At 48.5% G+C, this 288358-nt stretch overlaps 1 protein-coding gene and 1 pseudogene across 5 annotated transcripts; both read right to left on the bottom strand.

Annotated features, from left to right (window-relative positions):
* Positions 1-35182: 35182 nt before the first annotated feature.
* LOC119951092 lies at positions 35183-35427 on the bottom strand (annotated as a pseudogene).
* A 13922-nt stretch (positions 35428-49349) lies between these two features.
* tmem269 (transmembrane protein 269) lies at positions 49350-264264 on the bottom strand. Of its 5 annotated transcripts, none has more exons than XR_005457403.1 (8): positions 228285-228597; positions 192270-192335; positions 189347-189494; positions 132221-132318; positions 100657-100800; positions 99123-99323; positions 62777-62931; positions 49350-51507 (listed from the first exon to the last, which is right to left on the bottom strand). XR_005457403.1 is itself a non-coding variant. In XM_038773469.1 (8 exons), exons 2-8 carry the CDS (start codon positions 246998-247000, stop codon positions 62960-62962), a joined length of 792 nt encoding a protein of 263 aa, XP_038629397.1. In that variant the 5' UTR covers positions 247001-247035; positions 264025-264264; the 3' UTR covers positions 62782-62959. The 5 variants fall into 5 exon arrangements, 4 of the variants coding, with proteins under 4 accessions (XP_038629398.1, XP_038629397.1, XP_038629399.1 ...); XM_038773469.1 differs by lacking the exons at positions 49350-51507; positions 228285-228597 and adding exons at positions 246976-247035; positions 264025-264264 and having other exon boundaries at positions 62782-63069; XM_038773470.1 differs by lacking the exon at positions 62777-62931 and having other exon boundaries at positions 228285-228595.
* Between the last annotated feature and the right edge of the window lie 24094 nt (positions 264265-288358).

Genomic DNA, 288358 nt, shown 5'->3' with positions numbered 1-288358 from the left:
TCAATTATTCACTACTCTCATCTTTGTAGTACTCGATAGTGCATCATTGGTCCACTCCAATACTGGCGGTCCACATTCAGAATCGAGTCCACCAGCCTTCCTCTCCACCCTCCCAGATTTATCCCTGTATGACTTATATGAAATTATCACCCCCTAATAATTGCCTTCATGCTTCCCACAACGTGGAGGGCAAGACCTCCCTACTCTTATTCAACTCCACATACTCCCTAATGGCACAGGATCTCCGCTCACAAAAACCCTTCTCCACAAGCAACGCTGTGTCCAACCTCCACGGCGGTCGCTGAGAGTGGCCCACCTCCAACAACAGATCCACATAATGTGGGGCATGATCCGATATCACTGTCGCTGAGTAACCCGCCCCCCCCCCCAACCCTAGGGATCAAACCCAACACAGAAAAATCAATCCGGAGTAAACGCGATGAACATGGGTAAAGAAAAAAAAAACTCCTTGTCACTCGGATGTCTAATTCTGCCCCCCCCCCCCCCCCCCCCCCCACTTTTTTGTTCCATGAACATCAACAATTCCTTCGCCACCCCCGATGTAGTGAAGGACTTGGGACTCGACCTATCCAGCCTCGGGTCCAACACCTGTTTGAAGTCTTCCGTCCATCTATAATTAACTGATGCGCATCAAGATCAGGAATAGGCCCCAGCACCCTCTAAATAAAATCCGTGTCATCCCAATTCGGAGCACATCCTTTGACCAGAATGACCAACGTGCTTGCTAACACCCCACCTTGCTATTACGTAACTCCGTCTTGAGTCCGCCATAACGTTGACCACAGAAAAGCCAACCTCTTATTGATCAATACTGCGGTCCCCTGTGACCTGGCATCCAAGCTACAGCAACACATGTCCTACCCATCTGTTCCGCAGCTTTGTCTTATCCTAACTCTCAAGTGGCTCTCTTGTAGAATGACCACTTGATCCTCAAACTTTTCAAATTAGAAAAAACCCTTTTAACTGGTCCATTTAACCCTCTCACATCCATGTAACCAACCGGATGGGGGAACCTCTCTTCTGTTGCTGACATTATTGGCCTCCAATGACCACAACCATCTTCCGTTTGTACTCTGTATGACTCCAACCAGGGGAGAGTTTGTTGCTTCCATTCTCATTGATCTCAATTTTGCTTGGGCTCCTTGATACTATACCCGAGCAATAGCTGCATTGATGTCCAGGGCAGTCACTCACATCTCAGCTTTGGAATGCAGTTCCTGACCCAAGACTGTAATGAGAGTCGAGTTGAATCCAAACTGAGCATTGATTAGCAGACTATTGCTGATTAAGTGCTGCTTGATCGTTCTCTCAACAACATCTTGTATTGCTTTGACAATGATTGAAAGTGGGCTGCATTTGGCTGGATGGAGTTTGTCCTGTTTCTTTTGTGAACTGGACAGACCTGGCCAATTTTCCACTTTCTGAGACAGAATAATTCAATCTAAGAATATACCCACTTGATTACTTACAAAAATAAATTTGGCATAGCCAATATCACTATGCGAGGGACAGCGGAGGCCATGCATAAGGTCTTTTAGCTTTAAAAATGTTTGTTATTTCCCCAGGGCATGCCTCCCCAGATTTCTTTGTTTGATAGATCACGGTTCAGCTTGTAGGAAATGAGGGCTTGCCGATGGAAGCAGGTTTTTGTGCAGTGAATTGAAACAAAAATAGCAACCAGTTGTATCAAGCACCTCAGAGCAGTGTGGCCTCCAAGAACACTGTAAAAGACAAGTCATAGCATAGCCAAGAACAAACTGTTCCACAAAGGTTATGAAGCAAAGGGATAGGCAGAGTTACTGCGGGCAAATAGGATAACATTTTGGGATGTGAGGAACATTTTAGTCATTCATGCATGGGATACTGAACTCAAGATCTGCTGATTTCAAAAATAAATCCTATTATTGTATAAAAAAAGATGGAGATGCAATTCTGAATATCCAAGCACAGTGAGTATGCCATTACTTTGGGGTTTTGCACTAGATATTCACCTTGGGTTCAGTGTTACCGGCCGCTCCTGTAAATTAACTCTTATATTTTCTGTGGGCCAGAGTTCCTTTATCTGTAGAATAAGAAGATTACATTTTGGGTAGTGTTACAATCCCAGATGAGACCTCAACAGTGGTTAGGATAGTGGACCGAAACCCCAATATTTTGTAAACTGCGGGAAGAATGATTCACTCCAGGACTGATTGCATGAAGTAATCTGGTTTAGAATTTTTAAAACAAAACTTTATTATGAATACAAAATTATCTTTTTAACTTCACACCAAAAGGAACAGCTTACAATTACCCCTTAGACAATAGTACTCAATTTCTAATTAAACAACCAGAAAAGAAACATGCAGCTCACAAATCAGCATGGCATAGAGTAATACTTGAAAAAAGCTGGTTCACGTGGTGTGTTTCAGCTTTTGCCTTGTCTCCAGACAAGACTGTTCTGTTTTAAATATTATTACTCTTTTATTACTATCCTACTGTATCAGAAATATCAGACTTCACCTCATCCCTCGCCAAAGTTTTCTCCAAAAACTGCCCCTCTGCATTCCTTGGCTCCATCCAGCAATGACCTAATCTCCCTAAACTGAAAAACAAATACACTCTGCAGACTGAAAATACATCAACTCCCCAGGGACTTCCCCCAGTCAAACTACAGTGCATTAGCCCAGACTGAAAAACCACATTCCTTTGGTCAATTTCACCTTGTGTCTCCTAGATGCTCCCAGACTTTTACAAACAAAAGTCCTTTTTAAAAACATGACCACTGCAGTCAAACACATTATAACCCCAGGTTTTAACCCTTAAATTACCCAATATTTGGAAGTCAATGGGCGTGATTTTGTGGCTCTGTTGCGCTTGACTGAGAGCACAACATAGCTGGTAGATCCTGGGAGTGGTCTGTCGCGGGCATCCTGGCAGCTTTCACGTCTTGTGGGATCTACCCAAGTCCTGCGAGGCATTGAAATCTGAAGTACACCCAAAAGGGACGTGACCAAACGGCACATGAAGTAGGGTTTAAACCTACTTGCGCGAGTTCACCCGATATCTACTAGCCTCCCAGTGAGGCTGCAGCCGGGCAGTGGACCAGGCGGAATGGCACCTGGAGGGGTCTCCCAGGCCATCGGAGACCCCAGGGTGGTCAGGGATAGTGCAGGGTGGCTCCCTGGTCTTCTGCCTGGAACGTGGGTGCCTTGGCACTGCCCAGCTGGCACCTTGGCACTACCAAGGCGCCTGGGTGGCACTGTCAAGTTGGCATGAGCACTGCCTGGGTGCCGGTGCAAGGGTGCCTGGGCACTGCCAAGAGTCAGGGCCTGAGGGGGTCTATACCCATGAAAGGAGGGTGGAGGGGGAGTTTGATGGGTGGGGTGCATGCAAGATAAGAGGGGCCTTTGGGAGTTTGGGGGGGGGGATGATGGGTGGTGGTCCTGAAAAGGGGGGGGCTGTAAAGAGATGTGGGGGGAAGGCTTGAAGAAGGGGGATCCCAGAGCGGGGCATCCTCATTTGGAAGGATGTGGGGTAGTGCCCATGTGTGTGGAGGGTGACATTGCCCAGGGGTGGGCGTGTGGGTGATCCACAAGCTCACTTAGAGATTAGGGCACCTTTTCAAAATGGCCAGATCTCTTTCAGCTCCCCAGGGCTAAACTGGTGAAAATTCCCCAGGGCCCAAAAAAGTGATTCAAGTGTCGTTTGATAGTGGTGGGGAACGAGCCAGCGGGAAACTCCCTGAAAAACCGGCCACAAATGAACTTGGAAATTTTTCCATTAAATTCCGCTCAATATTCCTAAAATCTTCAATTCGTCACAGTAGGTACACAGTGAAGCAGACAATGCTTCAGCAACAATCGAGAGTAAAAACGATGTCTGTGACCTTTCATCGGAACTGCAACGGGTGGAACAGAAGTGCATGAAATAGAATGGACAATGTTGAGGCCCCTATGAACTTCAGCTGAAAAAAAGAAAAGGCATATCGGATGCATTAGTATTGTCCAAAAAAAAGCGTTGAAATCTGAGAAACAGGAGAAAGGAATCTTACAGGAAGTGCAGTGTAAGGATGTGTAGTCAAGGTATCTATGAAAGTCAGTGGACAAATAGTGGATATTATAGTGAATATTAGTTGATTGTCTATCTCCAGAAACGGAGACCAAGAAATTCAGGAAGGGAAGGTGAAAGTGAGAAGGGTGGAAATTAGGAGCAAAGTCAATTAAATTTTCCAGTTTTGGGTGAGAGCAGGAAATGGCAATTATTCAATGAGTGTAGTAGGAGAGCATGCCAAGAGCAGCATCAGGCATATGATCAAATTAAGGTGCCAACATGGTGAAGCTACAACACAGCTCTACTCTACCTGTCTGCTAAACAGCATGCGAAAGATGGAGCTAAGTGATCCCACAAACAACTGATCACTTCTAAACTCTGTAGTCATGCCACCTCCCAACCCCCACAACATGCAGTCATGAATGGTAGTGGGCAGTCAAATGATTAACTGAAATAAAGGCTTTAGGATCACCCCCATACTCAATGATGGGGGAGCCCCGCATGTCAGTACAAATGACAAAGCTGAAGTATTTGCACCCATTTTCAGTCAGAAGTGTTCCGTGGATAATCCATCTCTGCCACCTCATAGATTTCAGATATTTTGATTCACTCCATGTGATATCCAGAAAAGGCTGAATACACTGGCTACAGTAAAGTCTATGGACCTTAACAACATCCCAAATGGAGGAATGAAGAATTGAGTTCCAGATGTAACCACACATTTGGCGAAGCTGTTCCAGTGCAGCTACATCTGCCCAGCAATGTCGAAAATTGCACAGGTATATCCTGTCTACAACAAAGCAAGGCAAACCAATGTGGCTAATTAGTGCCCATCAATGTATTTATTCTCAATCATCAGAAAAATGATGGAAGCTGTCATAAACAATGCTATTAAGTAGCACACACTCAATAATAATCTGTCACTGATGCTTTGTTCAGGTTCTGCCAGAGCTGCTCAACTCCAGACCTCATTACAGCCTTGGTACAAACATTGTCATAAGAGGTAATCTGAGAGTGACTGTCCTTGACGTGAAGGCAGCAATTGACTGAGTGTAGTGCCAAAGAGCTCTGGCAAAATTGACATCAATGGGTTAGGCTGAACTATCTTCAGCTGCTTCATCAATGACCTTCCCTCCATTATACAGTCAGAAGTGCGAATGTTTGCTGATGATTCCACAAACGTAAGTGCCATTCCCAACTCCTTAGATATAGAAGCATGCAATGCCCGCATGCAGCAAGACCTGGACAACATTCAGGCTTGGGCTAATAAGTAGCAAGTAATATTTGCGCCACACGAGCCAGGCACTGACCATCTCCAACAAGAGAGAATCTAATCACAGGTTATTAACATTCAACAGCATTACTATTGCTGAATGCCCCACCATCAACATTCTGGAGGTTACCATTGACCAAAGACTTAATTGGACTAGTCATAAAAATATTGTGGCTACAAGAGCAGGCCAGAGGTTGGGGCTTTTGCGTTTAGTATTCCATCCCTTGACTCCCCAAAGCCTCCTATCTATCATATACAAGGCAGGATTGTGATGAACTACTCTCCAGTAGCCTGGATGAACGCAACTTTAACAACACTAAAGAAGCAGCCTCCACTATCAGCACACCTTAAACATTCACTCACTCCAACAGCAGTGTGTCCAACTACAACATGTAATGCGGCAAACCCGCCAAGGTACTTTGACCTCTACCACATAAGTCAAAGTAGCTGATGCATGGAAATGCCACAATCTACAAGTTCCCCTCCAAGTGGCACACATTCTGACTTGGAACGATATAATTGCTTTTTCACTGTCACTAGGTCAAAGTTTTGGGACTCCCTTCCTAACAACACATGCCTTGTAATGATTCAAGCAGTTGTCTCACTGGCCTTCTCAAGGGCAATTGGGAATGGTCAATAAATGCTGGTCTTGCCATGAGTCTCGTTCCAAGAGCAAATAATAAAATACAGACAATGTATGGGAAAGAGAAGAACTGGAAGAATGTTTCATATATCCCACAAAAAACAGCAGGGATTAGGACCTGCAGTAATAACATTTATGGAAGAATTAAGTGGATTTTGAGGAACCCATGATTTAACAGGCAAATCGACAACGACTGTAATTAAAATATTTATAACATCTCTTAAAATATCCAAATAGATTTTTTTGGAGTAAATCCTCAACAGAAACTAAATATGAGATATGTGCATTCGTGTCTTGGATGCCAAAATATTACCACACCAGTTTTCTGTATTCCTGCTGTATTCGGGCTGGCTGCAGATGGGAGGGATTTGAACACTGGAGGAGAGAGGAGAATAGGCTTCCTCAGAACCTATATCTTCTGAAAATCTTGCACCACTGTGAATTTCCTGTTATGATTTTGTGCCAAACTTTTGTGTCACTGTACTTTTCCGTCGTAAATTCATTTATCCACATTTTGCAGTCACATTTCTTGAGCCAATATTCACTGCTAGAGAAGAACCAATCAAATAACTCTATCATTTTTATTTGGTAAAACATTTGGCTGCAATAACTGAATTTTACAGGCCCTCTAGTTCCTGAGGCTCTGATGTGTGGGTAATGGTGGGGGTTTCTACCCACCAATATTCAAGGATGCCCGTTCCCACTGCTGTGGCTGGAGCCTGTGAATGGAATGGGGAATGATGACAGCCTCCCAGCAGCAGGCTGGAGGGACCAGAGGTATATCTTGCAAAGGAGCTCAGCGTGACTGGATTGTGAGGGCCACAGCCATGGCAATAGGATATCCTGTGATGGGGCTCTCCCTTCACAATGATGACCTGCCGTTATGGATACAGTATATTTTGATCCATTTGCAATTCCTCAGAGGGTGTTTCCATCATGAGATGTCCTCATTGTCACCCAGCTGCAGATATGGACAATCATCTAAGATGGAAGCTCACCTTTTAGTCAGAAATAAAGTTAGCGCTTGATGCTGAGGGATAAATGGCTGAGAAATCACATACATTGTCGCCAATTATTTATCCCTCCCCCAAATCATGTCAACAATCATCCCTTGAAAGACAAGGCTGAGGAGGTCGTGGATAGCACGTTTAGTGAGTTGGTCACACCGCAGATTAGAATTGGTGATGGAGACAGGGAATGGGTGACCAAAAGGCAGAGAAAGAGAAGGAAGGCAGTGTAGGTGTCCCCTGCGGTCATCTCCCTCCAAAACAGGTATACCGTTTTGGATACTGTTGGGGGAGATGACTCACCAGGGGAAGGTAGTAGTAGCCAGGCTCATGGCACCGTGGCTGGCTCTGCTGCACAGAGGGGCGGAAAAAGACTGGCAGGGCTATAGTCATAGGGGATTCAATTGTAAGGGCATTTCTGTGGTCGTAAACGAGACTCCCGAATGGTATGTTGCCTCCCGGGTGCTCGGGTCAGGGATGTCTCCAATCGGCTGCAGGACATACTAAAGGGGGAGGGTGAACAGCCAGTTGTCGTGGTGCATATAGGCACCAACGATATAGGTAAAAAAAAAAGGGATGAGGTCCTACAATCAGAATTTAGGGAGTTAGGAGATAAGTTAAAAAGTAGGACCTCACAGATAGTAATCTCAGGATTGCTACCAGTGCCACGGGACAGTCAGAATAGAAATTCAAGAATAGTCAGAATGAATACATGGCTTGAGAGATGGTGCAGGAGGGAGGGGTTCAGATTTTTGGGACATTGGAACCGGTTCTGGGGCGGTGGGACCATTACAAACCGGATGGTCTACACCTGGGCAGGACTGGAACCAATGTCCTAGCGGGTGCTTTTGCTAACACTGTTGGGGAGGTTTTAAACTAATGTGGCAGGGGGATGGGAACCAGATTAGGAAGTTAGAGGTCAGTAAAGAAGCAGCAACTAAAGCCAGTAAGGTACGAGACAATAAACTCAATGTGACTAAGAGGAAGAGTAGACAGGGAAGAGATGATGAACGCAAAGGGACAGGTGGTCTGAGGTGCATTTGTTTTAATGCGAGAAGTGTAGCAGGTAAGGCAGATGAACTTAGGGCTCGGATCAATACCTGGGAATGTGATGCCATTGGTATTACTGAGACTTGGTTGAGGGAAGGGCAGGACTGGCAACTGAATATCCCAGGATATAGATGCTTCAGGAGGGATAGAGAGGGAGGTAGAAGGGGTGGAGGAGTTGCATTACTCGTCAGAGATGATATCACAGCTGTGATTAAGGAGGGCACGATGGAGGATTCGAGCACTGAGGCAATATGGGTGGAGCTAAGAAATAGGAAGGGTGCAGTAACATTGTTGGGACTTTACTACAGACCTCCCAAAAGCGAGCATGAAGTAGAGGTACAAATATGCAGACAGATTATAGAAAAATGTAGGAACAATAGGGTGGTTGTGATGGGAGATTATAACTTCCCCAACATTGAATGGGATTCGTGTAGTGTTGGAGGCGTAGATGGAGCAGAGTTTGTAAGGAGCATCCAGGAGAGTTTTTTAGAGCAGTATGTAAATAGTCCAACTCAGGAAGGGGCCATACTGGACCTGGTATTGGGGAATGATCCCGGCCAGGTGGTTGATGTCTCAGTTGGTGATTACTTTGGGAATAGTGATCACAATTCCGTAAATTTTAGAATACTCATGGACAAGGACAAGAGTTGTCCGAAAGGAAGAGTACTAAATTGGGGAAAGGCAGAGTATAACAAAATTCGGCAGGAGCTAGGGAATGTGGATTGGGAGCAGCTGTTTAAGGGTAAATCCACATTTGAAATGTGGGAGTCTTTTAAGGAAAGGTTGATTAGAGTGAGATTGGAGCAAGAGGGTAACTAGAGAAAGGATTGGCCCACTCAAAAACAAAAGAGGGAATTTATGCGTGGGCTCAGAGGAAATGGGTGAGATTCTTAATGAGTACTTTGCATCGGTATTCACAAAGGAGAGGGACAAGATGGATGTTGAGGCTAGGGATGGATGTTTAAATATTCTAGGTCAGGTTGTCATACGGAAGGGGGAAGTTTTGGGTATTCTAAAAGACATTAAGGTGGACAAGTCGCCAGGACCGGATGGGATCTATCCCAGGTTAGTGAGGGAAGCGAGGGTTGAAATAGCTGGGGCCTTAACAGACATCTTTGCAGCATCCTTGAGCACGGGCGAGGTCCCGGAGGACGGGAGAATTGCTAATGTTGTCCCTTTGTTTAAGAAGGGTAGCAGGGATAATCCAGGGAATTATAGACCTGTGAGCTTGACGTCAGTGGTAGGCAAACTGTTGGAGAAGATACTGAGGGATAGGATCTATTCACATCTGGAAGAAAATAGACTTATCAGTGATAGGCAGCATGGTTTTGTGCAGGGAAGGTCATGTCTTACAAACCTAATAGAATTCTTTGAGGGAGTGACAAAGTTAATTGATGAGGGAAGGGCTGTAGATGTCATATACGTGGGCGCGATTCTCCGCAAATGCGGAGAGTCGTAAAGGCTGCCGTGAAACCGGCCGTGTTTCACGACAGCCTCCGCGCCCCCTCCCGGGACCCGATTCTCCTCCCCGGTCGGGGCTAGGAACACGGACCCGTGAACCACGGCATCGCAGGCTTAGCGACCGTCAGGGGTAACGGCGGCTGACGCGCACGATGACGTCAGCCGTGCATGCGCGGATTAGACGGCTCCAACCTGCGCATGCGCGGATGATGTCATCACGCATATGCGTGAAACCCGCGCATGCGCAGGCTGTCATGCACCTCAGCCGCCCCGCGGACTGATCCAGCGGGGTGGCGGAGGAACAAAGAGTGCGCGGGTTTTCGGACCCATGGCCGCACCATGGCCGTGCCAATCGGTGCCATGGTTGTCGGGAACGGAACTTTGCGGCCGTTTTCACGAACGGTGAGAGCAGGTGTGTTTGCGTTCGTGAAAACGGCCGTAAATGCCTGGGAACTCGGCCCATCGGATAGGGGAGAATCGCTGTTCGCCGTAAAAAAATGGTGAGCAGCGATTCGTGTCGTGGGCCAGCCGTGGGGGGGGGGGGGGGGGGGGGGGGAGAATAGCGGGAGGTCGGGAAAAATGTCGGGAAGGCCCTCCCGCTATTCTCCGACCCGTCGTGGGGGGCGGAGAATCGCGCCCATGGACTTTAGTAAGGCGTTTGATAAGGTTTCCCATGGCAGGTTGATGGAAAAAGTGAAGTCGTATGGGATTCAGGGTGTACTAGCTAGATGGATAAAGAACTGGCTGGGCAACAGGAGACAGAGAGTAGTGGTGGAAGGGAGTGTCTCAAAATGGAGAAGGGTGACTAGTGGTGTTCCGCAGGGATCCGTGCTCGGACCACTGCTGTTTGTGATCTACATAAATGACCTGGAGGAAGGTATAGGTGGTCTGATTAGCAAGTTTGCAGATGATACTAAGATTGGTGGAGTTGCAGATAGCGAGGAGGACTGTCAGAGAATACAACAAAATATAGATAGATTGGAGAGTTGGGCAGAGAAATTGCAGATGGAGTTCAATCCAGGCAAATGTGAGGTGATGCATTTTGGAAGATCAAATTCAAGAGCGGACTATATGGTCAATGGAAGGGTCTTGGGGAAAATTGATGTACAGAGAGATCTGGGAGTTCAGGTCCATTGTACCCTGAAGGTGGCAACGCAGGTTGATAGAGTGGTCAAGAAGGCATACAGCATGCTTGCCTTCATCGGACTGGGTATTGAGTACAAGAGTTGGCAGGTCATGTTACAGTTGTATAGGACTTTGGTTCGGCCAAATTTGGAATACTGCGTGCAATTCTGGTCGCCACATTACCAGAAGGATGTGGATGCTTTGGAGAGGGTGCAGAGGAGGTTCACCAGGATGTTGCCCGGTATGGAGGGTGCTAGCTATGAAGAAAGGTTGAGTAGATTAGGATTGTTTTCGTTGGAAAGACGGAGGTTGAGGGGGGACCTGATTGAGGTCTACAAAATTATGAGAGGTATGGACAGGGTGGATAGCAACAAGCTTTTCCCAAGAGTGGGGGTATCAGTTACAAGGGGTCATGATTTCAAGGTGAGAGGGGGAAAGTTTAAGGGAGATGTGCGTGGAAAGTTTTTACGCAGAGGGTGGTGGGTGCCTGGAACGCTTTACCAGCGGAGGTGGTAGAGGCGGCCACGATAGCATAATTTAAGAGGCACCTAGACAGGTATATGACGGGTGGGAACAGAGGGAAGTAGACCTTGGAAAATATGAGACAGGTTTAGATAAAGGATCTGGATCGGCGCAGGCTGGGATGGCCAAAGGGCCTGTTCCTGTGCTGTAATTTTCTTTGTTCTTTATTTGAAGTATATACAGCCATCTTCAGCCAGACGGACTGAGTGCATGATCCATCTTGGCCTTCGCTTGAGGCTTCCAGCATCACAGAAGACAGTCCACAGCCAAGTCGACTCACTGCATGGGATACTACAAAGGCTTTCTGCCTTGACACCACCCCGGCAGTAGTGCTCCAGAACTAGTGCGCCCCTAGCCAAGCTGTTCCATAACAGCTGCAATACTGGCATATACCTGATGATGTGGAAGTGTGCCCAGATATGTCCTGTCTACAAAAAGCAGGACAAATCCAATCTGACCAATTACCGCCTCATTAATCTACTTTTGGTCATCAGCAATGTGATGAAAATTATTGACAGTGCTATCAAATGGCCCTCACACAGCAATTATCCGCTCATCGGTACTCAGCTTGGGTTCTGATGGGGCCTCTTGGGCCACAAAATGGACAAAAGAGCTAAACTCAATAGGGGTGATTGCCCTCAACATCAAGGAACCCTAGCACAATTGAAGTCAATGGGAATCGGGATGAAATTCTCCACAGGGTGAGTGTCGTCATATCTAGCACAAAGGAATATGACTATGGTTGTTGGAAGATAATCATCTCATTGTATTGACATCACTGCAAAAGTTCCTTAGGATAACGACTGAGACCCAAACATTTGAAGTTGCTTCATGAATGGCAGACCTTCAATCATAAGAGTAGAAGAGCAGTTGTTCGCTGATGATTGCACAATATTCAGTACGTTTTGTAGCTCCTCAGAAATTGAAGCTGTCTGGTTGCACATGCTGCAAGACTTGGCCAATTTTCAGACTTGGGTTGATAAGTGGCACGTAATATTAATGCCTCACGGGCCAGGCAATAACCAAAACCAGCAGTGAGAATCTAACCAGCTCCCTTTCACAATGGTATTATCATTACTGAATTGCCCCAGCATCAACATCCTAGGGTTACTAATGTCCAAAAACTTAACAGCACAGCCATATAAATCTATGGCTTCACGAACAGGCCAGAGGCTGTGAATTCTGCAATGAGTAACACTCTACAGCTTGTCCACAAGACAAACTCTGGAGCATGCTAGAATACTCTTCACTTGCCTGGATGAATGCAGGCCCAACAGAGGCTGAACACCATCCAGGATAAAGTGGCTCGCTTAATGGCCACCCAATTCACCACCTTTAACTTTCACTCCCTCCACCAGTGGCAGCAGTGTGTGCCATACACAAGATACATTGCAGCAACTCTCGAAGGCTCCTTCAACAGCACCTTCCAAACCTGTGACCTCTACCACTTAGAATGACGGGAGACGTCTGGGAAGGCCATCGCCTGCAAATTCCTCTCCAAGTCGCACACCATCCTGGCTTGGAAATAGATCGATGTTCCTTCACTGTCTTGGGATCAACATCCTGGAGCTTCCTTCCTAACAGGCCTATGCTACCTAACCCAGATGGACTGCAGCAGTTCAAGAAGGTGGCTCACCATCAACTTAAGGGCAATCAGGGTTGGTTGCAAAGGCTGGCCTTGGGAGCGATGCTCAAGTCCCATGAAATAATAAATCAAATTAAGAATAATAGGAAAGAAGTGCCCAGCAAACCTTCCAAAAGGAGATCAACAGCCTGAAAAGTGCTCCTGTTGTTATAAAAATGGAAAATACTGGAAATACTCAACAACATTTGTGGATAGAGAAACTCAGTTAACATTTAAGTTGATGGCTTTTCCTCAGAACTGGGAAAAGTTAGCGATGTGAAAGGTTTTAAGTCAGAAGTGTCTCTTCCAACAGCTCATCAAAATCTTGTTACCTAAGGCTATCTTGGTAATGAAGAGCTTTTAAGTGAGATATCTATGAAGTAACACTCCTCATTAAAATGTAGAATATTTGTCTCTCAGAAGGAGGTCATCTGCCTCATCATGTCTGAATCGACTGGGGGGAAATAAAGATTTCCGACCTAATCCCATTTTCCAATTCTTGAGCCCTCTAGGTTATAATATTTTGCGTGCATATCCAAGTGCTTTTTAAATGGGGTGAGGATTCTACTTCCGCCCCACTTTCAAGTGGAAAGTTCCAGACACAATCCTCTGGATGAAAAACTTTTTCTCATTAACTCCCCTCTGATCCGATTTCTGGTGGCGACATGTAGGAGGAGATCGCACATAAGGTAGCTCCCGCTAGAGTCCTCGGTTTTGGCCCTTTTTACTCAGTTTTCAGGGATAATTTGTTTACAGACTCGTCCCGGTTGAGAGCTGTTTGCAAAAGCATGTCAAAAAACCTAAGAAGAAATATTGGGAAGAAGGGGGTGAGCGTTAGTCCTCCTGCTGAGTCACACAAGGTGTGGAGTCCGATAGGAGGGAAGATGGCGGGGCCAGGCTCGTCGGGTGGGGCTGCACCTATTACAATGGATAATCTGGTGGTGGCGATGGTGGCTGAATTCAAATGGCAGTTCAATAAGCACTTTGAACAGCAGGGAGGGAGATGCTGAAGACCCACAAGCAGTAGGTGGAGGAGGCACTGGCCCCGATAAAAGTGGCTCTTGGAAAAATGTTGGAGACATGGTGAGGTGTTGAAGGCGATGGAGGAAACATCGCGGCACAGTGACCAGTGGCCTTGTTTGAAGCAGAAGTGCTGAAGGTTAAGGATAGGAACAAGGGCTGAGGGCAAAGGTCAAGGACCTGGATAATAGGCTGCAGAGACAGAATCACTTAAAAAAAAATGTATTTTATTACAAACATGTATCAAAGCAGGTTACAGCAAATAAACACCCTGGGAAACATACTTCCCAACAATCAACGATACCATCTGTACAGATTCCCCGCTCCCCCTGCGACGAACAGTTCCTCAAACATGGTAACATCCCCCACCTTTTCTCAAACTCCCCTGCTGAGCCCCTGAACTCCTACATTATCTTCTCTAACCGCAGGAAGTCGTACAGGTCATCCAACCACGCTGCTACCCTCGGTGGCAATGCCGACTGCCACTCCAGCAAAAATCGCCGCTGTGCAATCAGAGAGACGAAGGCCACGACATCGGCCTTCCTCCTCTCCTTGAGCTCCGGCTTCTCTGAAACCCCAAATATTGCCACCAAATGTTCACCTCCTCCTTCACTACCCTGGCTAAGACCGCGAACACTCCCGCCCAGAATCTTCCCAATTTTACGCAACCCCAAAACGTGTGCGTGTGATTTCACCCATACCTCTCACAATCATCTGCTACCCCTGAAAGAACCCACTCGTTCTCGCCAGTCATATGCACCCTGTGCCCCACCTTAAACTGTATCAGGCTCATCCTTGCACAAGCGGAGGTCCCCTTTACCCTTCGCAGTGCCTCACTCCATACTCCCCAATTGATCTCCCCTCCCAACTCCGCTTCCCATTTCTCCTTGATCTTCACCCCCTGCTCCCCCAGCCACTTGTATATATCCCCAATTCTTCCCTCCATTTCCACATCCGGAAGCAGTTGCTCTTGCAGGGTGCATCCCGGCAACCCCCTCCAGACATTTTGCATAACGTCCCTAACCGGCAGATACCTGAACTCACTACCCCTTGACAGCTCTACCCTCTCCCATTGCTCTTCCAGACTGGCAAATCCTTCCTCCAAGTACAGATCCCTCACCTTGACCAGCCCCACTTCCCTCCACCTCCTGTATACAGTATCCATCCCCCCGGCCTCAAACCCATGATTCTCGCACGGCGCGTTAGCACCAACATTGCTTACATCCTAAAATGCCTCCTCAGCTGAATCCATATCTTCACCGTGGATTGCACCACTGGGCTCCTTGAATACCTACTCGGAGCCATTGGTAACGCTGGCAGAGGCAGAATCAGGATTGCGGGGTTGCCTGAGGAGCTGGAGGGCCTGCGCCAATGGAGTATTTTGCGACGATCTTCACAAAGTTGCTGGAGGAGGAAGGCAACGTTCCCAGCCCCCGCCTCGGAGTTGGATAGGGCCCACCAGCTGCTCCGTGCGAAACCGCGGGCGAATGAGCACCAAGAGCAGTGATGGTCTATTTTCACAGCAATCCGATGAAGTAAGTCCTGGGATGGGCTAAGGTGAATCAGGAGGTGAGGTGGGAAGGCAGTGGTATTCGTATATATAAAGATGTCACGGCACAGCTGGGAAGGAGGCGAGCAGTCTTCAACATGGCAAGGGCAGCGCTGTACAAGAGTGGAGTGCATTTCGGTGCGGTGTACCTGGTGAGGCTGAGGGTTATGCACAAATCCAGAGATTACTTCTTCGAGATGGTGAAGGAAGTGGAGGTTTCTTCGAGATGGTGGAGGAAGTGGAGGTGTTTGTGAAAGCTCGAGGATTTGGACTGAACTGAGAATGGTGGGACTTTGTTGTTGGGATGGGTTTGTTTGGGGACTTTGCTGTAATGAGTTCTGTGTTTTCTTTATTTAATTATTAAAATAGCAGGGTTGTTGTGGTGGGTGATTTAATTTCCACCATATTAACTGGGACTCCCTTAGTGCCAGAGGTTCGGATAGAGAGCAATTTGTTAGATGTGTCCAAGAGACAGTATGTTGATAGTCCAACCAGGGAGGGGGCCTTACTGGACCTAGTATTGGGGAAAGAGCCTGGCCAGGTGACCAAATTTTCAGTAGGGGAACACTTTGGGAATAGTGACCATAATTCCGTAAGTTTTCGAATACGCATGGATAAGGACAAGAGTGGTCCTCCAGTGAGGGTGCAAAATTGGGGAAAGGCTAACTTTCCCTATATTCTTCTGAAGCCTCGGCTGTTTTTAGTTGCCTAGATCTTTTGTATGCTTCTTTTTTCTTTCGCAAGAATTCGCAAGAGCTGGAGAATGTGGATTGGGAGTGGCTGTTTGGGGGTAAATCCGCATTTGATATGTGGGAGTCTTTTAAAGACCAGTTGATAGGGGTGCAAGACAGGCACGTCCCTGTGAAAATGAAGGACAGAAATAGTACGATTAGGGCACCATGGATGACAGAGGAAGTTGTGAGATTAGTCAAAAAGAAAAAAGCATACATAATGTCGAGGCAATTAAAAACAGACCAGGCTTCTGAAAAATATAGGGAAAGTAGGAACAGACTCAAACGGGAAGTTAGGAGGGCTAAAAGAGGCCATGAAATGCCATTGGCAAGCAGGATCAAGGAAATCCCAAGACCTTTTATACATATATAAGGAGCAAGAGGGAAGCTAGGGAAAGAGTGGGCCCACTCGAGGACGAAGGAAGGAAGTTATGCATGGAGTCAGAGGAGTGGGTGAGATCCTTAATGAGTACTTTGTATCGGTATTCACCAAGGAAAGGAACATGACGGATGTTGAGGTTAGGGATGGGTGTGTGAATACTCTAGGACATAATGAAGGAGGAAGTATTGGATAAAACGCATTAAGGTAGACAAGTCCCCTGTGTTGGATGGGATATATTCCAGCTTACCGTGGGAGGCAAGAGAAGAAATAGCTGGGGCCTTAACATACATGTTTGCATCATCTTTGACCACAGGTGAGATCCCAAAAGACTGGAGAATAGCCAATGTTGTCCCTTTTGTTTAAGAAAGGAAGCAGGGATATTCCAGGTAATTATAGGCCGGTGAGCCTGACGTCAGTGGTGGGGAAGCTATTGGAGAAGATGCTGAGTGTCAGAATGTATTCACATTTGGAAGTGAATAGACATTTTGATTTTGTGCGGGGAAGGTCATGTCTTACCAACTTGATAGAATATTTTGAGGAGGTGACAAAATGAGTTGATGAGGGAAAGGCTGTGGATGTTGTTCACATGGACTTTAGTACAAGGTCCCTCATGTCAGACTGGTACAAAAGGTAAAGTCGCATGGGATTCGGGGTGTGCTAGATGGATAAAGGACTGGCTTGGCAACAGGAGATAGAGCAACAGTGGAAGGGAGTTTTTCCAGAGTGGAGATCTCTTACTAGTTGTGTTCCACAGGGATCAGTGCTGGGGCCACTGTTGTTTGTAATATATATATAAATGATCTGGAGGAAAATGTAGATGGTCTGATTAGCAAGTTTGCAGATGACACTAAGATAGGTGGAGTTGCAGATAGTGAAGGGGACTGTCGGAGAATACAGAATATAAATTAGATTGGAGAGTTGGACAGACAAATGGCAGATGGAGTTCAATCTGGACAAATGTGAGGTGATGCATTTTGGCACATCAAATTCAGGTGTGAATTATACAGTAAATGGCAGAACCCTTAGGAGCATTGACATACAGAGGGATCTGGGCGTTCAGGTCCATAGTTCCATGAAAGTGGCAATGCAGGTGCATAAGGTGGTCAAGAAGGCATTTGACATACTTGTCTTCATCGGCCAGGGCACTGAATACAAGAGTTGGCCGGTCATGTTACAGTTGTATAAAACTTTAGTTAGGCCACATTTAGAATATTGCGCACAGTTCTGATTGTTACACGACCAGAAGCACGTGGACGCTTTGGCGAGAGTGCAAAGAAGGTTTACCAGGATGTTGCCTGGTCTGGAGGGTGTAGGCTATGAAGAGAGGTAGAATATGATTGTTTTCGCTGGAAAAATGGAGGCTAAGGGGAGACCTGATTGAGGTCTACAAAATTACTTGAGGTATAGACAGATGAATAATCAGAAGCTTTTTCCCCAGAGTGGAAGACTCAATTACAAAGGGCCACAGATTCAAGGTGAGAGGGGAATATTTAGGGGAGATGTGCAGGGAAAGTTTTTCATGCAGAGGGTGATGGATGCCTGGAACGCATTGCCAATGGAGGTGGTGGAGGCAGGGATGATAGCAACATTTAAGATCTATCTTGATAGACACATGATTGGGCGGGGAATGGAGGGATACAGATTGTTTGGGCGTTAAGTAGCAGGTCTAAATAAGGAATCTGAATCGGCACAGGCTTGGTGGGCCAAAGGGCCTGTTCCTGTGCTGTAACGTTCTTCGTTCTTTATCTCTTTCTTTAGCACCACATCAGCGATTCCTCAAATTGAATTGGAGCCCTGTCCCTTAGGGGTCATTATTGGGGTGTCAGACCTGCAGGAGCTGCAGACGGGGGCGGGGGCTGATGTTCTAGCCTTCGCCTCTCTGATTGTTCGCAGGCACGTTTTATAGGGAGTGGAGATCAACTTCTCCACCCGGGGGACTTCCGGTGTGCATCATGAAGTGAGTGAGCACACAAGGCAGCTCCTGCCTAAGGTTGCAGAAAAGAGCTCTTTTTTGGGCAGCACGGGTTGGAATTTCGATGAAAAGGCGTGGGTGAATGTTCAAGGAGTATTTTCCCCCAGGAATAGGATGATTCTTGGTTATCAGACCCTCAGAAACAGTGCAAGATTTGTCTGAGCAGCAACAAACAAAAGGCTCTGCAAGCATGCTAGCGGGGGAAGGGCCAGCTTATGAAAATGAAATGAAATGAAAATCGCTTATTGTCACGAGTAGGCTTCAATGAAGTTACTGTGAAAAGCCCCTAGTCGCCACATTCCGGCGCCTGTCCGGGGAGGCTGGTACGGGAATCGAACCGTGCTGCTGGCCTGATTGGTCTGCTTTAAAAGCCAGCGATTTAGCTGAGTGAGCTAAACCAGCCCCTTATAGGTCTCAAGCTGACCTGAGGGCCTTTATGAAAGCTGAATTCTAGCAGCAGAGGGAAGAACTGTGAAAAGATCTCACCAAGGCCATTGAAGAAGCGGAGACGGACTTCCGGTAGCAGTGATGCGGAGCTAAGCCGCACGTTCAGTGGCTCCCACTATTTTCGGACTTTGGGGCTCTTTTAAGGGCTCGTAGTGGTGCTGTTTGGAATTTTCACCGTGTGGGAACACTCCTTCTCAGATTCTCCACCGGTGGATGGCCTGGACAAGGAGTGGAGCGGTCAGAAAACCGGCTTTGCAGGTGCGGCTAAGCCGCACCGCAGCTCCCGCTACTTAAGGACTTTTGGGCCGATTTGAGGGCCCCAAACGGCGCTGTCCCAACGAATCCCGGTGGGGGAAGGTGTCTAGAGGAGCATTCCCCATAATTTATGGTGCTCACCCGGAGTGGGGCAAAGGAAAAAGCTGCAGCAGCTCCCCAAGAAAAGCGGGGGAAGAAGGACAAAATGGCGGCTGGCGGAACACCCGAGGACTGGTGGAAGTGGGCGCAGGAGCAGCAAGCTGCTCTTCTGCGCTGTTTTGCGGAGCTGAAGGCTGAGTTGCTGGACTCACTGAATGCGACTACCAACAAGCTGCTTGGAGCTCAGGCGGCCCAGGAGGTGTCTATCTGGGAGTTGCAGCAGCAGGCCGCTGAGAGGGAGGAGGAGGCCGTGGTCCTCGTGGGGAAAGTGGAGTTGCACGAGGCACTTCACAAAAAGTGGCAAGACCGCTTGGAGGAGCTGGACGTTCGCACGAGGCGGAAGAATTTGAGGATCCTGGGCCTGGCGGAGGGGCTGGAGGGGTCGGATCTCCCGTGGTACGTGACCACGATGTTGAGCTCGCTGATGGGAGCGGGGTCCTTCCATTTGCCCCTGGAGCTTGAGGGAGCTCACAGAGTGCTGGCCAGGAGGCCTAAGGCAAATGAACCCCCGCGGGCGGTGCTGGTGTGGTTCCATCGATTTAGTGACCGGGAGTGTGTGCTGCGCTGGGCCAAGAAAGAGAGGAGCAGCAAGTGGGAGAATTCGGTAGTACGAATCTACCAGGACTGGAGTGCGGAGGTGGCAAAGCGGAGGGCCGGGTTCAACCGGACGAAGGCGGTGCTGCATGCCAAGCAGGTCAGATTTGGAATGCTGCAGCCTGCGCGTCTGTGGGTGACATATAAGGGCCGGCACCACTACTTCGAGTCCACGGAGGAGGCGTGGGCCTTTGTACAGGCGGAGAAACTGGACTCGAACTAGGATCTGGGGACACACTATGGCCGTTGCTGTTTTCGCTGTTGCTGTTCTTCAATTTTGACACGTGTTTTTTTATGCTGCTTTTCTTTTTGCTCTGTTTCCGAGTGGGTTTGTCTGTTGGGTATGGGTGTGGGGTATGTGGGGAACGTTGGGGGTATGTGCTTTTTATGTTCTCTACTGTACGGGGCCGGGGGTTGGGGTGAAACTGGGTTTTGAGGAGCTGCGTCAGAAGGGTGGGGTGTGGCAGTGTGAAAGCGCGGGCTTTCCTCTGGTTGTCCGCGCTGCGGGGCAGGGGGGGCGGAGCTGGAGGTGGGGGCGTGGCCTCTACTGGTTTTCTTTCCCGCGCTGAAGCGGTGCCAAGGAGGTGTGGCAAGAGGGGGATGACCCCATGCCGGGAGGAGATGGGTTTTGGCAGGAGCTGCCGGGTCAGCAGAAGTCAGCTGACTCACGGAAGTACCATGGAGGGTGCGTCGCGGCTAGGTGGGGTCCTAGCCTGGGGGGGTGGGGGGGGGATACCGGGTTGCTGTTGGAATGGCCAGGAAGGAGCTGGCGTGGGCTGGGGGGGTAGAGGAGAGGCGTTATCGCCATGGAGAACGGGTCAGGCGGGGCGAGCTGGCCTGGGGCGAGCAGTCGATAAGCTATGGCTAGCCGGCGGGGGAGAGGGGCAGGTTGCTCTCTAATTCGGCTGATTACCTGGAACGTGAGGGGGCTGAATGGGCCGGTTAAGAGAACCAGGGTATTTTCTCATCTGAAGGGGCTGAAGGCGGACGTGGCTATGCTCCAGGAGACCCACTTGAAGGTGGCGGACCAGGTTCGTCTGAGGAAGGGGTGGGTGGGGCAGGTTTTTCACTCAGGATTGGACGCAAAGAACCGGGGGGTGGCGATCCTGGTGGGGCAGAGGGTGGCGTTCGAGGCGGCTGAGGTGGTGTCGGACAAGGAGGGCAGATATATTATGGTGAAGGGTAGGCTGCAGGGAGAGAAGGTGGTGCTGGTTAATGTATATGCCCCGAATTGGGATGATGCCGGCTTCATGAGGCGCTTGTTGGGGCGCATTCCGGACCTGGAGGCAGGGGGCCTGATCATGGGGGGAGACTTTAACACAGTGCTGGATCCCCCACTGGACCGGTCCAGTTCAAGGACGGGTAGGAGACCGGCGGCGGCCAGAGTGCTGAGGGGGTTTATGGACCAGATGGGAGGGGTGGATCCCTGGAGGTTTGGGAGGCCGAGAGCACGGGAGTATTCCTTTTTCTCCCATGTCCATAGGGTCTATTCCCGAATAGATTTTTTCATCCTGAGCAGGGGATTGATCCCGAAGGTGCAGGATGCAGAGTATTCGGAAAGGAGGGAGAGGAAGGAGAGGGAGAGACTGGTGGGAGAGCTCCTAGATGTGGACAGGAGATACGCGGAGGCACCGGAGGAGGGGTTGCTGGGGGAACGGCGCAGTTTGCAGGCCAAATTTGACTTGTTGACCACCAGAAAGGCGGAGACACAGTGGAGGAGGTCGCAGGGCACGGTATATGAGTATGGGGAGAAGGCGAGCAGGATATTGGTGCATCAGCTCCGCAGGCGAGATGCGGCTAGGGAAATTGGTGGAGTGACGGATAGGGGTGGGAATGTAGTGCAGAAGGGGACAGAAGTAAATGGGGTCTTTAGGGACTTCTACGAGGAACTGTACCGGTCAGAACCTCCGATGGGGAGAGGGGGGATGGAGAGCTTCATGAACAGGCTACGGTTCCCAAGGGTTCAAGAGGAGCTGGTAGAGGGGCTGGGGGCGCCGATAGAGTTGGAGGAGCTAGTCAGGGGGATTGGACAAATGCAGTCAGGTAAGGTGCCGGGGCCGGACGGGTTCCCGGTGGAATTTTATAAAAAGTATGCGGATCTGGTGGGCCCCCTGTTGGTGCGAGCTTTCAATGAGGCATGGGAGGGGGGGGCTTTGCCCCCGACGATGTCGCGGGCACTGATCTCTCTGATCCTAAAGCGGGATAAGGACCCCTTGCAGTGTGGATCATACAGGCCTATCTCGCTCCTCAATGTTGACGCTAAGTTGCTGGCGAAGATCCTAGCCACCAGGATAGAGGACTGTGTGCCAGGGGTGATACACGAGGATCAGACAGGATTTGTCAAGGGACGGCAGCTCAACACGAATGTGCGGAGACTGCTAAATGTTATTATGATGCCGGCAGTGGAGGGGGAAGCGGAGATAGTGGTGGCGCTGGATGCGGAGAAAGCGTTTGATAGAGTTGAGTGGGGGTACCTGTGGGAGGTGCTGGAGCAGTTCGGATTCGGGGAGGGATTCATCAAATGGGTGAGGCTGCTCTACGCGGCTCCGATGGCGAGTGTAGTTACAAATGGAAGGAGATCGGAGTACTTTAGGCTCTACCGTGGGACCAGGCAGGGGTGCCCCCTGTCCCCCTTGCTCTTTGCACTGGCGATTGAACCTTTGGCTATGGCGTTGAGGGAGTCAGGGAGATGGAGGGGTCTGGTGCGGGGTGGGGAGGAACATCGTGTATCGCTGTATGCGGACAACCTGCTGTTGTATGTGGCGGATCCAGAAGGGGGAATGCCGGGCGTGATGGAGCTGTTAGCGGAATTTGGGGGCTTCTCGGGCTATAAGTTAAATTTAGGCAAGAGTGAGGTATTTGTAGTACACCCGGGTGATCAGGAGGAGGCAATTGGGAGACTCCCATTTAAGAGAGCAGTGAAGAGTTTCAGATACCTGGGGGTGCAGGTGGCCAGGAGTTGGGGGACTGTCCATAAGCTTAATTTTACCAGGCTGGTGGAGCAGATGGAGGAGGAATTTAAAAGGTGGGACATGGTGCCGCTATCGTTGGCGGGTAGAGTGCAGTCCGTCAAAATGACGGTTCTCCCGAGGTTCTTGTTCCTTTTTCAGTGTTTGCCCATCTTTATCCCTAGGGCCTTTTTTAGAAGGGTTACGAGCAGCATCATGAGCTTTGTTTGGGCGCATGGGACCCCGAGGGTGAAGAGGGTCTTCTTTGAGCGGGGTAGAGATGGGGGGGGGGGGGGGGGGGGGGGCTGGCGTTACCCAATCTCTCGGGGTATTATTGGGGGGCCAATGTGTCAATGGTGCGCAAGTGGGTAATGGAGGGGGAGGGGGCAGCATGGAAACGGATGGAGAGGGCGTCCTGTGGAGATACAAGCCTGGGGTCCCTGGTAACGGCGCCGTGGCCGCTCCCTCCTACGAGGTATACCACGAGTCCGGTGGTGGCGGCTACCCTCAAGATTTGGGGGCAGTGGAGGCGACATAGGGAAGTGGGGGGCTCGATGGAGGCTCCGTTGAGGGGGAACCATAGGTTCGTCCCCGGGAACATTGATGGGGGATTTCAGGGTTGGTACAGAGCGGGCATCAGACAGCTGAGGGACCTGTTTATTGATGGGAGGTTTGCGAGCCTGGGGGAGTTGGAGGAGAAATTTGGGCTCCCCCCGGGGAACATGTTCAGGTATCTGCAGGTAAAGGCATTTGCTAGGCGGCAGGTGGAGGGATTCCCTTCGCTTCCCGCGAGGGGGTGAGCGACAGGGTGCTTTCGGGGGTCTGGGTCGGAGAGGGGAAGATATCTGATATCTACAAGGTTATGCAGGAGGCGGAGGAGGCGTCAGTAGAGGAGCTGAAAGCTAAGTGGGAGGGGCAACTGGGGGAACAGATCGAAGACGGGACATGGGCTGATGCCCTGGAGAGGGTTAATTCTTCCTCCTCGTGTGCGCGGCTTAGCCTCATCCAATTCAAGGTGCTGCACCGGGCCCACATGACTGGGACAAGGATGAGTAGGTTCTTTGGGGGTGAAGACAGGTGTGTCAGGTGCTCGGGGAGTCCAGCGAACCATGCCCATATGTTCTGGGCATGCCCGGCGCTGGAGGAGTTCTGGAAGGGGGTGGCGAGGACAGTGTCGAGGGTGGTGGGATCCAGGGTTATGCCAGGATGGGGACTCGCGATTTTTGGGGTTGGGGTGGAGCCGGGAGTGCAGGAGGCGAAAGAGGCCGGTGTGCTGGCCTTTGCGTCCCTAGTAGCCCGGCGAAGGATCTTGCTACAATGGAAGGATGCGAGGCCCCCAAGCGTGGAGACCTGGATCAATGACATGGCGGGTTTCATTACGCTAGAGAAGGTCAAATTCGCCCTGAGAGGGTCGGTACAAGGTTTATTTAGGCGGTGGCAACCTTTTCTCGACTTTCTCTCTCAACGATAGGGTACGGGGACAGTAGCAGCAGCAACCCGGGGATGGGGGGGGAAGGGGGAGGGAAAAGGTGGGGGGGGGGGGGGGCGGACGCTGACTATGTTTGTTTATTTAATTTAAATTTATTTTGAAGTTCTTTTGTTGTTCATTGGGGTTGGGGGGGGGTGGGGGATGGGATACATGCGTCGATACGGTCTGGGGGTGGTACGGTTATTATGGGTTATTTTGTTGCATTTCATTGTTTGTCGTTATGTTTTATATTTTCTGTAAAAAATTCCAATAAAAATTATATTTAAAAAAAAACTTCTCCACCCGGTGCCTCAGTATGGATGGGGGAATCTCATGGAGTTTTTACACCTCGAGAAAGTAAAGTATACCGTGAAGGGGGGGGGGGGGGGCACTATTGAGGTGGTCTACAAAAGATGGCAGCCATTTATTTTGTTCTTTAAAGAGCTGCTTACTGTCAGCTGTTAGGGAGGGCGAAGGGTTTTTGGGGTGTGTGGGTACTGTTGCTTTTATTTGTTTTACTGTTTATATATTTATCAAAGATGTTGAAGTAAAATTCTTTTTTAAAAACTCTCTAATCCTTCCCTCAACTTTGCCCTTTGGTTACTGAACTCTCCAATATGGCAGAGAAATCCTTACTATCTCCTTTATCTAAACCTCTCCATTTTAAAGAATTCTATTAAATCTTTCCTCAGCCTCCTCTTTTCCAAGGAAAACAACCCCAGTTTTTCCAATTTTTCCTCATAGCTAACTTTCTACATTCCTGGAAACACCTCGTAAATCTTTTCTCAAATTTCTTTCCTAATGCAGTGACTGGAACTCTCTAGTACTCTGTAGTCTAACTAGCATTTTATAATATCTCTAGGTCAATGTGGTAACTTGACGACAAAAAGGTAGTCAAAATGCATTGTTAATAAAGTTAATCTTGTCCGGTTGCGGCTATGACCAGCTAAGTCGCACATTTGGCAGCTCCTGCGACAAAGGTGTTTAAGGGCCGATTGGAGGGCCCCGACGGTACTGTAAAGACGAATCCCGGTGGGGGAAGGCTCCCTGAGGAGAGTGAGACCAACTTTATGGTCGGTACTCGGAGTGGGGCGACAAAAAAAGCGGCAGCAGCTCCCCGGAAAAAGCGGGGGAAGAGGACCAAAATGGCGGCCGGTGGCGCACTAGAAGACTGGAGAAAATGGGCGGAGGAGCAGCAGGCCGCTCTCCTCCGGTGTTTTACGGAGCTGAAAGTGGAACTCTTAGAGTCTATGAACGCGACGACCACAAGGCTGATGGGGGCCCAGGCGACCCAAGAGGCGTCGATAAGAGAGCTGCAGCAGGAGATGACTGCAAGGGAGGAGGAGGCCACGGTCCTCGTGGGAAAGGTGGAGGTGCACGAGGCACTCCACCTGAAATGGCAGAGCCGCTTTGAGGAGCTGGACACTCGAATGAGGCGGAAGAACTTGAGGATCCTGGGCCTAGCAGAAGGCCTGGAGGGGCCTGATCTCCCGAAATATGTAGCGGAGATGCTGAGCTCCCTGATGGGAGAGGGGGCCGGTCCATCGCCCCTGGAGCTGGAAGAAGCATATCGGGTCATGGCTAGGCGGCCTAGGGCGAACGAGCCCCCGAGGGCGGTGCTGGTGCGATTCCAGCGTTTCTGTGATCGGGAGAAAGTGCTGAGGTGGGCCAAGAGGGAGAAAAGCAGCAAATGGGAGAATTCGACGGTGCGGATGTATCAGGACTGGAGTGCGGAGGTGGCAAAGCGGCAGGCCCGGTTTAACCGGACGAAGGCGGTGCTGCACGCAAAGAGGATCAAGTTCGGAATGCTGCAGCCAGCGCGCTTGTGGGTCACCTACAAGGACCAGCACCATTACTTTGAGACCCCAGAGGAGGCATGGACTTTTGTTCGGGAGGAAAAGCTGGACCTGAACTAGAACTTGGGAACGCCGGCGGTCGAGGCCGCCCGAGTACCCTTGACTGATCAAGTGGCCCATGTCTTTCTTAGGCCAGGTCGGAACTTGGTTAAAGTTGATGGATCGTTTGGTTTCTTTGAAACTTGTGTTATGGGGGGTTTCTTTGTTCCTTTTTGTGTGTCTCTTCCCGTTGCCAACTTCCCTTGATTATTGTTGTTGTAGGGGGGGCTTTTTTACTGTTTTTTGATCTGTTCTTTAAGGGTTATGGTTTCTGTTCTGTTCGATGGAGGGTGATGGTTAAATACGTTATTATTGGGTAGTTATTTAGTTATGCAGGCATAGTTATGTATTTATGTATTTATTTGAGATTTGTTATTTATATTGTTATATTGTTAAGTTGGGGAGGCGGGACGGGGGGGGTGCAAGTTGGTTATGCGTGTTTTCTTTTTCTCTTTTTTCTTCCTCTCGTTTTAGGGGGGCTTTTTTATGGGCTTGGATGGGGACGGGGGTGGAATTGAAGAGGGCGGGGTAGGGTGTGGCCGGGCGAAAGCGCGGGCTTTCCCCTGTTTCCCGCGCGCGGGACGGAGGAAGGGGGAGGAGAGAAGAGTGGGGTGTGGCCAGCAATGGCGGCTTTTCCCGCGCTGAAGCGGGGTCAGCGAGGGATGGCAAGGGGGGGGGGGGGAGGCCCCTCCCCCCCCACATCGGGAGGAGTCAGAGTGTGGCGGGGCAGCCGGGTCAGCGAAAACCAGCTGACTCTCGGGAGTACGATGGTGGATACACCGCGGCTAGGAGGGGTCCTAGCCGGGGGGGGGGGGGGGGGGGGGGGGGAAGGGGGGTTAGGGGGGGATACCGGGTTGCTGCTGGAAAGGCCGAGGACGGGAAGGGAAGAACGGGAGGAGAGAGGGGGGGGGGGGGCCATCGCCATGGGGAACGGGTCAGAAGGGGAGGGTCGACCCGGGCGAACAGGGGACAGGACATGGCTAATAGACAGGGGAAAGGGACGGGTCGCTCCGCGACCCGGTTGATTACTTGGAACGTGAGGGGGCTGAATGGGCCGGTCAAGAGAGCAAGGGTTTTTTCACACCTAAAGGGACTGCAGGCGGATGTGGCAATGTTGCAGGAGACTCACTTGAGAGTAGTAGACCAGGTACGCCTGAGAAGGGGGTGGGTGGGACAGGTGTTCCACTCAGGCTTGGACGCAAAGAACCGGGGGGTGGCGATTTGGTGGGAAAGAGGGTGTCGTTCGTGGCGGCGCAGGTGGTAGCAGATAAGGAGGGTAGGTACGTGATGGTGAAGGGTAGGCTGCAGGGAGAGAATGTGGTGCTGGTGAATGTGTATGCCCCGAATTGGGATGACGCGGGTTTTATGAGGCGCCTGTTGGGCCTCATTCCGGGTCTGGAGGCAGGGGGCCTGATCATGGGGGGGGACTTCAATACAGTGCTCGACCCTGGGCTGGACAGATCGAGTTCCAGGACGAATAGGAGGCCGGCAGCGGCAGAGGTGCTAAGGGGGTTCATGGAGCAGATGGGGGGGGTAGACCCTTGGAGATTTGGCAGGCCAAGGGCGAGGGAGTATTCTTTTTTCTCCACGTCCACAGGGTGTACTCCAGAATAGACTTTTTTTGTACTGAGCAGGGGGCTGATTTCGAGAGTGCAGGACACGGAGTACTCGGCCATTGCGATTTCGGACCAATGCACCACACTGGGTAGAGGTAGAACTGGGGAAGCACGGGACCAGCGCCCGTTGTGGCGCCTGGATGTGGGGCTGCTGGCGGACGATGAGGTGTGCGGAAGGGTCCGGAAGGGCATTGAGGGATATCTGGGCACGAACGACACGGGCGAGGTGAAGGTGGGGGTAGTCTGGGAGGCCCTGAAAGCAGTGATCAGAGGAGAGCTGATCTCCATAAGGGCACACAGAGAAAGGAAGGAGAGGCAGGAGAGGGAGAGACTGGTGGGGGAACTTATAGAAGTGGACAGGAGATATGCGGAGACACCAGAAGAGGGGCTGTTGAGGGAGCGGCGCAGTTTACAGGCCCAGTTTGACCTACTGACCACTAGGAAGGCGGAGACGCAATGGAGAAGGGCACAGGGCGCGGTCTATGAGTACGGGGAAAAGGCGAGCAGGATGCTAGCACACCAGCTGCGCAAGCGAGATGCAGCCAGAGAGATTGGGGGAGTGAGAGAGAAGGGAGGGAACGTAGTGCAGAAGGGGCAAGAGGTGAACGGGGGTCTTCAGGGATTTCTACAGGGAATTGTACCGGTCTGAGCCGCCCAGGAGGAGGGGGGGAATGGAGAACTTCCTCGATAGATTGAGGTTCCCAAAGGTCCAGGAGGAACGGGTGGAGGGGCTGGGGGCGCCGATAGAGCTGCAGGAGCTAGTTAAAGGGATAGGCCAGATGCAGGCGGGGAAGGCGCCGGGGCCGGATGGGTTCCGGTGGAATGTTATAAGAAGTATGTGGACTTGGTGGGTCCAGTGCTGGTGCGAGCCTTCAATGAGGCGCGAGAGGGGGGGGTTCTGCCCCCGACAATGTCACAGGCCCTGATCTCCTTGATCCTGAAGCGGGACAAAGACCCTGTACAGTGCGGGTCCTACAGGCCTATCTCCCTCTTGAATGTAGATGCCAAACTGTTGGCAAAGGTCCTGGCAACCAGAATAGAGGATTGTGTGCCAGGGGTAATCCATGAGGACCAGACGGGGTTCGTAAAGGGACGACAACTTAACACAAATGTCCGGAGACTGTTGAATGTGATTATGATGCCAGCAGTGGAGGGGGAGGCTGAGATAGTGGTAGCACTGGATGCGGAGAAGGCATTCGATAGGGTGGAGTGGGAATACCTGTGGGAGACGCTGGAACGGTTTGGGTTTGGGGAGGGATTTATCAAGTGGGTGAAGCTGCTGTATTCGGCCCCGATGGCGAGTGTGGTTACAAACGGGAGGAGGTCGGAGTATTTTGGGCTCCATCGAGGTACCAGGCAGGGATGCCCCCTATCCCCCTTACTATTTGCATTAGCGATCGAACCGTTGGCGATGGCACTGAGGGGTTCAGGGGGGTGGAGAGGACTGACAAGGGGAGGGGAGGAACATCGGGTATCACTCTATGCGGATGATTTGTTGTTATATGTGGCGGACCCGGAAGGGGGAATGCCGGAGGTAATGGAAATACTAGCGGAGTTTGGGGACTTTTCGGGATATAAATTAAATGTGGGTAAAAGTGAGGTCTTTGTGATACACCCGGGAGATCAGGGGGAGGGAATTGGGCGGCTCCCCTTTAAGAGAGCAGTAAAGAGCTTCAGGTACTTGGGGGTGCAGGTGGCAAGGAACTGGGGGACCCTCCACAAGCTGAACTTTTCAAGGCTGGTGGAGCAGATGGAGGAGGAGTTCAAGAGGTGGGACATGGTACCGCTGTCGCTAGCAGGGAGGGTGCAGTCAGTCAAAATGACGGTCCTCCCGAGGTTCTTGTTTCTGTTCCAGTGCTTGCCCATCTTTCTCCCCAGGGCCTTCTTCAAGAAGGTAACTAGCAGCATTATGGGCTATGTGTGGGCACATGGCACCCCTAGAGTGAGAAGGATTTTCTTGGAACGGAGTAGGGACAGTGGAGGATTAGCGCTACCCAATCTTTCCGGATACTACTGGGCGGCGAACGCATCGATGGTGCGCAAGTGGGTGATGGAGGGGGAGGGGGCAGCTTGGAAACGTATGGAGAGGGCGTCCTGCGGCAATACAAGCCTGGGGGCGCTAGTAACGGCACCATGGCCGCTCCCCCCCACAAGGTATACCACGAGTCCGGTAGTGGCGGCCACCCTTAAAATCTGGGGGCAGTGGAGGCGGCACAGGGGGGAAGTGGGGGGTCTGATGGCGGCGCCACTGAGAGGGAACCACAGATTTGTCCCGGGGAACACTGGCGGGGGATTCCAGAGCTGGCACAGGGCGGGCATCAGGCAACTGAGGGACATGTTCATAGAGGGGAGGTTTGCGAGCCTGGGAGAGCTGGAGGAGAAATTTGAGCTCCCCCCGGGGAACACGTTTAGATACCTGCAGGTGAAGGCATTTGCCAGACGACAGGTGGAAGGATTTCCCTTGCTTCCCGATAGAGGGGCGAGTGATAGGGTGCTGTCAGGGGTCTGGGTCGGAGAAGGGAAGGTCTCGGACATCTACAAAATAATGCAGGAGGTGGAGGAGGTACCGATAGAGGAGCTGAAAGACAAGTGGGAGGCGGAGCTGGGAGAGCAGATAGAAGATGGGACATGGGCGGATGCCCTAGAGAGGGTCAATTCGTCGTCGTCGTGCGCAAGGTTGGGCCTCATCCAATTTAAGGTGCTGCACAGAGACCATATGACGGGGACTAGGATGAGTCGGTTCTTCGGGGGTGAGGACAGGTGTGTTAGGTGTTCGGGAAGCCCTGCGAACCATGTACATATGTTCTGGATGTGTCCGGCACTGGAAGAGTTCTGGGAGGGGGTGGCGGGGACGGTATCGAGAGTGGTGGGAACCAGGGTCAAACCAGGGTGGGGGCTAGCGATTTTTGGGGTTGGGGTGGAGCCAGGAGTACAGGAGGCAAGGGAGGCCGGAATATTGGCCTTTGCGTCCTTGGTAGCTCGGAGAAGGATCTTGATTCAGTGGAGGGACACAAGGCCACCAAGTGTTAACACCTGGTTAAACGACATGGCAAGCTTCATCCAATTGGAAAGAATCAAATTCGCCCTGAGAGGGTCGGTACAGGGGTTCTTCCGGCGGTGGCAGCCCTTCCTTGACTTTCTGGATCAGAGATAGGAACTGGAGGCCGAAACAGCAGCAACCCGGGGAGAAAGAGGGGGGGGGGGGATAGCAACGAAGGGAGCACGTCAGCGGGGGGTCGCGGGCAATGACTGCCCGAGGCCATCGGCAGAAAGGGAAAAACGGTTTGGTTGCTAGACTGGTAGCGCGGGGGGGGGGGGGGGGGGGGGGGGAGGGTGGGGGGGTGCGCGCGGGGGAGGGCGTGGGGAGGATTTCCAGGGGGGATTTGTTGTGTTATAATTTAAAATGTAGTAGGGGTAAATGTTTGTATCGAAAAATTTCAATAAAAATTATTTAAAAAAAAAAAATAAAGTTAATCTTCTATAATATATAAAAATATCAAAGTTTAAAGTAAATGTGGGCTAATAAAATAATAGAAATGTATAGAATTAGAACTAACGGCAGTTAAATACGATACACAAGTAACAACTGATGACATCACAGCGCTTAAGGATGGCATCAGCAATGGATTTAAATAAGAAGATACATAATAATCACTCTGGAACTGGAACTATCCCATATACCTTTTTTACCACCTTATCTACCTGCCCTACTACCTTCTGAGATCTGTAGTTAAACGAGGGAGATATTACGAAATTGGGTCCAGAAATGATATTGAAGATATGGAAGGCAATTTAGGGGTTAAACTGACTGAGGAAAAATACTGCTCGCAGGAGTCAGATGGGTAAGGCCCACACCTGGCCGAGCTACATTGTCCAAGCCAGACTTAAACTCGTTATACATGGGATGCCCTCAGATCCACTGTTCTTTGGGGCACTCCTGTGGTTTCAAGGGGATCAGGACTGGGATCTAAATATACAAGGATATGTGTCCTATTGAATGGACAGGCAGATGGGCAAAGGGGAGTGGAGTTGCATTGTTAGTAAGGAATGAAGTTAAATTGATAGCAAGGAGTGATGTAGGATCAGAAGGCATATAATCTCTGTGGATTGAGTTGAGGAATTGCAAAGGTAAAAAAAACCTTGATTGGAGTTATGTACAGGCCCCTAGCAGTAGTCAGGATGTGGTTCAGAAAATAATCAGGTGATAGAAAAGGCATGTAAAAAAGGCAATATTCCAATAATCATGAGGGACTTCAATATGCAGGTGGACTGGGAAAATTAGGTTGGTAGTGGATCCCAAGAAAAGGGGCAGGATTCTCTAAGCCTCCGCGCCAAAATTGCGCTCGGCATGGGGGCGGAGAATGGGCATAAAACCCAAGATCGGGTCTGAAGATCGCCGTTAATCGCGCGCGTGCGTGGCTGATGCAGCGCTGGTCGGGGGCCATTGAAAGAGGCCCCCGCGGCGATTCACCGAGTGCAGCTGGCCAAGTTCCCGGCGGCGTGGTTCTCTCATGGTTCCACCCGGCGGGCACTCGGCGTGGCAGCTGCGGTCTCAGTCCGCGGCCGCCCTGGTTGGGGGGGACGGGGGACGGGGGGGACGGGTGATCAATCACCGGGGGGGGCCTCCAGGACAGCCAGGCTAACGATCGGGGCCACCGATTCACGGGTGCATGTGATCTGGGGGGAGGGGCTATCTTCTTGGTGTTGGACAGCAGTGTGGGTCGGCCATGTCGCATGCGCGGACTCCCGACCTGAAGTGCAGGGCCCTGTATCGGCAACCGGAGCTGTGAGGAGCACTCCGGGGCCCTGCTAGCCATCTGCAAATTGGACAATCACCCTGGATTTTCTCCAGGTAAATCCAGAGTGATTTCCGCACGTTTTCTCGTGGGCGTGGGAACATCCACCCAAGGAATTTGTGTATTGTCTAAGATGTTTTTTTTGGAGCAGTTTCTGACAGCCTACTAGGGAACATGCAATTCTGGATTTGGTGATGTGTAATGAGGCAGACTTGATTAGGGAACTTGAGGTGAATGAACCCTTAGGGAGCAGTGACCACAATATGATAGAATTTACCCTGCAGTTTGAGAGGGAGAAACTGGACTCAGATGTAACTGTATTACAATTGGGTAACTACAAAGACATGAGGGAGGAGTTACTGTCTTGGCTTGGGTCAATGTCTGTGCGGAGTCTGCACATTCTCTCCGTGTCTGCGTGGGTTTCCTCTGGGTGCTCCAGTTTCCTCCGACAAGTCCCAAAAGATGTGCTTGTTAGGTGAATTTTCTCGCTCTGTGTACCCGAACAGACACAGGGGTGTGGCGACTAGGGGATTTTTATAGTAACTTCATTGCAGTGTTAATGTAAGCCTACTTGTGACACTAATAAAGCTTCTTATTATTAAGTTGGCCAGAGTCGAGGAAAGAGGAGTCTAGCAGGGGAGACAGTGGAACAGCAATAGCAGGAGTTTTGGGGCGTTATTCGGGAGGCACAAAATAATTTAATTTAGTGGAGGAGGAAACATGCTAAGGGGAGGAAAATGCATTCATGGGCTGATGAGGGAAGTCAAGGACAGCATAAAAGCAAAAGAAAAAGCATACAAAGTGGTGAGGATTAATGGGAAGCCTTTAAAAGTGAGCAGAAGACAATTAAAAAAGCAATCGGGGGCGTAGAAGATGGAATATGAGTATAAGATACCAAGTAATATAAAAGAAGATAGGAAGAGTTTTATATATAAAAGGTATATAATAAGGTAAATATATAAAATGTAAGAGGGGCAAAAATAGACATTGGACCACTGGAAAATGTAGTAAAGTTTGTTTTATAAAATAACCAAGCAATATTTTTTATATTACACATCGATCTTTCCTCACTTTAGTAAAACTTAAAAAAGTTATGGCTCTTGTTCATTCTCTTAGCCACCGTTAAACTTACCAGGCATCTGTAACAGTAGAAAAACACTCTGTGGTGTCTCATTCCTGTACACGGCTCAAAATCCTCACACTTATTGATTAGCACCTGGAGGTAACCTACGCAAACAGTAGAATGTGCAAATTCCAGTCACCCGAGGTTGGAATCGAACCTGGGTCCCTAGTGAGGCAGCAGTACTAGCCACTCTACACCATACTGACCGTTTCTTATTTATCTTCCTCAAATGCATTACCTCGTCTCACCAGGTTACAGTTTCAGAGTAACAGGCCAGTTATTTAGGACTGAGATAAGGTGAGATTTCATCACTCAAGATGTGGATTTTTTGAATTCATTCCCAGAGAGCTGTGGATTCTTCAGGGCTGAGTTCTCTAAGGAAATCAAAACATTTGGGGAGCAGGTGGGAAAGTGGAAGAGGTTGATGATCAACCATGATCTCATTGGATGTGGATAATACTTGAGGGGCTGTTCCCATGATCTGCTTCAAAAGTTCTATGTTCTTAAAAGTAATCCTGCTCCATCAACATGGACTTAATTCCCACAAACCATGATAACCTCTTTAAACATCAGAAAATACATTCTGGATTTTCTTGAAAGCCCAAATGGTTTAATTGAATAACAATACATTTGTTAATTCCTGATTTCTGTTAATCACTGTGGAGGTATAGAAACTTCTAGTGCCACAGTTGCAATATCAATTGCTGTGGCTCTAGAGCCCTTCTCTGTTTCTTTTGACTTTCCTGGACTTCCCCAAGGAGCCAAATCTCATCCTGACCCTGGGCTGTCCCATGGAATGCAATTGCCCCTTGTCCTGATGAGGCCTAAGACCTGACCAGAGACCAATTGCAGCACAATTTGTTGAGGGAACTGTATCTATAATCTGTATCAATTCGGGGCAGCACGGTGGCACAATAGTTTGCACTCACAGTGCCTGGAACCCAGTTCAATTCCGGCCTTGGGTGACTTTGCGGAGTTTGCACATTCTCCCCATGTCTGCGTGGGTTTCCTTTGGGTGCTCCAGTTTCTGCCCACAGACCAAAGCTGTGCAGGTTAGGTGGATTGGCCATGCTCAATTGCCCCTTAATGTGCAGGTTAGGTGGGGTTACTGGGATAGGGATAGGGTATGGGTACAGACTTGATGGGCCTTCTGCACTGTCGGAATTCTGAAGTTGCATGCTGATCCAACAAGTTATTGTCCGAAATGAGGGGCAAGATCTGTGTCTAATCTCAGGTGTGGGTACGGGTTTGTGTGCGAGAGAGAGAGAGAATCAGGAGAGTTCACTCCTAGTCACACAACAGTGTAACCTGCACTATTTGAAGGTTCACCGATAATTCTAATATCACAAACATAAAGAATTATGAGATTACTACGAAGAAGAGGAATTATTGATGCCTGCTGGCCTGTGTGGTCATTCTTCAATCAAATGGTGAACAGCATGTGTTCTTTCCACAGTTGTTTTTTAAAAAAAAATTACTTTATCAGAGTTACAAAGCCAAAGCTCAGAGTGTGGACAGGGGCAAACCCCTAATCCAGCTCCTTGCCTGCCCCAAAAACCAATTCAAATTGAATCCAATTCATGGTCCCCACAAGAGGGACATACCAGATCCAGGCATTACACCTGACATCACGCTTATCTTAGCCAAAAGACTCAGAAGCGATTGATAAGAACAGATACTACACTTTATCTCAGCCAAAAGGCCGAGACGCTGGTCGATCGGGTGAGCCTGGGTGTGGGGCAAGAATTATAATTGTTGAAGAAAATGTGAAACTGCTCGTAGTGGTAGCTCCTGGGGATTGGACAGGACTGTTTCTGGTGAATGAATTGATCTGTTTGACAGCCTGGTAATGTCACTGAGGAAGTCCATGTCCTGGTAGACAATACTGATATTTCCATATCAATCTGCCTGTATTTCCCAACCTAATAAGTGGGAAGGCCCACTGAAGTGTAGAACTCAAGCCCCGACTTCCTCACTCCAGGTTGGAATAAAATCAACACACCTGGTTGGAATGGATTGATCACAAAAGGTGGATATTCCCGATCTTTATCCCACAGTCCTTCTTCAAAAGAGTTAACGGGCTGATCATGAGCTTTGTCTGGGCGGGAAAGTCTCCGCGGGTGAAGAAGGCGATGTTGGAGAGGAACCGCAGCGAGGGAGGGCTGGCTTTGCCGAGTCTGGTCAATTATTACTGGGCGGCCAACATCGCTATGATAAGGAAGTGGATGGTGGGTACGGGGTCTATTTGGGAGCGGGTGGAGGCCGCTTCGTGCAGGGGCTCCAGTTTGGAAGCCCTGGTCACGGCTCCTCTACCGCTGCTGCCGGCCAAGTACACCACCAGCCCGGTAGTGGTGGCGACCCTGCAGATATGGGGCCAGTGGAGGAGGCATGTGGGGGAGATGGGGGCGTCTGTCTGGGCGTCAATCTGCGACAACCATCGGTTTGCCCCCCGCAGTATGGATGGGGGGTTCCGAGTATGGTGGCGAGCAGGGGCGGGAAGGGTGGGTGATATGTTCCTGGAAGGGAGCTTCGCGAGTTTGAGGAGCTTGGAGGAGAAATTTGGGTTGGTAAGGGGAAATGATTTTAGATACTTACAGTTGCGGGACTTTGTTCGTAGACAGGTCCCATCTTTCCCGCGCCTCCCGCCAATGGGGATCTTCGACAGAATAGTCTCTAGGAGGGAAGAAGGGGAGGGTAGAGTCTCGGGTATTTATAAGGTGCTCATGAGGGAGGAAGGGTCCCAGACAGAGGAACTGAAACTTAAATGGGAGGAGGAGATAGGCGGGGAAATGGAGGATGGGCTGTGGGCAGAGGCCCTGAGTAGGGTAAACTCGACCGCAACATGTGCTAGGCTCGGGCTGATCCAATTTAAGGTCGTTCACCGGGCCCATATGACGGTGGCTCGGATGAGCAAATTTTTCGGGATAAAGGACAAATGCGCTAGGTGCGCGGGAGGACCAGCGAACCATGTTCACATGTTTTGGGCATGCCCTGAGCTGAGGGGGTACTGGGAGGGATTTGCGGGGTTCATGTCCCAGGTGCTAAAAACAAGGGTGGTGATGAGTCCAGGGGTGGCAATTTTTGGGGTTTCGGAAGACCCGGGCGTCCAGGGGGAGAAAGAGGCCGATGTGCTGGCCTTTGCTTCCCTGATAGCCCGGCGATTAATATTATTGGCGTGGAGGGACTCAAAGCCCCCGAACACTGAGTGGTGGCTTGCGGACATGTCGAGTTTCCTGGGGATGGAAAAAATTAAGTTCGCCTTGAGGGGATCTGTGCAGGGGTTCACCCGGAGGTGGCAACCATTTATTGACTTCTTTGCGGGAGAGTGAGCGTCAGCAGGGGGGTGGGGGGAGAGGGTGGGGGGGGGGGGGGGGTAGAGTAGAGTAGGAGGGAAAAAATGGCGGGTAGTACCGGTGGGAGGGGAGCGGGCTTGTGCAATATGTTACGATGGAAGTATTGAAAGTACGTGGATGTTTGCACATTTTTGCCTTTTTTGCTTCCTTTCTGATGATGTCTGTAACTGTTTATAAAGCCAAAAACTACCTCAATAAAATTGTTTATTAAAAAAAAAACAAAAGGTGGATATTGGACCTTCAATTCCACATTTGGTCAAGCTCCCCATAATGTCAATTGTTTAATCCTGCACCATATCACATTCTGCCTCAAAAATAAGTTGAATTCCAGCCAGGATTTTCTCTACAAATGATTAGATGTTTTCTTTCCACTCAGCTCCATTAATTGCTTGGACATGTGGGTCAGTGCCTCGTATATTACTATCTCATTCTGGTTCTCCACATTTCTCGGAGGACTAACCATTGTGTGCATCACAAGCCGAGACGGTCTCACTCCTGAAACGTGTTCCAATTATATTTTGTACAGGCCTCTGATAGAACTGGAGAAGCACAGTTTAGTAATCTGCCTGCTGCAGCTGTGAAACCACTGGAGACTGTCTCTCTGACATGTTTGGAGGTTATGAATCTCCAAGACAGCTGTTTGACAATGGCTGCCAGCTTAGTTTACCATTGCCCGGGCCTGTAGGACAACCACCTGGCAGGACCTACAAAGAACCATCGGCAGATTCCAGCCTCCTCTATCCACCATTTATTAAGCGCAACTACATTATTGGTTTGTGGGGGCAGTTCCTTTAGCACCTCGACAGTTCACACAGAAGTTGATACTTTGGGATGTTTGAACATCAACTGTAAGTTCCTGCTGTTGTTGGTCATCAGGATGAACCTTTGGGCAGTAATATATTCACGCAGCTCAGGAGAATAGGCACTAAATAACCAATGGAATAATAAACTTTGCCTATATGGGGTGTGTAATCAGCAAGTACAGGCCACAGCTTGGTGAATTGAATCCTGTGGAATGTTATTCTTGATTGTAGTTTCCATTTGGAAGCAATCCTGTGTACTCAGCAGCTCTCCCATTGCACTCACAGAACATTCAGTGTCCTCGCCTGGCGATCTCCAGATGTTACTGATGTAGTTGTCTAAAGGGACTGGATAGTGAGATTAGACGTAAATATTGCTATGACTTGTGATGTTCCACAGAACTGAAGTTTTCACCTCCTTGTGAGAAACTGACTGCAATTCAACCGTGAGCACCAAGTATTTCTGAGACCTCCTCCCCCACCTCCCCCCCCCCCCCCCCCCCCCACACACACACACAAATGTACTGCCATGTCCTTGAAAGATGGTTGGTATGAATGCAGTGCTTGCTGCATTAGAGGAGCTGGCCTGTTGCTCGGAGAAGCTTTTGAGGACCACAAAGAGCAAGTTGCCAGGTGGTCATGGGTTAAAGAATTGGAAATTGAAACATGCTGTCAAATCAGAGGCAATGAGGACTGAAATATCAGAGCTAACTTAATGGTCCTCGAGATTTATCAGAATATTTAACTGCAACTTTTCTTTTTTCGGTTAGTGTCGTCGCACAATGCTGGTTGGAGGATAATGTGGAAATGTCCAGCATTGTCTGTTGCACAAGAAGTGATGCATCAGCACAGTGCGGAAATAGTCTGCCAATGAGAATTTGTGTGTTAATTACAGGCACTACCTTCTAATATTGATTTCCTCTCAGTAAAATTTTAGTTCAAAAGTCATCTCCATGACTCTCTTATTCATAGGATTTTGATGAAAGGATCCAATCATCAAGCTGAATGAAAATCGTTTAAAGTTCTTCAGGAGAAAGGCCCTCAAGTAATATTTGCTTCAGAAGCTCTTGCAGTCATGATTAACTGTTGAATAGGTAACAGCTGTGGTGGTTTGGATTCTATAAGATCCTGCATGAATGTCAGAAGTTCCCTGTTTCTGATAAAGTTGCAGGGAATTCTGCAATTCGAGTTCAGTCACAGTTCACGGTATTATTTAGGCCGAGCTTTAGTGTTCACTGCATCTAGTCTCTTTCTCATCCCCACTTGTAAATAATGGATTAAATAAAGGTGGCAGAAAATTGGACCCTATTGTGGGCAGCACGAGTTCCTCAGATATACACAACTGGCTTGGCTCTAGGAATATTTAAGAAGTTTTGTGTTTTCTTAAATCTGCTGAAGTTGGCAAACTCTTCCTGGCTACTGAAGGTCACCAAAACCACAAAAACCAATGGCGAGAGCTGCTCCCTCTCCACACTCTCCTCACTGTGATCAAAGGATGCTGCACATTGTTGACGAATCTCACCATTTCCTTTCCTTCCTCTTGCTCAAAGTAATCTTGCTGAACCATGATACATATTCCCCGGGCAACAAGCTGCTTCTTCTGATTACTAGCGTCATCCAGGAGCACTACTTTGATAACAGCTACAATGTGAGCCTTCATCCTCTCGCAGTGTGAGAAAACCAATATGATGGATGAGGCGCCTCAGCACACTCGAGAGTTTCAACTTTCACTTGTTGCCTAGTGTACTCCAACTGGAGTAGAAGGAATTTGGCTAAGGAGTCTGCATGAGCCGGGCCCAGAAGGATGAAACAGAAAAATAAGCTTATTGCTCACAGTGAGAAGATTATCTGACTCCATTGAAACACACATCTGCTGGTGGAGACTTTGAAGCAGATTGCCCATCTATGTTTTCAGTCCCAAATATCTCTGTGGCAATGTCCTCATTGTTCTTTGTAGACAGACAGGAAGCCTGAAATTAACCTGGGAAGCTCTTTGAGTTGGTACTGGTATGATGGTTAATTCAGGTCGAGCACACATTGATCTTCGTGGAAGAAAACTCTTTCGGCACTGTAAGGGCAGAGGTTTTCTTCTTGTTTCCCAAGTAAATGCTTTTACTGAAACTACCCAGTGCTGACATTAATGCAGACTTTGTTGGACTTCCAGTGGCGGCGATGACGTAGGAAGTCGCACATTTGGGAGCTCCCGTTTTAAACGGACTTTTTGGCTCTTTTTAGAGCCCAAAACGGAAATTTCTCGACGTCTCCCGGTGGGAGAAGGTGTGCTGATCGACTATACCCGCAGTCCATGACTCGAACTCAGAGTGGAAAGGGGGAAAAAACGGCAGCAGCTCCCTAGAAAAAACGGGGGAAGGAATCCAAGATGGCGGCCGGCGGAGCTCCAGAGGAGTGGAAGCAGTGGGCCCAGGAGCAACAAGCTGCTCTCCTGCACTGTTTTGCAGACTTCAAGGCTGAGGTACTGAGCTCTCTGCAGGAAACGAACAGAAGGCTCTCGGAGCTTCAGACGACCCAGGGTGCTGCCATCAAGGAGTTGCAGACGCAGGCCACTGAACGAGAGGAGGAGGCCGGGATCCTCGTGAGTAAGGTGGAGAGACACGAGGCACTCCACAAGAAGTGGCAGGAACGCTTTGAGGAGCTTGATCACCGCATGAGGTGGAAAAATCTGCGGATCTTGGGCCTTGCGGAGGGGCTGGAGGGGTCGGACCTGACGACCTACGATGCTGAACTCGCTAGTGGGGGCCGGGTCTTTCCATCTGCCCTTGGAGCTGGAGGGAGCACACAGAGTACTGGCCAGGAGGCCTAAGGAGAATGCTGGTGAGGTTCCACCGGTTCAGTGATCGAGAGTGTGTGCTGCAATTGGGAGAATGTGGTAGTACGGATCTACCAGGATTGGAGTGCGGAGGTGGCTAAGCGGCGGTCCGGGTTTAATCGGATGAAAGAGGTGCTTTACAAGAAAAAGATAACGTTCGGAATGTTGCAGCCTGCGTGCCTGTGGGTAACTTATTCAGACCGGCATTATTATTTCGATTCCCCGGAGGAGGCGTGGGCCTTCGTGCGGACGGAGAACCTGGACTTGAACTAGGGGTTGGGGGTTGCGGGGTCAGTTGTAATACTTTATTGCTGGATTCTGCTGTTGCTGTGTTCTCTTTTTTGTACTTTTGCAATTTTGATATGGTTATTTATGGGGGTGTTGTTCTATTATTTTTTTTGCTGTGGGGCATTGTTTGAGTTTTGTATTTTGCGGGGAGGGTTGGGGGGGTTTGTTGTGTTCTATGTCGGGTTGGGGGTATGGAGTGGGGCTGGTATTTGGGAGCTGCGTCAGAAGGGTGTGGTGGGGCAGTGCGAAAGCGCGGGCTTTCCTCTGGTTTCCCGCTCTGCGAGGCGGGGGGGGGGGGGGAGGGTGGAGACGATGATGGGGGAGGCGGGGCCTTAACTGGTTCTTCCCCGCGCTGGAGCGGTGCCTGGAGGAGGGATAGATTGGGGGATGATCCCACTTTGGGAGGGGTCGGGTTATTGGCGGGAGTTTCTAGGGTCAGCAGAAGTTAGCTGACCCACGGAAGTACAATGGAGGACGGTTCGCGGCTAGGCGGGTTCCTAGCCTGGGGGGGGAAGGGAGGGGGGGAAAGGGGAATACCGGGTTGCTGCTGGTAGGGTCAGGAAGGAGCTGGCGGGGGCTGGGGGGACAGAGGTGAGGTGTTGTCGCTGTGGGGACTGGGTCGGGCAGGTAGTGCTGGCCTGGGGCGGGCAGTCGACGGGCTATGACTAGTCGACGGGGGAGGGGGGCGGGACGCCCTCTGATTCGGTTGGTCACTTGGAATGCGAGAGGATTGAATGGGCCGGTGAAGCGGTCGAGGGTACTTGCTCATCTGAAGGGGCTAAAGGCAGATGTGGCAATGCTTCAGGAGACCCACCTGAAGGTGGCGGACCAGGTCTGTCTGAGGAAGGGATGGGTGGGGCAGGTTTTCCACTCTGGGTTGGATGTGAAGAACCGGGGAGTGGCGATTCTGGTGGGGAAAAATGTGTCGTTTGAGGCCTCGGAGGTGGTGGCGGATAAGGGGGGTAGGTATGTTATGATTAGGAGCAGGCTACAAGGAGAGAAGGTGGTACTTGCTAGTGTGTATGCCCCAAATTGGGACGATGCGGGCTTTATGAGGCGTATGTTGGGACGAGTCCCGGATCTGGAGGTGGGATGTCTGATCATGGGGGGGACTTCAATACGGTGTTTGATCCTTCACTGGATCGGTCCAGCTCTAGGACGGGTAGGAGGCCGGTGGCGGCCAAGGTACTGAGAGGGTTTATGGACCAGATGGGTGGGGTGGATCCATGGAGGTTTGTGAGGCCGAGGGCACGGGAGTACTCTTTCTTCTCCCACGTACATAGGGTCTACTCTCCGATAGACTTCTTCGTGAGTAGGGGACTGATTCCGAGAGTGGAGGAGGCCGAGTATTCGGCCATTGCAATCTCCGACCACGCTCCGCATTGGATAGAGTTGGAGATGGGGGAGGTGCGGGACCAGCGCCCGTTGTGGCAGTTGTGGGGTTGTTGGCAGAGGAGGAGGTGTGTAGGAGGGTCTGGGCAAGTATTGAGGGGTACCTCGAGGTGAATGATACGGGGGAGGTTCAGGTGGGAGTGGTCTGGGAGGCCCTGAAGGCAGTGATTCGTGGGGAGCTGATATCCATCCGGGCACACAGGGAGAGGAGCGAGAGGAGTGAGAGGGATAGACTGGTGGGAAAGATGCTGGAGCTAGACAGGAGGTACGCAGAGGCACCAGAGGAGGGACTGTTGGGGGAGAGGCGCAGCCTGCAGGCTAAATTTGATTTGCTGACCACTAGAAAGGCGGAGGCACAGTGGAGGAAGGCACAAGGGGCAGTGTACGAACATGGTGAAAAGGCGAGTAGGATGCTGGCTCATCAGCTCCGCAAGCGGGATGCGGCTAAGGAAATTGCTGGAGTGAGAGACAAGAGTGGGAATGTGGTGCGGAAGGGGGTAGAGGTGAATGAGGTCTTCAAGGACTTTTACAGGGAACTGTACCGGTCGGAGCCAACGGGGGAGAGGAGGGGAATGAAGAGGTTCCTCGATGGGCTTTCTTTCCCAAAGGTGCAGGAGGAGCAGGTGGAGGGGTTGGGTGCACCGATTGACCTGGAGGAGCTAGTTAAGGGGATCGGGCAGATGCAGTCAGGGAAGGCACCGGGGCTGGATGGGTTCCCGGTGGAATTTTATAAAAAGTTTGTGGACCTAGTGGGCCCCTTGCTGGTGCGGACACTTAATGAAGCGTGGGAAGGGGGGACTTTGCCCCCGACGATGTCGCGGGCGCTGATCTCGTTAATTTTAAAGAGGGACAAGGACCCCCAGCAGTGTGGTTCATACAGGCCCATATCTCTCCTCAACGTAGATGCCAAGGTGCTGGCAAAAATCCTGGCCACCAGGATAGAGGACTGTGAGCCTGGGGTTGTACACGAGGACCAGACAGGCTTTGTGAAGGGAAGGCAGCTGAACACGAATGTGCGGAGATTGTTGAATATCATCGTGATGCCGGCAATTGAGGGGGAGGCAGAGATAGTGGTGGCGCTTGATGCGGAGAAGGCCTTCGATAGAGTGGAGTGGGGGTACTTATGGGAGGTGTTGGGGAGGTTTGGATTTGGTGAAGGTTTATTAGATGGGTAAGGCTGCTATATGAGGCCCCGATGGCGTGTGTGGCCACGAATGGGAGGAGGTCGGAGTACTTCCGGCTTTACCGAGGGACCAGGCAGGGTTGCCCCCTGTCCCCCTTGCTGTTTGCACTGGCAATCGAGCCGCTGGCGATGGCGTTGAGGGATTCAGAGAGGTGGAGAGGTTTGGAGGAACATAGGGTGTCGTTGTATGCCGATGACCTGTTACTGTATGTGGCGGACCCGGTGGGAGGGATGCCGGGGGTGATGGAGCTGCTAGCTGAGTTTGGGACCTTTTCAGGTTATAAACTAAATTTAGGCAAGAGTGAGGCGTTTGTGGTGCACCCTGGAGACCAGGAGGAAGGAATTGGTAGGCTCCCGCTTAGGCGGGCAGGGGAGAGCTTTAGGTACCTGGGGGTGCAGGTGGCCAGGGACTGGGGGACTCTTCACAAACATAATTTCACCAGACTTGTAGATCAGATGGAGGAGGAGTTCAAGAGGTGGGACATGCTGCCATTGTCGGGGAGGGTGCAGTCCGTCAAAATGATGGTGCTTCTGAGGTTCTTGTTCCTCTTTCAGTGCCTGCCCATCTTTATCCCCAGGGCCTTCATTAGGAGAGTGACTAGCAGTATTTTGAGCTTTGTGTGGGCACATGGGACTCCGAGAGTGAAGAGGGTGTTCCTGGAGCAGGGGAGGGTTAGAGGCGGGCTGGCACTGCCCAACCTTTTGGGGTACTATTGGGCGGCCAATATGTCAATGGTGCGTAAATGGGTGATGGAGGGGCAGCTTGGAAAAGAATGGAGATGGCGTCATGTAGAGGTACGAGCCTAGGTGCCATGGTAACGGCGCCATTGCCGCTCTACCCTAAGAGGTTTACCACGAGCCCGGTGGTGGCGGCGACCCTAAGAATCTGGGGACAGTGGAGATGGCATAGGGGGGAAACAGGGGGCTCGATAGAGGCTCCATTGGGTGGCAATCATCGGTTCATCCCAGGGAACAGGGATGGGGGACTTAGGGGATGGCAAAGGATGGGCATCAGTAAATTGAGGGACCTGTTTATTGGCGGGAGGTTTGCGGGCCTGGGGGAACTGGAAGATAAATTTGGGCTTCCCCAAGGGAACATGTTCAGATCTTGCAGGTAAAGGCGTTTGCTAGGCGACAGGTAGAGGGATTCCGTTTGCTGCCCTCGCGGGGGACGATGGACAGAATGCTTTCGGGGGTGTGGGTCGGAGAGGGGAAGGTGTCTGACATTTATAAGGTAATGCAGGAGGTGGAAGAGTCGTCAGTGGAGGAGCTGAAGGCTAAATGGGAGGAGGAACTCGGGGAGCAGATAGAGGACGGGATTTGGGCGGATGCCTTGGAGAAAGACAACTCTTCCTCCTCATGTGCGAGGCTTAGTCTCATCCAATTTAAGGTGCTGCACCGGGCCCACATGTCCGGGACTAGGATGAGTATGTTCTTTGGGGGTGAGGACAGGTGCACCAGATGTTCGGGGAGTCCAGCGAACCACGCCCATATGTTCTGGGCATGCCCAGCACTGGAAGAATTCTGGAAGGGGGTGGCGGGGACGGTGTCGAGGGTGGTTGCATCCAGGGTCAAACCAGGGTGGGGACTCGCGATTTTTGGAGTTGCGGTAGAGCCGGGAGTGCAGGAGGCGAAAGAGGCCGGTGTCCTGGCCTTTGCGTCCCTAGTAGCCCGACGAAGGATCTTGCTGCAGTGGAAGGATGCGAGGCCCCCAAGTGTGGAGATCTGGATCAGTGACATGGCGGGATTTATAAAATTGGAAAGGGTCAAGTTTGCCCTGAGAGGATCAATACAAGGGTTCTATAAATGATGGCAGCCTTTTCTGGACTTCCTGGCTCAAAGATAGGTATCTTGGTCAATAGCAGCAGCAACCCAGGGAGGGGGGGGGGGGGGGGGGGGCAGTGTTCCTTATTGTAGTTTATATTATGTAACTTAATATTGTGTTAATTTGCGTTGTTATTAATATGCTGTGTTGTTCATTGACGTGGGGCGAATGTTTATGATTGCTAATATTATTGTTATTTTTGGTATTTTATTATGGTTCGTTGTTGTATAAATTCAAAATTTTTCAATAAAAATTATTTATTAAAAAAAATGCAGACTTTGGCTCAGTACCATTACTCCACTGAGCACTAGAATCGTGGTGCCTCATATTGATTTTAATGCAGGCACCAGTCCAGACACATTTTTCACTGCTATTTTTGTCAATGTCCTCACCGTGTACGTATGTGGAAGGTGTTCTTTTGTGAAACTCTGATCAACTAGACAGAATCACAGAATGATTACAGCACATCTCGTTCAGCCTGCCTTATGTGTTGGCCTCCAAAAGTGTCACTCCCCATCTTCTCCCTGTACATTTGTCCTTATCCTAATTCCCACTTCAATGCATATGTTGAACCTGCCTCAACCACACAAGGTGGTGCATTCCAGATCCTAACCTCTTGCTCTGGTTTGAAGTTTTCCCTCATGGCACCATTGCTTCTTTTTCCAATTACTATCAATTTGTGCTGCATTGTTCTTGATCCTTCCACCAATAGGAACAACTTTTCCCGATCCACCTTGTCCAGGCTCATCATGATTTTGAACCTCCATCAACTCTCCTTGCAATGTTCTCAACTTTTCCAATCTATCTACGGAACTGGAAAAAGGAAACATTCTTGTGAATCTTTTCTGCACTCTCTCCAGAATTAGGTGGCATAATCCAGTTGACTCCTAGCCTATCTAGTAACATTTGCAATTCTCCAGTTCTCTGGCCCCATCAGAGATAAGCAAGATTGGAAAACTATGTCCAGTGCCTCCCCAATTTCCACCTTCACTTCCCTTAGTATCCTTGGATGCTTCTCACCTGGCCCTGGTGCCTTGTCGGCTTTAAGTGCTGACAGCCTATCTGATACCATGCCTTATCAATTTTAAACACTACTTCACCATGACCTGTGTGGCATCTTCTTCCTTGTTAAAGAACGTGCTAAATCTTCATCTACCTCAGCCATGCCTCCATTCATAAATTCCATTTGTGGTCGATAATAAGGCCCACTCCTTTTACCACCATTTCACCACTCATTTTTTAATCTGAAGCTCCAGAGGAACTAAGAAATTGCTGGTAGTTTCCTGACTATCAGCGTCTGACCCTATGAACATCATCATCCACTGTGCAACTAAGTGATCAGTTTCAGTCAAAGGCTGCAGTGCAGAAGAGGATAAGGAAAGTAGTCCAAGACTAGTATTTTAAACTTGAATAATAGCAATTATGAGGGCATGAAAGCAGAACTAGCTAAAGTGAACTGGCAAAACTGACAACTTAGGGATGGGAAATAGCAACACCCAGATAAAAGCACATTACTGCGGGTTCTGGAATCTGAAACAAAAACAGAAAATACTGGCCAATCTCAGAATCGCTGGAGAGAGAAGGGAGCCAACGATTTGAGACTGGATGACTCTTAGTCAAAGCTTTTGACGTAGAGTCATCCAGACTCGAAACGTTAGTTCCCTTCTCCCAGTGACACCCACATCCTGTGAATGAATAAATAGAAGCCCAAACTACTCTTCCAATAGTAAAAAGGGGAGTGAAATGGCAAAAGCTCAAATTTAATTTTGACAAGACCACCAAACAATTGGGAGAATTGGGAATTAGAGAGCCAAGCAGTGTACAAACCTTCGATGCTCTCATTGCAAGTCAGCCCATGTGACAACTTGGGGCATGTGTAGAGTAGTTGTCACCTCGATCGTATGTGGTCGAAATGAATGACCAAATATACCGAACATACGAACAACTACAGATGCTGTTCTTTCACTGCAGGCGACCAATCAGGAAGATGGGATCTCACCAGCTGCACAGAGTACAGAACAACCATCACCATCAGAGATTCACTGATCTCCAACAGCGGAAACGGAAATGGAACAATAACACAGCAACAATACTGGCTACTGGAGTACTCCCTGCAAAAATACATCATCTAGATGAAAAGCCAGTGACAATGCACGTGTACATTGAGAGAATTCCCGATTTAACAACTATGTATGCAATGCATGTGTAGAAACTGATGAGAATAACAAGCAGTTGATACATGAGAACAGTTCTGGTATCATGGGTAACTCAGTTAAACATGCAGGCAAAGATGTCTGTCATTCATTATGGAAAAAGGGATGTTTAGGTTTTGAAATGCAATCACTACTACATGTCCTACTTGGCTTGTCATAGACATGTGACCTCTGCCATGAGAAAACATCTGGGGGCAATAGAAACACCCAGATCAAGGGGTCGATTCTCCGAGCTCCGCGCCAGAGAATCGGAGCAATCGCGCCATGATGCCAGCGCGCGATTCTCCGAGGTGCAGAGAATCGGCGCCATTTGCGGAGGCCCTAGAATGGGGTCTGGGAACGGGTTCCGATGCTGCAGTAAAACACTCCGGTTTTTACTCCGGCGTCGGCACTTAAGACTCCCGTTGGGAGAATCCCGCCCCAGAATTCTGACCACCTCAGCCTTAAATGTATTCAAAGATGGACAATGAACAGCGTTGTGCCATACAAAGATTGTAGTGGTGCCTGCGCCTCATAGGAAGGTCTTTGTACAGATCTCAAGGCTTTTAGAATGATCACTTCTCTCATAGCTGCATGCATTTTATTCCATCGATGAGTGTTCTGCACAAGTTATTTTGGATGTCTCCAAAGCTGTTGAGTGCTACAGGCTTTCCTATATTCAGCTTTTGCAACCTGGTCATCAGGGCATAAAAATAATCTCCTATGGCAGAGTGTTTAGTTTGAAGAAGTTCTTGGATTTCTTCTTTTTCATCAAAGTAATCTAAGTAACTTCTGGTTGAGAAGCCAACCACTCAAGCAGTTGTTACTTTTAGGGTGGATTTGAACTGTTTAATCGGGTAACTGTGGAGCCATCTTTAAGCTTTCTCTGGAAACTACTTTTCCTTTTGCTCCATAGAGTCTGTGAACTTGTAGTTTTCTTGTTTGTGGGCCTTTTCTTTCAGTGCTGACTTGATTTTGAAGGCAACAATAGCTTGAACCAGCCAGTGATTCGTAAGTCAGCACTGGGTGTAACTGATGTGTAGGACGTCTCGTTGGCCCACCACAATATAATCCAAAAAGGTGCCAGTATTTCAAGGTGGTCTTCAATTTGGCTTTCTGCTGGAAGAGTTCATACTCCATGCAGAATTTCAGAAGTCGACTATTTTCATTTCAGTTGACAATGCTTTGTCTGCCTAAGACACCCTGTTACTGCGCTTGGCCATGCCCAACTCTTCCGTTGAACTCTTAAAGTATGATGAGCTTGTTATTGGATTCAACTGTTCTGCCAAAATGCTAGTGGGTTATTTAAGTTCACTTCCATTCATTGGGTAGCTGATTGGGAATGCTTTGGGGAGCTGTCTCAATCTGGCACCCTGCAATTATCCCATCACCCACTATGCCTGCCACCCAGGGTTCAGAAAATTCTATCCCAGAGTGAAGTGTTGTAAAAAAGACAAATTTCAAAAGGAGAATTAAAAAATAGAAAGCTGAGTGTGGTGTAAATCAGGCTGCAGCTGAGGACCAAGATGTGCGATCAGTTAAATGGTATTGAAATTAACAACACAAGCAGCTGGACTCAAAATACTGGGGTCAATTTGAAACTGTTCAAAACAGAATTGCAATTGCTCAATTTCCAGCAAAAGGTGGACTTAAATTGTTTCAGCTCAATAGAATTAGCATTATTATTTTGAAGTTAACATCATCATTATACAAAAGACATAATTTGCTTCCCACTACTGTTTTACTATCTAAAAATATTCAGCACAAAAATAACAGTTCATTTAACAGTAACTGTTTTATTTTACTGGGGAAAACAGTAGTTTTATGTTCAAAAATGTGTAATTGAACTACAGGTATTACATATATGAAAATTTCAAAATTCTAAGCTGCTACCGAGAACAAGAATGCTCTGTTATCAGATAGAAACTCTTTAATCCAGCATTGGGAGAAAGCAACCAGGAATTTGACAATAGCAGATTTAGATAGTTGCTGTATGCATTTTGTTACAAAGCATATTGATAGATCAATAGCAGATTCCACATTTTTCCAAAGCCAAGTGAATTGAGTCTTCCCAAGGGACCTGACTGCTGGCATAAAACACTGCATAAAATTTGTTCTCTCACAAATGTTAAAGTGAGTTTTCAACAATTCCACACAACGCAAACTCAGTTACAAGATAGGTTAAGAATCTTCTCTGCAGGGGAATGGGGCAGAGAATCAAACGTCAGGAAGTTCCTGACGTTATTGTCCATCCCTTAGAGATTCATTACATATCAGTATCAGCTGGTCTCCAGAATAAGGGATTGTTTAAAAAAGGAAAAATAAAATTATCTCTGTTAAAAGTTGGCAGCCAGCATTCAAAGTGAATACTTCAGTGATTTGGATGCAAGTTAAAATCACATATTGCAACAACCTCTCCACTGGTACACTTGTAGCATTGTAGTTATGTCTCCACCAAATGGCTACTTACACTTGGAGGCAACTGTCATTTTTTCTTAGAAAAACAAAAGACAATGTACAGAGTCTTTACATATAACATGATGGTGACAGAAGCAGCTTGTGCCCAATGCTATTATCTATTCAGTATTGAGAAAATGTTTTAACTGCTATGCCAAATAGCATAGGGGCTGGTTTAGCACATGGCTAAATTGCTGGCTTTTAAAGCAGACCAAAGCAGGCCAGCATCACGGTTCAATTCCCGTTCCAGCCTCCCTGAACAGGCGCCGGAATGTGGCGACTAGGGGCTTTTCACAGTAACTTCATTTGAAGCCTACTTGTGACAATAAGCGATTTTCATTTTCAAATATGATTTTATGCGTATTCTTTTCAAAGAACCAAGCTGGCACTGACTTTCAGGGTAACTCTGTCTGTTAAATACGATTGGGCAAGATTCTGTAGTATTTAATTTGTATATACATTTTCATAAGATCATGAAGTAGCTGATCAAGCTTCTCCCCACTTCAATGTTGTTAATATTCGTCGAACGCTGTTTAAACAGTTACGTCATTCAACACAAAATTATGCAATTGTCAGTTGAATGGATATTTATCCAAATTCTTTACCTGAAGGTCCACTTTAAAGTACACACAATTACAATCTGTAAACAATTTTACATTCTGAACAATGCTACATACAAAATGGAAAATAAATGACAATATATTGTTTTTACTGTCAATGGCACATATTGAAAGTAATATTCAGCTCAATTTGACCAGACTGCTGTCACAAATAATACAATGAAAACAGAAATAGCTATTAAGATGATAACAGTTCAGCATTTAAATTAAATGTGCAACGTACACCTTTTGATTCACAAAGAATAGGAATTCCCCATAAAACATGCATTATTATTTTTATAGAAAATATCTGTATGGCTCAAAAGCAGTTCACAATTTCTGGAATACAAAGAAAATTGGTCACATTCATTTGAGTTTCTTTAGTCAAAAGTCTGCAATCGGTTTACCTCTTTGCATGCCATTCATAAACCAATGTATCGAAGTTTCATCTGCCGGAACTGCCCAAAACATGAATCTTTCGGAAAGGAGGTTCTTGAGTTACATTGAATGCAACAAAATCCTCAAACAGAAACCGATTAATTTGTTGTAAGCTGACCTCAATGTGATATTTGTACACCTTAAGCTAAGCTGACCCCAAAAATGCTCTGGGAGTCTTTAGGCATATTCACACATTAGTCTAAAAAATACATGATCCCATAAGGTGCATGACAGTGTTATAGATTTTAAACTCTAAAGATAAAACCCTAATGACTGACAATTCTATCTATGGGTTTTACGTTTTTGGCCACTAAACAGTGAATCCATTGTCGCTTTATCCTTACGGATGCAACTTTCTCATACCTCATGACTGGTGTTTACATATTATGTTTTGTTTTCAGCGGAGAGGGGCCTTTAGTGTTTACATCCCCTGGTATATTCTAAAAATTAAAAAAAAATCATGCATTAACATGATTGTTCTGTTCTACACACCATCAACTATTTGCAACAGAATATGGAGGGAAGAGGGATTTTATCTACTAACTAATAACGTTAAGACTAATTTGTGACCAAATTTATCATATTAAGAACTATATTAATACACATAAGCAAATAGGATAAACCAACGTGGAATTCCATTATTGATCCATGAATTTGTCATGTTCAAAGGCTTTAAAATCAAATAAGCCAGTTCGAAAAGCACACTTTAATTTAACCTTTTGAGCATTAAAAATGTATTTTTGGCAGACATGAAATGTTTAAAGAGTTTGAAAATTAGAACAAAGTTCATCATGACTTAAAGTAAACTGAGCTTTGAATATTTGGATTCACATCATCCATAGACACTGATAGTAATGTCTTCATCAGACATTAAATTATGGAATAGAATAATAATGAGAACAAAAAATGCTGACTTAACAGCAGGTTTCAAGAAAGAAACTGAAGCAATCCCGGATTTAGTGGAGAGCAGGAACTAACTTGGGTTATATAATCAACTCAGGTTGAGAAAGACTAGTTGGCTAAACTGGATAAGCTCAATGACCTGTTCTTTTGTTTCACTCAACTCTGCTGGAATGTATCTTTTCCCATAATCTCTATACGCGGCTGTAACATTCCATCGACTGTTAATAGGATAAATTTTTTAATATTGAAGGATACAAAATCATTTAATGCCCGTTTGGTAATGATGGCTCTTTGGCACTAATTACTTATCCCAGAATATTTCTCACAAATGTTAAAACCGATTTTTCCATATATTTGATAAATGGGACGAGAAATCATTGCAAGAGTTGATCAGTGCAAAATAATACAGCAGAATTGACATTCCATCCTCTCCTCTCTAAGAGTAGTTTGTGGTTTAATCCCTAAATTGATATTAGCTCTGGGTTTTTTCTGATCTTCAGTATAGAATACTACTTTTGCCAGTCTGAATTTATATTAAAAGTTAGATGAGTACTTAAAAGATAATACAAACTCCCCATATTTATTAACCACTGTTTGATTCCATTAATGATTTAAACTGGAGGATCACTTGTGCCCTTCAATGCAATTTCAATGCTCACAAAGTTTTGACAGGCTTACACAGCTGTTGATCTGGGTTTAGTATCCAAAGTGCAATCTTAGGTGCAAAAATACTACTTACAAGAAGAAAACAGTGCACTGAAATTTTTGTTCTCATAAATGAAAAAGTTATTACTCAGATCCAATTTTTGTACATGAGATCATGGGGGGGGCGGGGGGGGGGCGGTGGGATTCAGCGACTCCATTGGGGATCTGGGCGCAACGGATGAATCATGTGAGAGCCTGAAATCTGGTTTCACGTCTGGTTGATCAGGAGTCACCTGACTCGCTCCTGCTTCACGCGATCTGGATCTTGCCTTACTGTGCGAGATCCATGTCTGTATAATTGCTCATTTAAATACCCGGACGCCGGATTCACCCAGCGCCCGGGACATAACAGCCACGCCAGAGTGCCATTTAGTGCTGGTCCACACATATGTAGACTAGGCACAACGGCACCTTGGGGGAGGGGGTGGTCTTGCAGGCCATTGGAAACCCCCAAGTGATCGGGGACAGGGTAGGGTGCTACCTTGCTACTCTCCTGGCACTGGCAGGGTGTCAGGCTGTCAATGCCAAGGTGCTTGGTTAGTAGCTTGGCACTGTCAGGTTTCAGGCCCAGGAAGGACTTACCAAGTGAGGGGGAGTGGGAGCGGGGGTTTCCCAAGGATCTCGACAAGGCTGGGGGAGTGGGGCTGCCAATCAAAATGGCGTCCCGATCTGTGAACAGCAGTTCCTGCTGGCGAGATCAGCTCAACAGCAGGGAATCACCCCAAGTGTGGCCTCAGCGGGGGAACCTCCCAAGGCCAAACAAATATGTTGAACAAACGGGGTGTTTCTCGGCGCTGCAACCATTGCGAAACACCCCGCTAAACACACCCAAAAGCACACTTTAACATTTGACTGCTGAATGGCACCCTCTGTTTATGAATGGTCTATGAAAAATATTTGGCACAGGAGCAGAAAAGCATCTACTATACTTGAAACACCATGTATATCATCTTGGTACTTAATTAGGTCGACATTTCAATGATCTCATCCAAAGCAGAACTCACCAAAATACTAAGTGTCGAAGGTTATATTTAATGCTTTGAAAATGATTTTGCCTAGTAAAGGAGTTTTTGCTTTGATGGTGATGGAATGTTATCGCCAGAGCATTAGCATGGTTAAGATCTTTGTGTTATCACAAGATACACTGAACCATCATGTCCAACACATTTTCTAAATTGATTTAATAATAGCTTAGTCACAATGTCATGCTATCAGCTACAAATCATGTAGTCATGTAGAGGATATAAGCCCATAATTACTTATATATTCTGTTTATACCACATTCAGTCATAAAGATCAAAACCAATAAAAGTTAGAATCACTTTTCCTTTCAACTATATTTGTGAATTCTGGACTGACTCCAGAAATGATGACTAAAGTTACAGGTTTAAGGTTTTCAAGGGAAAATGCTGAGATCCAAGAATATGATCCTTAAATACGGGCAACGCCTCCTCCACCCATGTAATAAAAAAAGAGTGGCCTATACATCAGATAGCATGACTACAAACAGACAGAACTATAGAAAACAATCCATGAAACATTTACAAAAATTTCTAATACTTCAAGTGCTAATGACGGAATCCATTCACCAGTGGCACCAACAATGATGGTTCATTGCTTCAGTGTGAAATATTCTAAATTGTGCTGTCATTATGTGACATGAACTACCAAAAATATTTTAAGATGATGTTTTCATATGTAGAAAATAGTTAATTAAAACTAATCTTTATGCATTTAAATTTTTATCTGTTATATAACAGAATACACAATGAATTCCGTTTGATCTCAATTGAAATCTCACGTATCCAGGACCAAGATCCAAAACAGTTGTAAAAGCATAACAATTATATTGTTTATTCATAGTTGAAGCAATGGTGAGCCAAAGTGCTCCTGAGAAGCACCATCCTCTTTGTTTCAGTTTGTGAATATGCTATGATGATTCCTCCTGAGTCCACAATCAAATGCTGGGTACAGTATTAACCTGTTTAAAATAGATTCTGGGTCCAGTCATTCTAAAAGTGACTCTCTTCATCAATACTGCAAATTCTCATTCCTCAGGGAAGGTGATATATAAAAGGGCTGTGAATTATAGTTGGGAATGCTGTGTTCCAAATTTCACCTTTGTATGTCTATGTAAAATAAAAATCACCACAGTCCCAGAGGCTGCTCTCCCCTATGAGAGTGAGAGCTGACAAGTGGTGATTTAACCTGAAGGTCACCACATCTCGGGCGAGGGGCAAGGTTAAAATGGCAGGGCTTTCATGAATAACCTCAGCCAGTACAGGAATTGAACCCGCACCGTTGGCATCACTCCTTATCATGGACCAACTTTTCAGCCAACTGAGCTAACCAAACCCATGGCCGGGATTCTCCCGTACCCAGCGGGGCGGGGGGGGGGGGGGGGGGGGGGGGGGTCCCGGCGTTGTGGAGTGGCGAGAACCACTCCAGCATCGGACCTCCCCGAAGGTGCGGAATTTTCCGCACCTTTAGGGGCTAGGCCCGCGCTGAGTGGTTTCTGCTCCGCCGGCCGGCGCGAACGGCCTTTGGCGCCCAGTCAGCCGGGGCCGAAAGGCCTTCGCCTGCCGGCGGAAGTCCACGCATGCGCCGGAGCGTCAGCGGCTGCTGACGTCATCCCGGTGCATACGTGGGGGAGGGGGTCTCTTCCGCCTCCGCAATGGTGGAGACCGTGGCAGAGGCGGAAGAAAAGTACCCCCACGGCACAGGCCCGCCCGCTGATCAGTGGGCCTCGATCGCGGGCCAGGCCACCGTGGGGGCAGCCCCCGATGCCAGATCGCCCCGCGCACCCTCCAGGACCCCAGCGCCCGTCCGCGCCGCCAATCCCGCCGGCACGAGATTTGCTTTGATTCCATCCGGCGGGAGAGGCCTGTCAGTGGCGGGACTTCGGCCCATCGCAGGCCGGAGAATTGCCGTGGGGGGCCCGCCGACCGGCGCGCCGCGATTCCCGCCCCGCCGATTCCCGGGGGGTCGGAGAATTCCGACCTTGATGTCTGTGCATGGTCAAGTTGGGTCTATTTGTAACAGCAGTAACAAAGCAAGAGTCTGCAATAAATCACTTCAGAGATCTTTTTCAAGTTTTCACCACATCAAATATAGCAGGCTGAAAGCAAAGACTGATATTTGGTAAAAGCAACCTGGGGGCTAAAATGAATGTGAAGGAAAAAGGAACCTGAGAATTTTCTGGTAGTTAATACTTGCATGGAAAACGTGCATCCTCAGGTGAACTGCATTTTCTCATGAACATTTTACCTAGGCAGGAAGCAGTTATCATCCTGAATATTTACATGTTGATCAGTTTGCTGAAATCTCATAGACCAAAAATCAGACATGTAGTGGTGTCCTTCATTTATAGACACAAGAAATGTGAAGTGCCTCCTTCCTCCACTGTGTTAAAGGTGAGATAATGCAGCGACATTGTCTATACTGCATCATCCTCAGTTGGGGATTGATTGCAGCAATTAACTTAAGAAGCAATAATGTGAATATGAAGGGCGAAATTCTCTTTTGATGCTGGGACTGAATTGCGTGTGGGTCGCATTCCCATTGGGGGTGCTATTCGTAGAGCTATTCAGGACATGGTAATGGGCCAGCACTCTGCTGGCGCAAATTCCGAGCAACTCCTGGCCCAGTGAGTGTTCTAACCGCTGGGGCCGGAGTTTAACACCAAAGAACCTGGCAACTGAAGCTGTTTTTAATTCTACTTACCACACACTCACTGCAGCCAACAAGATGGTTCAGAGAATACCTGAACCCCCAAGATGGGGAGTCTGAAGTGGATCCACAGCTCCATGCCAATGAGGACCGGAGGGACACCACAGACTTAAAGCGTGCCCTCCTGAACACTGCCTGGGAGGTGGTGGCAGAGGCAGCCAGCGCTGCCAGTCTCACCAGGAGGAAACAGCTGGTGACGGGATGGATGGGTGGGGCTCACTGGTGAGTCCTCTGCCCTGAGAGGGTCAAAAAAACAGGGAGGGCTCCAAAGGCTGTGATGCAGGTGTCCTCTGGTTGGGGTGAGGTCTGCTGATCCCCTGCTTCCTCTGCAATAGGGGATTGCTTCTGAGGAGTGCTGACATATTGTGGGCTCCTGATGGAGCTTTGCCCTTGAAGATACAGCTGGGGTATGAGGGTGTGCAGAGGGGCAGCCTGGTTGGCTCCCAGGTGACCAGAGGTCATCTGAGCATTTAACGGGCACAGGCTGCACTCAGCAGTGTGAGCAGCAAGGTGTCAGTAAGTAGCACTAAAGTTTAAATGACAGACTGCAGGAATGGCAGTCTGAGCCATGTCACTCCTGTCCCGAGTGGGCACCCCAAGTCCACAGACTTGGCACCAAGTCACTACCCGCTAGGAGCTCGACAATTTTAAAGAGTTTTCAGTGTTCTGTTAGCCTGCCAATCATCCTCCGCAGCCATGGTGCCCAATCCACATTTGTAAATACTTGTAGCAATTCATGCTGTATGATCTCCACCGGACAGGAGCGAGCCAAGCATCGCGCAAGGGCGGAGCATACAGTGTTCAACCAGCTAAACACATTTAAATGCATGCAAATGCCGGTTTTGCATGACACAGCCAGGTGCAAACCTCATTATCGTCACCAGCAAGCATCATGCCCTAATCAGCGCCTACGTGGACCTCGATTTTGGCCGGACGCCCGATTCTCTATTCGATCGTGGTTCACGTTTGCAGTGTCAAGAGGTGAAGGATTTTGCCCAAAGAATAATTTAAATGGATATCATTCAAACATAATCAGTGGTTGCACTTTGGAACTTCAGAGAAGTTGGAAGAAAATCTGTTCGTTATGGAGATCAATGAAAGGGCATGAACAGGTTACTTCTGATCTCTCTTTTGCTGTTGTTTTATTTTAGGAATCAGTGCACTGATTTGAAGCTTTGATAAAAATAGGAGGATCACTTTGCCATTACAGTGTGAAAGAAAAAGTCCTGGTTTGCCTTGGCACATGGTTGCACGAGTGGCTTTGAATTATTTTTATTAAGTATTTCAGGAACTTCTGCACCAGGTAAGTAATCACCAATATAAGTATTTCTAAGAGATTGGTCTGATTGAGAAACCAAAGATTCAAAGGCACAAGCAATAGCGGCAGTTCCAGTGATCATTTACAGCACACTGATCTGAGATTTTTAAATTTGAGGTAGCAAAAATGTGCATTTGGTACATCATCAATTGGGACAAAGTTCCATTCAGTAAACCTGGCATTATGCTATTCTCATCTGTTTCATGCCATGAGCCTAAAGCATCACTCCTAGTCCAAGAATTTAGATTTATTTTCACAAAGTTTGGAGTACCTCATTCCAAAAAGAGAATTCCTAAAATTTCTCTGCACCAAATGAAGAATAGAAGAAACTGCTCAAAGTGTGCCGGGCATAGCATACAATTCTTTACTCAGGGCCCTGGTATAAACAATTGATCATCAAGAAAATCAGAGTTTTACCTGTGGTCTGGCAAATACAGTGTACTAAGCCTCACTTAGTACAATTACTAAAATATTATTTGGGTTAAAACTTCCAAAGGGTGTGAGAACCAAACTGCTTTATGTGGCTTGTACTGCCGATGTACGGAGTGTAGAACTCTTGCATTAAATTGATCCAGGAATTTGTAGGAGTGTATCACTGGCCTGGGGTCGCTACCCTTTGGTTCAATTGAAGAATGCGACTGTGAAAAAGAAAAGACTATGGCAGGGAATGTACATCATGCAGGACAGTCAATTTCATTATTTACTTAACTAGGCAGTTAAGAATCGTTGGCAGGAAAACTAAGACCCTGATACTGTTATTCCACAGGCCAATCCAGTTCAACATTAACGCAAACCATAAGTCAGCCCAGGCTGTAGCTACCTTGACTGGGAGAGGCATATTGTTTGATGAATAAACCACAAAATAGTGAAGAATCGCCGTGAGCTGAGTTAACAGAAGGTCTATGGTCTGAAGGTGGTTAAGAATAGCATGACCTCTACTAAACTAGGATGTGGAAGCTTCTGAGGTTATGGACACAATTCTCCGGAAAGATTTCTAAGTGTGCTAGCAAGCAGGAACTGCTGCGAGCTTCCCGGCACTCAGCCCAGTGAGGCCGGCAACACTATTCAATATTAATTGGTCCACTTAACAAGGTCCCATGTGCTTCTCGCCGCAAATCAAAGCTCGCCAGCCGATTCGCTAGCAACACACTCGCCAGCCCCCCGCTAACGAGGTCAAGCGGCACTTAAGCAGCAACCAATCCGAGTTAGCTCAACCAATCTGTTAGCTCGCAACAATGGCGCCGAGGAGACTGGCCCCAAGATTCGGCGATGCGGACCTGGGGATTCAATGGACGCCAGGGGACATGTCCTGTTCTCCCAAGGGTCCCGGAGGGTGAGCCACAGGGCAGCCAGTGCTGCCTGGGACGATTTGGCAGTGGCTGTAAGCTCCGGGTGTGTGACCAGGCGGACTAGCTTCCTGTGCCGAAAACAGGTAAATTACCTACACAGGGCAGCACGAGTGAGCAAACACCAACACCGCCCACTGTCCCCCCCGGGACCGTTCCTCCCCCATGCGAGCATCATCCCCTCCAAATCTCCATGCGACCCATGACCCTCCCTTCACCTCGCCCTCTCCCTGCAACGTTCCCTGTGCCCCCCACCATGGTGAACCACGCATGTGGCTAATGACGCCCTCTGTGTCTCCTCAGGAAAAGCTCTCCCACAACCGATGGGAGTGGGCCCAGACTGGCAGAGGCGTGCCAAACTTAAGAATCCTCACCTCCTTCGAGGAGCGGGCCATGGAGGTGACTAGGGTGGCCGAGGACAGGGCGGTCATCCACCTGGAAGACCTGTTAAATATGAGTTGCTATTGCCTTACTGACTGACCCATCACTCCCACTGACCACATGTTCATTCTCCCGCAGGTCCTCCAGCCAACGGCATCGGCCCATTCCGGGGCCCCCTCTCCAGCCTCCCAGACCACCTCGGAGGGGAGCTCGGAGGAAGACACAACTGAGGCGCACCTCGGTGGGAAACGTTAGTGGTCAGGCTTCTGGGGCACAATCTGTTGAACACACAGCTGCTGATGTACATAAGGGGGAGGCAGAAACCCCCAGGCGAAACAGTAGGAGGCATGCTGGATCCCTCGACCCAGCTGAGTCTCAGCCTGATTCTGAGTCTCTGGTACAGGGTTACCCAGAGCTGATGGAGACGTTAGGGTGTGGTCAGGATATTCAGAGGGAGATGTCAGTGACACTCCAGCAGGTCCTTAGCTGATTGCATGCCTCCCATAGGTTATGGGCGCTGGAGATGTCGCCGGCAATGCGTGGAACAGAGGCCAACACTGCTAGGGTGGCAACCGCAGTGGAGTCTGGTTCATGATGTCGGCATCATTCGTGAAGGTGTCCAAGGTGCTGCGCAGTCGGTGATGGCCAAGGCTGAGGTTCTCGGCAGAATGTCCGACTCACTGGGGGATATTATCCAGTATCAGACTGAGCTCGATGAGGTGCTGCGTGACATGTCCCGCTCTCAGATGGGAACGGCCGAAGCGCTGCGGAGCTTGTCTCAGTCGCAGATGGGCATTGTCGAGGCGCTGCAGAGCATGGCCCAAACACGGAAGAGCATCAGCCAGGGAGTCTATACGATGGTGCAGACATTGGGAAGTCACCAGGGCTGGCGGAGCCAGATAATGCAGGGGCAGCCGGGGTTCGAATCAGCTGCCCCTCTGTCCCAAGCTGAAACCCAGGGTCCTATGGGCAACGAACAGTAGGAGGGGGCACTGGGTGCCAACCCGGACCCGTCCCATCCCATGGAGTGGCGACCAGCTCTCCGGGTTCCACCTCTCTCTGAGGCCGCACCTCAGTCAGCACACGGGACAGGGCGGCACGGCTGTGCAAGTGCTGCTGTCAAGTGCGCCGGGGCCCTCTGGGGCCAGAGCCCCCATAGGACACCTGCCAGGGGCATTTGAAGGCCACGAGATGAAGTAAGCAGCTGGCTGCCTCCTGTGCATCCTGGGGAGACACTAGTCGAAGCAGTAGAGCTAGGAGGGCCAAGCACATCGAGGATCACTGAGGGCACTGGGGGAAGGGGTGGCATCATTGGGAGAGTGGGGATTTGTCTAACACATTAAACATCCTTGAGGAGAACCAATATGACGCCTCTGTTACTTTCTTCCACAATACGGGCTTACCTCTGAATCCTTGGCCCATCTTTCCAGGCATCTTCCCATCCTCCCAGGCACACCGCGTGTGGGTAATAGCAAGCACTCAGCAGACAGGCGGGGATCAGACTGTGGCATGGATTGAGGAGCACTGGCACTCAGCTCTCTGCGGGTTATCACCCACCTGCCCTCGACAGTGATCCGCTGACGGTGCAGATACACTCCCAGCAACCTGGAATGATGTGACACAGACCCTGATGTTCGGATGTCGGCGGCTGTTTGTGTGATGTTGCCTCTCGCAGTGTTCAGGCACAGTGTCCAGGCGTCATAGTCTGATTGGGGATTCTAAGCACATGCTACATGGCCTGCCACCCATGAGAATCCACTTGGGTTGTGTGAAGTACTCACTTAACCTCAAATTCAAATTCCCTATTAGCAATAGCCTTCAGCCGTATGGACAGAGGCCTCGGTAGTTGGTGGGGGTTATGGGTGGTTGAAGGGGCAGATGGGCAGAGACAAGGGTTGCCCTGGAACAGATACACATGAACAGATACACATGATCCAGGTGTTGTATGGTGGTGCCATGCACGATTGACCCACCTGCCTTCCATTGCAGCCAACCCCTGCGGAGGGTCCCCCACTTCCAACCGTGGTTTACTTCCATTCCCAGCTGAGGGTCCCCCAACTCCACTGAGCACTGGGGTGGCAAGCCCAGCGCCCCCGGGCTCTTTGCCTGTGAGCAAAGATGGCTACTCACCTCCTCATAGAAGCCCTTCCGCCAGTTTCACGTTTTTCAAGGGGAGTACCAATTGGCGCCAGTGTGACCACTTCCTGGGGAGGCCGATGAATGATAGGAGGCTGTTGGATATGGGGTGGCTCCCGTTAATTGTATGGAAATAGGGCTTAAGTGGTGATAATTGGTTTCTTGCCACGCCACGATCCTGATTTCGCCAGCGGGATTCACCGGTTGCATTGCAAACTGTTTGGCGCCTGGTACGGTTCTCGTTTTCGGCCTCTCCCGCTATTCACCGGCCTCGTTTCGCTTGAGCGAGAACGTAACGAGGCCAGAGAATGGCGCCCTATATACCCTGACTCTGGACAAGGAATATGCACCTTAATACAGCAAAACAACATTTAAGGCAAATTCCATTATGCCTGACTCTGGGGCTGACAATATTTGAAGGCTAACTCAATTTCAATTGTTGGCTGGATGCCTCAGTAGACCTAGAGTGAACTGGTCCAATGTTTTGTACCAAGATAGATGGTCCTTTCAGTTTAGTGGACCAATATGCAGGCGCTGCTGACATATTCAAGCAGCTGTAAAGGGTGGAAAATGCCTATTGCAATTTTACACAATGCATTTAGCCAGTCAGTATCCTTTTTTTGCTTACATTGCTGGTTGAAAGACAGGAAAAGAAATCATTGAAAGTAAACCTGAATACAATTATAAGCTGTTACACTCTGGAGTGAGTTGCAGAGTGAATCTGAAGTTAGCGATGAAGACAGGGGTGAAAAAGGATGACAAAAAGCATGACTTTATATCACAAGATGAAATAAAGGACTAGTGCTCCAATGCTCCATTGTCTTAAGTTATTATTGGTCACATAATTCCCCAATGAATATCTTGGGCTTATTCTAATTATTAGGTATTGTCGAGAATAAGACTGAATAAATTTTTCACTTTATTAAAGTGAAAAGTTCAGAATTAGAAAAAAATTAAATTCTGAATGCTAATACTTCTCTGAATATATTTAAAATCTGCTCAAACTTTTAATGAGCAATTTCAATATGGTGATCGCATTCTCCAGAACTCACTGAAAAAGAGGAATAATATGTTTTGTGCCTGTTTTTTGAGAAATAGGTTAAGTATCAGAAAGAGGCAATTTATATCCAAAAGCAAATATCTGCAAATGAACTAAACTGTTTTGGAATGCAAAATAAAAAGAAAAAATACCTCCAGAATTTTCAGAAAAATTTAACAGAAATGGAGATCATATAAGCCGGTTAGCTAGATCAAAAAGAAAATCCTTCTACAGTTTTCATGAGGCTGCCTTTTTGTCACTTGACAAGAACGACTCCTGGGCTCTGGGTGCAGCACCAAGCCTGTCCCTGTGAAGGGAAAGCATGAAACATGGAGTTAACACTTGCAGCTCCACAGGGTAGATGGAAAGAGAGTGTAGGAGAAACACCAAATCAGATAGTATATGCAGGCCAGTCGTAGTGGACAACAAAACAATGCCATCAGACCTAGAAAACAGAAGAAAAATAGTTTTAAACATTCAATACAGCCTTTACATTCTTCTAAATACATTTGTAAATAAATAGTGTGGTGAATGTAATTCACACTGTAATATATATACCATATTATTGTAAGCGCAGTTGCGTTGCCTGACCACTAGGGGGAGTAGCACTGGGAATGCATAGGAGTTTGTACAGGGCTCCACCGTTGGCTCCGCCCACGGCTCCTCCCCCTGAACTGCTGTATAAAGATCGATGCCCAGAGCCAGCCGACCAGTTCATCCAGGGTTCATCGTGTTACAGGCTGGCTCTGTTGTAAGTAGATTAAAACCACTGTTCATATCTTAAAGCACGTGTCTCGTGAATTGATGGTCTCATCAATTTAATCTACTTAAGAAACAGTAAGGAACAATCATGGAATCAGCCCTCAAGCCTGAGCGATTGGAACTCGACCCACAGGATGCAGAGGCAAAATAAATCTTTTCGCATTGGCTCCGATGTTTTAAAGCCTATCTGGCTGAAGCAAGCACAGCTGAAACGACGAAGGAGCAGAAACTAAGCCTACTGCACGCGAGGGTAAGCCACACAATTTCCACTCAACTAAACTGTACCGGCTCATATACTGAAGCCCTAGCGCTACTTGACAAAATGTATGTGAGGCCTGTAAATGAGGTCTACGCGCGACACATGTTTACTACTCGCCGCCAGCGGCCTACGGAATCACTCGAAGAATTCCTCAGAGAACTAAAAACTCTATCTCGGGACTGTAACTATCAGGCTGTAACTGCTGCAGAGCATAGAGAACTTGCTGTCCGTGATGTCTTTGTTGCAGGCCTGAGATCAAGTTACGTGCGCCAGCGACTGCTGGAAAAGGGGGCCCAAAATCTTGAAGATACTGTTGAACTTGCTACGACTATGGAGGTCTCATTTCGCAGCCTCACCTCGTTCCCCGCGGATCCCGTCATGGGCCCCCGACCAGCGACTCCCCCAGGCCTGCGCCGCGCGGCCGCACAGCCACAATGCTGCCCCAGCCTGCCACTTTTGTGGCCAGCCCCAGCACCCGCGGCAGCACTGCCCGGCCCGCAAAGCAACCTGCAGCAGCTGTGGGCGAAAAGGACACTATGTGTGATGATATGAGTGGGAGCACTGCCATTGGTGCAGAGCATTGGTTCCCCATTGGCTCTGGCTGGCCATGTGCCTCTCGTCTGATTGGCTGGGACTAGTCATGTGACTGCTCACCAATTGGTCGAGAGGCTAGTAGACCCCGCCTCCGAGGCGGGGTATAAGTACCCAGGTTTCCCGGCGGTCGGCCTTTCTCTGTAGTCGACCACCGGGCTAACAACTAGCTGATTAAAGCCACAGTTTGTCTCGCGTCCAATTGATGGTACATCAATTTAATCAGCTAGAATTTTGGAATGGAGCTATGCATCAAGCCTGACTGCCTCCGCACCAGCCCGCATGCCTCAAATGCGCCTGCAATCTTTAAACTTTGGCAGGCGTGCTTCAACAGTTACCTGACAACTGCAGCCAGCAAACCCTCCAAGGAGCAGAAACTCCACATCCTCCACTCGTGCGTGGGCACGACGGTATATTCAATGATTTAGGACGAAAGCGATTATGATGCGGCCATGGATATCCATGGATATGCACGGCATCTCCTGACGACTAGACACCAGTTCCCTGGTGAGTCACTTGACGAATTCTACCAGGCCCTCACAGCTCTAGGGAGAATGTGCGCCTGTCCCCAAGTTTCGGCGACCGAGCACGTGGAACTTTTAATTAGCAACGCTTATGTTGCTGGCATGCAATCCTCCTCTATCCGCCAACGATTGCTGGAGAAGAACGCTCTCAGCGTAGCTGAGGCACGGACCCTTGCAACCTCCCTGGAGGTCGCCGACCTGAACGGCCACACATACGCCCCCCAACCGCGCAGCAACCCCCTGGACATCGTGGCACGCGCCACCCCCGTCCTCCGCTGACCCCGACCCCCCCCCAGGCCTGCGCTGCGGGACTCTCCAGCAAGTTATCGGGGCCCCGCTGCTATTTTTGTGGTCTCTCCAAGCTCCCCCGCCCGCGCTGCCCAGCCCGCTCCGCTCTGTGTAAGATCTGCGGGAAGAAGGGCCACTAGGCGGTGGTCTGCCAGACCAAGTCGGTCGCTGCTGTTCTGCGCAGCGACCGCGGATCGCCCCCCTGGGCCCCGCGCCGCGACCTCTCTGCCCCCCGCAACAGGCCCACGGTCCTTTCAACCCCCGCTCCCAGCTGCCCCGACCAGCCCGCAGACGCCACTAACACTGCCTCCAGCTGCCACGAGGTCCCCACGGGCGCCGCCATCTTGGGCCCCGGACGCCACGTGCGGATCACGGGCGCCACCATCTTGGGGCCCCGGCTCCACGTGCGGGTCACGGGCACCACCATCTTGGGGCCCCGGCTCCACGTGCGGGTCCTGGGCACCGCCATCTTGGGACCCCGATTCCACGTGCGGGTCCTGGGCGCCGCCATCTTGGGCCAACACGGAAGGACCTGCCAGCGATTACTCTGCCACCGAGGATGACCTGGAACTCTCGCCACGACTTGCTTCATCACTCTCGACCAGTCGCGACCATGCTCGCTCGCCAAGACTACGACAACAATCCAGCTCAATGGACACAAGACGAAATGCCTACTGGACTCTGGGGGCACGGAAAGTTTCGTCCACCCCGACACGGTAAGACGCTGCGCGCTCCCCATCCACCCAGTTAAGCATAAAATCGAATTGGCCTCGGGTTCGCACTCCGTCCAAATCACTGGGTGTTGCATAGCGGACCTCACGGTCCAGGGGAGGGTGTTCAAACTCCTCATTCTCCCCCGTCTATGCGCTCCAGCACTCTTGCGCCTGGATTTCCAGTGCAACCTGCGGAGCTTAACCTTCCAATTCGGCGGTCCTATTCCCCCCTTACTGTCTGCAGCCTCGCGCCCCTCAAAGTGGACCCACCTTCCTTGTTTGCTAATCTCACCCCAGATTGTAAACCTGTCGCCACTCGGAGCAGACGATACACTGCCCAGGACCGTACATTCATCGGGTCCGAGGTCCAGAGGCTCCTTAAGGAAGGAGTTATCGAGGCCAGCAACCGTCCCTGGCGAGCCCAAGTGCTGGTAGTTCGGTCTGGGCAGAAAAAACGGATGGTCATTGATTACAGTCAGACCATCAAAAGGTTTACGCAGCTGGACGCGTACCCTCTCCCCGGTATTTCCGACCTGGTTAACAGGATCGCGAAATTCAAAGTCTTTTCCACGGTGGACGTTAAGTCCGCCTACCACCAGCTCCCCATCCGCGCGAGTGACCGCAAGTACACCGCGTTTGAGGCAGATGGGCACCTCTACCACTTCCTCAGGGTTCCATTCGGTGTCACAAATGGGGTCTCGGTCATCCAACGGGAGATGGACCGAATGGTCGACAAGCATGGGTTACGGGCTACCTTCCCGTACCTCGATAACATCACCATCTGCGGCCACGATCAGCAGGACCATGACATCAACCGTCAAAAATTCCTCCGAACCGCAAAACTCCTTAATTTAACTTACAATAAGGATAAGTGCGTGTTTAGCACCGACTGTCTAGCCATCCTTGACTACGTAGTGCGTAACGGAGTGATAGGCCCCGATCCTGAACACATGCGCCCCCTGATGGAACTCCCTCAAACGCTGCCTGGGCTTCTTCTCCTATTACGCCCAGTGGGTCCCCAATTACGCCAACAAAGCCCGCCCCCTCATCCAGTCCACCTCCTTTTCCCTGTCGATGGAGGCTTGCCAAGCCTTTAGCCGCATCAAAGCGGATATCGCAAAGCCCACGATGCATGCTATCGACGAGTCCCTCCTATTCCAGGTCGAGAGCGACGCGTCTGCCGTAGCTCTGGCGGCCACCCTGAACCAAGCGGGCAGACCCGTGGCCTTCTTCTCACGAACCCTCCACGCTTCTGAAATCCGCCACTCCTCGGTGGAAAAGGAGGCACAGACCATAGTCGAAGCTGTGCGATATTGGAGGCACTATCTGGCGGGCAGGAGGTTTACCCTCCTCACAGACCAACGGTCAGTAGCTTTCATGTTCGATAATGCACAGAGGGGCAAGATCAAGAACGACAAGATCTTGCGGTGGCGGATCGAGTTGTCCACGTACAACTACGATATCTTGTATCGTCCTGGGAAGCTCAACGAGCCATCCGATGCCCTATCCCGCGGTACATGCGCCAGCTCGCAGATTGACCGCCTCCGCTCCCTCCACACGGACCTCTGCCATCCAGGGGTCACTCGTTTTTACCATTTTATTAAGACTCGCAACCTGCCCTACTCCGTTGAGGAAGTCAGGACCGTCACCAGGGACTGCCACATCTGCGCCAAGTGCAAACCGCACTTCTACCGCCCCGAATGAGCGCATCTGATCAAGGCATCTCGCCCCTTTGAACGTCTAGACTTCAAGGGTCCCCTCCCCTCCAGCAACCGTAACACATATTCCCTGAGTGTTATCGACGAGTACTCCTGCTTCCCTTTCGCCATTCCCTGTCCCGAAATGACCACAACAACCGTCATAAAGGCCCTCCTATCCATCTTCTCCCTGTTCGGTTACCCCGCGTACATCCACAGCGACCGGGGGTCCTCCTTTATGAGTGACGAACTGCATCAATTCCTGCTCAGCAGGGGCATAGCCTCTAGCAGGATGACCAGTTATAACTCCCGGGGTAACGGTCAGGTTGAACGGGAGAATGGCACCATCTGGAAGACCATCCTGCTGGCCCTACGGTCCAGAGATCTCCCTATTCCCCGTTGGCAAGAGGTTATCCCCAACACCATTCACTCAATCCGGTCCCTCCTCTGTACTACCACTAATCAAACACCTCATGAACGTCTTCTTGTTTTCCCTAGGAAGCCGACCTCGGATCCCCTCTCCCGACCTGGCTGGCCACTCCTGGGCCCATCTTGCTCCGGAAGCAGGTGCGGGTGCACAAGTCCGACCCGTTGGTTGAGCGAGTCCAGTTACTCCACGCCAACCCGCAGTATGCGTACGTGGAGTATCCCGACGGTCGGCAGGATACGGTCTCGGTCCGGGACCTGGCACCCGCCGGCGTGCGGCTCTCTCCTCTTTCATCAACACCACCCCCCCCCCCCCCAATCCCAATTCCCCCCACGACCCAGCGCATATACCCCCCCTTCCCCGATTACAGCGTCTCCACCACCGGCCCGGGGTACGGAGACACATCTACGACCGACGCTCCCGGAGGCAAGGACGACCATCGGCCCGACGTCACCGGCTCCACTGCGACGGTCCACCAGAACATCACGGACACCCGACAGGCTGATCGTGACCATCTGATGCAATGGCCATGGGACTTTATTGGACTCTATTGTAATTTTTTTTGTAGTATGTAGTATTGTTTATTTTTGCCACGTGCCAGTGGGCAGCCCATATCTTATCTACTCATATCACCAGTTCTCGGACACTCCACACCCCCCCCCGCATTCTTTCTCCACAAGGGGTGAATGTGGTGATGAGTGGGAGCACTGCCATTGGTGCAGAGCATTGGTTCCCCATTGGTTCTGGCTGGTCATGTGCCTCTCTTCTGATTGGCTGGGACTAGTCATGTGACTGCTCACCAATTGGTCGAGAGGCAAGTAGACCTCGTACCCAGGTTTCCCGGCGGTCGGCCTTTCTATGTAGTCGACCAATGCCCGAGTGTGTCTGGCGAAGAAAGCCCCAGCCTCTAACCCTCCCACGGCTCAAAGCACTCGTTCCCCAAATTCACAGGCCTGCAGGCCCCGAAATGCTGCAGCCTGTATGCCGACTCCGCCCCCACCCAACATGTGCGACTCATGGGGGTGGCCATCTTGGCAATCCTCCTCCATGCAGCCGGCCATGTGCGGCTCATGGGGGCGGCCATCTTGGTAATCCTCCTCCATGCGGCCGGCCATGTGTGACTCATGGGGGCGGCCATCTTGGGATCCATCCCCTCCAAACTCTGAAACTTACCTCGACGACTACGAACTCAGAGGGCAGTCATCACGGGGCCACTCCAGCACAGCTGATCGAGCTGCCGACTACCCGCAACTCAGCACAGTCACACTGGACCAATCGCGCCCAAAGCACCTCCACAACTCGATGGCGATGGTCCAAATCAACGGGTACAGCACGCTGTGCCTTTTCGACTCCGGGAGCACTGAGAGCTTCGTACACCCAGATCTGGTAAGAAGCTGTTCGCTCCCCGTTTTCCCTGCGCGGCAAACTATCTCCCTCGCTTCGGGCTCCCACTCTGTTCAGATCCAAGGGCGCACCGCCGCGTCTCTCACAATCCAAGGCTCTAGCTATTCTAACTTCCAACTCTATGTCCTGCCTGAACTCTGCGCCCCATTCTTATTGGGACTCGATTTTCAATGTAATCTCAAGAGTCTCACCCTCAGTTTCGGTGGACCCCTACCCCCACTCACCCCCCTCCTCTCTTTGCCAACCTCACCATGGACTGTAAACCCGTAGCCACTCGCAGCAGGCGATACAGCCTGCAGGATAGGGTGTTCATCCGATCGGAGGTCCAAAGGCTCCTCAGTGAGGGGATCATAGAGGCCAGCAACCACCCCTGGAGAGCTCAGGTGGGGGTCGTCAAGACCGGGGAAAAATTCAGCATGGTCGTAGACTATAGTCAGACCATTAATAGGTTTACGCTCCTCGACGTGTACCCCCTACCCAGGATTGCCCAGTATCGGATTTTTTCCACGGAGGATCTGAAGTCTGCATACCACCAGCTCCCAATCCGCCTGGAGGACCGCCACTACATGGCATTCGAAGCCGATGGCCGCCTCTTCCATTTCCTCCGGGTTCCCTTCGGCGTCACAAATGGGGTTTCGGTGTTCCAACGAGCAATGGACCGAATGGTGGACCAGTACGGGCTGCGGGCCACGTTCCCGTACTTGGAAATCGTTACCATCTGTGGCTATGACCAGCAGGACCATGACGCCAACCTCTACTGTTTTCTCCAGACGGCTCAGAAACTAAATCTAACATATAACAAGGAGAAATGCGTTTTCCGCACGACCAGACTAGCCATCCTCGGCTATGTCGTGGAAAACAGAGTCCTGGGCCCCGACCCGGACGCGCCCCCTCTTAGAACTCCCTCTCCCTCATTGTCCCAAGCCCCTCAATCGGTGCTTGGGATTTTTTTCCTATTACGCCCAGTGGGTCCCTCAATATGCGGACAAGGCCACAAGGCCCTCTTTAAGGCCACACTATTTCCCCTGTCAGCTGAGGCGTGCCAGGCCTTCAACTGCATCAAGGAGGACATCGCCAAAGCGACCATGCGGGCGGTGGATGAATCCACCCCCTTTCAGGTTGAGAGCGATGCCTCAGAGGTAGCTCTTGCAGCCACGTTAAATCAGGCAGGGAGGCCAGTCACATTTTTCTCCCGAATCCCCTCTGCTTCGGAAGTCCGACACTCGGCAGTCGAAAAATAAGCACAAGCCATTGTGGAGGCTATTCGTCACTGGAGGCACTACCTCACAGGTAGGAGGTTCACCCTCATCACCGACCAAAGATCAGTTGCCTTCATGTTCGACAACTCGCAAAGGGGCAAAATTAAAAATGATAAAATTCTGCGGTGGAGGATCGAACTCTCCACCTATAGCTACGATATTAAGTATCGACCGGGGAAGCTCAACGAGCCCCCAGATGCACTATCCCGCGGGACGTGCGGCAGCGCACAGGGCGACCGCCTAAAAGTAATCCACAACGACCTCTGCCACCCGGCTCGCCCATTACATCAAAGCCCGAAATCTGCCTTTCTCTACTGAGGAGGTAAAAGCTGTCACCAGAGACTGCCTGATCTGTGCGGAGTGCAAACCGCACTTCTATAGACCAGACAGGGCCCACCTGGTCAAGGCTTCTAGGCCCTTTGAACACCTCGCGATCGATTTCAAAGGGCCACTCCCCTCAACTAACAGTAACGTTTACTTCCTAAACGTTATAGACGAGTTCTCCCGCTTCCCCTTTGCTATCCCGTGCCCCGATATGACCTCCCACAGTCATTAGGGCCCTGCATCGTATCTTCACCCTGTTTGGTTTCCCCAGCTACGTACACAGCGACCGGGGTTCGTCCTTCATGAGCGACGAGCTGCGTCAGTACCTGCTCGACAAGGTCATCGCCTCGAGCAGGACTAACAGCTACAACCCCAGGGGGAACGGGCAGGTGGAGAGGGAGAATGCGACGGTCTGGAAGACCGTCCTACTGACCCTCCGGTCCAGGAATCTCCCAGTCTCCCATTGGCAGGATGTCCTCCCAGACGCGCTCCACGCTATTAGGTCCCTCTTATGCACCGCGACCAATCAGACCCCTCACGAGCAGCTCTTTAGTTTTTCCAGGGGCACTACCACGGGGGTCTCTCTCCCGGCATGGCTGAAGACACCGGGCCCCGTACTCCTCAGGAAGCACGTCAGGGCGCACAAAACTGACACCCTTGTAGAGAAGGCGCGCCTGCTTCACTCAAACCCCCAGTACGCCTTTGTAGAGTTCCCTGACGGCCGTCAGGACACCGTATCCCTCCGGGACCTAGCACCCGCAGGATCCAGCACCCCCACTATCACTGCAGAGGTACCCCTCACTCTACACACCACCCAGCCACCCCCTCGCGCTCCTGAGCCCACTAGCTCGCTACAATTGTTTCGCGCACCCACACCGGCTAGCTCCCAGCGCCCCCAGTCGAACCAGACGGGTATGGTGCTCGGACGCAATCGCCCCCGGAGTCCGCCATCGTACCCCAACCCACAACACCCATCCAGCGACCACAAGAGGCTGCAACCCCGGTGTTCCGCAGATCGCAGCGGACGACTCGACCACCGGACAGACTCAATTTGTGAACCACCACCCCCGCCGGACTTGATTTTTTTTGTAGGGGGTGAATGTGGTGAATGTAATTCACACTGTAATATATATACCATATTATTGTAAGCGCAGTTGTGTTGCCCAACCCCTAGGGGGAGTAGCACTGGGAATGCAGAGGAGTTTGTACAGGGCTCCACCCTTGGCTCCTCCCCCTGGACTGCTGTATAAAGATCGATGCCCAGAGCCAGCCAACCAGTTCATCCAGGGTTCATCGTGTTACAGGCTGGCTCTGTTGTAAGTAGATTAAAACCACTGTTCATATCTTAAAGCACGTGTCTCATGAATTGATGGTCTCATCATAAAGTACTTGTTTAAGTCAAATTAATTTTTAAAAATTGCTTAAATTTAATTTTTCTTCATTAGTTAATGGAACAATTTTTGTTTTATGATTTAATGATTACATATAGTGTGTTAATTCATATGGATTTTACAGTGTAGCATATATGCACTTTGTTGAATCTTTGTTAAGGATGTAAAATTTCATGCTTCAGGGCAACATTTTTGTAAGTTTACATTATATTGCTAAATCCCAAACTTGTGCGGCGGGATTCTCCGTTTCTGAGACTAAGGGCTGGATTCTTCAGTTTTGAGACTAAGTGCCGATGCCGGCGTGGAAACAGTGGCGTTTTACGTCAGAACAAACGGCGCAACAGCTGCACCGATTCAGCTACTTTAAATGGGTTAGCACCATCAGCACGTGGAACACAATCAATTCCATGCAAAAGTGCCGGATTCCCCGGGTCTGTGATTGGCGCACGAGGCTCACACGCCACAGCCGCACTTGAAACGATCCATCTCCCCACACACACACACCGTTCCAGCCACCAAGATGGCTGGATGGAGAGCAGCGCCATTGTTCAGGGATGCAGAGTTGGACACCCTCATGGATGCCGTGGAGGAGAGGTGGATGACCCTGTACCCCAACCCTGGAGGAAGGCTGCCAGGCGCCACTGTCCGCCGTGCCTGGGCACAGGTTGCAGAGGTGGACAATGCCATGGGCAACGTCGCCAGGACTGGCATGCAGTACAGGAAGGAAATCCACGACCTCCTCAGGGCAGCCAGGGTGAGTAGGCAGTGCTGTTCCCCTTGCACTAACCCTGCCCTGCCCCCCCCCCACATACCTGGCCCCTCCTTCCCAGGGGACAGCCAAACTCCCACCCTGCCCCACATTCCAGACACCATGGCCGGGTGTCCTGGCCACTGAGGCCACCATCTATCCCAGTGTTTTTCAAACTTTTTTTCCAGGGACCCATTTATACCAACCGGCCAACCTTCGGGACCCAACCCGATCGACCTTCGCAACCCACGCCGACCGACCTTTGCGACTCACGCCGGCCGACCTGCGCGACCCACCATTTTTTCTTACCTTGTTTGTTGCTGACAAAAATGGAGAAAATGGTTTGGGGTCCCTTTGGCCCCAATGGTCCCTTTGTCCCATTGGCCCGCCGAACTTGAAAAAAAAAGGCTGTGATCATATGAAAACAAATGCAAAGGGTGGTGCAAGATAGGGTGCTTTCGGGAATGTGGGTCGGTGAAGGAAAGATCTCGGCTATTTACCAGCTGATGCAGGAGGAGGAGGAGGCCTCAGTAGAAGAGCTCAAAGCGAAGTGGGAGGAAGAGCTGGGGAAGAGATTGAAGATGGAATGTGGTCAGACGTCCTGGAGAGGGTGAATTCCTCCTCCTCTTGCGCACGGCTCAGCCTAATTCAGCTGAAGGTGCTGCATGGGGCTCACATGACAGGGGCAAGGATGAGCCGGTTCTTCGGAGGGTAAGACAGGTGCGGGAGGCCCGGCGAATCACACCCATATGTTCAGGGCTTGTCCGGCCTTGGAGAGGTTTTGGAAGGGGGTGGCGGGGACTTTGTCGGAAGTGGTCGGGTCGAGGGTCAAGCCGGGCTGGAGGCTCGCGATCTTTGGGGTAGCTTCGGAGCCGGGAGTGCAGGAGGTGAGAGAGGCCAGCATTCTGGCTTTTACGTCTCTAGTAGCCCGGCGCAGGATTCTGTTACAGTGGAGGGATACGCGGCCCCCAAGTTCGGAGGCCTGGATCAACGACATGGCTGGGTTCATCTAGTTGGAAAGGATGAAGTTTGCCCTGAGGGGGTCGGTACAGGGGTTCTTTCAGCGGTGGCAGCCCTTTCTCGACTTCCTGGCAAAGGGGTAGAGAGTGGTCGGTCTCAGCAGCAATTTGGGGGAGGTGGCGGGTGTGGGTTTGGGGGTGGTTAGGGGGTTTGTTTTTTGCAGCGGTGGGTTTGCTATGTTGTCATTTTCTTCTTTCTTGTATTGCTGTTGGTTTTTTGTTATTATTTTTTTTGGTGGGGGGGGGGGGGGAGTTTTTTTCTTGTGTTGGTGTGGAAACACGCCTTGTTTGTTTTAAATTGTGGGGAGAAAATTTGTTATTGAAAAACCTGCATAGTTTAGCGCATGCGCATCGATGATCGGGCATGCATGCACAGTGCGACCGAATTTTTTTTATCTGTTCCTGGCCATTTTGAAGGCATCTCGCAGCTGGCATTATTAAAAGCTGGCTGCTGCGGCTGTTGCACTCAGATTTGCAGGATTGGGAGCGCCGCGACGGACGGCTCCGCGACCCTCCCGACACCTGCCCGCGGGGTCGTGCCTCCGAGTTTGACAATGCTTCATCTACCCAACCCCTGGGCTACATGTGTCTAACAGTAGTGCTGTTTGTGTGCCCCCACCAAGGAGAAGGCCGCGCACAATCGCCAGGAGCGGGAGAAGACCACCAGAACTGCGGCCCCTCACTATGCCCGAGCAGAGGTCACTGGACGTGGTTGGCGGCCTGGAGGAAAGGGAGGTCGCCAAGGTGGAGATCAGCGGCGGGCGAGAAAGTGAGACCCTGCTTAGTTGCGGATTCCCATGACACATGTGGAGCAGCCGAGGAGCTGGACGGTCGGAGGGCAGGCCAGCCCGAGGAACCAGTTGCCTTCCAAACGGGTGCCGGGCTTCTGGAACATCCAGTCCCAGCCACAGTGCAGATGCAGTCAGAGACCTAGGGACTACAAGAGAGAATGACGGCGGGTATCCAGCACTGCGGGCGCGGGTGGAGGAGTCCATCCGATGGTGCCGGTCATGCATGCCACCCAGGCCGACACCGATCAGGTGGCATCTGTGGGGGAGGCATTGGAGACGACGGTTTTGGCTATGGATCCTATGCCCTCTCACAGGCAGCCATATGTCAGAGCCACCTGGACATTGCAGCAGCGTTCCTCAGCATGGCCCTGTCATAGCAGGCAATGGCTAGGAACGTCGGCGGCATTGCCAAGGACACTGGGCGGGGTGGACCAGTCCCAGAGGGAGGTGGCTCAAATCCAGAAGGAGGTGGCCCAATCACTGGGTGATGTGGCACAGAGCTACAGGGTGGTGGCACAGTCGCAACATTATGTGGTGCAGACCGAGACGGAGATGGTCCACTTTCTGTGCTCCATGGCCGCAAGCGTGCAGACCCTGGCCAAGACCAGAGCGGGCTGCCAGGACTGGCAGCGCCATGTGGTGGGGGGTCCTCAGGGGATGGCTCCATTCGCACGGGCATCTTAAGGGAGGAGGTGATGGGGCCCATGCCGGTGACTGCCTCAGGAGAGGTGCCGGAACACCGCAGCACATCGGACTCCCCACTCCCCACCCCCCCAGCTGTCCCTGGTGCACAGCGGGCAGAACAGGGTTGCACCATGCCACCCGGGACACCTGAGCAGCGGCCGGGAACCCTTGTCGCAGGGCAGGAGTCACAGCAGGCTACCTCCACGCCTGCTGTACCGTCTGGGGAACTACCTAGGGCTCGTAAAGCTAGAAAGTTAGACACCAGTTATGTTGGCACAATTCAGTCATAGGGGTTAGGGCACAGACTGTATATATTTCTTCACAATAAACACATCACTTTTAAATGCGGACTTCCGGTGGCGTGGGCGGGCAGGGCGGCCGCAGCACGAAGAGCTCCCGCTGGCGGCCACGAGTCGCGGCGATTCCGGGGAAATCCCCGAGTTTCGACGCACCCCCCAACTACCGTTGGCCTTTGGGGCCGTCGCGAGCAGCTAGCGGGGCCGGTTTAAAAACCGGTGAAGAACCCCGCGCGGGTGTTGGGGGCTGAAGTCCTGGGCCCAGCGCGGCGTCGGGGCCAGAGCAGCGGGGGCGGAGCTACGAGGAGGCCGGCCAGAGTCCAGGACACCATGTAAGAGCTGTGTCCCCAACGGATGGCTCCCACCTAGGAGGAAGAAGGCTGGAACCTGGTCCTAGGGGAGTTCAGGGTGAGTACAGAGGAGAAAGAAAGAAAGCTGGAAGATTTAAAGAAATTTAAAGAAGTTTGGTGAAGTTTTTTTTCCCCTCCCCATTGTCTTTAAAAAAAAGAATAATTCAGATTGATGAAGGACAGAAGGGTGGAGGGAGAGAGAGGAGAAGAGAAAGTGAAAAACAATAAGCCGCTAAAGGATGCGAAAAGCAGCGTCGAAGAAATTAGGAAACGTGGGGTTGCCGCTGAAGGAGAAGTCGAATAAAAGTGGTGATAGGATGGCAGAAGCCGAACTGCAAAGCAGGGCCGCACTATTTACGGTGGAGAAGATGACCCAGGTGATGGCGGTGGAGCTGGAAAAACAGTTTGCGAGGCACATGGAGGCCTGGAAAAAGGAGACAGCGGCCGCATTGAAGTTACTGGTGGAGGAGGCAATCGCCCCGATAATTGCCCTGTTGAAGGTGGCAGTGGCAAAGGCATTGGCCGCGGTGAGAGAGCAGGGCGAGAAGATGAAAACAGTGGAGGAAGCCATGTCACGACACTGCGACCAGGTCACCTCAATGGGAGATGAGTTGCGGAGGGCTGTGGAGATTAATAGAGGTCTCCGAGCAAAACTAGAAGACTTGGAAAACCGCTCAAGGCGGCATAATTTGAGAATTGTGGGCTTGCCCTAAGGGACAGAGGGCCCAAGGCCAACAAAATACTTCGCTAAGAAGTTGGCGTAGCTGATGGGGGAGAGTGAGAGCCCCTCCCAGTACGAGCTAGACCGAGCCCATCGGTCATTAAGGCCGAAGCCCAAAGTGAACGAGCCGCCAAGGGCAGTAATTATCTGCTTCCATAAGTTTTGCATGAAGGAGAAGGTGTTAAACAGATAAACTATGGGATGGTACTATGGTCCGGATCTACCAGGACTCGACGGTGGAGCAACGTTTGGGCGAGTGAAGGCGACGTTGTACAAGCAGGTCCGGTTTGGTATGGTGTACCCAGCGAGGTTGAGGGTAACGTATAACGGCAAAGACTTTTATTTTGAGACAGCGGATGCGGCTGAGGCGTTCGTGAAGGCAGAAGGCTTGGGACAGACATGAAGAGCGGAGCTGGAAGAGAGACTGTGGACTGTGTTTGAACAGCTGGAAAATGTATAAATGTTATAACTTTCTTTTTACGGATTTGTATTGTATAGAGTTTAAGTTAATGGTGGGTTGATGGGCGCTCTGTGTTGCGATGGTTAAATGTTATGTTAGTGAATTGTATGGGTTGGATTTGTTTTTTTTTTCTCTGGGACTAGGTGGAAGGGGATGATATGTCTTGGCGGGGGGGAGCCACCCGCACTAGCTACCGAAAGTCAGTCAGCTAGTGAACAGAGGTGAGAGGAGAGGAGGGCTGGCTACGGACATTGGAGCCTGGACAGCAGGCGTCAATGGGCCTAAGAGGCGAGCGAGGGGGGGGGGGGGCAGGATTGGATGCTGGGGGATGTTGTTTCTGGGGGAAAGGTAAGGGGGATTTTCGTGAGGGGGGGGGGGGGGGGGGGGGGGGAAGGGGTTCGATGTTAACAATGGACAGGGGCGGGCAGGTTTATGGGGCAGGGCCCGGCGGTATGTTGATGGTGGATATGAAAGATGGGGGGGGGTGAGAGACCCCCAGTAAGGATAGTTACGTGGAATGTAAGAGGGCTAGGAGGTCCGGTCAAGAGACCAAGGGTGCTTGCCCATCTTAAAAGGCTGAAAACCAATGTGGCAATGCTGCAGGAGACTCACTTGAGGGTGAAGGACCAGGTGAGACTTAAAAAGGGTTGGGTTAGCCAAGTGTTTCACACTGGGTTTGATGGAAGGGCTCGAGGGGTAGCAGTATTGGTCAGTAAAAGGGTACGTTTCCAGATGGAGAAGGTAGTGGCAGATCAGGGGAGTAGATATGTGATTGTGGCCGGAGCGCTGGACGGGAGATTAGTGGCGTTGGCAAGTGTATACGGTCCCAACTGGGACGATGCGGGATTTGCGAGAAAGGTGTTTGGAGCCATTCCTGACTTGGACACACACGAGATTGGGGGGGGGGGGGGGGGGGGGGGGGGGGGAAAAGAGAAGACTGGAACCTGGTGCAGGAGTCAAGGTTGTTTAGATCACGGCTGCGCTCGCTGGTCCCATCAGGGGGGGGCAAAGGCGCTAGCTGGGCTAATGGTGGAAATAGGAGGGGTGGACCCTTGGAGGTTCCTACACCCAGGGAAACGGGAGTACTCGTTTTTCTCAGCAGTCCATAGGGTATGCTCGCAGATTGACTTTTTTGTGGTGGGAAAGGCTTTGCTGGCTGGAGTCAAGGAGTCGGAATACTCTGCAATTGCTGTGTCAGATCAAGCGCCACATTGGGTGGATATGGTGCTGGAGAAGGGGGTAGTGCAGAGGCCGGGGTGGAAACTGGATGTGGGGCTTTTGGGGAACCAAGTATTCTGTGAAAAAATTGAAAAGGTAATTAAGGAATATGTAAGATTCAACTGTACGGGTGAGGTGTCAATGGCAGTCGTCTGGAAGGCTTTAAAGGCGGTAGTGAGTGGTGAGGTAATTTTGTTTAAGGCCAGGGTGGACAAAGAGGAGAGGTTGGAGCGGCAGAGGCTAATAGATGAGATGTTGGAGGCAGGTAGGAGTTATACAGAGGATGGGGACCCAGCGATGCTGGGAAAGAGGAAGGAACTACAGGCGAGCTTCGACCGACTATCCACCAGGAAGGCGGTGCGCCAACTGAGGCGAGCGAGAAGTGCAGTTTATGAACATGGAGACAAGACGGGGCATATGTTAGCAGGTCAGCTCCGGAGGGAGGCAGCAGCAAGGGAAATTCTTCAGGTAAGGGATAGGGCCGGGAAGTTGGTGGTGGCTCCGGAGCTGATTAACAAGGTTTTTTGAGGAATTCTATGAGAGGTTGTACAGGTCAGAGCCACCCGGGGGAGACCGTGAGATGCTGGAATTTCTGGACGGGTTGGAGTACCCGAGGCTAGGGAGGGAGACAAGGCTACATTAGAAGGAGCAATGCTGCAGCAGGAGATAAAAGACGCGATTGGGAGGATGCAGTCGGGGAAGGTGGCAGGGCCGGATGGGTTTCCGGTGGAATATTATAAAAAATTTAAGGATAAGTTGGCACCCCTGATGGTAGGGATGTTTGAAGAGGCGATAGGGAAGGGAGTGCTGCTGCAAACCTTGGGGCAGGCATCGATTTCACTGTTGCTTAAAAAGGATAAGGATCCGACGGAGTGTGGGTCGTATAGGCTCATTTCACTTCTTAATGTGGATGCAAAGGTATTGGCAAAGGTAGTGGCGAGTAGGCTGGAGGGGTGCCTCCCGAAGATGATAGGTGAGGATCAGACAGGGTTCGTGAAAGGGAGGCAGCTGTTTTCAAATATTAGGAGGGTCTTGAATGTCATTATGGCACCGGCGGAAGGGAAGGAAACAGAGGTGGTGGTGGCACTGGACGCCGAGAAGGCGTTTGATCGGGTGGAATGGGGGTACCTGATGGCAGTGCTGGAACGGTTTGGAATTGGACCAAGATTTGTGAACTGAGTAAAGTTATTATATAAGGAGCCGAAGGTGAGTGTTCGCACGAACAATATCAGTTCGAGATAATTCTCTATCCACCGTGGGACTAGGCAGGGATGTCCTATGTCCCCCCTGCTGTTTGCGCTTGAGCAGTTGGCCGTCGCATTAAGAAGTTCGGGAGCATGGAAAGGAATAGTGAGGGGGGGGATAGAGCATAGGGTGTCCTTGTATGCCGACGACTTGCTGCTGTATGTGTAGGAACCGAGTGCGTCGATAGGAGGAATATTGGAGTTTCTGCAGGTATTTGGGTCTTTCTCTGGGTACAAGCTGAACTTGGACAAGAGTGAGTATTTCGTGGTGTCTCAACCGGGGGTGGGGGCAGGGGTGGTGGGGCTGCCATTTCGTAGGGCAGGGACTCACTTTAGGTATTTGGGGGTGCAGATTGCCTGGGAGTGGGGAAGGCTTTGCAGATACAACATCACTAGTTTGGTGGGGAGAGTGAAAGCCAACCTGGCAAGGTGGGATGGTCTCCCTCTGTCACTGGTGGGTCGGGTGCAGGCGGTTAAAATGAATGTGTTGCCGCGATTTCTGTTTATTTTTCAATGCATACCGATTTTCTTGCCAACGTCTTTTTTCAGGGAGATTGAGGGGAGGATTACCTTGTTTATATGGGGAGGGAAGGTGGCCAGAGTGAGGAAGGTGCTGCTACAGAGGGGAAGGCAGGCAGGGGGTTTGGGTCTCCTGAACCTGATGTACTACTACTGGATGGCAAATGTGGAGAAGGTGCGGAGCTGGGTCAGAGGGGTTGATTCCCAGTGGGTCAGAATAGAGGAGAGTTCGTGCAGGGGGTCGGGGCTGAAGGCACTAGCAACGGCCCCGCTCCAGATAGCTCTGGGGAAATACTCTGAGTCCGGTAGTAATAGCTTCATTGAAAATCTGGAGGCAGTTTCGCCAACACTTCAGGTTGGGGGCAGGGTCGAGGGAAATGCCGATCCGGGAGAACCACAGATTTGAGCCAGGGAGGTGGGACGGAAGCTTTCGGAAATGGGAAGTGAAGAGGATTAAGACTCTAAAAGATTTGTTTCCTCGGGATCGATTTGCAGGATTGAGGGAGCTGGAAGCGAAGTATGGGATGGAGCAGGGAGAAGTGTTTAGTTATATGCAGGTTCAGGACTTTGCCAGGAAGGAGATACAGAGATTCCCGGAGGAACCGGCCTCCACTTTGTTGGAGGAGGTGCTGGCGGCAAGTGGACTGGAGAAGGGGACAGTGTCAGTGGTATACGGAGCTATGTTGGAAAAGGATAAGGCATCACTGGAGGGGATCAAAACGAAGTGGGAGGAAGAATTGGGAGAGGTTATAGAGGAGGGGGTCTGGTGTGAGGTGCGTGAGGTGAGGTGAGGGGGTCTGGTGGAGAGTGAATGCCTCCACCTCGTGTGCGAGGTTGGGGCTGATACAGCTGAAGGTGGTGTGCAGGGCACACCTCATGAGGGCAAGGATGAGCCGATTCTTTGAAGGGGTAGAAGATGTGTGTGAACGTTGCGGGGGGGGCCCCCGCTAATCACGTTCATATGTTTTGGTCCTGTCCAAAGCTTGTGGAGTACTGGAAGGAGGTGTTTAGGGTAATTTCCAAGGTGGTGCATGTGAAGCTGGATCCGGGTCCCCAGGAGGCCATATTCAGGGTGTCGGATCAGCCAAGGTTGGAAACGGGTGCGGAGGCAGATATCATAGCCTTATCCCTGATTCCTTTTTTTTCTTTGTCATTTGTTTATGTTAACATGCGGGCTGATGTCTGGGCATGGTGGGAGGATGGGATCGTTGTTACTGTTATGGGGTTTGAGATATTTGTTGTTGGTTATTGATTGTTGTTGGGTGTAAATTCGGGAGAAAAATTGTGAAAAAGGAGAATAAAAATATTTTAAAAAACACTTAAATGCCGCCTCGGTGCTCTGTCTGATGGGTGTGGGGCTGGGCTGGTCCAGGCTGGCCGGGGAGGTGGGTGGCGGGGAAGACCAGTGCAGGCCCTGTGGGAGGACCATGCTCTCCCCCCCGCACAGTGCCCCCACCGTCCCCATCACCCCCAGCCTAGGGATTTGACGGGATCGTGTGATGGATTGGCCAGCTCACATGCAGGGATCGCCCAGGTGGAAGGTGCTACTGTGGGCATGAGTCAGATGCTGTCATACAATATGGAGCACCAGAGTTCATCGCGGAGCGGGTTATCATCATCCTCCATCCTATGGACCAGACCCGCTGTCACTACCAACCCAGGGCACCCAGCACGTAGCGCCGCAGATATGTAGAAAAGATGGGTGTGCAAACGGGGGTTTGGTGATATGGGAAGTGAGGGGGTGTGGGTCTGGGATGTGGGGTCTGTGCCCCTGGCCAGCAGCACCCCTTCCCTCCTAGTCGGTGAACCTGGAGGTAATGAGACGCCCCGTGCCCTGGCGATGACGCTGTGCGGCCTCTCGTGCCTGCCTGGGCCCCATGTAATGCTCATTGTTCCCCTCCCACGCATCTTCCTCGTCGGATGAGGCCTGTCCTTTCTCATGTTGTGGAGCATGCAGCAGGCCACTATGATGCGGGTGACCCCCTCAGCCTCGTATTAGAGGGTCTCTCAAGAACGGTCCAGGCACCTGAAGTACATCTTCAGGAGGCTGAATCACCGCTTGATGACACTTCTGGTCGCTGTATGGGCGTGTTTGTAGCGGGTCTCCGCGCTGGTCTGTGGCCTCCGGATAGCTGTCATCAGCCACGGCCACAGTGGGTAACCCGTCACCCAGGAGCCAATCCCTTAGCTGGGGGCCCTCGGACATGTCAGGAATCACCGAGTGTGCCAGGATGAAGGAGTCCGTGTATTGGGCGCAGAGGTGCATGATGCGCAGATGATGGCCACGGACTAGCGGGATGTTTATTGAGTGGTACCCCTTCTAGAGCGGCCCGTTATCTGCAGGTGTGCGTAGGGCGACATGCTTCCCGTCTATCGCCCCCTGGACCCAGGGCATCCCGGCGTCGCAGCAAACCCCGCTGTCCGGGCATCCTGGTGGGCTCGGTCCACATGGAACTGGATGTATTGAGGCGCCTGGGCATATAGGGCATCTGTGATGGCACGGGTGCACCTATGCACCGAGGTCTGTAAGATCCCCACTCGGCGACTGGAAGGACCCTGTCGCATAGAAGTTCTGGGCAACCGTCACCTTGACGGTCACCGGGAGCGGGTGTCCTACCCCATACCCCCGCGGTGCCAGGTGTGCCAACATCTGGCAGATGTGTCACACTGTTCCTCTGCTCAGACGGAGTATCCAACGGCATGTCCGGGCCGGCGGGTTCACGAATGCCAGGCGGTACGAATACACTAAGAGGCCTTATGGAGCGCATCCTTGGAACCTCCTTCTCCTCGGCCTGTTGGGCGGCCGGCCCTCCAGCCGGTGCTGAAGCTTCTGCCTCGAGCAACGCCCGCTCTTACAGCTGCAGGGCATCACCCAGTGCTGCGGAAACTAGCAGGTCCAACAGGCTACATGGTGGCCCCGGTTGGCACCTTGCATGTGCTCCCCCCCCCAAACCCTTGTGGTGATATGCCTGTAAGCAATATTGTAGATAGCTGGTGGTCCGATCTCCAACCAGCAGGTAGCGGTACAGATCCACCATACGATCACAAGACAGTGGTCATGTCAAGGATCTCAGATACAAGTGCGGGTGTTCTGTAGATGGTTATAACACGCACATAAGGACAGTCGGGCATAGGGTAGTTCCAGGGGAGTACAAAGAAACTCCATGATAACTTGCTGTGTATCAGATCATTATCTTACCACGTTGGATTTAATAAAGATCCTGGTTTGGACATGTCACAAGTAGTCTGGTCGACTTCCGGTTGCGGCTATGCCTGGGTAGGTCGCACGTTTGGCAGCTCCCGCTGTGAATGGACTTTTGGGCCCTTCTAAGGAGCCCCAGCGGCACTTGGTGATGCGACCATCAATTCATTCAAGACACGAGTATAAGTAAACTGTGGCTTTAATCGACTTACAACTGAGCCTGCCTGCAACCAGAAGAACTGAGGGCAGGCTCACAAGACCGCAGCACATTATACTTCCGGTAGTGGGAGGAGCCATGGGCGTAGCCAAGGGTGGAGCCCTGTACATGCTACTCATCTCCCCCTGTGGGCAGAGCCGCGCAACGGCTCACAGATGGAGCCCACAAGGACACAGTGATGCACAGTGTGAATTATACATATTATACATTCACCACATTCACCTCCTGTTAAAAAAAAAATCAAGTCCGGCGGGGGTGACGGGTCTACAGATTGAGTCGGTCCGGTGCCCGGATCGCCCGCCTGGACCGGCGTAGCACCGGGGTTGCAGCCGCTTCGGATGGCTGTGAGCTGATGTCCGGTGTGAATCTGAGGGTGGACTCCGGGGGTGGTTAGTTCAGAGCTTTGTTCCTGGCTGGTGCGACGGGCGAAAGGGGTCGCAGGAAACCTGTAGGCACGGGGGGTCGGATGGGGTGTAGTATGAGGGGTACCTCGGCGGTGGTGGTGGTGGATCCTGCAGGCGCCAGGTCCCGGAGGGAAACGGTGTCCTGCCAGCCGTCGGGGTGTTCGATAAAGGCGTAGCGGGGGTTTGAGTGTAGTAGTAGTACCCTCTCTACCAGTGGGTCCGTTTTATGTGTCCGGACGTGCTTCCGGAGGAGAACAGGGCCCGGTGTCCTCAACCAAGATGGAGGGCGAGGCCCCCGTGGTAGTGCCCCGAGGGAAAACAAATAATCACTCGTGAGGAGTCTGATTAGTGGCCGTACACAGGAGGGACCTAATTGGATGGAGCGCGTCGGGGAGGACCTCCTGCCAGTGGGAGGTCGGGGGATTCCTGGACCGTAGGGTCAGTAGGAAGGTCTTCCAGACCGTCGCTTTCTCCCTCTCCACCTACCCATTCCCCCTGGGGTTATAGCTGGTAGTCCTGCTCGAGGCGGTGCCCTTGTCGAGCAGGTACTGACGCAGCTCGTCACTCATGAATGACGAACCCCTGTCGCTGTGGACATAGTTAGGGAAACCGAACAGAGTTAAGGCACTGTGCAGGGTGGAGACTGTATGGGAGTGTGGTGGTATGAATGGGAGCACTGCCATTGGTGCAGAGCATTGGTTTCCCATTGGGTCTGGCTGGTCATGTGCCTCTCGTCTGATTGGCTGGGACTAGTCATGTGACTGCTCACCAATTGGTCGAGAGGCAAGTAGACCCCGCCTCCGAAGCAGGGTATAAGTACCTAGACTTCCCGGCAGTCGGCCTTTCTCTGTAGTCGACCACCGGGCTAACAACTAGCTGATTAAAGCCTAAGTTTGGACCTTCATCGTGCCTCGCGTCCAAATGATGGTACATCAATTTAATCAGCTAGAATTTTGAAATGGAACTACGCATCAAGTCTGACTGCCCCCGCATCAGCCCGCATGCTTCAAATGCGCCTGCAATCTTTAAACATTGGCAGGCGTGTTTCAACAGTTACCTGACAACTGCAGCCAGCAAGCCCACCACGGAGCAGAAACTCCACATCCTCCACTCGTGCGTGGGCACTGCGGTATACTCAATGATTGAGGACGAAAATGATTATGACGCGGCCATGGATATTCTCAGAGGACACTTTCTCCGGCCGGTCAACGAAGTATATGCACGTCATATCCTGACTACTAGACAACAGTTCCCTGGTGAGTCACTCGACGAGTTTTACCAGGCCCTCACGGCTCTAGGGAGAATGTTCGCCTGTCCCCCAGTTTCTGCGACAGAGCACATGGAACTTTTAATTAGAGCCGCTTACGTTGCCGGCATGCAATCCTCCTCTATCCGCCAATGATTGCTGGAGAAGAACGCCCTCAGCCTAGCTGAGGCACGGACCTTCGCGACCTCCCTGGAGGTCGCTGACCTGAACGCCCATGCATACGCCCCCGGCCGCGCGGCAACCCCTTGGACTTCATAGCACGCGCCACCTCCGTCCTCAGCTGACCCCGACCCCCCCCCCAGGCCTGCGCTGCGGGATGCTCCGACAAGCTAACGGGGTCCCGCTGCTATTTTTGCGGCCTCTCCAAACACCCCCGCCCACGCTGCCCGACCCGCTTGGTGTAAGAGCAGCGTGAAGAAGGGGCATTACGCGGTGGTCTGCCAAACCAAGTCGGTCGCTGCTGTTCCGCGCAGCGATTGCGGATCGCCCCCCCCCCGGGCCCTCCCAGGGCCCAGCGCCGCGCACCGACCTCTCCGTTCCGCCTTCCGGACCCCGCAACAGGCCCACGGTCTTCCCTACCCCCGCTCGCGGCTGCCCTGACCGGCCCGCAAACGCCGCTGACACTGCCCCCAGCCGCCACGAGGTTCCCATGGGTGCCATCTTGGGTCCTGGACGCCACGTGCTGGTCATGGGCGCCGCCATCTTGGGGCCCCGGCTCCAGGTGCGGGTCCTGGGCGCCGCCATCTTGGGACACCGATTCCACGTGCGGACCCTGGGCGTCGCCACCGTGGGCCACCACAGAAGGCCCTGCCAGCGATTACTCTGCCACCGAGGATGATCTGGAACTCTCGCCACGACTTGCTTCCATCACGCTCGACCAGTCGTGACCATGCACGCTCGCCAAGACAACGACAACGATCCAGCTCAACGGGCATGAGAGGAAATGCCGACTGGACTCCGGGAGCACGGAAAGTTTCGTCCACCCCGACACGGTAAGACGCTGCGCGCTCCCCATCCACCCAGTTAAGCATAAGATCGATTTGGCCTCGGGTTCGCACTCCGTCCAGATCACCGGGTGCTGCATAGCGGACCTCACGGTCCAGGGGAGGGTTGTCAAAAACTACAAAATCCTCATTCTCCCCCGTCTATGCGCTCCGGCACTCTTGGGCCTGGATTTCAGGTGCAACCTGCAGAGCTTAACCTTCCAATTCGGCGGCCGTATTCCCCCCCTTACTGTCTGCAGCCTCGCGTCCCTCAAAGTGGACCCCCCCTTCCTTGTTTGCTAACCTCACCCTAGATTGTAAACCTGTCGCCACTAGGAGCAGATGATACAGTGCCCAGGACCAGACCTTCATTGGGTCCGAGGTCCAGAGGCTCATTAAGGAAGGAGTCATCAAGGCCAGCAACATTCCCTGGTGAGCCCAAGTGCTGGTAGTTCGGACTGGGGAGAAAAACCGGATGGTCATTGATTACAGTCAGACCATCAACAGGTTTACGCAGCTGGACGTGTATCCTCTACCCCGTATTTCCGATCTGGTTAACAAGATCGCGAAGTACAAAGTCTTTTCCACGGTGGATCTTAAGTCTGCCTACCACCAGCTCCCCATCCGCACGAGTGACCGAAAATACACCGCGTTTGAGGCAGATGGGCGCCTCTACCACTTCCTCAGGGTTCCATTCGGTGTCACAAATGGGGTCTCGGTCTTCCAACGGGCGATGGACCGAATGGTCCACAAGCACGGTTTACAGGCTACCTTCCTGTATCTCAATAACGTCACCATCTGCGGCCACGACCAGCAGGACCATGACATCAACCTTCAAAAATTCCTCCGAACCGCGAAACTCTTTAATTTAACCTACAATAAGAATAAGGGCGTGTTTAGTACCGACCGTCTAGCCATCCTTGGCTACGTAGTGCGTAACGGAGTGATAGGCCCCAATCCTGAACGCATGCGCCCCCTAATGGAACTCCCTCTCCCCAACTCCCTAAAATCCCTCAAACGCTGCCTGGGCTTCTTCTCCTATTACGCCGTGGGTCCCCAACTACGCCGACAAAGCCCACCCCCTCATCCAGTCCACCTCCTTTCCCCTGTCGATGGAGGCCCGCCACGTCTTTAGAAGCATCAAAGCGGATATCGCAAAGGCCACGATGCATGCTATCGACGAGTCCCTTCCATTCCAAGTCGAGAGCGATGCGTCTGACGTAGCTCTGGCGGCCACCCTGAACCAAGCGGGCAGACCCGTGGCCTTCTTCTCCCGGACCCTCCACGCTTCTGAAATCCGCCACTCCTCGGTGGAAAAGGAGGCACAGGCCATAGTTGAAGCTGTGCGATATTGGAGGCACAATCTTGCCGGCAGGAAGTTTACCCTCCTCACAGACCAACGGTCAGTAGCTTTCATGTTCGATAATGCACAGAGGGGCAAGATCAAGAACGACAAGATCTTGCGGTGGCGGATCGAGTTGTCCACGTACAACTACGATATCTTGTATCGTCCTGGGAAGCTCAACGAGCCTCCCGATGCCCTATAGCGCGGTACCTGCGCCAGCGCACAGATTGACCGCCTCCGCTCCCTCCACACGCGCCTCTGCCATCCAGGGGTCACCCGTTTTTACCACTTTATCAAGACCCGCAACCTGCCCTACTCCGTTGAGGAAGTCAGGACCGTCACCAGGGACTGTCACGTCTGCGTCAAGTGCAAACCGCACTTCTACCGCCCCGAACGAGCGCATCTGATCAAGGCATCCCGCCCTTGAACGTCTCAGTATAGACTTCAAGGGTCCCCTCCCCTCTAACAACCGCAACACATATTTCTTGAGTGTTATTGATGAGTACTCCTGCTTCCCTTTCGCCATTCCCTGTCCCGAAATGACCACAACAACCGTCATAAAGGCCCTCCTATCCATCTTCTCCCTGTTCGGTTACCCCGCGTACATCCACAGCGACCGGGGGTCCTCCTTTATGAGTGACGAACTGCGTCACTTCCTGCTCAGCAGGGGCATAGCCTCTAGCAGGACGACCAGTTATAACTCCCGGGGTAACGGTCAGGTTGAACGGGAGAATGGCACCATCTGGAAGACCATCCTGCTGGCCCTACGGTCCAGAGATCTCCCTATCCCCCGTTGGCAAGAGGTCATCCCCGACGCTCTCCATTCAATCCGGTCTCTCCTCTGTACTACCACTAATCAAACACCTCATGAACGTCTTCTTGTTTTTCCTAGGAAGTCGTCCTCAGGACCCCCTCTCCCGACCTTGCTGGCCACCCCCGGGGCCATCTTGCTCCGGAAGCATGTGCGGATGCACAAGTCCGACTGGTTGGTTGAGCGAGTCCAGTTACTCCACGCCAACCCGCAGTATGCGTACATTGAGTATCCCGACGGTCGGCAGGATACGGTCTCGCTTCGGTACCTGGCACCTGCCGGCGTGCGGCCTTCTCCCCTTACATCAACACCTCACCCCCAACCCCAATTCCCCCCAGCGCCCCCACGACCCAGTGCACAGACCCCCTCTTCCCCGTTTACAGCGTCTCCACCACCGGCCCGGGGTACGGAGACGCATCTACGACCGACGCTCCCGGAGGCAAGGATGACCATCGGCCCGACGTCACCGGCTCCACTGCGACGGTCCACCAGAACACCACGGGCACCCGACAGGCTGATCGTGTCCATCTGATGCAACCATGGGATTTTATTGGACTCTATTGTAATTTTTTTTGCATCCCAGTATTTAGTTTTGTTCATTTTGCCACGAGCCAGTGGGCAGCCTCCATCTTCTTGATTGTCTCTACTCATACCACCAGTCCTCGGCACCCCCCTTCTCTCTCTTCCCCTTACAACACCCCCCCGCCTTCTTTCTCCACAAAGGGTGAATGTGCTGGTATGAATGGGAGCACTGCCATTGGTGCAGAGCATTGGTTTCCCATTGGCTCTGGCTGGTCATGTGCCTCTCGTCTGATTGGCTGAGACTAGTCATGTGACTGCTCACCAATTGGTCGAGGGGAGGGGCCCTTTGAAATCGATGCTCAGTCATTCAAAGGGCCGGAAAGCCTTTATCAGGTGGGCCTTGTCTGGTCTATAGAAGTGCGGTTTGCACTCTGCGCAGATCGGGCAATTACTGGTGATAGCTTTTACCTCCTCGGTGGAGAAAGGCAGATTGCGGGCCTTGATGTAGTGGGCGAGCCGGGTGACCCCCGGATGGCAGAGGTCATTGTGGATAGCCTGTAATCGGTCGTCTTGCCCGCTGGTGCATGTGCCGCGGAACAGGGCATCTGGGGGCTCGTTGAGCTTCCAAGGACGGTATATGACATCATAATTATAGGTGGAGAACTCGATCCTCCACCTCAAGACTTTATTGTTTTAAAATTTGCCCCGTTGCGAGTTGTCAAACATGAAGGCAACCGATCTCTGGTCGGTGATGAGGGTAAACCTCCTACCTGCGAGGTAGTGCCTCCAGTGCCGTACGGCTTCCACAATGGCTTGAGCTTCTTTTTCGTCTGAGGAGTGTCGAAGTTCTGAAGCGGAGGGGGTTCGGGAGAAGAAAGCCACTGACCTCCCTGCCTGGTTCAGAGTGGCGGTGAGAGCGACCTCTGAGGCGTCGCTCTCCACTTGAAAGGGGACGGATTCATCCACCGCCCGCATGGCGGCTTTAGTGATGCCCTCCTTAATGCAGTTGAAGGCCTGGCGGGCCTCGGCTGACAGTGGGAAGAGTATGGTCTTAAATAGTGGGCGGGCTTTGTCCGCATACTGGGGGACCCACTGGGCGTATTAGGAGAAGAATCCAAGGCACCTCTTTGAGGGCCCTGGAACAGTGAGGGAGAGGGAGTTGTAAGAGGGGGAGCATACGGTCCGGGTCAGGCCCCAGGACCCCGTTTTCCACGACGTAGCCGAGGATGGCTAATCTGGTTATGCGGAAAAGGCATTTCTCCTTGTTGTATGTGAGGTTGAGTTTTTGGGCGGTTTGGAGAAATCGGTGGAGGTTGGCGTCGTGGTCCTGCTGGTCATGGCCGCAGATGGTGACGTTATCCAAGTACGGAAACGTGGCCCGCAGCCCGTACTGGTCCACCATTCGGTCCATTGCTCGTTGGAGCACCGAGACCCCATTCGTGATGCCAAAGGGATCCGAAGGGAATGGAAGAGGCGGCCGTCTGCCTCGAACGTTGTGTAATGGCGGTCCTCCGGGTGGATGGGGAGCTAGTGGTATGCAGACTTCAGATCCACCGTGGAGAAGATGCGGTACTGGACGATCTGGTTGACCATGTCTGCAGTTCGGGGGAGGGGGTACGCATCGAGGTGCGTGAACCGGTTAATGTTCTGGCTGTAATCAACCACCATCCGGAGCTTTTCCCCGGTCTTGAAGACCACCACCTGAGCTCTCCAGGGGCTATTACTGGCCTCTATGACTCCCTCACGTAAGAGCCGCTGGACTTCAGTGCTAATAAATACCCTGTCCTGCAGGCTATATCATCTGCTGCGAATGGCTACGGGTTTGCAGTTAGCGGTGAGGTTAGCGAAGAGTAGAGGGGGGTCGATTTTTAGAGTCGCTAAGCTGCATATAGTGAGGGGGGGGCAGGGGTCCGCTGAAGCTGAGTGTTAAGCTTCGAAGATTACATTGAAAATCGAGCCCGAGTAGGAGAGGGGCGCAGAGGTCTGGGAGTACATACAATTGGAAGTTGGAGTAGTTGGCGCCCTGTATCATTAATGTCGCAACGGTGCACCCTTGTATCTGGACCGAGTGCGACCCCGAGGCGAGGGAGATAGTTTACCATGCTGGAAAGATAGGGAGCGAACAGCGTCTTACCAGGTCTGGATGAACAAAGCTCTCGGTGCTCCCGGAGTCGAAGAGGCACGGTGTTTTGTATCCGTTGACCTGAACGGACATCATTGAGCTTTTGAGGTGCTTTGGCCGCGACTGGTCCAAAGTGACTGCATTGGTTGGGGGTCCACGATGGGGTCGCGTGGTTGGTTGGGAACCAGTTCAAACTTTGGAAAGCGACCTCCAGCGAAGTTGCTAGCGTTACTGTGTCCTCCAGGTTCTGGGCCCCTTTTTCGAGGAGACGCTGGCACATGTAGTTGGACCGGACCCCTGCAACATACACATCATGGACAGCGAGTTCTATATGCTGGGAGGCAGTTACAGCCTGAAAGTTATATTCCCATGCAAGAACTTTTAGGTCGCGCAGGTAGTCCTCTAGCGACTCTGCGGGGTGCTGGCGGCGGGTAGTAAAAATATGCCACGCGTAGAATTCATTTACAGGCCACACGTACAGGCGGTCGAGTATTGCGAGGGCTTCGGTGTACGAGTCGGTGCTATTGAGTGGAGTAGAAATGCGATGGCTCACCCGTGCATGTAGGAGACTGAGTTTCTGCTCCTCAGTAACAGCGGAGGTAGTCGACGCAGCCAGGTAGGCCTTGAAGCACTGAAGCCAATGTAGAAAGATTTCCTTCACTTCTGCAGCCTACGGGTCGAGTTCCAGTCGATCAAGTTTGAGGGCTGATTACATGGTGGTTTGTTTTTTTTAAGTCGATTAAACTGATGCGACCATCAATTCATTCAAGACACGAGTAGAAGTAAACTGTGGCTTTAATCGACTTACAACTGAGCCTGCCTGCGACCAGAAGAACTGAGGGCAGGCTCACAAGACCGCTGCACTTTATACTTCCGGTAATGGGAGGAGCCATGGGCGGAGCCAAGGTTGGAGCCCTGTACATGCTCCTCATCTCCCCCTGTGGGCAGAGCCGCGCAACGGCTCACAGATGGAGCCCACAGGGACACAGTGATGCACAGTGTGAATTATACATATTATACATTCACCACATTTGGACGATGACTCCCGGTGTGGGAAGACGGCAGTGAGGTTCCCCCAGCACTGTATGGAGTGGACCAGGAGCAGCGCGGTCAACAAAGTGGCATTAGAGAAGAGAGGAGAACGGGCGTGAAAAAGCAAGATGGCGGAGGGTGGAGACCAGGGAGCGTGGGCTCAGTGGTCGCGGGAGCAGCAAAAGTTTCTGAGAAGCTGCTGTGCGGAATTGAAGGCGGAGATGTTGTTCCCTATGAAGGCGTCGATCGAAAGACTGGTAGTGACCCAGAGGATGCAGGGGACAGCGATTAAAGAGGTGCAGCAGAAGGCCTCTGATAACGAGGACGAGATCCTGGGCCTGGCGGTGAAAGTGGAGGCGCACGAGGCGCTACATAAAAAATGGCAGGAGAAATTCGAGGATCTGGAGAACAGGTCAAGGAGAAAGAATTTGCGGATTCTGGGTCTCCCTGAAGGTGTGGAAGGGTCGGATGCTGGGGTGTATGTGGCTACGATGCTGAGTATGCTGATGGGCGCGGGAACCTTCCTGAGGCCCGAGCACAGAGTCCTGGCGAGGAAACCGAGGGTGAATGAGCCACTGAGGGCTGTGGTGGCGAAGTTTCACCGTTTCACCAACAGGGAGTGTGTCTTGAGATGGGCGAAGAATGAGCGGAGCAGCAGGTGGGAGAATGCTGAAATCCGTATTTACCAGGACTGGAATGCAGAGCTGGCCAAGAAGACGGCAGAATTCAATCGCCGAAGGCGGTTCTCCACGGAAAGGGGGTGAAGTTCGGACTGTTGCAGCCAGCGCGGTTTTGGGTCACATATCAGGACCGACACCACTATTTTGATACGCCGGACGACGTGTGCACCTTTATCAAAAATGAGAAGCTGGACTCAAATTAGTAGTCTGTAGCACGCTTTGGGGGATGTTGGGGAGTGGAAAGGGGTGATATTTGTGTTTTTCTGTATGTGTGCTGGTTTGGGAGGGGTTGTTCCCCGCATTCGGTGGGGGGGGGGGGGGGGGGGGGGGGGAGTGGGCCAGAGACCCTGGGCCTCTGGGGATTGGGGCGAGGCTGCAGGAGAAAGGAGCTGCGCCATAGAGGGCGGGGTGGGCCCAGACAGGGAGCGCGGGTTTTATTTTCCTGCGGAAAGGGAGGGAACGGGGCCTGATGCGGAGGGTGGTACTGGATTGGAGTCCACATCGGTTTGTAGGGGAAGTGGAGGGGGGGGGGGGGGGGGGGGAGACTTGGACCACCCCGCTTTGGTGGGGGGAGAACGGGGGACTTTGGGGGGGGGAATCCAATGGGGGGATCGGTGACAGAGGCGGGAGCGGCCGGGGTCAGCAGGAGTCAGCTGACTTACCTGAGTGAAATGGGGGGAGCAGGGGGTTAAGCAATTGTTTGGCCGTGGGGAGGGGGGGTTTGCGTGGGTTGGGGGGAACTGGGTTGCTGCTGTACTGACTGAGGGGGAGCTGGAGATAAGAGGGAGAGTTGGGGCGGGGAGCCTCCGCCTGGGGGGGCTGGAGAGTGCGGGAGGAGTTTGCACGTGGCGTGCCTAAAAAAGGAGATGGCTAGCCGGCAAAGGGGGGGGGGGGGGGGGGGGGGGGGTAGTCCCCCGATACGGCTGATCACGTGGAATGTGAGAGGCCTGAATGGGCCGGTCAAGAGGGCCCGGGTATTTGCGCGCTTGAAAGGACTGAAGACAGACGTAGCCATGTTACAGGAGTCGCAACTGAAAGTTGCGGATCAGACCAGGCTGAGGAAGGGATGGGTGGGGCATGTCTTTCACTCTGGGCTGGACGCGGAGAACAGCGGGGTAGCAATCTTGGTGAGCAAGCGGGTGACTTTCGAGGCGGCAGGTATTATGGCGGATAAAGGGGGCCGTTACGTGATGGTGAGCAGTAGGCTGTAGGGGGCCCGGGTGGTGCTGGGGAATGTATATGCCCTAAATTGGGATGATGCAGGGTTCATGAAGCGGATGTTAAGCCAGATCCCGGATCTGGAGGCGGGGAACCTAATTATGGGGGGGGACTTCAACACGGTACTGGACCTGGCACTGGATCGGTCTAGGTCAAGGTCGGGTAAGAGGCCAGCTGCGGCCAAGGTCCTGAGGGGGTTCATGGATCAGATGGCGGGAGTGGATCCGTGAGGTTTGCTAGGCCAAGAGTGAGGGAGTTCTCCTTCTTTTCCCACGTGCACAAGGCCTACTTACGGATAGACTTTTTCGTGGTGAGCAGGGTGCTGATCCCGAGAGTGGAGGGGACAGAGTATTCGGCCATTGCCATTTCAGATCACGCCCCGCACTGGGTGGAACTGGAGTTAGGGGAAGAGAGGGGCCAGCGCCCGCTGTGGCGCATGGACGTAGGATTGTTGGCGGATGAGGAGGTCTGTGGGCGGGTCGGGGGGTGCATTCAAAGGTATATGGAAGCCAATGACAATGGGGAGGTGCTGGTGTGTGTGGTCTGGGAGGCGCTGAAGGCGGTGGTCAGAGGGGAGCTAATATCAATCAGGGCTCCCAGGGAAAAGAGGGAGAGGACGGAGAGGGAGAGATTGGTGGGGGAGTTACTGAGGGTGGATAGGAGATATGCGGAATCCCCTGAGTAGGGGCTGCTGAAGGAGAGTTGGAGCCTCCAAATGGAGTTTGACTTGCTGATTATGGGGAAAGCCGAGGCCCAATGGAGGAAGGTACAGGGTGCAGCGTATGAATATGGGGAGAAGGCGAGTCGGATGCTGGCGCATCAGCTGCGAATGAAGGAGGCGGCTCGGGAAATTGGGGGATCAGGGGCAGGGGGGGGAACACGGTGCGGAGTCCAGGCAAAATAAATGAGGTCTTTAGGGACTTCTATGGGAATTTGTACAAAACAGAACCGCGTACAAAACAGAACCCCGGACGGGGGGGGGGGGGGGGGGGGGGGGGGGCAATTCAGGTTTCCAAAGGTGGAGGAGGAGCAGGTAGAGGGCTTGGGGGGCCCGATCGGGATGGAGGAGCTGGTTAAGGGGTTGGGGAGCATACAGACGGGCAAGGCCCCGGAACCGGATGGGTTGCCGGTTGAGTTCTACAGCAAGTTCTCAGAACTGTTGGCCCCGTTGCTGTTGAGAACCTTTAACGAGGCGAAAGAAAAAGGAACTCTTCCCCGACGATGTTGCGGGCTCTGATCTCGCTTATCCTCAAGCAGGACAAGGACCCGCTGCAGTGTGGCTCATATAGGCCGATTTCACTCCTGAATGTGGATGCCAAGTTGTTGGCGAAGGTCCTAGCCACTAGGATTGGGGATTATATCCCGCGAGGATCAGACGGGGTTTGTGAAGGGCAGACAGCTGAATGCAAATGTGCGGAGGCTCCTGAATGTGATTATGATGCCCTCGGAGGGGGGAGGGGAGGCAGAAGTGGTGGCGGCAATGGACACAGAGAAGGACCGGGTGGAGTGGGAGTACCTGTGGGAGGTGCTGGGCAGGTTTGGGTTCGGGGAGAGGTTCATAGGGTGGGTTAAATTGTTGTACCAGGCCCCGGTGGCGAGTGTATCGATGAACCAGTTGAGGTCAGAGTATTTAGACTGTACCGTGGAACGAGGCAGGGGTGCCCCCTGTCCCCCCTGCTGTTTGCCCCGGCAATTGAGCCGCTGGCCATGGCGCTGAGGGAGTCCAGAAGCTGGAGAGGTTTGGTCCGGGGGGGGGAGCACCGTGTCTCACTATACACGGATGACCTGCTTCTATACATCGCGGATCAGGTGGAGGGGATGGGGGAGGTCATGCAGACCCTTAGGGAGTTTGGAGACTTTGCGGGATATAAGCTCAACATTGGGAAGAGCGAGCTCTTTGTGGTGCATGCAAGGGGCCAGGGAAAGAGGTTGGAGGAGCTGCCGCTCCAGATGGTGGAGAGGAGTTTTCGATATTTGGGTATCCAGGTGGCCAAGAGTTGGGGGGTCTTGCATAAGCTCAATCTGGCGCGGTTGGTGGACCAGATGGAGGAGGACTTCAGGAGGTGGGACATGCTACAACTCTCCCTGGCGGGCAGGGTGCAGACGGTCAAGATGACGGTCCTCCCTAGGTTCTTGTTCGTGTTTCAGTGCCTGCCCATTCTCATCCCCAAGGCCTTTTTCAAGCGAATGAGCAATAGTATTATGGGATTTGTGTGGGCAAATAAGACCCCGAGGGTTAAGAGACTGTTCTTGGAGCGCAGTCGGGGGAGGTGGGTTGGCGCTGCCGACCCTGTGCAGTTATTACTGGGCAGCGAATGGGTCTATGATTCGGAAGTGGGTAATGGAGGGAGAAGGGGCGGCGTGGAAAAGACTAGAGGCGGCGTCCTGTGTAGGTACTAGCCTGGGGGCACTGGTGACAGCACCGTTGCCGCTTCTGCCGACACGGTATACCACGGGCCCGGTGGTGGCGGCGACGCTGAGGATTTGAGGACAATGGAGGGGAGACGGGGGCCTCAGTCTGGTCCCCGATACGAAACAACCATAGGTTTGCTCCGGGCAGGATAGATGGTGGGTTCCGAAGCTGGCACAGGGCGGGAATTAGAAGGATGGGGGATTTATTCATCGACGGGACTTTTGCCAGTCTGAGGGCGCTGGAGGAGAAATTTGGATTACCCCCAGGAAATGGCTTCAGGTATATGCAGGTTCAGGCGTTTGTCAGGAGGCAAGTAGGGGAATTCCTGCTGCTGCCTGTCCGATGGATACAGGACAGGGTGATCTCGGGCATGTGGGTCAGAGAGGGTAAGATCTCGGAGATATACCAGGAGCTTCGGGGGCGGAGGAAGCCTCGGTGGAGGAGCTGAAGGGCAAGTGGGAAGAGGAGCTGGGTGAGAAGCTGGATGAGGGCCTGTGGGCTGACGCCTTGGACAGGGTCAATTCCTCTTCATCTTGCGCCAGGCTCAGCCTGATCCAGTTTAAAGTGGTACACAGGGCGCATATGACAGGGGCGAGGATAGGTAAATTTTTCAGGGTGGAGGACAGATGTGTGAGGTGTTTGGGGAGCCCAGCAAACCACGCCCTTGCCCGGCGTTTGCGGAGTTTTGGACGGGCTTTGCAAAGGTTATATCCAAGGTCTTGGATACTCGGGTAAAACCGAGTTGGGGGATAACGATATTTGGGGTATCGGATGATCCGGGAGCGCAGGAGTCGAAAGAGGCCAGAGTTCTGGCCTTTGCCTCCTTGGTAGCCCGGAGAAGGCTCTTGTTAATGTGGTGTGGAGGGACGCGAAGCCCCAAAGCATAGAGGCTTGGGTCAATGACATGGCGGGGTTTCTCAGGTTGGAGAAGATAACGTTTGCCTTGCGAGGGTCCTTGCAGGGGTTCTCCAGGTGGTGGCAACCATTCCTTGACTTTCTTGCGGAACGTTAGGTGGAGGTCAGCAACCCGGCCCGGGGGGGGGGGCTGGTTTATTTTCTTTTTTGAAAGGGGCGCTTGTCCTATTTTGTTTTGAGTTGGGTGTTAATTTGTTAAACTGTTTATCGTTTAGAGGGTTAAGTTGTTCTGTTTGGTTGGCATGTTGCCCTTTTCTCTTTGTATTATTTTCCTTTTTGGAGTGTTTTGTAAACTTATTGAAAAACTTTGAATAAATACATTTAGAAAAAAAACAAGTAGTCTGGTCGATTCCTTGCTAGACAACGAACACCAAACACAGTAGCCCCGTCGGTGTCTGGCACCGTGGCGACCTCTGGCCCTGGTGCCCATCCCTGATGCCAGGGATACCATCGGCTGGCACTGACCCCACCAGGGTTATGCACCACTGCCCCCAAGGGTATTGGTGGCTGGGTGGGTTGGGGGAGGCGGTGTGGTGGAGGGTGGGAAGCGGGGGCGGCACCCATTCGTCTGGCATCACTATGCAGAACTTGGGACCAAGGTGGGTGGTCAGTGGGTGCACAGCAAAATGGCTGCAGCAGTAATGGCGGTTCGTGTCTGGGAACCGCCCCAGTCCTGTAGGGGGTCAACCCGACTGCTCAGCTCGCTCCCCCTGTCGGGAACTCGGTCCATCAGAGGAGGAGAATCGTGGAGGCCCGGAGAATACCGGGTCAGACCCGCTAATGATTTGCAAACGGTGTTTACTGTACGTGCGTTCCGGTACGCATTGACGCTGCTGTTGAGGTGACGGAGAATCGTGATTTGGCATCAAATCGCGCCCGCCACAATTTTGGCGTCAGAACCTATCCTCCGCCCACCACGATTTCGCGATTTGAGTGTTGGCAAACGGAGAATCCCGCCCTTGATGTATGAGGTTATCTGAACACTATATGCTGTTATTTGCTTGTAATCATACACCCTGGCCTATAGAGAAAGATGTATCCTGTATTGAAATATGGTTCCTATTAAGGCGATACTAAAAATTAGATAATTAATATTGCACTTAGCATTCAAGGTATGCATATATGTATAAAAAACAGAAAATTCTGGAAATACTCATCAGGTCTGGCAGCACTGCAGGAGAAAGAAACTGGATTAACGTTAAATGTCAGTTACTTTTCTTTAGAACCAGATGAAACTGGCAAATATATTCTAGCCTCAAAAGTCCATGATTTAACAATAATTTATCTGTGAAAGGTCTTTCGTGTCTGTGTTTACTTAACAATTGAACTCCGTAATTAAAAAATCTCAGTTTGATCTGTAATCATTCATTTGAAGGGGACAGAGACACTTTCTCATGGCTCAACATGCTAGTCGTTCACATGCGTGTTATTACAATGCTGATCAACTTCTTTGGTCCATAAAGGGAACAATTTAAACAGTTTAATCTCATTCCAGCATGTAAGGTATAAGACAGTGAAAATAACAATTTCTGTATGAATAATAAATAGAACCTCATCATATTTCAAAATGATGAGCATTTTTGCTAATATAATGAAAAGCTCATCAATCTGGAATGAACTAAAAATACATACCCTCAGCATGTACATAACTTCATTGCGTCTTGATAGTTCTACCCACCTCCAATGTAAACTACTTTTTTCCAGATCTGGGACTCTAGGACCTTGTCATGGGGATAGTTGCCCTGGTCAGTCATGAAGAGAATCATCACTACTGCAGCAATATACAGGAGAAAGCGATTGCCTCCAGTCAACAGAGAAGTGCAGGCCAGGATGGCTGAAGCATAAAGACATGGAAGGCCACGATAAACAAATGGGATTCCTGAAAGAAACGGTACCAAATATTCATATTTTAATGTAATGTAAAGACTCCCTTTTGTAGGATAAGGGTCTGGCACATATAGGGTTAATGTGGGACTGAGCACAGCACACCACACAGTGATGCAACAGAACACATGACCCACACCTAGGAAGCCAGTGTAGTGTTGGACAGAGCCGTGTGCACAGAACCCTTTGTTGTATATATGTACATAATTCTTGTAGTGAATAAAGACATACAGTTAACCTACTTTAGACTACGAAGACTCTATTAAGACCCACTGAACGGTATCCAACATCACCTTCCCATTTATTTTATGATTATGGACCTTTGGGCCCACTTTTCCCCTATGTTTGCTGCAGCTTTTTTGTAATATGTCTTGCAGGGTGCAGGAGGTTAAGAAACTCGATAAATGTAGCAACAATAAACCATTAATCTCTTGCTACTAAACCATAGAATCATAGAATTTAAAGTGCAGAAGGAGGCCATTCGGCCCATCGAGTCTGCATTGGCCCTTGGAAAGAGCACCCTACTTAATAAATGAAAATTAAATGAAATGAAAATCGCTTATTGTCACGAGTAGGCTTCAATGAAGCTACTGTGAAAAGCCCCTAGTCGCCACATTCCGGCGCCTGTCCGGAGAGGCTGGTACGGGAATCGAACCGTGCTGCTGGCCTGCTTTAAAAGCCAGCGATTTAGCCCAGAGAGCTAAACCAGCCCCTCCCACACCTCCACCCTATCCCCATAACCCAACCTAATCTTTGGACACCAAGAGGCAATTTAGCATGGCCAATCGACCTAACCTGCACTTGGACTGTGGGAGGAAACCAGAGCACCAGGGGGAAACCCGCTCAGGCACGGGGAGGAAGTGTAAACTCCACACAGTCACCCGAGGCCGGAATTGAACCTGGGCCATTGGATCTGTGAGACAGCAGTGATAACCACTGTACCGCTCCCAGGACTTGCCTCATGTTATTCACTCCCAGGACTTGCCTTATGTTATTCCTATCAAACACTTGGAAGAATGCACCAGTTGGTGCTGTGTAACAACTTTCCCTTCTAAATATGATGCAATATTTCCCCATTGTCATTTGGAACTCTGATTAGTGGAAGGTTAACCCACATTGCATTATTTTATGACACTGTACTAGAGTTCAAAGCATAAATAAATCTTCTCGTCATTGAATAAGCTCTATTTGGTTAGATTTAAGAGAGAAATACGAGTTGCTTTCACTGCATGTGACTCATAGGATACTTAATGTAAACTAGGAAAATACTTGCAATCTCAGTGCCAACAATAATACTTCACTCTTTATAAACTAAAGTAAGCTCTTACCACTAGAAAAGAAGCAGAGGCGTGCAAATACAGCCATAGCATAGCAGATGACAAACACACCATTTAGTATGCCTTGGGCCTGCAGCAACAGTGAGGTTGCAATTCCAAATGTTGTAAAATCTGCAAAATCATCCAATTTGGCTCCTGGAATTAAATGAAAATCAGACAAGTAAAATAATATGTTAAGGGTTTTTGAGGGTGGCAGTTTCATTATGCAAACTGGCATACAGTCAGACCCGGGTATACATGATTAATTAAATCAAGCATCTATAAATCTGAACTCCATTGGGAGTTTGCATATTCTCCCTGTGTCTGCGTGGGTCTCCCCCCCCCCCACAACCCAAAGATGTGCAGAGTAGGTGAATTGGCCATGCTAAGTTGCCCCATAATTGGAAAAAAATAATTGGGCACAAGTTTTTTAAAAAAGCTATGAATCTGAACAAATTTTCCTGACAAACAGAAGTTTAATGGATACTCTAAACCTCCCCCCCCCCCCCCCCCCCCCCCCCCCCCCCCCCCCCCCCAACAATCAGAATTGACAGATAACATACACAAACAAAATCCCCATTTTTTTCTCTGCTCCTTAACCAGCTCTTCTTTAGACATGGAAAGTGTACATTTCTCCTAACAATTCTGGGTCCCAGTTCTACAAAATTGAAATGAGGAGTTTTGGTCAGGTTTCAGATTTAAACTTTGTAGGTATGATGACCATTTTAACATCTGTTAAAGTTTCATTTTCAGATATCTGCATAATGTACAGAAATGTTACTGCTTTTGGAATCTACAAAGTGGAAATTTATATAGCTTTTAGATAGCACCTTCTACCCTAAGATGCCGCAAAGTGCTCTAAATGTAATGTAGATGCTGTTCGAACAGAGAGAGCACCTGCACGGTGTGAATATGGCATGTCCTTGAATAATTCCCAACTATTGAAGGAACATAAATAAAATATGAATGCTGTGTAAACCAATCTTTGTGCCCAAAACAATGAAGGTTTTTGAAACAGTATCTAGTTAGTCAGATGGTTTGCAGTGTAAATATATAGTAGTCCCCCGTTATATCGCGCTCCGCAATACCACGGTTCGCGATATACCGCGGGGGGGCTTATGGACCCCAACTGTCAATTGTGTCAATTTCAGCGGCCGGCTCACTTTGATCCGGAGAGGGAAGCTGCTCTCTCACTGAAACAATCAGCCGGCCGCTGAAATTGACACTGCCGGCTGCTCTCTCCCTCCAATCAGAAACATTAAAACTTAAAAGTTGGATTGGAGGGAGAGAGCAGCGGGCAGTGTCAATTTCAGCGGCCGGCTGATTGTTTCAGTGAGAGAGCAGCTGCCCTCTCCGGCCGCTGAAATTGACACTGTTTTAATTAGATCCACGATGGGGGTTTTAAATTTATTTTAAAATCTATGCTAGCGCTTCCCATTGTGAGTCTACGGGGGTCTGACCTCTCCCCCCGCCCCCCGTAGACTCTCAATGGGAAGCGCTAGCATAGATTTTTAAATAAATTTAAAACCCCCATCGTGGATATCCACGGCTCGGATGCAACGCGGGTGGCTGTCTTGGACCCCAACACCCGCGTTATAAAGGGGGACTACTGTATACACAAAGTAATTTTGATCAAATCATCTGACTGTATACAGTAAAAATAATTCATGATGTACAATTTGCAAAAGTATAGTGCACAAGAGACAGCGCAAAACTCAGGTAATTAGAACCTGGTTCTATAATTTCCTAAATAACGTGCAAATGACTACTTTATGCTAGAGTTTTGCTTAATGAACTCTGGGGAGTACTGAAGGTAAGGTCCGTGAAGAAGAGTTGCAGATCTCGACTCTTGAATATTAAAACTTGGAATTTTCATTGCTGCTGTGGTGCAAATCAGTTACAGAATAGGTTCCATCTGCCTCATAAAGTTGATAAACATTAATATGCCAGAAATGACCTGTAAGATACTTTTGGTCATTCCCAATGCCAGACCTATATAATGTTAATTTGAAATGGCAAACCAATGCTGGTAAATGGTGGAATAATATACAGAAGAGCATGAAAGAGACAGATAAGTATTAAGGGGAATTGTATTTCAACCTCTTAACTACTTTTATTTTTCTACCCTGTTGGCACTCAGGTTCTTGAGACATTGGTCTGAATTTTCACACAGACGGAAAGACTCCAGGCAAAAATGTGGGTCGAGGTCCAAATCCCAAACTCTCGCCAATAAACCTGCCATATTTGGAAATGAGGGCGAATTCCTATTAGCACATTTGTAGGTCGTGGAGGCAACTGCCCATATAAATCCACAGCTGCCTCCATTAATCTGAGATTTTGACGAGGTGTGCGTTGAAAACACAAAGTGTACAGATTAGACCTGGCAGGGCAGATCTGAAACTTGTGGATTTGTATGGATAGCTAGGGTATCCCTTTGATAGGAGGTACCCCTTGGGATAGGTAAGGCACCCTTTAGGATAGGTCAGGTGCCCTTTGGGATTGTAAAACTTAGATATGATTGTGTAAAAAGTGCATAAACCTAACAAAACTCTTCAAGATGACTAAAAAATGTCCTAAGCTGTCAAAGAACTGTCAAAAGCTCATCGGAACTTTCAAAACTATCAAGGAATTTAATTTTTCTAGGCTTTAAATTTTAAAAGGTCTGGCGTTTTTAAAAAAATCAATGCTTGATGTTTCACTGTTTTAAAAAAAATATTTTTATTCTCCTTTTACACATTTTCATCAAATTTACATCAACAAATAATCAACAATAACAAATACAATGGCACGCCCCTGGCCAACAATCCCCTTATCCCACCCATCCTCAAACAGCACCAAACATTTTGAATACAGAACACCAATGAAAAAGAATCAGGTATCCACCATCAACCCCCATACAGAATCATCAATAACTTAAACATTCCAATCCCCTCCCCAACGCCTCCCCCCTAATGTTTGATGTCATCCAATTCTTGAAAATGCATGATAAACAAGTTGTAGAACCCTTCCATCCTTCCCCTCGACTTGAACTTCACTTTCCCGAGCGTTAAGAACTCCAACAGGTCCCCCCGCCACGCCGAGAGCGGAGAAGCCGACCTCCACCCCAATAGGACTCACCTCCGGGCGATCAGCGAGGCGAAGACTAAGACATCTGCGCCCCCTTCCAACCCCGGCTGATTCAATACCCGAAATATGGCTTCTAGGGGACCTGGTTTGAGTCTCATGTACATCACCTTTGAGATTACCCTTCAGACTTCCCTCCAAGTCTGCTCCAGTTTTGGACAGGACCAAAACATATGAACGTGATTTGTGGGACCTCCCCACATCTTTCACAAACATCCTCTACCCCCTCAAAAAGTCAGCTCATCCTCACCCTTGTGAGGTGTGCCCTGTACACCACCTTCAACTGTATCTTGCGCACAAAGTTGATGCATTCACCCTCCGGAGCACCTCACATTACAACCCCTCCTCCATACCCTCCCCTAACTCTTCCTCCCACTTTGCCTTAATCGCATCAAGTGATACCTTTATCTTCTCCGAGAATAACCCCATAAATCACCAACACCACGCCCTTCTCCATTCCCTCTGTCGTCAGTATCTCTTTCAACAGTGTGGGGGCTGGCGCCACCGGAAAACCCTGTACCTCCTTCAGAGTAATATCTCGAACCTGCATATACCTAAACATCTCCCCCTTCCCAAACCCTTATTTCTCCCCCAGCTGCTCCAACTTTGCAAACCGGTGTCCCAGAAACAAATGCTTTACTACCCTAACTCTCCTCCCATCTCCGAAAATTCCCATCCCACCTCCCTGGCTCAAATCTATGATTCCCTCGAATCGACATTTCCCTTGACCCTGCCCACAACCTAAAGTGCTGGCGCAACCGCCTCCAGATCTTCAACGCCGCCACCACCACCAGACTCCCTGAACATTTCCCTGAGGCCATCGGGAGCGGCGCTGTTGCCACCCCCATCAACCCCGAGCCCCATGCACAGACTCTCCTCCATTCTAACCCACTGGGAGTCTCCCCCCCCCCCCCCTCCCAACCCAACCCCTCACCTTCTCAGCATTCGCCGCCCAGTAACAATACTATAAATCTGGTAGACCCAACCGCACTGACTGCCGTCCTCTCTGAAACAGCACTTTCTGAATCCTAGCCACTTCCCTCCCCCCCCCTCAAATAAACTAGGTAATCATCTTTTCTACTTACTTAAAAAACACCTTTGGTTAAAAAGATCAGCTGGCACTGAAAAATGAACAAAAACCGCAGCAATACATTCATCTTAATTGCTTGTACCTGACCTGCCAGCAATAGAGGAAGACAATTCCATCTTGCCAAATCTGCTTTCACCCTCCCCACCAAACCAGAAATGATACCACGGAGCCCCCCCCCAGTCCCGTGCCACCTGCACCCCCAGGTATCTAAAGTGGGTTACCGCCCTACGGAACCTGGTCTCTGCACTGTTCCCTTCTCCAACACTATGTCCACCTAGTGTGGCGCATGATCCGTTATCGCAATTGCCGAATATACCGACCACTTGACCCTGGCCAACAGTACCTTCCCCACCACAAAACAAATCTATCTACGAATAGACCCTATGAACCGAAGAGAAAAAAGAATACTCCTGTTCCATCGGGTGCAAAACCTTCCAAGGGTCGATTCCTCCTATTTCCATCATTAGCCCAGCCAACGCCTTCGCTCCCCCTGACTGGATAAGCAACCGAGGTCGCGACATGTCCAATTTTGGCTCCTGCACCAAGTTCCAGTCTCCACCCACTATCAATTCATGTGAATCCACGTCGGGGACACACCTTCTTTACAAACCCTGCATCATTCCCGGTTGGGACCATGCACGCTTACCAACGCCACCAACTTTCCCTCCAATGCCCCTGTCATTTTTATGTATCTATCTCCCTGATCTGCCACCACTTTCTCCATTTGGAACCTCACTCTTATTTACCAGGACCATTACCCCCCCTCGCCCAAAATCTGAGTGAAATACCTGACTAACCCAGCCCTTTTTAAGCCTCACCTGATCCTTCAGCCTCAAGCGAGACTCCTACAGCATCGCCACGTCAGCTTTCAAACTTTTCAAGTGCACAAGCACCCTCAACCTCTTCACCAGGCCTCCCAACCCCATCACATTCACATTCCACGTAACTATCTTAACGGGGTCTCTCCCTTCTTATCCACCATCATCACAATTTCGGGCCCGAGCGACTGAGCCTGACCCGCCCCTATCTATTGTTGATATCGAACCCCATCCTCCACTCCCAGAATCCCCTCCTATACTTCCTCTGGAAAAACCATCACCTAGTATCGATCCCCCTCCCCCACCTTTTATTTCCTCCTAGGCACATTGAAACCCACTCACCAGGCTCCAATGTCCGCAGCCCCCCCCCCGTTCACTAGCCGACTTCTTAGCTAGTGTGGGGGCCCCTGCCCAGGCTTTCCCTCCCCTTCCGCCCAGTCTCAGGAAAACAATCAAACATACACATTTTCAGAAAAAAACTTTGCTACAGAGAACAGCAATAAACAAAAACTTAACCACTGTACAGAATGAAGTAACATTATTCAAAACTACATATATCTATAAATCTCCCATTTTTCACTTTTGCCCCAAGCCTTCTGCCTTCGTAAATGCCTGTGGTGATATGATCTGCATACTCGTCTGCCATTGGGCCAGAACGTCGGCTTACCATTGGCCCTGGTCGGTCATGTGCCTCTCGACCGATTGGCCGAGAGGCTGAGTTAACCACGCCTCTATTAACGAGGTATAAATGCTCAGACGCCTGATGATCGTCCCTTTCCACTGTAGACGATCGCAGAGCTGTGTTCTAGTCAATTAAAGCCAGACTTTGGTAAATCACTCGCTGCGGGAAGAAGGGCCACTACTCCACGGTCTGCCAGGCCAAAACGCTGGCTGCAGCGCTTCTGGAAGCTGCACAGCACTCTTCCCCCCCTCCCCCAGGCCTCTGCGAACGGCCTGTGTGCCTCCCTCTCTCCCTCAGGGCTGCTCCAGCCGCTCCCGACTCGCGCCCCGCCGGCCACCGACTTCCAGGTCTGCCACGCAAGGTCCCTCCAGCATCGACTCGGACGGCGACGACGGATTTTCTCCACGGCTCGCGGCCGTTCAACTCGACCAGTCTCATCCACGCACGCTCGCCAAAACGATTACGTTGATCCACCTCAACGGCCACGAGACGGACTGCCTGCTGGACTCCGGGAGCACGGAAAGCTTCGTTCACCCTGACACGCGCTCCCTGTCCATCCCGTAACACGCAAAATCGGTTTAGCCTCAGGTTCGCACTCCGTCCACATCACCGGGTGCTGCATCGCGGACCTCACGGTCCACTGGAAGGTTTTTAAAAATGATAAATTCCTTGTCCTCCCTGACCTTTGCGCACCGGCACTCCTAGGACTGGACTTGCAGTGCAACCTGCAGAGCTTGACCTTTCAATTCGGCGGCCCTATACCCCCCCCCCCTCACTGTCTGCAGCCTCGCGTCCCTCAAAGTGGACCCTCCCTCCCTGTTTGCTAACCTCACCCCCGATTGCAAACCCGTCGCCACACGGAGCAGACGGTACAGCGCCCAGGACCGATCCTTCATCAGGTCCGAGGTCCAGAGGTTGCTGACTCTCCAGGACTCTCCAGGCTTCCGAACTCCGCCAACCCTCTGTGGAAAAGGAAGCCCAGGCCATAGTCGAAGCCGTGCGACATTGGAGGCACTATTTGGCCAGCAGGAGGTTTACCCTCCTCACAGACCAACGGTCAGTAGCCTTCATGTTTGATAATGCACAAAGGGGCAAGATCAAAAATGACAAGATTTTACGATGGCGGATCGAGTTGTCCACTTCAAGGGGCCCCTTCCCTCTAACAACCGCAACATTTACTTCCTGGCGGTTATCGACGAACACTCCCGCTTTCCCTTCGCCATTCCCTGTCCCGACATGACCACATCGACTGTCATTAAGGCCCTACTCCATCTTCGCACTGTTCGGCTACCCCGCGTACATACACAGCGATCGGGGGTCCTCATTTATGAGCGACGAGCTGCGTCAATTCCTGCTCGACAGGGGCATCGCCTCTAGCAGGACAACCAGCTATAACCCTCGGGGTAACGGACAGGTCGAGCGGGAGAATGGTACCATCTGGAAGACCATACTACTGGCCCTCCGGTCTAGAAATCTCCCTATTTCCCGATGGCAAGAGGTGATCCCCGATGCACTGCACTCTATCCGCTCACTCCTCTGTACTGCAACTAATCAGACACCTCATGAGCGCCTTCTTGTTTTCCCCAGGAAGTCGTCCTCCGGATCCCCTCTCCCGACGTGGCTGGTTACCCCCGGGCCCATCTTGCTCCGGAAGCATGTGCGGTTGCACAAGTCCGACCCGTTGGTGGAGCATGTCCAGTTACTCCACGCTAACCCGCAGTACACGTATGTGGAGTACCCCGACGGTCGGCAGGACACGGTCTCCCTCCGGGACCTGGCACCCGCCGGCGTGCTGCGCCCCCCCCCCCCCCCCCACCACAGACCCCCTCTCCCCTTTTTCACCCCAGCACCCCACTCAGCTTCCCCATCCCTCATCCATGGCATCTCCGCGGCCAGCTCAGGTGACGGAGACTATTCGAAGTCTATTGCTCCCGGACTCCAGGACATCAGCAGGACCATCAGCCGATCCGACGACAACTCTTCCACTGCGGCGCTCGGCCAGGACGTCAAGGACCACCAAAAGACTGATCGAATCCTTCTAGAGTTCTACAGCCCCATGGACTTTCTTTTTGTAAATATCGTTATGTCTGGGCCAGTGGCAAGCCCCCAAATTCGATAAGGGGACGGAGAGAAAATTATTCTCCCGACGGCTACTCATATCACCAGTTCTCCCCCCCCCCCCAACCCCACCCTGGGTCTCGATCACACCCCCCCCCCCCCCGCCTTCCTTCTCCGTAAGGGGTGAATGTGGTGATATGATCTGCATACTCGTCTGCCATTAGGCCAGAACGTCGGCTTACCATTGGCCCTGGTTGGTCATGTGCCTCTCGACCGATTGGCCGAGAGGCTGAGTTAACCACGCCTCTATTAACAAGGTATAAATGCTCAGATGCCTGACGATCGTCCCTTTCCACTGTAGACGATCGCAGAGCTGTGTTCTAGTCAATTAAAGCCAGACTTTGGTAAATCACTCGCCTCGCGTGCAATCGATGGTACATCAATGCCTCAGCTGCCAGTTCCACTGTCAAGTCCTGATAAATGCGAACCTTAGCACCAGCCCACTGCACTTCCTGCTTCTGCTTTGCCAAGTTCAAGACCTTCTCCTTCATGTGATATCTGTGAAAACATATGATCACTGCCCTTGGCGGCTCGTTCAACTTTGCCTCAGCAACCGATGAGCTTGGTCGAATTCATACCGAGAGGGTTCCTCTCCCTCCTCCATCAGTTCCGCCAACATCTTGGCCAATTACTCAGTCGGCCTCAGGCCTTCCACCCCCTCAGGCAGGCCCACAGTCCTCAAAATTTGCTGTCTTGAGCGGTTCTCCATGTCCTCCAACTTTGCTTGCAGCCCCTTATTGGCCTCGACCACCCTCTGCAGCTCATCCCCCATCGAGGTGAGCTGATCGCTGTCACGACATGGTCTCCTCCACTCCCTTCATCTTCTCACTCTGCTCCCTCATCTCGGCTGACGTCTTTCCAACAGTTACCTTCACCGAGGTAATTGCCTCCTCCACCAACGCCTTCAATGCCACCGCCATCTCATTTCTCAGCACCCCCATCTGTTTTGCGAACTGCTTCTCGAGCTCCAAGGACATCACCCTCAGTCATCATCTCTGCCGTAAGCAGTGTGGCCTCACCCAGTGGCCTGGCCTCCGTCATCTTGTCAGCCCCCAGGCGGGTCCTCACACTCGACAGTGAGCCCTCACTCTCTTCCTTCTTCGTTGCTGTTTTCCTTTGATTTTTAGACATTTTCTTGCCTTCGTTATAGCTTCTTAATCATTCATGAATTGCCCCCATAACCGGGCATTAAAATTCCCAGAAATATGCCTCTAGCAGGAGCAGCCCAACGTGCGACATCCCTTCTACATGCCACCCCCCTCTACATGCCGCTTTCGGCTGTCTCGTGCTCTGGGCTCAACACTGCAGCGCCGGCTGCTTTCTGCTCTGGACCCAGCCCCGCTGCTTTGACTGCCTCGTATTCTGGACCCAGCCCCGCTGCTCCGACTGCCTCGTGCTCTGGACCCAGCCCCGCCGCTCTGGCTGCCTCATGCTCTGGTCCCAGCTGCCGCTCCGGACGCCTTGCACTCCAGGCCCAGCCCTGCCACTCTGGTTGCTTCATGCTCTGACCTCAGCTCCGCCGCTCCTGCCACTTCGCATTCTGGACTCAACCTTTTCAGCTCCTGCCACCTCGCAGTCTAGACTCAGCCCCACCGCTCCGGTTGCCTCGCGCTCTGGACCCAGCCCCGCCACTTCGGCTGCCGTGCGTTCTGCTCTCAGCACCGCCGCTTCGACTGCATCGTGTTCTGGACTCGGCCCCGCCACTCCGGTTGCTCCGCACTCTGGGCTCAGCCCCGCCGCAGCGGTTGCCCCGCATTCTGGGCTCGGCCCCGCCACTCCGATTGCCCCGCACTCTGGGCTCAGCACCGACATTCCGGCTGCCTCGTACTCTCACCGATGTTTCACTGTTGACAGAATTCTGAGGGTCATCATTATAAAATTTGTGCTGCATGACTGATTTTACAACCTAACATTTATTACAGTGAGGTGTGTTAAGTGAGCAATTTTATTGACAATTCCAAGTGGTTATAGAATACAAATGTTTATTTTCATAAGGGATTAGTTGTAGGAATTTCAATCTGTAGCATTTTTCATTTTAAATCAATGAAGGGATTTTCCACCCCCATTTTCGGTGAGTAGGAAGGGTGCAGATTCCAGTGAGAGGCCCAACGGCTCTTACACTACACTGTACTACACTACACTACCCCCTGTACCTCCCCCCTCACCCAGCACAATACAGCACTGTGACCCAGCATACAACCCACCCATCTCCAGCAGTGGTGCTCCCGCCTGTACCCTGTCATGCCTCCTCCCACCCGCAATGCATGAAGCGTGTGGCTCAAGATGCCTCATCTGTGTCCTGCAGAAGACATTGGCCCACAACAGACGGGAAAGGGCCCGGGCAGGCAGCGACCTGCCGGACACCAGAGGCGAGGCACTGCAGTGCATGGCCTGCTCACAGAGGGGCATCGACACCGTGATGCAAACATTGGGGAGCCACCAGGGCAGGCACGGCCAGGTGATTTAGGGGCATCCAGAGCTCAATCCAGCTGCCCCTCTGTCCCAAAGTGACCCCCAGGGTCCTATGGGTACCGATTGGGAGGAGACGACCCGGAGCCTCCCTACGGGGTGACGACGGCAGTCACCAGGTCTCCTGAGTCCAGAAGCCCCCTGACAATGTTACGCCTCGGGGTCAGCATGTGGAACAGTGTGGCTCGGCAAGGCACTGCCAAGTCGGCCTGGGCCCTCTGGCCCCAGGCCTTCAGGGGATGCCCACCAAGGGCATCAATAGCCACAGGATGTGGTAAGCAGCAGGTTGCCCCATCTGATGTGCATCCTGGGGAAACACCTAGACCTAGTAGCAGAGCAAGGAGGGCTAAGCAGATAGAGGAACAGAGAGGACACTGGGGGAAGGGGATGGCACCTTTGGAGTTAGGTAGTTAGGGTCAGAAGGAGCCTTGGTGAATTTCAGCACTATGTCTTATATGTGGTACATATTGCTGTCGCTGTGAGATATGAGCCCTGTGCCTTGCCAATGTCCACCTGCGCCTGGTAACACAGTCCTCAGCCACCCGGGCATGCTCCGGCGTGCCTCAGCAATTCCCCCCCTAAGACTGGGACATGCTCCGCAGCTCGCTGGCAAGGTCCACCTGAGACTGGGACACGTCCCCCAGTGATTGGGACATATACTCCACAGCACCTCGGCAATGCCCACCTGAGACTGGCACATGCTCCGCAGTGCCTAGGTGATGGACGGAGTGAATGTGGTCAGGAAATTATTCGTGACATGAAAATATCGGGGAAATTGGAATATTTTCTACTGGTTATATATTTTAAATTGCAAAAAAATGTAAGTTAATTAAGGTGTGGCTGTCTTAAAGGAACTAATGCTTTTGGAGTCTTGATGAGCTTGGCAACACTACAAGTACAGATCAGAACAAGAATTATTGCAAATATAGGATACGTTTAGAACCATACACTTAAGGGACTAGTGCCTCAATCCAATAACAGATTAATAACAGATTACAAGTCGAGGGGGAAACAAAGATAAGGCCATACAGATATGAAAGGCTAACAGATCAGGGCTCATATCTCACGTTTTGCGAGGTCAAGACATACAATTTCATATACTATACAATATGGTTCATGGAAATGAGCAAGTCAGATAAGGTGGAGCCTATAAACTTAAGATAGGGATCCCATACTACATGGAAAACATTAGAATGGATCACAGATGACAGGAATGCCATAGGAATACACTCCATAACTAATTTATGCCAGCTTTGAATTGAAAGATATTTGTCACTGATCCAAGAATATAGGATATTTTTATGAGCTGCAAAAGTCAGAGGGCTGGATTCTCTGGTCGTCAACGGCGAAATCGCTCTCGGCCAGAGAATCACAGTTCCGGACCAAATCGGGGGCGGCGTGGGTCTCTCAGGACATTGCCTGAATCATGCCCCCCCCCGATGCTCCTTCCCTGACTGGCCAAGTTCCTGACAGCGTGGGTCTCTCATGGTCTCAGTCCAGCGCCGCCAGTCAGGTGAGGGCCGATCCGCAGGCGGGCAGGGGAATTTATTAGGGGCTAGGGGCACTGTGGGGGGTGGTCTGGGGGGCACTATTTTGTGGGCCGGGTCCGTGAGCGGCCTTCGCCATGTAGCACGGTGCGGCCGCTGCAGGCTGCCACCGTGCGCATGCGTAGCCACGGACCCGGCAATTCTCTGGGCCGTATCGGCAGCTAGAGGTGGGTGCTCCAAGCTGCCGGCATCCTAGCCCCCAGCAAAACGGGGGGGAAATCGGTGGCCATTTTTTTCTGGAGTAAAATGTCACCGATCCCGGCCCGAGAAAGGCTATGGCTGACCGGCGGGGTGGGGGGGGTGGGATGTGCCCCCCGACCAGGCTGATCACCTGGAACGTCAAGGGACTGAATGGGCCGGTTAAGAGGGCGCGGGTGTTCGCGCACTTGCGGGCCCTGAGGGCGGACGTAATTATGTTGCAGGAGACACATCTGAAAGTGTCAGACCAGACCAGGCTAAGGAAGGGCTGGATTAGCCAGGTCTTCCACTCGGACTTGGACTCGAAGTCCAGAGGGGTGGCAATCATGATCAACAAGCGTGTGCAATTTGAGGCAGAGGGCATATCCGCAGACAGGGGGGGCAGATACCTGATGGTACGGGGCAGGCTGGAGGGGAGAAGAGTGGTGCTGGTGAATATATATGCCCCGAACTGGGATGACGTGGACTTCATTAAAAGAGTGCTGGGGAAGATCCCGGACTTGGATTCTCGCAGGCTAATAATGGGAGGGGACTTTAACATGGTCCTTGACCCGACTTTGGATCGGTCGTGTCCCAGAACAGGTAGACTCTCAGCAATGGCAAGGGAGCTGAAAGGGTTTATGGAGCAAATGGGGGCAGTGGACCCCTGGAGGGAGGGACAGCCAACAGGAAGGGGCTACTCGTTTTACTCGCACGTCCACAAAGTATATTCCAGGATAGATTTCTTTGTGCTAAGCAGGGACTGTAGGGGGGAGGTAAAGAACACGGAATACTCAGCAATTACCATTTCAGACCATGCCCCGCATTGGGTGGACCTGCAGTTAGGGGGAGCGAGTTATCAACGCCCGCAATGGAGGCTAGATGTTGGATTGCTGTCGGAGGAGGGGATCTGCGAGAGGCTTCGGAAATGTATAAAAAATTACCTGCAGGTGAATGACACTGGGGAGGTCTCAGCGGCGACCGTGTGGGAGGCGCTAAAGGCAGTAGTGCGGGGGGAGCTGATTTCAATTGGGGCCCATAGAGCCAAGGCAGACCGGGCAGAGATGGATAGATTGGTCAGGGAAATGGGCCGGATAGATGAAGAGCACGCGGAGTCCCCGGGGGAGGTTTTACTCAGGGAGAGGCAGAGGCTACAGGCGGAACTGGGGGCACTATCCACGAGCAGGGCCGTGGAACAGCTTAGGAAGGCGAGGGGAGTGGTGTACGAGTATGGGGAAAAGGCTAGCAGACTGTTAGCGCAGCAACTTAGGAGGAGGGAGGCGTCCAGGGAAATAGGTAGAGTGAGGGACGAGGGGGGGCACAAAGTGGAGGATCCGGCAGAATTGAATAGGGTATTCCGGGACTTCTATCGTAAGCTGTATACTTCGGAGCCGCCAGAAGAACCGGAGGGGATGAAAAGGTTTCTGGATGGGTTAACATTCCCAACAGTTGGGGGGGGGGGGGCGAGTGGAAGAGCTGGGGGCCCCGATTAGAGTAGAGGAGGTATTGGGGGGCCTAAAGGCCATGCAGTCGGGGAAGTCCCCGGGGCCGGATGGATACCCAGTAGAGTTTTATAGGAAGTTCTCGGAGCTGGTGGGCCCGGTCTTGGCGAGGGTTTTCAATGAGGCAAGGGACAGAGGGACCCTGCCGCCGACGATGTCTCAAGCCACCATATCTCTGATATTAAAGCGGGGTAAAGACCCGGAGGTGTGCGGGTCCTACAGGCCAATCTCCCTGATTAATGTAGATGCCAAGCTCCTGGCAAAGGTACTGGCGGGTAGAATGGAGGACTGTGTACCGGAGGTGATTGGGGAGGATCAAACGGGGTTCGTGAAAGGTAGGCAGCTGGCGGCCAATCTGAGGAGATTGCTCAATGTGATAATGATGCCCCCGGCGGGTAGAGAGGTGGAGGTAGTGGTGGCTATGGACGCCGAGAAGGCCTTTGACCGGGTGGAGTGGGAATATCTATGGGAGGTGCTCGGACGGTTTGGGTTCGGGGAGGGATTGGTGGATTGGATCAAATTATTATATCAGGCCCCGAGGGCCAGCGTCAGGACCAACAGAGAAGTGTCGGAGTACTTTAGGTTGTACCGAGGGACCAGGCAGGGCTGCCCGCTCTCCCCGCTGCTGTTTGCGCTGGCCATAGAGCCGCTGGCGATTGCGCTGAGAGCCGCAGAGGGTTGGAAGGGGATGGTGAGGGGCGGGGTTGAACATAGGGTTTCTCTTTATGCAGACGACCTGCTCCTGTACGTGTCGGACCCAGTGGCCGGGATGGGAACTATACTGGGAATGCTGAGGGAGTTCGGCCAGTTCTCAGGATACAAATTAAATACGGTCAAGAGTGAAATGTTTGTGGTACAGGCAAGGGGCCAGGAGAACAGATTGAGAGGGCTACCGTTTAGGTTAGTTGAGGAAAATTTCCGGTATTTGGGAATCCAGGTGGCACGAGACTGGGGCAGGCTGCATAAGTTAAATTTGGCCAGGGTGGTGGAGCAAATGAAGGGAGAGTTTCGGAGATGGGATGCACTCCCGCTGTCGCTGGCAGGGAGGGTGCAGACTGTAAAGATGACAATCCTCCCTCGATTTTTGTTTATTTTTCAGTGCCTCCCGATCTTTATCCCACAGTCCTTCTTCAAAAGAGTTAACGGGCTGATCATGAGCTTTGTCTGGGCGGGAAAGTCTCCGCGGGTGAAGAAGGCAATGTTGGAGAGGAACCGTAGCGAGGGGGGGCTGGCGTTGCCGAGTCTGGTCAATTATTACTGGGCGGCCAACATCGCTATGATAAGGAAGTGGATGGTGGGTACGGGGTCTATTTGGGAGCGGGTGGAGGCGGCTTCGTGCAGGGGCTCCAGTTTGGAAGCCCTGGTCACGGCTCCTCTACCGCTGCCGCCGGCCAAGTACACCACCAGCCCGGTAGTGGTGGCGACCCTGCGGATATGGGGCCAGTGGAGGAGGCATGTGGGGGAGATGGGGGCGTCTGTCTGGGCGCCAATCTGCGACAACCATCGGTTTGCCCCCGGCAGTATGGATGGGGGGTTCCGAGTATGGCGGCGAGCAGGGGCGGGAAGGGTGGGTGATATGTTCCTGGAAGGGAGCTTCGCGAGTTTGAGGAGCTTGGAGGAGAAATTTGGGTTGGTAAGGGGAAATGATTTTAGATACCTACAGCTGCGGGACTTTGTTCGTAGACAGGTCCCATCTTTCCCGCGCCTCCCGCCAATGGGGATCCTAGACAGAATAGTCTCTGGGAGGGACGAAGGGGAGGGTAGAGTCTCGGGTATTTATAAGGTGCTCATGAGGGAGGAAGGGTCCCAGACAGAGGAACTGAAACTTAAATGGGAGGAGGAGCTAGGCGGGGAAATGGAGGAAGGGCTGTGGGCAGAGGCCCTGAGTAGGGTAAACTCGACCGCGACATGTGCAAGGCTCGGGCTGATCCAATTTAAGGTCGTTCACCGGGCCCATATGACGGTGGCTCGGATGAGCAAATTTTTCGGGATAGAGGACAAATGCGCTAGGTGCGCGGGAGGACCAGCGAACCATGTGCACATGTTTTGGGCATGCCCCGAGCTGAGGGGGTACTGGGAGGGATTTGCGGGGGTCATGTCCCAGGTGCTAAAAACAAGGGTGGTGATGAGTCCAGGGGTGGCAATTTTTGGGGTTTCGGAAGACCCGGGCGTCCAGGGGGAGAAAGCGGCCGATGTGCTGGCCTTTGCTTCCCTGATAGCCCGGCGACGAATATTATTGGCGTGGAGGGACTCAAAGCCCCCGAAGACTGAGTGGTGGCTTGCGGACATGTCAAGTTTCCTGGGGATGGAAAAAATTAAGTTCGCCTTGAGGGGATCTGTGCAGGGGTTCACCCGGAGGTGGCAACCATTTATTGACTTCTTTGCGGGAGAGTGAGCGTCAGCAGGGGGGTGGGGGGAGGGGGGTAGAGTAGAGTAGGAGGGAAAATATGGCGGGTAGTACGGGTGGGAGGGGAGCGGGCTTGTGCAATACGGTACGATGGAAGTATTGAAAGTACGTGGATGTTTGCACATTTTTGCCTTTTTTTGCTTCCTTTCTGATGATGTCTGTAACTGTTTATAAAGCCAAAAACTACCTCAATAAAATTGTTTATTAAAAAAAAAAAATGTCACCGATCCCCGCTAGCGTGGGGACATAGCCCCAGAATCGGAAAATTCAGCCTAGGGTGTGGTACAATCTTTTTTCATTATCAATTCTCCCATCTGGAAGACCAAAGGATTAAACTCTAAGATTGTGCCAATGATCTTCTCCAGCTCTGACTACACCAGGCCTATAGGACTGAACCTTAACACAGGCCCATACACAATGTATTTAAGAACCCTCGGCTATCATGCACTTTAGGCATATCGGGAAATATATCAGGATCAAACCGGTGTCTAAGATGAGGCGTAATGTAAACGGTGCAGTATCTTAAATTGGGTCTCCCTCATTTTATTACGAACAGAAATTTTACTGGCATAATTCCATAAGATTCTCATCAGTGCTAGTCCCAAGTCTTTTTTTCAAGACTGCAGGGTACCCAATGTACTGACGCAGCATCTAGAAACAGGGTGTCCTGAAATATACTGTTTCGGCTGCAATGGAATTCAGGATTTTTTCCGCAGGTAAATGGAGGAGTCAAGATGTGTTGAGGATAGGATAAAGTCTCTGACCCTGTAAATACTACCACCTGTTCCAGATATTTTGCGGTTGATATGAGCTCTTTTTTCCTGCAGTATGAGAGAGTAATACATAAGAAGCCTAGTCTCCCTTACCTATTCCAGCATGATACAAATATGAGCTGTCGTGCTCCTCACTGCTGTTCCTTTCTCAATTGCACCCCATATACGAGTGTGGCAGACTTCTCAGTGTTGCAACTGTTCATGTGCTCTGACAATGTTAGGGAGAACTACATGCACTTAATCTGCTGAGCGCATGCGCATGCTGCTGCATACAGAGTTAAAGGCCTGTCACCAGAGTGTTGTTTTGCCACTGGCCTTTCCAGACCAGATTTTTGAATCTTATCCGACACTAGACCCACATCCTTCTGGTTGCTCCTCTGCTGCTGATCTCCACAGCAACCTCCATCCCAGCCCTTTTGTTGATTCTGAGTGGATTTCTTCTGCTAGATGCCAGGAACATTGGGCTGGAGGAAGTGTCTAGTTTTACGACAAAACGATCGGTGAGGCCCCAGCACCGATTCTCCGACCGGTGAGGGGCTCGTTGCCTTGCCACATAAAACTCACAGCCTTCACAAAATAAATGGCCGGAGAATTGCCGGGTCCGTGGCCACACATGCGCACGGCGACAATCTGCAGCGGTCACGCAGTACATGGTGCCGGCTGCGCGCTGACCCGACCCGCCAGATAGTGTCCTCCTGGACACCGCCCACCGGTCCCCCCAGCCCTCGATGGGGTTCTGCAGGACAAGTCCTGCTCTCACAGGGAATGGCCGAGGCACTGCGGGGATTGTTCAGTCGCAGGTGGGCATGGATGAGGCAGTGCAGAGCATGGCCCGGTCACGAAGGGATGTATCACCGTCACTGAGGAGCATCACCGAGGGCGTTGACACAATGGTGCAGACCATGGGAAACTACCAGGGCTGGCAGAGCCAAATGATGCTGGGGCAGCCGGACCTGAACCAGCTGCCTCTCCGTCCCAAGGTGAACCCCAGGACCCTATGGACACTGACCGGGAGGAGGAGGCTCTGTGCCAACCAGGACCCATCCCATTGGGCGGCGACGGTGGCCAGTAGCACTCATGAGTTCCACACGTTTGATGAGGTCGCGTCTCGGGGTCAGCACAGTGGACAGGGCAACATGGCTGTGCATGTGCCATCAGCAAGTGAGCTGGAGCCTTCCGACCCCAGGAGGACGCCCGCCAGGGACATCGAAGGCCACGGAATGAGGTAAGCAGCTGGCTGCCTCCACCTCAGATGCGCATCCGAGGGAAACACCAAGATATAATGGTACAGCTAGGAGGACAAGGCACATTGAGCATCACTGAGGGCACTGGGGTAGGGTGGGCACAACTATCAGAAATGAGGTATTATACAGCACATTAAACAACTCTTTGCACAAACATCAAGATGCCTCTGTCACTTTCGTCCACAATGCGGGCTGACCCCCGGACCCTTTGCCTGTCTGTATAGGCAACCCCACTCTCCCCATGACACCCACCCACTCCCCGGCCCTGGTCCTGTCCTGGGAGTGGTGTCCCATCCCCTGGGTGTTCGGATGTTTGCAGCTGCGTGTGTGGTATTGACTCCACATCATGTCCAGGCATCAAGGTGCGGTCGGAATGCTAGGCAATGACTCCCACATGCTACATGGCCCGCCTACCCATGGGAACCCACTTGGCACGTGTCAAGCGTTCACTTAACCATGACTGCCTATTCCCTATTAGCGATAGCCTTCAGCCACACAGCCAGAGGCCTCAGAAGTCGGTAGGGGTTATGGGTGATCGGTGGGACAGACGGGCAGGGAAAGGGGTTGCCCCCAGAATGAGGTTGGGATCCAAGGATTAGCATGGTGGTGCCGCGAGCGATTGTCTCCCTCCCTGCCTCCCCCCCGCCCCTCCCCTCCACTACGAAAGGCAGCGCTAAAGATAGCCCTGGATGAACCACCTACTAAAGCAGACTGTAATGCTTCCTTCCATTCCATGCTTAACAAGAACTGCACACCTGCAGATCACCCAAAGACGCCAGCAATTTGTGCCATGCACCAAAAGCAACTTTACTTTACAAGCTGACCCATCACTGTTGATATACCTTCAATTCACAGAGAGGCAGAGTGAGTGAACAGTAGGCTTCATTAGTCATGAACTTGCCCAGCCAGAGTCAGTAGTGCAGATGAATGCCGCCCACAGGCGGCCGGTCTATATATGGCCCCGGTGAGGGTGGAGCCATACCGGGGTTACAGTACATACAGTACCTGGAAGCAGTTCATATCACCACTTCCAGGTTATAGGTCACAGGTTACTATATCATGCATGCATTATGGTGAATAAATTCACCACATTTGTTAAATAGGTTAAGAGCCCATGGTGTTAAGGACAAGATCCTGGCATGGATAGAGGATTGGCTGACTGGCAGAGACAGAGAGAGGGAATAAAGGGGTCTTTTTCAGGATGGCAGCCGGTGACTAGTGGTGTGCCTCAGGGTTCGGTGCTGGGACCACAATTTTTCACAATATACTGTCATGTGAGAGTACCTTTAAGAAATGGATGTTTATGCAATGTACCTTTTAGAAATGGAGCAGCTCATATTACTGAAGTGATGTCAGAGGGTGGGGGTAGCCGAGTTGAGCTCACTTCTGCTTTTAGTTTCAGTTTGAGAGAGCAGCTGAAAAGTGCCTGGCTGGTTTGCTGAGAGCTGCATGGAGAAAAAGAGATTGGGTGTGTCTGTGTTTGCAGTGAGCTGGATTCTGCTGTGATCTCTGCCATGAAAGACTATCTCTGAATCATTTGGGTGATTTAAACTCATAATAGTAATGTCTTTAACCTGATGTGTTTCTGTTTAAAGGTGTTAAGTCTTTTGGAGGTTTGAAGGAACATTTTGAGGGATTATTTAGTGTTGTATTATTTTCGGGGTTATCTTTGAAGTAAGGGGCTTTAAATAATCCAATGTTTATTTATAAAGGTTAAGTTGAATTCATGGAATAAACATTGTTTTGGGTTTAAAAACCCACGTGTCCATAATTGTAATACCACACCTGGAGACCAAGCCGTGTGCTTCAAAAGCAACAATACATTAAAGGGAGAGGTTGGTTGAACTCCCATGATACATTTTGGGGTTCTGAAAACGCCGCTCCCATAACAATTGGGGGCTCGAGGGGGATACAAGTCTATCTATTGGATTGGCTTTTGTGAACTTAAAGACAGTGAAGGATTGTTGCTTTTCCAGTGTGGTAGTTTAGTTTAAGTGGGGAGAGTGTTGTGAACAATGGCTCTTTCAGAGGCTCAGAAGTTTTTGGGGGTGGAGAATGTCACACGCAGTACCTTACAGACAGAGACGAAAAGCAGACTGTTAGATTTGGCAAAAAGATTGCAGTTAACATTACCTGACAAAATGCAAAAAGATGAGGTAATTATGGCGTTGGTTAAGCATTTAAAGTTGCCTGAGATAGAGTCTGACTCATTGGAAATGGCAAAAATTCAGTTGCAAATTAAACTAATGGAACATGAGAAAGAATTAAAGCGGCTTGAATACGAAAGAGAGAGAGGAAAACGAAAGAGAGAGAGAGAGAGAGGAAAAAGAAAAGGAGAGAGAAGAAAGGAGAAAAGAAAGAATAGCCCTTACAGAACAAAAAGAAAAAGAAAGGGAGATACAGATCAAGGAAAAAGATAAAGAGAGGGAGTTTGAACTTCAGAAAATGGCCATGAAACATGAAAGTCAATTAAAATTGGCAGACATAAAGGGAAACGTACAGTTGGATGATAGTGATGAGGATAGTGAGAAAGAGTGTCATAGTCGAAGGCTTGGTGGGAATCTATTTAAATATGTCCAAGTATTGCCAAAGTTTGACAAGAAGTAAGTGGAAGCCTTTTTCATTTGATTTGAGAAGGTAGCTAAACAAATGAAATGGCCACAGGACATGTGGGTGTTACTGATTCAAACAAAGCTGGTAGGTAGAGCTTGTGAAGTGTTTGCATCACTACCGGAGGAGGTATCTGGAACGTATGAGGAGGTGAAGAAATCCATCTCAAGTGCAAATGAGCTAGTGCCTGAAGCTTACAGAAAAAAATTAGAAATTGAAGGAAAGAATTTGGTCAAACATAGATGGAGTTTGAAAGGCTCAAACAGAGTAATTTTGATAGGTGGATAAGGGCTTTGAAAATAGACCAAACAATACAAAGCTCTGAGAAATTATACTTTTGGAGGAGTTAGTTCCGACATCAGTTTCAGCCGGTGAGGGATAGAAACTGGGGACATGAGAAATACTCAAGTGGTAAAGGTAAACTGATGGGAGACAATAAAGAGAGTGTACCTCTTTTGGAGGTTGAAGGAACATTTTGAGGGATTATTTAGTATTGTATTATTTTCGGGGTTATCTTTGAAGTAAGGTGTGGTAAGTGATCCATGGTTTATTTAAAAAGGTTATGTTGAATTCATGGAATAAACATTGTTTCGTGTTTAAAAACCCACGTGTCTATAATCGTAATACCACACCTGGAGACCAAGCCGTGTGCTTCAAAAGCAACAATACATTTTGGGGTTCTGAAAACGCCGCTCCCATAAGAATACATTAATGATCTGGAAGATGGCATTGAAGGCACTGTTGCTAAGTTTGCAGATGATACAAAGATCTGTAGAGGGACAGGTGATATTGAGCAAGCAGGGGGCTGCAGAAGGACTTGGACAGGCGAGGAGAGTGGGCAAAGAAGTGGCAGATGGAATACAATGTGGAAAAGTGTGAGGTTATGCACTGTGGAAGGAGTAATGGAGGCATAGACTATTTTCTAAATGGGGAAATGCTCCAGAAATCAGAAGCCCAAAGGGACCTGGGAGTCCTTGTTCAAGATTCTCTTAAGGTTAACGTGTAGGTATAGTCGGCAGTCTGGAAGGCAAATGCAATGTTAGCATTCATGTCGAGAGGGCTAGAATACTAGAGCAGAGATGTACTTCTGAGGCTGTATAAGGCTCTGGTCAGACCCCATTTGGAGTATCGTGAGCAGTTTTGGGCCCCGTATCTAAGGAAGGATGTGCTGGTCTTGGAAAGGGTCCAGAGGAGGTTCACAAGAATGATCCCTCGTTTGAAGAGCTTGTCGTATGAAGATCTGTTGACTCTGGGTCTGTACTCGTGGGAGTTTGGAAGGATTAGGGGGGGATCTTATTGAAACTTACAGAATACTGCGAGGCCTGGATAGAGTGGATGTGGAGAGGATGTTTCCACTTGTAGGAAAAATGAGAACCAGAGGACACAATCTCAGACTAAAGGGATGATCCTTCAAAACAGAGATGAGGAGGAATTTCTCTAGTCAGAGGGTGGCGAATCTGTGGAACTCTTTGCTGTAGCAGGCTGTGGAGGCCAAATCACTGAGTGTCTTTTAAGACAGAGATAGATAGGTTCTTGATTAATAAATGGATCAATTGGGTTTGGGCATGGATTTATGGACTGTGTCCAGTTGCTATACCAGGTGAGTGTGCGGACAAATCAGGTGAGATCAGACTATTTCAGGCTACAGCGGGGGAAGAGGCAGGGATGTCCACTTTCCCCACTGTTGTTTGCCTTGTTGATAGAGACGATGTCAATGGTATTAAGAAGGTCGAGGGTCTGGCGTGGGGTAGTGGGCGGTAGGCTGGAGCAGAGGGTCTCGCTTTATGTGGACGATGTACTTCTGTATCTATCGGACCCGCTTTTGGGGGGGGGGGGGGGGGGGGGGGGGAATTGGAGGGATTATGGGATATTGGAGGAATTTGGCCAGTTCTCGGAGTTCCAATTGAATATGGGCAAGAGTAAGGTCTTTGCGATCCAGGCAAGGGGGCAAGAGAGGAGATTGGGTGAGATGCCGCTCAAGGTGCTGGGAGGGAGTTTTTGATATTTAGGTATCTGGGTAGCGCGGGAGTGGAAGCAGCTGATAAACTTATTTTGGGTCGGTTGGTAGAACAGAACAGATGAGGGGGGACTTTCGGAGGTAGGATGCGTTCCCGTTGTCATTGGTGGGGCGGGTTCAGACAGTTAAAATAACGGTCCTCCCAAGGTTTTTGTTTGTTTTTCAGAGCCTTCCAATTTTTATCCCCAAGGCGTTCTTCAAAAAAGTGAATGCAGTGATCTCGGGATTTGTTCGGGTGGGTAAGACCCACGGGTGAAGAAGGTGCTACTGGAGCGGGGCGTGCTGGCTCTTCCAAATTTCATTACTTATTACTCAGAGTCGAATATTGCGATGGTCAGGAAATGGATAGTGGGGTAGGGGTCGGTATGGGATAGGGTGGAGGCGGCCTCATGTAAGGACATGAGTTTGGGGGCATTGTTAACAGCACCTCTGCCATTCTCACCGGCTCGGTACTCCACAAGACCGGTAGTAGTGGCAGCCATGAGGGTGTGGGGACAGTGGAGGTAGCACATGGGGTTGAAGGGGGCGTTGGTGTGGGCACCGATATGTGATAACCACCGGTTTGCTCCGGAGGGGTGGCTGGATGGGGGTTTTGGAGGTAGCAGCGGGTGGGGAAATTGAGAGATTTGGGAATCTGTTTATTGATGAGGGTTTCCCGAGCTTGGAGGAGGAGTTTGAGTTGCCAGGTGGGAGTGGATTCCGGTATCTACAATTGACGAATTTTGTGCGGAGCCAGGTTTCGAACTTCCCTTACCTGCCGCATTGGTCGCTGCGGGATAAGGTGGTGTCGAGAACAGGAGTAGAAGAGGGGAAGGTCTCAAGAGATCTATAAGGAGTTGATGGATTGGGAGGGAGCCCCGATAGGGAAGGTGAAGAGCTGTGGGGGGGGGGGGGGGGGCAGAGAAGGAGAGTTAGAGGCCAGATTATGGGAGGACATCCTGAGACGAGTTAACGCATCCCTATTGTGCGCCAGGCTCAGCCTTATTATACAATTTAAGGTGGTCCACAGGGCACACATGATGGTGACCTGGATGAGCACGTTCTTTGAGGGGGTGGAGGATAGGGGTGGATGCTGTGCGAGGGGACCTGCGAACCACGTCCACATGTTTTGGGCATGTCCAAAGCAAAGGGACGTCTGGCAGGGGTTTGCTGACGTCGTGTCGGATATCTTAAAAGTGAGGGTGGTGCCGAGTGCAGAGGTAGCGTTCTTTGGTGTCGGAAGATTCGGGAGCCCAGGGGGTGAGAAAGGCCAATGTCCTGGCCTTTGCCTCCCTGGTGGCTCGGAGATGGTTCCTGCTAGGATGGAGGTACTCGAATCCCCTGAAGTTGGGGGTATGGCTTAGCGGGGTTTCTCAGACTTGAGAAAATTAAATTTGCCTTGAGGGGGTCATTTCATGGGTTTGCTCGGAGGTGGCAACCATTCATCAACTTCTTCAAGAAGAATTAAGCTGTCAGCGGGGTGGGGAGTGTTGGGATTGTTGTGTTTTTGTTATTGTTGAAATGTGATGTTTAAAATTATAAATGCCTCAATAAAATATTTTCTAAAAAAAAATAAGGGGATCAGGCGTTATGGGGAGAAGGCAGGAGAGTGGGGATGAGAAGTAAAGGAACACAATCTATTGAAGCACTGTGGTAGCCACCACTGATGTATATATTGTATATAGAGGATGTCGATGTAGGTGCTTTATGGTAAGGCCCTGTACTACAGATAAGGGAGTAGTTCCCTGCCTGCTGGCTCCGCCCAGTAGGCAGAGTATAAATATGTGTGCTCCCCATACAGCAGCCATTTCACCAGCTGCTGCAGAGGCCACACAACTTAGTGTAATAAAGCCTCGATTACATCCAACTCTCGTCTTTGTGTAATTGATCGTGCATCAATTTATTACACTAAGTTTTCAGAAGATGGAACTCCGCATCAAGCCGGATACCCTGCAGCTGCATCCGCAAGCAGACAATGCCAAAAAGGACTTTGAACATCGGCTAGCCTGTTTCGAAGTGTACATCGGATCTACGCCAGACCCAATCCCAGAAGCACAGAAGATTCAGATCCTTTACACGTGGCTGAGCTCCAACGTCTTTCCACTTATCCAGGACATGCCGACCTACGCAGAAACCATGGCGTTACTGAAGGAAAACTACGCTCAGCGGCCTAAGACACTCTACGCCAGGCACCTCCTCTCCACGCATCATCAACTTCCTGGTGAGTCAATGGAAGATTTCTGGCGTGCCCTGGTTCCCCTAGTTAGAGACTGTGACTGTCAGGCCGTTTTGGCCACTGAACACTCGAATCTGCTCATAAGAGACTCATTTGTCACGGGCATAGGATCCTTCCCAGCCTCTGCGCTGCCTTGCTACTCGGCCTGGACTTCCAGTGCAACCTCCAGAGCCTAACACTGAAATTCGGCAGGCCCCTACCACCACTTACTGTGTGCTGCCTCGCGACCCTAAAGGTCGACCAACCTTCCCTATTTGCAAACCTAACCCCGGATTGCAAACCCGTCGCCACCAGGAGCAGACGGTACAGCGCCAAGGACAGGACCTTCATCAGGTCCGAAGTCCAGCGACTGCTTCGGGAAGGAATTATCGAGGCCAGCAACAGCCCCTGGAGAGCCCAAGTGGTAGTGGTCAAAACTGGGGAGAAAAACAGGATGGTCGTTGACTAGTCAGACTATCAATCGGTACACGCAGCTCGACACGTACCCCCTCCCACGCATATCCGATATGGTCAATCAGATTGCACAGTGCCAGATCTTCTCAACTGTGGACCTGAAATCTGCCTACCACCAGTTCCCCATCTACAAGGCGGACTGCCCATACGCTGCCTTCGTGGCAGATGGCTGCCATTACCACTTTCTTAGGGTTCCCTTTGGCGTCACCAAGGGGGTCTCGGCCTTCCAACGGAAGATGGACCGAATGGTTGACCGGTACGGACTGCAGGCCACCTTCCCGTACCTGGACAATGTCACAATCTGCGGCCACGATCAGCAGGACCATGACGCCAAGCTTGCCAAATTTCTCCACACCACCACTCTCCTCAACCTGACCTACAACAAGGAGAAGTGCGTGCGAACTGCTTAGCCATCCTCGGCTATGTGATCCAGAATGGTGTTCTGGGGCCCAACCCCAATCGCATGCGCCCCCCTCATGGAACTCCCCCTCCCCACTACTCCAAGGTCATCAAACGATGCCTGGGGTTCTTTTCTTATTACGCCCAGTGGGTCCCAAACTACGTGGACAAGGCCCGTCCACTCATTCAATCTACTGTTTTACCCCTGACAGCCGAGGCTCACCAGGCCTTCAACCATATCAAGGCCGACATCGCCAAGGCCGCGATGCACGTGGTCGACGAGACGCTCCCCTTCCAAGTCGACAGCGATGCATCCGACGTCGCTCTGGCTGCCACCCTCAACCAGGCAGGCAGGCCCGAGGCATTCTTCTCCCGCACCCTACATGCCTCCGAATTCGGCATTCCTCCGTCGATAAAGAGGCCCAAGCCATCGTTGAAGCTGTGCGGCATTGGACGCATTACCTGGCCGGCAGGAGATTCACTCTCCTCACTGACCAACGGTCAGTTGCCTTCATGTTTGATAACACACAGCGGGGCAAGATCAAAAACGATAAAATCTTGAGGTGGAGAATCGAGCTCTCCGCCTACACCTACGAGATTTTGTATCGCCCCAGTAAACTCAATGACCTCCCTGATGCCCTCTCCCGAGGTAGATGTGCCAGCGCACAGGTGGACCGACACCAGGCTCTGCACGAAAACCTCTGTCACCCGGGGGTCACACATTTTTACCACTTCATTAAGGCCCGCAACCTGCCCTACTCCATCGAGTAAGATAGGGCAATCACCAAGACTGCAAGGTCTGCACGGAGTGTAAGCCACACTTCTACCGGCCAGACCGTGCGTGCCTGGTGATGGCCTCCCGCCCCTTTGAACACCTCAGCGTGGACTTCAAAGGGCCCCTCCCCTCCACCGACCTCAACACGTACTTCCTCAGTGTGGAAACTGGTTCCACACACACACTCACACCTCCGACCCGGCGCCACCCTCCCCTCCCCAGGCGCACCCCACCGCAGCCCCCGCTCCAGGACAATCCATCCTCCCCCTGCTCACACCCGGGGAGGAAGAGGATTTCAATACGCTCCCGGAGTCACCGAAAAACAAACCAACACCGGAGTTGCCGCCAGCACTGCGGCGCTCTCAACGACAGATCAAGGCTCCGGACCACCTGAATTTGTAATATTATCTGTACTTTTAAAACACATCTTTCCATATATAGTTCTCCACCACCCCCGCTGGAATCAATGTTTTTAACAGGGGGTGAATGTGGTAGTCACCACTGATGTATATATTGTATAAAGGATATCGATGTAGGTGCTTTATGGTAAGGCCCTGTACTACAGGTACGGGGGTAGTTCCCTGCCTGCTGGCTCCACCCAGTATGCGGAGTATAAATATATGTGTGCTCCCCACACAGCAGCCATTTTGCCAGCTGCTGTAGGAGGCCACACATCTTAGTGTAATAAAGCCTTGATTGCATCTAACTCTCGTCTTTGTGTAATTGATCGTGCCTCAAGCACATTGTGAGCTTTCTCTACTGATGGTTAATGACAGATTGCGGAAATGCTGGAAACCTGTGACAAGTTACTTTCAGAGTTTAGGTGAGGAAGAGTGCCCCAACGTACAATGGGGATGCTTTAGGGCTAAGAGGGTTTGCCAATGAAATGGTTTAGCTTTACTTTCTCAGAAACTATTCACGGACTGTATTGAATCTTTAGAGGACAAGTTGTTCAGTTTCCTCTCTGTGTACAAGCTGATGAGTGACATGAATCGGAGAATCCCGGCCATAAAGTTGGGGAACAAAAGCCTTCTGAATGCTGCCAGGAATGGACACTGGTATAAGCACTACTTGTCAATGCTTGGCAGGCCATGAGACTCATAGCCAATTTTGTGTGCGCGCATGCGTGAAGGTTGGCAGATGGGGAAGTGGAGTCTATGTCTATTATTCCTGACATCTGCCAATGGTAAACCCACTCTCAGTAAATCTGAACCCTATCAGCTCTAATTTGACTTCATAGGTGTGATTTAACAGAAATGAAACAGAGTCCTGTGTCGAGTGCGTTGGCTGGGTGTTCTTTGGCACTAGCAGTGCTGAAATTGACCCGCTATTAAACGGGCCTTGTCGAGAAATGTCCTGATGAGGCCGTACTTAGTCCTATTTCCTGTACTAACAAATCTCCCACCACGGCTTCCCTCCAAAGCCTCAATTGATCAATAGGGGAGTAACCATCCCCCCCACATCCCACTCATAAGGGCAGGACACCCTGGGCCTAATCCCTGGCACAGGCATGATGCCACCTAGGTGCCTTGACAGTGCCAGCCTGGCACTCTGGCAGTACCCAACCAACTTGGCAGTGCCACCTGGACATCCCCCTAAGTGCCAGTACACCTGGTTCACATTTGTGGAATCCAATGCTAAGCAACTCCCGCTCAGGGTCTCCAAGGTGAAGCCGTTAGGTCCCGGGCGCTGGGTATATCCAGCGTAGACATAGTCAAGTGAGATTAACCGCTCACTTGATATTGCAAGTCTGGGTAACGACCTCAATGGGCAGGATCCAGATCACGACGTATTGTGAGATCCTGCGAGGTGTGACTAGGGTCACGTCCAGAGTCAGGTGCGGCGAGGTCGATAGATTGCGCGCCACTTTCTGATTTGTTTTTTACATTGCCCGCCCCTTTTCTTGATCTCCTGTCTTCAGTCCAACTATGCACCTTACCTCAAAGTATGTGTCTATAAAATGTAGTGAACAACTTTAGCTCTTTTAAAACTTGGGAATTTCCTTAACCCCTGCTGCACTATTTGCGGCTGCCCAATTAGCCACTACATGTCTGCTCTGTAGGACTCCTTGCCCAACTCTGTCCACTTGATCACTTTATAACCTGCTTTTAAAAGCACTCTCAAAACTCTTCTCTTCAATTGTCTTTGATACCCAAACCTTCTTCATCTGTCCATTTTCCCTTCTGCCCCGTGTCCATTGTTTGGTTTGGTTTTGCTTTGCTAAAGATAAATCCAAGAGACAGCTTTTTGTCATACAACCGGGATAGTGGCGGGGAACGACTTGGTGCCAAGTCCGTGACCTTGAGGTGTCTGTGGTGATATGCATCACTGTAAATACACAAGGGGTTAATGTAAATACACTTAGACTAGATAGACACTAAAGGGAGCACCAGAGACATGACACACAGACATTCAACCAATAGGCCAGTAAGATAGGACACGACCAATGGGCATTCACGACACACACAGAGGTGACACTACCACAATGGGGCATTACACCAACCCATATATAAGGACACAGCACACATGATCTTCCTCTTTCCAGTGGAGACACTTAGTGAGTACACAGGGTTGATTTGAAACACATCACACCCACCACGTGGATTGAAGCAGACTGGTTAGCTGTAGCAGGAATAACAGGAGAGTCGAATCCAAGTAAGAGAATTGTTAACAGTTTAATAAATGTGTTAAAGCTATCTCCAAGTCTGAACCTTCCTTTGTCAGAGCGCACATCAAGGAATCAGCTTATGCTACGTCAAGAGCATAACAAAACAGTGTCCTCTTGGGATCAGGGTAGCCTGGCCTCCACTGACATTGTTGCAGTATGTGATTTAAACGCTCGCTACTTACTGGCTCCTGGCTGCTCACACTGCTGACTGCTCATTGTGTCTTGTAAATGCTCAGTGAGCCTCTGGTCATCTGGGAGCCCAACCAGGCTGCCCCTCTGGAAACCCTCATACCCCAGCTGTTTCATCAAGAGGATGGGCATGGCCACGCTTAATCACTGGCTCAGCAGGTGTTGACACTCGTCAATGCACTCCTCAGAAGTTGCAGAGGAAGCAGGGGAATAGCATAGCTCACCCCAACCAAAGGACACCTGCAACGTAGCCCCATGGCACACCGCTCCTCCCAGGGCAAAGGCCTCGCCAGTGACTGTGAAGGCGACAGGAGGGGGGGGTTGCCCAATGCTGGCAGAGGTAGAGGGTCGGGTCACCCTGAGGTGTGCCTGGTGTGGCTTTGGACCTCTGCGTGTGATGGTTGGGAGTGTTCTGGTTCACTGCATTCCATACCTGGTCTTACTGTCATTCACTCTTCGTTGCCCTCTAAAATTGCTGAGCAAATCACTCAGCTAAAGGGCATTTAGGGATGGGCAATAAAAGTAGGCCTTGGCAGTGACGTCCACATCTCAAAGAATTTTAAAAAATCCGAGAATGGGAAAGACAAAGGGTTAACACTTGAAACTCAAAAATGAATTCCTCTTCAATATCAAAGATTCCAGAAATGCAGAAAGTAAACACTGCTGAAGTCAACAGTATTGAAAAAAAGACTTGCATAGCACTTTTCACAATCACTAAACATCTCAAAGCACTTTTCAACCAATGGAGTATTTTTTTAAGTGTAAGTCATTGTTGATTATTGTCGGAAATAAGGCAGCCAATAATCATCAGCAAACTCTCACAAACTAGAATGTAATAAAAGCCAAATAATCTGTATTTTGCGATTGAGTAAATATTGGCCAAAACACCAGGGATGTGCGGGGGCGGGCCCTCCCACAGTGCATTGGTACTTGGGGGGCGGGCGGGGATTCGTGTTGGCGGCCTCGGAGCTTTCTCGCTGCACTGAGGAGTTCCGGCGAGTGGAGCTCCTCAGTGCACAAAATGGGGCCGTGTGGCCTCGGCCCTGCATTCCCCACGGCCCCTTATCTAACGCGGGTGCTGTTTTATCGCGGCCAAACACGCTCTCTATGGGACTTTGCTCCCTTTTAATTGATTCGCATTGTGGGTTTCATTCTGTCAAAATATTTTCTGGATAATTACTCAGTTAAGTATTGCGTGTTAAAAAGGGATCTTAAAAGAATCAAAAGAATTCAATTCTAGTACAACTGCTTCACCAAGAATTGGGCTCTGCATTAGGCCAATACTATTTCTGATGATACTTCTTTGTAGAGTATTATGTTCCTTGACCAGACCCCCAAGGTTTTGGTAAGATCCGATTAGGGACCAATAACATTTTGTTCAAAGAACTATGGGCGAGATTCTCCATCCCGCCAGACCCGTTTTCTGGTACGGTGCTCCCTGCTGACAGTGGGATCCTCCATCACGGCAGTCGGCCAATGGGGTTTTCCACTATGGCCACCCCCACGCCACCGGGAAATCCACGGGAGTGTGCTGCAGACAAAGCGGAGGATCCTGCCGATGGAGAATCCCGCCCATAAATTTTGAGATTAAAGACACTTGCTTAGTGAATAAAGCCACAAGATTCTACGAGTTTTGAACAAACAAAGAGGTCAGAAAGTTAAAACAATTTACAATATCTATCTTAACATTCAGGCTAAGTATGAGATGCATGTCAATTAACAAATCAGTGAAGTTTCACAGTGGGAGCAACTTTGAGGAATTTTCCAGCCATTCTCACTAAATCTAAAGATTTATTTTGAGTGATTTAAGAGCTAACAAGTTCATTCGTAGTCCAAAGAACAGCAAACCAATTTCCAGAAACAAATCACATAACCAATTAATATTAATATTATGTGCTGTGCAATTAATTTGCTAGTTAGCAAGGTCATTGTTAATGGCGATATCTGCAAATCATTGTGTAGATAGAATGTGATAAAGCAGGATTTGGTATTTCAAAAGATGAGAAAAGACATTTGGTATAAGAATTTTCAAATGCCATTAGACATTTTTTGTATGTCATTTTTAATATTTCAGGAGAAAGGGTAGATGCATTTTGCTGGTAGCTTTAGACAGGGAAGAGTAGCACCATTTGTTAAATTTTAACTTTCTATCTGGATTATCATATGAATACTAAAGCAAAACATTCTTTCAGGTTCATAATGAGCATGATTAATACTCAACTTTTTGGGTTGAGCTAGATCCATGACCTCAGTATTGTTGAGGTTGTTGTAACTGAAAAGTATGCATGCCTGTTACTTACCAAGAGCAGAACATGCGTTAAGTTGTCGAGCAACAGCTCCATCAGCCAGGTCAAGAAGAAATCCAAAAAGGAGAAACCAGCAAGCATAGTAATGGTGCCTATGGAATAATTATAGAAGTTCTTAAATAAAATATTGCTGTTGCTAAATAGCTTGATTGACATCACTGTTAACAGGAACATGTAATTTTCAGGATTCAAAGGATTTTTGGGGGTTGTAAACCAGTTTAAGGTACAGTACATTTCAGACTTTGCACTAATGTTCTATTATCAATCTCACCTCGGGCCCAGGAGAGGGGATGGAGCAGATGGTGTCAAACACCGAGGCCCAGGGGCACGTGGGTTCGTATTTTAAATGGAGTTTCTTGTTGCCTAGTCTAAGCAGCCAGAGCCACAGACCTGACAGACGGGCAAAACAAAAACCAGATCTATCAGGCCGAAGGTTCAGATTTTTTAAAAATCCGGTTAGTGTCAATTTCACTAGTTGCTGCATTGCTGCTTCTGACCATCAGGAAGGTTCATGGTTCCTTTTTTTTTTAAATAAAAAAAGGCCCACCAGAAAACCACGAAACTGCCCAAAAGCTCAGTAGCAGCACAGGAACTGTCTGAGTGCTCTTGGTTGAAAAATGCTTTGTTAGGAACCAATGCTGTGCTTGTATGTGTGTATTTGGGGAGGAGGTGTTAAGGGGTGGAGGTTAGAAGACAGTGTTAGGTGGGAAGTTATAGAGAGGGTTGGGAGGGAGGTTACGGGGGGTTTGGGAGGGAGGTTAGAAGGGGGCTGTGGGGGAGTTTACAGGGGATGGGCCTGGTTAGAGGGGTGGAGGAGGAGGTTAGGGGAGAAGGGGAATGAAGTGAGTGTCAGGGATGTTAGAGGTGGGTGGGGGAAGGTTAGAGTGGGTGTTAGGAATAGGTTGGAGTGGGAATATGTGAGAGGCTGGGGGGGGGGGGGGGGGGGGGGGGAGGGGTGGTTGGAGGCGAAGATTGCTACAAAGTTGAAATAAAAACAAAAAATACTGGACATCGCAGCAGGTTTGACAGCATCTGTGGAGAGAGAAGGGAACTAACGTTTCAAGTCTGGATGACTCTTTGGGCACAATTCAACTAATTGGAAACAAAGTCCCATAGCGAGCGTGTTTAGCCGCATGTTTCCTGGCCCTCGCATTGTATAAAGGGGCCTCAGCTGGGAATACGCGGCTGAAGCTGCACATAGCCCCGTTTTGTATATTGAGGAGCTCCGATCACCGGAACTCCCCAGTGTAGCGAGAGATGGAGATGCCATTTGTAAATGGCGTCCTGATCTCAAGAGGCCCCCGAAGCGACCCACGAACCCCCCTCCCCAGCCCAAACACACTATGGGAAGGTCTCTGACTGCCCCCAACATTTGTGCCAGGCTGGCAATGCCAGGGTTCCCAGGTGGCAGACTAGCTGTCTCGCTTTAATATGCCAAAATGTGCTCCCGCTCACAAACGGCAGGATTTGCGAGATCTAATGCGATCTCGGGAGGCATTGCGAGCCGGGGAGATCCTAGGAGCGGTGTCTCCTGGCTTTTATCGGCCATGCTGCGCCACGACGAGCAGACTATCAGGCGCAACGTGGCAATTGGATTGCGCTCTCTGTCAAAGTTATCAAGACTCAAAAAAGGCTCAAGCGGCTTCATGGCCTACTCCTAATATGCATGTTAATTTGAATGGATGACATGAATTGGGTTAGATGGATATGTCATCTGCAATTATCTTGCAAATAGACGGTGGAATCTTGGCTGGAGTTGGGTTTATTGTGCTGCTAATGAAAGGTGACTGTGAGTGGGCTTTGTGGGGTGAAGTTGCCAGGACAGGAGTACATAATGAATCATAAGAACACAAGAACTAGGAGCAGGATTCGGCAATTCAGCCCCTTGAGCCTACTCCACTATTCAAAAAGATCAGGGCTGATCTGCTCTCAGCCTCAACTTCACTTTCTTGCACGTTCTCCATAACGCTTCAACCCATCACTAATTAAAAATACCTATCTCTCAAATTTACTCAATGTCCCGGCATTGAATTCCACAGATTCACAACCCTTTCGAGAGATGTAATTTCTTCTCATCCGTTTTAAATCTGTTACCCCTTATTCTAAAGCTCTAAACTCTCGATCTAGATTGCCCCACAAGAGGAAGCATCGACTGCACGTCTACTTTGTTAATATCTTTTATCATCCGACATGTAGGAGGCTTTGAAATGTCAGCTGAAAGGAATTCAGGTCCGGCATGTACCTGTGTGGAAAAAGGATAAATACGGCAAATTTCGGGAACCTTGGATAACGAGAGATATTGTAGGCCTCGTTAAAAAGAAAAAGGAGGCATTTGTCAGGGCTAGAAGGCTGGGAAAAGACGAAGTCTGTGTGGAATATAAGGAAAGCAGGAAGGAACTTAAACAAGGAGTCAGGAGGGCTAGATAAGGTCACAAAAAGTCATTGGCAAATAGAGTTAAGGAAAATCCCAAGGCTTTTTACACATGCATAAAAAGCAAGAAGGTAGCCAGGGAAAGGGTTGGCCCACTGATGGATAGGCAAGGGAATCTATGTGTGGAGCCAGAGGAAATGGGCGAGGTACTAAATGAATACTTTGCATCAGTATTCACCAAAGAGAAGGAATTGGTGGATGTTGAGTCTGGAGAAGGGTGCGTAGATAGCCTGGGTCACATTGAGATCCAAAAAGGCGAGGTGTTGGGCGTCTTGAAAAATATTACGGTAGATAAGTCCCCAGGGCCGGATGGAATCTACCCCAGAATACTGAAGGAGGCTAGAGAGGAAATTGCTGAGGCCTTGACAGAAATCTTTGGATCCTCACTGTATTCAGGTGATGTCCTGGAGGACTGGAGAATAGCCAATGTTGTTCCTTTGTTTAAGAAGGGTAGCAAGGATAATCCAGGGAACTAAAAGCCTGAGCCTTACGTCAGTGGTAGGGAAATTACTGGAGAGAATTCTTCAAGACAGGATCTATTCCCATTTGGAAGCAAATGGACGTATTAGTGAGAAGCAGCATGGTTTTGTGAAGGGGAGGTCGTGTCTCACTAACTTGATAGATGATTGATGGAGGTAGGTCAGTGGATGTTGTCTATATGGACTTCAGTAAGGCTTTTGACAAGGTCCCTCATGGTAAACTGCTACAAAAGGTGAAGTCATACGGGATCAGGGGTGAGCTGGCAAGGTGGATACAGAACTGGCTATGTCACAGAAGGCAGAGAGTAGCAATGGAAGGGTGCTTTTCTAATTAGAGGGCTGTGATTAGTGGTGTTCCGCAGGGATCAGTGCTGGGACCTTTGCTGTTCGTAGTACATATAAATGATTTGGAGGAAAATGTAACTGGTCTGATTAGTAAGATTGCAGACGACACAAAGGTTGGTGGAATTGCGGATAGCGATGAGGACTGTCAGAGGATACAGCAGGATTTAGATCGTTTGGAGACTTGGGCAGAGAGATGGCAGATGGTGTTTAATCCGGACAAATGTGAGGCAATGCATTTTGGAAGGTCTAATGCAGGTAGGGAATATACAGTGAATGGTAGAACCCTCAAGAGTATTGAAAGTCAGAGAGATCTAGGTGTACAGGTCCACAGGTCACTGAAAGGGGCAACACAGGTGGAGAAGGTAGTCAAGAAGGCATACAGCATGCTTGCCTTCATTGGCCGGGGCATTGAGTATAAGAATTGGCAAGTCATGTTGCAGCTGTTTAGAACCTTAGTTAGACCACACTTGGAGTATAGTGTTCAATTCTGGTCGCCATGTTAACATGTACTAGATGCTGTGGTATGAAGAGGCAAGAGTTCAGCTCCTTTTTCACCAACACACCTTTAATGGTTCAAACTCACTCTGCACAGAACTCTACAGATCATCACAAGCTCCAGAGTCCACCTGAAGCCCCTTTACATATCAGTGTCAATCATTGAACACTTAACATAAATGAGACAACTAATTGCAATGTCTCTTAACCCATTACTTAACAGTCTCCCCTTCCTTGGAGAAAAAAAACAATTAGGTAAATACAAAATTTCAAGAAACTAAAATTTCAAGAAACTAAAACACGCACCTGATTCCCCCATTTTATGTTTTGTTTAGAAGAAAAAAAACATTCACAGAAACAGGCGCTCTTCATTCACGATATCTAAAAGTTTCTGTGAACTAGCCCCTCTTTTCGTGAAACAATCTGACAGTTGATAGCTACTGTCAACCCATTTAAGTTTTGTTATTTCCCCTCTGTCCAACATCTGCTTTAAACTTGCGATATCTATCCGTAACCTCTTTTCATTGACACTTTTTGTAGAGTGCACATTTTCCCACAGGGATTTATTGTCAATGTGACAGTCAATAGGTATATTACCTAAATCCTCTAATCCCAAAATTTCTGTCAATATCTGACTTATATAAAAGGCCATATCCACCACTTCCACTAAGCTTAATGTCTCAGCAGCCAAAGTGCTTTTGACCACTCTCCTTATTTTCTTTGTTTCCCACACAAGAGGGCAACATTTACCATTGTTCCCCAAAAGAAAAATTATAAAACCTCCTGCGCTTGAAGCTCCATCACAAAAATGTGCATAGGACACATCACTATAAACTATGAGTTTCAAATGCCTAGGATCACCTAAAACAGGGAACTTCAAAACGCACTCCTGCATTTTTAGTTTGACCAACATTTTATTTGCTCTTATTATGTCTTCCACTTTGGGATCATTCATCTTTGTACTCAACTCTAAAACATCAAAACTCACGTCCGGTCTAGTCTGTCTTCCTAACCAGTTCAGTTGCCCAATTAAACTTTGCAGTTGCTCTTTTTCTATCTTCGAAACCATTGCGTCTTTTTGTGAAACCCGGCCACGACTAATTGCTATTGGACTGATGCTTTCCAAGTAAGATTGCTGACGTAAAGTTGCCCCTAACTGAGTCTGTCCGATTTCCAAACCAATATATTTAAATGCACCGGAAGCCTGACTTCCAACCCTGAATTCTTTCCTCAAACCAGAGATTACAATAGCTTCAAAATCACTAGTCCCACCCCACAAAAAATCATCGACATGCATCATGAAGATGCCAGCAAGATTTCCTTTATAGTGCCAGTAAAACATTGCAGGATCTGCTTTCAACTGGCAACAGCCTAACTTTAACAAGACTGACCTCACCAAATAGTACCACACTCTAGATGCATCATTTAATCCATATACACATTTGTTCAACTTCCAGAGTACCCCTTCTGTGTTAGCTGCCTCCTAAGGAGGACGGAGAAAAATGTCTCTCTGGAGCTGATGCCCCTGCAAAAAGGCAGCTTTTATATCTATAGATTTGCATTCCCATGCCTTTGTGGCTAATAGAGCCAAGAAGATCTTTAAAATAACCTTTCTTGCTGTAGGTGAATCTACCCTTAAGTCCTGATCGTCTAAGTTTTCTTCAAATCCCCTTGCCACAAGCCTGGCCTTTGCCTTATAAGTTCCATCTGGACGAACCTTTTCTGTACAAATCCATCTGTGAGATAGAGCTTTTTGTCCCCTATCCGGTACTTCCATGTATACCCCAAATTCACTCCAACTATGCAATTCTTGCTGTTTAGCATCTTTGATAACATTTTCATCTAATTTATTTGAAGCCACCAAAATCTCACGTGCATGTGGGCTTCTACTTCTATTAGTATTCGTAGTCTTACTCCTGTTCCGAGATCTTGATAAACTACGTCCCCTTTCCTGCCTAGTATCTCGTTCTGTACTGCTACTGCTTGATCTTTCTCTTCTGTAGCGGGATGTCCTTTCAATAGTTCTCGACCTTTTCCTGCGAACCTGTTCACTATCCGATGTACTATCTGAACTGGCACTGCGTTTCTGTGCCCTCCACTTTTGAACTTCGTTTTCCCAATCCATTGTCTTAACTTCCTCCCCTGAATGCTGTACATTCAACCAATGTTTATACTTTCCAGTGGCCTTCCCTGCTCTACTAATAACAGTTGCATCCTTCCATTGACTAGACCCTTCAGGCAAGTATGTCACTTTTGTACCAACCTTTGGCAGTTGCCCTTTCGGAAAAATGGCCTGATCTAATTTATCAGAAGTGTCGTGTTCCTCTACAGAAACCCTGTCTATATCAGTTAACTGGTCCTCATAGTTCTGTAACACATGCGTACCAGATGACTCTGGTTCCTCGTCTTGTCTGTCTGCTCTGCCTAAATTTGAAAATTTGTAATCGGTACCCATTATCCTTGATGAATGTACCCTAACAGTTTGATTACCATGTTGCAAAATAAATGTTTTGCCATCTATGCCTATGATCTTCCCTAGGCCTTTCCATTCATTAGAACTGTCTCTCTTATAGTATACCATTTCTCCTTGTTGAAAAACGGCATCTGATGGCCGTACATTATGTCTTAAAGCTCTGCGAAATCTTTCAGAGACTTCTGCTTCCAAAAAAGCTTTTCTACTGCTATGTAACGCGTTTAAATGTTCAGCAAAACCTGAGCAAATTGTAGTCCCTTCCCAAGCTGGAGGCTGGTCATCCAAAATGGAGGGAATTTTAGGATTGCTACCAAACACTAATTGATAAGGACTATAGCCCCCAACCATCTGCAATTAATTATTTGCATGTACCGCCCCTGCTAAAGCTGAATTTAGCGTGCAGTTTGGTCGATCTCCCAAAATTTTCCAAAGCATGTCATCGATAACAGCATGATTTCTTTCGCAGACACCATTACTAAACGGGCTTTCGGCAGCCGTGTTCATAACTCTGATATTCATGTTTTCACACATATCCCTAAACTCATCATTAGCAAATTCTCCCCCATTGTCCGTAAAGAATTTTGCTGGTGGACCCATTCCTGTCCCGATACATTTTTCCACAATTTTGTCCAAAATTACTCTCTTTTCTTTACTTCGTACAATCGTTGATTGACTAAATCTGGTTGCTAAATCTACAAAATGCAAAATAAATATATTATTTGCTTTATCCCAGATCTTAAGGGCCATGGCCACAATGTCATTAAAATCCCTGGCCAAAGATAGGGTTACTATCGGTCGTGCTGGTGTCCTTCTGCACTTCCTGTAAACTTCACAGCGATCCCTAACCTGTTCTATCAGCTTAGAATAGTCGTCATCCCTTACCCCTGCATCCATTAATAAATTTTTCAGCCTCCGAGGAGACGGATGTGCAAATTGCCTATGCAGTTTTACTACAATAAGCTTTTTACCAGCTAAAGTCGCATTATCAACTGTCATTAATACATCCTTAATCACTCTACTTGAAACATTATTTATCAATAATGGAATACAATAATGTCCCGACTGTGTAAATTGCAAGTCCACCGTCTTTCCAAAAACTGTTGCCGTATCCTGTTCCATATCCAGCTTCATGTGTGCTTTCTTCATCGACGGTCTTCTCAGAAGCAAAAGGTATTTCACTTGATACAACATCTGTGCTAATAAAATGATTCACTCCAGCAATATTGCAAGGGATCACCACTCTTTTCAGCGACTTCAGAGTATTATCATCCCCAAACCTGAAACTTGTGGAACTTTCAAATTCCTTAACCTTGTTACGATTTTCAGCATTCAAGGATTCCAGGTAACATTTAAACCAGTCAATCCCACACACAGTAGATGTGCAGTCACTGTCCAATACAGCACAGTTAAAAGATTCTGCAACCAACACCCTCATTACCGGCGTAAAACAGCTTGTTAATAGGACAATGCCTTCTTTCTGGTCACTATCTTTTTCCTCTTCTGACTCTGCCGTGTCATGTGTCGCTTCAAATACTCTATCATAACGAGTTGGACAGTTGAAAGCATAATGGTATTGAGAGTCACATCGAAAACATCGATTTATCATGCCCCGTGCATTCTGGGGTTCATCCTCCTATTGTAGGTTCTAACTGGGTTTCTGTCTTCATAATTTCCTTGTCTCGGTCTTCTTTTGTAGTCTTGAGGCCTGTTCGTAGCCATACGATTTCGCCATCCTGTTAGTAGTGTATCTTCCATATTCTGCCTTATAGGAGGCTGACCTATTTGGGTCATCAGAGCCATTGGAATCGAATGTTTCCGCAAAAATCTTTTTAAAGCTGTTGTCATCTGTTCGAATAAGTTATCGTTATCCGTAAACTGAACACCTGTCAAAACCAGGAGCCTATCCATGTTGCTCACTCTAGCACAGTCAAGTAATTTAAAGGCCAAGACAGACTGTGGAAATTCCAGCCTGTGTTTCCGCAGCCTTTTATATAGTCTGCCAAATTCCATTATATAGTCTTCCATAGATAAATCCTCCATTTTCCGGAACTTATCAAAATCCGACCATGCTTCATACGCACTTAAAAAGTCATCTTTCTTATAAATCTTGTCCATATAAAGTAATAAAGTCGGCAGACCTTCTTCTGAGTCTAACTCTTCCAACTCCAGCTCAGAAAGCACTTTATTTCGGATTTTACTGCCACATGATAAAGAAAGAGCCAATGCCATACCTTGTTTTCTCTTTCCTAAAGCAGTCACCTTAGTCCACATAACTACTGTACTTCTCCATTGGTCGTATGATTCCCTTTCAGAAAATAGGGGAGGATAATCATAACCAGCCATCTTTGTCCTGGGTTCAGCCATGTTTCCCTTTTTCTTTTTTTTCACTCCTTGGTTTGACCTGGAAAAATTGTATCTTTCAAGACTTCACATTTACACAGCAACCATCCTCTGTTACCATTGTTAACATGTACTAGATGCTGTGGTATGAGGAGGCAAGAGTTCAGCTCCTTTTTCACCAACACACCTTTAATGGTTCAAACTCACTCTGCACAGAACTCTACAGATCATCACAAGCCCAGAGTCCACCTGAAGCCCCTTTACATATCAGTGTCAATCATTGAACACTTAACATAAATGAGACAACTAATTGCAATGTCTCTTAACCCATTACTTAACACGCCACACTACCAGAAGGATGTGGAGGCTTTAGAGAGGGTGCAGAAGAGATTTACCAGGATGTTGCCTGATATGGAGGGCATTAGCTATGAAGAACGGTTGAATAAACTCGGTTTGTTCTCACTGGAACGACGGAGGTTGAGGGGCGACCTGATAGAGGTCTACAAAATTATAAGGGGCAGAGACAGAGTGGATAGTCAGAGGCTTTTCCCCAGGGTAGAGATGTCAATTACTAGGGGGCATAGGTTTAAGGTGCGAGGGGCAAGGTTTAGAGGAGATGTACAAGGCAAGTTTTTTTACACAGAGGGTAGTGGTTGCCTGGAACTCGCTGCCGGAAGAGGTGGTGGAAGCAGGGACGAAAGTGACATTTAAGGGGCATCTTGACAAATATAGAATAGGATGAGAATAGAGGGATACGGACTCAGGAAGTGTGGAAGATTTTAGTTTAGACGGGCAGCATAGTCGGCACGGGCTTGGAGGGCCGAAGGGCCTGTTCCTGTGCTGTACTATTTTTTGTTCTTCATTCTATACCTCAATTAGATCTCCTCTTGTTCTTCTAAACTCAAAGAGAGTATAGACTTAAACTGCTCAATCTCTTTTCGTAAGGCTAACCCCATATCTCTGGAATCAATCAAGTTAACCTCCTCTGAACTCCCTCTAATGCAACTACATTTGTTATCAAATAAGGGGATCAAAATTGTACACAGCACTCCAGGCAAGGTTTCACCAAGGCCTTACAGTTGCAGCAACACTTCCCCATTTTTATACTCTATTCCTTTAGCGATTAAGGACAAAATTCCATTTGCTTTCCTTATTGCCTGCTATAGCTACATCCTAGATTTCTGCGATTCATGCACAAGGTCACCCAGATCCCTCTGCAAGAAACACTCTGAAGGTTCTCTCCATTTAGATATTAAGTAGTCTTTCCATTTTTCTGACCAAAATGGATGACCGTACACTTATCCATGTTAAACTCCATCTGCCACATTTTGGCCCACTCACCTAACCATATCCATTTGTAAATTTCTTATTTCCCCATTGCAACTTACTATCACATCTATTTTAGTGTCATCTGCAAATTTGGCAATAGTACCTTCTATCCCTACTCCAAGTCATTAATATATATTGTAAATAGTTGGGTTGCGGGGAGTCAACACTGTGGCACTCCACACATAACATTTTGCGCCCAGAAAAATACCCAGTTATACCGACTCTCTGCCTTCTGTCAGTTAGCCAGTTTTCTATCCAAACTAATAAAATAAAAAAATATAATTTTTTATTCAAAAAGGTTTTTCATGACGTCCGGTGGCGACATATAGGTGGAGGATGCATGTTGGGTGGCTCCTGCTAGAATTCTCATTTTTTTGGCCCTTCTCACCCAGTTTTTAGGGGTATTTTTAAATGAGCTGTCTTCAGTAAAGTTGTGGGAATTAGAGGATGTCAAAAACCCAACTAAAGAATACGGCACGAAAAGGAACGAGCGCTTGTCCGACTGCGGATCCGAGTTTGGTGCAGAGTTCGGTGGGAGGAAAGATGGGGGAACAAGCTCACTAGCTGGGGTTGCACCCATTACGGTGGACATGCTGGTTGAGGAGATGGTGTTGGAGTTCGAATGGCAGTTTGCCAAGCGTTTTGAACTACATGGGATGATGATGGGAACGCTCAAACAGTTTGTGGAAGATACGCTGGCCCCAATAAAGGAGGCTTTTGGAAAGACATTGGAGATGGTGCGGGAGCATCGAGAGGTGTTGAAAAGGGTGGAGGAGGCATTGTCGCGGCACAGTTCCAGCTTGCCTCGATGGGAGACGAGCTGTGAAAGATGCTGGAAAATAATAAAGGATTGAGAGCCAAAGTGGAGGAGCTGAGAAGGTTAAGTTTGAACTGAGGGAAAGGATGGAGGGGTTCTACAATTCATGGGCGCTATTCATTATGCACTTTCAAGAATTGGATAACATTGAACATTAGGGGAGTGGGGGGGACTGTATGTGTTAATGGTAATTATGAGCAATTCCTGTTTCCTTTTTGTTATTTGCTTATATTAACATGCGGGCTGCTGTTTGGGGATTTGGTGGGATTGTTGTTGTTGAAATGGGGATTGACATTGTATTCGTTACTGCTTATTGTTTATTGTTGGTGGCAGCGCTGGCCTTAGGGTTGCTGGCGCCCCGGGCAAGCTGAACTTCGGCGCCCTTCGGGGGGGGGGGCCGAGGGGGGTGGCGGGGGCGGGGCCGGAGGGGGGGAGGCGGGGGGGGGGGGGGGCAGACGGGGGGAGGCCGGAGTGACCACCGGCGAGCCTGGATCCATCCGCCATGTTTGTGCGGGGCGGCCTGAGGGAGGGCGGCCACCGCGCATGCGCTGGTTGGCACCGGCCCAACTGCGCATGCGCGGGACCCGCACTCCTTGATGGCGCCCCCTAGCACATGGCGCCGCGGGCGACTGCCCGAGTTGCCGGTACCTTGAGCCGGCCCTGGTTGGTGGGTGTAAATTTGGGAGAAAATGTGAAAAAGGAGAATAAAAATATTTAAAAAAAACTAAGAGTTAATTAATTAATTAATCCCTCCTCATTGCACAATACCAAATCCAGACTAGTCTGCTCACTGATTTGTTCCACAACATATTTCTCCAAGAAACAATCTCTAATCCATTCAATGAACTCTCCCTCAAGGCTACCCTTGCCAATTTGATTAATACAGTCTATATGCATATTAAAATCATCCATGATTTCTTACAAGCTTCTAATATTTCCTGGTTTATACTGTGCCCCACTGCAGAACTACTGTTTGGGACCTACAGATAACTCCCACCAGGGCCTCTTTCCTTTGCCATTTCTTATTTCTACCCAGATGATTCCATGTCTTGATCTCCACTTCTTATTTCTACCCAGATGATTCCATGTCTTGATCACCAGTGTCTATATGATTTCTCACTACAGCATGGTTCCTTTCCTTTACCAGCAAAGCTACACCACCTCCTTTACCTTTCTGTCTGTACTTCCGAAATAGAGTACCCTTGAATATTCAACTCCCAGACCCAGTCTCCTTGTAACCATGTCTCAGTAATCGCCACCAATTCACCCTTTATATCTACTTGCACTGTTACCTCATTAATTTTGTTCCAAATGCAAACTCCGAGAGCACCCAGGGGAAAACCTCACAGGCACAGGGAGAACGTGTAAATTCCACACAGAGTCATATATGGCTGAAATCGAATCTGGGTATCTGGTGCTGCAAGGCAACAGTGCAAACTATTGTGTCACCGTGACGCATAATTATATAAAAGCTGACAGACTATACTTATTAGGCCTCAGCTGGAATACTGTGTACAGTTTTACATGGAGGAAGGATGTAACCCAACTGGATGTTAGACGTTTAGCTGCTGTAGTATAAAAAGTCAAAGGTTCTGCTGCTTTTCCACAAAACACCTTTAATTTCCTTCAACAGATTTTGTACAAAACTCTAACATCACATCACCTGACACAAGGGCCACCTGAAGCCCTTTTACATATCAGTGTCAATTATTGGATGCTTAACATAAATGACAACTAATTGGAATGTATCTTAACCCATTACTTAACAGTCTTCCTTGGAGGAAAAAAATAATTAGGTGAAACAAAGTTACAAGAAACTCAAAAACACATACGCAATTTCCCCCCCGTCATTTTTTTTTCATTTTTGGAAGAGAAAAAAGTCACAGAAACAGGCGCCCTTCATTAACAATATCCAAAGGTTTCTGTGGGCTAGCCTCTCTTTTTGTAAAACAGTCTGACAATTGATAGCTACTGTCAACCCATTTAATTTTTGCTATCTCTCCTGTCTCCAATATCTGCTTCAAACTTGCGATGTCTATCCTTAACCTATTTTCATTGACACCTTTTGTAGAGTGCACATTTTCCCATAAGGATTTAGTGTCAATGTGACATTCAATAGTTATATTTCCCAAATGCCTTAACCCAAAATTTCTGTCAATATCAGAGATATACAAAAGGCCATATCCACCGCCTCTACAAGGCTTAACGTCTCAGCAGCCAAAGTGCTTTTGACCACTCTCCTTATTTTCTTTGTTTCCCACATCAGGGGAATTTGTATCCCACACATTTACCATTGTTCCCCAAAAGGAAAATTATAAAACCTCCTACACTTGAAACCCCACCACATAAATTTGCATAGGACGCATCACTATAAACTATGAGTTTCAAATGCCTACGGTCACCTAAAACCGGGAACCTCAAAACACACTCCTGCATTTTTAGCTTGACCAACGCTTTATTTGCTCTTATAATGTCTTCCACTTTGGGATCATTCATTTTTGTACTCAACTCTAAGACATCAAAACTCACGTTCGGTCTAGTCTATCTACCTAACCAATTCAGTTGCCAAATTAAACTTCGCAGTTGCTCTATTTCCATCTTTGAATCCATTGCTTCTTTTTGTGAAACCCGGCCATGACTAATTGCTATTGGGCTGATGATTTCCAAATAAGATTGCTGACATAAAGTTGCGCCTAACTTAGTCTGTCCGATTTCTAGTCTAATATATTTAAATGCACCGGAAGCCTGACTTCCAATCCCGAATTCTTTCCTCAAAACAGAGATTACAATAGCTTCAAAATCACTAGTCCCACCCTACAAAAAATCATCGACATGCATCATAAAAATGCCAGAAAGATTTCCATTATAGTGCCAGTAAAACATTGCCGGATCTGCTTTCAACTGGCAACAGCCTAACTTTAACAAAACTGACCTTACTGAAAAGTACCAGACTCTAGACGAATCATTCAATCCATATGCATATTTGTTCAACTTCCAGAGTACCCCTTCTGTGTTAGCTGCCTCTTTAGGAGGACGGAGAAAAATGTCTCTCTGGAGCTGATGCCCCTGCAAAAAGGCAGCTTTTATATCTATAGATTTGCATTCCCATGCCTTTGTGGCTAATAGAGCCAAGAAGGTCTTTAAAATAACCTTTCCTGCCGTAGGTGTAGCTACCCTTAAATCCTGATCTTCTAAGTTTTCTTCAAATCCCCTTGCTACAAGCCTGGCCTTTGCCTTATAAGTTCCATCTGGATGAACCTTTTCCGTGCAAATGCATCTGTGGGATAGAGCTCTTTGTCCCCTATGCGGTACTTCCGTGCATACCCCAAATTCACTCCAACTATGCAGTTCTTGCTGATTGGCATCTTTGATAACTTTGAAGCCACCAAAATCTCACGTGCATGTGAGCTTCTACTCCTATTAGTATTCGTAGTCTTACTCGTGTTTCGAGATCTTGATAAACGATGTCCACTCTCCCGCCTGGTATCTCATTCTGTACTGCTACTGCTTGATATTTCCCTTGTGCTGTGGGATGTCCTTTCAATAGTTCTTGAACTTTTCCTGCGGACCTGTTCACTATCCAATGTACTATCTGAACTGGCACTGCGTTTCTGTGTCCTCCATTTTTGAACTTCGTTTTCCTAATCGATCGTCTTGACTCCCTCCCCTGTATGCTGTACATTCAACCTGTTTATACTTTCCAGTGGCCTTCCCTACTCTACTAATAACAGTTGCATCCTTCCATTGACTAGACCCTTCAGGAAAGTATGTCACATTTGTGCCAACTTTTGGCATTTGCCCTTTCAGAAAAAATGGCCTGTTCTAATTCATCAGAAGTGTTGCGTTTCTCTACAGAAACCCTGTCTACATCAGTTAACTGGTCCTCATAGTTCTGTAAGACGTGCGTACCAGATGACTCTAGTTCCTCGTCATGTCTGTCTGCTCTGTCTAAATGTGAAATTTTGTAATCTGTGCCCATTATCCTTGATGAATGTACCCTAACAGTTCGATTACAATGTTGCAAAATAATTGTTTTGCCATCTATGCCTATGATCTTCACTGGGCCTTTCCATTCATTAGAACTGTCTCTCTTATAGTATACCATGTCTCCTTGCTGAAAAACGGCACCTGATGGCCCTACAGTATGTCTTAAAGCTCTGCGAACTCTTTCAGAGACTTCTGCTTCCAAAAAAGCTTTTCTACTACTATGTAATGCATTTAAACGCTCAGCAAAAACAGAGCTAATTGTAATCCCTTCCCAAGCTGGAGGCTGGTCATCTAAGATGGACGGAATTTTAGCGTTTCTACCAAACACTAATTGACAGGGAATATAGGCCCCAACCACCTGCAATGAATTCTTTGCATGTACCGCCCATGCTAAAGCTGAATTTAACTTGCAGTTTCGTCTATCCGCCAAAGTTTTTCGGAGCATGTCATCTATTACCGCATGGTTTCTTTCACACACACACCATTAATAAATGGGCTTTCCGCAGCCATATTCATAACTGTGATATTCACATTTTCACACATATCCCTAAACTCATCATGAGCAAATTCTCCCCCATTATCCGTAAGGAATTCTGGCAGTGGGCCCATTCCTGTCCCTATCCATTTTTCCACGATTTGATCCAGATTAAGCTCTTTTCTTTACTTCGTACAATCGTTCATTGACTAAATCTGGTTGCTAAATCTACAAAATGCAAAATAAATATATTATTATTGGCTCTATCCCAGATCTTAAGGTCCATGGCCACAATGTCGTTTAAATCCTTGGCCAAAGGTAAGGTCACTATCGGTCGTACTGGTGTCCTGTATTTCCTACAAACTTCACAGCGATCACTAACCTGTTCTATCAGTTTAGTATAGTCTTCATCCCTTACCCCATTCATCCTTTAATAAGTTTTTTAAAATCAGAGGAGACGGATGCGCAAATTGCCTATGCAGTTTTAATACAACAAACTTTTCATCAGCTAAAGTCTCATTTTCAACTGCCATTAACACATTGTTAACAACTGTACTTAAAATATTATTGGTCAGTAATGGAATAGTGTCCTGACTGTGTAAATTGTAAGTCCACCGTCTTTCCAAAAACTGTTGCGTTATCCTGTTCCATATCCAGTTTCACGTATGCTTTCTTCATCGATGGTCTGCTCAGAAGCAAAGGTATCTCACTTGATACAACATCCGTGCTAATGAAATGATTCACACCGGCAATATTGCAAGGGATCACCACTCTTTTCAGCAACTTCAGAGTATTATCAGCCCCAAACCTGAAACTTGTGGAACTTTCAAATTCCTTAACCTTGTTACGATTTTCAGCATTCAAGGATTCCAGGTAACATTTAAACCACTCAATTTCACACACAGTAGATGTGCAGCCACTGTCCAATTCAGCACAAGTGAACGATTCTGCAACTAACACCCTCATTACCGGTGTAAAACTGCTTGTTAATAGGACAATGCCTTCTTTCTGGTCACTATCTTTTTCCTCTTCTGACTCTTCCGTGTCATGTGTCGCTTCAAACACTATTATAACGTGTTAGGCAGCCCCGAACGTCACCCAAGTACAACGCAACGCAACGCCATCCGCGCTCTCAAAACCAACCGCAACATCATCATCAAACCAGCAGACAAAGGAGGGGCCACCGTCATACTGAATAGAACGGACTACTGCAAAGAAGTATACCGACAACTCAACAACCAGGAACACTACAGACAGTTACCCGCAGATCCAACCAAGGAACACATCCGCCAACTCAACAGACTGATCAGGACCTTGGATCCAGACCTTCAGAGCACCCTACGTGCTCTCATCCCACGTAATCCCCGCATTGGAGATCTCTACTGCCTCCCGAAAATACACAAGGCCAACACACCAGGCCGTCCTATCGTTTCAGGCAATGGGACCCTGTGTGAGAACCTCTCTGGCCACATCGAGGGCATCTTGAAACCCATCGTACAAGGTACACCCAGCTTCTGTCGCGACACGACGGACTTCCTACAGAAACTCAGCACCCATGGACCAGTTGAACCAGGAACATTCCTCGTCACAATGGATGTCTCGGCACTCTACACCAGCACCCCCCATGACGATGGCATTGCTGCAACAGCCTCAGTCCTCAACACCGACAACTGCCAATCTCCAGACGCAATTCTGCAACTCATCCGTTTCATTCTAGATCACAACGTCTTCACCTTTGACAACAAATTCTTCACCCAGATGCATGGAACAGCCATGGGGATCAAATTTGCACCTCAATATACCAACACCTTCATGCACAAGTTTGAACAAGACTTCCTCACCACACAGGAGCTGCAACCGATGTTATACACCAGATACATCGATGACATTTTTTTCCTTTGGACCCACAGCGAAGAATCACTGAAACGACTACACGATGAGATCAATAAATTCCATCCCACCATCAGACTCACCATGGACTAGTCGCCAAATTCTGTTGCATTCTTGGACACACTCATCTCCATAAAGGACGGTCACCTTAGCACTTCGCTTTACCGCAAGCCCACAGACAACCTCACGATGCTCCACTTCTCGGGCTTTCACCCGAAACACATTAAAGAAGCCATCCCCTATGGACAAGCCCTCCGTATACACAGGATCTGCTCAGACGAGGAGGAGCGTAACAGACACCTACAGATGCTGAAAGATGCTCTCGTACGAACGGGATATGGCGCTCGGCTCATCGATCGACAGTTCCAATGCGCCACAGCAAATAACCGCACCGACCTCCTCAGAAGACACACACGGGACACCACTGACAGAGTACCCTTCGTCGTCCAGTACTTTCCTGAGGCGGAGAAACTACGACATCTTCTTCGCAGCCTTCAACACATCATCAATGAAGATGAACATCTTGCCAAGGTCATCCCCACACCCCCACTACTGGCCTTCAAACAACCGCGCAACCTCAAACAAACCATTGTGTGCAGCAAATTACCCAGCCTTCAGAACAGCGACCACGACACCACACAACCCTGCCAGGGCAATCTCTGCAAGACATGCCAGATCATCGACTCGGATACCACCATTACACATGGTAACACCACCCACCAGGTACGCGGCACATACTCGTGCGACTCAACCAATGTAGTCTACCTCTTACGCTGCAGGAAAGGATGTCCCGAAGCGTGGTACATTGGCGAGACCATGCAGACACTGCGACAACGAATGAACGGGCATCGTGCAACAATCACCAGGCAGGAATGTTCCCTTCCAGTCGGGAGTCAAGGGCATTCAGCCTCTGACCTCCGGGTAAGCGTTCTCCAAGGCGGTCTTCAGGACACGCGACAACGCAGAATTGCTGAGCAAAAGCTAAGTTCCGCACGCATGAGTGCGGCCTCAACAGGGATCTTGGATTCATGTCGCATTACATCCACCCCCCACCATCAGGCCTGGACTTGCAAAACCCTACCAACTGTTGGGGCTTGAGACAATTTACACCTCTTTAACCTGTGATTATCCCTCTCCCTGGATCTGCAATGATTTGATTACCTGCAAATGCTCGCATTCCAAGCATTGTCCAGCATCTCTGACTTTGTCTATATAAATGTTTCTGGAACATACCTCGCCATTCACCTGAGGAAGGAGCTGCGCTCCGAAAGCTCGTGTTTGAATCAAACCTGTTGGACTTTAACCTTACTGTGCTCTTCCAATTCCAGCTCAGAAAACACTTTACCTTATGACAGTAAAATCCGAAGCAAAGAAAGAGCCAATGCCATACCTTGTTTTCTCTTTCCCAAGGCAGTTACCTTAGTACACATAACTACTGCACTTGTCCATTGATCGTACGATCCCCTTTCAGAAAATAAAGGGGGGGGGGGGGAATCATATCCAGCTATCTTTATCCTCAGTTCAGCCATATTTCTGTTTTGATTTGGGGTTTTTTTCCACTCACTGCTTGGTTTGGTCTGGAAAAGTTGTATCTTTCAATCCTTCACATTTGCACAGCTACCATTCTCTGCTACCATTTGTTAGACGTTTAGCTGCTGTAGTATAAAGATGATGTGGAGATGCCGGCGTTGGACTGGGGTGGAACAAGCCTTTCCATTCACCTGAAGAAGGAGCCGTGCTCCGAAAGCTCGTGTTTGAAACAAACCTGTTGGACTTTAACCTGGTGTTGTAAGACTTCTTACTGTAGTATAAAGAGCCAAAGGTTCTGCGGCTTTTCCACAAAACACCTTTATTTTCTTCAACAGACTTTGCACCAAACTCTAACATCACATCACCTGACACAAGGGCCACCTGAAGCCACTTTACATATCAGTGTCAATTATTGGATGCTTAACATAAATGAGACAACTAATTGGAATGTCTCTCAACCCATTACTTAACACTGGAGAGGGTCCAGAGCAGATCGGTTGCCGGAAATGGAAAATATTATAAAGGAAATAAGAGCAAATTATTGCAGATGCTGGAATCTGAAACAAAGAGAAAATGCTGGAAAATCTCAGGCCTATCGCGTCTGCAACAATCCCCTTAAAGACTACCCTACTGAGGCCACTGGCCCGCCCCAGCCCCGCAACCCCACCCATCGGGGCAGCATGGTAGCACAGTGGGTAGCACTGTTGCTTCACAGCGCCAGGGTCCCAGGTTTGATTCCTGGCTTGGGTCACTGTCTGTGCGGAGTCTGCACGTTATCCCTGTGTCTGCTTGGGTTTCCTCCAGGTGCTCCGGTTTCCACCCACAAGTCCCGAAAGATCTGTTAGGAGAACTGGACATTCTGAATTCTCCCTCAGTGCACCTGAACAGGCGCCAGAATGTGGCGACTAGGGGCTTTGCACAGTAACTTCATTGCAGTGTTAATGTGAGCCTACTTGTGACAATAAAGATTATTAAAAAACCTTGGATACCAAGGGGCAATTTACCATGGCCAATGCAACTAACCTGCACATCTTTGAACTGAGAGGGGAAACCGGAGCACCTGGAGGAAACCCTTGCAGACGGGGGGGAGATTGGAGTTTGCAGTCTCTCAAAGCTGGAATTGAACCTGGGCCCCTGGCGCTATGAGGCAGCAGTGCTAACCACTGTTCTACCATGCTGTCCACTTTGGAACAGAGCAGGTTGTGGTGGGGGAGGGATTTAATTAAGGTGAATGAATAACAAGGGACCTAGTTAGAGTGGATGGCTGGATCTATTTCCATTAGCAGAAAAGGGAATGATCCAGAGGCATAGGCTTAAAGTAATTGGCAGAAGGATTAGAGGGAGTGGAGGAGAATTTGGTTCACGCAAAGGGTGGCACTGGTCTGGAACTCTGCCTGAAGGGTGGTAGAAGCAGAAACCTTCATTAGGCATTAAAGATAATTTGCTATGCACCCGAAGTGCAGTAATTTACAGTGCAATGGACCAAGAATAGGAATGTGGGATTGGGCTGAATAGCTCTCAGCCAACACAGACGTGTGTTGAATGGCCTTCCTCCGTGATATAAACTTTGTGTTTTTGAATAGTTAGAAGATAATTCCAAAAAGCTCTGCTTGACAGCACCCCTGACACAGGGATTATGATACTGCCCTGATCCACTTTACCAAGCCTGCTTGCATTGTGTGATTTTCAAACATTAATGGGTGGTAATATGGCCGCGGTGCTGTTGAAGAAACAGCATTACTGTTTAGTGTGCTGAGTATGCATGTAGCACAATGAACTAAAGTTACATATTAAAGTGAGGCCAGTTCATTTAAATAAGTATTCAGTGTTCCCAGCACACAAAACACAGAAGGCTCATTATTTGGCATCAGCTGCTTTTCAAGGCTGGCATCCTTCCATTGTACTCCTGCTGAAGGAAATAAATGGTTGCAGCAAAGCTGGAACAACAAATGATATCCTTCTTGGATGCAATTTCATTGCAGAGAAGGGAGCACAGATGGAATGAGAAAATGGGGAAGAGTTGTACAAGACCAGCCTGGATGGAGGTGAGAACAATCAGATTGGTCTTAATAATAACCTTTATTAGTGTAACAAGTAGGCTTGCAGTAACACTGGAATGAAGTTACTATGAAAAATCCCCTGTTCGGGTAAACGAAGGGAGAATTCAGAATGTCCAAATTACCTAACAGCACATCTTTCAGGACTTGTGGGAGGAAACGGACCACCCGGAGGAACCCCACGGAGACACGAGGAAAACATGCAGACTCCGCACAGACAGTGACCCAAGCCAGCAATCGAAACTGGGACCCTGGCGCTGTGAAGCAACAGTGTGAACCACTGTGCTACTGTGTCGCCCAACCTGATCAAATCCTGGGAAATGTTGAGGTAGATGTTTACAGGCTTCAGTAAAGCTGCCAAAAATAAGTCCATTCACTATTTGCCTAAGTTTGCAATGTTATTTAACATCTTAAAAGCATGTTGGCTGGGATTTTTGGGTATCAGCAATGATGAGCAGATTGCTGTTGGTTCAAAGATTCCTCCACCTCGACACTGCTGCACACTTCCTCTGGGATCTATTGTTCCTGACTGTCAAAGAAATGCACAGCACACCATCCCTCATGAAGCTCTGACAGAGCCAAGCAGAATTGTACCTGACAGTACAGCACACCTTTGTTACTCTCATTGCAATAGTGCAGTACTCTTTACTACTGGCCCTCGAACAAAGCACGGGCTCTCTGACAGTGCTGAAGTCCTCAGTACTGCCCCATCATCAGTTCTACATTTCCCGAGTGCTGATCTCAGGCACTTTCCTCTGCACCCAATATTACAGCATTCTTTCAATACCGGTCTCCCCAGCCTCGTTGTCAAAGTGATTGGTGAAAGTTCCAGAGAGGAGACCGGGCAAATGAATGCTCCTTGACTCTACTCAAAGGTGCACAGTATCACAGTGGTTAGCACTGTTGCTTCACAGCGCCAAGGACTTGGGTTAGATTCCTGGCTTGGGTCACTGTCTGTACGGGCTCTGCACGTTCTCCCCGTGTCTGTGTGGGTTTCCTCCGGGTGCTCTGGCTTCCTCCACAAGTCCCGAAAGACGTGCTTGTTAGGTGAATTGGACATTCTGAATTCTCCCTCAGTGTACCTGAACAGGCGCTTTAGTGTGGCAAACTAGGGGCTTTTCACAGTAACTTCACTGCACTGTTAATGTAAGCTTACCCGTGACACTAATAAAGATTACTATTACTTGTTGCTCCTTCAATCATAGGTTCCCGCTCTGGAGAAGCAGCAAGAGTGGGATGGAGGAAACCTGTGACTGGAGAAACTGACATAAGAACATAAGAACTAGGAGCAGGAGTAGGCCATCTGGCCCCTCGAGCCTGCTCCGCCATTCAATTAGATCATGGCTGATCTTTTGTGGACTCAGCTCCACTTTCCGGCCCGAACACCAGAACCCTTAATCCCTTTATTCTTCAAAAAACTATCTATCTTTACCTTAAAAACATGTAATGAAGGAGCCTCAACTGCTTCACTGGGCAAGCAATTCCATAGATTCACAACCCTTTGGGTGAAGAAGTTCCTCCTAAACTCAGTCCTAAATCTACTTCCTCTTATTTTGAGGCTATGTCCCCTAGTTCTGCTGTCACCCGCCAGTGGAAACAACCTGCCCGCATCTATCCTATCTATTCCCTTCATAATTTTAAATGTTTCTATAAGATCCCCCCTCGTCCTTCTAAATTCCAACGAGTACAGTCCCAGTCTACTCAACCTCTCCTCATAATCCAACCCCTTCAGCTCTGGGATTAACCTAGTGAATCTCCTCTGCACACCCTCCAGCACCAGTACGTCCTTTCTCAAGTAAGGAGACCAAAACTGAACACAATACTCCAGGTGTGGCCGCACTAACACCTTATACAATTGCGACATAGGGGAGATCAAAGCTGTGATTGGACGAGCAATCCGCCTCTCCCATACTCACTGCTCCTCAAATCGTAACTCTGATATCAGTTCCTATTCTCACTGACTGACAGCAGTCACATTTTTTGTTATGCCTCGTACTAGCTCCAAAGGTTGGAATGTGTATTTAAAATGGTAGATTTCTGAAATGCCATGTCAGAAATCGACGAACCAATGGAAATGTCTCACTCCTGATGAGGACGCCATGGTCCTTTTCTGACACTGGTTGCCACAATTTTTTGTTTTCTCCAAATATTCCATGGTAGCTAGGTGAGTAACTCGCCTCCTGACACCCCAAAGCCTCTCACTAACTACAAGGCGCAAGTCAGAGGTGTGATACAATACTCTCCATTTGCCTGGATGTGCTCTAACCACACTTAAGAAGCTCACCACTGTCCAGGACAAGGCTTGATCAAAATCCCATCCAGCACCTTAAACATTGATTATTTCCACCATCAATGCACAGTGGCAGTAATGTATTGCTATATACAAGATGCACCGCAGCAACTCACTTTCAACAGCACCTTCCAAACCTACAACTTCTACCATCTACAAGGATTGGGGCAGTAGATACATGGGAATATCACCACCTGAAAGTTCCCCTCCAATCCACAAATCATTCGAAATTGGAACTATGGGTGTGATTCAACCACTGCGTTGTGCCCGGTGAGGATCTCGGCTCACCAGTTAAATAGCAGGAAAGGGCAAAATCAAGATTCGCGCTGGGCACAAAGCAGTTTGTAATTCACCCAGCCTGCTCCCAATGGAGTTCCGATCACACCCAAAAATGGCGAGCATATTATTAACCCTAATTTGCATTCATTTCAATCTCATTAGCAAGATTGAAGTTGAATGCAGCGGCCTCCTGGGAATTAACCGACGAGCCAGCGAGAAGCCACATGGGAGTTGTTTAGTACTCCTTTTTAAAAACGTGAAGCTGGCGCAATGACAACTGAAGGGAAGCGAGGAGATGAGTAGCCATTTCCATTTTCTAGCATGCAGCTCAAGAGCACCGGAGCTGCTATCCCAGTGCTCTGAGGGGTGGAGTTGTGTCTGTGAGGCCCTCAAGCCATCTTTAAATATTGTGGCGATCCATAACAGGGGCAAGCTGCAGTTTCATCCTGTCTGTCCTAATAAACATTTCCAAGACAGAACCTTGCTGTACCTTCATTGCTGAAATACACTTTTTCTCCCTTGGACTGTGAGTAGCCTCTACTTACACAGGCCATTGAAATGACAAATTAGCCTTGTTAGTTGTGAGCTGCAGGTTGTATTTGCTGCTTGCTCCTGCTGGTGGCTGCACATACCTCAAGGCTGCTGTTCCTGGTTCCTTCCTTTTCTGTAGCTGGAAAGGGCAATTTTTTCTATACCTGGGAACATCAGGCTCGGGTGGATGTACGAGTCCAGAATGCAATCTAGTTTGAAGCAAGAAGACGCTGCGGGACCTGGTGCATGACACTATTCCAAATGCTAATGCCGTTGAAGAATTGCTTTTGCAGACTGCTGATGCTTTTGTTGCTGGTGTGGTGAGTTCTGCATATAACTGGCACGTCACCGTGGGTTAAACACACTGGAAGTGAAGGATGTTCAACTGCACTTTTAGTGCCAGTGGAATATGTGGATACCAGGATTTGGTTCCGGTGAGGTTAGGCCGTGTGGGATGTCCTGCACAGCTGCGGCACCTGGTCAGAGAATGGCACTGATACGTGGAACAAGTCACATATTGATGGACAGATCATTTCTACAACAACGTTCGGGGCATGATAAAACATTCTCAGGATTATCCTCTGCTTCTGTTGAGGAACCTGCGAGGGGTGCTACAATGTGTTTGTTTTTTTTAAATGACAATGAGCTGACATATCTTTGTATTGATACCAATATGGAATGGTGACATTTTCTTGTTGCTTAATGGTTAGTGTGATATCACTTCCGGTGGCAGCTATGAAGTAGGTCGAACATTTGGCGGCTCCCGCTCGGGTCGGATCTTTGGACCTTTTTCCCCGATTTTTTGTTGGAACTGATTGGGAAAATTGATGGTGGATGCAATTGTGAAGAGGAATCCTACATCAGCGCATGGAGAGGCGGACCAGGAGCGCCCGCAAAGGAAGAAATAGGCGATCAGAGAAGGCTTGGGCTGAGGCTGCAGCGGGAGAAAGCATAGCGGACGACAGGAGTCCTGGCTCAACGGAGCAGCTGATACAGTTCATACAGGAGGACAGTTCATACAGGAGGGCTTTGCCAGGCAGAAACAGGAATGCTTCGACCTGATTAAGAAATTAATTGCGTGGCTGGAACTTAGACTGGATGCTCAAAATCGGGCGACCAGAAAGTGGAGAATGCACTGACTGAGCAGGAGGAACACGAAACAGTAGTGGAGTTGGAGGTGGGGATGTTGAGAGACCAACAGAAAAGGCTCCAGGAAAAGGTGGATGATCTAGAGAACAGGTCCCAGAACTTGAGAATCGTTGGTCTCCCGGAGGGTTCCGAAGGAACGGACGTTGGGGCATACATAGCGGGCATGTTCGAGAAGTTACTGGGGGAGGGGACGTTCTCCCGACCCTTGGAAGTGGACAGGGCGCACAGAGCGCTCGCGAGTAAGCCGCATGTGGAGTACCCCCCCCCCCCTCCCCCCCCCGAGGGCAATAGTGGTGAGATTCCACAGGTACCTGGACAAGGAGTGTATTTTACGGTGGGCCAGGCAGACACGGAGCTGTAAATGGGAGAACAGCATCCTGCGTATATACCAGGATCTGGGCGCGGACGTGGCCAAGAGAAGAGCAGTGTTCAACCAGATAAAGTCGACTCTTTTCAAGAAGGTTAAGTTTAGATTGCTGTATCCGGCCCGTCCTTGGGTCACTTATGAGGAGCAGCATTTCTACTTTGAGTCGCCCGAGGAAGCGATGGACTTTGGTAGAAGGAAAGGGCTGGTAGCGGACTGAGGTGTTTGAACTTTGTTGCAGCGTTCATGTTAAAAAAAAAAGTTTTTGGATGTTATCGGTAATGCCTTCTGTATTGATTTGGGGCCTGCTGTACAGCTGTGTGAGTTAAAGTTTGCATTTGCACTGATGGGGGATGGAGGTGTGAATTTCAGATGTTGGAAAATCTTTTAGATTTTCTTTGTGTTTCTTTCGGGCAATTGGGTTGGGATTGTTTTCTTTTGCATATGTGTGTCCGAGCCGCGCCCGGGGGGGGGAACCAATAGGTGGGAAAATGCCTGGTGCCCATAACGGACGGGAGCCACCAAGCTAGGCGGGCTAGCTTACGGAAGCGCAGTGCGGGGTGAGCAGATGTTATGCTTGCTGAAGGGGGTGGTTTGCATACTGCTGTTACTTGGGAGGGGGTGGGGGGGGGGGAAGAAATGTTCTGCTGGCGGGGGAGGGACTTCTGCCATGGGACAATAGGGAGGTCAGGGACGGAGTCTGTCTGGGGGTGGGCCTGCGGATGCGTGGGGCGCGAGCTGGAGACTGGCCCAAGAAAGGCGATGGCTTATCGGCGGAGGGGGGGGGGGGAGAGGAGAAGCGAGAAGCCCCCAACCATGCTAATCACATGAAACATAAGAGGGCTAAATGGGCCGGTCCTGATCCTGATTAATAAGTGTCAATCGAGGCGGGAAGAATAGTTGCGGATGTGGGAGGTCGGTATATTTTGGTTAGTGGGAATCTGGAAGGGCTGCCGGTGGTGCTCGTGAATGTGTACGCGCCAAATTGGGATGATGTGGAGTTCATAAGGAGGATGTTGGGTAAGATCCCGGACCTGGACTCGCAGAAGTTGGTCATGGGAGGGGGGACTTCAACACAGTCATTGATCCAGGGCTAGCTCAAGGACAGGCAGGGTGCCAGCAATGGCAAAGGAGGTAAAGGGCCTTATGGAGCAGATGGGGGGGGGGGGTGAACCCTTGGAGATTTGGGCGGCTGAGAGTGAAGGAGTTTTCCTGGATTGACTTTCCTATCCTGAACATGGCTTTACTGATGGAGGTAGTGAACACTGAGTATTTAGCGATCACAATCTTGGATCATGCCCTGCACTGGGTTGACCGACAGGTGAGCAAGGCGAGTGGCCAGCGCCAACACTGGAGACTGGACGTTGGACTTTTAGCGGATGAGGAGGTGTGTGGGCGGATGGGGAAATGTATCCAGGACTATCTGGAAGTCAACGACACAGGTGGAGTCTCGGTGGCAATGGTCTGGGAGGCGCTGAAGGCGGTCGTTAGAGGGGAGCTGATCTCAATACGGGCCCACAGGGAGAAGGCATTTAGAGTAGAGATGGACCGACTGGTAGGGGAAATACTTCAGGTCGACAGGAGTTAGTGGAGACCCCAGATGCAGGGCTTTTAAGGGAACGACGGAGGCTACAGGCAGAGTTTGGCTTGTTAACTACAGGGAAGGTGGTGGAGCAGCTGAGGAAGGCGAGGGGGGCGATTTATGAATATGGAGAGATGGCCAGCAGAATGCTTGCGCAGCAGCTCAGAAAGAGGGAGGTAGCCAGGGAAGGCATTTGATCGGGTGGAATGGGATTATCTGTGGGAGGTACTGGGCAGTTTGGATTTGGATGGGGCTTCATCGACTGGGTTAGACTGCTGTATCAGGCTCCCATGGCGAATGTACGGATGAACAGGTTGACATCGGGCTATTTCAGGCTGCATCGGGTGACAAGACAGGAATGCCCCCTCTCCCCACTGCTGTTTACGTTGGCCATAGAGCCGCTGGCAATTGCGCCGAGAGCCTCCAAGGGCTGATTGGGGGGGGAGAGACAGAGTCTCTCTATACACAGACGACCTGCTCCTATATGTTTCGGACCCGCTAGTAGGGATGGAAGAAATTCTGGGGGAGTTTGGCTGGTTTTCGGGGTATAAATTGAACATGGGGAACAGCGAGATGCTAGCGATCCAGGCAAGGGGTCAGGAGAGGCGATTGGGGGAGCTGCCACTTAGAGTGGTAGGGGGAAGCTCTTTCGGTATCTAGGCACCCAGCTGGCACGGGAATGGGAACGGCTACACAAGCTAAATCTGGCCCGACTAGCGAGCCAAATAAAACATAGAACATAGTGAAGGAGGCTATTCAGCCCATTGGGTCTGCACCGACCCACTTAAACCATCACTTCCACCCTATCCCCATAACCCAATAATCCTTCCTAACCTTTTTAGACACTAAGGACAATGTATCATGGCCAATCCACCCAACGTGCACGTCTTTGGACTGTGGGAGGAAACCGGAGTACCCGGAGGAAACCCATGCTGACACGGGGAGAACATGCAGACTCCACACAGTGACCCAGCGGGGAATTGAACCTGGGACCCTGGCTCTGTGAAGCCACAGTGCTAGCGACTTGTGCTACCGTGCGGCCCCAAATGAAGGAAGATTTCCGAAGGTGGGACGTGCTCCCGTTGTCACTGGCTGGGAGGGTGCAGACAGTGAAAAGGACGGTCCTCCCGAGATTCCTGTTTGTGTTTCAGTGTCTCCCATCTTTATCCCACGTTCCTTCTTTAAGCAGGTCAATAAGGTGATCCCTGGCGAGTAAAAAAGGGGATGCTGGAGCGCAGCTGGGAACAGTGGGAGCATCAGTCTGGTCTCCAATCTGCAATAATCACCGGTTTGCCCCGGGGAGGCCAGATGAGGGTTCTGGAGATGGCAGAGAGCAGGGATCGAGAGGATGGGGGATATGTTTATAGAGGGGAGCTTTCCCAGCCTGAGGGAGTTGGAGGAGAAATTTTAATTGGCAGGTGGGAATGAGTTTAGGTATCTGCAGGCGAGGGACAGCCTACGCAGGCAGGTCACAACCTTCCCGCTCCTACCACCAGGGGGGATACAGGACAGGGTAGTTTCCGGAATGTGGGTGGGAGAAGGGAGGGTTTCAGACATTTATAAGGAACTCATGGGATCAGAGGAAACGCAGACCGAGGAGCTGAAGCACAAATGGGAAGAGGAGTTAGGAGGAGAGATAGAGGATGGTCTCTGGGCAGATGCGTTGAGCAGAGTCAACGTATCCACATCATGTGCCAGGATCAGCCTGATACAGTTTAAGGTCGTTCACTGGGCTCACATGACAGTGGCCTGGATGAGCAGGTTCTTTGGGGTAGAACCAAAGATGTGCGGGAGGATCAGCGAACCATGTCCATATGTTGTGGACATGCCCGAAGCTTAGGGGATTCTGGCAGGGGTTTGTGGATGTCATGTCCAAGGTGTTAAAAACAAGGGTGGCACCAAGTCCAGAGGTGGCGATTTTCAGAGTGTCGGAACACCCGGGAATCCAGGAGGAGAAAGTGGCAGACGTTCTGGCCTTTGCCTCCCTGGTAGCCCGGAGACGGATATTATTAGCTTGGAGGGACTCAAAGCAATTGGAGACCTGGCTAACTCACAGAGCTAGCTTTCTCCGTCTGGAGGAAATCAAGTTTTCCCTCAGAGGGTCAATGTTAGGGCTCGCCCGGAGGTGGCAGCCGTTCATCGACTTCTTTGGGGAAAATTAACCGTCAACAGAAAAAGGTAGTTGGGGTTTAGTTTAGTTTAGAGTAGGGTGTTAGAAAAGGCAGGACCTGTGAGGGAGGAAGATGGCTTTTGCACTATGTTTATATTTGTATGTACACTGTTTCTTCTGTTATTGTTATAAAACCATAAATATCTCAATAAAATGTTTACATTAAAAAAATATGGTCAGTGTGATATGTGGAATGTTATGTAATTGATTTTCAAATCTTTATTACTCTTGACCATTTAATAAAGAAAATATTCTCAACTCTCAAGTGTCATGAGAATGTCACTTTTAAGAAATGTTTGGCTGCTCATGTTCCTGCAGTGATATCAGAGTGTGGATAGAGCTGGGCTCTGGCTCTGCTTTTTAGTTTCACTTTGAGAAAAGCTTGGGTGTGTCTGTGTTTTTTTGGTTTCGTTTCAGTGTTGGAGCTGCAGTCAGCCACAGAAGGTGTAATGTTGTTTCCCCCTGCCATGTAAACACGATCTCTTGATCATTTGGTGAATTCAGAGCGATAACTGTTCCCAGTGTTGAATTTAAACCTGTTGTGCTTCTGCTAAAAGTATTTTTTAATGTCTTATGGATGTTAAAAGAAAAGCTCAAGGATTACTTAGTGTTGTATTCTTTGGGGGTTGTATTGGAATTAATGGTTGCGAAGACGTTCACTGTATGTTTTAAAAGGGTTAACTTGAGTTCATAGAATATACATTGTTTTGCTTAAAAAAATACTTTTCGATTTCTGCTGTACCACACCTGTAGAGTGGGCCTTGTGCTCCCCATACCACAATCTAGTAAAAGTCATGGGTCAGGTGAACTCCATGATACACTTTGGGGTTCCCTAAACCCTGGCCCGTAACACAAGTGCCTACTCCAGGGTCTATTTCCCATACTTCAGAGGATGATTAGTGTATAACATCTCATGGAAACTTTCAAGCCTGAACACTGTGCCTAAACTGAGGCAGCTGCCAATAATCAAACACTAATGAGCTGGGCTTTAGCACTCGGAATGTGCTTGTGACCAAAGGGTAAGTGTGTGGATCAGGGGACGGCACCGTAGCAGGGCCTCCCCGATGTTCCCAGCAGAGGTCTGAGGTCTAGGGCTCCTGATGCGGCTATTGGTGAGTGGGCAGAGCAACATTTGCCAGCACAACTGGCTTGCTGGACAGCACTCAGAGAAGACGGGAAAGTCATGGTAAAGGGGGAGAGGGGCTTGTGGGATTTGAGGGTCCCGGGATGGAAGCCTTAACTAATTGTCGGTCTCTCTCCTTCTCCAATTCCTTTTAGATTAAAAAATGTTTGCTGGTGTAGATCCCGGAGAGGCTGTCCTCGCGTTGCTAGTGGCAGCCAAGGCAGGCAGACGCCAGGGAAGATGGTAGCAGTGACAACGCAGGCTGGAGGCCTGTGCCGGGGGCCGCCGCACATCCCGAAGACCTGGCCACCCATCAGACTGAGGAGGAGCCCAGAGGGGGAGACCAGCGACGGCCCAAAGTGTACTGGGGTCATTAGTCTTTCGGACAGCATGTGCTGCAAGAGACTCCGTCTCAACAAAGGGACAGTGCGGCACCTGTGTCACATCCTTGCAGACATGGCACCCCATGAAGGAGGACACCCACACCTGGTGGTTGTGAACCGTCACCGCAGCCCTAAACCTCTATGCAACCGGATTATTCCAGCGCTTGGGCGGGGACCTGTTCAGATGCCCACAAGTGCATCTGGGAAGTCACGGATGCCCTGTGTGCTCAGGCATCCAGCTACATCACCTTCAACCTCGACCAAGCCAACCAAGATGCCCAGGCAGCGGATTCTCCGCTATCGCCGGGATGCCTGAGGGCGAGGAGCAACAGATGTCATGCTTGTCGCCTTGTGTGCACCAGGACATCAGGGAGTGCCCTTCATTAACTGGAAGGGGTTCCACTCCCTGAATGTTCAGATTGTGTGCGACCACTGCCTCCATATCAGGCATGTGTGCGCATTCTACCCGGGGAGCATGCATGACAGCTACATGCTAGGACACTCTAGTTCCCCGGCATCTTCGAGGACCACCCCAGGTTGACGAGTTGGCTCCTGGGGGGATAAGGGGTACCTGCTTCTTGAAAACATACAATGCTTTGGCCTCAACGACTTTCTGTGGTAATACATTCTACAGGCTCACCACTCTCTGGGTGAAGAAATTTCTCTTCATCTCATTCCTAAATAGTCTACCTCGTATCCTCAGACTGTGACGTCTGGTTCTGGGCACACACCACCATCGGGAATATCCTTCCTGCATCTATCCTATCTAGTCCTGTTATAATTATATATGTTTCTATGAGATTTCCCCCGCATTCTTCTGAACTTCAGCGAATACGATCCTAACCGATTCAAATCTCTCCTCGTACGCCAGTCCCGCCATCCCAGGAATTAGTCTGGTAAACCTTCGCTGCACTCCCTCTATAGCAAGAACATCCTTCCTCAAATGAGGAGACTGAAATTGCACACAATACTTCAGGTGTGGTCTCTCCATTAATTGCAGCAAGACATCCCTGCTCCTGTACTCGAATCCTCTCACTATGAAGGCCTACATACCATTTGCCTTCTTTACCACCTGCTACACCTGCACGCTTACCTTCAGCAACTGGTGTATGAAGATGCCTAGGTCTCGTTGTATATTCCCCTCTGTCAATTCATAGCCAGTGAGATAATAATATGCCTTCCTATTTTTGCAACCAAAGTGGATAACCTCACATTTATCCACATTATACTGCATCTGCCATGCATTTACCCACTCACTCAGCTTCTCCAAAATACACAGAAACATCTTTACATCCTCCTCACAGTTCACCTTCCCACCCAGCTTTATGACATCTGCAAATTTGGAGATATTACATTTAGTTCTCTCATCTAAATCATTAATATATATTGTTAAATCTGGGGTCCCAGCACCGATTACTGCAGTATCCCACGAGTCACTGGCTTCCATTCAGAAAACAACACATTTATTCCTATTCGGTTTCCTGTCTGCCAACCAGTTTTCTATTCATCTCAATACACTACCCCCAATCCCATGCCCTTTAATTTTACACACATCTCTTATGTGGGACTTTGTCAAAACTTTCCGAAAGTTTAAATACACCAGATCCAACAGCCCCTCGCGTCAACTCTACTAGCTACATCCTTGAAGAATTCCAGTGGATTTGTCAAACATGATTTCCCTTTCATAAATCCATGCAGACTCTGTGTCCGATTCTGCCACTGTTTTACAAGTGCTCTGCTCGGAAATCTTTTATAATGGACTAGCATTTTCCCCACTATTGGCATCAGGCTGACTGGCCTATAATTCCGTTTCCTCTCCACCTCCAATTTTAAATAGTGGGGCTACCCTCCAATCCGTAGGTACTGTTCCAGATTCTATAGAATCTTGGAAGATAACCACAATGCATCCACTATTTCTAGGGTCACTTCCTTAAGTACTCTGGGATGTATATTATCAGGCCATGCGGATTTATCGGCCTAACAATCACATCAATTTTCCCAACACCATTTCCCTACTAATACTGATTTCTTTCAGTTCTTCCCTCTCACTAAATCCTGTGTTCCCCAACATTTCTGGTATGTTATTTGTGTTCTTTTTTGAGAAGACTGAACTAGAACATGTATTGAGTTGGTCAACCAATTCTTTGATCCCCAATATAAATTCCCTCATTTCTTACTGTAAGGGACCTATATTTCTCTTCACCAATCTTTTTCTCTTCACATATCTATAGAAACTTTGATAGTCAGATTTTATGTTCCTGCAAATTTACTCTTGTATTCTATTTTCCTCTTCTTAATCAACCCCTCGGTCCGCCTTTGCTGAATTCTAAACTGATCGCAATCCTCTTAGGGATGAGCGACCAAAACATGATAGAATTTTTTATCAAGATGGAGAGTGAAGTAGTTGATTCAGAGACTAGCGTGCTGAATCTTAATGAAGGGAACTGTGAAGATATGAGGCGTGAGTTGGCCTTGATAGATTGGGGAGAGTTACTTGACGAGATGACAGTGGATAGGCAATGGCAAACATTCAAGGAACGCATGGGGGAATTACAGCAACTGTTCATTCCTGTCTGCCATAAAAGCAAAATGGGTAAGAGGGCGAATCCATGGCTTACAAAGGAAATTAGAAATAATATCTGATCCAAGGAACAAGCATACAGATTGGCCAAGAAAAATAATAGGTCTGAGGATTGGGTGCAGTTTAGAATTCAGCAAAGAAGGACGAAGGGATTGATTAAGAAGGGGAAAGTACAGAACAAAAGTAAGCTTGCAGGGAACATAAAGACTGACACTAAGAGTTTCTATTGATATGTGAAGAGAAAGAGATTGGTAAAGAGAAATATAAGCCCCCTACAGACAGAAACAGGGAATGCATAATAAGGGACAAAGAAATGGCTGAGCAATTGAATACATACTTTGGTTCTGTCTTCACAAATGAGGACACAAATCAGATCCCAGATTGGAGAATGAAAGGTTTAGTGAGAGGAAAGAACTGAGGGAGATCAACATTAGTAGAGAAATGGTGTTGGGAAAATTGATGGTATTGAAGGCTGATAATTCCCCAGGGCATCCGAGAGTGCTTAAGGAGGTGGCTCTGGAAATAGTGGATCCATTGGTGGTCATCTTCCGGGATTCTATAGACTCTGGAACAGTCCCTGCAGATTGGAGAGTAGCTCATGTCACTCCAATATTCAAAAAAGGAGGTAGCGAGAAAGCAGGGAATTATAGACCAGTAAGTGTGGAAAAGTCTTGAATCCATTATCAAGGACTTAATAGCGGAACATTTAGAAAGCAGTGTCAGGGACTTCCGGTTGCGGCTATGACTAGCTAAGCCGCACATTTGGAAGCTCCTGCAACAAAGGTGTTTTTGGGCCAATTGGAGGGCCCCAACGGCGCTGAAAAAACAAATCCCGGTGGGGGAAGGTCCCCTGAGGAGAACTAGACCGATTTTATGGTCGGTACCCGGAGCGGAGCGGCAAGAAAAACGGCAGCAGCTCCCCAAAAAAAGCGGGGGAAGAAAATAAAAATGGCGGCCGGCGGTGCATCGGAGGAGTGGAAGAAATGGGCGGAGGAGCAGCAGGCCACTCTCCTCCGTTTTTTCACGGAGATGAAAGTGGAGCTCTTAGAGTCCATGAACGCGACGGCCACCAGGTTGGTGGGAGCCCAGGCGATCCAAGAGGCGTCGATTAAAGATCTGCAGCAGGAGATGACCGCGAGGGAGGAGGAGGCCACAGTCATCGGGGCAAAGGTGGAGGTGCACGAGGCACTCCACATGAAGTGGCAGAGCCGCTTCGAGGAGCTGGACACTCGGATGAGGAGGAAAAATTTGAGGATCCTGGGCCTGGAAGAAGGCCTGGAGGGGTCGGATCTCCCGGGATATGTGGCGGAGATGTTGAGCTCCCTGATGGGGGAAGGGGCCGGTCCGGCGCCCCTGGAATTGGAAGAGGCATACCGGGTCATGGCCAGGAGGCCTAGGGCAAACGAGCCCCTGAGGGCGGTGCTGGTGCGGTTCCAGCGGCTAAGTGATCGAGAGAAAGTCCTGAGGTGGGCAAAAAGGGAGAAAAGCAGCAAGTGGCAGAACTCGACGGTAAGGGTGTACCAGGACTGGAGTGCGGAGGTGGCAAAGCGGCGGGCCCGGTACAACCGGACAAAGGCGGTGCTACACGCGAAAAAGATCAAATTTGGAATGCTGCAACCGGCGCGCTTGTGGGTCACCTACAAGGACCAACATCATTATTTCGAGTCCCCAGAGGAGGCCTGGACCTTTGTACAAGAGGAAAAGTTGGACACGAACTAAAACCTGGGAGCACCGGCGGTCGTAGCCGCCGGGGGACTCTTGATTGAGCAAGTGGCCCTTTTCTTTTTCAGGCCAGGTCGGAACTGGGTAACAGTTTCGTGGATTGTTTGGGGTGTTTTTTCTCGAACGGTTGACTTTTCTGAATATTTTGAAGGTTTCGAGTTGTTGGGTGTGTCTGTATATTTGTACTGTTGAAATCTCTATTGTGGGTCGTTGGCTTCTTATGGGGTGTTTCTTCCCGTTTCCAATTTCCCTTAGTTATTTACCCCTCTTACCCTTTTTCTTTGGGTGCTTGGGGGGGTTTTTTGTTCTTTTTTTTCTTTTCGGGTTATGGTTATCTGCGGTTATTTATACTGTTTGATGGAGGGTGATGGTTGGGCACACTGTTAGTTGATAGCTAGTTAATTATTTTGTTATTTAAGTATGTAGTTAAGTATTTATGTATTTAGTTGCCATTGGGTATTTATATCGTTAAGTTGGGGAGACGGGACGGGGGGGAGCGGGTTGATTATGCGGGTCTTTCTCGGGGGTTTTAAGGGGATCTTTCACGGGCGCAGATGGGGTGAACCGGGAGGAGTCGGAATGTGGCAGGAGCAGCCGGGTCAGCGGAGACCAGCTGACTCTCGGGAGTACGATGTGGGGTACATCGCGGCTAGGAGGGGTCCTAGCCGGGGGGGGGGGGCTGGGGGGGGGACACCGGGTTGCTGCTGGAAAGACCAGGGACGAGAAGGGGAGAGCCGGGGGGGTGGGCCATCGCTATGGGAAGCGGGTCAGAAAAGAAGGGATGACCCGGGGCGAGCAAGGGACAAGACATGGCTAATCGACAGGGAGTAGGGACGGGTCGCTCTGCGACCCGATTGATCACGTGGAACGTAAGGGGGCTGAATGGGCCGGTCAAAAGATCAAGGGTCTTCTCACACCTGAAGGGACTGAAGGCTGATGTAGCAATGCTGCAGGAGACTCATTTGAGGGTAGCAGATCAGGTCCGCCTGAGAAGGGGGTGGGTGGGACAGGTGTTCCACTCAGGCTTGGATATCAAGAACCGGGGGGTGGCGATTTTGGTGGGAAAGAGGGTGTCGTTTGTGGCGGCAGAGGTGGTGGCAGACAAGGAGGGCAGGTACGTGATGGTGAGGGGTAGGCTGCAGGGAGAGAATGTGGTACTGGTAAATGTGTATGCCCCGAACTGGGACGACGCGGGTTTTATGAGGCGCCTGCTGGGCCTCATTCCGGGACTGGAGGCAGGGGGCCTGATCATGGGAGGGGACTTTAATACGGTGTTAGACCCTGGGCTGGATAGATCGAGTTCCAGGACGAATAGGAGGCCAGCAGCGGCAGAGGTGTTAAGGGGGTTCATGGAGCAGATGGGAGGGGTAGACCCATGGAGATTTGGTAGGCCTAGGGCGAGGGAGTATTCTTTTTTCTCCCACGTCCACAGAGTGTACTCTAGGATCGATTTTTTCGTATTGAACAGGGGGCTGATACCGAGAGTGCAGGACACGGAGTACTCGGCCATTGCGATATCGGACCATGCACCACATTGGGTGGACGTGGACATGGGGGAGGCGCGGGACCAACGCCCGTTGTGGCGCCTGGATGTAGGGCTGTTGGCGGACGAAGAGGTGTGCAGAAGAGTGAGAACGGGCATTGAGAACTATCTGGGTACGAATGACACAGGTGAGGTGCAGGTGGGGACGGTCTGGGAGGCCTTGAAAGCAGTGATTAGAGGAGAGCTGATCTCCATAAGGGCACACAGAGAGAGGAAGGAGAGGCAGGAAAGGGAGAGGCTGGTGGGGGAGCTCCTAGAAGTAGATAGGAAATATGCGGCGGCACCAGAGGAGGGGCTATTAAGGGAGCGGCGTAGCTTGCAGGCCAGGTTCGACCTTCTGACCACTAGGAAGGCGGAAATGCAGTGGAGAAGGGCGCAGGGTGCGGCGTATGAGTACGGGGAAAAGGCGAGCAGGATGCTGGCACACCAGCTTCGTAAGCGAGATGCAGCCAGAGAGATTGGGGGAGTGAGAGAGAGGGGTGGGGACGTAGTGCAGAAGGGGCAAGAGGTGAATAGGGTCTTTAGGGACTTCTATAGGGAATTGTATAGGTCTGAACCGCCGAAGAGGAGAGGGGGAATGAAGAACTTTCTCGATAAATTGGGGTTCCCAAAGGTACAGGAGGAGCTGGTGGAAGGGTTGGGGGCGCCGATAGAGCTGCAGGAGCTAATTAAAGGGATAGGTCAGATGCAGGCGGGGAAGGCGCCGGGGCCGGATGGGTTCCCGGTGGAGTTTTACAGGAAATTTGTGGACTTGGTGGGTCCAGTGCTGGTGCGAGCCTTTAATGAGGCGCGCGAGGGGGGGGTTCTGCCCCCAACAATGTCGCAGGCCCTGATCTCCTTGATTTTGAAGCGGGACAAGGACCCGGTCCAGTGCGGGTCCTACAGGCCCATCTCCCTCCTGAATGTTGACGCCAAGCTGTTAGCAAAGGTCCTGGCAACCAGGATAGAGGACTGTGTGCCAGGGGTAGTCCATGAAGACCAGACGGGGTTCGTGAAGGGACGCCAACTTAACACAAATGTCCGGAGATTGTTAAATGTGATTATGATGCCAGCAGTGGAAGGGGAGGCGGAGATAGTGGTAGCGCTAGACGCGGAGAAGGCATTTGACAGGGTGGAGTGGGAATACTTGTGGGAGACGTTGGAAAGGTTTGGGTTTGGGGAGGGATTTATCAAGTGGGTAAAACTGCTCTATTCAGCTCCGATGGCAAGTGTGGTAACAAACGGGAGGAGGTCAGAATATTTTGGGCTCCATCGAGGTACAAGGCAGGGATGTCCCCTATCTCCCTTACTCTTTGCATTAGCGATTGAGCCGTTGGCGATGGCACTGAGGGGTTCAGGGGGGTGGAGAGGACTGACAAGGGGAGGGGAGGAACATCGGGTCTCGCTCTATGCGGATGATTTGTTGTTGTATGTGGCAGACCCGGAGGGGGGAATGCCGGAGGTAATGGGGATACTAGCGGAGTTCGGGGACTTTTCGGGATATAAATTAAATCTGGGGAAAAGTGAGGTCTTTGTAATACACCCGGGAGACCAAGGGGAGGGAATTGGGAGGCTCCCCTTCAAAAGAGCAGTTAAAAGTTTTAGGTATTTGGGGGTGCAGGTGGCAAAGAACTGGGGGACCCTCCACAAGTTGAACTTTTCCAGACTGGTGGAACAGATGGAGGAGGAGTTTAAGAGGTGGGACATGGTGCCGCTGTCGCTGGCAGGGAGGGTGCAGTCAGTCAGTTAAAATGACGGTCCTCCCGAGGTTCTTGTTTTTGTTCCAGTGTCTGCCCATCTTCCTCCCCAGGGCCTTTTTCAAGAAGGTAACGAGTAGTATCATGGGGTATGTGTGGGCACATGGCACCCCGAGAGTTAGAAGGGTCTTTTTGGAGCGGAGTAGGGATAGTGGAGGGCTGGCGTTACCCAACCTTTCAGGATATTACTGGGCGGCAAATACATCGATGGTACGAAAGTGGATGATGGAAGGGGAGGGGGCAGCCTGGAAGCGCATGGAGAGGGCGTCCTGCGGCAGCATAAGCTTAGGGGCACTGGTAACGGCACCATGGCCGCTCCCTCCCACGAGGTATACCACGAGCCCGGTGGTGGCGGCCACCCTCAAGATCTGGGGGCAGTGGAGGCGACACAGGGGGGAAGTGGGAGGTCTGATAGGGGCACCACTAAGAGGGAACCACAGATTTGCGCCGGGAAACACAGGAGGGGGATTCCAGAGCTGGCAGAGGGCGGGTATTAGACAACTGAGGGACTTGTTTATAGAGGGGAGGTTTGCGAGCCTGGGAGAGCTGGAGGAGAAATTTGGGCTCCCCCCGGGGAACACGTTCAGGTACCTCCAAGTGAAGGCATTTGCCAGACGACAGGTAGCGGGGTTCCCCGCGCTCCCCGACAGGGGGGTGAGTGATAGGGTGCTATCAGGGGTCTGGGTCGGGGAGGGGAAGATCTCGGACATCTATAAGATTATGCAGGAGGTGGAGGAGGTACCAGTAGAGGAGCTGAAAGATAAGTGGGAGTTAGAGCTGGGGGAACAGATAGAGGACGGGACATGGGCAGACGCCCTGGAGAGGGTTAACTCGTCGTCGTCATGTGCGAGACTAAGTCTCATTCAATTTAAGGTACTGCATAGAGCCCACATGACGGGGACAAGGATGAGTCGGTTTTTCGGGGGTGAAGACAGGTGTATTAGATGTTCGGGAAGCCCTGCGAATCATGCACATATGTTTTGGGCATGTCCGGCACTGGAGGAGTTCTGGAAGGGGGTGGCAGGGACGGTGTCGAGAGTGGTGGGGTCCAGGGTCAAGCCAGGATGGGGACTTGCGATCTTCGGGGTTGGGGTGGAGCCGGGGGTACAGGAGGCGAGGGAGGCTGGAATATTAGCCTTTGCGTCCTTGGTGGCTCGGAGGAGGATCCTGATTCAGTGGAGGGACGAAAGGCCTCCAAGTGTTAACACCTGGTTAAACGACATGGCAAACTTCATCCAATTGGAAAGGATCAAATTCGCCCTGAGAGGGTCGGTGCAGGGGTTTTTCAGGCGATGGCAACCCTTCCTGGACCTCTTAGATCAGAGATAGAAACTGAGGCCGTGACAGCAGCAACCCGGGAGGGGAGGGGAGGGGAGGGAGGGGGGAGGGGGGGGGGACAAAGACGAAGGAAGTACGGTAGCGGTGGTGGCAGGGCAAGGCCTGCCCGAGGACGCTGCTAGAAATAATAAGTTGGTCTGACTGTCGGTTCGCCGGCGGGGGGGGGGGGGGGGGGGGGGGGGGGGGGGGGGGGGGGGGGGAGACGCGCGAGTAGGGGGGGGGACCTTTTTCTTTTTCAGTAGGGGGGTTTGACTTTGTTTTGTTATAATTTAAATGTAAATGTAGGGGGGGTTAAAATGTTTGTATTTTGAAAAATTTCTTCAATAAAAATTATTTAAAAAAAAAAAGAAAGCAGTGTCAGGATCAGTCAGAGTCAGAATGGATTTATGAAGGGGAAATCATGCTCGACAAATCTGTTGGAATTCTTTGAAGATGTAACCAGTACAGTTGACAAGGGGGAGCCAGTCGATGTGGTATATTTGGACTTCCAGAAGGCGTTTGACAAAGTCCCGCATAAAAGATTATTGTGAAAAATTAAAGTGCATGGGATTGGGGGAAGTGTATTGAGGTGGATAGAAAACTGGTTGGCAGAGAGGAAACAAAGAGTAGGAATTAATGGGTCCTTTTCAAATTGCCAGGCAGTAACTATCGGGGTGCCACAGGGATCGATGCTGGGACCCCAGCTATTCACAATATATATTAATGATTTGGATGAGGGAACAAAAAACATCTCAAAGTTTGCAAATGATACCAAGTTGGGTGGGAGGGTGAACTGTGACGAGGATGCAGGGATTCTGCAGCATGATCTGGATAGGTTGGGTGAGTTTGCAAATCAATGGCAGATGCAGTATAATTTGGTTAAGTGGGATGTTATTCACTTTGGAAGCAAAAACAGGAAGGCAGATTACTTCCTGAATGGTTGTAAATTGGGAGAGGGGAGTGTGCAGCAGGACCTAGGTGTCCTTATGCACCAATCACAGAAGGTAAGCATGAATGCGCAGCAGGCGGTAAAGGCAGCTAATGGTATGTTGGCCTTCATTGTGAGAGGTTTCGAGTACAGAAGCAGGGATGTGTTGCTGCAATTATACAGGGCCTTGGTGAGGCCACACCTAGAATATTGTGTGAGTTTTGGTTTCCTATTCTGAGGAAGGATGTTCTTGCTCTCGAGGGAGTGCAGCAAAGACTGATTCCAGACTGTCATACGAGGAAAGATTGACTAGGTTAGGATTGTTCTTGCTGGAGTTCAGAAGAATGAGGGGGATCTCATAGAGACTTATAAATTTCTAACAGGACTAGACAGGGTGATTGCAGGAAAGATGTTACCAATAATGGGTATATCCAGAACCAGGGGTCACAGTCTGAGGATTCATTTCGGACAGAGATAAGGAGACATTTTTTCACCCAAAGAGTGGTGAGCCTGTAGAATACATTACCACAGGAAGTAGTTGATGCTAAAACATTGAATATATTCAAGAGGCGGCTAGATATAGCACTTGGAGAGAATGGGATCAAAGGCTATGGGGAAAAAGCAGGATTAGGCTATTGAGTTGGCTAATCAACCATCATCGTGACAAATGGCGGAGCAGGCTCGAAAGGCCAAAAGGCCTCCTTCTGCACCTATCTTCTGTGTATTTCTGTCCTGTTCCCACTATTTTTCACTGAGGCCATGTTTAAATCCAACAGAGGGCAGTACAGTGGAGCTGCTGATTGGCTGTTGCGGGGAAAATTTGCATCAGTGCAATGCAGTCACTGCACCAGAACGTATACCTGAGCAAGACACCCTCCATATTCAAGTGAAGGCAAGCATCCAGCAGAGGGCAGTAGAGCGGAGCTGCTGATTGGCTGTTGCGGGGGAAATTTGCATCAGTACATTGCGGTCACCGTACCTTGAAGGTGGTTTGTGGAGGAGCTGTTGTCAAGTGACAGTCCCAACCATTCTTCGGTGTTTCCCTCCCTGCCTCCTCCTCTAACCAAAAAAAACCCAATCACTGTAAGGATCCCAGCCGAGTAAAGATAAAGAGGGAGACTCGAGGGCAAGTAGAAGTAGAAAGAAGTTGAACCGTGACGTCACAGCCTGCAAGTAAGTGATCGGCTGGTGACTGGTAAGTAGTTTTTCTTTTCCCTGAGATGTTATCGTGCGGGGTGCAGTGGTTGCTGAGTGAGTGCTTGCTGAGAAGGGGAGTAAATTTTTAAAAACTTACTGTTGGGAGTTTCCAGCTGAATTCGGTCAGAGTCAGAACAGAGTGACTGCTGGGTAAGTAGTAAAGATTTAAATTGTTTGCGCAGGCCCAAAACGGCTGATTGCTGTTCTTGTGTGGGGCACAGTGGTTGCTGGTTAAGTGTTTTATTTTTAACCTGTATTTAAGTTTGGCAGCTCATAAACCCTAGACACTAAATTTGGAGTGTCCCCCACCCCTCCCCCTCCTTTAACCTAAGGGGTAGAGTGAATAACAGGTAAGCTTTCTTTCTTTTCCTTTTTTTTAAATCTAGAGGGGATGGCAGAGAAGGCAGTGCAATGTTCCTCCTGCAGAATGTTTGAGGTGAGGGTCGCCGTCAGTGTCCCTGCTGATTTCACCTGTGGGAAGTGCACCCATCTCCAGCTCCTCAGAAACCGCATCAGGCAGCTGGAGCTGGATGAACTTTGGATCATTCGGGAGGCAGAGGTGGTCATAGATAGTAGCTTCAGGGATGAAATTACTCCAAAGAATCAAGATAGATGGGTGACGGTGAGAGGGGCTTGGAGGAAGCAATCAGTGCAGGGATCCCCTGTGGTCGTTCCCCTCAGTAACAAGTATACCGTTTTGGATACTGTTGAGGGTGATGACCTACCAGGGGTAAGCCACGGTGAACGGATCTCCAGCACTGAGTCCGTCCCTGTGGCTCAGAAGGGAAGGAGAGCAGGAGAGCAATAGTTACTGGGAACTCGATAGTTAGAGGGACAGATAGACGGTTCTGTGGCAGCGAAAGAGACTCACGGATGGTATGTTGCCTCCCGGGTGCCAGGGTCCGTGACGTCTCGGACCGTGTTTTCAGAATCCTTAAGGGAGAGGGGGAACAGTCACAAGTCGTGGTACACATCGGTACCAACGACATAGGTAAGAGAAGGGACGGGGATTTAAAACAGGAATTTAGTGAGCTAGGGTGGAAGCTGAGAGCCAGGACAAACCATGTTGTCATCTCTGGTTTGTTGCCGGGGCCACGTGCTGGTGAGTTGAGGAACAGGGAGAGAGTGCAGATAAACACGTGGCTGCAGGGATGGTGTAGGAGGGAGTGTTTCCGGTACGTGGATAATTGGAGCATATTCTGGGGAAGGTGGGACCTGTACAGACAGGACGGTTTGCACCTGAACCAGAGGGACACCAATATCCTGGGAGGGAAATTTGCTACGGAAAATTTCGGGGGGGTTCAAACTAATTTGTCAGGGGGCTGGGAAAATGAGCTATAGTCCAGAAGCCAGTGTTGAGAGTAGTGAGGTACTAAGGAGGGTATGAAGGTCGCAGGAGTGTACCGGCAGACAGAAAGGTGGGTTGAAGTGTGTCTACTTCAATGCAAGGAGAATCCGGAATACGGTAGGTGAACTTGGAGCGTGGATTGGTACTTGGGACTACGATGTTGTGGCCATTACGGAGACATGTTTAGAACAAGGGTAGGAATGGTTGTTGGAAGTTCCGGGGTATACATGTTTCAGTAAGAGTAGGGAAGGTGGTTCAAAGGGGATCTGCCTACTGAGGTAATATGGGCCGAAGTTAGAAATAGGAAAGGAGCAGTCACATTGTTAGGAGTTTTCTATAGGCCCCCAAATAGTAATAGAGATGTGGAGGAAGAAATTGCAAAACAGATTATGGATAGGTGTGGCGGTCTCAGGGTAGTTGTCATGGGTGACTTAACTTTCCAAATATTGATTGGAACCTCTATAGGTCGAACAGTTCGGATGGGGCAGTTTTTGTACAGTGTGTTCAGGAGGGTTTCCTGACACTGTGGATAGGCCGACAAGAGGGGGGCACATTGGATTTGGTACTGAGTAATGAACCGGGCCAAGTGTTAGATTTGTTTGTGAGAGAGCACTTTGGAGATAATGACCACAATTTGGTGTCTTTCACTATTGCAATGGAGGGATAGGGCCATACGGCAGGGTAAGGCTTATAATTGGGGGAGGCGTAATTATGATGCGATTAGGCAAGAATTAGGGAGCATAAGATGGGAACAGAAACTGTCAGGGAAAGACACAAATGAAAAGTGGAGTTTGTTCAAGGAACAAATACTGCGTGTCCTTGATAGGTATGTCCCTGTCAGGCAGGGAGGAAATGGCCGTGTAAGGGAACCATGGTTCACAAAAGAGGTTGAATGTCTTGTCAAGAGGAAAAAGGAAATGTATGTAAGGATGAGAAAACAAGGTTTAGTTGGGTCGCTTGAGGGTTACAAGGTAGCAAGGAATGAGATTTTAAAAAAGGGCTTAGGAGAGCTAGGAGAGGGCATGAGAAGTCCTTGGCGGGTCGGATCAAGGAAAACCCCAAGGCATTTTACTCTTATGTGAGAAATAAAAGAATGACCAGGGTGAGGGTAGGGCCAGTCAAGGTCAGTAGTGGGAAGTTGTGCATGGAGTCAGAAGAAATAGGAGGCGTTGAATGAATACTTTTCTTCAGTGTTCACCAAAGAGAGGGGCCATGTTTTTGAGGATGAAAGTATGATACAGGCAGGTAGGCTGGAGGAGGTGGATGTTCTGAGGAAGGATGTATTAACAATTTTGAAAAACCGGAGGGTCGACAAATCCCCTGGGCCAGATGGGATATATCCAAGGATTCTTTGGGAGGCAAGGGATGAGATGCAGAACCTTTGGCTTTGATCTTTGGGTCCTCACTGTCCACAGGGATAGCGCCAGAGGACTGGAGAGTGGTGAATGTTGTTCCTCTGTTTAAGAAAGGGAATAGGAATGACCATGGTAATTATAGGCCAACTAGTCTTACTTAAGTGATCAGTAAGTTAATGGAAAAGGTCCTGAAGGATAGGATTCATGACCATTTGGAAAGATGCAGCTTAATCCGGGATAGTCAACACGGATTCGTGAAGGGTAAGTCTTGCCTCACAAATTTGATTGAATTCTTTGAGGAGGTAACTAAGTGTGTAGATGAAGGTAGAGCAGTTGATGTCGTATACATAGATTTTAGTGAGGCGTTTGATAAGGTTCCCCATGGTCAGCTCATGAAGAAAGTAAGGAGGTGTGGGATAGAGGGAAATTTGGCCAATTGGATAAGTAACTGGCTATCACATAGAAGACAGAGGGTGGTGGTGGATGGAAAATTTTCACACTGGAGACCAGTTACCACGGTGTACCACAGGGATCAGTGCTGGATTCTCTGCTATTTGTGATTTTCATCAATGACTTGGAGGAGGGGGCTGAAGGGTGGGTCAGTAAATTTGCTGATAACACCAAGATTGGTGGAGTAGTGGATGAGGTGGAGGGTGTTGTAGGCTTCAAAGAGACATTGATAGGATGCAGAGCTAGGCCGAAAAATGGCAGATGTAGTTTAACCCTGATAAGTGCGAGGTGAGTCATTTTGGTCAAAAAAATGTGAATGCGGATTACAGGGTCAACGGCAGGATTCTGAGGAATGTGGAGGAACAGAGAGATCTTGGGGGTCATGTCCACAGATCTCTGAAGGTTGCCACTCAAGTGGATAGAGCTGTGAAGAAGGCTATAGTGTATTTGCGTTTATTAACAGGGGGCTTGAGTTTAAGAGCCGCGGGGTTATGCTGCAACTATACATGACCCTGGTGAGACCCAATTTGGAGTATTGTGTGCAGTTCTGGTCACCTCATTATAGGAAGGATTTGGAAGCATTAGAAAGGGTGCAAAGGAGATTTACCAGGATGCTGCCTGGTTTGCAGGATAGGTCTTATGAGGAAAGGTTGAGGGAGCTAGGGCTTTTCTCTTTGGAGCGGATGAGGATGAGAGGCGACTTACTAGAGGTTTATAAGATGATGAGGGGGATAGATAGACTGGACGTTCAGAGACTATTTCCTCGGGTGGATGTAGCTGTTACAAGGGGGCATAACTATAAGGTTCAGGGTGGGAGATATAGAAGAGATGCCCGAGGTAGGTTCTTTACTCAGAGTGGTTAGGGTGTGGAATGGACTGCCTGCTGTGATAGTGGAGTCGGACACTTTAGGAACTTTCAAGCGGTTATTGGATAGGCACATGGAGCACACCAAAATGACAGGGAGTGGGATAGCTTTATCTTGGTTTCGGACAATGCTCGGCACAACATCGAGGGCCGAAGGACCTGTTCTATGGTGTACTTTTCCAAATCTGACCCTTGTTTTCTCTGCCTATCACTTTTCATATTCCCCTTTCTGTGTTTTGTTCTTGCCCTTCATTACCCCTCCTCTGGCGTCTTGCATAGGTTTCCACCCCCCTGCCATTTTCGTATAAACACTACCAACCAACAAATACTCCTTCCAAGACATCAGTCCCAGTCCCGCCCAGGTGTAACCCGTCTAGTTTGTACTGGGCCAATTTCCCCAGAATCGGTTCCAATGTCCCAGGAATCTGAAACTCTCCCTCTCACACCATCCCTTTAGCCACATATTCATCCAATATATCCTACTAGTTCTGGTCTAACTAGCACGTAGCACCGGTAGTAATCCTGAGAACACTACCTTCGAGGTCCTACTTTTCAACGTACTTTCTAACTCTCTATATTCGGCTTTTCGGATCTCATCTATTTTTTTTTTAACCTATGTCGTTTGTTCCAATGTGAATCATGACCACTGACTGTTCACCCTCCGCCACGAGAATGTCCTGTAGCCGCTCCGAGACATCCTTGCCCATAGCACCAGGAGGCAACATACAATCCTAGAGTCTTGTTTGCAGCCATAGAAACTCCTATATATTCTCCTTACAATTGAATCCCCCTATAACTATTTCATTCCCATAAATGTACCCCTCCCCTATGCAGCAGAACCAACCATGGTGCAATGAATTTGGCTGCTCCTGCTTTTCCGAGAGGCCATTCCCCCTCAAAAGTATCCAAAACGGTGGGATGGATTCTCCGATTTTGAGACTAAGTGCCGACGCCAGTGTGGGAACAGTGGTGTTTTCTGACAGAAAAAACGACACAACAGCTGCACCGATTCAGCTACTTTAAATGGGTTAGCACCATGCCACGTGGAACACAACCAATCCCATAGAAAACGGTGCCGGATTCAGCAGGTCAGTGATTGTCGCACATCATGCTCACACGCCGCAGCCGCACTTAAACGATCCATCCCTCCACACACACACTGTCCCAGCCAACAAGATGGCTGGAAGGAGAGCAGCGCCACGGTTCAGCAACGCTAAGCTGGACAGCTTCATGGGTGCCGTGGAGAAGAGGCAGATGATCCTGTACCCCAGCCTGGGAGGAAGGCTGCCAGGTGCCGCAATTTGCTGTGCCTGTGCGCAGGTAGGGCAGAAGTGGTCAGCACCAGGGGCAACGTTGCCGAGACTGGCATGCAGTGCAGGAAGAAACTCCATGACCTCCTTCGGGCAGCCAGGGTGAGTCGGCCCCTGGCACTTAACCTGTTCTCCCCCCCCCACCCCCAACCCGGCTCCCCCCCCCCCCCCCCCCCCCCCAACCCGGCTCCCCCCCCCCCCCCCGACTACCGCACCCCCCCAAACCGGCTCCCCTCCCCCCCCCCCCCCCCCCCCCCACCCCAAGGAGACGGCCTGGCCTCACATGCCAGCCACTGAGGCCACCATCTACTCAATCCCTGGGCTGCTTGGGTTGGAATGTCTAATCGTTCTGCTGTTTGTTTCCCCCCCTCCCTCCCCAGGAAAATGCTGCGCACAACCACCGGGAGTGGGAGAAGACCGGAAGGGGACCACCAGAACTGCAGCCACTCACCATGCCCGAGCGGAGGGTACTGGACAGGGTCGGTGGCCCGGCAAAAGGGATGTCGCCCACGTAGAATTCGGCGGCGGGCGAGCAATTGAGACCCTGCCTAGTTGCGGATCCCCATGACACATGCCCCCCCCCAACCCCCTCAACTCTACCCCCCAGGCCCACTTTCTAACCATACATGTCATCTTGCGTCTTACAGGACCTGCCGGAGATGGGGCTGGTCCACCCAGAGTCCCCCGTCCCCAACCAGTGCCAGAGCCGCTGCCCCACAGACAGCCGAGCACCGACGGGGAGAGCAGCCCGAACACCAGCCTTCCGCCCAAGACTCAGAATACCCCGGAGCTCGGGTCAGAGGCTGATACTGACTTTCCGTTACAGCTGTCTCCTACACGTCCACCATCCCAGGGACTATTATCTTGGTTGGGCACATTAGTTGGCTCCTGAGACACTATCTGGTGCGCACCACACATCGCATCCGGTACAGCAGGTAGAGGTAGGAGCAGCCGAGGGGCTGGATGGTCAGAGGGCAGGCCAGCCCCAGGAAGCAACTGCCGTCAAGCGGGTCCCGGGCTCCTGTAACACCCTGTCCCAGCCACATTGCAGGTGCAGTCAGACACCCAGGGACTACAAGAGGGGATGACAGCAGGCATCCAGCACCTGCAGGCGCAGGTGGAGGAGTCCATCCACGTGCAGGAGCAGGGGGTGGTGCCAGTCATGAGTGCCACCGCACGGGTGGAGTCCGCGGTGGAGGCATGGGGGTTGGGGGTGACGGTTTTGGCTATGGATCAGCATGTCCCAAGGCCTGGGGCATTCTGTGCAGGCGGTGGCCGAGGCCCAGGACAGGGCTACCCTCTCACAGGCAGCCATGTGCCAGAGCCACCTGGACATTGCTGCGGCGCTCCTCAGCATGGCCCAGTCACAGTAGGCCATGCCTGGGAATGTCGGCGCCATTGCCCAGGCACTGGCCTGCATGGCACAGACACTGGGTGGGGTGGCCCAGTCCCAGAGGGAGATGGCCCAGACGCAGGAGGTTGTTGTTCCAGTCGCTGGCTGAAGTGGCAGACTCACAGGATGGTGGCAATCACAGCGTGATGTCGTGCAGTCCCAGATGGAGATGGTCCACTCCCTGTGCTCCATGGTCACGAGCATGCAAACTCTGGCAGCGGCAGGCGAGGTGGGCCTCAGGGGACAGATCCACTCGACTATGGAGTAGCCCGGGAGCCATTGGGCACCCCGAGGGAGGAGGTGGTGATGGAGCCCGTGCCGGTGACTCGCGCAGGAGGGGTGCCGGAACACCGCAGCACCCCGGACGCCCCCCGTGTCCCTGCTGCACCTGGTGGGCAGTGGGCAGAACAGGGTGGCACCATGCCATCCGGAACTCCCAAGCAGCGGCAGGGCCCATCGATGCTGGGTCGCCCTAGGAAACACCCGCCAATGGGAACCCTTGTCGCAGGGCAAGAGCCACAGCAGGCTGCCTCCACTCCTGCTGCACTGTGTGGTGAACCACCTAGATGCAGTGTTAGGGCCAATATGGCCAGAGAGTGAGACACCAGTTAGGTTGGCATGGGTGCAAGGCACAGTTCAGCAAGAGGGATTAGGGCACAGACTGTATATATTTCTCCACAATAAACACCTGTTAACACCTTCGAAACTTGCCTCTCTCTGATGGGTGTGGGGTTGGGCTGGGGTCGGCTGGCCGTGGTAGTGGCAGGGGACCAGTGCAAGCCCTGTGGGGGTGGGCTCAGTCCACATGAAAGTGGATGTATTGATGCGCCTGGGCATTTGGACCCCCGTGACAGCGCGGATGCACCTGTGTGCCGACGCCCGTGAAATCCCGGACAGGTTCCCACTCAGTGACTGGAAGGACCCTATTGCGTAGATGCTCAGGGCAACTGTCACCTTGACGGTCACTGGGAGCAGGGGTCCTCCCCACACCCCAGGTGTGCCATCATCTGGCAGATGTGTCGCAGTGTCCCCCTACTCAGCCAGAGTCTTCGAAGGCATGCCCGTTCCGGCAGGTCCTCGAATGACAGGTGGTGCCAGTACTCTGCTCTGGCACCTGCTCCTCCTCGGCCTGTTGGGCAGCCGCCCCTCCAGCCTGTGCGGCCACCACCTGCCCTTCTGCAGCCCGTTCCGCTACTGCAGCTTCCCCCTCCTCTCAGAGTGCCCTCTGCTCATGCAGCCGCAGGGCATCTCGCTGGCTACGACCATTGCCACGGCGGCCAGCAATGCAGGTTGATTGGATTTATATATTGTCACGTGTACCAAGGTACAGTGAAAAGTATTTTTCTACGAGCAGCTCAATAGATCATTTAGTACATGAAAAGAAAAAGGAAATAAACGAAAATACATAGTAAAAGAAAATACATAATAGGGCAACAGAAGGTACACAATGTAACTACATAGTATCGGCATCAGGTGAAGCATACACAGGGGTGTACTGTTATTGAGGTCAGTCCATAAGAGGGTCGTTTAGGAATCTGGTAACAGCGGGGAAGAAGCTGTTTTCGAGTCTGTTCGTGCGTGTTCTCAGACATTTGTATCTCCTGCCCGATGGAAGAAGTTGAAAGAGGGAGTAAGCCAGGTGGGAGGGGTCTTTGAATATGCTGCCCACTTTCCCCAGGCAGTGTGAGGTGTAGATGGAGTCAATCGATGGGAGGCAGGTTTGTGAGATGGACTGGGCTGTGTTCACGACTCTCCCGAAACGCAAAAAGCCATTGTCTGCAGGGGGTCGAAGGCCAACATGTTAGCATGACGCATACTCCCATGCCCAGCCAGGTTCCATGGGCTATATGGTGGCTCTGGTTGGCATTGCGGGCCCCACCCACGCATGTCCCTCCCCCACCCCCACCCTGTTGGTGTCCGGCACCATGGGGGACCCCGGTCCTGGCGCCCATCCCTACTGCCAGGGTTACCATTGGCTGGCACTGCCCTCACTGGGGGCTGCCGCGGGTTTTGCCCTGGGTGGTCCCCCGGTGGGTGGCAACTGCTGTGGCGGGGGGGGGGGGGGGGGGGGGGTGGGCCACAAGATGGCTGTCGTAATGGCAGTCGGTGGGGGTGGGGGACGACCCTGGTTGCCCGGCATGTTTCCCTCCCTCCCCCGGCAGGGCCCCCCTGCATCGCAGCCAGCACGGCCGGTGTCCGGGCCGGCAGCCTGCAGTCATTCCACGCCATTTCCTACCTCTTCTCATTCACTCAGCAGCCACGATGTCAGGTTCACGACTTTTTGGACCACAAGTAAACCATGCCATCGGCGACTCGGCCATCAGTGGCGGTGAATCTCGGAGACCTCCGAGAATAGGGTGTCAGGCCAGCTAATGATATGCCTACTGTACTTTTACCCCGTGGGGCGAGCGACACATTTACGTCAAACCAGTGTCTACCGTGATTTCGGCTCGGAACCTATTCTGCACCCAATCGCGTTTTGCGATTTCAGCAACGGAGAATCTCGCCCAGTGTATCTGTTTTGCAGGAGAATAGCCGCAGGCAATTCCTGCACTGTCTGTCTCATCCTATTGCTCTGCCTGATGTTCACCGATTGCCTACCTGCCTGTGGACTCTTAGCCTTCGATGTGACCACCTTTCGATACACGGTATCTATGATACTCTCCGCATCGCTGATGCTCCACAGTGTCTTCAGCCGTTTTCCAGCTCTGAAGTCTGGGCTTCCAGCAGCTGCAGCTAGTGAACCTGCTGCACACGTGCTGGGCCTGAGCACTGGAAATGGTCCCGGCTTCCCACATAGAGCAGGAAGAGCACATCATGGCTTTGAGCTTTCTTGTCTTGATTTACCCTTTTAAATTAAACCTTTTGGAAGATACTCAATATCAAGGAATATCAATTACCCCAAGGCCTTATTTCATGCTTCTTTCCATTACAGAATTATAGCCCTTACAAACGATAAACCACAAAATAAGACTTAAAAACAATAAGCGATAAAAGTAGTAAATACATACCTGGCTGTACTCACCCAATCAGCTCCTTCCAATTGCTCTGCATCAATTTTGAACCCTGTCATGACTTCAGGAGACCCAAACTAGCACTCCGCTCTCAGTTAAATATGCTCACCTGGTTCATACCCAGCAAGGACGAGAACCGGATTGCGTCAGGTCCACGGGCGGCTGCATGGCACGCCAGTCAACGCCCGCCGTGAACGGCGGCCGGGGGGGGGGGGGGGTTGAAGAGATGAGAATCAGTCCGGTTATTTTATGTTGGTAAGGCTCTGGAGGTTGATCCATGTCGGGGTAAGGACAAAGAGTGGTTGGTGGGTTGGCATGATTTGACCCTACATTGGTAGAGGGGATATAAAGGTCATGGGGATGAATGAGAGCCATGGGGATTTGTGGGGGCCATGTGTAGGCATAGGGCTATGAGGGGCCATCAGGCTGGGTAATAGGGTGGATGGGTGTATGAGGACCATAAGAGATGGGTAGAGGTGCACAGGGGTACGAGGGGCCATATTGAATTGGTGGGGGGGGGGGGGGGGGGGGAAAGTGGCATGCGTAGGATTGGATAGGCATGGGGAGTGTGTTGGGGGTAAGGGCTGATTTTTGTTCTGTTCAGTTTCTTTCATTAGTTCAACAAAATGCCGGACCACAGAGGCAGGAATTCAATGTCACTGTTCCCTTCCCACACCATTACCAGTAGTAATGGGCATTCTAGTGGGAATCCTATCCAAGCTATTCGGAAGAGGATCAAAAAAAAATGAATGCTAATTAATTCAGTTTGCTCAAGAGTTGTACTGTTCCTACCTACCAGCCTCTTCTTCATCTTCGGTGGTCACTTGCTAACGGGTATAATTGTCCACCGAAGAAATTTAATGGTTACTGGGTATCTGTTCTGTGGGTAAGAGCATGATCCAAGAGCCGCACATTTGGCAGATGTGTCTGGGAGGTGGGATCAGTCCTTGGACTCTAGATCGCTGGTATTCCTTTGTCAGTTTCCTTTTCCAGGCCTTCTCTTGCCATTGGGCGTTTTCGAAGAATTGTGTCCTTCCAATCAGGCAGTTCTTCCAAGTAGGCCTATTCTGAGCAGGGTCTCCCAGGTGTTGACATCTATAATCGAGGACAGCCAGGTCTTGTTGCACAATCCCCTCTCCTAATTTATGGCCTTTCAGATAATAGTCTGCCATCTTGTTTTTGCTGCCCTAGTGGATAACATTGCATTTATCCAACTTATACTGCAACTACCATTCATTTTCCCTCTTGCTCAACTTGTCCAAATCACACTGAAAGATCTCTGCATCCTCCTCACAGTTCACCATCCTTGGTGTAATCTGCAAACTTGGAGATATTACATTTTCTTCCCTCATCTAAATTGGCAGCGCGGTAACACAGTGGGTAGTACTGTTGTTTCACAGCACCAGGTTCGATTCCCGGCTTGGGTCACTGTCTGTGCGGAGTCTGCACGTTCTCCTTGTGTCTGCGTGGGTTTTCTCTGGGTGCTCCAGTTTCCTCCCACATGTCCCAAAAGACGTGCTGATCCCTGCAGTACCCCACTAGTTACTGGCTGCCAATTTGGAAAAGACCCGCTAATTCCTACCCTTTGTTTCCTGTCTGCCAACCAGTTTTCTATCCATCTCAATATACTACTCCTAATCCCATGTGTTTTTTCTCTTCTGTGGGACCTTTGTCAAAAGCCTTCCGAAAGTCCAAATATACCACATTCATTGGCTCCCCCTCGTCAATTCGACTAGTTACATCCTTGAAGATGACCACCAATGCATCCACTATTTCGAAAAGAAACCTTTTCTAAAAGAACTTCCTTAAATACTCTGGGATGTAGATTACCAGGCCTTGGGGATTTATCAGCCTTCATATTTTTCTACTATATTGATTTCCTTCAGTTCCTTCCTCCCACTAAACCTTGCGTTCCCAACATTGTTATCTGATTTGTGTCCTCATTTATGAAGACAAAACCAAAGCATGTGTTTAGTTACTCAGCCATTTCTTTGTGCCCCATTATATATTCCCCTGTTTCTGACTGTAAGGGACTTACATTTGTCTTCACCAATCTTTTTCTCCTTCTATTAGGTACTATAGAAACATTTAGTCAGTTTTTATGTTCCCTCCAAGCCTACCCTCATACTCTATTTTCCCCTTCTTAATCAATCCCTCGGCCCTTCTTTGCTGAATTCTAAACTGTTCCCAATCTTCAGACCTGTTATTTTTCTTTGCCAATTTGTATGCTTCTTCCTTGCATCAAATAACATCTCTAATTTCCCTTGTAAGCCATGGAGTGGCCACCTTTCCCGTTTTACCGTAACAGTGTCTTATGTGAGACTTTATCAACGCCTTCTAGAAGTCCACCTAAATAACATCCATAGACGTTCCCTTTTCCACGACCTTAATCATCTCTTCAAAAAGTTCAATGAGATTCGTCAGGCATGATCTTCCATTCATGAATCCATGCTGGCTTTCCCCGATCGATCAAAATACTTTGAGGTGTCCGGTTACCCTGTCCCTGATTAAAGACTCCAGAAATGTCCCCACCACAGATGTTAGGTTAATCAGTCTGCAATTCCCTGGTTTCCCCCTTCTTAAAAAGTGGAGTGAACAGTGTAAGTTTCCAATCCAGAGGGACTATTCTTGAATCTAGAGAACTCTGAAAGATTAGAGTTAGGGCATCTACATTATGATCCCCTATTTCCTTTAACACCCTTGGCTGGGTCAGATCCTAGGAATTTGTCACTCTTTTAGTTCTTTTAATTTCCTAGTTACTGATGCTGTACTTACGTTAATTGTATCAAGTCCCTGTCCTCTATAAACAATTAGTTTTTTCTGGTGTTCTGGCAAAGTATCCTCTTTTTCTACTGTAAATACTGAGGCAAAGTAATTGTTCAACTTTTCTGCCATTTACCCATTATCAATGACAATCTCAATCTTCAGCTTTTAGTGCGCCTACGTTGCTCTTGACCACCCGCTTTCCCTTTATATAACTGTAAAATGTCTTCTTATTGATTTTGATGTCCTTTGCAAGTTTCCTCTCATAATCCCTTTTAGTAGATAATAAGCTGCTTTGTGAGCCTTTGCTGGTCTTTGTATCCATCCCATTTGTCTGGATCTGTACCGTGTTTTGCATTTCTGCAAGCCCCTTCTTTTAGTTTTATTCTGTCCCGAACGTCTTTAGTTGTCCACGGCTGTTTTTTTCTGTGTATTGGAGCTTTTTCCTCTCAGGGGTATATACTCACTCTGTATCTCGTTAAATGTTTCTCTAAATATTCTCTACCGTCCTTCAGTCATTTGACCCCTTCCCAGTTTACCATGGACAGTCTCTGCCTCATCCAGTTAGAATCAGCCTTACCCATGTCTAAAAGTTTAGTCGCTGATTCGGGCGGGCTGGGGGTTTGGAGCATGAGGACGACTTTTAAATCTTACCAATCAAAAAAGTGATGTGAACCATGACTATTTGAAATGCTGGGTCAACTTGATATGCAAGACTCTCTGGCCTCCCCATGGCATGTTACTTAGCGGTGGGAGGCAGCTTACTGTCTGGTCCCAGCACTGTCAATGGAATTTTTCATTGAATCCCCCTCATGCTGCCAGGAAACCGCAGCAGGGGTGCACTGTTGGTGGGACCGAAAGATCCTTTTGGAGCATATAGCCGGAAGATCTCACCTGATGAAAATTACAGAGGACTGGGTCACGAGTATCTCTGCAATGAAGCCAGCCATGTCAGGTATGCAGGGTATGGGCTTGTAACCCAACCGGGCCGCAACCTTAAAAGCAACTTCCGAACATCTGAAATCTCGGAAATGGCTTTGTGAATCCTGAAATTTGGACCCATTTGCCATTTTAGAAAGCCCCCCCCCACCCCGAGTCATCACGACTTGGTGAAAATCCAGCCTTGTATTTCACCCTGGACAAAAGGGAACAAGAGGAGCGCCGAGAAACACCCCGCTATCCAAGGCCCATCATGATAGATCGTGGGCCTCAGCAGGGAACTCCCCAAAGAGACCGCACTTGGCCTTGTTTCCTGCACTGAAGAGCTCCGCTTGCCAAACTGCTGCAGAGCCCTCGGTACAACCTTTGAACTTCCCCCAAGCCCCAACTAGGTCCCTGAGCCCCCTGCACCCTCACACACCCATGCAGGGCACAGCTCTGGCTCCATTATCACTGGTAGTATCAGGCTGGCACCCAGGTGGCTTTGGCAGGGCCAAGGTGCTCGGGTGGCACCAGCATTGCCACGGTACAACCCTGCCCAGAGGGAATACACCCGAGGCCCTCCAATCCCCTGGGAGAACCCCACGAGTACAGTTCCGTTTGGTCCCCGTTTGTGGGGATCAGTTCTGAAAAGCGCACACTGCAGTTCTCCAAAGCAAGGGAGTTAGATCCCACACCTTGGGTAAATCTCGGGAATGCATATTAGATAGAGACTGCCAGAAATTGATCCTGCCCACAATGGAAGGGATTCACATCACGACGTTTGCGTTAGATCTCAAAAGTCATGGCATGGTGAGCCAGGTAGATCGCCTGCCATCTACAGATCGAGATGCATAGTGCCGAAAAAACACAGGATGATTGGGATAAAAAGACACATCCCCTTCATTAGAAAAATGACTTTGAACATGTGGAAGTCGCATGATGAAAATCACTTACTGTCACGAGTAGGCTTCAATGAAGTTACTGTGAAAAGCCCCTAGTCGCCACATTCCGGCGCCTGTCCGGGGAGGCTGGTACGGGAGGATGCTGCTTGCAGACAGAGTTCTACCAAAAGCCATCAAACTAGCACAAATTCAGCAAGCATCACAGGTAATAAACAGCACTACCTTGAAAATGGGAGACCCAACCCAAGAGAGCAACTCCCTCACCTGCTTCAGTTAAGGTTCACCTGAGAACTAACATTCTAGAAATTTGACTGACTAAAGAAACCACATTCTCAGCTTGCTGAAAATCCCTCACTTTACAAAACCTTCACTTCAATATTAAAGCTTCAATTGCATCAAAGAAGGTACAAGGCTGCCATGAAAGCGAACTGAGATAATTATAAACTAACAGTAAATTACCTTCACATGTATCTAATCTTTGTGTGTGTGAGAGATGAGTGAGTGAAATACTGTATTAAGTTCAGAGTAGATGTGTGATAATAAATAACCTTTATTTTTAATCTCACAAAAACTTATTGCTGGAGTTACTTAATTGACGCACACTCCAATAGTTAAGAAAGTACACAACTCTTACATACAACATACTGATCACGGGCAGTAAAAGGAAACACATATATTCTGTCCATTACAATGGAAAACCTGGATGAGGGATATTAATGCTGTGGTTCAAGTTAAAGAATCAAGGCAAGATGCACTGAAAACAAATGTGTTCCCTATCGTCTATTGGTTTTCCCGTCGCATGCGAGTCTATTGAGATAAAATTACACCCAATTTCTCTAATCCTTGTTCTATAAAGCACAACTCAACTAACACGGTTCCCCAGTCACTGATCTACACTAGTCATAACACAGATTTGAATTCACTGCCCTCAGCTTCAAATCTCTTAATAATATTAATCACTTATTGTCACAAGTAGGCTTCAATGAAGTTACTGTGAAAAGTGCCTAGTCGCCACATTCTGCCGCCTGTTCGGGGAGGCTGGAACGGGAATTGAACCCGGGCTGCTGGTCTTGTTCTGCATTACAAGCCAGCTGTCTTAGCCCACTGTGCTAAACCAGCCATATTCTTCTTGACTGCTCCATTGTCACATTTTAAATTCCTTCAACCGTATATTCCTTTCCATACTCTTTGGTCTTTTGTGATCCAGATGACTATTTATAAGAAATATTCATTTTAAGTATGACTTTAGTTCTTACCCATTTAAGCTACACAGAATTGAAGACAGTCCCATCACGAGATTTGTAAGAGATAGTGCATTGGCAGCATTCAGGCGTGCAAATTCTTGAAGGTGGATCCGGCCTGCCTGCTCACTAAGAAACAACTTCTTAGCATACTGGAAAATACCTAAAACCAAAAATGTAGTCAATCAGGTAATTAAAGTGTTAAGTCTGGTAGCCACTTCGAGAACATATCTAGAGTACATTTGGGTTTGGTAAAGAAGAGAAAAACTTGAGCAAAAGACTGCACCGCTGGCATTATCTCAGTTTTAAAAAAAGTGAATGTGTGCTCAGGCATAACGTAACTTGGTGCATCTGGAAGATCGTGGGCAAGCAATACATTTCTTGATATTGGATGAATGTAGACATTTTTTCCTCCATCAACATAATGGGCTCAAAATTACAGGCGCAAGAACTGCTGTTCATTCCATTGACAGCAATGTCTGAGTTCATAAATTTATAGGACCTGTTAGCTAGCAGCTGAGGTGAACAAATAAACAAAACTTGTTGAAAATGCACATAGCCCAAGGGGACACTTAAGAGAAAAAAAAAATCATAGCACTTTGGATCAGCGAAGGACTAACAGATATTTGCTCTAAACAAAGAGCAGACATAAATGTAATTCTTCTATGCCGCCTTTTTGCATTAGGACCAAGAATTAACACGTGACAAAACAACCCAGTAGAGATGGCATATGATTTAATACTCTGACAATCTAGTTACGTTTTGTATCAACATCAGTCTTGCAGACAACACTAGAATTTAGAACATCTTTCTGAAAAAGTTATCCCCAATAAAAGAAAGACTATATTGTCATATTAAATATTTTGATATGCCAGGATTATATTTGGCTATTGTGATGAATAATTGTCACATTGGAAAAGGCAAATTAATAATTGTACACATAAATATATATAGGTATCGCTAATTTCAAGACATCCCTACTTTAAAAGCTTGTCTAACATAATTTCAATATATCCAATATTAACAGAATAATTGTGTTAAGTGCAGTGAAGCCAAACTTATTTTGCATGTATGCTGATTATTTCTTCTGCTGAACCAGCATGCCCAAAGTCAAAAACCGTGAGTTTTTGTTGTGGCTATGGGCATTATTTCATGAATCTAGGTCTATTATCAATGAATCAGTATGAAAATGGTTAGTTTGCCTTTGCACTGGATGGGAATTAATCGTGACAAATCCATATCTTTTTGAACCCTAGTATTATAATTAAAAAAGGAATGCCCCTTGAAATTTAAATTTTGGTTATTGGTGGGAATAAGATAGCCACTCCTTTCCAGTAATGAAAGTGCATAATAAGCTAAATGGCAAATATTATGGAACAGACAAACAAAAAAATACTGAGCTCATAAATTCTAGGCAGAACAATGGACAGCTCAGAACTTTGGGAATGGCTGCACTAATTTGCAATCAATAGGGTTAATTCTTGGTTTAGCTCAATTCAGATGTTTAACCTTCTTCCATTCAAAAAATAAATAATCAACAAAATTGTGGCCAAAGAAACTAAATTCCATTTTCATTGAAGTAACATTTTTATAGTTCAACTAAATAAAATGGATTTTATATTGAAATAAACAATGCTAAAGTATTCTGCTCAATAACAGTTATCTTTAACATACCAGTTAACATTAGTTAGAGAGAAAAAATTCCTGGCTGCAAACAACCTATATTTCATGCTAAATTCTTCTCCAAAATCTGGTTCCTAAGACTAATTTATTTTTTTATTAATTCCAGCTAACCTCCAAAATTTGTCAAAGTGGATGTCTCACCTTTACTTGTAGTCTCTACCAACTGCTAGATATATTACAGTCTTTATGTTGCATGTGTTGCCAACGGTTACAAGAAATCAAGGAAATTACACTCTTATTGGAAACATTGACATCGATGGGCTATGGTCATCAACTAAAATTACTGAATTGTTAATATTTTTTCATTCTGGTTTAGATAAATTTTATTTTCAAAATCAACTGTAAGTCATGCCACTTTGGATCAAAATTCCAAGCAAGTATGTTATTCCAACAGGCAGTTAGAGTAAAATGTAGTAACATTTGCTTAAGGACGAGCACAAATCACAATTTAGTGAGCTGCTAAAAATTTATCTTGTTGCTGGAAAATGCCAACAGTTAAGTCCTTTCTCAATTTAAAAAATGCTTTGAATAAGAGACTTATTGATTTAGTGTTAAATAGGTGTTGCTCTTATTAATGATGGCTGCTTTATTCTGGTAAAAGCAAGCAAATGCAGGTAGTTTTAAAACTTATCTATATTCCTATGCATTTGATCAAACCAGTATGTTGTGTGATGTCCCCTCCTCCCAGTAACTAAGTATAATATGATCTAGAATAAAGCTAATTCTATGATTAAAAGGCTTAAATTAATTAGTGATGGGAAGAAGATAGTGGAGGATCATTTAGAAGTTATTTGCGAGCGTGGAGATCTTTCATAATCCTAGATGAAGCTATCTCTCTTAATGATCATTTTCACTAGTGACAATGGTGGAGAAAAAGAAACAAAACAAAAATAACAAGGCAATATTTATTTTATTTCAAATTATAATCTCAGATTCGTCATGCTTTTGAATCAGTTACAAAAGTAGCAATGAATGGAACAAGGGTTAAACCACTCAGGTTTGAGTTAAATATATTTTTCTTTTTCACAAATCAACTTACCACATTGAAATTTTAACTATTACCCCAAACCTAAGAAGTATATGCTAACAAAAAAGGTTAAGACCTTTCTCTATCCCTCTCCTGCTGCCCAATTCAACCATTGGACAATGACATCATGCTGCTTTCCCGCATTTCCCAACTTTCAAATGTGCGTGCTTTTTGAATACCTAAATGCTAAGCTTTACGTGGAAGAAAGGCTTAAGGTTCAAGTCCTACTATTGTGTTTTGCACCCTGCACTTCACGTGTTTTCCAAAGCCAGCCAAGTTCAAGCCTTTTTCGATCTGAAAGAAAACAGCAGATCAGAGCAACACAGAAGCCAACAAATGTCTGCTAAATTAGCATTGCACAGAAACCCCACTCAGGAGATTCTAGCTTTAAAAAATCCTTTATACAAATGGCATCTGTTCAAATCATACTGTCCTTACATTCAGTTAAAACACTCAGAACATAAAAAGTATATGTCGTCATAATCTGCTGTGGAAAAAAAACTCACTGTAATTCACTAAAATGGCAACATGACATACAGCAATCAACAATTAGATGACATGGCTAAATCTCATAAGTGTATAAAAGTTGCAAAAGCTGAACATGATTTAAAAACATTAGGATTACCTACCGTAAGCATCATCTTCTCATTCTCTGAATGTGGTTCAAACTACACTTACAAATTAAGTATCTGCAATCTAAACATTGGCCCCTTCAAAAGTTTAATGACGAGCAGTAGCTGCGGCCTGTGGTTCTTCTCAGCCACTGCTGCACTTGGGGGCCTTATCCTTATATTGCACCTCAGATCTTTTGAAACATATGGCAGTAAATTATGCAGTTGAAGTTCCACAAACGTTGTGCACAGCCCACAGGAAAAAAAGCTATCAAGGAGAACTAAATTAGTGAAAAGTGACAGCTTTTGAAATGAAATGAAAATCGCTTATTGTCACGAGTAAGCTTCAATGAAGTTACTGTGAAAAGCCCCTAGTCGCCACATTCCGGCGCCTGTTCGGGGAGGCTGATACGGGAATTGAACCGTGCTGCTGGCCTGCCTTGGTCTGCTTTAAAAGCCAGCGATTTAGCCCAGTGTGCTAAACCTTTTGAACATGATTGATCAATGACACACAAAGAACAAGTGAAACAAAGCTAAAAGATGGGCACTAACATTCAACTGCATTTTTTCTTCCACATACAAGTGGATACCACCAAAGTGGAAAGAAAACTGAGGTAGGCATCTGTATGTTAATGCCGACAGTCATTTGCAGCAGAGTACTGCCAAAGGAATTAAACAGTTGCATGGTTTGGTGAATAAACACCTTGGGCGGGATTCTCTGACCCTCCGCCGGCTGCCGAATTCTCCGGCGCCGGAGATTTGACGGGGCCGGGAATCGCGCCGCGCCAGTCTCCCCCAGCGATTCTCCGGCCCGTGTTGGGCCGAAGTCCTGCCCGTTCTATGCAGGTCCTGCCGGCGTAAATTGGAGTTGGTCCGGGGTCCTCGGGGAGGGGGGCGCGGGGCGATCTGGCCCCGGGGGGTGCCCTCAAGGTGGTCTGGCCCGCGATCGAGGCCCACTAATCGGTGGGCGGGCCTGTGCCGTGGGGCCACTCTATTCCTAGACGCTGGCCATGTAGGCCTCCACGATGGCCAGCGCGAAGGTGAACCTCCCCCTTGCGCAAGCCCGGGATGACATCAGCAGTCTCTGACGCTCACGCACATGCGCGGACCCGTGCCAGTCAGCGGAGTCCCTTCTGCCCCGGCTGGCGCGGCGCAAACCATTCCGCCGCTGGCCTAGCCCCTGAAGGTGTGGAGGATTCTGCACCTTTGGGGCGGCCCAACGCCGGTGTGGTTCCCGCCACTCCACTGCGCCGTTTCTGCCCGCCCTGCCGATTCCCGGAGAATCCCACCCCTTGTGTTTATGTTAAAGGACTTGTAAGCCAGAGGCCTGGTCCAATGGTCTGAAGTTGTGTTCAGATCCTAACAAAGCAGTGGAATTCAAGTAGAATTAAAAGGCTAGTATCAGTAATGGTGATCATGAAACTACTGGATTGATTGACGAATTAATCAATTCAAAACGTCCTTTAGGGAAGGATATCTGTGGCGAGTTTTACCTTTCTCGTCGCGCTCGAACAGGAGCACGATGTGGCCGGTAGATGCTGATAAAGCCTCCTGCGGGTTTCCCAGCAGCCACTATGCCTCACGGGATCCACCCAGGTCCTGCGAGGCATCGTGATCAGGAACCCACCCACAATGGGCGTGACTAAGCCTCACACACGTAAGTAGGCCTTAAACTATGATCTACTCACCCGGGATCTCCTGGCTCCCAGCATCTAAAAGCCTCTCCAGGGAGTTTCCCGCTGTGTGCTGTTCAGTATCGGTCCATACAAACGTGGGCCAGGAGGAACGGCACATGGGTGTCACCCAGGCCATAGGAGGCCCCTGGGTGGTCAGCAATAGAACTGGGTTGTCCCCGGCCCTCCCTCTGGAACGCGGGCACCTTGGACTGCCCAGCTGGCACCTTGGCAGTGCCACACAACCCAGGTGGCACTGCCAAGCTGACAGGAGCACTGCCAAGGTGGTAGCGCAAGGGTGCCCAGTGGCACGGTCAAGGGTCAGGCCCCAAGGAGGGCCATGCCCATGAAAGGAAGGTGGAGGGTAGTATGCAGGGTGAGGGTTGCAGGGCAGGTAAGGTGGGGCTGTAAGGTGTGGGGAGCCTGAAGAGGGGGCCCCCAGGGACCCCATAGCAGGGTACCCTCACTTGGGGGGGGGGGGGGGGGGAGGATAATCTGGTGGGTGTTGGCGGGTAGGACGGTAACATTGCACAGAACTTTAGAACATGGCGACAGCATGATTGGAATGTGTCTGCCTTAACTTCCAATGATGAGCCAAAGGACTTCTTTCCATGCTGTAAAAACTCTCTCTAGCTTTGAAAACTTCTTAAAAATCGACCTGTGAAACAAAATTACTTCTTGATCAATCGCCAATTTTTAAAATTTGTACCGTGTACAACCAGAAGCCATTCATAGTATAGCAACAGTTAAAATCAGACAATTTATGGAGGAGTACCAGTATGTTGTTTTTTCCCCGAGCAATGGCAATTAGAGGCATAATTGGCTAATTAGATTGATAGATTACAAACTTGTACCAGAGGCAACCCGAGTCCCACACAAATATCTACTGTGTCACCTCATTGTTCAGCGTGCTCTTTGTAAAGCTAGGCAGGGTTATGGAGATCCCCTGTCACATATCAAAAAAATCATAGAATAGTTACAAACAGAGAAAAAGGGCATTTGGCCCATTGAGTGCGTGCTGGCTCTTTAAAAAGCAAGTAGTCTAATCCCAATTCTTCCATTTTCGTTGTAGCTCTGCAAAGTTTTTCTCTTCAGTCAATTATCCAATTCCCCTTCTGAAAGGAGAATCAAATCTTGTTTTGCCATATTCTCAGGAAAATGCATTTCAAATCCTAATCACTCGCTGCGTAAAAAGTATCCTTGTGCCGTGTTTGGTTTTTTCATCAATCACCTTAAATCTGTGTGCTCTGGTTCTTGACATGTGCCGCCAATAGGAATAGTTTCTTGTGATCTGCTCTATCCAACCCCTCATAATTTTGAACACCTCTATCAAATCTCCTCTTAATCTTCACTTCTGCAAAGAAATTGGCCCCAGCTCCTCCAATTTATCCACGTAACTAAAGTCTCATCCCTATGAGCCACTCTCAGAAATATTTTCTGCATCCTCTGTAGGAAAGTGTGCTAAAGTGTGCCCAGAATTGGAACAATACTCAAATGACAATTGGAATAAGCAACCACACAATTTAAATTACCTTTCTACTGGAAATTGATTATATTGATAAATAAAGATGACTTATTTTACACTGCCGAAGCAATGTTGAAGCTAGATATATATTTTTTAAATGTTGGAAGATTTGGTGTGCAGGCAATGGCAACAAGCACAAGTTAACATACATGAAAATATATGTCCTGAAGACAGTAATGACATTTACATTATGCTACAAAGTTAGGATTAAATATAATTTGGTTTCCTTTGTTAAATTTTCTTCAGGCCAGGAAGGGATTTCACTTTGGGTTTTCAACTTCATGAGTCAAGCCAGTGGCATGATTAAGCAAGGGCAATCCCACAACCCTGTAAACCATGTTAGTAGGTAATTCTATTTGTTAACTGAAAATGCATGCACACACACACAACAGAATATCTGTTTGAGGTACCATGCAGTCCAAAAACACTGATCTAGATCAATTTACAGGAGGTCTTTGTAAAGTGTGCAATTAACTTTGCAAAACCTTTGCACCAGTTTTAGTGTATCAACATATTATCAGTTCACTGAATTTGTCAAAATAATAGTTTTAACAACTATTTTGTCAACAAGATTGGAGAATTTCACAGTTGACTGATTTGGAGGACTAAACAATAGCAAACATTTGCATTTATAGTGTTTTTAACAATCCATCACACTTCACAGTCTGGATGTTTGGGAGGGCTGGGGGTTTGGTGTTATAAGAGGCAAGGCCCAAGTAGGATAGGTTAAAAGAATTGGCAGAAGCACAGTTGCAGAGTAATTAGAAAACCAGGAAAGATGTAGCAAGAGTTGGCGAATGATAAAATGGAGGGAGTGTTCTTATTAGCAACAGAACATAGTCAGACACCGTGCCTCATATCTGGAGCACACAGTAAACCAGCAGCCTCAACGCTGTGGGCAGGGTTGAAACAAGATGGAAGGAGTTCAAAGAGAGAGCGAGCGGCATAGATACCAAGCAGAGTGATCATTATGTACTCTATAATCTTTTAACAATGTAACAAGCTTATAACAATAACAGCAGAATAGGTCAGCAACAGAGTAAAATTTATAAGAATCAGTGTAAGAACAAATTGCAAATGTGAAAGGCAAGGGTTCCAATAGGGGAACCAAAAAGAAAAGTGGACTTTGAATCAGAAAAGTTGTGGAACTAAGATTCAAAGTGGTGAACAGTATTCACGTGCAAGGGGACACAGGAAGTAAACTCAAAATTGGAGTAATAATTTTACAATGCTGAAAACAGTCGGCAGTCATGTCCAATTTCCTGATTTGCACTGATGCCAATATCATGTTCTCATGTGTTTGCCCCTTAGGGACAAAGGAAGGAAAGCTATACAGCTAATTGGAAATTTCTTTGGGGGAAAAAAACAAGGGGCGAGATTCTCCGTTTTCTGAACCCGATTTCGTTATCGGTGGTCGGGCGGAGAATACGTTTTTACAACGATATCGGGGGCGGCGCCAGTTTGACATGGGTTTTGCACTCTCCGCCTCCTCTGAAAGGACTTCACTGCGGCACACGCCGCACGCCATTGGGACGGCCTCAGCACGTCACCTGAAGGCACTCCCCCGATGCTCTATCCGACAGCGCGGGGATGTGTGGTCCCAGCCATGCGGGAACCAGGTGCGGCGGCTGCGGACTGTGTCCAGTGCCGCCACAGTCGGCAGGGGCAGTGCTGCTGGCCCGGGGGGGGGGGCTTGTTTTGTCAGGTCGGTTCTGCTCACGGTGCAACTGCTACAGGTCATCGCCGTGCGCATGCGCGGCCACAGACCCGGCAATTCTCTGGCCGTTTATTTCATGGAAGCCAGGCGTTTTATGTGGCGCGGCTAATAACCCCTCACCGGTCGCAGCACCCTCACCAGTCGCAGAATTGGTGAGGGGGCGCCGACATATTTTTTTTCCCCCACAGAAAACGCCACGCATCCTCCGCTTTTACCCTCAGAATTTGAGAATCTAGCCCAATAAATGTTGTCATTGTTCAGTGTCGTAGCTGGAGGACCAAAGGCAAATGCCTGGGGCTCAGTTAGTAAGCTAGGGCACAGAATTGTGCACAATGAGTTAAAATTAATATCAATGCAAAGAACTTGATACTAAACGTAGGCAAACAAACACTTTGTCAAAGGGGGAGGTTTTAAAGGAGACAAGACGGGTAGATATGTGCAGAGGGGGTGAATTCCAGAACTTTGGGCCTATATAGCTCAAGACACGACCACCAATGGTGGAACGACAGTAGTGGGAATACACAAGATGGAAAAGTTGCAGGAACATTAACTTCTCAGAGGGTTGTAGGGCTGGAGCAAGGCTAAAAAGGATTTGAACACTTGAATGAGATATTTAAAATTAGAAGCCTTACTGTCAATTTAAGGCAGCAAGGTGATGGGTGGACAAGACATAGCATACATTAGGGACAGAAGATGGAAATAGGAGGAGGCCTTTTGGCCCTTCGGGTCTGCTCCACCATTCATCACGATCATGGCAGCAGTTTTAAATGGGTTCAAATTTATGGTTAGTGAAACATGGGGAGTGGTGAGGAGAACATTAGGAATGATACAGTCTGGATGGAACTGAGGCATTGCTGAATGCTGAGGCATTCAGTAGTTAATGGGTTGAGGCAGATAGAAGATATTTATAAAGGTCTTTCTCTGCAGAGTATTATGGGGTCAGGAGCTCTCGAGGATCAAATAGGGCATTCAGATTGCAAACTTGCATCTTATGCCTGAAACAGCAGTCAACCAGCGCATGCAAATGGCCTCGAGGAAATAGAATTTGCACCGGGGGTTGAGGGCAATAGCTACAGGGCACGATTCTCCAGAAACATTTCTAAGGTGTGCTAGCGAGCGGGAATTGCCATGAGTTTCCCAGTGTTCGGCCGGCAACACCATTCAATGTTAATTGGTCCACTTAACGAGGCTTCATGGGCTTCTCGCCCTGAATGTTTGCTCGCCAGCTGATACACCAGGACTGCGCTCGCCAGCCCCCCGCTAACAAGGTCGAGCAGCACTTAAGCTGCACTTGCTCAGTAAACCCCAGTCAGCTCGCGACAGTGGCACGGAGGAGACCAGCCCCAAGGTTCAGGGCTGCTGACCTGTGGAGGCTCCGGGACGCGTTGGAGGCCAGGAGAATGTCCTGTTCCCCCGAGGGTCCCAGAGGGTGAGCCATAAGGCAGCTAGTGCTGCCTGGATAAGGTAAGCAGCTGGCTGCCTCCACCTCAGATGTACAGCCTGGGGACACACCTAGACATAGTGGTAGAGCTAGGAGGGCAAGTACATCGAGGATCACTGAGGGCACCGGGGGGGGGGGGGATGAGGAGGTGGTGGATTGCTGCACCATCGGGAGAGTGGGAAACTAGATTGAACAATAAATACCCTTGTGCACAAGCAGTAGCATTCCTCTGTCACTTTCTTCCGCAATGCAACACCGCATGCAGGTGATGCATGTGAGCGTGCACGCAGCAGACAGGCAGGGGTCAGACTATGGTATAGATTGAGGAGCACCAGCGCCCAGCTCTTGGCGGGTTATCATCACCCCCCTGCCCTTGGCAGCGACCCGCGGATAGTGCAGACAGTCCCAGCACCTTGGGAGTGATGAGACACATACCCTGGGAGGGTGAGAAATCTAGAATTTACAGTGCAGAAGGAGCCCATTCAGCCCATCAAGTCTGCACCGCCTCTTGGAAAGAGCACCCTACTTAAGCCCGTACTGCCACCCTATCCCCGTAAGCCAATAACCTCACCAAAGCTTTATCGGACACGAAACAGAATTTATCATGGTCAATCCACCTAATCTGCACATCTTTGGGTTGACACAAACTCCACATGGACAGTGCCCAGGGCTGGGATTCAAACCCAGGTCCTCAGCACCCTAGTCCCAGTGCTAGCCACTGTGCCACGTGCCAGGGGTGGTGGATGGGTGCCAGGTATGGTGGATGGGTAAGGATGCGATGATGAACCAGGCCACGTGCTAAGTGAATCGGGCGAGAATGAGGGCCTTTGGGCTTGATGGACCCACACTGTTGCCGCCTGTCCTGCAGCCTCTGGCAGGGCCTCCGGTTCCTCCCCGGTCTCGTCCTCCAGCCCCTGCTGGCCCAGCGCCTCCTCATCACCCTCCTCCAAGGGGGCCACATGTTCCTAGTCGTCAATTTTCAGCTTGACGCCCCACTGCTGTGCCAGGTTGTGGAGGACACAGCAGACCACAACAAAGTGGGTGTATTGAAGTGCACCACCAGTGGGATCGAGGCATTGGAACTGCATCTTGAGGAGTCAGATGCACTGCTCAATGATAGCCTAGTTGGCTGCATGGGCCTCATTGTAGGGGGTTTCCGCTTCGGTCTCCGGCCTCCGTACTGGTGTCATTAGCCAGGTCCTCAGCAAAATTCCTTACCCCCAGAGGGCCAACCGGCCGTCCTAGGGTGCTCCTGGAAGAGGGCAGGGATTACCAACTGCCCCAGGATGTAGCTGTCGTGCGGAGCAGACACACACTTGCATTATCTTCATCTGGTGGTCGTAGACGAGTTATATGTTGAGGGAGTAGAACCCCTTTCTGTTAACATAGGGCACCTCCAGATGGCCCGATGAGTGCAACATGCATGGCATCTATGACTCTCTGGACCTGGGGCATCTCGGCGATGGCGAAGAAACCCGCTGCCCAGGCATCCTGTTGGGCCTGGTACCTGTCAAAAATGATGTAGTCTTCCGCCCGGGCATACAGGACATTCGTGACCTGCCGGATGCACCTGTGGGCTGTGGCTTGTGAGATACCACACAGGTCTCAAATCGAGCCCTGAAATGATCCCGTGGCATAAATGTTCAGGGTTGCAGTGACCTTGACAGACACCAGAAGCGGGTATCCTCCTCCTCCACATGGTGCCAAGTCCGTGAGTATATGGCACAGATGTCGCATTGTCTCCTTGTTGAGACAGAGCTTCCTGCGACACATGCTGTCCATCATTTGTTCAAACAACCAGCGGCGCCTACACCCTGAGCCGTTGCGGGACTCGGTCTCTGGGTCCCTCCCTAGCCTGATGGGCAGCCAGGTCCTCAGGGTGCAGGGCGGGGTCCGGCACATTGGCCGCTGCCTCGAGCATCTGCAGACATTGCTGCTGCTGCCTTCTCTCCAATGTCTCTCCACATCGCCTAGCACCACAAGGGCAATCTCGGCGTCCAACATCCTGCTGTAGCGCTCAATATCGGTAAGGTATTGGGAGAGGGTGTTAGACTGACAAACAGCGGTGGCTCCCATCCCGGGATCCTCCATTCCCACACTGATCTCTCTCCCCCCCCCCCCCCCCCCCCCCACCCCCCACACACCCCCACCACCTGACCCAAAAAGCCCTGCATAAGCGTAAAATTAGAGATCGGGACAACATTTTAAAATGGCGCCCTAATCTCAGACCACGCGGTTTCGCCGGCCAGTTCAGTTCCCCACTGCTGAAAATATTTCAGTGTGAACTATACCGGGGAGAAACTCCCGAGGGACAAAAAATGATTGCGATAGATCTGGGAGAGGCTGGGCGCTGATGCCAAATGGTTTCCAATCGATCTTCTAAATCGGACATGCAGCCCGGGGCCTCTGGCGATGCTGCCCGGGTGCTCGGTGGAGTGGTTGGAGAGAGAGAGAGAGGGAGAGGGAGAGGGAGAGGGAGAGGGAGAGGGAGAGGGAGAGGGAGAGGGAGCGGGAGCGAGAGCGAGAGCGAGAGCGAGAGCGAGAGAGAGAGAGATAATCTGTCCGACCAAACACCACTAGGGCAGAGCCCCGCCTGTGATAATACGGTGAAGGTCACATTAACTCCCTATGACCGCGAGTCAATACCACAGAGGCAGGTGCAAACAATCAAACCCCCTTCAGCACTGGGGATATCCCAGTGACCAGAGGGTGTGTGCGTGTGGATCAGGGTGGGAACCCGAGCCAGTCCTCCCCTAACACACCCGGCTCTTTCGATGGCACCGACAGAAAGCAGGGAACGTAAGGGTGGAGGAGGCTTGGGGAACTTGAGGGTCCCAGGGTGGAAGCCATAACTGATAGTTGGTCTCTCACCCTCTCCAATTCCTTACAGGTATCACATTATTGATGGTATTGGAGACCCCACAGCAGCTGCCCTTGCGGTGTTAGTGACATTCCAGGCGGCCGGACCTCGGAGAAGGCAGCAGCAGCCGTGTCGACAGAGGCTCGAGGAGGCAGCCCCACACACTGAGGACCCGGCCTCCCATCAGGCTGGATTGAACCCCCGGGGGGGGGGGGGGGGGGGAGAGAGGGGGCAGCGACACCCAAGGTGTACATGCGTCGCTAGTTGTTAGAGATGTCGAACAGCATGTTTTGCAGGAGGATCCGCCTCAACAAGGGCCGGTGCGGCAACGGTGTCCTGTTCTTACAGACCTGGCACCCCATGGTGGAGGAGGATACCTGCTCCTCGTGGCTGCAGCCCTGAACTTCTATGTTTCGGGTTAATTCCACGGCTTGAGCGGGGACTTGTGCGGCATTTCCCAACCTACATCCCACAAGTTCATCACTGAAGTCACGGATGTCCGTATGCCTGGGCATTGGACTATATAAACTTCGAGTTGGACCAAGCCCATCAGGATGACTGGGGCAGCAGGGTTTGTCCACCATCGCCGTCTTGGGGGACCATCCCAGAAGAAAACGTTAGCTCTTGGGTGATAGAGGGTACTGCTCAGGTCTGTCTAATGATGCAGTACGGAGGCCAGAGAACGATGCGGAGACCCGGTATAACGAGGCTCTTATTGCCTACCACCCGTGCTGTCATTGATTGGTGCATTGGACTTTTCAAAATGCGGTTCCGATGCCTCGACTACTCTGGTGGTGCACGGCAGTACCCCCCAGAGGGTCGTCCGTTTCGTGGTGCCCTCCACAACCTGGCAGAGCAGTCGAGCGATATGCTGATGGTGGGAGAGGAGGGACATGCGACCTCGTCGAAGGACAAGCATGAGCCAGATCAGGAGGGGTTGGGGGTCTGGTCTGAGGGTGGCACGCAGGACCAGTGCGATGGAGGTCGCCGAGCTTCTCACAACACTGGACTGAGGTCCTCCTTCTAATGGCCACTGCCACGGCCTTCCAGGTGGCTGACTTGCAGCTGACCCTCCGACCCCTTGAGGGAGATGGGTGTCCCATCTCGAATCCACCACTTTCAACAGTTCATCATCTTCGAAACATGGAGCGGGTTATGCGGTGGCATGGCTGCGGCTGTCTGGGGTTTGCTCGGAGGGAGCAGATTATGTGCTGCTCCCCCTCATTAGTGGGGAGCTGCCGAGACACCCATTGTCGCCGTGAAGGATCATTATTGGCTCTAATTGATGTTAGATATCTGTCGTAGTCTTGCCAGGTTGGCCATCGGGAAGCAACCGGAAAGTTGTGCTCACTACCGCACTTCGGGAAAGTGTGGATGAATACTGGTCTGGATCTCACTCAAAAAGCCGGCAGGAAACACCCCGCCAAACTTGCCCAAATTGACACTAGAAAGTTTTTATTTGGATCGCGCCCTACATTGTTGGACTATGTGTCAAACTTCAGGGAGAGATTAACTTGGGCTGGTGAGTTGGCTGGAAAACATTTAAAAACTTGTCACAGCATGTGCTGAAAAAAGAGGCAGACATCAAAAATTTGTGGTTTTGTTAGTGGGGAGGTGGGGAGAAAGTATTAGTATTTGTATCAATGGTAGATGAACCATTAAAAAAAGATGTAGTGGACCTTATCAAATCAAAAGGAAATTGAGTGAGGCGAATTATTTGTCAACAATGCCAGATAGAAAGAAAACAGAGTGTTTCATGTTAATATGCTCAAATGTTATTATGCTGGAGAAGCAAAGAAGAAGGAAGTGTAACTCAGGGAGACGAGATAAATGCAGATGATTTTGAATTTGACATTGTTCAAATTAGACTGGACAATGAGGAAGTGATAAAAAATTGGGATAAATTACTGCGTTACCTTCCCGAGGAAAATCACAGTGAACTGAAAGTTATTAGTCACATCGAGCTAGATGTGGAAACAAAGTAACAAGTACAAAAGTAATTTTACATGATGTAGATGTCAGAAACTCGAATTAAACAATCTAAATAGGCTCGATCCACCAAAGTTGGCACAGGTACAAATGGAGATTGAAAACAAGATTAAGAATGATATTATTGAAGTGAGTTGCAGTGAGTGGAGCTCACCTATTGCGATGCTACCAAAACCAGATGGAACACAATGATTGTGTGTGGACTACAGAAATGTCAATGCAGTTGCAAAGTCAGCTTTGTATTCTATTCCTCGTTTGGAAGACAGTGTTAAAAAGGTGGGGCAAGCTTGACTTGAAGGATACTGGCAAGTACCTTTAGCAGACAGGGCAAAGGAAGTCTCAGCTTTTGTGACGCCAAATGGTCTGTATCAGTTTAAAGCTATGCCGTTTGGAATGAAGAATACGCCAGCAACATTTCAAAGATTAACCAACATGGTAATTACTGGACTAAACAATTATGCAGTGTACATTGACTATTTGGTGGTGTTCAGTCAAACGTGGAAGGAGCATTTGGAACGTTTAAAGGGATTGTTCAATCGATTACAGGAGGCTGGATCGGTGGCAAACTTGACTAAAAGTGTATTTACAAGACGCTCAAGTCACATTCTTAGGCCATGGTCAGGTGGCCCCACGGAATGTGAAAACAAAAAGCTATTGGGGAGTTTCCAATACCATCAATGAGAAGAGAAGATCTGAGATTTCTGGGCATGAGTGGTTCCTACCAGAAATAAGCGCCAAATTTTAGCAGTGTGGTTGCTTCACTGACTGATCTTCTGAAAAAGCACAGGAAATTGCAGTAGACAATCTGAAAACTGTTAATCACTGTACCAGTGTTGGTGTCACATAATTATATCACGCAATTTAAGGTGACAATTGATGTAAGCAATGTGGGCATTGGTGCAGGAAGGTCATAAAATAATACAACGGCCTGTTGGTTATTTTACTCGGAAACTAAATATTTAACAAAAGAACTATTCGGCCATCGAGAAAGTGACGGAGTTAGGTATTACGTAACAACAGTTTAACATTTATGTTGCTAACAATTTGGAGACAATTGTATATACAGACCATAATCCATTAAAGTTTTTGGAGAAGTTTAAGAATCTAAATGCAAGACTGTTTAGATGGCTTTTATTGCTGCAGTCATTTAACGTAAAAATTAAACATGTAGCAGAAAGGATTGCCGATGCTGTCATGTGAGAGTACCTTTAAGAAATGCATGTTTAAGCAATGTACCTTTAAGAAATGCAGCAGTTCATATTACTGAAGTGATGTCAGAGGGTGGGGGAGCTGAGCTGAGCTCACTTCTGCTTTTTGGAAGTTTTAGTTTCAGTTTTGAGGAAAAGAGCTTGGGTGTGTCTGTGTTTGCAGTGAACTGGATCTGCGGTAATCTGTGCCAGGAAAGACTAACTTGGAATCATTTGGGTGATTTAAACTCATAATAGTAATGTCTTTAACCTAATGTGTTTCTGTTTAAAGGTGTCAAGTCTTTTGGAGGTTTGAAGGAACATTTTGAGGGATTATTTAGTGTTGTATTATTTTCAGGGTTATCTTTGAAGTAAGGGGTGGCAAGTGATCCAATGTTTATTTAAAAAGGTTAAGTTGAATTCATGGAATAAACATTGTTTTGGGTTTAAAAACCCACGTGTCCATAATTGTAATACCACACCTGGAGACCAAGCCGTGTGCTTCAAAAGCAACAATACATTAAAGGGAGAGGTTGGTTGAACTCCATGATACATTTTGGGGTTCTGAAAACGCCGCTCCCATAATAATTGGGGGCTCAAGGGGAATAAAAGTCTATCTATTGGACTGGCTTTTGTGAACTTAAAGACAGTGAAGGATTGTTGCTTTTCCGGTGTGGTATTTTAGTTTCAATGGGGAGAGTGTTGTGAACAATGGCTCTTTCAGAGGCTCAGAAGTTTTTGGGGGTGGAAAATGTCACACACAGTACCTTACGGACAGAGACAAAAAGCAGACTGTTAGATTTGGCGAAAACATTGCAGTTAACATTACCTGACAAAATGCGAAAAGATGAGGTAATTATGGCGTTGGTTAAGCATTTAAAGTTGCCTGAGATAGAGTCTGACTCATTGGAAATGGCAAAAATTCAGTTGCAAATTAAACTAATGGAACATGAGAAAGAATTAAAGTGGCTTGAATACGAAAGAGAGAGAGAGGAAAAAGAAAGGGAGAGAGAGAGAAAAAAGAAAAGGAGAGAGAAGAAAGGAGAAAAGAAATAATAGCCCTAGCAGAGCAAAAAGAAAAAGAAAGGGAGATACAGATCAGGGAAAAAGATAAAGAGAGGGAGTTTCAATTTCAGAAAATGGCCATGAAACAGGACAATCAGTTAAAATTGGCAGACATGAAGGGAAACGTACAGTTGGATGCTAGTGATGAGGATAGTGAGAAAGAGATAGTCGTAGTCGAAGGCTTGGTATGATTCTATTTGGCGTGGTAAAGGAAAGCCCAAGGGAAGCGAAGGAGGTGCAAAGGATTATACAGCCTGTTCAAGAAGTAATTGTTAAGAAGGTGCCAGATGTCTTTAAAGAATTTACTTGTGTGGGTAAAGTTTACTCATGTGTATCAGGAGGAGCAGGTAAAGAAGTCACAATTTTAAGAGATACGGGGTTAGTCAATCTTTAATGGTAAGAGATGAGGAATTATTGGGAAGTATGTTGCTAGAAAAGGTGGTGATATGTGGAATTCAGGGTGAGAGGAGTAGCGTTCCATTATATAGGGAAGGTTGGAAAGTCCAGTGAAGAGGTAGTATGAGGAATAGAGAAACTATCTTGTCCAGCAATACAGTTTATCTTGGGTAATGATACAGCTGAATCACAGGTGGGAGTGATGCCTACTGTGGTTGATAAGCCAGTGGAAAATCAGACAACTGAAGGGTGTAGCAACCCGGTCGCAAAGTCACAGGTTAAGACAAGAGGAGAAATCAAAGAGTGAAGATGAAGTTGAAGTGCAATTATCAGAAACGATATTTGATCAGATGGTCGAAAAAGAACAAGAACAGGTTAGAGGAAGAAGCGGATATTTTTTGTTCAGGAAAATTGGCAGTGTTACAACAGAAAGATGTAAAAATAAAACGGATGTATCAGAAAGCATATACGGAAGAGGAATCTGAGAGTACACCAGAGCGTTATTACCTTGAATGTGGTGTCTTGATGAGAAAATGGAGACCTGTACATATGCAGGCGGATGAAAAGTGGGCAGAGGTTCATCAAGTAGTATTGCCGGTACGGTATAGAAAGGAGGTGTTGCGAGTTGCACATGAGGTACCAGTGGGACGTCATTTGGGATTAAGGAAAACTCGAGCTAAAATCCAGAAACGTTTTTATTGGCCTGGACTACATAAAGATGTAGTTAAATTTTGTCAATCATGTCAAGTGATACGGAAACCTCAGGCAGTGATAAAACTAGCGCCCTTAATACCCATTCCAGCATTTGAGGAACCTTTTACACGGGTCCTAATCGATTGTGTAGGATCGCTTCCTAAAACAAAAAGTGGGAATCAATATCTTTTGACTATAATGGATGTGTCTCCTAGGTTTCCAGAGGCCATTCCAGTACGTAATATTACAGCTAAATGGATTGTGGAGGAGTTACTTAAATTCTTTACTAGATATGGACCACCCACAGAAATTCAATCGGATCAAGGATCGAATTGTACTTCAAAGTTATTCAAAGAAGTTATGGATAGCTTAGGAATAAAACAATTTACATCAACTGCATATCATCCAGAATCGCAGGGAGCATTAGAAAGGTGGCATCAGACATTAAAGACAATGTTGAGGGCGTATTGTCAAGATTATCCAGAGGATTGGGATAAAGGAATTCCATTCGTATTGTTTGCAATTAGGGATGCGCCTAATGTGTCTACCTAATCTTTGGTAATGAGGTAAGAGGACCACTTAAATTGATTAAGGAAAAATTGGTGGGTGAGAAATCGGAAATTACACTATTGGATTAAGTGTCAAATTTTAGGGAACGATTAAATAGAGGTGAATTGGCTAGACAACATTTGAAAGTTGCACAAAATGTGATGAGACGGGTAGCGGACAAGAAATCCAAAGTTCGTAGTTTTGTCAGTGGGGATAAAGTTTTAGTGTTATTACCAGTGGTAGGTGAGCCTTTAAAAGCTAGGTTTTGTGGACCGTATCAGATTGAAAGGAAATTAAGTGAAGTGAATTATGTGGTAAAAACCTCAGATAGAAGGAAGACTCACCGAGTGTGTCATGTGAATATGCTTAAAGGGTACTTTGAAAGGGAAGGAGAGAAAAATGAAGTTTTAATGATTCTAACTCAAAGTGACGAACCAAATCCACGTGACTGTGAATTTGACATACCTCAAATTAAATTGGAAAATGAGGATGTTCTTAAAAATTGGGATGAATTGTTAAGTTACCTTCCAGAGGAAAAATTAACTGACCTGAAAGAGTTATTGACATCACATGGGCAAGTTTGTAGAGATAAATTAGGAAGTAGTAAAATGGCTATACATGATGTAGATGTTGGAAATGCTGTTCCTATCAAACAACATCCATATAGAATTAATTCTTTAAAATTGACATAGGTTAACAGAGAGATTGAGAGTATGCTGAAAAATGGCATAATTGAAGCGGGTTGCAGCCAATGGAGCTCACCCATAGTGATGGTACCTTATCCAGACGGTACCCAATGGTTGTGTGTAAACTATCGAAAGGTGAATGCAGTTACAAGAACGGACTCTTACGCTATCCCACGTTTGGAGGATTGCATTGAGAAAGTGGGACAATCCGCTTTTAGTTCCAAATTGGATTTACTGAAGGTTACTGGCAAGTACCTTTATTTGAAAGGGCAAAGGAAAGTTCAGCTTTTTTATGACTCCAGATGGCATATACCAGTTCAAAGTTGCCATTTGGCATGAAAAACGCCCCAGCAACATTTCAACGGTTAACTAATACAATCGTTTCAGGATTACCCAATTGTGCGGTATGCATCGACGATCTGGTGGTGTTCAGCCAGACACGGAAAAAACATCTGAGGGAGTTATTTGATCGACTTCAGGAGGCGGGTTTGGTGATAAACCAAGCCAAAAGTGAATTTGGAAAAGCCCAAGTCACTTAACTTGGCCATACAATCGGACAGGGTCGAATGGCTCCACAGGATGTTAAAACGAAAAGTTATTGGGGAGTTTCCGATACCCTCGACACGGCGGGAAATAATGCGGTTTCTTGGTACGAGTGGATTTTACCGGAAATTTGTACCAAATTTTAGCAGTGTGGTTGCTCCACTGACGGACTTGCTCAAGAAGCATAACAAATTCCAGTGGACAGCGGAGTGTCAACAGGCATTTGACGGCCTGAAGGCTGTGTTAACCACTGCTCCTGTGTTAGTCATCCCAAATTATACCAAACCATTCAAAGTGGCTGTTGACGCGAGTGATGTGGGCGTAGATGCGGTGCTTCTCCAAGACGACGACGAAGGGCTAGAGCGGCCTGTTGGTTATTTTTCAAAGAAATTGAAGTCTTACCAGAAAACGTATTCAACAATTGAGAAGGAGACTTGAGTTTAGTGCTGGCTTTGCAACATTTATGTGACCAGCAATCCATCTGACACCATTATATATACGGATCATAATCCTTTGACGTTTTTGGAGCGATTCCAGAATAACAATGCAAGGCTGTTTCACTGGAGTTTATTGTTACAGCCATTTCATTTAAAAATAGTACATGTGGCAGGACGGCAAAATGTGATAGCCGATGCTTTGTCACGAAAATGATGAATGGAAGGATTTTGGTTGGAGGAAGAACAACGGGAAAGATGGACTTTATTATTATGCCTGTTTGCTTGTGTTGTTTTTTTTTTAAACGAAAAAGTAGATTTGCTGTGTACATTTCTTAGTGGACGGTACAAAAGTAAAAAATTAAACCATCTTGAAGTTGATGGTTTATTTTTTTTCTTGGGGGGAGGTGTCGTGTGAGAGTACCTTTAAGAAATGCAGCAGCTCATTACTGAAGCGATGTCAGAGGGTGGGGGAGCTGAGCTGAGCTCACTTCTGCTTTTTGGAAGTTTTAGTTTCAGTTTTGAGGAAAAGAGCTTGGGTGTGTCTGTGTTTGCAGTGAACTGGATCTGCGGTGATCTCTGCCAGGAAAGACTCTCTCTGAATCATTTGGGTGATTTAAACTCATAATAGTAATGTCTTTAACCTGATGTGTTTCTGTTTAAAGGTGTCAAGTCTTTTGGAGGTTTGAAGGAATATTTTGAGGGATTATTTAGTGTTGTATTATTGACACAATTTCATATCTTTGCTCGTCTACTTATGATGAGCTGTGTTTATGTTAATCACGTGGTACTTTGGTTCCTGCACCGACTTATGGTAGTTGTCTCTATCCTGGGCCTCTCTCTTGTGCAGTGTGTTACCATCTCACCAGTGAGGGTCCCATTTCAACACAACTCTCCTTTGAATAATTCCTGCATCTTCATGTTAAGTGTGCTTGTGGGATGATGCTAGTTCCTATGCCTTGTAGAGTCCCATCATGTGCATTCTTGGCTCCGTACGATTGAGGCAGAGTTGTGCCTCTATCTCATCTGCACTGAATGGCGTAGGTGTGGTGTTTTAAGGAAAGAGATGTGCTCATGCATGGAGAAGGCTCATATAAACTCTAATTCCACCTTCCCACTGTCTCTCAGCAGGATTTTGATGATATGAGCCTATACTCAAGAGCTTATGTGTGCTGTCCATATGTGTGGGAGCACCTTCAGGAGACAAAGCAATGGCACATTTGTGTGCAGGCGCTGAGATGTCCAACCTTAAGTATTGTTCGCTCTGTCATTGTGACTATTGCAGGGAGAAGGGTCTTGTCACAAAGTTGGTAGACAATGTTGTATCCCATTGCATTGACACTCCCAAGATTACTGTGCTACGTCCAAATGCGGATCACTAGAGGTGCAAACCACGTATAAGCATGTTCTGGAATCACATATCGTTGCTTCAAACAATGTGGAGAGCAGTCATGGGATAGAAACGAGTACGTAATGATGCAGAACAGTGTTCCTCTTTAGCCACGGCATGTGTCCTTGAGGGCTTCATGTTGCCTGATCATTTTGATTTTGCAAGAGCCAGGGCTTACCCTGAGGGCACACTGGTTGTGTGGAAGAGGAGGAACCAAGTGTCATAAGTCAGCTCCAGCTCCATATTAGACTCAGGATAAATGCAGCTCAGGATCCTTAACTTTAACTGCCAGATGTCAGTGTCATTTCAGGAAGTGTACCAAAGCCGACTGAGAAAACTCCTGCCCCAACTCTGGAGACTTTGGATGTATTGTGTTATGGGTTCTTCAGATGTCTCAATGATGAGATCTTGACCTGTATCTTGATACACAAATAGTTTATTATTAGTCTTTAACAATTTACAGAATGGAGGTTACTGCCATGCATGGTATTACCACCTTGGCTACTTCAGAGTATTAACATGGGACTCTACAGAGCATACGGTGGGTGGTGCTATTCTCTTGTGCCACTTTGGCCCTGGCCCTTGCGCTGCCGATAACCTCAAATTAAAATGATGAGGGCAGCATGGCGCACAGTGGTTAGCACTACTGCCTCACAGCACCGAGGTCCCAGGTTCCATCCTGGCTCTGGGTCACTGTCCATGTGGAGCTTGCACATTTTCCCCGTGTTTGCTTGGGTTTTGCCCCCACAACCCAAAGATTTCAGGGTAGGTGGATTAGTCACGCTAAATTGTCCCTTAATTGGAAAAAATGAATTGGGTACGCTAAATTTCTTTTTAAAAAATTCAATGGCATGCAGGCACACATCCCTTTCTTCTCCGAAGAAAACTGTCCTCCATTCCAACTGAGTATTACAATGCATTCTTCACTTGATATCCAATACAATCTTCCTGTGGAGTGAGTGCAGCAAACGTTTACCAGGCTTACACGATGGCAGGACTGTCATATGAGGAGAGAATAAATTGGTTAGGGTTATATTTATTGGAGTTTAGAAGAGTGAGGGGAGGGGGGGGGGGGGGGGGGGGGGGGAAATCTCATAGAAACATAGAATTTTCCAACGGGATTGGACCGGATAGATTCAGAAAGAATATTCCCAATGGTGGGGAAGTCCAGAGCTAAGGGTCATAGTTTAGAATAAGGGGTAAACCTTTTTGGGCTGAGGCAAGGAGAAATTTCTTCACCCAGAGTAGTAAATTTGTGGAATTCACTGCCACAAAAAAGTAGTGGAGGCAAAAACATTAATTTCAAGAAAGAATTAGATTTAGCTCTTGGGCTAAAGGGATCAAAGGATATGGGTGGGGGGGGGGGGGGGGGGGGGGGAGAAAGAGAAGGCGGCATCAGGGTAGATCAGTCATGATTGTAATGAATAGTGGAGCAGGCTCAAATGGCCTCCTCCTGCTTTCTCGTATGTACCTCTACTCCTCTATCTCAACACCAGGTTAAAGTCCAACAGGTTTGTTTCAAACACGAGCTTTCGGAGCACGGCTCCTTCTTCAGGTGAATGGAAAGGCTTGTTCCAGAAATGTTTATATAGACACAGTCAGAGATGCCCCGGAATGCGAGCACCTGCAGGCAATCAAATCATCAAAGATGCAGAGAGAGAGGTAACTCCAGGTTAAAGAGGTGTGAATTGTCCCAAGCCAGTTCAGTCGGTAGGCCTCTGCAAGTCCAGGCTTGTTGGTGGGGGCCGAATGTAATGCGACATGAATCCCAGATCCCGGTTGAGTCCGCATTCATGCGTGCGGAACTTAGCTATAAGTTTTTGCTCAGCAATTTTGCGTTGTCGCGTCTCCTGAAGGCCTCCTTGTAGAATGCTGACCCGGAGATCAGAGGCTGAATGTCCTTGACTGCTGAAGTGTTCCCCAACTGGAAGGGAACAGTCCTGCCTGTTGATAGTCGCACGATGCCCGTTTATTCGTTGTCGCAGTGTCTGCATGGTCTCGCCAATGTACCACGCTTCGGGACATCCTTTCCTGCAGCGTATGAGGTAGACTACATTGGTCGAGTCGCACGAGTATGCGCCGCGTACCTGGTGGGTGGTGTTTCCACGTGTAATGGTGTAATGGACAATTCACACCTCTTTAACCTGGAGTTACCTCTCTCTCTGCATCTTTGATGATTTGATTGCCTGCAGGTGCTCGCATTCCAGGGCATCTCTGACTGTGTCTATATAAACATTTCTGGAACAAGCCTTTCCATTCACCTGAAGAAGGAGCCGTGCTCCGAAAGCTCGTGTTTGAAACAAACCTGTTGGACTTTAACCTGGTGTTGTAAGACTTCTTACTGTGCTCACCCCAGTCCAACGCCGGCATCTCCACATCACCTCTATCTCAAGGCACTGACTTTAGAATATCATGATGTAGAGATGCAGGCGTTGGACTGGGGTGAGCACAGTGAGATTCTTATGGGTGGTGAATGTAATGCGACATGAATCCAAGGTCCCGGTTGGGGGCATACTCATGTGTACAGAACTTGGCTATAAGTTTCTGCTCGGCGATTCTGTGTTGTTGCACTTCCTGAAGGCTGCCTTGGAGAACGCTTACCCGAAGATCAGAGGCTGGATGCCCTTGACTGCTGGTGTTGTAAGACTTTTTAAGAATATCAGACGTCCTTTGGCTTGACAGTTCTTCCACATCTCGGTCTGTCATGCTTGGAGGAACGATAGTAGTACTCAACCGTTTCAGATACTTGGATATCTCCATTTAATTCACTTTCTGCACTTCAAGTTGGGATTTGCATTATTAATAACTGGTTTGCTTTTGTTGGATACTGTAGGTTTGTCTCGTTCCTTCAGAGGGGAATTTGAACTCCATTCATTCCCCATGAGTGGACTCAAAATCATTTTTGTGACGTTGACCATCTTTGTTGGACATATGCGTTTTACAAATGGAATTTCATTTCCACTGTTTCACAATTTTAGCCTAATCTAGGTTTGCCTTTTATTGCCAAATTGTTTTGCCAGCTTATGAATCTTTTTATGCAGATCACTGATTTACAGGATGCATGAGACAGTGCTTTTTCTTCTACTGAAATGAAAATCGCTTATTGTCACGAGTAGGCTTCAATGAAGTTACTGTGAAAAGCCCCTAGTCGCCACATTCCGGGGAGGCCTTGCGCTTCAATATCGGATTTAGTTTCCAATTTTATTTCTATCTTCGCTTTGTCTACAACTGGGAAGTTCTACGGCTTTTCCTTTCAATGCCTCCTCTTTGCCATTCAACTGCTTCTTCAGCTCTTCACTTTCTTGTAGCTTTAGGCTTCCTCCTGGAATATAGGACATTGTTGAATCTTTGCCAACTGGTTCTTCAGTGTATTCAGAGTGATGTGAAACTCATTTTGTTTTACTGTGTTTCAGAGGAATAAACCTTGACTTTAAGAATTATTAGCATGTGGAGGTGTTTCAACAGGTTTCTCTTTTCTTTGCAAAGTTTGCTCAGTTCATCGTGTTTTCCTGTAATTCAGTCTCAAAGTTTCTTCTGTTGTGCTTCCATTTTGCTGTTCAAGACTGCTTCATTTCTTCATGTTGCTGGATGATTATGCATTCCTCTTGCATTTCATCTCGAGGGACAATCAACTGTTCATTTCCTTGTTGACCTCTTGCCAACTCACTCTGGGCTTGGCTTTAGTGTATGTTTCGGCCACTGACATTACCATCGCAACATTTTCTTGTTGACCTCTTGCCAACTCACTCTGGGCTTCAGTGTATTGTTTCGGCCACTGACATTACCATTGCAACTTTTTCCTGAAGTAATATTCAATGTCCCGAGTTCCTCAAGTTCTTCCATGGCTTCATACTTCAAGGAGTCTTACCGAGTCACATGTTTTGTGTGCCTTTTCTGCCGGCTGTCTTGCCTGGCTGTGCATCTGGTTGAGTTTTCCCAACTCCGATTTGCCCACTTGTGGTATTGAAAGTCATTATTTCCTCCTCATACCTGGTGTGTAGCCTCTGAAATGTGTTTGTTCAGATCTCAAAAAACTTGGTTCATTGACAGCTTCAGTTTATTGTGTGTTTTCAAAGGTATGTACTCAGCTTCAATCTTGTGCTTCCGAGTCTTCTAATTCAGCTCTGATACAAACATTTTCCCGCAAAACAGTATAATCTACGTTTTAGTTGCTCCTTTTGAGTTCTCTCACGCTCTGGGGTCTCTGGTTGCCCGCGGCAGAGTTGCCCACTCTCTGGGGTTTCTTCCAGTTTTCTGTGCAAGCCACTTTGTTTTTCTTGTATTGGCAGCTTTAAATGTGTTGCCGCTTTAAGAGTGGTCAGCGCAGTAACCATTTTTTTGACTTTAGGTTGCCTCTGCAGCTGGTCAGTTTTGGCTTTGTGGTTTTCTCGTGCTTTGGTGGGCTCTCCAGTGATGTTGGGCCTTTCGATTTTGGCACATTTGCTATACTTTTCAAACTTTCTTTGTTTAAAACAAACCAGTGCAGTGATTGTTACCTTTAAACTGTGTAGATTTTCCTTTGTTTTGTACTTCAGGGACTGCCGGCAACCTGCCAGTTGTGTGTTTTTGAGGTTGCCGCATTTTTCTGGGATCCCTGCGATCGTGGCTGCTTATTTATTTGAAACTTCATAAAACTGTAGCACTTTGTGGGTGATTCTGTCCATTTGGGATGCTGTTTTGGGACCTGTCTGTCGAAACATGAACCATTTATTGTTAGTCCTTAACTATTTACAGATCCCAGGTTACTACCAGGCAGGCTGGTTGCTTTTGGAGTATGTGCTCTAAATTTCTCTGAATCTATTACCATTTGCTTCTATGCATCACACCATGGGTGAAGCTATTCTTCAGTCCATGTTAAACCTTGCTCTGCAGAGTTAGTTTTATGGCATGTCCTGATTGGATTGGTTGGTGTTGGGTGCATTCATGGTTCATAATTGGTAAATGAGCAATAAACAGGCATTATAAACTCCCAGATTTTCACCACGATGGTGAAGCCCTGGCCCCAAACACATTTCCCATTTTCAAGGGAGCAGGGCAGGTTTTCCGGTTGACAAGAGGAAGTTAGTCAATTAAATGATCAGGGCCGGGATTCTCCAATAATGGGGCTATGTCCCCTCACCCACGAGAAAACGGGTGCGAATCACACTCCGGACTTTCCTGGCCCCGCGCAACATGGCAAACCCACACCACGGACCAGCCCCAACAATATTCCCCCCCTCCCGGTGATCGTGCATGCCCGCCGATTAGTGGCCCCCAATGGAGAGCCTCGTCATCCTGGAGGCTCCCCTCGGTGACGGATCCCCCCCCCCGCCTCCCACCGGGACGGCGGAGCGGTCCGAGTCTGCAGCCGCCATCCGAGCTCCCGCCGAGTGGAACCATGAGTGAATCATGCCGGCGGGAACTCGGCCAGTTGTCTGAAGAGAATCGCCGCTTTCAATGGTGATGACTGCACGGGCGCGATGATGCTCCGTTGTGGGAGCGTTGTCGGACCAGATTGCGGGTCTGACATCCTTCTCCGCCCCCACACCAAGCGCGATTGCGGCGCGGAGAATCCCGGCCCAGGTATCTCCATTGAATTGGGGGTTCGGTAGGCTGGGAGTGGGAAACCCAACATGGGCAAATTAAACCGTCTAAAAGTAAGTCTGAGCTTGATGCGTTTGCTTGGCGAGCCAGGGAGCCTCTTTGGCGATGTATGGTATCTGTTTGGATCCGGCCGGAGATAATGTCGGTGGGGGAGTTCCCTAGTGGAGTGCTCGCTATGTGGGACTCGTCCCTTTTTCCATCAGGGACCTGGCGTGGAGGGTGCTGCATGCAGCAGTTCCATGTAATCAAAGATGGTTCATGTAGACTCCCAGGACACAGGCTTTTTCTACAGCCAAGAGAGTCAGTGTTCCACGTCAATGTAGATTGCCCATGGTTGCAGCCCCTTTTTAGCTATTTGAATGGGCTTGTTCTCAATATTTGGTTGCACTTCAGCCCCACGTACCTAATCTTTGGTCACCCAATGCAGGGGTGGGGGTTACAGAGGAGGAAGAAGGACCTCCTTGGAAGCCTGCTCCTGGGCCTGACCAAGCAGACCATTAATAGGTCTAGACAGCAGGCAGTCATCCAGCCCAACTGTCTTCCCCCCTACCAAGTTACATTTGCAGCTGGATATCCCTGGAGAGGGTGCACGGGGTATCTACTGGCACCATCAAGGCCTTCCATGCCTGGTGGGCATCTCAAGGACTTGGGTGCCTATCATCCTTTTTAATCACGTTTTGCTTTAATGTTTCAAGTTCCATATTTTTTTTTGTCTGAGCAAGTACCGCTTTAAGTTTGTCCCTCAGTTTATTTGATTTAGTTTAATACGCTATTTGTTTTACTTAAAATAGGAGTACTAGCAAGGTGCATTAGTATTGCTAAGGTTTTGCAGCAGTAGCAAAATTAACTATAAAGGAATGGTAGGGCTGCTCCAACCTCAATATGCAATGTGGGTAATCCAAGACGCTTCTCGTGTCCTGGATAACCATTTGTGCAGGAAGTGTCATCAGTTGCAGCAGCTCGAGATCTATGTTTCGGACCTTGAGCAGCAGTTGGCATCACTGCGGTACATCAATGAGGCTATTAGCTAGGTGGATAACATCAGATGATGCAGGGAAAGGGGGAATGGGTGACCACCAGCAGGCAAAAAGGACCAGGCAGAAAAGACAGGAGTCCTCCAAGTCCATCCTGCTCTCCAACCAGGATTCAGTTTTTTTTAAAATTCCAATTAAGGGGCCATTTAGCATGGCCAATCCACCTACCTTGCACAACTTTTGGGTTGAGGGGTGAGACCCATGCAGACACGGGGAGAACGTGCACAGTACTCAGTTCTGAACACGGATGAGTGATAGTTCATCTGTGGAGTACAGCCAGAGCCAAGTACATGGCACCAAGGGTGGTTCAGCTACAGAGAGGTAGAAGGAGGACTGTAAGAGCCATAGTGATACATGCTTCAATAGTTGGAGGAGCAGATTAGTGTTTCTGCAGCCGCAAATGTGATCCTAGCATAGTGTGTTGCTTCCCAGATACCAGGCTCAAAGAGTGGCTGGAACACATCTCGAGGGGGGGAAAAAAAAGAGAACAGCCAGCAATCGTGGAACCTGGACATAAGTAGAAAGAGGTATGTGGTCCTGCACTCAAAACGTAGGAAACTAGGTAGAAAATTAGCAAGCAGTACCGCAAAAGTAGTAATCTCCAGATTACGCTCAGTGCCATGCGCAAGTGAGTACAGGAATAGGAGGATAAAACAGATGAATGTGCAGCTTAAAAGTTGGTGCAGGAGGGAGGGTTTTAGATTTTTGGGACATTGGAAATGGACCTGAACACAGCCAGGACTGAGATCCTTGCTAGTGGGAGGGTTTAAACTAGTGCAGCAGGGGCATGGGGACCAGAGGGTAGATTCAATTTGGACAAAATCAGAAATGAAAATGGAAGGCAGAATATTAGTTGGTGAGTCAGGAACAAAGGCTAGAAAATAAAAAAGTTTTGCAGTGCTACAGGGTATCTATATCAAAGTAAGAAGTATAGCAAATAAAACAGATTAGCCAAGGGCACAGATAGAAATGTGACAATATGATAACATAGCTATTACATAAAAATGGCTTACGGAATGGTGGTTCAATGTTCAAGGTTATCAGATAAGGTAGAGAGGGGGATAAAAAGGAAGAGGTGGCGCTTTCGGTTATAAAAACAATTACAGCTGTGAGGAGGGATAATAATATATTAAAGGATCATTAAAGGAGACCATTCTTCCCTCCCTACCCCCTCCTCTAACCAAAAAAAAATAACCGTGGTTGTCAGGAAGGCAAGTTTGTCTCTTTAAAAACTTACCTTGAAGGGTGACATCACAGCAAAGCAGTGACCCGATTGGCTGGCAAGGAAAGTGCTCCAATTAGCAGTTGCTGGGAGAAATTTAACTCTTCGTGTGTTGGTGAGTATTGTGATTGGTAAGTAAAATCTTTATTCCTTTCACTTATTAATTATTTGATACTATATTTGTAATCAGTTAAGGTAAAGGGTAAAAATGGCAGGAGATCCCAGACCCGTGTTATGCTCCTCGTGCACAATGTGGGAGTTCAGGGACGCGGCCGGTGCCCCTGACTTCATGTGCAGGAAGTGTGTCCAGCAGCAGCTCCTGTTAGACCGCATGACAGCTCTGGAGCTGCGGATGGACTCACTTTGGAGCATCCGCTGCCGTCATCTCCCTCCAAAACAGGTATACCGTTTTGGATACTGTTGGGGGAGATGTCTCATCAGGGGAAGGCAGTAGTAGCCAGGCTCATGGCACCGTGGCTAGCTCTGCTGCACAGAAGGGCGGGAAAAAGACTGGCAGGGCTATAGTCATGGGGATTCAATCGTAAGGGGAGTAGACAGGCGTTTCTGTGGTCGAAAACGAGACTCCCGAATGGTATGTTGCCTCCCAGGTGCTCGGGTCAGGGATGTCTCCGATCGGCTGCAGGACATACTGAAGGGGGAGGGTGAACAGCCAGTTGTCATGGTGCATATAGCACTAACTATATAGGTAAAAAAAGGGATGAGGTCCTACAATCAGAATTTAGGGAGTTAGGGGATAAGTTAAAAAGTAGGACCTCAAAGGTAGTAATCTCAGTATTGCTACCAGTGCCACGGTACAGTCAGAGTAGAAATTCAAGAATAGTCAGAATGAATACGTGGCTTGAGAGATGGTGCAGGGGGGAGGGGTTCAGATTTTAGGGACATTGGAACCGGTTCTGGGGGCGGTGGGACCATTACAAACCGGATGGTCTACACCTGGGCAGGATTGGAACCAATGTCCTAGCGGGTGCTTTTGCTAACACTGCTGGGGAGGTTTTAAACTAATGTGGCAGGGGGATGGGAACCAGATTAGGAAGTTAGAGGTCAGTAAAGAAGCAGCAACTAAAGCCAGTAAGGTACGAGACAATAAACTCAATGTGACTAAGGGGAAGAGTAGACAGGGAAGAGATGATGAACGCAAAGGTGGTCTGAGGTGCATTTGTTTTAATGCCGGAAGTGTAGCAGGCAAGGCAGATGAACTTAGGGCTTGGATCAGTACCTGGGAATATGATGCTATTGGTATTACTGAGACTTGGTTGAGGGAAGGGCAGGACTGGCAACTGAATATCCCAGGGTATAGATGCTTTAGGAGGGATAGAGAGGGAGGTAGAAGGGGTGGAGGAGTTGCATTACTCATCAGAGATGGTATCACAGCTGTGATTAAGGAGGGCACGATGGAGGATTCGAGCACTGAGGCAATATGGGTGGAGCTGAGAAATAGGAAGGGTGCAGTAACATTGTTGAGACTTTACTACAGGCCTCCCAAAAGCGAGCATGAAGTAGAGGTACAAATATGCAAGCAGATTATAGAAAAATATAGGAGCAATAGGGTGGTTGTGATGGGATTTTATAACTTCCCCAACATTGAATGGGATTCGTGTAGTGTTGGAGGCGTAGATGGAGCAGAGTTTGTAAGGAGCATCCAGGAGAGTTTTTTAGAGCAGTATGTAAATAGTCCAACTCGGGAAGGGACCATACTGGACCTGGTATTGGGGAATGATCCCGGCCAGGTGGTTGATGTTTCAGTTGGTGATTACTTTGGGAATAGCGATCACAATTCCGTAAGTTTTAGAATACTCATGGACAAGGACAAGAGTTGTCCGAAAGGAGAGTGCTAAATTGGGGAAAGGCAGAGTATAACAAAATTCGGCAGGAGCTAGGGAATGTGGATTGGGAGCAGCTGTTTAAGGGTAAATCCACATTTGAAATGTGGGAGTCTTTTAAGGAAAGGTTGATTAGAGTGCAGGACAGACATGTTCCTGTGAAAATGAAAGATAGAAATGGCAAGATTAGGGAACCATGGATGACGGGTGAAATTGTGAGACTAGCTAAGATGAAAAAGGAAGCATACATAGGATCGACGCAACTCAAAACTGATGAAGCTTTGGAGGAATATCGGGAAAGTAGGACGAATCTCAAACGCGCAATAAAGAGGGCTAAAAGGGGTCATGAAATATCTTTGGCTAACAGGGTTAAGGAAAATCCCAAAGTATTTTATTCGTATGTAAGGAGCAAGAGGGTAAGTAGAGAAAGGATTGGCCCACTTAAAGACAAAAGAGGAAATTTATGCGTGGACTCAGAGGAAATGGGTGAGATTCTTAATGAGTACTTTGCATCGGTATTCACAAAGGAGAGGGACAAGACGGATGTTGAGGCTAGGGATGGATGTTTAAATACTCTAGGTCAGGTTGTCATACGGAAGGGGGAAGTTTTGGGTATTCTAAAAGACATTAAGGTGGACAAGTCCCTAGGACTGGATGGGATCTATCCCAGGTTACTGAGGGAAGCAAGGGTCGAAATAGCTGGGGCCTTAACAGATGATATCTTTGCAGCATCCTTGAGCACGGGTGAGGTCCCGGAGGACTGGAGAATTGCTAATGTTGTCCCTTTGTTTAAGAAGGGTAGCAGGGATAATCCAGGGAATTATAGACCTGTGACCTAGACGTCAGTGGTAGGCAAACTGTTGGAGAAGATATTGAGGGATAGGATCTATTCACATCTGGAAGAAAATAGACTTATCAGTAATAGGCAGCATGGTTTTGTGCAGGGAAGGTCATGTCTTACAAACCTAATAAAATTCTTTGAGGAAGTGACAAAGTTAATTGATATGGGAAGGGCTGTAGATGTCGTATACATGGACTTCAGTAAGGCGTTTGATAAGGTTTCCCATGGCAGGTTGATGGAAAAAGTGAAGTCGTATGGGGTTCAGGGTGTACTAGCTAGATGGATAAAGAACTGGCTGGGCAACAGGAGACAGAGAGTAGTGGTGGAAGGGAGTGTCTCAAAATGGAGAAGGGTGACTAGTGGTGTTCCACAGGGATCCGTGCTCGGACCACTGTTGTTTGTGATCTACATAAATGACCTGGAGGAAGGTATAGGTGGTCTGATAAGCAAGTTGGCAGATGATACTAAGATTGGTGGAGTTGCAGATAGCGAGGAGGACTGTCAGAGAATACAACAAAATATAGATAGATTGGAGAGTTGGGCAGAGAAATGGCAGATGGAGTTCAATCCAGGCAAATGCGAGGTGATGCATTTTGGAAGATCAAATTCAAGAGCGGACTATATGGTCAATGGAAGGGTCTTGGGGAAATTTGATGTGCAGAGATCTGGGAGTTCAGGTCCATTGTACCCTGAAGGTGGCAACGCAGGTTGATAGAGTGGTCAAGAAGGCATACAGCATGCTTGCCTTCATCGGACAGGGTATTGAGTGCAAGAGTTGGCAGGTCATGTTACAGTTGTATAGGACTTTGGTTCGGCCACATTTGGAATACTGCGTGCAGTTCTGGTCGCCACATTACCAGAAGGATGTGGATGCTTTGGAGAGGGTGCAGAGGAGGTTCACCAGGAAGTTGCCCGGTATGGAGGGTGCTAGCTATGAAGAAAGGTTGAGTAGATTAGGATTGTTTTCGTTGGAAAGACAGAGGTTGAGGGGGGACCTGATTGAGGTCTACAAAATTATGAGAGGTATGGACAGGGTAGATAGCAACAAGCTTTTCCCAAGAGTGGGGGTGTCAGTTACAAGGGGTCACGATTTCAAAGTGAGGGGGAAAATTTAAGGGAGATGTGCGTGGAAAGTTTTTTTACGCAGAGGGTGGTGGATGCCTGGAACGCTTTACCAGCGGAGGTGGTAGAGGCGGGCGCGATAGCATCATTTAAGAAGCATCTAGACAGGTATATGAATGGGCGAGAACAGAGGGAAGTAGACCTTGGAAAATAGGAGACAGATTTAGATAAAGGATCTGGATCGGCCCAGGCTGGGAGGGCCGAAGGGCCTGTTCCTGTGCTGTAATTTTCTTTGTTCTATATGAATTGAACCAAAGAACAAAAAAAAAAAGAGGCAGTCACACTCCTGAGAGTTTACTATAGATCCCAAGCAGTCAGGGAGATAGAAGAGCAAATATGTAGACAAATCTTTGAGAAGTGCAAAAACAATAAGGTAGTAAAAGTAAGGGATTTTACCTACCCCAATATATTAATTGGGGGTGGAATCTTCCGGCCACGCTGCGCTAGAAATGTAGCTCGCCATGGTGGAGCGTGGCCGGTGAAAGCAAGGAGACCCTGCTCCCGGGATCTCCCTGGCTCGTAATGCCTCACGAGATTCAACGCAATCTTGGAGATGTTGCAAGGGGAATCCTGCCCACAAGGGGCGGTATCAGTTTGTAGCAACTCGGCATATTAGAGCGAGGCAGTAAGTATTACTCTAATGTGCAGATTCCCAATGTATCCAAGGGTATGGGATTCAATCCCTTTGCCTTGGGGACCTCGGGCGAGCACAGTTTGGCACTGTTTCCCACACTCGGGGGCCAGATGGTACGGCACTCATGAGGGACTCCAGGGGATCGGAGGCCCGCAGCTGCATGCCTTTGGGGCAGGGTGGTGACCTGGCACTGGTAGTGCCACCTGGGCACCATGGCAGTGCCACTTGGGTGCCAGCCTGGCACTGCCAAGGTGACCAGGTTGGCACTGGCAGCTGGCAAGGTGCCAAGCTGGCATTTTTTGCACGCACGCAATCGGGCCAGAGGTCCCTCCCATGTTGCATTCGGTTGGGGGAGGAGAAAGATATTTTTTGTGGCCTCGGAGATCGGGACGCCATTTAAAAATGGTGTCACGATCTGTTGCTACAACGGGGAGTTCTGCTGAGCAGACCACACCCCCACCCTCCCCTGTAATAAATGGAGCTGTGTGCAGCCTCGGCCGCACGTTCCCCGTTTAGGCCCCATATTCAAAAAGAGTGGCATTGAATAGCCATATGATTCTCGGCACAGAGTGCCAGGAAACATGCAGCTAAACACGCTTGCTCGGGAACTTTGTTTCCTTTTGGGATGATCGCACTCTGGGATGTTTTTAGCGTCAATGGAATTGAGGGAGCAGAATTGACGAATATTTAGGGTAGACTTCTTGAGATATATTCAGGATAACATTTTTTTGCCAGTATGTACAAGTCCAACAAGAGAAGGCACAGTTCAGAACTTAGTTTTAGGAAATTAAGCTGGACAGGAGGGAGTAGCAGTGAGAAGCATTTTGGTGGAAGTGATCATAATTCAGTTAGTTTTAACGTAATTATGGAAAATGACAAAAATAGAGCAGGAGTTGAGTTTTTAATTGGGGCAAGGTCAATTTTACAAAGCTGAGGAGTGATTTTGTAAAATTGGATACAACTACTTGTCAATCAGTGACAGAGCATTGGGAGGCATTCAGAAGGAGATTCAAAGGATTCAAAATAAACATGTTCTCACAAAGAAAATGGTTGTGATGGAAAATCTAGAGACCTCTGGATGTCAAGAGCTTACAGGGTAAGGTAACGCAGAAAAGGAAAGCTTATGGGCGGGATTATCCGTTACCGAGCCAAAATCAGGGCGCGCATGCCGCTGACAGCCTGCTTTAAACCTTATGCCCAGGGTTGTATAGGTGACCCCCCAGGGCGCCCTCTGGCCGCAGCTGATCCATCAGCTGTATGGGCACTCCAGCATAGCTTGTCCCATCTTTTCGGTCTCAATCAGTGTATGTGTGGGGGAGTGTATTGCAGCTGGTCAGCCCTGCGAGTGTCTATCACGGACCCAGTGAGTCCCGCACCAATTTTCATGGTCTTCCACGGGGCGTCGCTGCTAGCCCCTCACCGATGGCAGAATCGATGCAGGTGCGGCGTCGATTTTCCTGTCATAGAAGTCCATGGATTCTCCGTTGGTGTCAACACTTAGTAGCAGAAACGGAGAATCCGGCCCATATGTCTGACACTAAGATTCAATATTACAGAAAGCCTAGCAGAATATAGAAAGTGGAGGGAGGAAAGCAAAGAATGGGCATCAAAGAATGTTGGCAAACAAAATAGAAGTGAACCCAAATAAGTTTTATCAATACATTATGCTTAATAAGATAACTAAGAAAAGAATAGGACCCATAAAAGAGGAAACATGTGACCTATGTATAGACGCGGAAGATGTTCGCATTACTTTGCATCTGTATTTATAAAAGAAGGCAATGCAGATATTGTAATTAAGGAGGAAGAATGAGGTGTATTGGATGTGATAAACATGGAGGAGGGGATGTATTAATGGCATTAGCATCCTTGAAAGTGGATAAATAACCAGGGTCAGGTGAAACTTACCCTATGCTGTTAAATGAAGCCAGGGAAGAAATAACAGAAACTATGACCATGATTTTCTAATCCACACTGGATATAGGTGAGAATTGCCAACGTTGTACCCTTTCTTAAAAAGGGAGGGAGGGAGGGATAGATCAAACAATTATAGGTCAGTTAGTCTAACCTTAACAGTGGGCAAATAATTGGAATAAATTCTGAGAGACAGGATAAAACATTTAGAAAGGCATGGATTAATCAAAAATAGTCAGTATGGATCTGTTAAGGGAAGACCATAGGGAGTGATCTACCGGCTGCATTGCGAGTGGAGCTCCTCAGTGCAGGAAATGGGAAATGTGGCCTCGACGGGACTTTCTCCACTGAGGCCCTGATTGCTAGAAAATTCCGTTAGATAGTGTGGTGTTTCCCAGCGCTACAACGTTGGGAAGCACCCAGCTAAACACGCTCGACACAGAGCTCTGTTCAATTTGGTTAGATTGTGTCTCATGTCTTACTAACGTGATTGAATTTTCTGAGGAAATAATAAGGAGGATTAATGAGGGTAGTGCAGTTGATGTGGTCTACATGGATTTTAGCCAGGCTTTTAAAAAGGTTGCACATGGCAGACTAGTTTAAAAAAATGCCCATGGGATCCAAGAAAATGTAATAAGCGGGATTTAAAATTGGCTCAGTGGCAGGAAGAGTAATTGTTGAGGATCTTTTTACGACAGGAAGGCTGTTTCCGTGGGGTTCCGTAGGGCTCAGTACTAGGTCCCCTGCTTTTTGTGGTATATATTTATGAACTGGACATAAATAGGGAATATTCAAGAAGTTTGCAGATGATACAAAAATTGGTTAATAGTAAGGCGGATAGCTGCAGAAAGATATCAATGGACTAGTCAGGTGGGCAGGAAAAATTGAAATTAACCCAATAAAAATGTGAGGTGATAAATCAGGGACGTCAAAAAAGGCAAAGGAATATAGGATAAATGGGAGAACGTGGAGATGTGGAGGAAGTGAGGGACTTTGGAGTCAATGTCTACAGATCCCTAAAAGTAACAAGGCAGGTCGATAAAATGGTTAGGGAAGCATTCGGAATCCTTTCCTTTATCAGCTGAGCTAGAGAATATTGCAGCAGGGATATTATGTGGGAACTATATAAATCATTAGTTAGGCCACAGATTAAGAATCGTGCGCAGTTACAGAAAGGATGTAATTGCACTAGTGAGGGTACAGAGGAGATTTACAAGGATGTTGCCAGGACCAGAAAATAAATGAAGAAAGGTTGGACAATGCTGGGGTTGTTCTCCTTGGAACAGAGGCCGAGGGAGTTTTGATCGAGATGTACAAAACTGTAAGGGGCCTGGATAGTGAATGGGATGGACCTATTGACCTTAGCAGACAGGTCAGTGACATGCATTGATTTAAAGTGATCGACAGAAAGAGTAGAGGGTAAATAAAGAAAAAACAATTCACCCAGAGGGTAGTAGAGGGTTGGAGCTCATTGTCTGAAAGGGTAGCAGAGGCAGAAACACTCGACTCATTTAACAGGTGTTTGGATACACACCTCAAATACTGCAACCTTCAGGATTATGAACCAAATGTTTAGGAAGCGGATTAGGCTGGTTGGTTCATTTTCGGCTGGAGCAGACACAATGGGCAAGGTGGCCAATTTCGGTACTGTAAACGTTCTAGGATTCTAAATGCAAGATTAATTATACACATGCCTGAAAAGTGTACCACAATTTTAAGTAATGCAAAGTAAACTATCCAGTGGTCTTCTTGGCACAAAATAGAGTAGATTAAGGGAATCTGTAGAATTAGAATGATCGAGTTGGAGATAAATCTTGCTGACAAAAACACTGACAAATAAAAACATTTAGTTTTGAAAATGTACATTTTGCTAATAAAAAATATTCTCAACATGTCAAAGCTGAGAAAGAAAAAATTGTTACCAAGTGTGTCAGAACAAGTGATGTATTTTACAGAATCACTGAAGTTGAACTGTGAAGTTGACTGTTTATTGATCTAGAATCAGTATGTCATTATACACGGACTCACAAACATCTCTTTCCTTTCTCCCTTTTAAGCTCTCCCTGCACCACTTTCTCGCCAAGAGGCAGATGTGCGACTTGCTCACTGGTATCCGCCAATGCTGCTTTCATTGGTCGCTTTGTGCGAGTAGCCTGGGCATGTCCCTTGTTGATTTTCACCTCTCTGTTGGGAAGCACTTCTCTCTGCTCAGCAACAAACATGTTTAAAGCATATGCAGCATTGAACAGACAATTTAAAAACCTTTCCAAATCACTTCAGCAATTTCAATTTGATAAAACCAAAACTGATAAGAGAGGGACTTATTTACAGTGAATAGATTCCAGTGTCAATATAGACCAACTGAATTTTAACTGATGCTCTATCTTTTTTATTTAACTAGCATGTTAGCTTTCTCTTAAAGCACCTGTTGTTGGAGTGCATTAATTGACAGGCCATCTGATGAGCTGAAAAAATTCCATTAGCCACTTGTCCCTGCAATTTATGATAGCTGAGCCTATTACAAATACGTGGTCAGTTTCAAAAGCTTTAAAACAACCCATATCCGCCGTGCAGGAAGTGCACATTTTGATTGACAATTTTAAGATGGTAGCAAAGGATTACAAGTCTTTAACATGGTTTATGAATAGACTGATTGACCTCTAAAGGGGGTTTACACTTTTTTAAAAATGGATTTCATGAGTGAGAGAATTTTTCACTATCAAATGCGTATAATTGAGCTCTCTTTCGGTTGTTAGAAGTTTAATTTTCTATTTCAACTTCACATGTATATTGGGTGGCTGGCTCCAGAGGAGGAGGTTGGGGTGGGGGGGGGGGGGGGGGGGGGGGGGGAATACAGTGGCATAAGGGGTACAATGACACAGAGGAGCATGGGGGTGAAGGCTAAACAGTCTTTTATACAACTGAGCTCAAGTCTCAGAGAAGCAATATGATCCCTCTAACCAAGCAGCCTCAGCATTGTCACCCGAGGCGGTGGGAATGAATCCATTTTGCCAGGACTGACACCATCCTGCTCCCGCCTCCCCGAACCAAAAATATGATGGGCAGGGGCCCTTCAAAACAAAGTGACTGCCAGTCCAGGAAATTTCCTGATTTGAGCTTCCCAGCTGATTAATGAAAATCTGGCTTAGAGTTTTGAGCACTCTTTTACTGTAAAGTACCTCACTTATCTAATTCAGAGAACTGAGATGTAGTTTGGCAAAAGCCAATGCTTAGGGATACCAAGTGGAAGCAGTAGTATAGCTGCAGTAATACCAGCTAAAACTGTAACTTACCATCACAGAGCACCAGAAAAATCCTACTACATATTAATCTTGGACCACTACAGCTCCACATAATAGGCTTTCCAGTAGAGTTGAAACCCATGGAACAAAATGGACAGTGGCAGCCTGTTTAGAAAATTGGCTAAAGTGGCAGGAAACAAAGAGGAATGGTGAACAGTTGTTTTTCAGCCTGGAGGAAAATGGTGCTCCACAGGAATCAGTACTAAGGCCACTGCACTTCGTAATATATTAATGAGTTAGACTTGGGTGTACTTAGTGTCAGGTCAAGTCGCCGTAGTCCCAGATGGCCATAGGCTGTTTTCAGCAGAGGGGGAAGAGCTGACTGGTGGAGATTTAACCTGAGGATCGCCACACTTCAGGCGAGGGGCACGATTGAGAAGACAGGGCCTTCATGAATAACCTCAGCTGGTACGGGAATTGAAACCTCACTGCTGGCCTCGCTCTGCATCATGAACTGTCTAGCCAAGTGAGTATAATGTGGAGGACAATGATAGACTTCAAGAGGCCACAGACAGGCTGGTAAATGGCTGGACATGTGACATAATTGAATGTGGTAGGGCAGGTTGTGAAAGCATTTAAAAACGCATAAAGGTTCCGAGGCTTTACAAATCGAGGTGTGTAGGAAAAAAGCAAGTTGGCTAGACAAACCACTATCTCAGTCTCAAATGGAGTATTACATCTTATGGTGGGCAACTCTAGTTTATTTAATTCAGATCAATATTAGAACCAAGGCTATAATGAGATTTGAAGCTAAGTGGTCCTGGCAGAACCTAATGGAGCAGGGTTGAGTAACCGTTACTTGATAAGACTGTTGATCAAGTACTGATGGAGTTGTATTTGACCTGCTTTTCATGAAGACAAATCGGAGTGAATTTTCACATTGTTGGATACAGTTTCAGCTGTATGTGCTGGTGTGGGAACATTTATAGCATGCTACTTCCCACTGTTTAGCATGCGGTAATTATGTTATAGCTTCGCCATTTGGGCACTGTGAGGGAATCTATGACACTGATTTTCTGAGGAGCAGCAACAATCATCAGATTGCTGCTCCACTTGAAAATTCCCCAAATTTGCTGCTGTTCCATATTTCTTCTGGGACCTTATAGCCCAGCTTTTCAGAAATGTGGCGCGAGCATCCTTCGTGTAACACGAACGAAGTTGAGCAGAGTTGGGGAATTCAGGAGATACCATATGGTAACTAAAAAGAGGGGCAAGTTTAAACGTCTAATCGGAGTGTAATTGAATAGATCAGTGAATAGCTGAGTGGATGAATGAGGGAATGGCAAGGTGGTGAGGTAAGTGGGTAGTTCGATGGGGTGGGTAGATGGCCAAGTAGGATAGTCACTGGGAACATCATGGGGCAGTCAGGTTGGGGAGGATATCGGGGGTTAATCAAAGGTCAGTGACATAGTTTGGGGTTGGGTGGGGTGCATTGGTCAGTTCTGGAGTTAGACTGTTTTAATCTGTCCAACATTTCCTGAATAACTATTCAGGTAAGTACATCAGAACTGTCCAAAGTTTCCAAATCTTAGTCAGATACATTTATGGCGGGCCTTGGGGCAGGGGAGTGACCCATCGGAAGTTCAACTTCCCCGGCAATTTTCATGTAGTTTGGTATGAAAGGACTTTGTATGGGTCTGGACATGCATCTTTGATCATACATATGAGCCGGGATTCTCCCCCACCCGGCGGGGCGGGGGGTCCTGACGTGAACCACTCCGGCGTCGGGCCGCCCCAAAGGTGCGGACGTCTCCGCACCTTTAGGGGCCAGGTCCTCACCTTGAGGGGCTAGAACCGCACCAGAGTGAAGACCATGGCGAAGGCGGAAGGAAAAGAGTGCCCCCATGGCACAGGCCTGCCCGCAGATCGGTGGGCCCCGATCACGGGCCAGGCCACTGTGGGGGCACCTCCCGGGGCGCGATTCCCGCCCCCACCGAATCTCTGGTGGTGGAGAATTCAGCGGGGGCGGGATTGACGCCGGGCCCCGGCGATTCTCCGACCCAGCAGGGGGTCGGAGAATCCCGCCCCTGGTCTCCAATTGTCTGGAGACTGAAAGAAGATTTTTCCTATATTTTTTAAATGTAATTGGTTTGTATTTGAAACAGACCCAACCTCAAAACAGAAGCTGAATTGAAAATGAAGCTGAAGGGGAAACAGAAACTGTAAACCTTGAAATGAAACTGAACTTCCTGTTCTCTAAGGAAACCAAAGACGTAGGTGGGAAATTCAAATCTTGTTGAACGATATAAAAAAGGACACATACGAGTCCACGTTGAGCAGCAATTTTTGAGTCCACTGGAGTATAACAGAAACTGAAGAATCAAGAAGATGCTAGGTCCAGAAGCTGGATTATACAAAACAGAATAAGTCACTGCAGCTGTTTCTGTTAGGAGATAACAATATTGAATCTACCATATCCTATCCAGACCGAGTTGCACCAGTTCTGCAGACATGTGTTTGCAGTGAAGATTATGCCAGTCCAACTTGGTTTCATGCTACTATCAGCTGGGGATCAGGCTGGTTCGGAGGAGGAGCTAAAATTCGTCATGATGAAGAGAGAGTTTGAAGGACTCTTTGGCAGAGTATGATCACTACAATTTGAGTGGAGTCCAGTTGCAAGATGTCTTAATTGTATCTGCCATTTAACTATGGAATTTATTGTTTAGATCTGACTACACTTAATGCCCTTTAATTCATATTATAATTCTGAAAGTTAAGTACAGCATAGATAGTGGCCGGAATTCTCCAGTTGTCAGGATTCATTTTACCAGCTGGCAGTGCACCCCCACCAGTAGGCTGTGTGATAGAATGGGGTGGTTTCAATGGGAAATCCCTTTGACAAGTGGCAGGATGATAAAATCCTGCCGTCAGTGAATGGCACACAGCTGCAAAACACACTGGGGGGGAAGAGAAGAGGTATTTAGTGTTTGTTTTGTTATTTTTCAAACCATGGAATCTTCGCTTATTAAATAACTAGGTTTTAAAATTTAGTCTACTTTAAAATAAAAAAATGTTCATTTTTAGGTGTGCCTATTTTTGTTTCTCGCATGCCCGTCTCACTACTCATTTAACTGTTTATAATGGATAAGAAAATTGTCATATTTTATAGTTTGCATTTTTGCCGGAATGTTTTTAACAGCCTAGGTTAGAATGCATACATATGTCTGCTAAAGATAATCAGTGACATTTGCAAGTGAAGTGTTTTGCTAATAGATATTAAAAAACATTTATCTGTTTGCAAACACAGAGTGCTCCTCGTGTGCGATGTGGGAGCTCAGGGACACGTCCACTGTCCCTGGCTCCTTCACGTGCAAGAAGTGTGTTCAGTTGCAGCTCTTGTTAGACCGCTTGACAGCTCTGGAGCTGCGGATGGACTCACTTTGGAGCATCCGCGATGCTGAGGAGGTCGTGGATAGCACGTTTAGCGAGTTGGTCACACCGCAGGTGAAGGTTACTGAGGGAGATAGAAAAAGGGTGACCAAAAGAAAGAGCAAGAGTAGGAAGGCAGTGCAGGTGTCCCCTGCGGTCATCTCCCTGCAAAACAGATATACCGCTTTGGATACTGTTGAGGAAGATGGCTCACCAGGGGAAGGCAGCAGCAGCCAGGTTCATGGCACCGTGGCTGGCTCTGCTGCACAGCAGGGCAGGAAGAAAAATGGCAGGGCTATAGTGATAGGGGACTCGATCGTAAGGGGAATAGACAGGCGGTTCTGTGGACGCAATCGAGACTCCAGGATGGTATGTTGCCTCCCTGGTGCAAGGGTCAAGGATGTCTCGGAGCGGCTGCAGGACATTCTGGGGGGGGGGGGGGGGGGGGTGAACAGCCAGCTGTCGTGGTGCACATAGGCACCAACGATATAGGTAAAAAACGGGATGAGGTCCTACAAGCGGAATTCAGGGAGTTAGGAGTTAAACTAAAAAGTAGGACCTCAAAAGGTAGTAATCTCAGGATTGCTACCAGTGCCACGAGCTAGTCAGAGTAGGAATGTCAGGATAGATAGGATGAATGCGTGGCTCGAGAGATGGTGCAAGAGGGAGGGATTCAAATTCCTGGGGCATTGGGACCGGTTCTGGGAGAGGTGGAACCAGTACAAACCGGACGGTCTGCACTTGGGCAGGACTGGAACCGATGTCCTAGGGGGGGTGTTTTCTAGAGCTGTTGGGGAGGGTTTAAACTAATGTGGCAGGGGGATGGGAACCAATGCTGGAAGTTGGAAGGTAGTAAAACAGGGACAGAAACAAAAGGAAGTAAGGGGAAAAGTGCAAGGCAGAGAAGACATAGTTAGAAATCCATAAGGGCGACAGTACAAGGTACAGTGACTGAGGGGAGCACAGTGAATAGGCCCAGTAATAACAAAAGGAATAAAACTGGAGATGTTAAGATTCAAAACAGAGGTAAAAAAAACCAACATAAGTGTACATTACCTGAATGCTCGTAGTATTCGGAATAAAGTAAATGAGTTGGTGGCACAAATCATCGTAAATGACTATGATTTAGTGGCCATTACTAAAACATGGTTAAAGGATGGTCACGACTGGGAGTTAAATATCCGAGGGTATCAAACTATTCGGAAGGACAGAGTAGATGGTAAGGGAGGTGGTGTTGCTCTGTTATTTAAGGATGACATCTGGGCAATAGTAAGGGATGACATCGGTGCTATGGAGGATAAGGTTGAATCCATTTGGGTGGAAATCAGGAATAGTAAGGCGAAAAAGTCACTGATAGGAGTAGTCTATCGGCCACCAAATAGTAACGAGATGGTGGGGCAGGCAATAAACAAAGAAATAACTGATGCATGTAGAAATGGTACAGCAGTTATCATGGGGGATTTTAATTTACATGTCGATTGGTTTAACCAGGTTGGTCAAGGCAACCTTGAGGAGGAGTTTATAGAATGTATCCGCGATAGTTTCCTAGAACAGTATGTAATGGAACCTACAAGGGAACAAGCGGTCCTAGATCTTGTCCTGTGTAATGAGACAGGATTGATTCATGATCTCATAGTTAGGGATCCTCTCGGAAGGAGCGATCACAATATGGTGGAATTTAAAATACAGATGGAGGGTGAGAACGTAAAATCAAATACTAGTGTTTTGTGTTTAAACAAAGGAGATTACAATGGGATGAGAGAAGAACTAGCTAAGGTAGACTGGGAGCAAAGACTTTATGGTGGAACAGTTGAGGAACAGTGGAGAACCTTCCAAGCGATTTTTCACAGTGCTCAGCAAAGGTTTATACCAACAAAAAGGAAGGACGGAAGAAAGAGGGAAAATCGACCGTGGATATCTAAGGAAATAAGGGAGAGTATCAAATTGAAGGAAAAAGCATATAAAGTGGCAAAGATTGCTGGGAGATTAGAGGACTGGGAAATCTTTAGGGGGCAACAGAAAGCTACTAAAAAAGCTATAAAGAAGAGTAAGATAGAGTATGAGTAAACTTGCTCAGAATATAAAAACAGACAGTAAAAGTTTTTACAAATATATAAGACAAAAAAGAGTGGCTAAGGTAAATATTGGTCCTTTAGAGGATGAGAAGGGAGTTTTAATAATGGGAAATGAGGAAATGGCTGAGGAACTGAACAGGTTTTTTGGGTCGGTCTTCACAGTGGAAGACACAAATAACATGCCAGCGACTGATAGAAATGAGGCTATGACAGGTGAGGACCTTGAGAGGATTGTTATCACTAAGGAGGGAGTGATGGGCAAGCTAATGGGGCTAAAGGTAGACAAGTCTCCTGGCCCTGATGGAATGCATCCCAGAGTGCTAAAAGAGATGGCTAGGGAAATTGCAGATGCACTAGTGATAATTTACCGAAATTCACTAGACTCTGGGGTGGTCCCGGTGGATTGGAAATTAGCAAACGTGACGCCACTGTTTAAAAAAGGAGGTAGGCAGAAAGCAGGAAATTATAGGCCAGTGAGTTTAACTTCGGTAATAGGGAAGATGCTGGAATCTATCATCAAGGAAGAAATTGCGAGGCATCTGGATAGAAATTGTCCCATTGGGCAGACGCAGCATGGGTTCGTAAAAGGCAGGTCATGCCTAACTAATTTAGTGGAATTTTTTGAGGACATTACCAGTGCAGTAGATAACGGGGAGCCGATGGATTGGATGTGGTATATCTGGATTTCCAGAAAGCCTTTGACAAGGTGCCACACAAAAGGTTGCTGCATAAGATAAAGATGCATGGCATTAAGGGTAAAGTAGTAGCATGGATAGAGGATTGGTTAATTAATAGAAAGCAAAGAGTTGGGATAAATGGGTGTTTCTCTGGTTGGCAATCAGTAGCTAGTGGTGTCCCTCAGGGATCAGTGTTGGGCCCACAATTGTTCACAATTTACATTGATGATTTGGAGTTGGGGACCAAGGGCAATGTGTCCAAGTTTGCAGATGACACTAAGATGAGTGGTAAAGCGAAAAGTGCAGAGGATACTGGAAGTCTGCAGAGGGATTTGGATAGGTTAAGTGAATGGGCTCGGGTCTGGCAGATGGAATACAATGTTGACAAATGTGAGGTTATCCATTTTGGTAGGAATAACAGCAAACGGGATTATTATTTAAACAATAAAATATTAAAGCATGCCGCTATTCAGAGAGACTTGGGTGTGCTAGTGCATGAGTCACAGAAGGTTGGTTTACAAGTGCAACAGGTAATTAAGAAGGCAAATGGAATTTTGTCCTTCATTGCTAGAGGGATGGAGTTTAAGACTAGGGAGGTTATGTTGCAATTGTATAAGGTGTTAGTGCGGCCACACCTGGAGTATTGTGTTCAGTTTTGGTCTCCTTACTTGAGAAAGGACGTACTGGCGCTGGAGGGTGTGCAGAGGAGATTCACTAGGTTAATCCCAGAGCTGAAGGGGTTGGATTATGAGGAGAGGTTGAGTAGACTGGGACTGTACTCGTTGGAATTTAGAAGGATGAGGGGGGATCTTATAGAAACATTTAAAATTATGAAGGGAATAGATAGGATAGATGCGGGCAGGTTGTTTCCACTGGCGGGTGACAGCAGAACTAGGGGGCATAGCCTCAAAATAAAGGGAAGTAGATTTAGGACTGAGTTTAGGAGGAACTTCTTCACCCAAAGGGTTGTGAATCTATGGAATTGCTTGCCCAGTGAAGCAGTTGAGGCTCCTTCATTACATGTTTTTAAGGTAAAGATAGATAGTTTTTTGAAGAATAAAGGGATTAAGGGTTATGGTGTTCGGGCCGGAAAGTGGAGCTGAGTCCACAAAAGATCAGCCATGATCTAATTGAATGGCAGAGCAGGCTCGAGGGGCCAGATGGCCTACTCCTAGTTCTTATGTTATGTTCTTATAATGTAATGTTGTAATGTGGCACATGTCTTGTATCTTGTAACAAGAGACAAAATAATAATGTGTACTTTGAGTGCAGCTGGTGTAGTTTTTTTTTTTTCTTTTTTTTTTTAAATTTAGATTACCCAATTATTTTTTCCAATTAAGGGGCAATTTAGCGTGGCCAATCCACCTACTCTGCACATTTTTGGGTTGTGGGGGCGAAACCCACGCAGACACGGGGAGAATGTGCAAACTCCACATGGACAGTGACCCAGAGCCGGGATCGAACCTGGGACCTCAGCGCCGTGAGGCGGTTGTGCTAACCACTAGGCCACCGTGCTGCCCTGCAGCTGGTGTAGTTAATGGGACGTCCCAGGTCTGCCTGGACAAAAGGAGCTACTTCCAGGGCTCTTCAGCCGAGCAGAAGGTTTTCAGCTTGGACTCTGCACCAAGATAAGCAAGTAAAACTTGCTTGTTAACTTTACACACAAGTATTTTTGAAATATATGGGTTGCTTAATTGAAATGTGGAAGTAGGTTTCAGGAAGCAAGTTAAGATGTTGCATCTATTACTTGTAAAGATAGTTCTTTGTTGCTAATGTGCTTATATCTTCAAATTTAAGTTTGTTTTAATATAAAAGCAGTCTGCTAGTGCAGCAGCATTTCCTCACAATCTTTAGTTGCCCTTGAGAAGGGGTGGTGAGCTGCCTTCTTGAACCTCTGCAGGCCACGAGTTGTAGGTACACCCTCAGTGCTGTTGGGGAGGGAGGGAGTTCCAGGAATTTTGACCGAGTGACAGTGAAGGGACAGCGAGATATTTCCAAGTCAGGTGGTGAGTGACTTCGTGGGAAACCTCCAGGTAGTGGGTTCTCAGGTATCTGCTGCACTTCTCGTTCTAGATGGTAGTGGTCCTGAGTTTGGAAGGTGCTGCATAAGGAACCTTGGCAAGTTACTGCAGTGCATCTTGTAGGTAGTATATGGCTACCACTATTCGGCAGTGGTGGTGGTGTTTGTGGAAGGGATAGCAATCAAGCGGGCTGCTTTGTACTGGATGGTGTCAAGCTTCTTGAGTTTTCTTGGAGCTGCACTCATCCAGGCAAGTGGCGAGTATTCCATAACACTCTTGATTTGTGCCTTGCAGATAGTAGACAGTCTTTGGGGGATCAGGTGGCGACTTACTCCCCATAGGATTCCTAGTCTTTCACCTGCTCTGGTAGCCAGGTATTAATATTAGGTAGTCAATTCAGTTTCTAATCAATGATAATCAATGTCCAAAGATGTGCGGGTTAGGTGGATTGGCCATGCTAAATTGCCTGTAGTGTCCTAAAAAGTAAGGTTTGGGGGGGGGGGGGGGGTTGTTGGATTACGGGTATAGGGTGGATACGTGGGTTTGAGTAGGGTGATCATTGCTCGGCACAACATCGCGGGCCGAAGGGCCTGTTCTGTGCTGTACTGTTCTATGTTCTATAACCTCCAGGATGTTGATTGAACTATGGTAATGCCATTGAATTTAACGGGGAGATGGTTAGATAGTCTCTTATAGGAGATGGTCACTGCCTGGCACACTCACACGGTCAGCCTGGATATTTTTCAGGTTTTGCTGCATTTGGGCATGCTCTGCTTCATTATCTGAAGAGTCACAAACGGTCCAGAACATCTGCGAACATCCCCACTTGTGACCTTATGATGTAACGGAGGTCATTGATGAAGCAGCTGAAGATGGTTGTGGCTAGAACACTACACTGAGGAACTCCTGCAATGATTTCCTGGAGCTAAGACAATTGACCCCAACCATCTTCCTTTGTGCTGGATATGATTCCAACCAGCAGAGTTTCCCCCCCACTTCCCGATTCCCATTGGCTCCAGTTTTGCAAAGACTTCATGAGGCCACACTCGGTTAAATGCTGCCTTGGATGTCAAGGGCAGTTACTCTTACCTCTGGCATTCAGCTCTTCTGCCCATGTTTGAACCAAGGCTATAATGAGATCAGTAGCTGAGTGACCAATCCTGGCGAAACATAAACTGAGTTTCCGTGAGCAGGTTATTGCTGAGTAAGTGCCGCTTGATAGCACTGTTGATGACTCCTTCCATCACTTTGCTGATGATGGGAGATTAGATGGATTAGGGCAGTAATTGGCTGGGTTGGATTTGTCCTGTTTCATGTACACAGGACACACCTGGGCAATTTTCCACAATGCCGGGTTGATGCCAGTGTTGTAGTTGTACTGGAACAGCTTAGCTAGGGGTGCGGCAAGTTCTGGAGCACAAGTCTTCAGTACTATTGCCGGAATATTATGAGGACCCATAGCCTTTGCAGCATCCAGTGTCTTCAGTAATTTCTTGATATCACATGGAGTGAATCGTATTGGCTAAAGTCTGACATCTGTGATGCTGAGGACCTCCGGTGGAGGCCGAAATGGATTATCAACTCGCACATCTGGCTGAAGACTGTTGCGAATGCTCTAGCCTCATCTGTTGTACAGATGTGCTAGACTCCTCCATCATTGAAGATAGGGATATATAGGGATCCTGCAGTGAATTGGTTAGTTGTCCACCACCATTCACAACTGGATGTGGCAGGACTGCAGAGTTTATATCTGATGTGTTTGTTGCGGAATCGCTTAGTTCTGTCTATTCCTTGTTACTTATGCTGTTTGGCACACAAATAGTCCTGTGTTGTAGCTTCACCAGGTTGACACCCCATTTTTAGATACCCCCGGTATTGCTTCTGGCGTGCTCTTCTGCACTCGTCATTGAGCCAGGGTTGATCACCTGGCTTAGTGGCAATGGTAGAGTGAGGGAACACGCCGGGCCATGAGGTTGCAGATTGTGGTGGAGTACAATTCTGCTGATGGCCCACAGCGCCTCATAGATGCCCAGTCTTGAGCTGCTAGATCTGTTAGAGTCTATCTCATTTAGTACAGTGGTAGTGCTACACAACACAATGGAGGGTATCCTCAATGTGAAGAGGAGACTTTGTCTCCACCAGGACTGTGTGGTGGTCACTTCTACCGATAATGTCAGGGACAGATGGACCTGCAGCAGGCCAGTTGGCGGTGATGAGGTCAAGTACAGGTTTCCCTCAGTACCAGCTCCAGACTCAGTCTAGCAGCTATATCCTTTAGAACCCAGACAGCTCAGTCGGAGGTGGTATTACAGAGATTCTAATCCAGATCTTAACCAAAATGGAGATTTTGGTCCGGACCACATAACAGTTGCAGATCTGGTTTGTTGGTGATGGAAGAATAGGTCTTTTAGCGGATTTCATTCTCACCGGGTTGATTGAAGGTACACTCGAAAGTGATAGTTAGATGTGTAAATGGGTCTAAAGTACTTCCACAGCAATGATATGCTTGCTGCTGAAACACCAACACAGTGCAAGTGGGAAATATGTTCAGAGCAATGAAATGTGGGTGTAGCTGGATCTCCTCAAATTTGTTTGAATTGATAAAGTAATTTAACTGTTTGTGGTGCTGATTTATTATACAAGATTGCGGAGTTAGCACTGGTCATCTCCACCACTAGACAGGACCACTGCATTTCCAGGTTTTCTCCATTCAATCTCAATAAAGCCCATCTACTTTCAGTCTAACAATGCTTCCACTAATGTCCATGTAAACCTGGGAGCTTTGTTTGAGGTCCCTACTGCATGATACATTCTCCAAACATTTTCACCCAGGTTTCCAAATTGTTGGTTGCTGATACTTGCCCTTCAAGCTACTGGAGGTAGCATATCATTCCCTCTAACAGTCCCCTCCCCCCAAATGAATGAGCTCCTAAATTGTAATAGACAGGAGCATACCATGAATATACCAATACGGCCAGTGCCCGAACTTCAGCGGGATCCTTGGTGGGGTAATTAACCAGATAGAAGTCCTGCCTCAACATATTTTGAGAGCGATCATGAAGTCTCAGATATCATAACATAGGGTGAAATTACTGCACACCTGGAAGAATGGAATATAAAGCAGTGTCCACAGTAAATGTAGTTTTATGCAGATAAAGGGAATGGTAACTGAAGCTGTACTTTGTATTTTCACAAGGCATTTGATATGAAACAACAGGAAAAAACTATGCTAGGCAGTATTAAAGGGAATGCAATCAAATTTGGAGTTGGTCAGGGGAACATAAAGCAGGGCATGCCTTTCAAATCGGTGTATTATGGATAGTGATGTGCCTCTTATTTGTAACTTTGAGATCAGCGGCACGCTGATCTTAGAATCCCAGCTGAACACCTTGTGCCCAAGAATATTTAACACCCAGTCCTGCCCTTCATTGAGCCTGGTTTATTATTGACACATCATGGGCCAGATTCTCCGTCGGCTGACGCCAGAATCCGGAAACCCGATAGGACGGAGATACAGTTTTGATGCTGAAATCGTGGCAGACGCCGGTTTCACACCAAATCGCATTCTCCGGTGCCTCGACAGTGGCGTCAATGCGTCCCAGAATGCACGTTAACGTCGTTGGCATATCATTAGCGGGCCTGACCCAGTATTCTCGGGGGCCTCCACGATGTTCCACCTACACCGGAGCAAACTTCTGACAGCGAGGTTTACTTGTGCTTTTAAAAATCGTGGAATAGGCGCTGTGGCTGCTGAGGGAGAAAGAGCGGATACGGAAAGTGTCCAACATCACCATAGTTTGCTGAGTCGTGTCGTTGGCCGGGGGGCTGTAGGGCCATGGTGGATGGATACAGAGCACTATTTCTGCACTTGCAAGGCAGCCATACAGCTGCGCACACCACTGACTGACCACAGTGAACCTAGGGCCACAGGCATACGAGTGTCCCCACAGGGAACCTCTCTAGGCGCCCTCTGGCCCCAGCTGATTCATCAGCAGGATGGGTGTGCTCCAGCACAACCAGTGCCATCTTGTTGGCTGGGATGAGTGTATGTGGGAAGTGTAATGTGCATCTGCGGTTGCAACTTGTCAGCGTCCCGAGTGTCAATAATGGACCCGGTGAATCTAGTACCTCTTCTCACTGGAATTAATTGTCTTCCACGTGGACTGAATCGGTCCAAGTGCGGCACCAGTTTTGCTGTTGTGGAAGTCCATGAATCTTGCCCCAGTGTCAACACTTTCTTAGGAACAGAGAATCTCGCCGCATATTTTCACATGACAAATCTACACTTGTAACTCCCCAATCAATCTTATTTCCTGTACTCCATGCATTCACATACATGGACACTAACCCTAATATAGACTTCATTACTTTCTGCATCACTGACTCTACCTGTTAACATCATATCCTCAATACTAGTGCTATTTGTCTCCCAGTATTTTGTGAATCCTGGTATTCCTCTCTCAATACTCTCTCCTGGTTCTCACACACCTGCTTAGTTAGTGTAAATCCTCCCAACAGTACTGGCAAAATGCTCCACAAAGAACTAAAGTCTCTGCTTTGTTTAGATGTAACCTGTCCAGCTTGTGCAGGAGCCATCTTCCCCAGAATCAGTCCGTGTCCCCGGAATCTAAAGCCCTCCCTCTTGCAGCATCTTTCCAGCTACACATTCAGTACTGCATTGCATGTTAGCGTAGATTGTTGTGCTCATGTTAGAAATGATAAATAGACTAAAGATATGCTGATAAATGAAGAGTGGGAAAATGTTCAACAAAAAACCCATTCCATTAAAAAACATAATCTCAGCAAGATGCATCTGCACCTTGCAAAGGAAGTTAAGGATAGTATAAAATTAAAAGAAGAGGTTTATTATGTTGCCCAAAGACTGGGATAGTTTTAGAAACCAGTAAAGGTCACCAAAATGTTGACAAAAGGTAAAGGAGTAAAGTAGCCAGCATTTTTAAAACAGATTATATATATGTAAAAGCTCTTACAAAGAGGAAGAGTAGCTTGAAACAGAGGAAAAATCATAGAGAATGAGGAAATGGCAGAGACACAGAACAAATATTTTTTGTGTCTGTCTTCACAGTGGAAGATATAATTATATACCACAAACAGTGAGTAACCAAGGGACTCAGAATGAGAAATTAAAGGAGAAAGTACAGGGAAACTGGTGGACTCAAATCTGAAGGATCTGATGTCCTACATCTGAACATTCTAAAAGAGGCAACTTCAGAGATAGTATATGCGCTGGTTATGATTTTCCAAAATTCTCTGGATTCTAGAACGATTTCACAAATTGGAAGTTAGAAAATGACCACTATTTGAGAGATCACGGATAGAGAGAAAACGGAAATAATGATGGGATCTTAAAAATGCACTGTATGATCAAAGTCAACGTAGCTTACAAAAGGAAAATCATCTTTGACCAATACATTAGTTTGTTTAACTAGTTGGGTGAATAAAGTGAAGCCCATAGATTTCCAAAAGGCATTAGATAATGAGCCACACAAAAGGTTAAATGTATAAGGAAAGGCTCCTAGGGTTTGGAGTGGATTGGGTAACATACAGGAGTATATGAATAAATGGGGCATTTTCAAGTTGGCAGGCTGTGAATCACAGAGGCTTCATAGATGCCTTTCTCACCCGATTAAACAGCATTCTAGGTGCAATTTCAGTGTGCTGGGAAAGATCACACAGCCAGGTTTTGGGGGGGGGGGGGGGGGGGGGGGGGGGGGGGGGGTGGCTTAACACTTAGGCAAAGCTGGGATTCCGAGTTCAGTGAAACATTTTTAAAGGGCATCCTGATTTCTAAAGTTACAATAAAGGACCCCCCATCCCCCATGGAGATTGGGACATCCCCGCACAGAGATCAGGAACCCCGTGCCCTGGCAGACAACAGAAACACCCCCTCTTCCCCCTCTTCCCCCACCAACCTACTGTTTCCACCCTTCTCCACAGTGTCCGCCACCACCCTCCTCCCCCCCATAAGGGTGGCCCCATAGGGCCTGCCCCTGGAAGTGGCACCCTTGTCCCTCTCCATCCAGGGCTTTACTCACCTTTGCGCCCCTGGCATGGTCATCACAACTGGTTCTCGTTTTTTGAAAACCAGCAGTGATTCACGCTGGCGGGGAATCCAGCGTGGGCAGACATTACGACACAAAGCCCTTTAAGAATATTTAAATGTATTAAAATTCATGGAAATCAGGTTTACACCTGATCATGTAAACCGGCGGGGTAGATCTCAAACCAAAATGTTGGCAGCGCAAGTCCCGTTATGACCCTTTCACGATATTTAGCAGCCATAGCTGTTCTTGCGCCCCCAGCAAAGGGCCTTCTAAATTCTGCCCAATGGCAAAACAGGCTCAAGGGGCCAAATGGTCTTGCTTGTATTTCTTATGTTCATAACCCACAACCTTTTGCCTCAAGGAGGTAACAACACTTGCAACTGAGCCATTACTAGCACAAATAAAGATTAATTTGTTTATTTTAACTGTGCCAAAAGTACTTCTTGAACAAATTCCTTGGAACATGACTGCATGAACAAAAAGGTCATGCCTAAACAGGTTTAAATAATTATTTTTAGATTCACCCATTAAATAAAAAGAAAGGCACAGTGTTTTCACAAATTGCTGCTATGAAATATTTGGTAATAATTTCCTTGAATATAGTGACTTTAGATGAAATTCCTGTGTTAGTTTCATCAGATACAATTCCTACGTTTATGGCACGATGAATGCTGAACTGTATAAAATGATTATGCTTCAAAATGGCTCTTTTAACTGAAGGTAAAATTGGGAATTTTGGAAGCACCCCTGGTCAGAGACATGCCCATGTAACCCGGTTGCCATTGGGTGAACCTCTAACTGAAATGTCAAGTGACATTTTCCCAACCTTTCACACAGTGACATACAAAAAAGGAACAGTTGAGGCACAGTGAGAGACACAAAACAACTACTGCTGTGTGAAGGACCAAGGCAGTTATTGTTGTGAAAAGCAAAGAAAGACTTTGGAAAAAAAACTCAACCAAGTAGGATGTGCGAGTTATTTTTGTGTTTGAAGGATGGGAACAGAGTAGACAGAACTTTAGAGATTGAGAAACAAGGACTCACAGAGGTGGGCTTACTGGTGAAAGTCAGATCTGAAGACTCAAGCCAAGTGAAATGGCTTTTGAAGGATACTAGTATTGCAGGGAGAAATTAGCCTCTTGGCGAGCTGGGATAGCTTTGGACTTGTCCTTATGCTGCCAGAAGTACAGTGGGTAACAAAAAGGTTGTAAGACATATAGCAATTGCATTGGGTAGTTAACACAAAAGTACCTTCTTTATTTGTTGTACGAGTTGTCTGCTAATTAATTTTTGATCTGTTGACTTGTTATCGTAAACGTTAGTGGTGCCGGTTTAGGTCAGTTGGCTAGACAGCTGGTTGTGATGCAGAATGAGGTCAGCAGTGAGGGTTCAATTTCAGTACCGGCTGAGGTTATTCATGAAGGTCCACTTTCTCAACCTTGCCCCACGCATGAGGCGTGGTGATCCTCAGGTCAAATCACTACCAGTCAACTCACCCCTCAAAAGGGGAAAGCAGCCTATGGTTTTCTGGGACTCTGGCAACTTTACCTTAACTTCACAGTCAAAGTTCTAAAAGGTGAAATCTAACCCAAAGAAATAAATTGGTGCTTATTTGAGAAATTCATCTACAAAAATTATTGATCTTTATAGAGAGCATAACAAAGTTTTGACATATACATACAAAAATTTGAAAGCACCTCAACTGCTTCCAACAATGGCTTCACCTGGAGTTTTAGCCCTCAGTCATTATTAATTCGAAGTCAACCTTCTTCCATGGACTCAAACAACATTAGATGTGTTCATTTTTGGCTACAAGGGGTGGAAAAAATACAGGGTTTGAATCCTGCATCTGAATGGTGAGTTTTGAGGAAACCTTGATATTGGACCTAATTTACATTAAGCGGGTGCACAAGCCAAATTCTCCAAAGAATGATCCAGAATCGGGAATTACATCGATCAATAGTTGGGTGGGGGGGGTTTCAGGTAGCAAGTATAAAAGGAATCCCTAAACAGCTACTGTTTAACAAAAATAAATACACTGTAATCTTTCTAGTCTAGAAATCTAACGTTCAGGACCACTAATTGTCCAAAAATAATTTGAGCAGACCCAAGCGACTCACAGCGTAAGTACTTTGGGAGCTGAAATATGGAACGTTTGGATAGATAAGTAAAACAATTTTTATCACTCTTGTGTGTTTCAGGTAAATATTTACATCTGTGGTGCTTTCTGGCCACACACTTATGGTTAGGCATTCTAAAATTCAGAAAATTTAGAAGTGACTTGGTCCCAAGAATTCTGGATTGGACAGGTACAGTGTACTACTTTACCAGGAACATAAGTTAATGGTGCGGTTTGACTTAAAGATCATTTGAACCCTTAAACTAAAGGAACCTTCTGAAAGAAAATCAATGTTACTTCCTCCATCCATCTGCTCATTTCTGAAGCATTTACTCTACTTGATCTTTCACAGCACTGCTCTGAATTTATTGCTGAGATTCTTATCCAGGCTTTTGTCACATTCTGATCTGCAAATGGCATATGATCTACAGAATGCAGTTGCATTGCACTTAGATGTCATGCATTTTCAAGCAAAACATTGCATTAAATGACCAGGTCTGAATTGTAAAAAAAAGGATACATCAGTTCAATACTGGCAAAGCAATGGTAGATGTGAGTCTCCCCCCTTCTAAAAAAAATTATAAATTAAGCATACAATTATGAGCAAGTATTGAAAAACTAAGAAATCAATTGGGAACATTACTGAGCCCAGTAGTGCAAGGGTATTTTTCAGCAATGATGGTCATTAACTTAGGTTGCTAATGCCATTTTAGCTAGTATAACAGCATGTTGTGTTCCTTCTCATTTGCCAGAAACTTCTATTCTGTACCACTGTTATTAGCATTCACCATTAGGACCAGAAGCTAGTGAAAAAGTTACCAATTGATATTAAATAAACAAAAAATGCTTTTCTGAATACGTGAATGATGGATTCTAGCTCTTTAGTGAAAATGATTCTTCGAAAGGGGCAGAAATTATGATGGTTACACTAAATCTACTGTTTTAAAATTGATGCTGAGGCCAGCAAACTGGCACCATTGGCGTTTGCAAATACACATGTGTTTCACTATTGAGTATACAAAAATAGATAACATGCAAAATTAAAAATCGAATTTTTGTGCACTTCCTGTGACAAAACCCCAGCAATATTACACAAAGATACAGGATCATCAAATTGATTACATCACGTCATTATTATTTTTTCAGTTCTGCTTGATTGGAAGAGAAGGGAACGTGGGGGAAAAGATTAGTACATCCACAAACATGCCATTTGAAACAAGATTTATTTCAACACATTAAAAAAATGGCAAACATTTCATATCAAACTGAAAAGCCACGTTGTAAGCATACGTGTCACACTATGGTAGAGTTTAATTGTTAACTTTCTCTTATACCAAGGAGGGATCAAAATAGGGCATTTTGTGAATTCTTACAAACGATTGTTCTATGATAACATTCCCTCGTCGTCAGCATATTGACGTGTTTTCATTGCTTTCTGTACACATCTCAGGTTTAAAGTATAGGGTTTGCGGATTAACTTAAGGAAAATCAAAACTGAAGCTCTGTAAAGCAGTAGCTACCCACTGCTAGCCATCAATGCAAATCTTCAGGCCCTTCCAACAACACAATATAGTTCTCAAAATTCCTATTCAAATGGTATCCATGATGTTCTGTTTTAATATCTTTCCTCCTATTGTACTTTACACTGCAGAAAATTCACATGACCTACTTGATCATTATTTTCTTGTAGGAGATGCTTTGGTTTCTTCCAACCCACATAAATCACTTTGGCTCCCCCAGTTGGCAATATTCATCGACCCCAACCAGCACCGACCACATCCACACTCAGAACGGAATACCAAATGCAATTTTACCCACAAGGGGTTTCATTAGGTGGCCACTGTTGTGGAGCTACTAAAATAAAACCCCATTTTACTCAAGAATTGAATGGTTAATGGCAAATTTTAATCCAGGCCACATTTAGTCAAACCAATTTTGGCTAGTTTCAGAATTTGATCCTGTCCTTGCTCCGAATAAACGGATATCTTCAATTCAAGCCTTTATGACCACTATTTACAAAATGCTGACGATTTTAGTATTCAGATATGTTTGCAGGTAGCATTGTTTTATAGCAATTAATAATTTTTTCTCCCCCCCAGTACCTTCAATGTTTGCATCTGGAATTAGATCGTACAGTATGTCCTAATATCATAAAATAAGATTTATCATTTAACCCAATGAACAACTTCCTGTAAAAGAATGTTAGGGGGGTGTGGTGGGGTAAACAGGTTTTAGATGATAGACAAGCCAAAACAAAAGCAACCGAACTGGAGAACAAAAATTCAGTGGCGGCAGACAAGTTTATGTGTTACTTATTACAACTGGCAAAGTTAAGTGACTGGCAATATTTACTTACTGGAAGGGGGGCTCAGTATAAACATCTTGCCTTAAACTTGTGAAATAGATTAATCTTCCGCTGAAAAACAGAAAGAAAAATAGACAGTAACATTAGGAATCAACTCACTAATTGGCAGACAATAACACATCTATCCCCCCCCCCCCCCCAATGGAGTTGTATCAAAAAGCTAGGATAAAATTCAAAACCACAATTATATCTGAAAATTGAGCTGCATGAATTTATTTGTGGTTCAGATTTGAGTATGAGTTTGCACAATTCATTGAGGTCAGACCTGCAGACAGTTACTGTTGGTTGGTGGCATTATGGTATCTGAACAATCAGTACTTTTAAACTTACCATTGGAATTAAAAGCAATTAAGGTATTGAATCTTACTGTTCCAACTGTAAATGGGCCAATTGATCAATGCAACTGAATATGATTTTCCCCAACATAAAAGGTGCAGATGAGGTGGGGGGGGGGGGGGGGAGGAGATAACAGAACATGAGCTGTTCTTGCAGTGCATTTTCTTATTCTTATTAATTTAAGCCTTTTTGTTTGCCTGGTGGAGATTTGGTGACATGGAAATAATATTTCTTGGCTTCTTCCAGTATAAACAGAACAAAAAGAGTTCAGATAGAGGGTCAATTAGTCACTTTGCGAAGAGGCTGCAGGTTATATGGTACTCATTTCAATTGATACAAAAAAAGGAAACAGCACTTGGCATAGACTATTTGGTCCTTCGAGCCTGCTAGACCTTATCATCAAGATCATGGGTGATCTATCTCAATTCTACCTTCTCTACTCCATATCTCTTAAACCTAAAACTATATTGAGATCGGTCTTGAATATATTCAATGGCTAAGCATACACAGTCCTCTGTGTTAGACAATTCCAAAGATCCCCCTTTTAATTTTGGTCCTAAATGTTTCCAACCCAATTTGAGACTGCGACCCTGTGATTTTGAGTCCCCAGCTAGGCAAACATTTAGCTTTAAGAATTTTATGTTGCAGTTAGATCATCTCTCATTCTTATAAACATTAGCTACATAGGCCTAGACTATTCAACCTCTCCTCATAGGACAACCCCATATCTCAAGATCCTCGTGAAACATACATGTGGTCACAACAGAGGTGGACATCAATGACCCTTGATTATCTGCAGACAAACCAGCATACACAACAGGAGAACTTTTGAGTGAGTAGGGCAATAGTTACCAAGAGTTGGAAGTGTTTTTAATTCTTCTAAAATTTTCCCATACAACTATTCTGGTAAGACAATAAGAACCATCCAAAGTTTGTGATTTATATTGTGGTTTTGGATGGCTTCAAGTTCAAGACAACAATAGTCTGAACTTTCCAGACAATCCTTGTCTGGGGACTTTTGGTGGATCCCCAGCACATCTTTGGGGTACACCCCCAGTTACAATGCTCTGGAGTTCAGAGCTTACGGGCCACGATCTATGTAGCATTTCATGCCACTATTCAGAAAGATCAAATTAAGAGAAGGATGAAATGGCGTGCTGAATTGGTCATCATTTCTCTACAACTCAAACAGGAACAAATTAAATCTTTGTATCATTACATGAGTCTTAGTCGACTGATTGCTGTATTAACCAAATGCCAGGATAAATATAGTGGTTTCATCAATACGTGAAGTTCACTTCCGGTGGCGGTCATGAAGTGAGTGGTCGCACATTCAGTGGCGGTTTTTTCAGACCTTTTCCCCGGTTAACAGGTGGATGTGAGATGGAAAAAAGGTACAGAAGATTGAGTAGAAGAGATTAACCCTCTGGTGTATGAAGCTGAAGGCCAGAAGCGGTCAAAAAAGAGGAAATCAGTCGGTTGGAGCGGGCGCGACGTGCGTGGAAATGGTGGAGGGGTAGGGAGCGGCTCTGCCGGCTCAGTGGTCGACGGACCAGCTAGTGAGTTTCTTCAATGAGAAGTTCACCCAGCAGCGGAAGGAGAGTCTGGAGAACTGACCCGGGCAGTGGATTGGATCAGGGCAGTGGAATGAGCCGCCGAGGGCGATGGTGGTGCGATTGCACCGGTTCCTGGACAAGGAGCAAATAATGAGGTGGGCTAGGCAGACGAGGCGCTGCACCTGGGAGGGCAATGAAATCCGAGGGTACCAGGAATTGGGTGCAGAATTAGCCAAGAGGAGAGTGAGCTTTAACAAGGTCAAGGCAACCCTCTACAAGAAGGGAGTGAAGTTTGGGCTACTGTACCCGGTACGTCTGTGGGTGACATACGAAGGCCAGGATTTGTACTTTGGTTCGGCAGAGGAGGTGGTAGATTTTGTTAAAGACAATGGACTGGCAGGAGCAGGAGGACTTTGAACTTTGGTGGAGATGCTGCTGTTAACTTATGTTTGGGGCCATTTCTTTCTTTTTCGGCTTCAGGTTTGTTCTTTGTTAGGGGATGGGGGGTTGGTCTCTGTTCGGGCTTGGGGAGGGGTTGTTTTTGCTTGTTTGCACTAATGTTCGAGCGGGGAAGGGGGGAAATCAGTTTGGGGTAGGGTGGGTGGGGGATGCCAGGCTAGCTGGGCGGGCTAGTTCACAGAAGCGCAATGGGGGTTGGGGCGAGGGTAAGTGGAAGGTCATTGTGGGGGGGGGGGGGGGGTTTACTGCCGACAGGGGAAATGCTTTTAAAGTGTAAGGGGAAGAGGATCGATGATGGTGGGTGCCCGAGGGCAGGCCTGGGGAGGTGCGGGACACTGGCCGGAGGCTGGCCCAAGAGGGACTATGGTTGATCGGCAGGGTGCCCCTTGACCAGGCTGGTCACGTGGAACTTGTGAGGAATGAATGGCCAGTCAAGAGGGCCTGTATGTTCGCACACTTAAAAGCGATTGAAGATGGATATTGGTAAGCGGTAAATTGAAGGGGATGCCAGTGGTGTTGGTACACATCTATGTCCCGAACTGGGACGATGTGGAATTTATGAGGCGGGTGCTGGGGAAGATTCTGGACCTGGACTCTTATCGGCTGATAATGGGGGGGACACTTTAATACTGACAGGACTGGTTGAGCTCGAGGTCGGGGAGGGTGTCGGCTACAGCATAGGAGCCTTGGGGGTTCATGGAGCACATGGGGAGGGGGGGTGGATCTGTGGAGATTTGAGAGGCCGAGGGAGAAATAATTTTCATTTTACTCTGAGGTGCACAAGGTGTACTCCCATATAGATTTCTTCACACTGGAAAATACATTGTTAGCAGGGGCGGTGGATGGCGAGTATTCGGCAATAGTGGTGTCGGACCATGCCCTGCACTGGGAGGATTTATGAGTGAGCAGGGGACGGTCTCAGCGCCCGCAATGGAGGCTGATGTGGGACTGTTAGCGGTGGAAGAGGTGTGTGAGAGGGTGAGGAGGGCCATCCGGGGTATGTTGAGATTAATGACACGGGGGAGGTTTCGGCAGGTACGGTTTGGGAAAGACTGAAAGCAATGTATGGGGGGAGTTTATTTCGATCGGGACACACAGGGAGAAGGCAGAATGGGTGTTGGGTGGAGATAGGAAGGCTAGTGGAGGAAAACCTGCAGGTGGACAGGAGATATGCAGAGGCCCAGGAGGAAGGGTCGTTAAAGGAACGACCAATATTGCAAATGGAATTTGGGTTGTCATCCACGGGCAAGGCGGTAGGGCAGTTGCAAAGGGTGAGAGGGGCGGAATATGGAGAGAAAGCGAGCAGGATGTTAGCGCACCAGTTGAGGAAGCAGGAGGCAGTGAGAGAGATTGGGAAAGTGAAGGACGCAGGTGGGAATATGGTCTTGAAACCGGTGGGGGTGAATGGGGTGTTTAGGGAGTTTTACAGCAAATTGTACGAGTCGGAACCCCCAGTGGGGGAAGAGGTTTCTGGGAGGGTTGAAGTTCCCGAAGGTTGATGAAGAGCTGGTGGAGGGTCTGGGGGCCCCAATTGGCCTTGTAGAAGTAGTAGAAGGTTTGGAGGCGATGTAATCGGGCAAGACCCCGAGACCGGACAGGTTCCTAGTGGAATTTTATAAGACGTTCACTGGGTTTTTGGGACCGCTATTGGTAAGGGCCTTCAATGAAGCAGAGGAGTTGGGAGTGCATCCTCCGACGTCGTCACAGGCATTGATCGCCCTTCATTTTAAAGCGGGATAAGGACCTGGAAAAATGTGGGTTGGACAGGCTGATCTCCCTGTTAAATGTGGATGCCAAGCTATTGGCGAAGATCCTGGCCCCATGGATTAAAGACTGCGTCCCGGGGTAAGAGGACCCAACGGCGTTCGTTAAGGGGCGGCACTTGGCGACCAACATTAGGAGGTTGCTTAATGTAATCATGATGCCATCAGGAGGGCGTGAGGTTGAGGTGGTGGGGGCCATTGACGCAGAGGCCTTTGATTGAGTGGAGTGGGAATACTTATGGAAGGTCCTTTGACGGGTTGTGTTTGGACAGGGATTTGTGGACTGGGTCCGGTTGCTATACCAGGCACCGGTGGCGAGCGTGCGGTCGAATCGGGTGAGATCAGATTTCTTCAGGTTGCACCGGGGGACGAGACAGGGATGTCAACTTTCCTCACTGTTGTTCGTCTTGGCTGTAAAGACATTGGCATTGAGAGCGTCAAGGGTCTGGCAGGGAATAGTACGGGGGGGGGGGGGTAAGCACAGGATCTCGTTCTGTGCAGATGATCTACTTCTGTACATAATCGAACCTGCTGGGGGGATTGGAGGGATTATGGGAATATTTAAGAGGGATGCGGACGTTTTTCGGGATACCAATTGAATATGGGTAAGAGAGTGAGGTCTTTGTGATTCAGGCGAGTGGACACGAGAAGAGATTGGGTGAGATGCCGTTCAAAGTGGTGGGAGGAAGCTTTCGATATTTAGGTATCCAGGTGGCACGGGAGTGTGAGCAGCTGCATAAACTGAATTAGGGTAGATCAGATGAGGGGGGTCTTTTGGAGGTGGAATGCACTCTCGTTGTCAGTGGCAGGGCGGGTTCAGACGGTTAAAATGACAGTCCTCACGAGGTTTTGTTTGTTTTTCAAAGCTTCACAATTTTTATCTCCAAGTCGTTCTTCAAAAAAGTGAATGCAAAGATCTCGGTTGTGGGCACCGATATGCGATAACCACCGGTTCGCTCCAGTGGGGGCGTTTTGGAGGTGGCGGCGGGCAGGAATCGAGATATTTAGGAGTAGGAGAGGGGAAGGTTTCAGAGATCTAGAAGGAACTGATGGAGTGGGAGGGAGCCCCAATAGGGGAAGTGAAGAGAAAGTGGGAAGAAGAGCTGGGTGGGGAGTTGGAGGCCAGGTTTTGGGAGGAGGCCCTGTGGAGAGTTAATGCATCCTTGTTGTGCGCCAGGCTCAGCCTGATACAGTTTAAGGTGGTCCACAGGGCACACATGACTGTGGCCCGGATGAGCAGATTATTTTTGGAGGTGGAGGATAGGTGTGGCCGCAAATCATGTCCATATGTTTTGGGCATGTCCGAGGAGGGGTTTCTGGCAGAGGTTTGCTGACGTCATGTCAGAGGTCTTACAAGTTAGGGTGGTGCCGAGTCCAGAGGTAGCGAGTCTTTGGTGTGTTGGAAGACCCGGGAGCCCAGGGGGGTGAGAGAGGTCGATGTCCTGGCCTTTGCCTCCCTGGTATCCCGGAGACGGTTTGTGGAGGATGCCACGTTGGCTGGGGTTTGTGCTGGGGGGAGTGGGGGGAAGGATTGTGGTTTTGGTTCTGTTGAAAATTGTTGAAATTTAAAATGCCTCAATAAAATATTTTCAAAGAAAAAAAATACATGAAGTTCATGCATCTGCTGAGTAAGTAGTACTTTAAAATGACAAAAGTAGGAGAATGTCGGAAAAGCCTGAGCAACAAAAGGATATCTCAGAAAGGCATGGATTGATCAGGGACAGAGGGCATGGTTTTGTTCGGGGAGTTAGTCTTAGGAACTTCAGAACATAATAAGAACACAAGAACAAGGAGCAGGAATAGGCCATCTGGCCCTTCGAGCCTGCTTCGCCATTCAATGAGATAATGGCTGATCTTTTGTGGACTCGGCTTCACTTTCCTACCTGAACACCGTAACAGTTTTTCAAAAAACTATCTATCTTTATCTTGCAAACATTTAATGAAGGAGCCTCAACTGCTTCACTGGGCAAGGAATTCCATAGATTCACAACGCTGTGGGTGAAGAAGTTTCTCTGAAGCTCAGTCCTAAATCTACTTCCCTTATTTTGAGGCTATGCCCCCTAATTCTGCTTTCACCCACCTGTGGAAATAACCTCCCCACATCTATCCTATCTATTCCCTTCATAAATTCTATACGTTTCTCCAAGATCCCCCCACATCCTTCTAAATTCCAACGAGTACAGTCCCAGTCTACTCAACCTCTCCTCAACTCTGGGATTAACCTAGTGAATCTCCTCTACACACCTTCTAGCGCCAGTACATCCTTTCTCAGGTAAGGAGGCCAAAACTGAATACAATACTCCAGGTGTGGCCTCACTAACACCTTATACAGTTGCAGCATAACCGCCCTAGTCCATCCCTCTAGCAATGAAGGACAAAACTCCATTCGCCTTCTTAATTACCGGTTGCACCTGCAAACCAACTTTTTGCGACTCATGCACTCGGACACCCAGGTCGCTCTGCACAGCAGCATGTTTTAATATTTTATCATTTAAATAATAATCCCTTTTGCTGTTATTTCTACCAAAATGGATAACCTCACATTTGTCAACATTGTATTCCATCTGCCAGACCCTAGCCCATTCACTTAAAAACTATCCCAAATCCCTCTACAGACTTCCAGTATCCTCTGCACATTTTGCTTTACCACTCATCGTAGTGTCATCTGCAAACTTGGACACATTGTACTTGGTTCCCAACTCTGTTTAGCTCACTGGGCTAAATCGCTGGCTTTGAAAGCAGACCAAGGCAAGCCAGCAGCACGGTTCGATTCCCGTAACAGCCTCCCCGAACAGGCGCCGGAATGTGGCGACTAGGGGCTTTTCACAGTAACTTCATTTGAAGCCTACTCGTGACAATAAGCGATTTACATTACATTAAATCATCTATGTAAATTGTGAACAATTGCAGACCCAACACTGATCCCAGAGGGACACCACTAGTTACTGATTGCCAACCAGTGAAAAACCCATTAATCCCCACTTTGCTTTCTATTAATTAACCAATCCTCTATCCATACTACTACGTTACCCTTAATGCCATGCATCATTAACTTATGCATCAACATTTTGCGTGGCACCTTGTCAAAAGCTCTCTGAAAATCCTGACATACCACATCCATTGGCTCCCCGTTGTCTACCTGGTAATGTGCAAAAAATTCCACAATTACGACCTGCCCTGTATGAACTTATGCTGTGTCTGTTTAATGGGACAATTTCCATCCAGATGCCTCGCTATTTCTTCCTTGATGATGTCATGTGAGAGTACCTTGAAGAAATGGATGTTTAAGCAATGTACCTTTAAGAAATGTAGCAGCTCATATTACTGAAGTGATGTCAGAGGGTGGGAGTAGCCGAGTTGAGCTCACTTCTGCTTTTAGTTTCAGTTTGAGAGAGCAGCTGAAAAGTGCCTGGCCGGTTTGCTGAGAGCTGCATGGAGAAAAAGAGCTTGGGTGTGTCTGTGTTTGCAGTGAGCTGGATTCTGCTGTGATCTCTGCCAGGAAAGACTATCTTGGAATCATTTGGGTAATTTATACTCATAATAGGTCTTTAACCTGATGTGTTTCTGTTTAAAAGGTGTTAAGTCTTTTGGACGTTTGAAGGAACATTTTGAGGGATTATTTAGTGTTGTATTATTTTTGGGGTTATCTTTGAAGTAAGGGGTGTTAAGTGATCCAATGTTTATTTAAAAAGGTTAAGTTGAATTCATGGAATAAACATTATTTTTTGTTTAAAAACCCACGTATCCATAATTGTAATACCACACCTGGAGACCAAGCCGTGTGCTTCAAAAGCAACGATACATTAAAGGGAGAGGTTGGTTGAACTCCATGATACATTTTGGGGTTCTGAAAACGCCGCTCCCATAACAATGATAGATTCCAGCATCTTCCCTACTACCGAAGTTAAGCTAACTGGCCTATAATTACCTGCTTTCTGCCTAACTCCTTTTTTAAACAGAGGTGTCACGTTTGCTCATTTCCAATCAGCTGGGACCACCCCAGAGTCTAGTGAATTTTGTTAAGTTATTACGAGTGCATTTGCAATTTCCCTAGCCATCTCTTTTAGTACCCTGGGATGCATTCCATCAGGGCCAGGAGACTTGTCTACCTTTAGCCACATTAGCTTGCCCATCACTACCTCCTTAGTGATAACAATCGTCTCAAGGTCCTCACCTGTCATAGCCTCATTTCCATCAGTCACTGGCATTTTATTTGTGTCTTCCAATGTGAAGACTGACCCAAAACACTTGTTCCGTTCCTCAGCCATTGCCTCATTTCCCATTATTAAATCTCTTTTGAGGAAGTAACAAAGAGGATTGAGAAGTGCAGTGGATGTTGTCTACATGGATTTCAGTTGGGCATTTGGCAAGGTCCCACAGGGCAGACTGGTCAGAAAAGTCAGATCTCATGGGATACAGGGGAAAGTGGCAGGTTGGATCCAAAATTGCTTCAGTGACAGGAAACAAAGGGTATTAGTTGCTGGATGTTTTTGAGAATGGAAAACAGTTTTCAATGGTGTTCCACAGGGGTCAGTGTTGGGACCCTTGCTGTTTATTGTATATATATTAATGATTTAGACTTAATGTGGGAGACATGATTGGGAAATTTGCAGATTTCACAGAAATTGGCAGTGCAGTTGACAATGAAGAGGATAACTGTCAACTCCAGAATGATATCAAAGGTTTGGTTGAGTGGGCAGGGAAGAAGCAAATGGAATTCTATCCGGAAAAGTGTGAGATAATGTTATGGAGGACAAACAATGCAAGGGAATACTCAATAAATGGGAAGATATTGAAAGAATTTGAGTAAGTGAGAGATGTTGGTGTGCATGCCCACAGACCCTTGAAGATGGGCAAGGTGGTCAAGAAGATGGGCACGGTATTGAATACAAAAGCAGGGATGCAATGATGGAATTATATAAAATGTTGAGTTAGGCCACAATAAAGTTTTTTGTACAGTTCTCTACACATTACAAGAAGGTCATTGCTCTGGAGAGAGTGCAGAGGAGATTTACAAGAATGTTGCCAGGACTTGAAAATTACAGTTATGAGGGGAGACTGGATAGGTTAGGGTTGTTTCTTTAGAACGGAGGAAGCTAAGGGGTGATCTAATTGAGGTGTATGTTATGAGGGATATAAACAGGGTAGACAGGAAAGACTTTTTTCCCCTAGCTGAGGGTCAATTACTAAGGGGCATAGATTTAAGGTGGTTGGTAGAAGTACTAGAGGGGACAAGAGGAAAAAGGTTTCAACCCGATGGTGGGCATCTGGAATTCATTGCCTACATTGGTGGTTGAAGCGTAAATGCTCACCTCATTTTAAAAAGTACCTGGATCTGCATCTGAAGTGCTGTAACCTACAAGGCTATGGACCAGGGTCCTGAAAATAGGATAAAAATGCGTGGCTAGTTTCATTTTTCTCTATTCCCGGCAGCACAGACATGATGGGATGAATGGCCTCTTTCTGCACCATAACTTTACTATGGCTCTAGCCTTAATAACACTTTCAATGAGGGTGGGATTCTCAGTGGTGGGATGAGTGAGCCATGCAAAAAGGCACCCTTTGGGGGGGGGGGGGGGGGGGGGGGGGGGTCCGGGATCATTTTTGGTTCCTCGGAGATCGGGACACCATTTTTAATGGTGGGAAGTTCCAGGCTTTTGTCCCAGCAACAGCGAAGCAGCAGCAATATATTGGGGCAGCATGGTAGCACAGTGGGTAGCACTGATGCTTCACAGTGCCAGGGTCCCAGGTTCGATTCCCGGCTTGGGTCACTGTGTGGAGTCTGAAGACGCGTGTTAGATAATTTGGACATTCTGAATTCTCCCTCGGTGTACCCGAATAGGAATGTGGCGACCAGGGGCTTCTCACTGTAATTTCATTGCAGTGTTAATGCAAGTCTATTTGTGACAATAAAGATTATTATTATTTCCAAGTCAGGGTGGTAAGTGACTTGGAGTGGAACCTCCAGGTATTGGGTTTCCCAGATATCTGCTGCTCGTCCTTCTAGATGGTAGTGGTCTTGGAAGGTGCTGTCGAAGGAATCTTGGTGAGTTACTGCAGTGCATCTTGTAGATGGTACACAAGCTGCCACTGTTCATCAGTGGTGAAGGGTTTGAATGTTTGTGGAAGGAGGAGCAATCATGCAGGCTGCTTTGTCCTGGATGGTGTTGTGCTTCTCAAGTCTTGTTGGCTCTGCACTGATCCAGGCAAGTGGAGAGTATTCCATTACACTCCTGGCTTGTGCCTTGTAGATGGTGGACAGGCTTTGGGGAGGTCAGGAGGCGAGTTACTCGCCGTATGATTCCAAGACTTTGACCTGCCCTGCTAGCCAGTATTAATGTGGCTAGTCCAGTTCAGTTTCTGATCAACGGTAACCCCCAGGATGTGGATTGTGGGGGATTCAACGATGGTAATGCCATTGAATGTCAAGGGGTGATGGTTAGATCCTCTCTTGTGGGAGATGGTCATTGCCTGTCACTTGTGTGCGAATGTAACCACTTGTCAGCCTAAGCCTGGATATTGTCCAGATCGGGGCAGCATATTGTCCATGGATAGGGGCAGCAGGGTAGCATGGTGGTTAGCATAAATGCTTCATAGCTCCAGGGTCCCAGGTTCGATTCCCGGCTGGGTCACTGTCTGTGTGGAGTCTGCACGTCCTCCCCCTGTGTGCGTGGGTTTCCTCCGGGTGCTCCGGTTTCCTCCCACAGTCCAAAGATGTGCGAGTTAGGTGGATTGGCCATGCTAAATTGCCCGTAGTGTCCTAATAAAAGGTATGGGGGGGGGGGGGGGTTGTTGGGTTATGGGTATAGGGTGGATATGTGGGTTTGAGTAGGGTGATCATGGCTCGGCACAACATTGAGGGCCGAAGGGCCTGTTCTGTACTGTTCTATGTTCTATCTTGCTGCATTTGGACACGGACTGCTTCATTATCTGAGGAGTCACAAATAGTGCTGAACATATGTGCAGTCATCTGCAAATATCCCCACGTCTGACCTTATGATGGATGGCAGGTCATTGCTGAAGATGGGTGGGCCTAGGACACTGACCAGAGAAACCCCTGCAGTGATGCCATGAAGCAGAGATGATTGACCTCCTACCACCACAACCAACTCCCTTTGTGCCAGGTATGACTCCAACCAGCGGAGTTCTCCTCCCCCCCCCCCCCCCCCCCCCCCACAATTCCTATTGACTCCAGTTTCACTCGGGCTCCTTGATGCCATACTCTGTCAAATGCTGCCTTGATGTCAAGGGCAGTCACTCGCACCTCACCTCTGGCATTCAGCTCTTTTGTCCATGTTTGAACCAAGGCTGTAATGAGGTCAGGAGCTGAGGAACCCTGGCGGTACCCAAGCCGAGCGTCCGTGAGGTTATTGCCGAATAAGTGCCCCTTGATAGCACTGTTGACTCCTTCCATTACTTGCTGATGATGGAGATTAGATGGATTAGGGTGATAATTGGCTTGGTTGGATTTGTCCTGTTTCTTGTGTACAGACACACCTGGGCAATTTACCACATTGCCAGTGTTGTAGCTGTACTGGAATAGCTTGGCTAGGAGTGCGACAAGTTCTGGAGCACAAGTCTTCAGTACAATTGCCAGAATATTATCAGAACCAATGGTCTTTGCAGTATCCAGTGCCTTCAGCAATTTCTTGTTATCACATGCAGTGAATCGTATTGGCTGAAGTCTAACATCTCTGATACTGGGGACTTCTGGAGGAGACAGAGATGGATCATCCACTCGGCACTTCTGGCTGGAGATTGCTGCAAATACCTCAGCCTTATCTTTTGCACATATGTGCTGGGCTCCTCCACTATTGAAGATGGGGATATTTGTGGAGCCTTCTCCGCCAGTGAGTTGCTTAATATGCCCTGTACACAACAGGACAAATCCAATCTAGCCAATTACCACCCTATCAGTCTACTCTCCATCATCAGCAAAGTCTTGGAAGGAGTCATCAACAGTGCTTCACCAGGAGTACCTCATTTTTACATCTGCTGGGTCCTGCTCCTGGTATGCTTGCCCGCACTTTCCATTGGTGCCAGGTCCACGAAGTTCCAGATTGTGCTTGTATACAATTTATGTTGCTGTTGATGGCCCACAGTACTTCATGGATGCCCAACTTTTAGCTGCTGGATTGGTTTCAAATCTATTCCATCTAGTACATTAGTGTCACACTGCACAATGGAAGGTATCTGTTTGAAAACAGGACTTCATCACCACAAAGACCATGCTGTGGCCACTCCTCCTGCAAGGGTCCTTCCTGTGATTCCCTATTTTTTTTTTTACTTTATTGTTTTTGGTCCATGGATCTTTAATGGGGACATACTTTTAAGTTGAGATGGGGAAGTGAGGAACTAAATTGCAAAATAATAGTGAAGATGTGGAACAGAAGAACTCAAGTCTTTACAGCACCTGAGAGATGGGAGGGATTTGGTTTGATTGGTTGGCTGGTGGTCAGTGGATTGGTCAAGGCTGGCTGCAGATAGCGATTGGGTCCTGGCAAGTGGGGTGTTTTCAGAGAACCTGAGAGAAAGCTCCTGGATGCTAAGAGGAGATGCTATTTGTTGCTCTCTCTCTGTCTCCCAAATGTTTCTGCCTGCTGTTTATGAGTCTGCAGAGAAGTCTCAACACCCTGTTGAATCCACAGTGAAAGCCACTACAGACTGAAAGCAAAGACATCCAACTAGAAGAAAAATTCAACTGGAGGACATCCATCTGAAACTGGACTTACGCAGATACGGGGAGAATATGCAGACTCCGCACAGACAGTGACCCAAGCCTTCCCACGCCCCCTTCCAGGAAGCCCACCTTTCACTCCCCCAACCTTTCAAAGACCCCTTCATAACCACCCTGCACCCCCACCACCCTTCATAGCCCCTTTTATGGGGACAGGCCCCCTCAGGCACCAAATCTTGGCAGTGCCACCGTGTGAGGCTTTGCGGTACAACCCAGGCACCTTGGCAGTACCTGGGATGCCAGCCTGGCAGTGTCAAGGTGCTCATCCAAGGTGCAGGGCCAGGGGCCCACCCTACAGTATACCCAATTACCCTGGGGCCTCCGATAACCCAAGAGACCCCCAGATGCCATGATGCCTGGTCCACGGTTGTGTGGTACTAATCAGTGCCCTTGTGCCCCCTCTCTGGGGAGCCGGTTAGATGATGGGATACTGTCAGATAAAGAGTCCTTCCCATTAATGGGATGGAGGTTGTCCTTAAATGATGATCGGTTTCTCGTCACACTGTAGCAGGATCCGAATCTTGCAAATGGCAGTGGGCTGGTTAGATCAGAAACCGATCAGCGCCTAGCACGGTTCCTGATTTCGGACTCGCTGGTGATCTAACCAGCTTGCTTGGATTCGCGCCTGGCACGACATGGCCTTTAGATCGCGCCCAGGAACTATAGATTCATCAAGGGAAAACTGCTCCTGACGGCGAGTTACAGATCTTGCCCAAAATGGCGAGTTTATCAGTAACCCTAATTTGCATGAATTTCAATCTCATTAGCGAGATTAACCGTCTCCCAAGCGAGACATCATGCGGAGTTGTTTAGTACTCCTTTTTAAAAGTGTGAAACTGGCGCAATGGCTACTGAGGAGAACTACAAAGGGGAGTGCCATTTTCGGGCATGCTGTTCAAAGGCACTGGAATTGCTGCCAGTGTCTGGGCTTTGTCAGGGAGTTGAAGCATTCCAAGTTAGGGGTTGCCTCTGGGCAAGGGGATGAGCGTCTTTTCGTCTGTGAAGCCTTCAAGCCATCTTTAAATATTGTGGAGACCCATAACAGGGGCAACTATACTGCTGTCTGTCTGTCCTACCAGAAACTCACAGGACAGAGCCCTGTTCTTGGTTATATGCTGATGATCAGTTTGCCGGACCTCTGGATGCATCAGCACCATCAAGGCAGCAGACAACAATCAAACCTTAAGAGCTGGGCTTCAGCACTGGGGATATCCTCGCGAGCCAGGGCGAGTGTGTGGATCAGAGGAGATCACCCGAGCATGGTCTCCCTAATGCTCCGGACAGGGGTCTGGGGCTAGTGATGTGGTGCAGAGTGAGGTTCTCCAGCACAACAGACTCAGTTGATGGCAAGATGAGACACGCAAGGGTGGAGGAGGCTAGGGGATTGGAGGTTCCCGGGGTGGAAGCCCTAACTGATTCTTGGTCTCAATCCTCCAATTTTTACGGATACCAAAATTGAATGATGGTGTAGGTCCAGCAGGGGCTGCCCATGTGGTGCTGGTGGCAGCCAGACGCCGGTGAAGGCAGCAGCATCAACGCAGGCTGGAAGCGGCACCCCATGTGCAGGGGGCTGCTGCAAACCCTGAAGACCCAGCTGTCCATCAGGCTAGAATGTCATGGTCATCCCATCCACAGCACCGCTTAGCATCTGCATCAGCTCTGGGATAACCTTGCCCAGAGGCTCGGCAACTGAGTCCTGCGATCCAGCAGACCTCCGACTGTTGACTTCCTTGGATGTTGCTGCCTGCAACTGATGTGCATCAGCTACTGTGGTGCTCACCAGATTGTGCCCTAGACGCCTGTCCACTAATGTCACCCATTACTTTGCTGATGATGGAGATTAGATGGATTAGGGCAATAATTGGCACCCCGAGGTGTGTGTCCCTGCACTGGTGGAAGGTGATAGCTATGACATTTCCCGTGTTCTTCTCAGACCTCTCCCCCGAGGTGGCCTCTTGGATTGGGGGGGGGGGGAGAAGACAACACTCCAGATGGCCGGGCCCCATCAGATGGGGATCCTGTGAGAGAATGGACATGTGGCTGATGGGAGGGAAGGAACATTTTGAGAGACATGAACTCACTCGAGTCATGCCATCTGGGTGAAGGGGCAGTGGGTCCTCACCTCTGCAGCACAGGCCAACCTCGCTGTCTGTGACTGCTCTCTCCTCAGACAACCCTGCGATTTCCAGGGCCCATTCCTCATAGGGGATGAGAATTCAGATCTCTGGTACTCCGGCACCCCCCCCCCCCCAACCACACCTTGGTCCTTTCCTGTTTATTATATGGCTATCTTCTCCTGTGGGGACAAAGAGAGGGCTTTGTGAGCTGCACACTTGATGGATCGGGGGGTGGGGTCTATAGAAGGTGGCATGGGTGGACACTGCAATTGTGCATGAATAAATTGTGCTGGTGGGTGCTGAGCAACAAGTACAAGGATCGGATGTGGGGAGGGTGCAAGGTGTCAGTCAGTGATTTGAGGAGGAAGAGCGGTTGGGAATTTGAGGGGAGAACTGATGCCAGGAGAGAAGTGGTAACTTACCCTTGAAGCTCAGTAGAGGTGGTTGGACTTCTGACATTGGACGCTGGTCCTTCTGGTCATGATGCCTCCACTGGAAGTGGCTGCCACTCTGTCTCCCAGGCAGTATTGGTGACCCCCCTCGAGTGGGGGGGGGGGGGGGGGGGGGGGGGGGGAAACAGGATTCCAGCCTCTCATTCACACAGTGTTGAGGACTCCAGGCCAGCATCCCCAAAGCAAGAGCTGCAAGCTGCTATGCTTCTGTGTTGACTGATAGTGAGTGGTGAGGGAGCGTTAAAAAAAGCAGACCCCCCCTTGCTAGAGGAGATACACTGAAGCAAGAGTCTGATGAATCAGATGAGACAGCCAGTAATGGCGAGACCCTCGTGGGAGGCACATTTTCAGCACTAAGTGTTGTTAAATACAGGCCACGATCCTGCCAATGTGGCTGCCGAGAAACACCCACCAATCGCAACCAAAATGACTTAGAAATGTTTCCGTTAAATCATGCCCATCAACTCTAGTTATCAATAAATGGCAGCGTCAAATAATTAACCAAGATAGTACATTGGAAAAGTGTATGAAAGACAATGATACCTGCCATCGGGGATAGGATGGTATTATGTTAATATATAATTCTTAAAGAACTAGAAACGAATTGATGCACATATTAGTGATGCGCCTATTAGTCCAAATATGCGTAGATTAGGTGGATTGGGAGGCTAAATTGTCCCTGGGCTTTGGTGGGGTTACAGGGATAGGGAGCGAGTGGGATGCTCCTTCAGAGGGTCAGTGCAGACTCGATGGGCAGAACGCCTCCTTCTGCACTGTGGGGATTCTATGGATGGGATTTGTTGTTTTTGAAGGGGGGGGGGGGGGGCGGGGGTGCCAGAGTCGCTGTCCCACCGTGTTCATTGGAGAGGGGGAGGCAGGAAAATGCACTCGACGAAAAAAAATACACTCGACGAAACTACAGCATTTGCTTTTAAATCCAACAAGTTCGACTGTCCCGCACTTTATTGGGGGGGGGGGGGGGAAAGAGGGCGCCTGCTACAACAGCCCCGACCTCCCTCCCATCCACAGGAATCACACCTGGCTCCAAAGCAAAGCCGACCCACTAGCTCAGCATCATGACCATCGCAGTTAGGGAGAGGTGGGGGGAAACCACCTCCCCCGATATTAAAGAGAGAGAAAAAAAAAGCCGCCCGGCCACACGGGGCTGTGAAGGGTGGTCGTGGACGCCCCCCTCTCTCCCTCTCAAACCGGCCGCGCAGAAAAGAGCGGGCAGACGCTCGGCTCTAAACGGGGGGGGGGGGGGGGGAGAACCAGAATCTCAGCCGTTTTTTCGTCGTCGTCGTCGTGACTTTAAATTTTAAAACAAACCCCAGCATCTCCTCACATTTAAACAAAAAATAAAACACGCCAACCCCCCCCCCCCCTTCCCCCTTCCTCCTCCTCCTCTCCTCCCCCCTCCCTCTTCGACTCGCTCAAACCGACGATTGAATTCCTGCCGGCTCTTTCTTCTCTTTCTGAGGGACGTCAACCAGCAAGCGTTTCATTCCCACGACTTGGAAGCGGGAGAATTGCCATTTAACAACATTGCTATCTTACAACAGCAAATAAGCATAACCGTCGTCGTTTGAGGCTGAATGAAGGATGAATCAGATAACTTACCTTAAAAAATATGATAGGACGATTGAGGATTTTTTTTGGGGGGGGGAGCGGGGTGGGAGGAAGGGGGTGATGAGACAGACGCTGTCTGAAGAGGGGCGTACACAGAGAGCGTGCCTCCACTCCCTGCCCCGTCCACCCGCCGCACTGACTCTGGCTCCGGCAGCTTCTCGATTAAAAACGGTTCGGGGCCGCCTGGGCTCAAGCCGCGCGCACCGGCTTCCAGCGGCGAAATGGGAGGGGGAGGGGCCGCACGCGCGCACGGCAGGTGTGCGCCGGCGCCAGGCTGGTCGAGCGGCCGGCCTGGAGGGAGGCGGCGGTGGCTGAGTTCGACGCCTCTTTTTCTTTCAAGAATTCCTTCTGCCGCCGATCATCTTCCGCAGACAAAAAAAAAACATCGCTGGGTCAAAATCCTGGCATTCCATCCCGAGCAGCACGGTGGGTGTACCTACGCCACACTGACTTGCTGAGGTTTAAAAGGCAACTCATCACCACCTTCTCAAGGGCAATTAGGGACTGCCAACAAATGCTGGCTGCACCAGCAAAGCCCACAACCCGTAAAAATGATAAATATAAAACAATAGAATATGTTGAGAGGTGTGTTTTTTGCTTGTGGGAAGACACGAGCGCACACAGGAAAGGAAGCTTCATAAAAGTCATGGTTGCCTTGATTGGCATCATATAGCTGACCGATGGTCGAATGTAGCCGGTGGTGGAAGTGGGGATGTTCACTGACTTAGAAAGGAAACAGTGAGAACTTGAGGGAAATACATTTGCAAGCCCTGGGAATGGGATGGGGCTAATTGGATTGTCCTGCAGAGGGTCAACATGGATTTGATGAGCTGACTGAGGTCCTTCCGAGCTGTAATAATGTTCATGATTGTGCTAGTGGGGCAGGTGTGCTCTCAAGATTCAATAAAAAAAGCTTTTCTTAAAACATGTTTAAAGATTTAACTCGTAAGATTCTTAATTGTGGATACCTTAGCTTAGAGAAAAACCGACATGCACCTACTTTTAAACGGTTTATAGTATCTGAATTGTTATATCTTTGCAGAACAGAAAAAGCCAGTGTGTCACATGTAACATCAAGTACCAAGACAAACTAATTTATTCTGGTTTGACTATATATACATAGATGAACACACATGTACAAAGGTCACAAGAAGAAGCTTTTAAACTATTACACTCCTCCCTCCTTAAAGGGAGTTCAAATTCTAAACAACTTACGTACAATTCTTGATTTTCATTTAATTTCAAATCCACCTTAATCACTGATTGTTTGTTCTTAAGAGGACCTCCTCTCTTGATCCAGACTTCCAGTACTTAAGAACGGACTTGACCTCTTTCAGGGCAGCACGGTAGCACAAGTAGCTAGCACTGTGGCTTCACAGCACCAGGGTCCCAGGTTCGATTCCTCGCTGGGTCACTGTCTGCATGGAGTCTGTACGTTCTCCCCATGTCTGCGTGGGTTTCTCCGGGCGCTCCGGTTTCCTCCCACAGTCCAAAGACGTGCAGGTTAGGTGGATTGGCCATACTAAATTGCCCTTAGTGACCAAAAAGGTTAGGAGGGGTTATTGGGATTACGGGGATAGGATGGAAGTGAGGGCTTAAGTGGGTCAGTGCATACTCGTTGGGCTGGATGGCCTCCTTCTGCACTATGTTCTAAGACCTCAATCTGAGGAGAGGTTTTGACCGACAAAGACTGGTTTTGACCTTCACCTTCAATTGGATTTTCTACTTCATCGGACGTTCTCTCTGACGCGGATCTGAACTGGTTTCAGGCACAACTTGCGTTGGATGATGTTTGGTGTCCCAACTATCCAATTAATCAGACTCATTTAATTCTTCCCAACTCCCTTCCTTTGTGAGCCTCTGAAGGTAAAACATGATCTTTACGTACAAACCTAACATTTCCACTTCTAATATTGATCAAAAATGGGTGAAGTCCACATAGTTTCATGACTTTTTCTTGTACCCATTTCAACATTTATGATGACCTTAACCTGGTTCAACATCGGACTTCTTTATCTCACTTTTTCTGTATCATGACTCTTTCTGCTTGGATTGTTCTCATTGATTGTGCTAAACGTGGCTTTAGTCATGAAAACTTCATTCTAGGCTGTCTTCGAAGAAATAATTTAACTGGCGTCTGCCGGTAGTAATGTGAGGTCCTTTATGATAATAAACAAACAATCACCTGTTTTTTAATCAATGACATCTGACGTTCTTCCAATATGTAACAAGAGCGTTATTAATAATGTGTACTGTATGTTCTGCTGCTCTATTTGAAGCAGGATGATGCAGTGGAACTCTGGTGAGTTCTAACCTGTTCATTCTCTTAAATTTTTACAAACACCTCTGAAGAAAAGTGATGTCTGTTGTCGAACACAATTTCCGCGGGAACCCATAACAGCAAATAAACTGCTCAAAATATCTGGAGTTTTGATAGTTGTTTCCAATTCTTCGGAAATCCCTAAACGCATTTCAAGTGGCTATCTATCACAATCTCCATTACCCTCCAAATTCTGGAAAGTCTATGCAGCCTCTGCCACACTCTTAACTGGTCATTTCCATCATTGCAAATGTCTGATGGCAGCTTGTTTTCTACAGCTTGACCTTATAATCCCCACATATTCTTACAATACCATCTGGCTTTGGTAGCACCACCATGGGAGTGGCCCTATTCTCTGTTCTACTGTGGCGATAATGTTCTCAGCCTCAAGTCTTTTCAGTTCTTGCTCGATTTTGCAACTTAAAGCATAGGGCACTGGACAAGGCCTGCAATAAACAGGTCTAGCGTTCCTCTGGACCCATACTTTGGCCTGAAATCCATGAATTGGTAGGCACTGTTAGATTGCGTCTTCTATGCCGTCATCTAACCCTGACCACCAAAGATAGCTTTTCATTAGACTCTATGTCAAGCTTATCCTGAACTGTTGATCATGGAGATCACATTGTAACTGCGATCTGTACTTTTCCGGAATTACAACTCTGGCTTCCCACATGATACAACATTTATCAATGGACAACTTATTCTTACACTTTAAAAAAAGGGCCAGATCTCCAAATCTAGTATCTGTGTTGGCCACCCACTTGTGATACACGGGCGGCACGGTAGCAAAGTGTTTAGCACTGTTGCTTCACAGGGTCCCAAGTTCGATTCCTGCCTTGGTTCGCTGCCTGTGAGGAGTCTGCACATTCTACCCGTGTCTGCGTGGGTTTCCTCCGGGTGCTCCAGTTTCCTCCCACAGTCCAAAGATGTGCAGGTTAGGTGGATTGGACACGCTAAATTGTCCTTAGTGTCCATAAAGGTTAGGTGGGGTTACTGGGTTACGGGGATAGGGTGGAGATGTGGGCTTAAGTAGGGTGCTCTTTCCAAGGGCGGTGCAGACTTGATGAACCGAATGGCTTCCTTCTGCACTGTAAATTCTATGATTTAATCGTAAACCATTCTCAATACAACTTCCCACGAGTCTGTATTTAATGTCAAACTGTTGTGGGCCAGCATTTTAAAAACTCCAAAGTATATCATGGAGTTCACCTGACCTACAACTGTTTATTGATTTTGGTTACGATGTGCACAGAGCCTGCCTTTCAGGTGTTACTCAACAGAGTTCTTAGGCGCTTTTAATCAAAAAAACAAACTTTATTCTACAAATTTAGTTAACATTTGTATAAACACACACATGCAAGAATTTTTATCAACTAAAAACATAATACCCCATACAGCTACAGTAACCTATGTATAACCCTTAATGAATCCCCCTTTACCATTCCAATTTAATAACAAGATCAAGTAAAAACCAGTACCTCCTTTTCAAAGGTATGGCGCAGCACACGGCACTCAAGACTTGTTATTGATACACTTGTTTCCTTTCCAAACAGCAGGTTTGAATTCCTTCCAGAAAACAATTATTTCCTTTAAGTTATCAAGCAGTCTGGAAACAGCTTTTAAAATGAAGATAGAGAAACCCTTCTTTCAACCTGTGCAGAATAAACCAGTCCAAACTCAAAGCAAAAGCAAAACTCAGAGCCACAGCTCTGAGTTTGTGCCTCCAACTCAAAACGAAAGTAAAAACTCACAGAGCCACAGCCTAACTCCACCCACAAATGACATCATTGAAGCCACGTGATAAGGGAAAAACATTTCTTAAAGGGACACTCCCATGTCAAAACCAACAAGCAGACAAAATCAAAACTATCTCGGCATTTGGCTTCTTCTTGAGCAGTCCCACAGTGCGAGGATGACTTGCTTTCACTCCAGGAAGGTGGGTTCAATTCTGGATTCACAGACTCTGTCACAGGTTTGGCAGGTGGTGCTTGATGAGGTGGGTGGGTGGGACACTCTGGTTTCTATGCTCTCCTTCCGCCTTTTACACTTGGCCTCCACGTGCTCTACCAGGATGCTCAAGGTGGTTGGCGCCTTCGCAGGTGCTTTTTCAGTTTGTGCGTTCTAAGGCATGCGATTCCCATGTATAGTGGGAATGTTGCATTTATTTAGGGAGGCATTCAGAGTGTCCTTGTAGCGTTTCCTTTGCCCTCCTGGTGATCGCTTGCTATTTTGGAGTTCGGAGTAGAGCACTTGTTTTGGAGTCTTGTGTCGGGCATGAGGGAGATGTGGCCCGTCCATCGCAACTTGTCGCGCGTGACCAGCGTCTTGATATTGGGGATATTGGCCTGGGAGAAGACGTTCACGTTGGTACGCCTATCCTGCAAGTGGATTTGCAGGATATGGCGGAGGCAGTATTGGTGATATCTCAACAAGAAATTGAGGTGTCTGATGTACATTGTCCATGTTTCTGATACATACGGGAATGAGGGACGTCATTGCCCTGTCGACCATGAGCTTGGTGCTGGGTTTGAGGTCTCGCTCTTCAAGTACTCTCTTCCTCAGTGCACTGGCATATTAGCGTTGATGTTGGATTTCGCCATCAATGTCTGCTTGCACTGAGAGGAGGTTCCCGAGGTATGGGAAATGATCCACATTGTCCAAGGGCTCACCATGAATCTTGAAGGTTGGAGGACAGTTTTGTGTGGCAGGAGCGGGCTGGTAAAGAACCTTTGTTTTCCGGATTTTTAGTGAGGCCAATTCTTTCATATGCCTCGGTGAATGCATTGACGATAGTTTGTAGCTTGGCCTCTGAATGTGCACCAACACAGGCGTCTGCGTACTGCAGCTCGATGGCAGAGGTCGGGGTGGTCTTGGTTCTGTCGGGAGGCGGCGGAGGTTGAACAGTTTCCCGCTTGTTCGTTAGGTTAGCTCCACTGAAGCAGGGAGCTTCAGGGTGACGGGGTGGTATGTTACTGCAAGGAAGATGGAAAGGATGTTGGTGCGTTGATGCAGTCCTGTTTGACGTCAGTTTGCACACACCTATTGGGTCTGTGGTGGTTCCGTTGATAAGGATCATGGCTTGCATGTCATTTGTGGAGCAGGCGGAGAATGTGATGAATTTCTGCGGGCAACTGAATTTGCAGTGGCTGCTCCACAATCCCTCACGGATGACAGTGTCGAAGGCCTTTGCGAAATCAAAGAAGGCCATATAGCTACAGCTAAAGTGGATACCAAAGATTTTGGCGTCAAAATAGCTGTCAGTGGCTTATGATCAGTTTTGGTTGTGAAACTGCGACCATACAAGTATTTACGAAATCGTCTTGCTACATAAATCAATGACAATGCTTCATGTTTTATCTGAGAGGAGGGCTATCCAACATATGAGAGATCACAGCACTTACCCCGTATGGAGAGGCATCATATAATAGTTAACATTTTTGGACACATTGTAATGTAAAATCATTATACCAGCATCTACCATTTACTGATTCACAACTAGAATGCTCCCTTGTTCATTTCCATGGAACACCCTTCTTCAAGCGTTCATTCAATGGGTGCAATAAATTTGGCAAATTTGATATAAATTTATCATAGTAATCTACTAAACCCAAAATATATCTGAACTGAGAGATATCCTGAGGGTGAAGTGCATTTCTTATTGATTGAAACTAACCCTTGGTGGATGTCACCCGTCTTTCTCTACCTTGTGAACCAAATACTATATAGAGTTTTGAACCATTTCACATTTGTATGCCCTCATCCGAATTTTCAAGCATTGGAGCACCTTATTCAGCCTGTTATCATGGATTTCCTATTTGGAACTGAAATAAGTACGTCATCCAGCTAGCACACTACCCCCTGAACTCCTTGCAAAACTTGATTCAGTACCCCTTCCAAAATTCCAGGAGCTGAAGAAACACCAAATGGCAGTCTGTGAAAATGAAATAGATAAACGCGTATATTAATAGTCAAATATGATTTGGACTCATCGTCTAGCTCAGGTTGCAGATTTGTATTTCTCAGATCTAACTTTGAAAAAATGTTTTTAAAAGGTTAACTTGAGTTCATAGAATAAACATTGTTTTGCTTTAAAAAATACTTTTTGATTTCTGCTGTACCACACCTGTAGAGTGGGTCGTGTGCTCCCCATACCACAATCTCTTAAAGGTTGTGTATCAGGTGAACTCCATGATACACTTTGGGGTTCTCTAGACCCTGGACCATAACATCAGTCTCAAGTTTTTTCCGTTTATGCTGTATTTAGAGCAAGAGTACTAGATAAGACCTGCAATAAAAAGGTCTTGTGTTTCTCTGGACCCAAACTTTGGCCTTGTGTCCTGAATCGGTTTGTTGGTTTCACTAAACATCTGAGGGTACTTTGTGATCACATCATCTTGTGTTGTGAATTCTGCTTCTATGTAAGAAAGTTTGTCCCAATTTTACCTTAAACGCTGTTAACCAGTTTCTTTATAACAAGGCTTCTTTTTCAACCTTCACTAAATTCTGGGTAATTTTGCACATTGTTCCTTGTATGTGACTAGAACTGACACACTTTTCATTCTTGGGAATTTCCTCTCCTCCATAACTTTGTGTGATTTTTTTTCGGCTGATGCTGACTCAATTCCACGTTCAGCAGTCCACTACATGGGGTATGATATCCTGCAATTTTCCACGAGACATCCTTGGACTTTGGATTGTATGGGACACCACCACTCATATACCTGGTGCTGTCGACAGCTTTATGCAGTAACTACTGTTCCCTCCAGCTAATGTTTTCTCCATTCACATTCTTTCAACATACCTTGGCAAAATGACCCTTCTTCTTGCAGCAATAGCAGTCCACCTTCACAAATCGACAATTCTGTGCCCACTGTAGACCAAAGCACCGGAACAGCACCACTGCAACGACTAACTATGACCACTCGGGACTTCTGCTAACTCAGCTTCAGCCTATTTATTTCAGCATTTGACTGGTATTTTGATCTCTGTCTTTTCTCGAGTCTTGAGCCTTCAAGTGTACCGCATACAAAGTCAAGTACCAATTGAAAGTAGTTTATTCTGGCTTGACTATATATACAAAGGGACACAAGCGGGTGATATTACACTGTTATGTTTGTCTCCTTTTTTGTTGCCCAGCATTTGCTTCTAGCCAGGCCGGCATTCAGCAACATCCTTTCTGTACCTGTTTTAGAGTGTTGGCGGTTAGGGTGAACTGGCAGCTTCATTGCTAATCCTCCAACTTCTCTCCATTCCATAATCCTAACTTCACTGCAGTATTACAATTAACAAGCCCTCAGAAATGTTGACTATAGTGTTCTCCAAATCTATTGCACTACCCCACCAGTCCCCACTCCTATGCCATTGAAAAATTCTAGTTGCATGCAATTAGTGGTGCATGGATATGCGACTTGTGCTGTCAATTTGGCAGTTCTTTTGCAGTGCTTTAGTTGAGGGATTCTGGATTCCTCAACAGGGCTGCATGCTCTCACATAGCAAGGGGATCCATTTAGCCTAAGACGTCTGTTGCCATTTGATATTCATCAGCTCTTTTAAGGGCAAAGATTTTGGTTGTCAATAGGAGAAACTTGAAACGGAACAATCCATCTGTCTTGCACAATGAAAGAAGATAGTTGAATGAGACCACATATCAAAGGCATTCAATTAGACAAATTACATTGACATGTTTGTTCACTGGCCTGTAAATGTAATCAATCAGTGTTCAGATGTGGATGGTTCTGGCAAGACTGGCATATATTGCTCATCATTAGCTGACCTTGAAAAATGAATGACTGGTTGTCACATTTCACTGCTTGACAAACCCCTTATACCTATCCTCAGTCTCCTATCTTCATATCTTAAGCTTGCCCAATTGCCTGATGAAAATATAGACAAAGGCTTTTTGAGATAGGTTGTAATTATGCATCCATTATCGCTATTGTAAAATGGCCTTGGGAAGTTTTCATATGTTAAAAGTGCGACATGTAATAAGTAGTTATTGTTGAGTTATTCTTTGTGTGTCAAAAATAAGAAAGGTAATTTTCCTGCCTTTTGCAAGTTCAGTGGAATTTGGAAGTTATTTTTCTGGTGAGAAACAATCTCCAACCATGGGAATCATTTTGTGGCATTGTTTTTATGGTTATTAGACCATAAATCTGAAGTGACAGTTTCTTGTTTTTATTCTCAGCCTATCAAGATCGAACCTGAGTTTATCTGCTTTAAATTTAGATTGTGAAATAAACATTTCGTGTGGGGCGCAGTGGTTGCTGGTTAAGTGTTTTATTTTTACCTGTATTTATGTTGGGCAGTTCCTAAACCCTAGACACTACACTTGTAGTGTCCCCCCACCCTTCCACCTCCTTTAACCTCTTTTTTTATCTAGAGGGGCTGGCGGGAAAGGTAGTGCAATGTTCCTCCTGCAGAATGTTTGAAATGAGGGACGCAGTCAGTGTCCCTGCTGATTTCACCTGTGGGAAGTGCACCCACCTCCAGCTCCTCAGAAACCGTGTTAGGGAACTGGAGCTGGAGCTGGATGAACTTCGGATCATTCTGGAGGCAGAGGTGGTCATAGATCGTAGCTTCAGGGATATAGTTACTCCGAAGAATCAAGATAGATGGGTGGCTGGGAGGAAGCAGTCAATGCAGGGATCCTCTGTGGTCGTTCCCCTCAGTAACAAGTATACCGTTTTGGATACTGTTGAGGGGACGACCTACCAGGGGTAAGCCACGGTGAATGGATCACCAGCACTGAGTCTGTCCCTGTGGCTCAAAAGGGTAGGAGGGAGAGCAGGAGAGCAATAGTTATTGGGGACTCAGTAGTTAGAGGGACAGATGGACGGTTCTGTGGCAGCAAAAGAGACTCACGGATGGTATGTTGCCTCCCGGGTGCCAGGGTCTGTGATGTCTCGGACCCGGTTTTCAGAATCCTTAAGGGGGATGGGGAACAGTCACAAGTCGTGGTACACATTGCCACCAACGACATAGGGAAGAGAAGGGGCGGGGATTTAAAACAGGAATTTAGGGAACTCGAATGGAAGCTGAGAGCCAGGACAAACCATGTTGTCATCTCTGGTTTGTTTCCGGTGCCACGTGCTAGTGAGTTGAGGAACAGGGAGAGAGTGCAGATAAACACGTGGCTGCAGGGATGGTGTAGGAGGGAGGGTTTCAGGTATGTGGATAATTGGAGCACATTCTGGGGAAGGTGGGACCTGTATAGACAAGACGGTTTGCACCTGAACCAGAGGGGCATCAATATCCTGGGAGGGAAATTTGCTACGGCTCTTCGGGGGGGTTTAAACTAATTTGTCAGGGGGCTGGGAAAACGAGCTGTAGTCCAGAAGCCAGTGTTGAGAGTAGTGAGGTACTGAGGAGGGTATCAAGGTCGCAGGAGTGTACCGGCAGACAGAAAGGTGGGTTGAAGTGTGTCTACTTCAATGCAAGAAGCATCCGGAATAAGGTAGGTGAACTTGGAGCGTGGATTGGTACTTGGGACTACGATATTGTGGCAATTACGGAGACATGGTTAGAACAGGGACAGGAATGGTTGTTGGAATGTTGGATGTTTCAGTAAGAGTAGAGAAGGTGGTAAAAGAGGTGGAGGAGTAGCATTGTTAATCAAGGATAGTTTAACGGCTGCAGAAAGGCAGTTTGAAGGAGATCTGCCTACTGAGGTAAGATGGGCCGAAGTTAGAAATAGGAAAGAAGCGGTCACATTGTGAGGAGTTTTCTATAGGCCCCCAAATAATAATAGAGATGTGGAGGAAGAAATTGCAAAACAGATTATGGATAGGTGTGGTGGTCTCAGGGTAGTTGTCATGGGTGACTTTAACTTTCCAAATATTGATTGGAACCTCTATAGGTCGAAAGGTTCGGATGGGGCAGTTTTTGTACAGTGTGTGCAGGAGGGTTTTCTGACACAATATGTGGGTAGGCCGACAAGAGGGGGGGCCACATTGGATTTGGTACTGGTTAATGAACCGGGCCAAGTGCTAGATTTGTTTGTGGGAGAGCACTTTGGAGATAGTGACCACAATTCAGTGTCTTTCACTATTGCAATGGAGAGGGATAGGGCCATACGGCAGGGCAAGGTTTATAATTGGGGGAGGGGTAATTATGATGCGATTCGGCAAGAATTAGGGAGCATAAAATGGGAACAGAAACTGTCAGGGAAACGCACAAATGAAAAGTAGAGCTTGTTCAAGGAACAAATACTGCGTGTCCATGATAGATATGTCCCTGTCAGGCAGGAAGGAAATGGCCGTGTGAGGGAACCATGGTTCACAAAAGAGGTTGAATGAGTGTGTAAGGATGAGAAAACAAGGTTCAGTTGAGTCACTTGAGGGTTACAAGGTAGCAAGGAATGAGCTAAAAAAAAAGGGCTTAGGAGAGCTAGGAGGGGGCATGAGACGTCCTTGGTGGGTCAGATCAAGGAAAACCCCAAGGCTTTTTACTCTTATGTGAGAAATAAAAGAATGACTAGGGTGAGGGTAGGGCTGGTCAAGGACAGTAGTGGGATATTGTGCATGGAGTCAGAAGAAATAGGAGAGGCGTTCAATGAATACTTTTCTTCAGTGTTCACCAAGGAGAGGGGCCATGTTTTTGAGGATGAGAGTGTGATACAGGCGGGTATCCTGGAGGAGGTAGATGTTCTCTGAGGAAGGATGTATTAGCAATTTTGAAAAACCTGAGGGTCGAAAAGTCCCCTGGGCCAGATGGGATATATCCAAGGATTCTTTGGGAGGCAAGGGATGAGATTGCAGAGCCTTTGGCTTTGATCTTTGGGTCCCCACTGTCCACAGGGATAGTGCCAGAGGACTGGAGTGTGGCGAATGTTGTTGCTCTGTTCAAGAAAGGGAATAGGAATGACCCTGGTAATTATAGGCCAGTTAGTCTTATTTCAGTGGTCGGTAAGTTAATGGAAAAGGTCCTGAAGGATAGGATTTATGACCACTTGGAAAGATGCAGCTTAATCCGGATAGTCAACACGGATTCATAAAGGCAAGTCTTGCTTCACAAATTTGATTGAATTCTTTGAGGAGGTAACTAAGTGTGTAGATGAAGGTAGAGCAGTTAATGTCATATACATGGATTTAAATATGGCGTTTGATAAGGTTCCCCATGGTCGGCTCATGAAGAAAGTAAGGAGGTGTGGGATAGAGGGAAATTTGGCCAATTGGATAAGTAACTGGCTATCACACAGAAGACAGAGGGTGGTGGTGGATGGAAAATTTTCAGACTGGAGACCAGTTACCAGCGGTGTACCACAGGGATCAGTGCTGGGTCCTCTGCTATTTGTGATTTTTATCAATGACTTGGAGGAGAGGGCTAAAGGGTCGGTCAGTAAATTTGCTGATGACACCAAGATTGGTGGAGTAGTGGATGAGGTGGAGGGCTGTTGTAGGCTGCAAAGAGACATTGATAGGATGCAGAGCAGGGCCGAAAAATGGCAGATGGAGTTTAACCCTGATAAGTGCAAGGGGATTCATTTTGGTAGAAAAAATGTGAATGCGGATTACAGGGTCAATGGCAGGGTTCTGAGGAATGTAGAGGAACAGAGAGATCTTGGGGTTCATGTCCACAGATCTCTGAAGGTTGCCACTCAAGTGGATAGAGCCGTGAAGAAGGCTTATAGTAGATTAACGTTTCTTAACAGGGGGCTTGAGTTTAAGAGCCGCGGGGTTATGCTGCAACTATACATGACCCTGGTGAGACCACATTTGGAGTATTGTGTGCAGTTCTGGGCACCTCATTATAGGAAGGATGTGGAAGCATTGGAAAGGGTGCAAAGGAGATTTACCAGGATGCTGCCTGGTTTGCAGGATAGGTCTTATGAGGAAAGGTTGAGGGAGCTAGGGCTTTTCTCTTTGGAGCGGATGAGGATGAGAAAAGATGTTCATAAGATGATGAGATGGATAGATTGAGTGGACGTTCAGAGGCTATTTCCTCGGGTGGATGTAGCTGTTACAAGGGGGCATAACTATAAGATTCAGGGTGGGAGATATAGGAGGGATGTCCAAGGTAGGTTCTTTATTCAGAGAGTGGTTCGGGTGTGGAATGGACTGCCTGCTGTGATAGTGGAGTCGGACACGTTAGGAACTCTCAAGCGGTTATTGGATAGGCACGGAGCACACCAGAATGACAGGGAGTGGGATAGCTTGATCTTGGTTTCGGACAATGCTCGGCACAACATCGAGGGCCGAAGGGCCTGTTTTGTGCTATACTGTTCTATGTTCTAAGTACGAATATTATTCAAAGCTATAGAGAACAGCAACAACATAAAAAAACTTTTTGCCTCTATAACAGCATGAAGAACATTATTCAAAGTTGCAAAGAACAGCAACAAAAAACGTTAACCTCTATTACAGCATGAAGATCCTGCCTCTGTTTTGCCCAGTTCAATACCTTCTCTTTCATGTGATATCTGTGTAAACAGATAATCACTGCCCATGGCGGCTCGTTTAACATAAGCTCAGGCTTCAGCGGCCGATGAGCTCGGTCCAGTTCATACCGAAAGGGTTCTTCTCCCTCTCCCATCAGTTCTGGCAACATCCTGGCAAAGTACTCTGTCAGCCTCGGGCCCTCTACCCCCTCAGGCAGGCCCACAATCCTCAAATTTTGTTGTCTTAAGCGGTTCTCCATATCCTCCAGCTTTGCTCGCAGTCCCCTATTGGCCTCCGCCACCCTCTGCAGCTCATGCCCCATCGAGGTGAGCTGATCGCTGTGTCGCGACATGGCCTCCTCCACTGCCTTCATCTTTTCGCTCTGCTCCCTCACCTCGGCCGATGCCTCTGCAACAGTTACCTTCACCAGGGCAATTGCCTCCTCCACCGCCTTCAGTGCCACCGCCATCTCCTTTCTCATCACCTCCATTGCTTCGCGAACTGCTTTTCGAGCTCAAAAGATGCCACCTCAGGCACCTTCTCTGCTCTAAGCAGCCCGGCCTCCGCAATGTTGTCAGCCCCCCGGGCTGGTCTTCACAGTCGATGGCAAGCTCTCACTTCTCTCTCTTCCTCGCTGCTGTTTTTCTTTGGCTTTTGGACATCTTTTGCCATCTTTACAGATTCTTAATGATTCATAGATTGGCCCCAGGACTGGGCACTAAAAATTCCCAAAAAGAAACACATTCCTCTGGCAGGAACATCCAATGTGCGCCGACCCCTCTACATGCCACCTTCGGCTGCCTCGTGTTCTGGGCTAAATCCCGCCACATCGGCTGCCATGTGCTCTGGACCCAGCTCCGCAGTTTCGGCTGCTTCATGTTCTAGGCACAGACCCGCTGCTCCAGTCGCTTCAAGCACTGACCTCAGTCCTGCCACCTTGAGTTCTGAACTCGGGCCCGCCGCCTCGACTACCTCGTGTTTCAGACTTGGGCCCCTCTGCTCCAGCCGCACTCCTGCGGGGTTTATTACCGGTTTTAAACTGGTTTGGTGCCCTGCCCTTGAGCCCCAAAGGCCGAGAAAACAAAAGTCCTCTCCGTGCTCTTTAAGCCCTCCGACTTTCTTTCTTCTCTTCGTGTCCGACCCAACACCTATTCAGCATCCCTGTGCCATGGGGGGGCTTAAACCAACGAATTTCTGGGTCTTGAGCGCAAGTTCCAAGTAAAAAAATAGGAACAATATCTCGACCCCGATGGGAGCTCATCGATGTGCTGCTGAACCCACCGGGACCAATCTTGAGCGATTTTTATTTTGAATCGTTCTTTCTCCTTTCCCCCTTCAATCCTCTCCCTCCCTCAAAAAAAAACGAAAACAGAAAAGAAAAAGCGGGAGCAGAGAACAACAAAGGGATCAAACTGGCGACTTATTTTCCTTTTCCCTCGTAAGAGTTAAAGACGACGGAACCAAACTCCAGCAGATTTTCTCTTTTAAGAGCAAGAGTCGAAGAAGGTCTCCGATATGTGCACCCCCCCCCCCCCCCCCCGCCCAAAAAAAAGCAAAGTCCAAGACTTCAAAGGTACCAATCTCCAGTGAATTTTGTTTTTAAAAAGACGGAAAGAGCGGGAATTCAAGGATGTTGACGAGAGCCACTAAACCTGAGACCAACTCCTACCTATTGCCAACCGGACGTCCCGAGCCAAGTTGTGGTAAACTTAAATGGGAATGTCACTTGTCTATTGTAGGCAAGCATTTTCTTCAATATTATTATATTGTTAAACATTTCACATGTAGAGTGACAACAATTACGAATTGCAAATGAGGATTGAACTCTTTTTCAGGATCAAGCAAGATATTAAAGAGCAGCAATCATCTGTTATGGGCCTGCGCTGTGATAGAGGTTAAAACATTTTTTTTGTGTTGCTGTTCTTTGTAGTGACGTTTTTGTATGAAAAGTATGTGTTTGATTGCTTTTCCTGGGACTGAGCAGGAGGGGAGGGAAGGCCTGAGCAGGGGCCCCCCTGCACTAACTATCTTAAGTCAGCTAGTAAACGGAGGTGTTGTGCGAGAAGGGGCTGTGGACATTGTAATCTCAAAGGTGGTGCACGTGAGACTCGAACCAGATCCCCTAGAATTCATATTTGGGGTGTCGGATTGGCCAGGGTTGGAAGCGGGTGCGGAGGCAGATGTCTTGGCCTTCGCCTCGCTAATCGCCCAAAGGCGGGTCCTCTTGGGGTGAAGGATGGATTCCCCACCCTGTGCCTCGGCGTGGTGAGGGGACCTGCTGGAGTTCTTAACGCTCAAGAAAGTAAAGTTCGAGTTGAGGGGGAGGATGGAAGGATTCTATAACTCATGGGCTTTGTTCATCGTGCATTTTCATGAATTGGAAGACATCGAACATTAGGGGGTGGGGTGTTGAGGGGGGTTTGGAATGTATAAGTTATTGATGATTCTTTTTCATTGGTGTTTTGTATTCAAAATGTTGGGAGCTGTTTGAGGGTGGGTGGGATAAGTGGATTGGGTAGCTGGGGATTGCCATTGTATTTTGTTACTATTGTTGATTCTCTGTTGTTGTAAATTTTGATGAAACTGTGAAAAAGGAGGAGAATAAAAATATTTATGAAAAAAAAGTTTACCACAACCTCAATTTTTCAATAGAGATAACATTGTTAACCCTAAGGAATCAGCAAGAGGGCTGAAAACTTACAGAAAACAATATATTTGTTAAGACAGTAAAATGGCACCTATCCAAAAAACTTCACCTATGTTAGAAAAGTCTGGTAGCCTAGCCATGGAAGATTATTCAAAAAATGGGAAAAGTTTACCTACAGTATATTAGCACTTTTATAATTACTGATTTGCCCTTCATACACAACAGTAGCATAAAATTAGCTCAAAGCATCTTAAGAACACAGGTCGGAAGGTGCAGTCTATGCCACAAGTTACTAAACTGAAATTAAAATGATGGACAATAAATGCTGGCCTAGCAAACATCCTGTAAAATTAATTTTAAAAATGACAGTCTAAAGTGGTGTTTTGGCTCTTGCTACTTAAAGCATGAAATCTTAATTTTATTACAAACTTTTCAAAATGGGCTTTTTTGAATTGGCCATTAGATTTCATGGCTGTTCCTTTTTAAAAAAAACTTTAATTATTTACTCCTGGTTTTGTAGACTCATTGCTCCATTGTCTCAGACCACTAACTTCCTATGAATGTGCATGCTTACTTCAACTTTTCATCAGACTATTGCCTGCCCATCAACCTGAGATTTAAAGGGGACACAAAAGCAGAGTCAGAAGTTGTGGATAGTGTGAACGCTTACAGGGCAGTAAAGCTTTTCTGCACAAATTTAACTCCACTAATGTAGCTGATCATAACTTTGTTATGGGTTTTTCTTAAATCTTGTTTCTAAAGATGTATTGCTGAAAAAGGGGGTTAGGGTTTTGTACAAAATTATGCTAATGCAAGATAAAATGTGGTGCTCGATAAAATCTTGATTTCCTGATGCATCTGTAGATCAAAAACAAAATTGAAAAGGACAGATAAGCCCTGATTTTAATTAAGGGCATGAGTATGGTGTGCAGAGCCCAAGGGAAGTGAGAAACACCCTTGATGGCATGGTGTGAAGATCAGAGACATACCTTATTTCCTGGGTTTCATTTGCACATTGGGTGTTCAACTCTTCAACTCCTTCACAAACCTGGTATATTACCAGTGACAAGGAATAGAACTTTGGACACCAGGTGATCCAAGAGATACCTAGGGATCAAAGAGAGTGAACTTTGGTATGAATGTAAGCAATCAGGATGGCTATGAGGGAATCATGGCTGGCGGATAGGTTGGAAAGTCCACTACAAAAGTGACTCAACTTTATTTCGGGCTTCCAGAGCAACACTCCTCCCATCCTGGGTCTGTTCTGGTCATGCAGCTGCTTCAAGCCAGGTTCTATTGGCAGGTATACCACTGTGCAACTTATGCAATCTGACCTTTATTTTCCTATTAATACCTACTCTGAACCAATTGTGTCTTTTAAAAAAAATATATTTTATTGAAGCATTTGTAATTTTCACAATTTAACATATTGACATTTCTAAATCAACCGCGCGTGTCGGTGCACAAAATACCGCCTAAAATAACAACACACAATAAACCACGTACCCTACTTCCCCCCGCCCTATCCCCAATTACCCGTATACTAAATTCCCTGTCCTTATTTAACATTATCATGCCTCCTATTTTCCTCCCACCTCCCCCCCCCCCCGCCCTTTTTTTCCCTTCCCCCCCCCCACTACTGCTGACATTCAGTTTTTGTTAAAGAAATGGTTGAGCGGCAGCCAACTCCGGGCGAATCCCTGTATTGATCCTCTTCAAGCAAACTTGATTTTCTACAGACTGAGAAACTATCATATTGCTGCCCCACACTCCTGATTTCCGGGGCTCCAAGACCCTCCATCCTAGCAAGATCCGTCTCCGGGCCACCAGGGAGGAGAAGGACAGAATATCGGCCTCCCTCCCCACCTTTTCCTCCAGATCTTCCGACACCCCAAATATTGCTAATTCTGGACTAGGAGTTACCCTACCTTCCTGGACTTCCGACATAACATCTGCAAATCCCTGCCAGAATTCCCTCGGTTTCGGACCTGCCCAAAACATATGAACATGGTTGGCCGGACTACCCTCACACCGCCCACATCTGTCCTCCACTTCCTCGAAGAACCGACTCATCCGGGCTACCGTTATGTGGGCCCTGTGGACTACCTTGAACTGAATCAAGCTGAGTCCAGCACAGGACGAGGGTGCATTTACCCTTTTCAAGGCTTTTTCCCACAGTTCAGTTTCCAGCTCCCCTCCCAACTCCTCTTCTCACTTCTTCTTCACCCCCTGATAGGGGCCCCTTCCCACTTTAACAATTCCCTGCATATGTCCGAAATCTTCTCACCTCCAACCCCTGTTTTTGACAGTACTTTATCCTGTAGTCCCCTCAGGGGGAGGCGACGAAAGCTTGGTACCTGTCTCCCTACAAAGTCCAGCACCTGAAGATACCGAAACCCGTTCTCTCCCGACAAGTCAAACTCCTCTAATGTCTCCAAGGTCGGAAAGCCCTCCTGGATGAATAGATCCCCAAACCTCTAAATCCCTGCCTACTGCCATACCTTAAAGCCCCCATCGAGACCCCCGGGACAAACCAGTGATTGTCACAGATTGGTGACCACACTGACGCCCCCTCCAGCTCATATGCTGCCTCCATAGCCCCCACACCCTCAGGGATGCCACCACCACAGGACTTGTGGAGTACTGAGCCGGCGAGAACGGCAGGGGCGCCATCAGTAAAGCCTCCAGACTCGTACCTTTGCAGGATGCTGCCTCCATCCGCTCCCAGACCGACCCCTTCCTCACGACCCACTTCCTGACCATTGATATGTTGGCAGCCCAGTAATAGTTAATAAAACTCAGGAGAGCCAATCCCCCTTCCTCGCGGGCCCGTTTCAGGAGTGCCCTCTTTACTCTCAGGGTATTTCCCACCCATATAAACCTCAATATCGGCACATTCATACTTCTGAAAAAAGACTTTGGGACAAAAATCGGGAGACACTGAAAAAAGAAAAGCAGTCTCGTTCGGACAGTCATCTTCACCGTCTGAACGCTCCCCGGCAGCGTCATTGGGAGCATGTCCCATCTTCAAAAATCCCTTCTCATTTGATCCACTGCTTTGCCCAAATTTAACTTGTGAAGCTGCCCCCAATCCTTGGCCACTTGAATCCCCAGATACCTAAAACTCTTCCCAACCACTTTAAAAGTAGCTCCTTCCGCCTCCTTTTCTGCCCCCGTGCCTGAATCACGATCATCTTGCTTTTTCCCATGTTTAACTGATAGTCTGAAAATCGCCCAAATTCTCCTAATACCTCCATGATTTTGGTCATCCCCCCCCCCCCCCCCCCCCAACCGGGTCTGTGATATAAAGCAGCAAATTGACCGCATAGAGAGAGACCCTGTGCTCCACCGCCCCCCACCCCTCACTATTCCCCTCGAGGTATTCGCTGCTCTCAGGGCCATTGCTAAGGGTTCTTTGGGCATGGCAAACATTAATGGGGAGAGTGGGCATCCCTGTCTTGTCCCCCGACAAAGATTAAAGTATTCTAACCAAACTCGATTAGTTCTTACGTTTACCACCGGGGCCTGGTACAGTAGACGGACCCACTCCACCCTGCCCAAACCCAAACCTGCCTAAAATATCCCATCGATATTTCCACTCCACTCGGTCGAAAGCCTTCTCCACGTCCATGGCAACTACCACCTCAACCTCACGCCCCTCCACTGGCATCATAATTACATTAAGAAGCCGTCTAATGTTGGATGTCAGGTGCCTGCCCTTTACAAATCCTGTCTGATCCTCCCCAATTATCTCCGGGACACAATCCTCCATTCGAGTGGCCAGGATCTTTGCCAATAATTTGGCACCGACATTCAAGAGGGAAATTGGCCTGTACGATCCACAGCTCTCCGGATCCTTATCTCACTTCAGGATGAGAGAAATTGATGCCTGTGATAACGTTAGGGGAAGTACTCCCAGCTCCTTGGACTCATTAAAAGCCTTAGCCAGGAGCGGCCCCAGTAACCCAGAGAACCTTTTATAAAATTCCACTGGGAACCCATCAGGTCCCGGGGCTTTACCCAATTGCATCGCCCCAAGTCCATCTATCACATCCCCAAGCCCAACGGGCCTCCCAGGGCCTCCACCAGCTCCTCATTTACCTTCGGGAACTCTAGCCTCCCCAGGAATTGATTCATGCCCTCCTCCCCATCCGGGGCTTCCGACTCGTATAGCTGGCTATAAAATTCCCGAAACACTTCATTCACCACCCCGGATCCGTCACCGTCTTCCCCCTCAAATCCTTTATTTGCCCTCTTTCTCGCCGCCTCTTGTTTCCTCAGCTTATGTGCCAGCATCCTGCTGCTTTCTCCCCATGCTCATACATTGCCCATTTTACCCTCCTCAGCTGACACTCCGCCTTACCTGTGGAAAGGAGCCCAAACTCCATTTGAAGTCTCTGACGCTTCTTTAGGAGCTCCTCATTTGGAGACTCCGAGTATCTCCTGACCACCTGTAAGATTTCTCCTACCAACCTGTCCAGCTCCGAGCGCACAGTTTTATCCCTGTGGGCTTGAATCGAAATACATTGCCCTCTAATGGCCGCTCAGTGCCTCCCAGACCACCCCAGCTGCAGTCTCTCTCGTGTCATTGATCTTTATGTACCCCCGAATGGCCTCTCTCACTCGCTTACAGATCTTCTCGTCCGGGCCAGGATTCTCCCCTACCCGGCGGGGCGGGGGGTCCCGGCGTAGCGGAGTGGTGCCAACCACTCCGGCGTCGGGCCTCCACAAAGGTGCGGAATTCTCCGCACCTTTACACCAGAGTGGTTGGCGCCACGCCGACTGGCGCCAAAACCGGCGCCAACGGCCTTTGACGCCCGCCGCCTGGCATCGGGGCTGACCGAAAGGCCTTCGCCGGTTAGCGCATGTGCCGGTGCGTCAGCTGCCGCTGACGTCACCACCGGCGCATGCGCGGTAGGGGGTCTCTTCCGCCTCCGCCATTGTGGAGGCCGTGGCAGCGGCGGAAGAAAAAGAGTGGCCCCCACGGCACTGGCCCGCCTGCCGATCGGTGGGCCCCAATCGCGGGCCAGGCCACCGTGGGGGCACCCCCCGGGTCCAATCGCCCCTCGCCCCCCCAGGACTCCGAGGGCCCGCTCGCGCCGCCAATCCCGCCGGCACCAAAGATGCTCCAATTCCCGCCGGCGGGAGAGGCCTGTCAGCGGTAGGACTTCTGCCCATCGCGGGCCGGAGAATCGCCGCGGGGGGCACGCCGATCGGCGTGGCATGATTCCTGCTCCCGCCGATTCCCGGGTGGCGGAGAATTCTGGCCATGTCGCGGGTGGGATTTACGCCGGCCCCGGGCGATTCCCCGATCCTGCGGGGGGTTGGAAAATTCCGCCCCCGCCAACAGCCCTGTATCTAGTCTCCACTGTGGGTGCTGGGACATTCCCGTGTCTGCCCGTAGGTCTATCCAGTGTGGTCCATGGTGCATGATCCGAGACCATAATTGCTGAGTACTATGTGTCATCAACCCCTGCTAGCAGTGTTTTATCTAGCACAAAGAAATCTATCCTGGAGTATGCCTTATGTACATGGGAGTAGAATGAATATTCCCTGCTCCTTGGTCTCTCAGATCTCCACGGATCCACCCCTCCCATGTGCTCCATGAACCCCCGCAGTTCCTTTGCCATTGCTGATAGCTTCCCCGATAGCTTCCCTGACCTAGCACTCAACCGGTCCAATCTCGGGTCCAGGACCGTATTAAAGTCACCCCCCATGATCAGCCGGTGTAAATCAAGGTCTGGGATTTTCCCCAGCACCTTCCTGATAAACGTGACATCATCCCAGTTTGGGGCATATATATTCACCAGCACCACTGCCATTCCCTCTAGCTTCACGCTAACCATAATAAATCTGCCTCCCGGGTCCACCTTTATCCTCTCCACTTCGAATGTTACCCTTTTGTTAATCAGGATAGCCACTCCCTTGTTTTAAAGTCCAGTCCTGATTGAAACACGTGCCCGACCCATCCCTTCTTTAATCTAATTTGGTCTCCCAGATTCAGGTGTGTCTCCTGTAACATAGCACGTCCGCTTTTAACTGTCTCAGGTGTGTGAACCCACAAGCTCTCTTAACCTGCCCGTTCAGTCCATGAACATTCCATGTAAGCAGTCTTTTGCCCCCCTCCCATGTCGGTAAACCATGACCTTTCCAAGGCCAGCTCCTAGCCTGTGTTCCGCCCCTCACGTGATCGGCCCCTCGGAAGTGACCGCCATCTGATCTCCATCTCCAGTCTCCTAACTGTCCCTGACCCGTCAGCAGTACCCCACTCCCGACCCCCCTCCACCCCCACTTCGTCTTTTGCTTTGTGTCTTTAACACTATCAGTACTACTAACCTTGCCATGTATTGCTTGACATATTTAATTTAATCTCCCCCACCCTCTAATCTATCCCTGATGTTCCCTTTGGTTCCACTCACCCCCAATCACCTTTGTCAGCAACCTTAAACTCATCATATTCTTACCTCTTCTGTCCTGAATGAGAGTCACATTCGATTATCCCTGTTTCACTTTCCACAGATCCAGTTAGATCTACCAAGTTTTTCCAGAACTTCTTGTTTGTATTTGAGGCAAATTTCTACTTGCTCTTTTGGAGCAGTTTGGAATGTTCCCCAACCATTGTCCCTCCCAGTTGTTGCATGAGGCTGGAATAGTCGCAATATTGACCTCCAAAGAGCTTGGCATGAACAACATATCCAACCTCGTTCCTAGACACTCTAGGAACACTGGCACATCATGCTTGGAATGAGTTGCAATTTCAGTCATGATTCAGAGTCTTCTCAACACTTACTGCTGGAAGTTCAGCTTTGCCTGAGTCATGTTGTCAAAAGGGGTGGAAAAAGTTGCAGGTGATAAACTAAGAGGCAGCTATCATAGAATTTACAGCGCAGAAGGAGGCCATTCGGCCCATCGAGTCTGCACTGGCACTTAGAAACAGCACCACACTCAAACACACACCTACTCCACCCATCCCCTGAACCCAGTAACCCCAATTAACCTTTTTGGAGACTAAGGGCAATTTAGCATGGCCAACCCACCTAACCCACACATCTTTGGACTGTGGGAGGAAACCGGAGCACCCGGAGGAAACCCACGCACACACGGGGAGAATGTGTAGATTCCACACAGACAGTGGCCCAAGCCGGGTATCGAACCTGGGACCCTGGAGCTGTGAAGCAACTGTGCTATCCACAATGCTACCGTGCTGCCCCCAGCTAGTAATTTTAGAATGAATTTGATAAAATATGTAAGTGGTTGAACAATGAGAGTTGAAATATATTGCAGGTAAGTGTAAAATCCTACATACAGGAAGAATCAGACTCCATGTCTGAATGAAATAGCCAATAATGAAGCTGAAAGACCTCAGGGATGTTTAGCTTTAACACTCAAGCCAATAAAAAAAAGTGATAAACAAATCCAAAGCCTCTTGAACTACATAGCCAGTAGAGAATACAAGTTGGAAAAAATTGTGACTACACTGTGCAGTGCTTTAGTCCAACCACACCTTGAGTGCTGTGTCCAGTTTTGGTAAAATGCCACTTTGAAGTGGTGAGATGGAAAGAGGAGTGTGTCCATGAACAGAGAGAGCTAGATAAGAGAATGCCAATGTAGGAGGCGATTTTCAGCCCGCAACTGCCATCAGACAGAACAATGTCGTGGGCGGAAAATCCAGAGAGACTTGGGAAATGTGATTCACTCCAGAGAGATAGCGTTTCCTGATTTTCCACCCCCACCGTTGTCAGTGATGTGATGAGATTCAATCTCACAAAGGGCGGGAACCTCATTTAAATAGGATGTAATGAATTTAAATATTATTAATTGGCTTTGCAAATGATCCTGACGTTTACAACAAGTTGGGCCTAATGAGAATCAATTGAACGGATCGTTCCAGTTACGCGGAGGTAAATATAGCCCCCAGGGGGCGAGGAACATGCCCAGGCAGTACCCCAGGTTGGTACTGCCAGGTTGGCACAGTGCCAATCTGGCAGGGTCGGCCTGTGTCAGTGTTAGTGGTGGGCCCTAGTGGGAGCCCCATGGAAGGGGGGGGTTAATTTATCTTGGTAGTGGGGGTTGGGGATGTGAACAGCAGGCACTGAGGGGGGAGGAGAAATATTGTTGGCGGTAGGGGGTTGGGAGAGAACCCCCAATACATCTGTGGTGGCAGCTGGTGTCCGATACGTTGCACTGCTGATCGGGACACGATCGGTGCCCGATTTCTGTGGAGTCAGATGCCGGCTCTGTCAGGCCCTGCTCCACCAGAGTGACAGCGTAAACCACGTCGACTCATTTTGTTTGTTTAAAGAGGCTTAAGATCTGGAGAGAAAACTGATCTGTGCAATTAAAGAGTTACACGCCGATTTTCAGTCTGCGTCTGACACTTTGCCAAATTCCGGTAAGTGGAACACAACCACTGTAACAGCAGTACGCCAGTCTGGAAAAATAATGGTTTATCACTGCCCTCACTGTCACTGTGTCAAAAGCCTGGAACTCCCTAACAGCACAGTAGGTGTACCTTCACCAGATGGACTGCATGTGGTGCTAACAATTGTACACAAAGACTCGAGTGAAGTACGAGAGAGGCTTTATTGCTGTGAGATGCTATTCCTCCGGCGGCAGCTGTAAAATAGTATCTCAGTGAAGCTAGCGCATATTTATACACAAGCTCCCTGTGGGCGGAGCTAACTGGCAGGGGCTTACCGGCGAAACCTGTATTACAGGTACAGCCATACATCCTCCTACTGCAAGCACACATATCTACAGTGGTTATATCACCACATTCACCCCCTGTAAAAAATGAGTCCGGCAGGGGTGACGTGGAACTCTAATACAAAAGGTGATCTATGTACAAAAGGTCCAAACAACAGAAAACCAAGAGTCCATCTGGTTAACAGGTTACAGGTTGAGCCAAGTCGGCGGTCGAACGTTCCGTTGTGATCGGCGTAGCTGTGGTGGTGACGTCAGCACAGGCGGTGTTGGCGACGA

The sequence above is a fragment of the Scyliorhinus canicula genome, chromosome 16, assembly GCF_902713615.1.
Source record: "Scyliorhinus canicula chromosome 16, sScyCan1.1, whole genome shotgun sequence".
Lineage (NCBI taxonomy): Eukaryota > Metazoa > Chordata > Chondrichthyes > Carcharhiniformes > Scyliorhinidae > Scyliorhinus > Scyliorhinus canicula.
This window is presented reverse-complemented; position numbering and strand designations above follow the sequence as displayed.

What these genes read in the sequence shown, in the direction of transcription:
- tmem269 (XM_038773468.1), bottom strand. Translation starts at nt 228,375, where the DNA reads ATGGGTTTCAACTCTACTGGAAAGCCTATTATGTGGAGCTGTAGTGGT. An exon ending in TTTTCTGGTGCTCTGTGATG is followed by an intron (nt 192,336 to 228,284) that starts GTAAGTTACAGT and finishes GTTTTCTTTCAG; the next exon opens with ATCGAAAAAGGCTTGAACTT. An exon ending in AAAAGTAGTTTACATTGGAG is followed by an intron (nt 63,070 to 99,122) that starts GTGGGTAGAACT and finishes TCTGTTTTCTAG; the next exon opens with GTCTGATGGCATTGTTTTGT.